Source organism: Schistocerca nitens, chromosome 11, assembly GCF_023898315.1.
Source record: "Schistocerca nitens isolate TAMUIC-IGC-003100 chromosome 11, iqSchNite1.1, whole genome shotgun sequence".
NCBI classification, from domain to species: Eukaryota; Metazoa; Arthropoda; class Insecta; order Orthoptera; family Acrididae; genus Schistocerca; species Schistocerca nitens.
Window position 1 is genome coordinate 103,102,914 of NC_064624.1, and position 288,358 is coordinate 103,391,271.

At 44.1% G+C, this 288,358-nt stretch overlaps 2 protein-coding genes and 1 non-coding gene across 9 annotated transcripts in view; 2 read left to right on the top strand and 1 right to left on the bottom strand.

Moving 5' to 3' along the window:
- The first annotated feature begins 57,280 nt into the window (after window positions 1-57,280).
- Window positions 57,281-197,229, top strand: LOC126213289 (speckle-type POZ protein-like). 5 transcript variants are annotated; one of them, XM_049940956.1, is made up of 6 exons: window positions 57,281-57,372; window positions 88,122-88,274; window positions 102,874-102,993; window positions 160,322-160,898; window positions 178,700-178,745; window positions 196,189-197,229. In XM_049940956.1, the coding sequence occupies exons 1-5, from the start codon at window positions 57,339-57,341 to the stop codon at window positions 178,743-178,745; spliced, it is 930 nt and encodes a 309-aa protein (XP_049796913.1). In that variant the 5' UTR covers window positions 57,281-57,338; the 3' UTR covers window positions 196,189-197,229. The 5 variants fall into 5 exon arrangements, with proteins under 5 accessions (XP_049796913.1, XP_049796915.1, XP_049796914.1 ...); XM_049940958.1 differs by lacking the exon at window positions 196,189-197,229 and adding an exon at window positions 193,434-193,813; XM_049940957.1 differs by lacking the exon at window positions 196,189-197,229 and adding an exon at window positions 187,108-187,426.
- A 53,944-nt stretch (window positions 197,230-251,173) lies between these two features.
- Window positions 251,174-251,253, bottom strand: Trnal-uag (transfer RNA leucine (anticodon UAG)). Its single transcript has one exon. It is a non-coding gene; the product is annotated as a tRNA-Leu (tRNA).
- Window positions 251,254-252,195: 942 nt separating this feature from the next.
- The window catches only part of LOC126213133 (sorting nexin-13-like), a 399,760-nt gene continuing 363,597 nt past the window's right edge, over window positions 252,196-288,358 (top strand). For all 3 annotated transcript variants that reach the window (XM_049940749.1, XM_049940751.1, XM_049940750.1), the window contains exons 1-4: window positions 252,196-252,419; window positions 261,044-261,156; window positions 279,691-279,793; window positions 287,329-287,543. In XM_049940749.1, the coding sequence (XP_049796706.1) occupies window positions 252,417-252,419; window positions 261,044-261,156; window positions 279,691-279,793; window positions 287,329-287,543 (434 nt within the window). In that variant the 5' untranslated portion in view covers window positions 252,196-252,416. The remainder of the gene's footprint in view (window positions 252,420-261,043; window positions 261,157-279,690; window positions 279,794-287,328; window positions 287,544-288,358) is intronic.

Genomic DNA, 288,358 nt, shown 5'->3' on the forward strand with positions numbered 1-288,358 from the left:
GAGAGATGCAGTCAGACTGAAACCACTAAGCCGGCCGATGTGGCCGAGCGGTTCTAGGCGCTACAGTCTGGAACCGCGCGACCGCTACGGTCGCAGGTTCGAATCCTGCCTCGGGTATGGATGTGTGTGATGTCCTTAGGTTAGTTAGGTTTAAGTAGTTCTAAGTTCTAGGGGACTGATGACCTCAGAAGTTAAGTCCCATGGTGCTCAGAGCCATTTTGAAACCACTAACAGCAAAACAGTGTGTTTATAAAGTCCATGAAACAATATATAGGCATAGGTAATTGGCTAAAGACAAAAACCAATTGATGCAATACGTGAAAGACAAACTGTTTTTTTTTTTGATGTGGTGTTGACAAGTCTTGTTTAAGTTGGTCCCAACGAATGTAGTTGCAGCAAATGGCTGCGAACTAGGCAGCACTCGGCACTCTATTATTTCTTTTTTTTTCTTTTTTTTTTTTTTTTTTTTGCTGGATTTTGCCCATTTCCAGTCGCCAGTGGGTTTCAAAGAGCTGGCACAGGGAAGTGACATAAAAAAATTGAGGAGGATGTTTGTTTTACGCAGTGCAAATCATTCATGCCAACTGGGAATATCAAAACAGACAGTGGACCATGTGAGGGACGTTGTGTTGATATATCCCACAAAGTCTACATATCGAGTTGGTGCAGGTTTGAACACCCCCCCAGTTAACAGTATGGAAAAACCTTCACAAGCGATTAAGACTGAAGCTGTACAAATTACAGCGCCTGCTAGCGACAAGCCGTATGCCATACTGAAAAACTCCGCCATCAGCAGTTGTGCATAGATATGACGAAGCCTCTTCTCATCATTCAGAAAACTCAACCAACACAACACATGCATATGGAGACAGATAATCGACATGCAGCTGTTGAACACATCTGGGAATCGTAGTGTGTTCTATGCTGTGCCCAACAAATCTATCTACAGACCATTCTTCCTCGCTGAGGGAATTGTCATTGGTATCACCTATATCGAGATGCTGCAATTGTGGCTCATGGGACAATTTCAAACTGACAGCAAGGATTTCATATTCCAATAATATGGCGTCCATCAACCTTTACACAGCCGTGCATGGCATTACCAGAACAAGAGATCGCTACACGACTGGATGAGCCACTGACCTGGTGCTACTCGAGTGACTGCCCCAGTCAATGGACTTTTTCTTGTGGGATTACATCTAGGATAGCGATTGTGTTCTATGCCTACCACGGAACCTCAAAGACTTGCAACATGGCATCGCAGCACCTGTTGTTATCGTTACTCCTCATACTCCGGGTTTGGTACTGGCCCACTGATTAGAAGTGTTCTGTGAGAAGAAGGTGGGCACATAGAAAATTTAGAAATCTAAAACTTAAATCTTAGAGAGATTGTCTTCCACATACTGCAGCTGTTGGCTATTAATCTATACCATTTTTATCAAATGTTTCACGAACATAATTACCATGTAGGTAGATGGGCTGAAGAATCTAGTGAGCAAGTTGAAGTGGAGGGTTTAACTAGTAGCTTCAAACAGTAACCAGACTGACAGCATCAAAATGGGATTAGATCAGCTCATTTTGTTTTGCTGACCAGTGAGCTGAGAAAACTACACAGACAGACTACTGACCTTGGGTTCAAATTGAAATCCTGCGTGACTGATCAGCAAAGTGAGTAGTCAAACTGTGAGTGTTTCTGCGCAGGCCACATTGTTGCCAGATACCTGATGTCATGGATGATGTCACCTGTTGAGTCATCATTTGTTACCACATTTCTCCCCCACATCTCTCCCCACTCCTATACGGCTGCAGTGGACAAAGTACAATTGCCCTATGTATATAATGGTGGTAATTCAAAAATTCGCAGGAAATTAAAAAATCCAAGATCTGAACATAGGCCAATTGTCCTACAGTTTTCCACAGCCCTATGATGTCACAATCAAAGATGGAGGACCTGGGATATGGGCTCATTTTCCGTGGTTGCCAGGTCAGTTAAGTATAGGATCGATTATGGCCATTTGGTTTACCTGTGGCGTCACATTGGAACTAGACCACGTCTACGATACGAACAGCGCGTCTCTCGGACCTCGGAGGGCGATAATGAACTTTCCGTCCTGCGACTCTGCCGTACATATCGAAACCAAAATAGGTCCACAGCGACGAAATGTCCGGGAAGACCGAAAAATAACTTAGAGAAAGCTGTGTCCGAGTGGGGCAACCTTCAAAATGGGTATTTAAGGGAATCCACGAGCAGCAGGAAGCAGAGTCGTCACAGAAGTTGAAGAGGGCACAAGCAGACGAGGCACGGCAGCATCGAGAAAGTAGCAGCCGCTACTGACGAGTCTATTGGAACTGCAACTACGAGAAGACTGTGATGCTCTGGTGGAAGCAATTACAACTGTCAGTTAAGTAGAAGTTTTGCATTGGAATAGTTTTGAACAGGGACAGTTTGTCTCTGTCTCAAGTAGCCTCAACAGTTAGTTTCAGCAATACAAGGAACAAGCCACTGGCTGGTGCTTGTCTCCTAGGACAAGAGTCCATTAAGTAAACGAAGAGTGAATTCAAAGGTGGTAGTTGTCGTGAGTAGTCGTTTCCGACATAGAGTGAGAAGTGGAGATTCTGGCTGAATCTATAGAAGTGTACAGAGTAAGGGGAAGGATCTGACACCTCACATGTCCTTTGTGATATTAGTTCAATAAATTGCGTTAAAGGAGAAATCTCACCTTACTGTTTTGACAGTTCAGTGCTACTCCCTCTCACCTCTGTAATAAAGGCCAGTTAACGGGAACCACAAACCCATAATTGTCGTCAACGTACCGATTGCGCCACGCAGGCTCGACCAACTCTACAGGATCTTACAAAAAGGTATGGCCAAACTTTCAGGAAACATTCCTCACGCACAAAGAAAGTAAATATGTTATGTGGACATGTGTCCGGAAACGCTTACTTTCCATGTTAGAGCTCATTTTATTACTTCAAATCACATTAATCATGGAAAGGAAACGCACAGCAACAGAACGTACCAGCGTGACTTCAAACACATTGTTACAGGAAATGTTCAAAATGTCGTCCGTTAGCGAGGATACGTGCATCCACCCTCCGTCGCACTGAATCCCTGATGCGCTGATGCAGCCCTGGAGAATGGCTTATTGTATCACAGCCGTCCACAATACGAACACGAAGAGACTGTACATTTGGTGCCGGGATTGCGTAGACGAGAGCTTTCAAATGCCCCCATAAATGAAAGTCAAGAGGGTTGAGGTCAGGAGAGCGTGGAGGCCATGGAATTGGTCCGCCTCTACCAATCCGTCGGTCACCGAATCTGTTGTTGAGAAGCGTACGAACACTTCGACTGAAATGTGCAGGAGCTCCATCGTGCATGAACCACATGTTGTGTCGTACTTGTAAAGGCACATGTTCTAGCAGCACAGGTAGAGTATCCCGTATGAAATGATGATAACGTGCTCCATTGAGCGTAGGTGGAAGAACATGGGGCCCAATCGAGACATCACCGACAATGCATGCTCAAACGTTCACAGAAAATCTGTGTTGATTACGTGATTGCACAATTGCATGCGGATTCTCGTCAGCCCACACGTGTTGATTGTGAAAATTTACAATTTGATCACGTTGGAATGAAGCCTCATCCGTAAAGAGAACATTTGCACTGAAATGAGGATTGACACATTGTCGGATGAACCATTCGCAGAAGTGTACCCGTGGAGGCCAGTCAGCTGCTGATAGTGCCTGCACACGCTGTACACGGTACGGAAACAACTGGTTCTCCCGTAGCACTCTCTATACAGTGACGTGGTCAGCGTTACCTTGTACAGCAGCAACTTCTCTGACGCTGACATTAGGGTTATCGTCAACTGCACGAAGAATTGCCTCGTCCATTGCAGGTGTCCTCGTCGTTCTAGGTCTTCCCCAGTCGCGAGTCGTAGGCTGGAATGTTCCGTGCTCCCTAAGACGCCGATTGATTGCTTCGAACGCCTTCCTGTCGGGACACCTCCGTTCTGGAAATCTGTCTCGATAGTCCGCAGCTCGTGGTCGTGCGGGTTCGATTCCCGGCGGGGTCAGGGATTTTCTCCGCCTCGTGATGACAGGGTGTTGTGTGATGTCCTTAGGTTAGTTAGGTCTAAGTTGTTCTAAGTTCTGGGGGACTGATGACCATAGATGTTAAGTCCCATAGTGCTCAGAGCCAATCTGTCTCGATACAAACGTACCGCGCCACGGCTATTGCCCCGTGCTAATCCGTACGTCAAATGGGCATCTGCCAACTCCGCATTTGTAAACATTGCACTGACTGCAAAACCACGTTCGTGATGAACACTAACCTGTGGATGCTACGTACTGATGTGCTCGATGCTAGTACTGTAGAGCAATGAGTCGCATGTCAACACAAGCACCGAAGTCAACATTGCCTTCCTTCAATTGGGCCAACTGGCGGTGAATCGAGGAAGTACAGTACACACTGACGAAACTACAATGAGCTCTAACATGGAAATTAAGCGTTTCCGGACACATGTCCACATAACATCTTTTCCTTATTTGTGTGTGAGGAATGTTTCCTGAAAGTTTGTAACACCCTGTATATTGGTATCCGGGACCTGTGCCGGGACGCAACAACAAATTTTTTGGTGTCAGATGTAGGGTGGTGCCGTGTCTGTCTAGATCCATAATACGAGGGTGGGGGAAAGATAAGGAGCAGCAGACAGTTGTACCACCGAGTATCACCGCAAGAAGAAGAGGCCGGTACGTGTAGCAGCGCCCAAGACCCGGCAGACCAGAGATCAGTGAGAGATCGAGCAGCAGAGCCAGCAATAGGGAGCCCTAGCAGAGCCCAGCGGACGGGACGAGCGGCCCAGCAGCAAGCAGCAGACGCAGGCAAGACAGCGCGTCGAAGTAGTAGTAAGGTCCTTTGTAATTATAAACAATGATGTCCTCTAGTACTGATAAGAGTGGCATAAGCGCGAAAGATGCGTTAGTTTTAGTTCCTAAGGTTTTCGAGACTTGATGTTGTTGTGGTCTTCAGTCCTGAGACTGGTTTGATGCAGCTCTCCATGCTACTCTATCCTGTGCAAGCTGCTTCATCTCCCAGTACCTACTGCAACCTACATCCTTCTGAATCTCCTTAGTGTATTCATCTCTTGGTCTCCCTCTACTATTTTTACCCTCCACGCTGCCCTCGAATGCTAAATTTGTGATCCTTTGATGCCTCAGAACATGTCCTACCAACCGGTCCCTTCTTCTTGTCAAGTTGTGCCACAAGCTCCTCTTCTCCCCAATTCTATTCAATACCTCCTCATTAGTTATGTGATCTACCCATCTTCAGCATTCTTCTGTAGCACCACATTTCAAAAGCTTCTATTCTCTTATTGTCCAAACTATTTATCGTCCACGTTTCACTCTCATACATGGCTACACTCCATACAAATACTTTCAGAAACGACTTCCTGACACTTAAATCTATACTCCACGTTAACAAATTTCTCTTCTTCAGAAATGCTTTCCTTGCCATTGCCAGTCTACATTTTATATCCTCTCTACTTCGACCATCATCAGTTATTTTGCCCCCCAAATAGCAAAACTACTTTACTACTTTATTCCCTCAGCATCACCCGACTTTATTCGACTACATTCCATTATCCTCGTTTTGCTTTTGTTGAAGTTCATCTTATATCCTCCCTTCAAGACGTTATCCATTCCGTTCAACTGCTCTTCCAAGTCCTTTGCTGTCTCTGACAGAATTATAATGTCATCGGCGAACCTCAAAGTTTTTACTTCTTCTCCATGAATTTTAATACCTACTCCGAATTTTTCTTTTGTTTCCTTTACCTCTTGCTCAATATACAGATTGAATAACATCGGGGAGAGGCTACAACCCTGTCTCACTCCCTTCCCAACCACTGCTTCCCTCTGATGTGTCTCAACTCTTATGACTGCCATCTGGTTTCTGTACAAATTGTAAATAGCTTTTCGCTCTCTGTATTTTACCCCTGCCACCTTCAGAATTTGAAGGAGTATTCCAGTCAACATTGTCAAAAGCTTTCTCTAAGTCTACAAATGCTAGAAACGTGGGTTTGCCTTTCCTTAATCTAGCTTCTAAGATAAGTCGTAGGGTCCTTATTGCCTCACGTGTTCCGATGTTTCTACGGAATCCAAACTGATCTTCCCCGAGGTTGGCTTCTACTAGTTTTTCCATTGGTCTGTAAAGAATTCGCGTTAGTATTTTTCAGCCGTGACTTATTAAACTGATAGTTCGGTGATTTTCACATATGTCAACACATGCTTTCTTTGGGATTGGAATTATTATATTCTTATAGAAGTGTAACTGAAGGGAAATACAAGATTTCATTGAGAATGTCAATGCTTCATTCGATGTTGTTAAAAGTGATGACGAGAAGTTATTGTTCCAATATGTAAAGTCCAAGATAACAGGGGAGGCCAGGTCGAAGCTATTAGTGAGGGATCAAACAAATAATTGGCCGGAGGATCGAAGCATATTGGAAGAGAATTATTTGGATAAGAGAACCATAGATTTCTACGCATGTCGCGTGTTCCAAGCAGGGCAATATCCGGGAGAATCTGTAGCATCTTGGGGTAATAGGATAGACATGCTATCCAAGTCGTTCAGAGTTGCCGTAAGACGAGTAACAGAGAAGGCGCAGCTGAAAGGCGCATTAGAACTGGTTTACGCACTAGGTCGTCCGTGATTTATTCAGGGACTATTAAATGATAGAATACAGACAATTGTGCGCAGCAGAGGGGAAGAAATAAGTTTTGGGGATGCAGTAGAAATAGCACAGCAGGAGGAATATGCACTGCTATCGATGAAAGAAAAGGGACGATTTCATAAAGGGGCTCGTAGAGAGACGGAAATTAGAAATAACTGGGGAGGAAAACGCAATAATTGTGGGAAAAAGGGTCACATTGCTAGAGACACCCATTAGGGCAGAGGTAGCTAGGAGGAACCAGAATTTTTATTATAATTGTGATGAGTCAGGCCATACAGATGCTAAGTGTAGTAAAATTATAATTTGTGAGAAATGTCAGAGACGTGGGCACAAGGCGACGGACTGCCGAACCCCCTAGTGTTTTATACACTACTGGCCATTAAAATTGCTACACCAACAAGAAATGCAGATGATAAACGGGTATTCATTGGACAAATATATTATACTAGAACTGACATGTGATTACATTTTCACGGAGTTTGGGTGCATAGATCTGAGAAATCAGTACCCAGAACAACCACCTCTGGCCGTAATAACGGCCCCGATACGCTTGGGCATTGAGTCAAACAGAGCGTGGATGGTGTGTACAGGTACAGTTGCCCATGCAGCTTCAACACGATACCACAGTTCATCGAGAGTAGTGACTGGCGTATTGTGACGAGCCAGTTGCTCGGCCACCATTGACCAGACGTTTTCAATTGGTGAGAGATCTGGAGAATGTGTTGGCCAGGGCAGCAGTCGAACATTTTCTGTATCCAGAAAGGCCCGTACAGGGCCTGCAATGTGCGGTCGTGCATTATCCTGCTGAAATGTAGGGTTTCGCAGGGATCGAATGAAGGGTAGAGCCACGGGTCGTAACACATCTCAAATGTAACGTCCACTGTGCAAAGTGCCGTCAATGCCAACAAGAGGTGACCGAGACGTGGCACCCCATACCGTCACGCCGGGTGGTACGCCAGTATGGCGATGACGAATACACGCTTCAAATGTGCATTCACCGCGATGTCGCCAAACACCGATGCGACCATCACGATGCTGTAAACAGAACCTAGATTCATGCGAAAAAATGACGTTTTGCCAGTCGTGCACCCAGGTTCGTCGTCGAGTGCACCATCGCAGGCGCTGTCTGTGATGCAGCGTCGAGGGTAACCGCAGCCACGGTCTCCGAGCTGATAGTCCGTGCTGCTGAAACCGTCGTCGAACTGTTCGTGCAGATGGTTGTCGTCTTGCAAACGACCCCATCTGTTGACTCAGGGATCGAGACGTGGCTGCACGATCCGTTACAGCCGTGTGGATAAGATGCCTGTCATCTCGACTGCTAGTGATACGAGGCTGTTGGTATCCAGCACGGCGTTCCGTATTACCCTCCTGAACCCACCGATTCCATATTTTGCTAACAGTCATTGGATCTCGACCGACACGAGCAGCAATGTCGCGATAGGCTACAATCCGACCTTTATCAAAGTCGGAAACGTGATGGTACGCATTTCTCCTCCTTACACGAGGCATCAGAACAACGTTTCACCAGGCAACGCCGGTCAAATGCTGTTTGTGTATGAGAAATCGGTTGGAAACTTTCCTCATGTCTGCACGTTGTAGGTGTCGCCCCCGGCGCCAATCTTGTGTGAATGCTCTGATAAGCTAATCATTTGCATATCAGAGCATCTTCTTCCTGTCGGTTGAATTTCGCGTCTGTAGCACGTCATCTTCGTGGTGTAGCAATTTTAATGGGCAGTAGTGTAGGTAATAAATACGGGCATACCGCATACCAATGTATGGAAAAAGTAGGAGTAGCCTCGGGAAAAAAGAAAGTGGTTTCGGGAAGCTAAGGAGGTGGGATATGGAGCAGTCACCATCAATGGCCTGACGTTAGGGTGATAGACTGCGAGGCAGAAAATGGTGTTATGACGAGTCATTGCGAAGAAATCGGTAGAGGATTGAAGTTTTTAATAGATACAGGAGCACATATTAGTGTGAGGAAGAAGCTATGAGCCCAGGGTTACCAGTTAACAGAGTACAAGGTTAAAAGGGGTAACAAATGGTACAGTAAGTACGCTTGGTACTGTGATATTAACTTTGAGAATAGTCGAAACTGTGTTGGGGAAACACACATTTCACGTGTTAAGCAAGGGAACAGATGTCCCGTATAATGGTGTGGTGGGCAGAGATTTTCTACAAGAGCAAAGAGCAGTCATTGCTTACAGAAACAGAAAGTTAGAAATAAATGGATGGACAACGCCATTATTAGCAGTGCCCGACGAGGAAGCAACAAGGGAACCAAGAGAAGTACAAAGCATGAGAGAGATAAATGCGCATCAGAAGGGTAAGGACCCGACAAATGGAAAATTGTGGGAAGAAACGATGTCATAGGCCGCGCCAGGAAAGTTTAAGGGACCAGAGTGTCGTCGGTGAGAGTAACGGGCCGAGACAGCCATCTGGCGGGAAGACGCACAGCCAGGAACGCGAAAGTCGTGACGCAAGTGGAACAATCGGACCGAGGGAGGAGAAAGTTATGAGAATTTGCGTCGAGGAACACGACGCTATTTCAGAAGGCGAAGAGATTATTGTACCTAAACAAGAGATAACACAGGGTATTTATGTTCCAGAAGCGATAGTACGAAACGTACAAGGGAAGTGTTTCATTAGTGTACTGAATACAAGAGAGGAAGAATGTGATTTAAGTTCCACACAATTAGTGGCAGAAAAGATATGCAGTGAAGCCGCAGTACGAAGAGTGCAGGACGCAGGAATCGCAGCTTACAGGTCCGAGAAGCTTTACGAACGGAGCATTTAAACGACGAAGAAAAGCATCAGAAATTGTGTAGTGCATATTGTGATGTATTTCATTTAAAGGGGGACAGGTTATCCTTTACAGAAACAGTAAAGCATACCCTTCCGATACTGCCTGAGCCTAAAGGCACAGTTATCAATCTTCGCCCATATCGGATTCAAGAACCACAGAAACAGATTCTGAGGGAACATGTAGAGAAAATGTTGTTGTTGTTGTTGTGGTCTTCAGTCCTGAGACTGCTTTGATGCAGCTCTCCATGCTACTCCATCCTGTGCAAGCTTCTTCATCTCCCAGTACCTACTGCAGCCTACATCCTTCTGAATCTGCTTAATACACTCCTGGAAATGGAAAAAAGAACACATTGACACCGGTGTGTCAGACCCACCATACTTGCTCCGGACACTGCGAGAGGGCAGTACAAGCAATGATCACACGCACGGCACAGCGGACACACCAGGAACCGCGGTGTTGGCCGTCGAATGGCGCTAGCTGCGCAGCATTTGTGCACCGCCGCCGTCAGTGTCAGCCAGTTTGCCGTGGCATACGGAGCTCCATCGCAGTCTTTAACACTGGTAGCATGCCGCGACAGCGTGGACGTGAACCGTATGTGCAGTTTACGGACTTTGAGCGAGGGCGTATAGTGGGCATGCGGGAGGCCGGGTGGACGTACCGCCGAATTGCTCAACACGTGGGGCGTGAGGTCTCCACAGTACATCGATGTTGTCGCCAGTGGTCGGCGGAAGGTGCACGTGCCCGTCGACCTGGGACCGGACCGCAGCGACGCACGGATGCACGCCAAGACCGTAGGATCCTACGCAGTGCCGTAGGGGACCGCACCGCCACTTCCCAGCAAATTAGGGACACTGTTGCTCCTGGGGTATCGGCGAGGACCATTCGCAACCGTCTCCATGAAGCTGGGCTACGGTCCCGCACACCGTTAGGCCGTCTTCCGCTCACGCCCCAACATCGTGCAGCCCGCCTCCAGTGGTGTCGCGACAGGCGTGAATGGAGGGACGAATGGAGACGTGTCGTCTTCAGCGATGAGAGTCGCTTCTGCCTCGGTGCCAATGATGGTCGTATGCGTGTTTGGCGCCGTGCAGGTGAGCGCCATAATCAGGACTGCATACGACCGAGGCACACAGGGCCAACACCCGGCATCATGGTGTGGGGAGCGATCCCCTACACTGGCCGTACACCACTGGTGATCGTCGAGGGGACACTGAATAGTGCACGGTACATCCAAACCGTCATCGAACCCATCGTTCTACCATTCCTAGACCGGCAAGGGAACTTGCTGTTCCAACAGGACAATGCACGTCCGCATGTATCCCGTGCCACCCAACGTGCTCTAGAAAGTGTAAGTCAACTACCCTGGCCAGCAAGATCTCCGGATCTGTCCCCCATTGAGCATGTTTGGGACTGGATGAAGCGTCGTCTCACGCGGTCTGCACGTCCAGCACGAACGCTGGTCCAACTGAGGCGCCAGGTGGAAATGGTATGGCAAGCCGTTCCACAGGACTACATCCAGCATCTCTACGATCGTCTCCATGGGAGAATAGCAGCCTGCATTGCTGCGAAAGGTGGATATACACTGTACTAGTGCCGACATTGTGCATGCTCTGTTGCCTGTGTCTATGTGCCTGTGGTTCTGTCAGTGTGATCATGTGATGTATCTGACCCCAGGAATGTGTCAATAAAGTTTCCCCTTCCTGGGACAATGAATTCACGGTGTTCTTATTTCAATTTCCAGGAGTGTATATTCATCTCTTGGTCTCCCTCTACGATTTTTACCCTCCACGCTGCCCTCCAATGCCAAATTGGTGATCCCTTGATGCCTCAGAACATGTTCTACCAACCGGTCCCTTCTTCTTGTCAAGTTGTGCCACAAACTCCTCTTCTCCCCAATTCTACTCAATACCTCCTCATTAGTTGTGTTCTACCCATCTAATCTTCAGCATTATTCTGTAGCACCACATTTCGAAAGCTTCTATTGTCTTCTTGTCCAAACTATGTATCGTCCATGTTTCACTTCCATATGTTGGCTGATGATATTATTGTGGAAAGTCCGAGTTCCTGGAACGCACCAGTATTGTTAGTTCCAAAGAAGATTGATGCTAGTGGGCAAATGCAGTACAGGTTGGTGACGGATTACAGAAAGTTGAATGAGATTTTAGTAGCGGAAGCGTTCCCAGTACCGAATATATCGGAAATACTGGACCAGTTAGGAAAGCCAAGTATTTTTCCACGTTAGACTTAGCAAGTGGCCACCATCAGATATTAATGCACCCTCACGACAGAGAGGAAGCAGGTTTCAGTGCCAATTATCAGCACTATGAGTACAAGAGAATGCCGATGGGATTAAAAGAGGCACCCAGTACATTTCGGAGATTAATGAATGTTGCACTAACGGGGTTACAAGGAACCAAGTGCTTGGTGTATTTAGACGATATAATTTGTTATGGAAGCTCATTGGTGGAACACAATGAAAAATTGAGGGAAATTTTCGATCGACTAAGGGAACACAGGCTAAAGTTGCAGCCAGATAAGTGTGAATTTTTGCGTAAAGAAGTAGTATTTCTTGGACATAAAATCACAGACACAGGGGTACAGCGGGACGAGAGGAACGTAGCAAAAGTGAAGAAGTTCCCGGTACCGAAAACCAAAAAAGAGTTAAAAGGATTCCTAGGATTAATAGGCTGCTATAGAAAATTTCTGAAGGACTTCAGTAAGATTGCAGCACCCGTGCACAAATTGCTGAAGGGAAATGAAAATTATGAATGGGGAGGACAGCAGCAAGATGCGTTTGAACAGTTAAAAGAGAAGTTATTCAGTCCCCCCATATTACGATATCCCGATTTTGAGAAACCGTTTATTACCACAGATGCTAGTGGCGACGCGATTGGAGCAGTTTCATCTCAGGGGAAGATTGGAAGCGATTTGCCAATAGCATATGCTTCAAGATCATTAAATAAAGCAGAGAGGAATTACTCAGCAACTGAGCTAGAGTGTTTAGCGTTAGTATGGGCAACAAAACAATTCAGACCATACGTATATGGAAGAAAATTTACAATTGTCACAGACCATAAGCCACTAACTTGGATTTTCAGTGTGAAAGACCCATCATCGCGTTTATTAAAATGGAGGTTAAAACTAGAAGAGTATTCATACGAAGTTATATATAAACCAGGGCGACCGAACTCCAATGCAGATGCATTAAGCAGACTGAGACAACGTGACGAAGAGGCGCAGGTGAAGGAAAACCAAGAGCTAATAAGAATGATGACAGAGACTAATGTGTTAGAGGAAGAGGCGGCAGAGCTAAGGTGATGTCGAGCAATACATTAGAACATGTGATAAATGTCAGCGAAATAAGTTTACGCAGAGAAAGATAAAGATGCCATTAGTTGTTACAGACACGGCAGAAACTGTGTTTGAGAAGTGTTATATGGACGTAGTTGGTCCTTTAGACGTAACAACAGGAGGTAATAGATATATTTTAACATTTCAGGATGATTTGAGTATGTTCACGGTAGCTATTCCAGTGGAGAGGCAAGACGCAGATTCAATAGCTGAGAAATTCGTTGAAGAAATTATATTACAATATGGAATCCATCAGTATTGTTAACAGAGCAAGGATCAAACTTTCTGAGTGAAGCGTTTAAGAGACTATGTAAAATATTGAGAATCAAAAAGATCCAGACCACTGCTTTTCACCCCCAGACGAATGGAGCGTTAGAAAGGACGCATCGAACGCTAGTGGAATATTTAAGGCACTTTATAAACGAGGACCACAGAAATTGGGATAAGTGGGTTCCTTACAGTACGTTTGTTTTTAATACTACCCCTCATAGCAGCACTGGGTATAATTGTGAATGTACCAGGAATCTTACAGAGAGAGACAGCCACAATAGGGTACAATTATGACGACTATGTAGACCAGTTCAAAACAAGAATGCAGGAAGCACATAGGGTAGAAAGAGAGAAAATAAAAGAGGCGAAATTAACGAACAAGGCTTACTGTTGTGTGCATAGTCCCGCGTAGTCAGCGCGTACACAACTTTCCCACTAGAGCGCGCCCCGCTAAGCATCAGTGCAGGGCAGCGCTCGTCCGTCTCCGCACTACGAGATGGCGCTGCCATAGAGACGGAGCAGATTCTGCTTCCGCCGATCCGCGTATTAATATGTAACGCAGCCAATGAGATTGCTGCTAACGTAGAACCTGCTCTCCTCGCGGATAACAATCGCGCAGTGATACCTGAACGCTCGAGGTATTATAACGAGTGTACAGACCTCCGATTAGTCAGTCTGCATTAGTCTGTAGTCAAGTTTCAGTCTGCGCCTAATAAGATTATCATATTCCTGTGCATAGCCATGAAGATAAATGTATAGACACTTTGTCAAGTATCAGAGATATGTGAGAATAAGATTAACGTACCAAGACCAAAGGAACTTCAGATTGTCAATTGTAAACAGCATCCAGAATCAAGTTACGTAATATCTATGTTTTTTATTATTTTAATAAATGTGTGTGAAAATTAATCAAGTTCTGTTTAAAGTTGGTCACCGTCAATCAGCGACTCTAAGTGTGCAAGTGGCATTTCTATCGTCTGACCTAATGGCAGAGGATAAACACGCCACAATAAGACCACGAGACATATTGCTGACACTCGCCTACTTCGTTAGAGCGACAAGTCAAATAATCTGATGGTGTGTGTACCAAAGTTCTTACAGTCCGCACACCACACTTACTATGACAAGACAGAGAATTCCCGAAACTTTAAGATAGGTGACAGAGTGCTGGTACATCACGAGACCGTAAGACGCGGGAGATCGAAGAAACTACATTCCCAATTTAGAGGTACCTACGAAGTAGTGGAAGTAGATTTGCCTAATGTAGTATTGAAAACGCATAGAAAGCAACAATTAAAAGTACGTGCTAACAGGCTGAAGCCACATTATTAGGCTGTAAAATTTCGCTTACAGACCCAGCATGGTGCCCAGACCAGTGACGTTTTGGATTTGGATTGTCATCTGCGTGGGGTGGTCATACTGTTTTCAAGCGCTTGGAGAAGCGGACAATGTGGAAATTCACCCGATAAAGGCGTCTCCAGGTCTGTACTACCACCATGAAGGAGAAGCAGAAATTACTAGTACAACGTGGAAACTGTTAACATATGTTAACCTTAAAACAATGGATGAGAAATTCTATGCTGCTGCAAGGATGGGAACAATGGCGGTGCAACAATGTAGGGAAAAGCTAGCGCGTTTAAACAGAACTGAGTGTAACGTATTAAGTAATGGAGTTGAACAGAGTGTAGAAAGGATACGAGAAACAAAATCACTTATACATCAACTAACTAGGCCCAGAAGGCGGCAGAAAAGAGGTATTTTTAACTTTGTAGGAGAAATCAGTCAAATATTGTTCGACACTTTGGACGAGGTGGATGCTGCATATTATAAAACGCATATCGATCGGATGGAAGCAAGATCCGAGCAGTTATCGAAGTTGTCAAAAGAGCAAGTGGCTGCAGTCAGGGCCACGCTGACTGCTCTAAATAGAACGGTAGAATCCATCATTTCGAATGAGCAATTGCTCCAGAACGGAATGGCCAAGCTGGAACAATTTATCGTCTATTCATTGAAAACAACTGATCATGGTTTGAAACGGATGGCAAAAAAAGAGATGGGGCCCCTCCACGCCCGCACCAACGTGGTGACCAAACCAAAAGTTCTACTGTCACCTCCGTAAACATGTTAGTTATCTAGTAAGTGGATCACAGGATGCTGGGCTGTGATGTTATCCGTGCGTATGGGTAAGGCTACGCATTAACACGGTCCATCAGGTGATAGATAGTGGACGAAACGCGAGTCAGGGTAGCGATTTGAAGAGCAGAGGGAAGAAAGTGCCATGGCTCGTGCCGTGGGCTATGGCACTTATTTCCCTCTGCTCTCCAAATCGCTAGGATGGCAGCATTCATGACGATCAATGAGCAGCTCCTACAGCTGCAAGGCTTGTTTAATGAGATAGGTGCGCAATATGAACAATTAGTAAGTGCCATAATTCATGCACAGAAGGGTATCTTTGCACCTCATATTGTGAATCCAGTGCAGATTGTTCAGAATTTAAGATTAATTCAAGACGTAAGATTTCCCATATCCCTCTAGTAGAAGAATATGGGTATATACTTTTAAAAGTTATGGATATTGATGTGTTTGTAACCAAGGAAGTATTAGGTTATGTGATTAATATACCTCTAATTGAAAATAAGGAATTTAATCTATATAAGATGTTATCACTACCGGTGCAAGTAACGGCTGGCACAGAACAGTTTACTTACATACAGCCGGAAAAAGAATATTTACTGTTAGATAGCTCTAAAAAGTTGTATGCTAAGGTATCCTATGGGCATTTAGAATGCAAGGAAATAGATAAGAATAGCAAAATATGTAAACAGACGTTAGGCCTAATATCAATGTATGACCAAGAGGACTGTGAAGTGAAGTTACTACGAGATTTACAGATCGCAACTAATTGTGTTATGAAAATGATTTCCTTGGGACAAAGTTTATGGACTCGGTTAAGTACCAATGAATGGTTGTATATAGTATCTAAGGAGGAAGACATGACGATTTTATGCAGTTCACATCCATCACAGGATGTAAAACTTCTTGGGAGAGGAATAATAAAATTCGAAAAGAATTGTAAAGGATATGGGACACACATATATATCCAATCAGCCAAAGTGATTCAAAGCAATTATACTAGGAAAGATATTATACCTAACGTACATATTAATTTGTTGTGAGGAAGTGAAAACGGAAATTAATGGGTCGGAAATAAGATTTGATTTACCTTTGAAGCACGTCACTTCCAATCTAGATGATTTAAGAGTAGCAGGTAAAAAACTGGACGAAATTAGTAAATTCATAGACAAGGAAGAAATTGAATTAGAGTGGGAGAAAAGGGTACAAACATATTCAATTACTACATATATCAGTATAAGTTTAATTATCATAGTCATTGTATTTCTGTGTTGTGCGAAGTGTAATTGTTGCAAATATTTATACAAGAAGTTGTTTGATGAGAAGGGAGGAGGGAACTGTTGTCGCTCTATTTGTGTAAGAACAACTGTAGTTCATGCAACTGAAACATGTAGACTACCTGTAAGACCAGGAGACAGAGACGAAGAAATAGTAATTTATGAAAGCCATCCACAAGATGCGGAAGACAGAGTATTTATAAAGAATAGACGATAGAACATAGCAAGTAGTCATTTTCTTTCAGGGTAATATAAGGACAATTTTTGTAATACTGTGATGTAAAGTTGTTTCTCTTTCAGAAAAAAAAAGAATTGTAATAATTTCATGTATTAACGGCACTTTGAGTAGTGCGCATTAATGTACTTTTGGGGGGAGGTGTCAGGTCCGGAGAGGATTTAATTAACAAAATGACATAGCTATTCATAATGTAAAGGTTCAGCCAGTATTTCTTAGTGGACGCCGCGCAGTGAAACCAGAAATTCTGCAGACACGGAAGGGAAAATGTCACACAGTACAAATAGCGTGAGCTAGTAAACACGTAGAGGATACGAACAGCGCGTCTCTCGGACTTTGGATGGCGCGAAGGAACTTTCTGCCCCAGGACTCTGCCGGACATATCGAAACCAATATAGGTCCACAGCGACAAAATGTCCGGCAAGGCCGGAAAATAAGTTAGAGAAAGCAGATGGGAGGGCTGTGTCCGAGCAGGGCAGACCTTCAAAATGGGTATTTAAGGGCATCCACGAGCAGCAAGAAGCAGTCGTCGCAGAAGTTGAAGAGGGCACAAGCAGACGAGGCACGGCAGCATGGAGAAGGTAGTTCCCGATACTTATGAGTCTGTAGGAACTGCAACTACGAGAAGACGGTGATCTTCTGGTGGAAGCAACTACAACTGTCAGTTAGAAGTTTTGCATTGGAATAGTTTTGAACAGGGAGAGTTTGTCTCTGTCTAAAGTAGACTCTACAGTTAGTTTCATCAATAGAAGGAACAAGCCACTGGCTGGTGCTTGTCTCCTAGGACAAGAGTCCATTAAGTAAATGAAGAGTGAATTCAAAGGTGGTAGTCGTCGTGAGTAGTCGTTTCTGACATAGAGTGAGAAGTGGAGATTCTGGCTGAATCTATAGAAGTGTACAGAGTAAGGGGAAGGGTCTGACACCTCACATGTCCTTTGTGGTATTAGTTCAATAAATTGCGTTCAAGGAGAAATCTCACCTTACTGTTTTGACAGTTCAGTGCTGCCAATTCCCCCTTGTACCCACTACCTATTGAAAGTATTGTCTAATGTATCTACACCTCCTACACGCCCTTAGACAGTCCAGGAGATTCTACTCCCTCTCATCTCCGTAATAAAGGCTAGTTAAAGGGAACCACAAACCCATAATTGTCGTCAACGTCCCGACTGCGCCACGCAGGCTCGACCAACTCTACATTGGTATCCGGAACCTGTGCCGGGACGCAACAGTTCATTGAGCCAGCTTGCTTTTTGAAACAGTTTTCCCTAACCTTGGATTACAAGAGGTGCATTCAAGTTCTAAGGCCTCCGATTTTTTTTCTCCGGACTGGAAAGAGATAGAAACATGCGCATTGTTTTAAAATGAGGCCGCGTTCATTGTCAATACATCCCAGAGATGGCAGCACCGTACGGCAGATGGAATTTTACTGCCAGCGGCGAGAATGAGAACTGCTTAAATACTTAAAATGGCGACGTTTTCCTTACTTGAACAGCGTGCAATCATTCGTTTTCTGAATTTGCGTGGTGTGAAACCAATTGAAATTCATCGACAGTTGAAGGAGACATGTAGTGATGGAGTTACGGATGTGTCGAAAGTGCGTTCGTGGGTGCGACACTTTAATGAATGCAGAACATCGTGTGACAACAAACCGAAACAACCTCAGGCTCGCACAAACCGGTCTGATGACAGGATCGAGAAAGTGGAGAGAATTGTTTTGGGGGATCGCCGAATGACTGTCGAACAGATCGCCTCCAGAGTTGGCATTTCTGTGGGTTCTGTGCACACAATCCTGCATGACGACCTGAAAATGCGAAAAGTGTCATCCAGGTGGGTGCCACGAATGCTGACGGACGACCACACGGCTGCCCGTGTGGCACGTTGCCGAGCAATGTTGATGCGCAACGACAGCATGAATGGGACTTTCTTTTCGTCGGTTGTGATAATGGATGAGATGTGGATGCCATTTTTCAATCCAGAAACAAAGTACCAGTCAGCTCAATGGAAGCACACAGATTCACCTCCACCAAAACAATTTCGGGTAACCGCCAGTGCTGAAAAAGTGATGGTGTCCATGTTCTGGGACAGCGAGGGCGTAATCCTTACCCATTGCGTTCCAAAGGGCACTACGGTAACAGGTGCATCCTACGAAAATGTTTTGAAGAACAAATTCCTTCCTGCACTGCAACAAAAACGTCCGGGAAGGGCTGCGCTTGTGCTGTTTTACCAAGACAACGCACCCGCACATCGAGCTAACGTTACGCAACAGTTTCTTCGTGATAACAACTTTGAAGTGATTCCTCATGCTCCCTACTCACCTGACCTGGCTCCTAGTGACTTTTGGCTTTTTCCAACAACGAAAGACACTCTCCGTGGCGGCACATTCACCAGCCGTGCTGCTATTACCTCAGAGATTTTTCAGTGGTCAAAACAGACTTCTAAAGAAGCCTCCGCCGCTGCCATGGAATCATGGCGTCAGCGTTGTGAAAAATGTGTACGTCTGCAGGGCGATTACGTCGAGAAGTAACGCCAGTTTCATCGATTTTGGGTGAGTAGTTAATTAGAAAAAAAATCGGAGGCCTTAGAACTTGAATGCACCTCGTAACTGAGAGCCCAGTTACCTTAACTTTAAAATGGTGTAATGTTGAAAATTAGTGTGTGTGTGTGTGTGTGTGTGTGGAGAGAGAGAGAGAGAGAGAGAGAGAGAGAGAGAGAGAGAGAGAGAGAGAGAGATGGTGTAGTAGGATAAGATGGGGACACTTATTGTTTTAAATAAGTGCCATGCCAGGAGCATCTCTCCTGCACCACCCCACAACACTGCTGCAGACCCCGTGCGTGCTGTATGCCACCACCACTGCATAGGGGAGGGTTGATGGGATAATGTGCTGTAGAGAGCCACATGTTGAGACACTATGTGTATTGACTAAATGAATCATCAGCCGCCACTGCTGCACCACACATCCATTCAGTGACTGACAGTGCCTTGCACATGGTTGCTTGTGTGCAATCACCCCCACATAGCTGTAGACCATAGGCAGCGAGTCGCAAAGTTGGAATCAGAGACCTCGCTCACCATAAGTTACAAAACTGCAGGAAATTCAAAAATCTAGGATGGTAACTCCCATTTGCACCATTATTGCACTGTTTGTGATAGCGCTGCAGTCACTCCCAAAACTCCTGTGACTTCACAGTCTGTGTGACTTAAGTTAAAATGCCAGAAATCTGAAAATGCAAGAAGCACACACATAGTTTAGGCTATATTGGTGGAAAATTCAAAACTTTTATATGCTTCAAACTGTGTCAGTTGTGCAATGGCTCACACATGTGTCCCATAGAACAATGTAATTTGAAGTGTCCTAGATGGATATTCAGAAATCACAGATGCACATTTATCCTCTGTAAAAGCTTGTACGATGGCTTGGGAGCTGAAGCGTTCAGGCTGTAGGTCTTTAAAATTCACAATCGAAAACATAATGTGTGGAATGGGTAGCAGCTATTAAACAAACAAATCCTGTCAATAGCCAGCTCCCATTTCTATCATAAATGTGTGAAGTTAAATGTAGGAGGCATGTATCCAGCACATCTGAGAGGTAAACTTGTTTATGCAAAGTAACAAGTTAAATCATGACTGATAAGTGATAGCAGGGCACAGTGCAGTTGGAGTGGAATATGCAAACTCAATTGAGGATACAGTGTGACAATACTCTTTACTTGCCAAAACAGAACAGTATTGCACACTGGTAAAAAGATAGACATCCAGATTACAACAGCCAGGGCTTAGCTCGTAAAAATTTAAAAAATACAAGGCATAAAAACTTGAGTTCAGAATATATGCACTAGTTCAAAACATGTTAGCTATCATTACAAGGCACTTTTAATGCAAACTGGGGTATCACAAGTAGAATTATATTTGAAAATAAATTTCGAATTTAATACAGTAATAATAGTTTCATGAATCATAAGAAAAATAAACCTCAAAGATTCAACTAACCTCCAAAAAACGGAACTTTAAGCAAGACACAATTCCAAAAACATTATCCCCGTCCAGATGGGCCCAATAGAATCATAACTCGTTACTCTTTTAACTTCAAATAGAATGACATAAAAACTGTAGTTTCAAGATCAAGTGCTTTCATAACAACACACAAATACTCAGTTATGGTGCCATTCCACTATGGCACCTTTCAGAGAGCATGGCGCATCCGGCTGCACTAGACAGTGACAACACCTGACATGGCTCAGACAATTAAGTCCCACTCCACAACATATTAAAAAAAAGTAAATTAATGGCCAAGAGTGATGGCATTTGCTGAGCCACCAAGCTTTTGGAAGCATCAATATAATTCAATATGAACTTTCCATGTAATTAACCAGTGAAGGCCAAAAAGTTCTTTTAAAAATAAATCAAAACAATGACAGCAGTTGAAGTTCATATGGCGAACATAATTCTATCTTTAAACTGCCACAAAGGAAAGTGAAAATTAATTAAATCACTACTTTGCCTTTTTTAGATAACTACAACTAAAGCAGGCAGCAAATCAGTGCTTAATTACATAAGACAATTCACAGAAGTACTAGACAATTGAAAACCAGACTACCTTAAGCAACACCAATATGCTGTGAAATGAAGCAGACTGCTTTGAATCTTGAAGTAATTTACGTATAATGGCAGAATTACTGGTAGTTAGAATTTGGGTACTGGCTTCACACAAGAACACCTTAAATAGTACGTGCCTTCGACAATGGTTCTGTGATGCGCGTACTGTAAGACCTTCGGTACACACACCATCAGATTATTTGACTTGTCGCTGTAACGAAGTAGGCGAGTGTCAGCAATATCTCTCGTGGTCTTATCGTGGCGTGTTTATCTTCTGCCGTTAGGTCAGATGAAAGATTAATTTTCACACACATTTATTAAAATAATAAAAAACATAGATATTACGTAACTTGATTCTGGATGCTGTTTAAAATTGAGAATCTGAAGTTCCTTTGGTCTTGGTATGTTAATCTTATTCTCACATATCTCTGATACTTGACAAAGTGTCTATACATTTCTCTTCATGGCTATTTACAGGAATATGATAATCTTATTAGGCGCAGACTGAAACTTGACTATAGACTGGTACAGACAAACGCAGACTGATGCAGACTGACTAATCGGAGGTCTGTACACTCGTTATAATACCTCTCGTGTTCAGGTATCACTGCGCGAGTGTGATCCGCGAGGAGAAAAGGTTCTACGTTAGCAGCAATTTCATTGGCTGTGTTACATATTAATATGCAGATCGGCGGAAGCAGAATTTGGTCCGTCTCTATGGCAGCGCCATCTCGTAGTGCGGAGACGGACGAGCACTGCGCCTGCCGCTGTTGTGCTTAGCGGGGCGCACTCTAGTGGTAAAGTTGTGTACGCGCTGACTATGTGGAACTATGTACACAACAGTTACCAAACCACTTCAACGGCAGAACTATTAACACTGGTCTCAACAGACACAACCTACCACTTTGAGCATACGCAGCACTAAAGGAAAGACAGAATTTGGACACTACCGGATCAGAACGGTAAGGCAGTGCAATCACAAAAAAGCTAGATTTCAAACGAGACATGGTCTGCCAACAAGTTAATAGTCTGGGGCACAGTACTTACAGCAGCAACCAGCTCACCAGCAAGAAAGAATGCATCCAGCAGCAGCACCAGCGAGAAGGCCGAAGATATGCCATAGGGCAGGACGCTGCTCGTGGACAGCAAGGGGTTCCACTGCGTACACTACCAACCCCACTTCCGCCAGTCCCAGGAGGCCTTGCACCGCGCAGCCCCATTAAGTTGTGCCATCCATCTGTGTTTTGTTGAGCCAACAGTGATCCCGTTGGCGTTTTAAGGTGGTTCGTGGTAGCATTACAAAACAAGCGACACCTCTGCGAAGCAGTATCCAAGATGTAACCTTTTTTTTGGATCCAGACATAATTCTACATCTACATCTATGCTACCCACTGTTAAGCGCATGGCAGTGGGTATGTCCTATTGTACCAGTTGCAAAGGCATTTTTTCCCCATTCTATTCACGTATGGACTGTGGGAAAAAATGACTGTTTAAATGCCTCTGCGCATACTGTAATTAGTCTAACTTTGTCCACACGATCCAGATGTGAGCGATACATAGGGGAGTGTACTATATTCCTAGGGTCATCACTAATCCGGTTCTTGAAACTTTGTAGGCAGGCTTTCTCGGGCTAGTATATTTGTATCTTCAACATCTCAATGACACTCTCCCTCACGTCAAACAAACCTGTGACCATTCTTGCAGCTCATCTCTGTATACCTTCTGTGTCCTCTGTTTAATAGGGGTTTCGCACACTTGAGCAACATTCCAGGATGGGTTAGGCGCTTCAGTCTGGAACCGCGTGACCACTACGGTTGCAGGTTGGAATCTTGCCTCGGGCATGGATGTGTGTGATGTCCTTAGGTTAGTTAGGTTTAAGTAGTTCTAAGTTCCAGGGGACTGATGACCTCTGATGTTGAGTCCCATAGTGCTCAGACCCTTTTTGAGGATGGGTTAGTTAAGTCATTTGAAGGTTGACTGCATTTCCCCAGTATTTCAGCAACAAAGCCCAACTCTGAAAATTGCCCTCCACTATCCATGACTGGAACTATATGATCGTTCCATGTCATATCCCTTCAAAGTGTTACAACCAGGTATTTGTGCGACTTGGCTGATTGCAATTGCAGTCATAGGATACTTCGTTTTTTCGTTTTGTAAAGGGCGCAACTTTATATCTCTGAACATTTAAAGCAAGTTACTAATGTGTGCACCATCTTGAAATTTCAGCAACACCCCAGTAATATTTACACAGCTTCTTTCAGCCAGTACTTCACAGCAGATAATTAAATCTGCAAAAATCTGAGGCTACTATTAATATTGTTTGTAACGTTATAAGTACATAACATGAACTGCAAGGGTCTCAACACACTTCCTGGGGTACACAAGAATTTACGCAGGCATCTGTTGATGACTCTCCATCCAAACAAAAGCTCCTCAGTCCAGTCACAAATTTCATTTAACCCCCAGTTACTATCCTGGGGTCATTTTTGGTACCAGTACAAACAATATCTTATTTATCTATGGAATGATGACGCTCTTATGCCAAAGATTGTATGTATTCTCTTAGAAGTCAACTATCTTCAAGGAAACATGTAAGTGCAAGTCTTGACGTTGTTTCTTACAGAGTAATTGGATTTTGGGGTCACTGAAGACCCCGGGATAGTTCTTACGTGCACATTATTTCTGAGTATTCCATTGTGTTTTCTGAGTTGCGTGTATAATCTAAAAATGAGTAGTGAATCTATTCGCATTGACGGACATGTTATGACGGCTGAAGAGGTTATGGACTATGCAGATAACATAGAAAATGAAACTTCAGATGAAGAACGAAGCCAGGAATACGATTCCCATGTAAGTGATTGTGAAAGTGAACAAAGTGCTCACAATACAGACACGACAATTTCTTCTTTGGATGTCTCAGAAGCCGAAATATCTGAAAATGATTCTAGTAGTCACTACTATGGGAAAACAGGTTCAAATGGTCGAGAACCCCCCCCCCCAGTAGTAATAGAACGATAAAATCTAATATTATTGTTGAATTTCCGGGATTGATTGGACCTGCTCGGCAATCAACTTATGTTGATCATGTATCTCTAGAAGAAATGGGAGCTTTTTTTCGGATTGATTTATCTCGCAGGTGCTTGTAAATCTAATCATGAGAATGGAGACTCGCTTTTTGCTACGGAGCTAACAGGAAGATCAATATTTAGAGCAACAATGTCCCAGGAACGATTTCTTTTTCTTCTGTCTGTTATCAGATTTGATAACCGAGCACCAAGGGAACAGAGAAAACAATCAGGTGACAAGTTGGCAGCTATTTCAGAATTGTTTAACTAGTTTGTAACCAACTCCGCAGCAAATTATAGCTGCACACAGTTTGCAAAAGTTGATGAATTGCTAGTAGGTTTTCGTGGACGCTGTTCTTTTAGAGTGTATCTACAAGACAAACCCCAAAAATATGGGTTAAAAATTATGTGTTTGTGTTGTAAAAAATCCCACTATCTGCTAAACGCTTTTATTTATTCAGGGAAGGCGACAACGAAGAAAATCCATCAAAACTAAGCATCCCAACACAATCTGTTCTGTAGCTGGTTCAACCTATTGCTAAGACAAACAGAAACGTAAGTGGAGATAACTGGTTCACCTCTGTAGAACTGGTTAATGAATTACAAAAGATTGGTCCTACATACGTCAGAAACGTGAAATTCTGGCAGAATTCTTGCCCAATAAATCATGTGAAGTGGGACATACAAAATTTGGTTTCACAAAGGGTTTAACAATATGCTCCTATGTCCCCAATAAAAGTAAATTAATAGTCATGCTGTCATCGATGCATTATGACAAGCGCGTTGATCAGCAGAGTGGTGAACCTGATATTATTCTGTTTCACAGTTCTACAAAGGGGGGCGTTGATGCTCTTGATCAGAAGTGTGCTCTCTGTAAACGCGCAAGAAGATGTATAAGGTGGCCACTAGCCATATTGTGGGCTGTAATGCATATTGCTATTGTTAACAGTTACGTAATATGACAGTACTCCATTTACAACACAAATATGTCACATTGAAAATTTATCAAAGAACTGTCAACAACTCTAACCGAAAAGCACACGAAACATGCTACTGTACGAGTTTGGAGACATTAATTAATTCAGCATTTCGTTTGGGACAGCAGTTCCAACCATCAAGCTCATGTGGGCCTAAAAAGTGCCAAAATGTAACTTTTGCTCAAGAATTCATGACAAAAAATTGTCAGTCAGTTGTTCAAGATGCAACAAATAAGTCTACAAAAACCACTCTCAGCAGAAGACTTTATGTGTACAATGCAACAAAGAGTAACTTTATTATGAAGATCAATATTTTAGCAATTTAAACTTTTGTTAATCGTAAAGTAATTACTGTTAATTTCTTTATTATGCATTAAAATTACATTTCCCTTTTCAGAGATTAATTTGAACCTTAATCAACTAGGCAGATGAAGCAAAAAAGAATAGTTACTGCTAAAATTAAAAATTTGTTACTTTATAATTACCTCTGCATTGAGAATTGAAAAAATGTAGACATTAAAATAAACGTATTTTGTGTGAGTTTCTGGCTTTCTTATCCCACATATTTAGATTAAAGCAGTTGCAAACAAGTTGATATGAATGTGTATAAAACAATTACCATAAAAAATTGAATCAAAGTAAATGGAGATACTAACGATAGTAGTTGCCATACCAAAAATATCGTTAGTAACCCTGTACAATCGTACTTTTGATAATAAGGATACGTGTGGTGCTGAGTTAAATGGTTTTTGGAAAGCTAAAAATATTACATCTATCCCACTGCCTTTATTTATTCCTTTCAGTATGCCATGTGAGAAAAGTGCTTGTTACGTTTCACATGATTGATGTTTTCGAAATCTGTACAAGTTGGCATCGAAGAAGTCATTCTCTCTTCGAGATACCTCTTTGCCTTTGAGTTCAGGATGTGTTCCAAGAGAAAAAAAATTTAGGTGAGGGACACTGGACAGAAGTATTGTAGATCATTTCTGTTACCCTTCTTGTAGATGGATGTAACCTAAGCTTCATTCCAATTAGTGGGCACGTTTTTCTGTTAGAGGCATCTATGACAGACTATAGTTAACAGGGAGAGCTAACTCAGCCGCAGTATATACGAGGCCTGTTCAGAAAGTAAGCTCCGATTGATTGCCAAATTGAAACCACAGTGAACATCAGAAATGTTTTACTTGTAACAATTAGCTACACCTTTCAGCTACTTCTCTACGTAGTCGCCGTTCTGACTTAGACTTTTGTCATAGCGTTGTACCAACTTTTCAATAGCCTCATCATAGAAGGCAGCCGCCAGTGCTTTCCGCCAATTCTCCACGCTGGCCTACACCTCGTTGTCTGTGTCAAAATGTTGTCTTCACAGACAGCGGTTCATGTGACCAGAGATGAAACTCATGGGGAGACAGTTGCGGACTGTGTTGTGGGTAATCTCACATTTCCATTTGAAAACGATGCAGGAGCATCTTCATTGCCCCTGCAGAATGCGGCTGAGAATTGTCTTGAAGAAGAAACAGCACGACAGTTATGTAATGTTAGCTACATAGCTTCAGGCGAAATTTCTCACCAGGCCCTCGTACTTGGCGGCAGACACTATTTTCTAGACATCTTTACGCACTCACTGCGAGCTCAGAAATGAGAAGAGCGACGTGATGCTAACTGGGGTTATACTAGAGACACTACCCAACACATCTGTGCAAAGCTTCATTGGATTTTCATAGTCGTTTCCATTTCGCGACCGATCGGAGCTTACTTTCTGAACGCCCCTCGTAATTTCAAAGGGATTCAATTGAGCCCCTGTGGCTTTGTTTAGGTTTAACAAGGAGGTAAACTCTTTACTGACTGCAAATGTTAAGCATACAATTTCTCGTAAGACAGAAGTGTATGGAGTAACACAATGTTAGAAACAAGCGTGGAAATAATTCGTTTTAGTATCAGAAATACCACGTGAGGCTATACAGCTAATTTTCTTTTGATTGCGATACGTAACTGTCGTATGTAAAGTTCGATTTTCTATGTATTGCTTTCCGTTTTGATCAAGATGTTGCTTGCCAGACTTACTGTAATATCTTTCAGATGCTTAAAGATGTAATATACGCTAACTGATTTCCAGTACTTAAGACTGTACTGTACTTTGTTTTATCTAATTTACTGCACATGTGAAAATTAAAGTTTTCACAAAAATATTTACCATTTTGAACCAGTTTAGCAACTACACCTTGTCATCAAAAGTATCCATACACCTGGATGAAAATGACTTAAAAGTTCGTGGCGCCCTCCATTGGTAATGCGATAAAGCCACAGTGAAATATCCACAACATTCCTCATACTTCATGAACGGTTTGGGATATAGAAATGAGATTTTAGCAAATGATATGGCGCAAAGAGGAGAGTATCTTGCCATATGGTTATTATGCAAACCAGCATTATCTAGCGTGTTATTTCATTAACTACAGACTTTCTCGATGAAAGAATGTAATTTTTAAGGCCCATCGATAGCTGGTGAAATGAGAAATGCTACGGGTTTTGGAACAAGGTAAGTGAATATACCGGGTGATCAAACAGTCAGTATAAATTTGAAAACTGAATAAATCACGGAATAATGTAGATACAGAGGTACAAATTGACACACATGCTTGGTGTGACATGGGGTTTTATTAGAACCAAAAAATACAAAAGTTCAAAAAATGTCCGACAGATGGCGTTTCATCCGATCAGAATAGCAATAATTTACATAAGAGAGTAAGACAAAGCAAAGATGATGTTCTTTACAGGAAATGCTCAATATGTCCACCATCATTCCTCAACAATAGCTGAAGTCGAGGAATAATGTTGTGAACAGCACTGTAAAGCATGTCCGGAGTTATGGTGAGGCATTGGCGTCGGATGTTGTCTTTCAGCATCCCTAGAGATGTGGGTCGATCACGATACACTTGCGACTTCTGGTAACCCCAAAGCCAATAACTGCACAGACTGAGGTCTGGGGACCTGGGAGGCCAAGCATGACGAAAGTGGCGGCGGAGCACACGATTATCACCAAACGACGCGCGCAAGAGATCTTTCACGTGTCTAGCAATATGGGATGAAGCGCCATCCTGCATAAACATCGTACGTTCCAGCAGGCGTTTATCAGCCAGGCTGGGGATGACGCGATTCTGTAACATATCGGCGTACCTCTCACCCGTCACGGAAGCAGTTACACAACCAGAATCACGCATTTCCTCGGAGAAAAAAGGCCCAATAACGGTAGATGTTGTAAATCCAACCCATGCCGTGACTTTCTCGTCGTGCAATGGAGTTTCCACGACAGTTCTAGGATTTTCGGTAGGCCAAATTCTGCATTTGTGGGCGTTGACAGACCCTCGGAGCGTGAAATGAGCTTCGTCGGTCCACAACACGTTACTCGACCGATCGTCATCTTCCGCCATCTTCTGAAACGCCCACACCGCAAATGCCCTCCGCTTCACTAAATCGCCAGGTAACACTACATGTTGCCGATGGATTTTGTACGGATAGCATCGGAGGGTACGCCTAAGTGCCAACCAAACAGTAGTGTACGGAATGCCGGTGCGACGTGCGACTGCACGAGCGCTGACTTCCCCGTGCATAGACGAACCCGCTACAGTCTCCATTTCTTCGTGAACTGTCTCAGCAGCATTACGCCTTGTGCTCGGTCGGCCACTACGGGGTCTATCGTCTAAACAACCGTGGCTTCAAACTTCGAAATCATTCTCGCCACAGCTGCATTTGTCAATGGACCTTTACCCATTCGGCTCAAATGGCTCTGAGCACTATGGGACTCAACTGCTGAGGTCATTAGTCCCCTAGAACTTAGAACTAGTTAAACCTAACTAACCTAAGGACATTACACACATCCATGCCCGAGGGAGGATTCGAACCTGCGACCGTAGCGGTCTCGCGGTTCCAGACTGCAGCGCCAGAACCGCGCGGCCACTTCGGCCGGCTTTACCCGTTCGAATCCCCTTCCTATGGCGATAGGATCGTAACGCTGAACTAGCACATTCCCCATTCTGATAATACAGCTTCACTAAAAGTGCCTTTTCAGGTAATCTCAACTTGCTGCGACTGCTGGCGCACCTGATTCTCTCTCTCATTACAGCTCATTTTGTACACGATTTTCATGCATTGTCGTTTTGCTGCCCAGCGCCATCTGTCGGGCATTTTGTGAACTTTGTTATTTTTTGGTTCTAATAAAACCCCATGTCATTCCAAGCATGTGTGTCAATTTTTACCTATCTACATTATTCAGTGGTTTATTAAGTTTTCAAATTTAAACTGACTTTTTGATCACCCGGTATTACATGTTTATTTTGTACCGAGGATATGCTTTTGCATAAGCTGCTGACCTTACTCTTCCTCGGTTCCTCACTGTTTGAGAATTCTCTCACAGTTGCGTCTGCACAACACGTTAGTGAGGTGAGTCTGTGTAAGCTCCACTGTGTTTTGGCAAAAGAAGCAAATTTTAACATAGCAACAAGAGAAACGTGTAGCTTTTACCCGAAATTCGCCACTCGTGATGCTTCTCTGAAATTATTTTTAAAGGAACAGACACCGTGCATTCAAATAATTGGTAAGCCTGAATGGGCAATGGATTCACTTTCTTCAATGTGAATGCACAATTACATCTGACCTCCTGTGGGAATCGATTCCAGGTTCGAATCTTGGTCCAGTACACATTTTCACTCATCGCCGCTGATTCTGCTTAGTGTCCTGCTGCAGCTGATATCAGTGATCTCCCTTCAGTTTACGTATAGAGCTTCTCTGAAAGTAGCAAATGGTTAACGAGCCAGGCGGGAATAACTCACTGCATTTTCGGCAGAATTCTTTTTAGATACTAACCAAAGCAGAGATGATAGTAGATCTTTTCGAATGGTCACCACGCAAGTGTGGGCGTGGAGGGGCCCCACTTAATATTTACAAAAAATGCGAGCTTCAATTTAAAACGGCGCTTCCCCTCCAGCGCTCGGCACTTCCCCTACAGCGCCTGCCCGCAACCCCCACCACTACCGCTCTCCCCACTCGTGCCCTGCCGACTGCGCATCTACCGGTCACAGCAATCTGCGTGGACTCTACTCTGCTCCCCAGCGCATTTACTCGCAATCTCCAGGTGTGTGGCGTTGTCACACATACTGTTGCGCTCTCTCTCATGGGTTTTTCTGTCAGCCGGATACAGTACATGATGGGATAGTTCCGTTTTCTTTTGTAAACGGCCGTATGGGGTAGTGACATGATGTGAGGCGTCTTGTCACAGTTAGCGTGACTATCCCCAACGGAGGTTCGAGTCCTCGCTCAGGCATGGGTGTGTGTGTTTTCCTTAGCGTAAGTTACTTTAAGTTACATTAATCTGTAAGTGTAGGGGCTGATGACCTCATCAGTTTGGTCCCGTAACACCTTCCCACAATTTTGTAGATGCTTATCAGCAACGCAAACTACAGTACGCATCACCGTCACTGTCGTGGCAGAATTTACAGACTGGATCTTATGATAAATTGACTTCATTAAAAAAAAAAAAAAAACTTATCGGGCTCATTTAGAAAAGAGCTGAAGAACATTTCTCACCATTAGTATAGTGGCATGTCGCTCGATTACATTTATGTGCCAACTTTGTTGTAGTACAATGTGCTTTTGTGTACTGTGCATCAAAGGTGGCAGACGGTTTCTGAAAAACATTGGTTACACAGACCAATTTGTATGACAATAATATGTGCAAAGTTATGCTGTTACTAGCACCTTGCCCGCATCTCATGGTCGTGGGGTAGCGTTCTCGCTTCCCACGCCCGGGTTCCCGGGTTCGATTCCCGGTGGGGTCAGAGATTTTCTCTGCCTCGTGATGGCTGGGTGTTGTGTGCTGTCCTTAGGTTAGTTAGGTTTAAGTAGTTCTAAGTTCTAGGGGACTGATGACCATAGATGTTAAGTCCCATAGTGCTCAGAGCCATTTTTTGAACTAGCACCTTCTTCTCCACTGTCTTCTCCTGCATCTGCAGGCTCTCAACACTTCTTTTCAGATCAATGCACTATTTTCATTAACACATTTCAGTGTCAATATCATACCACATAGTAGTAACGGTGGCGTGTCTTTTCACCCATTTTAAGCATGCTGTCATTAAAATAAATTTATATTCGCGCAAATAAAGTTGACACTCGGAGCCATGACCTATAGGACTGACTGTAAATGGGAAACACCTTTAGGTCAGTCCCACCAACAACCACATCGAGTGTCAACTTTGTTTGTTGCTTGTCTGTGTGCATTTTCTTCCACATAATTTTCATAAATTTCTTAAATAACAAATATTAACACAATAACTGATACTTTTAATCGTTTACCTCCAGAACATGTTGCCGTAGTGCATCATACAGTAGTTTGCATGTCTCGGGAATTGTATTAGACAACAGCGGTGGGGAAAGAGCTGTCGCAAATTTAACCTCCGAGGAAGTGACCCATTGCTAAAAATCTGAGAGCAACTGTAATACGTTCCTCTGCAGAAATGCTCTTCCCCATGTGTCATTGCAGCTGATTTTGTCCTTATTGATGTCTGTCAATATATTGTTCTTAAAAGGATAGGAATTGAAATCCGCGGAAAAGAAATAAAAACTTTGAGGTTTGCCAATGACATTGTAATTCTGTCAGAGACAGCAAAGGACCTGCAAGAGGAGCTGAACGGTATGGACAGTGTCTTGAATGAAGGATATAAGATGAACACCAACAAAAGCAAAACGAGGATGATGGAATGTAGTCGAATTAAAGCAGGTGATGCTGCAGGAATTAGATTAGGAAATAGGACGCTTAAAGTAGTAAATGAGGTTTGCTATTTGCGGAGCAAAATAACTGATGATGTCAAAGTAGAGAGGATACAAAGTTTAGACTAGCTATGGCAAGGAAAGCGTTTCTTAAGAAGAGAAATTTGTTAACATCGAGTATAGATTTAAGTGTCTGGAAGTATCGGCATGTATGGAAGTGAAACATGGACAATAAACAGTTTAGACAAGAAGAGAATAGAAGCTTTCGAAATGTAGTGCTACAGAATAATGCTGAAGATTAGATGGGTAGATCACATAACTAATGAGGAGGTACTGAATAGAATTGGGGAGAAGGGGGGTTGGCTAGAAGAAGGGATGGGTTGGTAGGAAACGTTCTGAGGCATCAAGGGATCACCAATTTAGTATTGGAGGGCAGCGTGGAGGGTAAAAATCGTAAAGGAAGACCAAGAGATGGCCGTGCAGTTCTGGGCACTTCAGTCTGGAACCGCGTGACCGCTACAGTCGCAGGTTCGAATCCTGCCTCGGGCAGTTAGGTTTAATTAGTTCTAAGTTCTAGGCGACTGATGACCTCAGAAGTTAAGTCGCTTAGTGCTCAGAGCCATTTTGAACCAACAGATGAATACACTTAGCAGATTCAGAAGGTAGTAGGTTGCAGTAGGTACTGGGAGATGAAGAAGTTTGCACAGGATTGAGTAGTATGGAGAGCTGCATCAAACCAGTCTCTGGACTGAAGACCACAACAACAAGAAAAGATTTCGATAACTGCATAACTTGCTCACAGCTCTTTGATCTAAGAAGTATGATTGTGACAATAACTGTTCAAGTGGTTCATATGGCTCTGAGCACTATGGGACTTAATTCTGAGGTCATCAGTCCCCTAGAACTTAGGACTACTTAAACCTAACTAACCTAAGGACATCACACACATCCATGCCTGAGCCAGAATTCGAACCTGCGACCGTAGCGGTCTTGCGGTTCCAGACTGTAGCGCCTAGAACCGCTCAGGCACTCCGGCCGGCGACAATAACTGTATTCGTTAATCCCAGTACTGCTCTTTTATTCGGTTTACGTTCTTGTTCACAACTGCAACACCTACTGCTATACTACTGACAGTTACACGTCTTCAATCCGTTTTTGCACGGAACACGGCTGCAACTAACACACTAGCCGCGCAAGATTTTAGAACTGATCCAATTCGACATGCCATGCTTACAAGCAGATGCATCCCGCTCAGTCGCTCCGTTAAAACGGGAAATGTGAGGGCCCTTTTGCGTGAACCGCCATCTGAAATGCATTTCGGAACGTTATGGCAGTCCGTTCCTCAAGTGAATGAAGTGAATGGGACATAGACGTGGAGCGTTTATCCAAAACTCGGTATGTGCGTATTTCTAGATTTCGGGAAAGCATTTGACACCGTACCCGATTGCAGGCTGTTCACGAAGGTATGAGCATATGGAATGAGTTCAGAGATATGTGAGTGGCTCGAAGACTTCTCAAATAATAGAAGCCAGTATGTGGCCCTTGACGGCAGGTGTTCATCAGAAACAAGGGTATCGTCAGCAGTGGCCCAGGGAAGTGAGATAGGACCAGTGTTGTTCTCTGTATACATAAATGATGTGGCGGACAGGATGGGCTATATCTGCAGTTGTTTCCTGATGATGCCGTGGTGTCCGGTAAGGTGTCGAGTGACTGTAGGAAGATACAAGACAAAGTTTCCATTTCTTGCGACGAATAGCAGTTAGGCCAAAATGTGGAAACATGTAAGTTAATGCGGATGAGTAGGAAGATCAAACCCCTAATGTTCGGATACAGTATTACGAGCGTGAGTCAAATGAAAACCTTAAATATTTTTTAAAATATTATTTATTCCACAGAAGTGGTACAAAGCTGTATCACTTTTAAACACAATCTCCCCCACGCTCAATGGAAGTCCTCCAGCGCTTACAAAGTGCATAAATTCCTTTAGAAAAAAATTCTTTGGTAGTCCGCGTAACCACTTATGCACCGCGAGGCGTACATCTTCATCAGAACGGAACATCCTTCCTCCCACTGCGTCTCTGAGTGGTCCAGACATATGGAAATCACTTGGAGCAACGTCTGGTGAGTATGGTGGATGAGGAAGACACTCAGAATGCAGGTATGTGATTGTTGCAACTGTTGTACGGGCAGTGTGGGGCCGTGCATTGTCATGTTGCAAAAGGACACGTGCTGACAGAAATACACGTCGCTTTGATTTGATTGCAGGCCGCGGATGATTTCTTAGGAGATCTGTGTACGGTGCACTGGTGACAGTGGTCCCTCTGGGCATGTAATGCTCCAAAATTACGCCTTTTTCGTCCCAAAAGAGAGTCAGCATAGCCTTCCCTGCTGATGGTTCTGTTCGAAACTTCTTTGGTTTTGGTGATGAGGAATGGCGCCATTCCTTGCTCGCTCTCTTCGTTTCCGGTTGGTGGAACTGAACCCAGGTTTCGTCCCCAGTAACGATTCTTGCACGGAAGCCGTCACCTTCTCATTGAAAGCGCCGAAGTAGTTCTTCACAAGCATCAAGACTTCGTTCCCTCATTTCAGGAGTCAGCTGCCGTGGCACCCATCTTGCAGACACTTTGTGAAACTGGAGCACAACATGCACAGTATGGTGTGCTGACCCATTACTAATCTGTAAACATGCTGCAATGTCATTCAGTGTCACTCGGCGGTTTTCCTTCACTACGGCTTCAACTGCTGCAATGGTCTGTGGGGTCACAACTCGTTGTGCCTGACCTGGACGAGGAGCATCTTCCACCGAAGTCACACCATTTGCGAACTTCCTACTCCATTCGTAGACTTGCTGCTGTGACAAACATGCATCACCGTACTGAACCTTCATTCGTCCATGAATTTCAACAGGTTTCACACCTTCACGACGCAAAAACCGAACAACAGAACGCTGTTCTTCCCTGGTGCAAGTCGCAAGTGGGGCGGCCATCTTTATACTGATACTGCGACGGTATGTGTGCATCTGCACTATGCTGCCACCTACAGGCCATTCTGCACGCTGTTTGTAGCACGCTTACCAACTTACAGGATAACGACGCGAAATTTCGATTTGTTATTACAAATTTAAGGTTTTCATTTGAGTCTCCCTCGTACTAACGTCCTGCTTGACAAAGTCAAGTCGTCTAAATATCTGGGTGCAACGTCGCAAAGCGATATGAGGAAATGGTTCAAATGGCTCTGAGCACTATGGGACTTAACATCTGTGGTCATCAGTCCCCTAGAACTTAGAACTACTTAAACCTAACTAACCTAAGGACATCACACACATCCATGCCCGAGGCAGGATTCGAACCTGCGACCGGAGCGGTCACGCGGTTCCAGACTGAAGCGCCTTTAACCCCACGGCCACACCGGCCGGCTCGATTTGAGGAACTGTGGTAGGGACGGCGAATGGTCGACTTCCGTTTATTGGAAGAATTTTAGGAGTGAGTGGTTCACCTGTAAAGGAGACGGCATATAGGACGCTGGTGCGACCTGTTCTTGACTACTGCTCGAGTGTTTGGGATCCGTACCAGGTAGGATTGAAGGAAGACATCCAAGCAGTTCAGAGTCGGGCTGCAAGATGTGTTACCGATACGTTGCAACGACACGTAAGTGTTTTGGAGATGGTTCGGGAACTCAAAGGCGGCGTTCATTTCGGGAAACAATATTGAGAAAATTTAGACAACCGGCCTCTGAAGCTGACTGCCGAGCGATTCTGCTCCCGCCAACATGCATTGTGGCTATGGACCACGAAGATATGAGAAATTAGGACTCATACGGAGGCATATACAGTCACTTTTCCAATGCTGTATTTGCTGGGTGGACCAGGAGGGGAAATGACAAGTAGTCACCTTGCGGTGGCTTGCGGAATATCTATGTGGATGAGATGCAAAAAAATTTCAAAATTGAGTTAGGCATGGTAGCGGCATAATGCTGGCCTTTTACGTCAACCCCTGAACGAAGTTTTATCAAAAGTCGACTACTGCTGTGTGTACGAACGCTCCAAATCACAAGGTTTTAGCAAAACACGGTATAAGCATTCTTACAGTTACAATGAAAGTCGACAAGTGCAATGTAATTACTTTCTAGTGTGTCCGCTCTCTTTCCGCAGCAAGCAATTAACGGTACTGAAGTACATTGGTCGCCTTAAGCATTGTTACTCATTGTTGCAGCAATGTCTACTGGCGGAAACAGATTTCCAATCAGACTTCATTGGCGTCGTAACACCTGCATCTTACTTTTACACAAATATTCACCTGACGCTCATGTGTACGTCTACAAAAGAAGTTTTGCAAGTGGAAGCTGAATAGATGGCGATTCTTGTGATCCAGGAAATGGAATACAGATCAAAGAACGCTCCGGTGGTTAGGAAAATGCCAATTCAAGAAGGGCTATCGTGGACATGAAACGCAAAGCAAAAACTGTATGTTGGAACTTATCATTAAATGCAATCATAGTCTTGAGGTTTCGTCTTCTTTTACTACACTATGTGATCAAAAGTATCCGGACACCCCCAAAAACATACGTTTTCCATATTAGGTGCATTTTGCTGCCACCTTCTGCCAGGTACTCCATATAAGCGGCTTCAGTAGTCATTAGACATCGTGAGAGAGCAGAATGGGCCGCTCTGCGCAACTCACGGACTTCGAACTTGGTCAGGTGACTGGGTGTCACCTGTGTCATACGTCTGTACACGAAATTTCCACACTTCTAAACATCCCTAGGTCCATTGTTTCCGATGTGATAGTGAAGTGGAAACGTTAAGGGACACGTGCAGCACAAAAGCGTAAAGGCCGACCTCGTCTGTTGACTGACAGAGACCGCCGACAGTTGAAGAGGGTCGTAATGCGTAATAGGCAGACATCTATCCAGACCGCCACACAGGGATTCCAAACTGCATCAGGATCCACTGTAAGTACTATGACAGTTAGGCGGGAGGTGAGAAAACTTGGATTTCACGGTCGAGCAGCTGCTCATAAGCCACAGATCACGCCAGTAAATGCCAAACGACGCCTCGCTTGGTGTAAGGAGCGTAAACATTGGGGGATTGGACAGTGGGAAAACGTTGTGTGGAGTGACGAATCACGGTACACAGTGCGGTGATCCGATGGCAGGGTGTGGGTATGGCGAATGCCCAGTGAACCTCATCTATTAGCGCGTGTAGTGCCAACAGTAATATCCGGAGGCAGTGGTATTACGGTGTGGTCGTGTTTTTTGTGGAGGGAGGTTGCACCCCTTATTGTTTTGCGTGGCACTATCACAGCACAGGCCTACTACATTGATGTTCTAAGCACCTTTTTGCTTCTCACTGTCGAAGAGCAATTCGGGGATGGCGACTGCATCTTTCAACACGATCGAGCACCTGTTCATAACGCGCGGTCCGTGGCGGAGTGGCTACATGACAATAACATCCCTGTAATGGACTGGCCTGCACAGAGTCGTGACCTGAATCCTATAGGACACCTTTGGGATGTTTTGGAACGCCGACTTCGTGCCAGGCCTCACCGACTGAGATTCATACCTCTCCTCAGTGCAGCACTCCGTGAAGAATGGGCTGCCGTTCCCCAAGAAACCTTCCAGCACCTGATTGAACGCATGCCTGGGAGAGTGGAAGCTGTCATCAAGGCAAAGCGTCGGCCAACGCCATATGGAATTCCAGCATTACCGATGGAGGGCGCCACGAACTTGTCAGTTTCAGCCAGGTGTCCGGGCACTTTTGATCACATAGTGTTTTTCTTCACTTCAATGCAGAGTAATGGATACTCAGAATGCAAAAAGGAAGAAATCGGTGACAGTGAAGTATACCATTCGAAAAGGGAAGAGTGAAGTTGTTCTTGTTGGTACTGCCACTTTCCAAAGATTATCTGGCATGTCAAGGGATTGTTTATCCTACCTAGGAAGCAGTTTCCATGCAGGAAGAAGGTTGCGATACTAAAGGAGAGTAGGGATCACTGTATTGTCATTATGAAATAAAAGATGTAAACTTACAGAGAGGCAGTATGTGTGAGCAGGTGATACATACTCCGGATATCCGGTATAAGTTGACATCCTGAGGCAAAAGCAACCATCCCATCCAACAGTACTAACACCTACACTTTTACCAAAACAAAATATGCGACGCAAAGAAAAGGAGAAATATGTCTCTGCCTTGCTAAAGTATTTTGAAATTCCAGATCGTGCAAAGGAGTTTTCTAAAGATGAACTAGACGAATAATGTATGGATGTAAGAGGGAAAACTTGACAACAACAATGTGATTGTAACACGCAAATCTTTTCGTATTGTTCATTTCGTACTTCGTGTACTATTGATAATAATGATATAAGCTACACAAATTATGTCACAATAATTATCACTGATATTATTGTATTATGACACTATATTTCTGTTATTATCCTTTGTATTCTCAATGAAACCAAAAACCACAAATTTAAAAACATGCGATGCAATGCACTCAAAAATATGCATTTTACAACAATGCAGGCATTAATAAGCGATATAGCATGTAAAAAATTTTGCTGTGGAAAAAAATACACAGAATTAAAGAAGGCAGCATAACTGACACGGGCAAAAATTGTAAGCATTTATCGACTTTTGAAAAATAAGACTGGAAAAATCGCAAATGGTTCAAATGGCTCTGAGCACTATGGGACTTAACATCTGAGGTCATCAGTCCCCTAGAACTTAGAAATACTTAAACCTAACTAACCTAAGGACATCACACACATCCATGCCCGAGGCAGGATTCGAACCTGCGACCCTAGCGGTCGCGCGGTTCCACACTGAAGCGCCTAGAACCGCTCGGCCACAGCGGCCGTCGTTAGCAAACAGTTTCACATTTCATTCATATTTTCCAGTTTCCCATCCATCAGATCGAAAATAATACTAGTACGAAATGTTTATATAAATTTGGAATCGTCACATTCTTCCATATAATCTGTGTGTTGTCCCGGTTTTTTCTCCTTCCTCATTCTAACAAACAATCCTGTCATCACTAATTTTGTAACTGTTTCTGCCGTTGCCAAAACTTATTCTCCGGTTAACTTCACTATCCTTGCCAGCATCAGCGAAACAATTATCTCGTGTTTATTCTCCGGTTAGGCATTATTACGTGTTCGTACGACGCGTTTTCTGCGCTATTGCGAGAATAGAACTCAAAGCGGCTGCTAACAGGAGACTGTATCACTGGTACGGTAGGGTAGTGATTTGGCAAAAATTTTATGTCAAAATTTCGTTTTCTTGGATACACCTAGAAGGTGATATCTTCGTACATCGATAACTGAAACGGACGACTTGGGAGGTCAGATAGTATAATATATGTTAAAAAATGACGAAATTCCTCCAGCTGTATTAAGGTGTTGGTTTTATTGGCAACCAGTTTCGATGTTGTTACAACATCATCTTCAGGCCCATGCTTGTTGACAATAACCGTGTGTGTCTAACACGAGTAGTCAGTGGTCAGATAGGCGTGTTCCATCACGCCTATCTCACCACTGACTACATACGGTTACTGTCAACAAGTATGGGCCTGAAGATGATGTAACAACATCGAAACTGGTTGCCAATAAAACCAACACCTTAATACAGCTGGAGGAATTTCCTCATTTTTTAACATATAGAAGGTAATATGTAATCTTTCTGATCTGTTATTCCTGTTACAATCAGTTCATCATACGAATAAACCTGATGTAAACAAACACAAACACGATGATTGGCCAGAAGCCGTAGCACACGTACTCTGGTGTTGTTACGCTCTTGGAAGTAGGTCCTACTTATGTATTACATATACAGGGTGTTACAAAAAAGGACGGCCAAACTTTCACGAAACATTACTCACACGCAAATAAAGAAAAGATGTTATGTGGACATGTGTCCGGAAACGCTTAATTTCCGTGTTAGAGCTCATTTTAGTTTGTTCACCTACGCTCAATGGAACACGTTATCATGATTTCATACCGTATACTCTACCTGTGCTGCTAGAACATGTGCCTTTACAAGTACGACACAACACGTCCTTCATGCACGATGGAGCTCCTGCACATTTCAGTCGAAGTGTTCGTACGCTTCTCAACAACAGATTCGGTGACCGATGGATTGGTAGAGGCGGACCAATTCCGTGGCCTCCACGCTCTCCTGACCTCAACCCTCTCGACTTTCATTTATGGCGGCATTTGAAAGCTCTCGTCTACGCAACCCCGGTACCAAATGTAGAGACTCTTCGTGCTCGTATTGTGGACGGCTGTGATACAATACGCTATTCTCCAGGGCTGCATCAGCGCATCAGGGATTCCATGCGACGGAGGTTGGATGCACGTATCCTCGCTAACGGAGGACATTTTGAACATTTCCTGTAACAAAGTGTTTGAAGTCACGCTGGTACATTCTGTTGCTTTGTGTTTCCATTCCACGATTAATATGATTTGAAGAGAAGTAATAAAATGAGCTCTAACATGGAAAGTAAGCGTTTCCGGACACATGTCCACATTTCTTCTTTGTGTGTGAGGAATGTTTCCTGAAAGTTTGGCCGTACCTTTTTGTAACACCCTGTATTATTACTAAGTTACGTTAAATGAAACTCTAAGATATGCAAAGGTAGTAACAGCCATCAAAGTTTTTCTTAATCACGATTGAGCTACCTAGTTTTTATTTCAAAAATTGTGTACATTCACACCCTTTGCAGCGTTGTCCTCTGATTGTCGCGCAGTATGAAAATGGCTGACGCTGTTTTCAGTACTGCAGTGAAATACTCACGTGGAACACGGTTAAAAAGTGGCGAGAAACAGGCTGTTCTTAATGTTTTTCATAAATTTACAAAGATAATCGGCTTTGAAGTTTTCCCAGTTCTGTATACAACGCAGTTTATATATAAAAAAAAATTTGAACGTATAGCGCAGTCGGTAGCGTAATGGAAAGTGAATAAATTGCGGTCATTCGTTGGCTCAAATCTCCACTGTAGCAAATTGGTTTCTTGTTCAATTTGAAATAGGTACATCTCGTCATTATAAAACATATCACAATTTTTTTATGAACAACGCACGTCTTCTTGTTTCTAATTCCATATTGGACGCGAAATTCCTGTTTCCATTTCAAATACAAATTCTTAATTATCGATTTTTATGGAAGACTGTTCATAAACGTTGTTTAAATTAAGGAAACACAATAATTAATTTTTTAAGGCAAAAATGAAAAACCAAATCCTCTTTATTTGGACTATGTCCATCATTTTATACCACAGAGGCACAAAAGTATCGTAGAAACATAAAAAACAATCATTTTCACAGCATCAAGCACATCATACAAATGCTGCATTTTTACATTTGCTACTGTACCATTACAATATGAATCCAACAGAACTGATCTGGAGCCAAGTTACGGGATTTGGCCGGACAATTTACAAGACTGTTACGTTGCCAGACGTACTGGAACTAACGCACGCACAAGAAGAGAAAATGCTGCACCTAGTTGGCTTCGCGGATTCTGTTGTTGATAGGTTCATTATCAAGGTAACAGGTGGCACTTCCAGAACTGAAACGTATTTCTGGGATTCGGATAAGGAAGCAGATAAGAGATGTTCAAAATGTGTGTGAAACCTTATGGGACTTAGCTGCTACGGTCATCAGTCTCTAAGCTTACACACTACTTAACCTAAATTATCCTAAGGACAAACACACACACCCATGCCCAGGGGAGGACTCGAACCTCCGCCGGGACCAGCCGCACAGTCCATGACTGCAGCGCCTAAGACCGCTCGGCTAATCCCGCGGGGCAGATAAGAGATTATCAGACGAGTGACTGTAAATAATACCTTCAGTGGTTTCAGTGTTTAACTATACGGTGAAATCCTTCAATACTCTCTTACGTTACACACAGCTTGTTGTTGTTGTGGTCTTCAGTCCTGAGACTGGTTTGATGCAGCTCTCCATGCTACTCTATCCTGTGCAAGCTTCTTCATCTTCCAGTACCTACTGCAACCTACATCCTTCTGAATCTGCTCAGTGTATTCATCTCTTGGTCTCCCCCTAGGATTTTGACCCTCCACGCTGCCTTCCAATACTAAATTGGTGATCCCTTGATGCCTCAGAACATGTCCTACCAACCGATCCCTTCTTCTGGTCAAGTTGTGCCACAAACTCCTCTTCTCCCCAATCCTATTCAGTACCTCCTCATTAGTTATGTGATCTACCCATGTAATCTTCAGCATTCTTCTGTAGCACCACATTTCGAAAGCTTCTATTCTCTTCTTGTCCAAACTATTTACCGTCCATGTTTCACTTCCATACATGGCTACACTCCATACAAATACTTTCAGAAATGACTTCCTGACACTTAAATCTATACTCGATGTTAACAAATTTCTCTTCTTCAGAAACGCTTTCCTTGCCATTGCCAGTCTACATTTTATATCCTCTCTACTTAGACCATCATCAGTTATTTTGCTCCCCAAATAGCAACACTCCTTTACTACTTTAAGTGTCTCATTTCCTAATCTAATACCCTCAACATCACCCGATTTAATTCGACTACATTCCATTATCCTCGTTTTGCTTTTGTTGATGTTCATCTTATATCCTCCCTTCAAGACACCATCCATTCCGTTCAACTGCTCTTCCGAGTCCTTTGCTGTCTCTGACAGAATTACAATGTCATCGGCGAACCTCAAAGTTTTTATTTCTTCTCCATGGATTTTAATACCTACTCCGAATTTTTCTTTTGTTTCCTTTACTGCTTGCTCAATATACAGATTGAATAACATCGGTGAGAGGCTACAACCCTGTCTTACTCCCTTCCCAACCACTGCTTCCCTTTCATGTCCCTCGACTCTTATAACTGCCATCTGGTTTCTGTACAAATTGTAAATAGGCTTTTGACTCCCTGTATTTTACCCCTGCCACCTTTAGAATTTGAAAGAGAGTATTCCAGTCAACATTGTCAAAAGCTTTCTCTAAGTCTACAAATGCTAGAAACGTAGGTTTGCCTTTCCTTAATCTTTCTTCTAAGATAAGTCGTAAGGTCAGTATTGCCTCACGTGTTCCAGTATCTCTACGGAATTCAAACTGATCTTCCCCGAGGTCGGCTTCTACTAGTTTTTCCATTCGTCTGTAAAGAATTCGTGTTAGTATTTTGCAGCTGTGGCTTATTAAACTGATTGTTCGGTAATTCTCACATCTGTCAACACCTGCTTTCTTTTGGATTGGAATTATTATATTCTTCTTGAAGTCTGAGGGTATTTCGCCTGTTTCATACATCTTGCTCACCAGATGGTAGAGTTTTGTCAGGACTGGCTCTCCCAAGGCCGTCAGTAGTTCCAATGGAATGTTGTCTACTCCGGGGGCCTTGTTTCGACTCAGGTCTTTCAGTGCTCTGTCAAACTCTTCACGCAGTATCGTATCTCCCATTTCATCTTCATCTACATCCTCTTCCATTTCCATAATATTGTCCTCAAGTACATCGCCCTTCTATAAACCCTCTATATACTCCTTCCACCTTTCTGCCTTCCCTTCTTTGCTTAGAACTGGGTTGCCATCTGAGCTCTTGATATTCATGCAAGTGGTTCTCTTCTCTCCAAAGGTCTCTTTAATTTTCCTGTAGGCAGTATCTATCTTACCCCTAGTGAGACAAGCCTCTACATCCTTACATTTGTCCTCTAGCCATCCCTGCTTAGCCATTTTGCACTTCCTGTCGATCTCATTTTTGAGACGTTTGTATTCCTTTTTGCCTGCTTCATTTACTGCATTTTTATATTTTCTCCTTTCATCAATTAAATTCAATATTTCTTCTGTTACCCAAGGATTTCTACTAGCCCTCGTCTTTTTACCTACTTGATCCTCTGCTGCCTTCACTACTTCATCCCTCAAAGCTACCCATTCTTCTTCTACTGTATTTCTTTCCCCCATTCCTGCCAATTGTTCCCTTATGCTCTCCCTGAAACTCTGTACAACCTTTGGTTCTTTCAGTTTATCCAGGTCCCATCTCCTTAAATTCCCACCTTTTTGCAGTTTCTTCAGTTTTAATCTACAGGTCATAACCAATAGATTGTGGTCAGAGTCCACATCTGCCCCTGGAAATGTCTTACAATTGAAAACCTGGTTCCTAAATCTCTGTCTTACCATTATATAATCTATCTGATACCTTTTAGTATCTCCAGGGTTCTTCCATGTATACAACCTTCTATCACGATTCACACACACAGCTTATGCAGAAAAATTAGCCTGTGGTTAAGTCAGGAATTTTCATCATTCTTGTTTTTAATTACAATAGTACGTTAGCTAGAAACGATAACGTGTTGCGATTTTCGTCTAAGGAGCGTATTGTGGAAGATTTGCAATGTATTACTTCATTGTGCTTAAAAATTAAGTGACATTCGGAGCTGTACTGCTCCTCTGCTCGTCTCTTTTTACGTTTGAACTGCAGCTGGCCACGCCACTGCAGGCTAGCTGTACCAGCTGTCCAAGTCAAATGCGCCGGTAAAGCTGTTGTCCCATATTATCGCTAACTCGATGTGCGCGTAACGCACAGCACAAAACGTACCCTTATTATCCTACTTGAAAGTACTCGAGACAGCTTGGTTGCAGTCCCACGTGACACGGAAATCCAATGAAATTCCAGAAAACGCGGAAGAATACACAGTGCAAGGTTTACATCAGGTTTATTCTTATGATGAACGAATTATAGTCGGTTATTTCCAATCTGGTAATCTGAATCTATGGATTTCCCTAACAATTGACGCTGACCATTCGCACACCCAATCAACCATATGAACAAACCGCGATTATTCAGCTCAGCTCGTATAGCCCCGTCCCCTTTCGTCCGCGAGAAAGCTTTTTTATTTTTAGACATGACGGGGATTCCCCTGGCACACACATCGCCTACTCTATGCACCAGATGGGAAGCGTTTCAAAATAATATGCGTAACCGATACACCTACGTGTGCCGCGCACTAGGCGCTTTGTGAAACAATTTTTTGAGGGTACTTTCGGTACCACTGTCTGATCCCTCCAACCGTGTTCCACTCGCGAATAGTGGGTGGGAAGACTGATTCTCGGTAAGTGTATTGGCTCTAATTTCTCGAATTTTCTCCTCGTGGTGAATACGCGAGGGGGGGAAGTAATATGTTGCCTGACTCCTCCTGAAAAGTGCTGCCCAAAATGTTAGTAGTAAATCTCTCTGTGATGCACGACGCCTCTCTTTTAACGTCTGCCAGTGGAGTTTGTTTAGCATCTCCGTAACGCTCTCTCGCCAGCTAAACGATCCTGTGACGAAACGCGCCGCTCTTCGTCGGATCTTCTCTGTCTCGTCTGTCGGTCCTACCTCACGGGGATAGCAGATACATGCTCAAGAATCGGGGAACAAGCGCCTTATAAGCCAGCTCTTTCGTGGTTGAGTTGCATTTCCTTAAGATTTTGCGATGAATCTGAGTCTGGTGTCTGCTTTTCCCACTGTTTCATATGGTCATTCGACTTAAGGTCGCTCCAGATAGTTACGCCTAGATATTTTAGGGCAGACGCTGTCTTCAGCTGTTTGTCATCAATACTGTAGCTGTACAGTAGTGGATTTCTTTTCCTATGTGTGCGCAGTATGTTACATTTATTCATGTTCAGGATCAACTGCCACAGCCTGCACCATTCATCAATTCTCTGAAGGTCGTTCTGCAAATTCTTGCTATCTTCTACATCTGCATCTACATCTACGTGATTACTCTGCTATTCACAATAAAGTGGACGGCAGAGGGTTCAATGAACCACCTTCAACCTGTCTCTCTACCGTTCCACTCTGGAACGGCGCGCACGAAAAATGAGCACTTAAATTTTTCTGGGCGAGCCATGATTTCTCTTATTTTATCGTGATGATCATTTCTCCCTATGTAGGTGGGTGCCAACAGAATGTTCTTGCATTCGGAGGGGAAAACTGGTGATTGAAATTTCATGAGAAGATGCCTTCGCAACGAAAAACGCCTATGTTTTAATGATTGCCACTCCAATTCACGTATCATGTCTGTGACACTATCTCCCCTATTTCGCGATAATACAAAACGAGCTGCCCTTCTTTGTACTTTTTCGATGTCATCCGTCAGTCCCACCTGATGCGGATCCCACAGCGCACAGCACTACTCCAGAATAGGGCGGACAAGCGTCGTGTAAGCAGTCTCTTAGTGGACCTGTTGCACCTTCTAAGTGTTCTGCCAGTCAATCGCAGTCTTTGGTTTGCTCTACCCACAACACTATCTGTGTGATCGTTCCAGTTTAGGTTATTTGCAATTGTAATCCATAAGTGTTTAGTGTAATTTACAGCCTTCAGATTTGTGTGACTTACCGCGTTACTACTTTGGTATACACAACTGCATCATCAGCGAATCCGGCGCTTTCTACTAGATCATTTATATACCGAGTGACCAAAAAGTCAGCATAAATTTGAAAACTGAATAAATCACGGAATAATGTAGATAGAGAGGTAAAAATTGACACACATGCTTGGAATGACATGGGGTTTTATTACAACAAAAAAAATACAAAGGTTCAAAAAATGTCCGACAGATGGCGCTTCATCTGATCAGAATAGCAATAATTAGCATAACAAAGTAAGACAAAGCAAATATGATGTTCTTTACAGGAAATGCTCAACATGTCCACCATCATTCCTCAACAACAGCTGTAGTCGAGGAATAATAATGTTGTGAACAGCACTGTAAAGCATGTCCGGAGTTATGGTGAGGCATTGGCGTCGGATGTTGTCTTTCAGCATCCCTAGAGATGTCGGTCGATCACGATACACTTGGGACTTCAGGTAACCCCAAAGCCAATAATCGCACGAACTGAGGTCTGGGGACCTGGGAGGCCAAGCGTGACGAAAGTGGCGGCTGAGCACACGATCGTCAGCAAACGAGGCGCGCAGGAGATCTTTCACGCGCCTAGCAATACTTTTTTTTTTGTTGTTCTAATAAAACTCCATGACATTCCAAGCATGTGTGTCAATTTTTACCTCTCTATCTACATTATTCCATGGTTTATTAAGTTTTCAAATTTATACTGACCTTTTAATCACCCGGTATATACTGTAAACAGCAACGGTCCTATCACACTTCCCTGTGCTGCTCCGGATATTACCTTCACATCTGTCGATTTAGTTCCGTTAACAGACGTGTTTAGTTCTGTCTGCAAGAAAGTCTCAAATCCAATCGCAGGTCTGTTGCGAAACTTCGTGAGCTCGCATTTGTTTCATTAAGGGGATACGGAATCGGATTTTGGGTTAAAAAATCGAATTTTTTTTATTGGCGTATTATATTCTGCCATGTTTCCTCTTTAAAATGACGTATCATACATAGCTCTACTACAATTATAAATATTTTATTTTTATATATTTGTGAGATCGGGTATTGCGCTTTAGTTATACACGTCTCTCGTGGCTGACCATGAACTTTTTGGCAGTACCTTTAAAGTGACATGAATTCAAATATCCCGGTTTCCAGCGACTATTTATACACTAGTTGCCCGAAAATGTTTCTCTCTGGTTTCCTCAAGTTACTCTTTGACTTTGTGGCGGGACTGTTTTGTAAACAGTGTGATATAAGAAAGTAGTTGTTGTTGAGTTATTTCGTATTTAGTGCTTCATTTTTCGCAGTGAAAATGCCTAGAGCTAAAGCAAAAGTATTTAAAAAGCGTGTGAACTGGCAAAAGAAAAGAAATAATGATTCATTAGCAAAGCAAAGCAGTTCATCATCATCACTGTTGGAAAATGTGAATCCACTTATTACTGATTTGCCGAACGAACTTACACCAAATGAAAACAGTGCTTCTCATAAAAAACTAAGAGATTTGGAAGAGAAATATAATTTACTTGATAGAGGGAATGAAGTTTTTGAACTCATTGATACGAATATATTGTGTGAAGCTCTTGAAAACAGTTTGTGCTGCAAAAAATGTCATGGAAACGTTTCTCTGAAAGTAGAATCCCATGTTGGCCTGGCTGCCCAGTTTAATTTAATATGCAGTGTTTGTAAATACAGCTGTAAGTTTCCAAGTTCGGTTTCAGTAACTGTAAATAATGGATACAAGAAAACTGAACTTTATAGTGTAAATATTAGGTTAGTTTATGGATTGCGAGCAATTGGTAAGGGCAAAGCAGCTGGTGATATGCTATGTGGTGTTCTAAATCTTCCAAGTGCACCTTCAAAGTTTAAAGCTTACAATTATGTACTAGGATCTGCAGTTGAAGATGTAGCACAGAAGTCAATGCAGGTTGCTGTGGAAGAAGCAGTGGAAGAAAATGACGGCAGTCGTGACCTCACAGTGGCGTTTGATGGCACGTGGCAGAAAAGGGGCCACACCTCCAACAATGGTGTTGTAACAGCAACTAGTGTTGATACTGGCAAGGTTATTGATGTTGCAATAATGTCTAAATACTGTAGGTGCACAGGCAGGCTGAAAAATGAACACAGTGATGACTGTATTGCTAATTATTATGGTAGTAGTGGTGGCATGGAGGTTGCTGGGGTGAAGAAAATTTTTCATCGCTCTTCACAGTGGTATAATGTTCGCTATGTCAAATATCTGGGAGATGGTGACTCTAAAGCATTCAAAGAAGTTTTGGAAAGCAAACCATATGGGAACAGTGTAAATATAAGCAAACTTGAATGTATAGGACATGTGCAGAAGAGAATGGGTGCCAGGCTGAGAAGGTTAAAATCAGTTATGAAAGGGAAAAAACTAGATGATGGGAAAACCTTGGATGGCAGAGGAAGATTGACTGATTCCATAATAGACCACATTCAGAACTGCTATGGCCTTGCAATCAGGCAAAATACAGGCAATCTTGAAGAAATGAGGAGAGCTATATGGGCTTTATATTTCCACACCGCATCCACGGATGAGCATCCACAACATGGTTTGTGCCCCAAAGGTAAAAACAGCTGGTGTAAATACAATAGGGGACTAACAACAGGAGAGAAATACATTCACCACCACAGTCTACCATCAGCCATCATGGCAGAAATAAAGCCCATTTTCAGAGATCTGGCTGACAGAAGTCTTCTGATGAAATGTCTTCACGGAAAAACGCAGAACCCCAACGAGTGCTTGAATAGTGTGATATGGCATCGTCTCCCAAAAACAGTGTTTGTCGGAATTAATACACTACATTTTGGTGTGTATGATGCTGTGGCAACCTTCAATCTTGGAAATATAACTAAATGCCAGGTCCTTCAAAAGTTGGGTATGTGTGTTGGTTCCCGTACAGTACGTGCTATGTTCTTTTTAGATCAGCACAGACTAAGGCATGCTGATAATATAATCAAGACATTAGTGAAAAAAGCAAGACAGGTGCAGAGGGGTGCCAAAAGAAGACTTGAAGATGATTATGAAGACTGTGAAGGGGGTATTAGCTACGGATCAGGAATGTTTTAATCTTCTTTCTCCGTTTCCCGTAAGTTTACTTTTTACTTCATCTAGGAACATTATCTCAGGTACTGGTCAACCTAGAAGTCTGAAATTTTTATGACGTAGTGACATAGGTCCCTATTACATACTGAAACAACGATTTTTTAATTACTTGATTTACAAAAGACTTAGGGGTGATAGACTAGTAAAAAGCGATGGAAAAAATTTACTTAAAAATAAATGTACAATATCTCTGTAAGAAAATACTTTGACAATAAACTGTTGTTTCAGTATTGTTGTAACATATGAATGCACATACAGTAAAATTTTTACCTCTCTGTCTCCAGTAGTTTGTGAGAAAATGTTCCCTATAGTAGGCATATATTAACATTGCGGGGATAGGTGATTCCGTATCCCCTTAAACGGCAATGAGGGACGGTGTTTAATACCTCACTGAAATCGAGGAACGCGGCATCAACCCGAGCTCTGTCGTCCACTGCGCTGTGGACCTCAGGGAGGAACAGAGCGAGCTGAGTTTCGCAGGATCTCTGTTTGCGGAATCCATGTTGATTTTTATGGAGGAGATGTTCATTTTCCAAAAACCGTCATAATTCTTGAGCATAAAACTAGCTCCATAATTCTACAACAGATTGACGTCAACGGATAGGTCTGTAATCGTGTGGATCTGTCTTACGGCCTTTCTTAAAAACGGGAATGACCTGAGCTTTTTTCGAGTTGTTAGGCACCTTCCCTTGCTCAAGCGACCTACGACAAATTACTGCTAGAAGGGGAGCAAGCTCTTTCGGATAATCTTTATAGAATCTTATAGGTATCTCGTCTGGTCCTGACGCCTTTCCACTACTAAGCGATTGTAGCTGCCTTTCAACTCCGCGGTCGCTTATTTCAATATCTGCCATTTCAATGTTCGTACGACGATTTAAAGGAGGGACAGTGTTACGATCTTCCGTTGTGAAACAACTTCGGAAGACCGAATTCAGTATTTCGGCATTCTCTCTGTTATCTTCCGTTTCGGTGCCGGTGTGGTCGCTGAGAGAATGAATAGATGATTCTGACACACTTACTGATTTTACACACGACCAAAATCTCTTAGGGTTTTTACTCAGTTCGGTCCACAACGTCTTACTTTCAAAATCATTAATCGCTTCTCTCATTGCTCTCCTTACGCTTATTTTAGCTTCGCTCATATTTTGTTTGTCAGCTACGTTTTTACTTCACTCGAATCTGAGATGAAGTGCTCTTTGTTTACGTAGTGCTCTTCTGACACGACTATTAAACCATGGTGGGTCTCTCCTACCCCTTAAAACCTTACTCTGAACATGCTAGTCTAGGGCATATTGAACGATGCGTTTGAATTTTTTCCATTTGTTCTCCACATCTTCGTCCTCATCACCAAATATTTGATGCCGACTGCTGAGATATTCTGAAATTTGTATCCTGGCACCCTTTCTGAGCAAATATATCTTCCTACCTTTCCTTGTAGTCCCGTCGTCATAGATGCTGTCACAGCCTTATGATCACTGATACCTTCCTCTACGTTAAGGTCAGGTCTGTTTGTTGCCAGGAGGTGTAAAACGTTAACCCTCACGAGTTCGTTCTCTATCTGCTCAAGATAATTTTCGGACAAGCCATACAGAACAATGCCACACGATTCCCTGTATCTGACACCAGTTTTGATGGCATAACACTCCCGATGTACACCTGGCAAGTTGAAGTCACCCCCTGTTACAATGGCATGATGAGGCAAATTACTAATGATATTCTGCAAATTCTGTCTGAAGCGCTCTATAACTACACATCCTGATTCCTGACCCAGGTGGTGTATACGAGGTGCATTCAAGTTCTAAGGCCTCCGATTTTTTTTTTTTTATAATTAACTACTCACAAGAAATCGATGAAACTGGCGTTACTTCTCGACGTAATCGCCCTGCAGACGTACACATTTTTCACAACGCTGACGCCATGACTCCATGGCAGCGGCGAAGGCTTCTTTAGGAGTCTGTTTTGACCACTGGAAAATCGCTGAGGCAATAGCAGCACGGCTGGTGAATGTGCGGCCACGGAGAGTGTCTTTCGTTGTTGGAAAAAGCCGCCGGCCGAAGTGGCCGTGCGGTTAAAGGCGCTGCAGTCTGGAACCGCAAGACCGCTACGGTCGCAGGTTCGAATCCTGCCTCGGGCATGGATGTTTGTGATGTCCTTAGGTTAGTTAGGTTTAACTAGTTCTAAGTTCTAGGGGACTAATGACCTCAGAAGTTGAGTCCCATAGTGCTCAGAACCATTTGAACCATTTGAAAAAGCCAAAAGTCACTAGGAGCCAGGTCAGGTGAGTAGGGAGCACGAGGAATCACTTCAAAGTTGTTATCACGAAGAAACTGTTGCGTAACGTTAGCTCGATGTGCGGGTGCGTTGTCTCGGTGAAACAGCACACGCGCAGCCCTTCCCGGACGTTTTTGTTGCAGTGCAGGAAGGAATTTGTTCTTCAAAACATTTTCGTAGGATGCACCTGTTACCGTAGTGCCCTTTGGAACGCAACGGGTAAGGATTACGCCCTCGCTGTCCCAGAACATGGACACCATCATTTTTTCAGCACTGGCGGTTACCCGAAATTTTTTTGGTGCCGGTGAATCTGTGTGCTTCCATTGAGCTGACTGGCGCTTTGTTTCTGGATTGAAAAATGGCATCCACGTCTCAGCCATTGTCACAACCGACGAAAAGAAAGTCCCATTCCTGCTGTCGTTGCGCGTCAACATTGCTCGCCAACGTGCCACACGGGCAGCCGTGTGGCCGTCCGTCAGCGTTCGTGGCACCCACCTGGATGACACTTTTCGAATTTTCAGATCGTCGTGCAGGATTTTGTGCACAGAACCCACAGAAATGCCACCTCTGGAGGCGATCTGTTCGACAGTCATTCGGCGATCCCCCAAAACAATTCTCTCCACTTTCTCGATCATGTCGTCTGACCGGCTTGTGCGAGCCCGAGATTGTTTCGGTTTGTTGTCACACGATGTTCTGCCTTCATTAAACTGTCGCACCCACGAACGCACTTTCGACACATCCGTAACTCCATCACCACACGTCTCCTTCAACTGTCGACGAATTTCAATTGGTTTCACACCACGCAAATTCAGAAAACGAATGATTGCACGCTGTTCAAGTAAGGAAAACGTCGCCATTTTAAGTATTTAAAACAGTTCTCATTCTCGCCGCTGGCGGTAAAATTCCATCTGCCGTACAGTGCTGCCATCTCTGGGACGTATTGACAATGAACGCAGCCTCATTTTAAAACAATGCGCATGTTTCTATCTCTTTCCAGTCCGGAGAAAAAAAGTCGGAGGCCTTAGAACTTGAATGCACCTCGTAAAAGCATACGATCATAATTTTTGGACCGTTCTTTGATACTCATTTCAGCCAGATTGATTCACACTCGGAATTCCCCAGGAATATGGATTTGGCGCCCCCTGAAATTGCCGCCAGAGGCAGATACCGTGCCTGGCAGATTTGTGCCGGAGACCAGGTGCTCCTTCCCGCCCAGAAAGCCATGCATTAGATCGCACGGCCAACTGGGCGGGCCAATGTTATGGTACTTTGAGCTGTAGGGTCTACTTTTGAAGTGAATAGTACGCCAAGAACTGCTTCCTTAATTTCATTCCTTATCTGGGTAGAATTGATAAAATAATTGCTCCAGGTACGACTCTCTAGGTCCTCTCAACAACATGCTGCAGGGCTGCATATGGTCACGTGATGCCCGACCACGCACGAAATTCCACACAGAAATGCGACGGAAAGCGTGAAGCCTAGTTTACACGACGACATTGGGTTGCGCCACTCGTTGCGTGTAATAAGTTGCACGCAAATGGTTTCATATTTGACTGTAGAGACGGAGAAACCAGTATACAGTTTCGTCGGTCCCTGGGTCGTGTCTGAAATGAAAGTTTTGGCAGCTGCACGTCACACGAGTTGTGATGGAGTTAAAGCTTGTTGCTGTGGAATCGCTGCATAAGATAAAGATAAGAAATGTGTTTGGATTCGTGAGAGGACGAAGAAAATACGTGAGCTCGGTTGCTCAGCATCCTTGCTGAAATAATTTGTAATGGAAGACCCAAGAAGTTCTTTTAATTATCTTAGAATGTCACCAGAACTGTTAAAGTTTCTTCTAAATAGAGTTAATTACGTGATGAGGAATAAAGATATTGTAATGCATGAACCACTGTCGCCAGAACTGATATTAGATATCATATTGGGTGCATTACAATCGGGAACAGTCGACATGTTATAGGATGCGGCTTCAGTTGGTGATGACGCTTTTTCATTAACACCAGTAATTATTAACAGTAACAATTATTAACATTAACAGCTGCAATTATTCGAACAAGCCTTATTAAGAAGAGAATGGTTCACAAACTACTCTCTTGAAGATCTGCCCAGTGGCAATAATTCAAAATTCAAACTCATGTGAGTGGGGAGCACTGAAGCGACGTCTTGAGTAGATGAGTATTGAATAAACGATGCAGCTTTTTCAATTTGTATAGCCTTCTCTCCTGTCAACAATATTCCTTAAGAAAAAAAAAAAAAGAGTGGGCCAACTCGACCGATGGGATTTTAGTCTAGTACACGAGAGCATTACAACAGCTAGAATTACACTTGCTTGTATTTTTCTTAATTGAGCTGTATATGTGCCCCTAACTCAATAAATTTTGCCCTGCTGCTCAGATAGTGTAAAACCATCTATGTTGTGATCGCACATGAGGATCTCAGCGGCAGCAATATGTTGCTCATTTTTGTAATCAACATCACTGAAATCCCACAAACACCTATGCAAAGCATATATATAGAAAAAGCGAACATTATTCTCCGTTCCCCACTTAATATTTCAGTTTGTCTACATTCTACGAATACACATAACCTCAAAACTCATGCAAATACTGTCACCAAAGTTGGAACACGCCGAAACTGTTTACTTTCACAGACGAGTTTGCCTGCTGTAGGCTGAAGAGCAGTCCAAGCACCAAGCACGGACTGCCTATGTCGTCTTAAGCTGGGTTTACACTAGCAAGTCGCTTGCAGAAGTTATTGCTGCAAGTTATTGCTATCCGCTTGCAGCTGTTTTTACACAGCAGCGCCGAGCGAGGTGGCGCAGTGGTTAGCACACTGGACTCGCATTCGGGAGGACGACGGTTCAATCCTGTCTCCGGCCATCCTGATTTAGGTTTTCCGTGATTTCCCTAAATCGTTTCAGGCAAATGCCGGGATGGTTCCTTTGAAAGGGCACGGCCGATTTCCTTCCCAATCCTTCCCTAACCCGAGCTTGCGCTCCGTCTCTAATGACCTCGTTGTCGACGGGACGTTAAACACTAACCACCACCACTACACAGCAGCGCAAGAATTAAGCAAGATTCTTTCGCAAGTTCTTTGGCCAGAAACTTGCGTCAACAACTTGCTGATACTGTTTACGTATGCTTTCAGCACCACTACGAGTGTCAGCCAAAGTGTAAAATGACAAGTAGGCGGGTGAGGTATGCTGCAGCTCTTGTAATTGTAATGCAAGACGTGAGAAAGAAAAAAGAGAAGTATTTGGGTTACAGAGTAGATAATGAGAAGATCGCAAAATGGTGCCTGTAATAACCTTTTGCAAGAACTTAGTATCGAGAGCATGGATACTTTTGAAAACCTTTGCAGAATGTCCTCAAATGATTCTGAGTGTTTGTTGATGTTAATAGCGCCCGTCATATCAAAACGAGACACAAACTTCGGTACTGCCATTTTAGCAAAGGAACGTGTGCTAGTCACTCTATGATTTATAGCTACCGGTGAGCTACGAATAAAATAGGCATTTCATTTATTTATGTGAAACATACAACCAAAAAAGTTTGAATTTTGAAATCTGTTCTTTGTAGGAGGACTCATACAAGTCCCTAATGTACTTGTTTCACACTCCCGTCAGCACGATTTCTCTGATCATGCCCGATGTATACAGGGTGTTACAAAAAGGTGCGGCCAAACTTTCAGGAAACATTCCTCACACACAAATAAAGAAAAGATGTTATGTGGACATGTGTCCGGAAACGCTTAATTTCCATGTTAGAGCTCATTTTAATTTCGTCACTATGTTCTTCCACCTACGTTCAATGGAGCACGTTATCACGACTTCATACGGGATACTGTACCTGTACTGCTAGAACATGTGCCTTTACAAGTACGACACAACATGTGGTTCGTGCACGATGGAGCTCCTGCACATTTCAGTCGAAGTGTTCGTACGCTTCTCAACAACAGAGTCGGTGACCGACGGATTGGTAGAGGCGGACCAATTCCGTGGCCTCCACGCTCTCCTGACCTCAACCCTCTCGACTTTCATTTATGTGGGCATTTGAAAGCTCTCGTCTACGCAACCCCAGTACCAAATGTAGAGACTCTTCGTGCTCGTATTGTGGTCGGCTGTGATACAATACGCCATTCTCCAGGGCTGCATCAGCGCATCAGGGATTCCGTGCGACGGAGGGTGGATGCACGTATCCTCGCTAACGGAGGACATTTTGAACATTTCCTGTAACAAAGTGAAGTCACGCAGGTCGTTCTGTTGCTGTGTGTTTCCATTCCATGATTAATGTGATTTGAAGAGAAGTAATAAAATGAGCTCTAACATGGAAAGTAAGCGTTCCCGGAGACATATCCACATAACATAGTTTCTTTCTTTGTGTGTGAGGAATGTTTCCTGAAAGTTTGGCCGTACCTTTTTGTAACACCCTGTATAGAGCCTTTTTTAAAGTCTTGAAAAGGGAAAATTATTTGAAAGTATGTGAAAACACAATGAAATTAAATTTTTATTGAAATAAACAGCATTTTACAGAATGATATGCTTATAAAAATGTTTTTTTTTTTCTAATGCTCATAAAATGGAAAGTGACAAGCTAAGAAAATAGAACATGTAATAATTACACATCATCTTTTTCTAGACTCCTAAAACAACAAGCGAGTGGATGCAGGTGGCAAAGAGGTTGTGTCTTCAAGTTATGCTACTTTCTATGTACTTCTTTTATAGATGAGTCGAATATCGACGAGATTTCATTTAATGCGCTCATCTTCTTCAATCTATCCTTAAAGTATCGGTTATGCCGTATTTCGGGGTAGCTCTGCACGGCTTCTAAAATTTGTTTGCATATAATACGTAAGATGGTTGCATAAAATTAAGTCACCACATTAAGTAAAATGTTAAATATGAGTGTTATGCAAACGACATACTTACTCTAACTTGCGCTTCCTACTTGCAGGAAGTAGAACTAAATCCTAAAAGCTGCAAGTTACCTGCAGATACTTCTCGCGTGGTGTTCACACTGGAAGCGGAAAACGTGCAGCAAGCCACTTCCGCAATAAATTGCTACGGTCGCAAGTCGACTTGGTGATATGTTTACACTGGCAAATCGCGCGGCGAGTTCCTCCGCGCAAGTAAATTGCTGCAACAACTTGTTAGTGTAAACCGAGCATTTGCTGCGCATGCGCAGTACGGCGTGTTGTCTGGCGCTCTCTGACGACTGCTCGAACAAACCTCGGTAGTGGGTGGGGGAGCGGGCGATGCAGTGAGAGAGCTGATAACGTAGCGCAGCGGCACGTGACGTCACGCAACACGCCTTGGCCTCGAGCGGCCGCTATCGCAGTTACGGCCCAGCCGTGGACTCTCCCTGCAGTTGCTGGCGAGAGGTGCAGCTGAGCAGCTGAAGCATGTGCGCGGGGCCAGCTCAGCGGAAGGCAGAAGGTGAGTGCTCACAGCGGCAGCCTTTTAACACCTGTCCGGAAAACTCCCGACGTAACTTTCATATAACTATAGGACCTTACACATGCGCCAACCGACTGACCGACCAATTTCGTGTGCCGCCTACACGTGTCCCGAAGCGAATGGACTCTGCGATTACAGCACCACAGTCACAAAAGATGTACTTTTATCGGGAGTCTGCATGCAGGTAAAAAAAAAAAAAAAAAAAAAAAAAAAAAAAAAAAAAAGGGAGGCGCCCTATAGGCTTCTCAGACCCACGTAAACGATCAAACGTTTTGACAAAACCGCTCTTGTCTAGTATCAACGAAAGAAAAACGAGGATAATGGAATGTAGTCAAATGAAATCAGCTGATGCTGAGGGAATTAGCCGGCCGAAGTGGCCGTGCGGTTAAAGGCGCTGCAGTCTGGAACCGCAAGACCGCTACGGTCGCAGGTTCGAATCCTGCCTCGGGCATGGATGTTTGTGATGTCCTTAGGTTAGTTAGGTTTAACTAGTTCTAAGTTCTAGGGGACTAATGACCTCAGCAGTTGAGTCCCATAGTGCTCAGAGCCATTTGAGGGAATTAGATTAGGATATGAGGCACTTAAAGTAGTAGATGAGTTTATAGAATGAAATTTTCACTCTACAGCGGAGTGTGCGCTGATATGGAACTTCCGGGCAGATGAAAACTGTGTGCCGGACCGAGACTCGAACTCGGGACCTTTGCCTTTCGCGGGCAAGTGCTCTACCAACTGAGCTACCCAAGCACGACTCACGCCCCGTCCTCACAGCTTTACTTCTGCCAGTACCTCGTCTCCTGCCTTCCAAACTTTGCAGAAGCTCTCCTGTGGTAGAGCACTTGCCCGCGAAAGGCGAAGGTCCCGAGTTCGAGTCTCGGTCCGGCACACAGTTTTCATCTGCCAGGAAGTTTCATAGTAGATGAGTTTTCCTATTTGGGGAGCAAAATAACTGATGGTCAAGGTAGGGAGGATATAAAATGTAGATGGCAAATAGCGAGGAAAGCGTTTCTCCAGAAGAGAAATTTGTTAATATCGAGTATAGATTTAGGTGTCAGGAAGTCTTTTTCTCAAAGTAATTGTATGGAGTGTACACATGTATGGATGTGAAACGTGGACGATAAATAGTTTGGACAAGAAAATAGCTTTCGAAATGTGGTACAGAAGAAAGCTGAAGATTACATGGGTAGATCACGTGACTAATGAGCTACTGAATAGAATTGGAGAGAAGAGGAATTTGTGGCACAACTTGTCTAGATGAAGGGATCAGTTAGTTGGACATATCCTGAGGCATCAAGGGATCACCAGTTTAGTATTGGAAGGCAGCGTGGAGGGTAAAAATCGTAGAGGGAGACCAAGAGATGAATAAACTAAGCAGATTCAGAAGGATGTAGGCTGCAGTAGGTACTGGGAGATGAAGAAGCTCGCACAGGATAGAGTAGCATGGAGAGCTGCATCAAACCAGTCTCTGGACTGAAGATCACAATAACTAGCCACGGATTTTTCGAGCAGTGTTTGTCAGTTTAAGCTCACTTTCAAGCAGACGCTATTCGTGTTCGAGTGTGTTTAGAGTGTAGTGAGCCACGGTCACAAATGTAAACAAAGCAGTTCTGCCATCGACTTTGCCACTGTGAAGGAGAAAAAAAACTAGGTTCTGATGTAGGGAATAGCTTAAAATGAGAGATGTACTCACGAAAATGTGCTAAAGGAAATAATGTTCTCAGAACCCGATGATTACATTAACTTTCTTCGAATCGACAATCAAACTTTTTAAAACTTGTCAAGTCACTCCTAAGAGAGCAAACTTGCCTGTCAAGTTCGTTATTGTCTAGGCGCGAAATTGTCAAACAAGACCGTACACGTACTAAGAAAGCTTGTCAGTTTAACCTTGCTTTTGAAGTAGACACTTTTCGTGTATGTTGTATTTTGGCACTAGTAGGAGTGGCTACAAATGCAGATAAAGCATTTCTAACGTTTGAATGGTGGGCTCTGTGTGGTTCCCAAGTCGTACAGCGAACGTACACCATAAAATTACCAAATATGCAGCAACCAGTCGCAAAATTGTTTTATTTATTCACTTTTGTAAATCGATTTCAAGTGATTTAACAGCCATCATCGGTGCTTTCAACCAATATGTGTCCTGAGTGGTAATACTGTCTTAAGCAGAGATCAAACATAAAATGATCATATCACTTTGTTTGACCTCTGCTTAAGACAGTATTACCACTCAGGACACATATTGGTTGAAAGCACCGATGATGGCTGTTAAATCACTTGAAATCGATTTACAAAAGTGAATAAATAAAACATAAAATTAAATAAATAAAACATAATTTTGCGACTGGTTGCTGCATATTTGGTAATTTTATTTCAAACGTTGTCTCTGGGAGTGTGTTTAAAGAAAAACAAGACGCTGGTCCAGGGAATGGTTTAAAATGTGAAATATGCAACTAGAAACTTGTTAATAGAAATGTTTCACTCAGAACCTGATGATTACATCAACTTTGTGCAGATACACACTGGAACGTTTTATAACTTTTTTAGCATTGCTGATGCGTGACATTGAAAAAGACAAATGTATGCGAACATTTATTCTATTCTACCTGGTACTCTAATGACAGGTCATTAAAATACCACAAAGTGGGAACAAATAGCCCACATCTTCCGCAGAAGAACAGGACAATTTAGATTCATTTCATTCCACTCCGCTTGTATGTCGTTCTATGCGTAAAGTATTGATATCGTTCGTAACCTAGTCATGCGTAATATTTGGCTGGGAAAGATGTACCTCTACCATTTCGGTAATTGTCAGTGCTATTTTGTTCTTGTCCTTGATCGTTGTTTGCATAGTAGTGAAAACTCACGATACAGTGAGATAAATAGTAATAAAACAATTTCACCAAACATAAGCGGCGAAACGTAGACACAAACAACGTTTCGCCATTTTGTCAAACTTTCTGTCAATCAAAATCTCTCAAACTCGCCAAACACGATCTATGCTTGACAAACACACAAAACTGCACGGTACACGGTCAAATATTTGGCAAGCATAGTCAAGTTTGACAAAACGTTTGGTCGCTTACGGGGCCCTTTATGCCGTGCATTGTTTTGAAGCCAGATTGGCGGGGCCTGCTACCGTCTTAGATAGCTCAAACCATGAGCAAACTACCGTTTACAATTGCTTCCTATTCATTCTATCTGTCGTGTGCACGCAACAGGTGTTTTAAATACTAAAAATTACTGTGCTCACGTGGATAACATAGTGCCAGGAAGACAATTTCGAACGTTTTTCTGTTCTTAAATTGCTATTTCCTCTAGTAAAAGCCTCCGTAAACACACTCTTGTCAAATTCGACTATGCTTGCCGAACATTTGACGGTGTACGCTGCTGTTTGACGTGCTTTCCAAGCATAGAACGTGTTTGACGGGAATTTTGATTGACGGTAAGGCTGACAAGATTGCAGACGTTGAAACTTTCTGGCAGATTAAAACTGTGTGCCCGACCGAGACTCGAACTCGGGACCTTTGCCTTTCGTGGGCAATTGCTCTCCCATCTGAGCTACCGAAGCACGACTCACGCCCCGTCCTTACAGCTTTACTTCTGCCAGTATCTCGTCTGCTACCCTCCAAACTTTACACAAGCTCTCCTGCGAACCTGGCAGTTATTAGCACTCCTGGAAGAAAGGATACTGCGGAGACATGGCTTAGCCACAGCCTGGGGGATGTTTCTATCATATCGGCGCACACTCCGCTGTAGAGTGAAAATTTCATTGCATACTTTGTTTGTGTCGATGATTCGCTGCATTTGTTTTGTGAAAAGCTGATAAGTTTATCTCACTGTTTCGTCTAGGCAAATTACCATCAAGGATAAAAACGAAACAGCACTGACAATTACCAAAATGGTAGAGGTGTCATGATGTTGTAATGTTGTGTGAGCCTCACTGCCTTTTTTTTTTTTTTAACCAATTTGTGTCTGATTTTATTCTGAGAAGCTCAGTAATGTATGTAAATACCGTAAACGTAAATGTGATCCAAAAAGTACTTGAAGTGAAGTGAAGCGCAGCTGGACAGCAACAAACTCTTTAGCGCGCAATCGCCGCAACGATAGTAGTTTTGAGTATGGACTCAAAAAAAAAGATGATTTATTAAAAAAAGAGAACTGTTAATGTGTGTATCTTGTGGAAAGAGGACGTGTTGCTAGGCCGTCGCTCAGAACGTATTGCTACATTAAATGAAAATTGATATTTTAGTGATAAAACCGAGTGAAGTATGTGTAAGAGTTGCCAAACATTTATGTATACAAATTTTCTGGAAGTGAAGAATAGAAATATCTTGTTTTTGGAAAAGTTGAACTTCATTGTCGTCGCAGTCTATCAGGCGACAGCCATTGTAAGTGTACAAAGTTCGCTAAAGTACAGGAAAAGAAATGCATTCTCTCTAGTTTTCATTCAATAAGTAACAACCTCTCATAATTTCTTAATTACAGTAATTGGCTTATGTTCTTGTACCATAGTATGGTGCTGAACTCCACTGACCAATTTAGGTGTAACAGGACGTGTAGTTTGAAGGAAGTTTGTGCTTTTCACACGAAAAGCAGATTGTTGTTTGGTCTTATTTACTTCCAACAGTGGTCCCCTAGGTATGAAAAGCTACGAAAAGTTGGGCTCAAAGCTATCCGCAATACGGCCAAGTATTTTAAACCTTAAAGAACAATAAGTTCCTCTAAAATGTAATACGTCACCAACTGGGGCAGAAGCTGATCGCGAAAGGAGGCAGCAACCAAAATTCAGGTACCAGTTACCACTTAAAGCAAAAATCTCAATCAAAAATCACTCTCTCTCTCTCTCTCTCTCTCTCTCTCTCTCACTCACTCTCTGACCAAACACATATACACTCCTGGAAATTGAAATAAGAACACCGTGAATTCATTGTCCCAGGAAGGGGAAACTTTATTGACACATTCCTGGGGTCAGATACATCACATGATCACACTGACAGAACCACAGGCACATAGACACAGCCAACAGAGCATGCACAATGTCGGCACTAGTACAGTGTATATCCACCTTTCGCAGCAATGCAGGCTGCTATTCTCCCATGGAGACGATCGTAGAGATGCTGGATGTAGTCCTGTGGAACGCCTTGCCATGCCATTTCCACCTGGCGCCTCAGTTGGACCAGCGTTCGTGCTGGACGTGCAGACCGCGTGAGACGAAACTTCATCCAGTCCCAAACATGCTCAATGGGGGACAGATCCGGAGATCTTGCTGGCCAGGGTAGTTGACGTACACCTTCTAGAGCACGTTGGGTGGCACGGGATACATGCGGACGTGCATTGTCCTGTTGGAACAGCAAGTTCCCTTGCCGGTCTAGGAATGGTAGAACGATGGGTTCGATGACGGTTTGGATGTACCGTCCACTATTCAGTGTCCCCTCGACGATCACCAGTGGTGTACGGCCAGTGTAGGAGATCGCTCCCCACACCATGATGCCGGGTGTTGGCCCTGTGTGCCTCGGTCGTATGCAGTCCTGATTGTGGCGCTCACCTGCACGGCGCCAAACACGCATACGACCATCATTGGCACCGAGGCAGAAGCGACTCTCATCGCTGAAGACGACACGTCTCCATTCGTCCCTCCATTCACGCCTATCGCGACACAACTGGAGGCGGGCTGCACGATGTTGGGGCGTGAGCGGAAGACGGCCTAACGGTGTGCGGGACCGTAGCCCAGCTTCATGGAGACGGTTGCGAATGGTCCTCGCCGATACCCCAGGAGCAACAGTGTCCCTAATTTGCTGGGAAGTGGCGGTGCGGTCCCCTACGGCACTGCGTAGGATCCTACGGTCTCGGCGTGCATCCGTGCGTCGCTGCGGTCCGGTCCCAGGTCGACGGGCACGTGCACCTTCCGCCGACCACTGGCGACAACATCGATGTACTGTGGAGACCTCACGCCCCACGTGTTGAGCAATTCGGCGGTACGTCCACCCGGCCTCCCGCATGCCCACTATACGCCCTCGCTCAAAGTCCGTCAACTGCACATACGGTTCACGTCCACGCTGTCGCGGCATGCTACCAGTGTTAAAGACTGCGATGGAGCTCCGTATGCCACGGCAAACTGGCTGACACTGACGGCGGCGGTGCACAAATGCTGCGCAGCTAGCGCCATTCGACGGCCAACACCGCGGCTCCTGGTGTGTCCGCTGTGCCGTGCGTGTGATCATTGCTTGTACAGCCCTCTCGCAGTGTCCGGAGCAAGTATGGTGGGCCTGACACACCGGTGTCAATGTGTTCTTTTTTCCATTTCCAGGAGTGTATAAATATTCATATTAAAAAAAAGTCATTTTATAATGTCTTTCCCAGACCTATATTACGCAGGAAGGGATTAAGAAGAAAAATCATTATTTTACGGTTAACATACAAGCGAGAGTGCAATGAAATAAAAGAAATTGAAATACTTCAGTTGTTCCGTGGACGATGTGGGCTGCATGTTCCTATGTTGTGGTATTTTAATGAACTGTCGTCAGAGGAGCGACTAGAACAGAATACATTTTCGCGTTCATGTGTCATGTTTCTCAGTGGGAGGACGAAGTAATGCTAAACAAGTTATTGAACGTTTCCCTGCCCCAACCACAGAGAGTTACGTAATCATCAGGTTCTGAGTGTAACATTTCCGTTAAGTTTTCATGTCTGCATTTCTCTCTCATGTTAAAACAGTTCCTTGGCCCAGTGATTTGTATTTTTTCTTTTTTGTTTAGAAATGCTTTATCTCCATTTGTAGCCGTTCTCACTGTTGCCAAAATACAGTATGGGTGTACACGAAGAGCATCTAATTCAAGTGTGTTCTAGATGACAATCTTTCTTCTACGTGTACGAGCTTGTTTGATACATCTGTGACGAGATAGTAAGGGAATTTGACACAGAAGTTTCCTCTTTTACTTGGGCCCCAACAAGTTTTAAAGTTTAATTGCCCGTTCGAAGAAAGCTGATGCGATCACTGGGTTTTCTGAGTAAAATTTCCTTTAGCAGATTTTCGTGGGTAAATCTCTCACGTCCGTATGTGTACGGACTTCTCATACTGTAAATACGCAGTTAGACAAGAACGCATTTGACAAACAAATTCGTTCCTTTGCAAAAGCAAAAAGAGGATAATGGAATGTAGTCGAATTAAGGCGGGTGATGCTGAGGGAATTAGATTAGGAAATGAGACACTTAAAGTAGTAAAGGAGTTTTGCTATTTGGGGAGCAAAATAACTGATGATGGTCGAAGTAGAGAGGATATAAAATGTAGACTGGCAATGGCAAAGAAAGCGTTTCTGAAGTAGGGATATTTCTTAACATCGAGTATTAAGTGTCAGAAAGTCGTTTCTGAAAGTATTTGTATGGAGTGTAGCCATGTATGGAAGTGAAACGTGGGCGATAAACAGTTTGGACAAGAAGAGAATAGAAGCTTTCGAAATATGGTGCTAGAGAAGAATGCTGAAGATTAGATGGGTAAATCACATAATTAATGAGGAGGTATTGAATAGAATTGGGGAGAAGGGGAGTTTGTGGCACAACTTGAGGAGAAGAAGGGACTGGTTAGTAGGACATGTTCTGAGGCATCAAGGGATCACCAATTTAGTACTGGAGGGCAGCGTGGGGGGTAAAAATCATAAAGGGTGATCAAGAGATGAATACACTAAACAGATTCAGAAGGATGTAGGCTGCAGTAAGTACTGGGAGATGAAGAAGCTTGCACAGGATAGAGTAGCATGGAGAGCTGCATCAAACCAGTCTCAGGACTGAAGACAACAACAACAGTATCTTTAGTTGCTGATGGCTCTATTTCGTTGTACTTTTTGTGAGAAGTACCTCATATGCTGCGTCTCTTTTCATTTTATCGTGATATTCATTACTTTTAATATTGCATAAGCATGGGTGTATTTCGTAGAACCTAATAAATTCCTCCAACACTTCCCGGTCCGACATCAAAACGAAGAAGGGAACGACACAAAATCTAAATAAACGCGCGCTCTCCACAGTCTGTGACCGAATGACAGATGTGTGCTTGTTCAAGCCTCCCTACTCTAGGCACACACGGGCAAGCATGGACACGCTTGGATGCTTGCAAAAGCACGCATAATCGAAATTCGGTCAAGCGTCAAGCTGCTTGCGTAAGACTCGTGCTTGCGCTAATTTATCCTGCACACGGTCAAGCAAGGTTGCACAAGCACGCTTGCGCAAGCGTGATTGTCAAGGATGCAGTAGCGTGTTTGGGAGGGGGGGGGGGGGAGGGCTTTAGACCCGCTTAGCGAATTTCTGTGAGACCAGAATTTTCCTCGGGTTCTCTGCTAGATCTTTTGCCAGCCTGTGACGGTGGTAGTTCTATGCTTCGCGCATAGATTTTTTGCACAGACGCACGAATCTCTGCTAACCTTCGCTTGTCATTGCGCGTTCCCTTTTGAACTGAGAGTGCAACGGCCTCTTCTTGCTCAGCATCCGCCGAATTTCGTGATTAAACCATGGATCTTTTGTTTGTACCCCGCCTGGATTGGCGGTGCGCGGGTTTGCTCCTGCGAACTGCTTCTGTAAGATAGGCCGAGAGTGTAGGAAGCGACTAGGAGCAAGACAGGTGAAGCACTTCAGTACTGCATGTAAGTTTAACACTTTCAGTAGAGTCGAAAACACAAGTAAATACGAGGTTCCCTCCAAAAGAAATGCACACAACTTTTTTAAAAATCCATCTTTTATTCTACATGTTTGAAAGTTTTACAGTGTGTAGATACATCCTTTAGGAACAATATTTTCATTTCTCCACATAATTTCCATCCCTCTCAACTGACTTACGCCATCTTGGAACCAGCGCCTGTATACCCGCACGGTAAAATTCTGGACCGACCTGCTGGAGCCACTGTTTGGCAGCGTGCACAAGGGAGTCATCATCTTCGAACCTTGTTCCACGAAGAGAGTCTTTCAGTTTCCCAAAGAGATGATAGTCGCATGGAGCCAGGTCAGGAATGTAAGGCGGGTGTTTCAGTGTTGTCTGTCCGAGTTTTGTGATCGCTTCCACGGTTTTTTGACTGACATGTGGCCGTGCATTGTCGTGCAACAGCAAAGCATCCTGCTTTTGCCGATGTGGTCGAACACGACTCAGTCGAGCTCGAAGTTTCTTCAGTGTCGTCACATACGCATCAGAATTTATGGTGGTTCGACTTGGCACGATGTCCACAAGCAAGAGTGATTCGCAGTCGAAAAACACCGTAGCCATAACTTTTGCAGCTGAAGGTGTGGTTTTGAATGTTTTTTTCTTGGGTGAATTTGCATGATGCCACTCCATTGATTGCCTCGTCACCTCTGGTGAAAAATGGAGATATGTTTCATCACCTGTCACAATTATTCAAAGAAATTCATCTCCACAATTCTAGTACTGTTCCAAAAATTCGCTGCATACCGTTTTTCTTGTTTCTTTGTGATCCACTGTGAACATCCTGGGAACCCACCTGGCACAAACCTTTTTTAACGCCAACACTTTCAGTATTCTGCAAACACTTCCTTCCCCTATCCCAACGTAGCGTGACAATTCGTTCACTGTGATGCGTCTGTCAGCAGTCACCAATTCGTCAACACTCTGCACATTGTCTGTAGTGTGTGCAGTACGAGGCCTGCCGCTGCGAGGACAATCCTCAATATTGCCGTGCCCGCTTTCGTCACGTAACCTGCTCACCCACCGACTGACTGTACTCCGATCGACAGCAGCATCTCCGTACACCTTTTTTCTACCACTTGTGGATGTTTCCCACTGTCTCGTTTTCACAGCACAGGAATTCTATGACAGGACGTTGCTTCTGACGAACGTCAAGTGTAGCAGCCATCTTGAAGACGTGCTGTGACGGCGCCACTCACGGGAACAGGTTGGACTAAGTTTGGAAACAAGCGGGAAGGATGTGCCTACACACTGTAAAACTTTCACACATGCAGAATGTACTTTTACAAAAATAGTGTGCAATTCTTTTGGAGTGACCCTCGTATCAAATGGATACATAACTTTGGCTAGGATGAGCACGTAGGTGTGAAGCTGTAGTCCATGTCTAATCCTGTGAAGTTAGGATGACTGTTCTGTATAATCTCAAAACTAACAAATACTCGTTGCTGACGAACATTTAACTGAATGTGACTAATACAAAGTCTCAATAGCAAGCTAGCCCACACGGTAATAAAAGCGATATTTCGAGGCCTCCTGCTCTTGATGAAATGAGTTAGAAATCAACACGGCACTCGCTAAGCTCCATAGCGTCGGCCAGAGGGTGGTGTGGTCGGCGTAGTCTTCTCTCGTAGTGCCAACTAACGAGAGCGGGCACCTACGTCGTGGCATCATTAACTATCAACGCCACAGTTTCCAAGCCAAAGTTTAGTTTCAAATTTTACTTTGTGTCTCTCAGGCATTTTATATGCTAAAAACTTTTGGCTGCCTCATTGTGGACCAGTGTTTGAGCTACGCACAACCTTAATGTGACGTAATTGCCCTTTGTTTCCGATATTATAATTAAGTAAATCATCGTTCCTGTTCAAGTAGGATTATCGTAAATGTTGGTACTAAAGTCGAGACAAAATCCACAAAAATCGAATCATAAAATAACGGCGAGGAGGGACTTCGTACGCCTGGAAAAATTAACCTATGCGTCAATACACTACTGGTCGTTAAAATTGCTACACCACGAAGATGACGTGTTACAGACGCGAAATTTAACCAGCAGGAATAAGGTGCTATGATAAGCAAATGGTGAACTTTCCAGAACATTCACACTAGGTTGGCGCCGGTGGCGACACCTACAATGTGCTGGCACGAGGAAAGTTTCCAACCGATTTCTCATACACAAACAGCAGTTGACCGGCGTTGCCTGGTGAAACGCTGTTGTGATGCCTCGTGTAAGGAGGAGAAATCCGTACCATCACGTTTCCGACTTTGATATAAGACTATCGCGATTGCGGTTTATCGTATCGCGACATTGCTGCTCGCGTTGGTCGAGATCCAATGACTGTTAGCACAATATGGAATCGGTGGGTTCAGGAGGGTAATACGGAACGCCGTGTTGGATCCCAACGGCCTCGTATCACTAGCAGTCGAAATGACACAGGCATCTTATCCCCATGGCTGTAACGGATCGTGCAGCCACGTCTCGATCCCTGAGTCAACAGATGCGGACGTTTGCAAGACGACAACCATCTGCACGAACAGTTCGACGACGTTTGCAGCAGCACGGACTATCAGCTCGGATACCGTGGCTGCGGTTACGCTTGACGCTGCATCACGGACAGGAGCGCCTGCGATGGTGTACTCGACGACGAACCTGGGTGCACGAATGGCAAAACGTCATTTTTTCGGATGAATCCAGGTTCTGTTTACAGCATCACGATGGTCGCATCCGTGTTTGGCGACATCGCGGTGAATGCACATTGGAAGCGTGTATTCGTCATCGCCATACTGGCGTATCACCCGCCGTGATGGTATGGGGTGCCACTGGTTACACGTCTGTCACCTCTTGTTCACAATGACGAAATTTTCGGCTCGCCTGTTTTGGGAATGGGGGACTGATGACCTTCGCTGTTTAGTCCCCCTTAAACATGCCAACAACCACCACCATCACAATGACGGCACTTTGAACAGTGGACGTTAGATTTCAGATGTGTTAAGACCCGTGGCTCTACCCTGTATTCGATCCCTGCGAAACCCTACATTTCAGCAGGATAATGCACGACCGCATGTTGCAGGTCCTGCACGGGCCTTTCTCGACACAGAAAATGTTCGACTGTTGCCCTGGCCAGCACATTCTCCAGATCTCTCACCAACTGAAAACGTCTGGTCAATGGTGGCCGCGCGACTGGCTCGTCACAATACGCCAGTCACTACTCTCGATGAACTGTGGTATCGTGTCGAAGCTGCATGGGCAGCTGTACCTGTACACGCCATCTGAGCACTGTTTGACTCAATGCCCAGGCGTATCAAGGCCGTTATTACGGGTAGCGGTGGTTCTGGGTACTGATTTCTCAGGATCTATGCACCCAAATTGCGTGAAAATGTAATCGCATGTCAGTTCTTGTATAATATATTTGTCCAATGAATACCCGTTTATCATCTGCATTTCTTCTTGGTGTAGCAATTTTAATGGCCAGTAGTGTACAATTGAAATATAAAGTTTAACGTATGACACTTACATATACATTTTTACACGGATTAATTTATGGACCAGATGTACTACTCAAATGATTTGAGATCCTTTAGATGATCAGTTTGTTCAGTTGCATAACTATAAAACTTGCCACCGCTCATTTTAAAGTTATAAGTGCCCCGTAATATGCTCTCAATCATTGATGCATCCAGACGATTCCGTTACCCACTTCACTGAGCTCGCTACAGTGAAAAAAAAAATGTGATGAGATAAATTAGAAATAGGATGTGACCAAACTGCTGGCGGTTGTATATACACTGAAGAGCCAAGGAAACCTAATATCGATTAGGGCCCTCACGAGCACGCAGAAGTACCGGAACACGACGTGACGTCTGAAGCAGTGCTGGAGGGAATTTATAGCAGCAGTTCTGGAGGGCTGTCCATAAATCCGTAAGAGTACGACGGGGTGGAGATCACTTCTGAACAGCACGTTTGCAATGCTCAGTATGTTCATGTGTGGGGAGTATGCTGGCCAGCGTAAGTGTTTAAACTCAGAAAAGTGTTCCTGGGGCCTCTGTAGCAATTCAGGACGTGTGGGGTGTCGCATTGTCCTGCTGGAATTGCTCAAGTTCGTCGGAATGCACAATGGCTGCAGGTGATCAGACAGGATGCTTACGTACGTGTCACCTGTCAGAGTTGTAACCAGACGTATCAGGGGTCCCATATCACTCCGACTGCACACGCCCCACACCATTGCAGACCCACCACCAGGTTGAACAGTCCCCTGCTGTCACGCAGGGTCCACGGTTTCGTGAGGTTTTCTCCGTACCAATACAGATACACCAGCTCCATACAACTTGAACCGAGACTCGTCCGACCAGGCAACATGTTTCCAGCCATCAACAGTCCAATGTCGGTGTTGACAGGTGCGGGCAAGGCGTAAAGCTTTGAGTCATGCAGTCATCAAGAGTACACGAGTGGAATTTCAGCTCCGAAAGCCCATATCGGCGATGTATCGTTGAACGGTTCGCACGCTGGCATTTCTTGATGGTCCAGCATTGAAATCTGCAGCAATTTGCGGAAGGGTTGCACTTCTGCCACATTGAACGATTCTCTTCATTCGTCTTTCGTGCCGTTCTTGCAGGATGTTTTTCCGGCCGCAGCGACGTCGGAGATTAGATGTTTTATAGGATTCCTGATATTCAGGGTACATTCGTGAAATGATCGTACGGAAAAATCCCCACTTTATCGCTACCTCGGCGGTGGTTTGTCCCATCGCTCGTGCGCTGAGTAGAACACCACGTTCAAACTCACCTATATCTTGAAAACCTGCCATTGTAGCAACAGTAACCGATCTAACAACTGCACTAGGCACTTGTCTTATAGCCGGCCGGAGTGGCCGAGCGGTTCTAGGAGCCTGTCTGGAACCGCGCGACCGCTACGGTCGCAGGTTCGACTCCTGCCTCGGGCATGGATGTGTGTGATGTCCTTAGGTTAGTTAGGTTTCAGTAGTTCTAAGTTCTAGGAGACTGATGACCTCAGATGTTAAGTCCCATAGTGCTTAGAGCCATTTGAACCATTTTTGAAGTGGATAGTTTGCTACTCAAAAATGGTTCAAATGGCTCTAACAACTGTAGGACGTAACATCTGAGGTCATCAGTCCCCTAGACTTAGAACTACTTAAACCTAACTAACCTAAGGACATCACACACATCCATGCCCGAGGCAGGGTTCGAACCTGCGACCGTAGCGGTCACGCGTATCCTCACTGAAGCGCCTAGAACCGCTCGGCCACAACGGCCGGCAGTTTGCTACTCACATGCCGAGCAACGGGCAGGCATGACGAAAACTGTGCTCACATAAGTCTTCGGCCAAAGCCTTCTTCAGAAAGGAACCAAAACACACACACACACACATTCACATACACTCCTGGAAATGGAAAAAAGAACACATTGACACCGGTGTGTCAGACCCACCATACTTGCTCCGGACACTGCGAGAGGGCTGTACAAGCAATGATCACACGCACGGCACAGCGGACACACCAGGAACCGCGGTGTTGGCCGTCGAATGGCGCTAGCTGCGCAGCATTTGTGCACCGCCGCCGTCAGTGTCAGCCAGTTTGCCGTGGCATACGGAGCTCCATCGCAGTCTTTAACACTGGTAGCATGCCGCGACAGCGTAGACGTGAACTGTATGTGCAGTTGACGGACTTTGAGCGAGGGCGTATAGTGGGCATGCGGGAGGCCGGGTGGACGTACCGCCGAATTGCTCAACACGTGGGGCGTGAGGTCTCCACAGTACATCGATGTTGTCGCCAGTGGTCGGCGGAAGGTGCACGTGCCCGTCGACCTGGGACCGGACCGCAGCGACGCACGGATGCACGCCAAGACCGTAGGATCCTACGCAGTGCCGTAGGGGACCGCACCGCCACTTCCCAGCAAATTAGGGACACTGTTGCTCCTGGGGTAACGGCGAGGACCATTCGCAACCGTCTCCATGAAGCTGGGCTACGGTCCCGCACACCGTTAGGCCGTCTTCCGCTCACGCCCCAACATCGTGCAGCCCGCCTCCAGTGGTGTCGCGACAGGCGTGAATGGAGGGACGAATGGAGACGTGTCGTCTTCAGCGATGAGAGTCGCTTCTGCCTCGGTGCCAATGATGGTCGTATGCGTGTTTGGCGCCGTGCGGTGAGCGCCACAATCGGGACTGCATACGACCGAGGCACACAGGGCCAACACTCGGCATCATGGTGTGGGGAGCGATCTCCTACACTGGCCGTACACCACTGGTGATCGTCGAGGGGACACTGAATGGTGCACGGTACATCCAAACCGTCATCGAACCCATCGTTCTACCATTCCTAGACCGGCAAGGGAACTTGCTGTTCCAACAGGACAATGCACGTCCGCATGTATCCCGTGCCACCCAACGTGCTCTAGAAGGTGTAAGTCAACTACCCTGGCCAGCAAGATCTCCGGATCTGTCCCCCATTGAGCACGTTTGGGACTGGATGAAGCGTCGTCTCACGCGGTCTACACGTCCAGCACGAACGCTGGTCCAACTGAGGCGCCAGGTGGAAATGGCATGGCAAGCCGTTCCACAGGACTACATCCAGCATCTCTACGATCGTCTCCATGGGAGAATAGCAGCCTGCATTGCTGCGAAAGGTGGATATACACTGTACTAGTGCCGACATTGTGCATGCTCTGTTGCCTGTGTCTATGTGCCTGTGGTTCTGTCAGTGTGATCATGTGATGTATCTGACCCCAGGAATGTGTCAATAAAGTTTCCCCTTCCTGGGACAATGAATTCACGGTGTTCTTATTTCAATTTCCAGGAGTGTAATTATACACACAAAACTCAGATAAACATGACAGCTTTCTCTGGTTGTTCTAGTCAGAATATTGTTCGAAGAGTGAGGAAATGTAAACAATGAATAATTATCGGAAGGAGGAGTTCAGAGCACGAGATAACTGTAGCAACAATAAGCGTGGTCACGCAGCCGTGTGTCTGCATGACACATAACTCCAGAAAGACAAAAGCCGAATTTCCGAAACAGTTTTTCGCTGTCGTGTTTACATTTTAAGGTTAAAGCGAATTTGCTGGCCCAGTTAAATAGGGCTGCCGAAAAACAGCTGTTACAGTTTTTCAGCACAATCGCTATTTCTCTTCAGTTACACGAGGTTTAATATTTCTACTTATCCTTCGCTATACGAAAAGACGGTACGAAAATTTTTAAGAACAAGACGAAACCTGACAGCCCAAATAGGTTTCAAAACCGGTTGCTTTTACATGGCAGCGAAAATCGATTGTGGAACTGGAAAACCGGCAACTGGAAGCGGATTACCATAATCGATTCTGAAGTAAAATTTTGTACATGACTGCACGTTCAGAAACCGTGAATAGTTACAATTGAAAGAAAACAGCCCTCGGTCACTATTTTTAACGAATTAACCGGGTTTCAACACTGCTAGGAGTGTCTTCCTCAGAATTCAAATCAAAGAATGGTCTATAGCATGGTCACAGAATTATGACTATAGTTCAATTCTTTTATCTTGGCGGTTCGCGCATGCCCGCCCAGACGCGGGAGATTGCTGCGTTGCCAGTTGCAAACGACGCACGCGCCAAGAGAAGCAGCGCCATAGTATAGCATAGTTTGCAAACTTACGTTTAGGGGGGAGCGCGCAGTTTATGAAGTAAATCCACCACGGCCGCATTAAGCCTTTCGCTGCTGCAGACACGTGCTCCCCGCATTCCGCGCTGTGCGCGATTTAGTCATCACTGCACTGCTCGCCTGTGCAGACACATGGTGTTTCCGACTGCTTTGACACACTTATCATTCGATTTCACAAAAACTATTTGGCCCAAAAATTAGATTTTGATTGATACCTTCTCCCCATAAATGAATTAACTTCATTTCGATGTTCAACGCAGTTATTGTGCAGCATTAGATGTAGTAACCCATTGCACGAAATTTTGAAGAGTTTGCAGAGGTCAAGTCCATAGAGTATACTTTCCGCATGGTCGATTTTAGTTGCCACAGTGTTGAGAATGAAATGTGGACAAGATACCTATATATTTCATTTAATTTAAGTACCACATAAGTGTCGTATGTAATATTGAGAAATATTCCACCTTTCGCGACTGTAACAAAAGTTTTACTTACACTGGGCACGTTTGGCCTTATTTTAAAGCACTTCAATCAATCAAAAGGAAGTAGACAAAATACATTAAACAAAACTGTGGACTTACAAAAACATTAGGACTTGAATATACCGTCTGTCAGTGAAGTGCTCAGAGCTATGTCAAATATAATTTTGTGTGTGGCACACACAAACAGCATTTATTTGCTAAAACACTGATCAGCCAACACAAACGTCGAATATTGTGTTACCGCAGCACAAAACTACGAAAGGTGACTTGGCAATGGAGGAGACAAAATACTGTCCACTGAAGATGCTTCAAAAGAGAGAAACGCGTCTGGTCTAAATAAGTCGCTTATTACAGTTGCAGAAGAGGAATATATTTCAATACCATAGGTAAAACTGCGACTGTGGAACAAAAACAAGAAAGAGAACATGAGTACCATTGTGTATGTGCCATACCTTTCATTGATTGAAGTGCTTTAAAATAAAGCCAAAAGCGCCTGGTGTAAATAAAACTTTTATTACAGTCGCGAAAGATGGAATATTTCTCAATATTACATACGACACCTATGTGGTACTTAAATTAAATGAGATATTGTTATACAGTAAATTTTATATGAAATTTAGGTATCTTGTCCACATTTCATTCTCAACATTGTGGCAACTAAAATCGACCATACGGAAAGTATACGCTATGGACTTTTACCTGTGCAAACTCTTCAAAATCTCGTGCAATGGTTTACTACATTTAATGCTGCACAATAACTGCGTTGAACATCGAAACAAAATGTAGTCATTTATGGGGGGAAGGCATCAGTCAAGATGATGTGTAAAAATCAAATTTTTGGGACAAATAGTTTTTGTGAAATCGAATGATAAGTGTGTCAAAGCAGTGGAAACACCATGTGTCTGCACAGGCGAGCAGTGCAGTGATGACAAAATCGCGCACAGCGCGGAATGCGGGGAGCACGTGACTGCAGCAGCGAAAGGGTTAATGAAGAGACAAAGCACTAGAAATTTCAAAAAACTCCATTCAAACGAATAAAATTCTTGAAGTAAGACACTTCGATATTGTTTTTAAATAAAGAAAAGTATATGCACCGCACAAGGTTTGAACTCTTAACTTTTCGGTTGGCAGCTCAACACTTTAACCGTTACGCCAACACAGCTCGTCTGGCAGCAATAATCCATAAGGATTCTAATATGTCAAGCAACATACTGACAAACACTATTGGTATGACTATGAATTACTCATGCTTCGTCGAAGTACAATAGGAAATAAACAATTACCGCTGTTCTTTATTGCGAAAAAGCGGTTCGTGAGATTGATACAAACGCATTCCCTTGTTATCGCCTGAATTAGGAGTCTTATTGCTTGTTTGGTTTAATTAATTAATATAATATGAAGCAATTGGTATAAAGAACACTTTTTACAAACTTTCTATAAAAGAAAGTCTGCTATCAAGACATGGCTTTTGTACTATTACTTTATTTATGACTGAACATTTCTAAAACTGAAGACACTCGTCCGTGCTCTGCACTGCAGTCGAGATCTGGCAACGTCGGTCTCTGTTCATTGGCTGACTGTGTTTTGTGACGTCAGATGCGCAGAACGAACCTAAACTCGGCCGCCAAGATATATGACGCGCACTTTAAAAACGTATGATACAGAGTATAAGTACAGAATCATCGCGAAAGACTGGCAGTACTTATATGTCATTTACAAAATAATAAATATGCAGGTTGCAAACCTGCAACCGCGTAGGTAACGAGCAGCCATTAGGGCTCGCCATCACAATTTGTTATCTTAAATATCTTAGTGACTAATGCCCTTTTGGCATATTTATTAATTTTATAAATGACATAAGTACTGCCAGTCTTTCACGATGATTCTGTACTTATGCTCTGTATCATACGTTTTTAGTCATAATTCTGTGACCATGTTATAGACCATTCTTTGATTTGAATTCTGAGGAAGACACTCCTAGCAGTGTTGAAACCCGGTTAATTCGTTAAAAATAGTGACGGAGGGCTGTTTTCTTTCAATTGTGCGATTTTGAAGTGTTATGTTGACCACTAGAAGCGGTATTGGAAAATCGGTTTAGGAAATGCGGTTTTGGGAGCGTCGTGTAAGTGATGTGACTGTGTGATTCGGATGTCAGAGCGTGTTGCGTTTCGGAAGGAAATGAAAAAGGCAGGAAAGAATAAAAAGAAATAGCGCAATCATAAATCGGGTGTACACCACAGGATACTGCCTGAACGGCTGCAGTTGCAAATGAAATGTGATTTCTTTAAACTTTAGATTACGATCGAATCGATTAGTGCACCCACAAACGACGCAAGCTGGGATGCAGTGAATCTTTGGGCTATGCAAGATGGCGGAAGTCGGGTTGAAATTTGTGACGCAATGACAACTCCCTTCTTTTTTTTTTGTGCCTCCATGGGAGGTTTTCACGACAGCGCTAAGGACGGTATTACACTATCATATTTCTTCGTCGAAGTTGATCTCTTATATATTTATGTCAAACCAATTTGATAGTGTGATAGAGAACTTCGTCAAATCTCGCCTTTCGTCAAAGAAAAATGATCAAACCTAGAGCCTCGCTGTATATTTGATCACAAGCCGTTCGTCATCTGTTCAGTGAAATCTAACTGCTTGATGCGCTGGCGTCGCTACAGCTATTTGGCGTATCTGAGGTGTTTGTAAATATGGTGTCAAAGTTCAGCTGGCGTTTTCCTTCGACTCTTTTTAACACTTTGCTGTCCGCACGTCTCGTACAAATTCATTCGCTTGGCGCCTGCAGCGCTAATTCGGATTACCTTGTCGCCGGCCGCTTGTCACCTTTCCGTTGATGACAAGCTCCAAACACATTGAATTTTGCGGGCTTTAATTTTTCCGGAAATCCTCTATTTTGCCGTATTGTTCCACAAACACGAATTTTCTTTTTGAGTAACTTCTCTGCAAGTTCTACACTGCTATAATAATTATCCATGTATAGGTGATGCCACTTTCCATAAGAAGGTGTCAATAGTTCCATCATTGTATTTGCTAAAGGTTGTCCAGCGCCGGAATATATCTTGAATGAGGAAATGTATCCCGTACTCGAATCACACAGCACTCGTATGGGTACGCCGTATTTGGTAATTTTCGGCGGATTGTAGACTTTAAAATGTAACTGTCCACGCCACGGTATCATTCCTTCATCAACTGAGACGTTTTGACTTAGACTAAAAGTTTCTTTTAACTTTTTGGAAAAATAATCAATTACGAATTGCACTTTGAAAAATCGGTCTTCATTATCCGGTTTATTGTTGTTGTCGGGAAAATGTAAAAGTATGTCTGAATCAGGTGAGGGATATCGTTTTGCGAAATATCGGTGTGTCTATCAACGCATTCGTTGACTAGTAATCATCAATCCTCGATATTTTATAATTCCCATAAGGTTAGCAAGCCCAAACCATTTTCTAAGTGCGGGTCCCGTAACGTCGACAAATTTGGCATTATTATCCAGTTTCTTTTATTGCAATTTTGACTGTAATACTTGTTGGTTTCGTTGCTAATATATTCAAAATATCGTTCCCAATACATAATTCTACGATATCCACGACGCTCTGTGAATCTTTGGGAAATTGTGTGGGCCCGGAGATCCTTCAAATTTATTATTGGTCCTCAGTAAATCATAGTCTGTCTTCTTCGTCTAATTCATCCGATTCAGCTGGCAACCATAGCGCTCGCCGAATTCTTCTTGGACGTATTTCACGATCTTCCGACGATTCTGCTTCACTTCCATTTTTTTGATATCCAATGTCTTCTTCCCAATCGGCCAAATCCTCCGGAACCTTAGACAAGAAGTCCGCTAATTCTTCGTAAATATTCGTATCGTCTGTTTCGTTTGCTATGATGAAAGTGCACAAGTACTTACAAAAACAAAACACTTGTTGAAGTGTGTAACTTGTTGTAGGACGGCCGATGTGGCCGAGCGGTCCTAGGCGCTTCATTACGGAACCGCGCTGCTGCTACGCCCGCAGGTTCGAATCCTGCCTCGAGCGTGGATGTGTGTGATGTCGTTAGGTTAGTTAGGTTTAAGTAGTTCTAAGTCTAGGGGACTGATGAGCTCAGATGTTAAGTCCCATAGTGCTAACAGCCAGTTGAACCATGCGAACTTATTGTAACCTAAGCAAAACACCAACATAATGAAAAGATACTAAAGTGCTATCACCGGCCACTGCTTCGACTGGGGTGGGGGTGAGCAAGGAGCACAATGAATGCTCTTAGTCGTGTGCTTGGGCTGGTGGGATATGCTGCAGCGATTTCATATCCGCAATGACAGTTACACCCGTCCACCTCTACATCTGGAAACATTCAGGAAGCTTTTCAGCAAGACTGAATAGAGAATGTGGCCATACTCTCAAATAATAAAAAAAGCCTAACCTTTCCATTCTACTTTGTCTATTTTTGAAATCTGGATGCCACAAGTTAGAGTGTCTCATCTGTTTCATGATTTTTATTACTTCTGTACTCGTTGGAATGTTGTTGTTGTTGTCTTCAGTCCAGAGACTGGTTTGATACAGCTCTCCATGCTACTCTATCCTGTGCTAGCTTCTTCATGTCCCATTACCTACTGCATCCTACATCCTTCTGAATCTGTTTAGTGTATTCATCTCTTCTTCTCCCTCTGCGCTTTTTACCTTCCATGCTGCCCTCCAATACTAAATTGGTGATCCCTTGATGCCTCAGAACATGTTCTACCAACCGATCCCTTCTTCTAGTAAAGTTGTGCCACATATTTCTCTTCTCTCCAATTCTATTCAATACCTCCTCATTAGTTATGTGATCTACCCATCTAATCTTCAGCATTCTTCTGTAGCGCCACATTTCGAAAGTTTCTATTCTCTTCTTGTCCAAATCACATTGTCGCCATCTTTTTCGTCAAAGTTCAAGATGGCGCACGACAACAACTTCTCGCTAGTCGAAGCAAAAGTGGCCGTCTTTAATCTATAGGAGGCCCTGGGCACATTACGATATGGCGCCTTTATTACCTTGACAGAGCACTATTTTGTCAAAATAGACAAAGAAAGTAAATAAGCGAGGCTCTAGATGTATTGTTATTTCTTTACAGTCACATTAAACCAATAGATAATGTAATATAATCCACAAAATTAACTCTTTTAGCATTCACAGGTTAGTGCTTAGAAATCTATGTTGACTGAAGAGGTATCCTTCTAGATTTGAGATGGGCAACATCGTCAATCACTTCTTCAAAATCTACAGTTTTAATTCTTTTCAGTTTGGAGAAGGAGCGTTCCTTACTGCGGTTGTTTACCATCATGCTTATTCTCAATGCGATTTCTACATTTGGAAATGTCTCCAATTTTGTTTTCTTTCCAAAGGTGATATATTTCCAATATACTATTAGTTCCCCCATCTTTTACTATGAGCAATTGTCAAATAATCTGTTAAATGCAGACATTCCGTTTTCAACTCTTGCTCATTAACATTCTCATAATAAATTTCAGCAAATTCTTTGTGACTTTATCTCAGCTATTCGGAATTCAGAGTTTTCGAGCGAAAAAATAAACCAAAACGTCGACTGGTGTTCTCATACGAACTTAATCGCTGATTTAGATTAACGCTCAGGGTATCAGTTATGGGAAGAAAGGTTTCTACTTTGAATTTCTCTTTTCCGTTCACTTCTACTGACTGTGCAGAGCCATCAGAAAAACTCTGGCGTGAGCTTCTACTTTTTGTCCTTCGAGGTAGGTCCTTGTAATCCGATTCCGGGTTTCTTTCTTTAGCGGTCGATTCGGAGTCTCAAATGGATCCCTGACGTTAATGATAAAACCAAGTGAAGCAAACACATTAGTTGCACCGTGCGGTGTTTCTGTTTCTTTCTGAAGATAATTACTTGTTTTGTCTATTCTTTCCAATATAGAGCTCCAAATTTACGTTAGTAAATTTTTGCTTTTCCATTTTTCTGGACAGACTAAGGGCTTCGTCTCTAGTTTCTAATGCCTGGTCTCTTTTTCTGCGATAGACGTCAACGTTTCTATAATTTATGACAGTCATGCAAGGCGCTTACTGCATTAGCTCGAGCTGAGCATCAGGTTTGTCAAACCCTTTTAACAATATTTTTTGAACCGAAATGTTATGTCAATATATTCCATCGGTGGGTACAGCTCGACAAAAAGTTGTACACTCTCTGAAACATTTTAAAAAACTTCGTTACTCTGCTACAGACCCAGTTGTACACTACCAAGTTTAGTGAATGTCTCGCACATTGTACAAATGTGGCAAATTCACATTTCTCCTTGATTGTTGCTTGTAGACCAGTATACTTCCCCGACATATTTGAAGTATTGTTGTAGCTTTATCCTCTGCAATCTTTTATGCAAATATCATGATTCTATACAAAATTCAAGATGGTTTCCGCTAAATACTCAGGCTTATAGTCTTTAATAGGTATGAATTTCAGGAACCTTTCAACAGGAATACGTTATTTTACGTATCGAATTATAAAAGTTAGCTGCTCAACATGAGACAGATCGGGTGTACTGTCAACGGTAATGGAAAAATATTTTGCTAATTTAACTTCATTTATAATTGTTTTTAGGACCTGTTTCCCCATTACGTCAGTAAACTCAATACAGATATTCGCTGATAAATAAGAAGTGTCACCTTTTCCAGGATTCCCAAATTTTTGTAAGTGTTCTGTAAGAAATGGATCGAATTCACTCAATAATTCCACACATCCCAAATAATTTCCATTGTTGGGAGACCCTAGGATTTCATTGTCACCGCGGAATGGAAGACATCTCGATGCCAAAACTTGGACGACAGCTATACAATCCGTTTAAGCACATTTCTTCAGTAATCCTATTCTTTTAGATGTTGAGATAACAGGTCTATATCTATTCTCCCAACCGCTTTACTTCGTGCCAGATAAGTCATCATAGATTGCCTATATTATCTGCGTTTTCTTCCTCGCAGTCGGTTTTAACAGGAAACCTTTATATCACGAAAGTTGTATCTGCGGGTTATCGGCCGTGCTAGCTATTCGGAGATTAAGATTACGCGAAATAATGTCATTCAAGATGTCATCCTCACAGATACTGCAGCTGGTAAGGTCTCATACCCAATATAATAATGATATGAACCAGATTATCCATTCGTTTTCGAGGTTTCCTCTAGGCGCTACAGTCTGGAACGCTACGGTCGCAGGTTCAAATCCTGCCTCAGGCATGGATGTGTGTGATGTCCTTACGTTAGTTAGGTTTAAGTAGTTCTAAGTTCTAGGGGACTGATGACCTCAGAAGTTGAGTCCCATAGTGCTCAGAGCTATTTGAACCATTTTTTTAGGTTTGCAGTAACAATAAAGAAGGATTTAGGACAGACATTCAGATATGTTGCAATTGATTTATGATCAGAGTGCTTTACCATGGTCAATTGTATGTCTGCTTTCACTGGTATTCAGAAAACTAGTTCACGTTATTACCACACAATATAAAAAAAGCGAAATATGTTGTACATGCTGAAGTTCTGTAATTGTATCGTGTACAAAAATTTAAAAAAAAAATACTTTAAAACAATAAAATCGAAAGATGAAAACAAAGACTTTTTCATTCATTTTTACTTATGATGCATTAAAGTTCCATACCTCCAAAGTGGCCCGTCGCAACAAGGTGCACAGATTTGAGTCCTGACGCAATTCCCAAGGAGTAGATATGGCTTTTAACGGCGAACCAGCGGGTTTTCCGTTACACCGGTTATTTTCAGCTGCGGTTTAACCTACTCCTTAAAATTGCTGAAACTTTCTGAAATAACCGGTTTTCGGTTTTTTATTGCTATTATTTCCAGCGATAAATCGAACAAACACTGAAAAATTGTAAGATTCCCCCAGACTTTCGCATTATAGATAGCAAGATACACAGTATCAAAATATTAAATACAATATGTAAATAAAGGGAAAAGTTAGTTCGTCCACGCTACACTACTTTTCTCGAGGAATACTACAAAAAAATCACCACTATCCTCCTAGCGATTCTAAATGTTTGAAACTGTGTTAATTTGTCCGTTTTTAAGGGCTACAAGTAGGGAAAGGCATAGTATGTAGACACAGGTAGTAGATAAATTACTTTCTACTTTTATCATAAACTGTAGATGAATTGTTTTTAGTTTTCTCCTCATATGATTGACTAGAAGAAGGGATCGGTTGGTAGGACATGTTTTGAGGCATCAAGGAATCACAAATTTAGCATTGGAGGGCAGCGTGGAGGGTAAAAATCGTAGAGGGAGACCAAGAGATGAATACACTAAGCAGATTCAGAAGGATGTAGGTTGCAGTAGGTACTGGGAGATGAAGAAGCTTGCACAGGATAGAGTAGCATGGAGAGCTGCATCAAACCAGTCTCAGGACTGAAGACCACAACAACAACAACAACATGATGTCCAGAGTTCGTTGTGGCCTCTCCCGTTTTCAGTCTTCCAAAGCAAATAGAGAATTGTACTTCACTGATAGCCCACTTCGCAAAATACTTTCAGACTAGGGGTGGTGCCATTCTGCAATACATCTGATGCCCAACGGCGGCGGCGAGGTGCGGGAAGTATTGGCCACTGCGTGTGTAGACGCACAGTCTAAGAGACCATGCCACGTGGTGGTTGTTGTTGTTATTGTTGTTGTCTTCAGTCCTGGACTGGTTTGATGCAGCTCTCCATGCTACCCTATCCTGTGCAAGGTTCTTCATCTCCCTGCCTACTGCAACCTACATCCTTCTGAATCTGCTTAGTGTATTCATCTCTTGGTCTCCCTCTACGACTTTTACCCTCCACGCTGCCCTCCAGTACTAAATTGGTGATCACTTGATGCCTCAGAACATGTCCTACCAACCGATCCCTTCTTCTGGTCAAGTTGTCCCACAGACTCCTCAATTCTATTCAATACTTCCTCATTAGTTATGTGATCTACCCATCTAACCTTCAGCATTCTTCTGTAGCACCACATTTCGAAAGCTTTTATTCTCTTTTTGTCCAAACTATTTATCGTCCACGTGGTAACAGACTAATTACTGTCTCAGCAACGCCCCACAAAGTCTTACGCCGAGTGTTTGTTGCTCGTTTCTGGCAGCATTGTTGTGTGTGTATTGTGTATTAAACCTGGGACCCAGAAAGAGGCTTCGACTTGCCATAGCCCTCAGTGGTTCACAACCCCACAACAGGCCACAGCAGTCCACCCACACCACCGCCACCCCACACTGAACCCAGGCTTATCGTGAGGTTTGGCCCCCAGTGGACCCTACCGGGAACGTCTCATACCAAACGAGTGTAGCCGCAGGTGTTTGCGTGGTAATTATGGTGTACGCGTACGTGTAGACCGTGTTTGGGAAGCAATCGCCGACATGCTGTAACTGAGGCAGAATAAGGGGGACCAGCCCGCATTCGCCGAGGGAGATAGAAATTCGCCTTCAAAACCATCCACAGGCTGACTGACACACCGGACCCCGACAATGATCCACCGGGTGGATTCGTGCCGGGGATCGGCACGCCTTACCGCACGGGAAGCAGCGCAGCTAGCCGGGCGGGCTGTCAGCATGTTACTAAAATACCTCTGATTCCTCTTCCCATTTTCTAGTATATCGGAATATTTCAAAGCAATGGAAATTTTGCGAATAAAGGTGACTCTCTTTTCTAACGAAGAAGGTTTATTTAAAAACCAAAAACATTAACACTGCTGCTGTGGCTAGCTGATATTTCGATTTCTTCATCCAGATGCCAAGTTCGTTTTGTTTGCCGATGATACAAACATTGCAATAAATAGCAAATCAAGAGTAGTCTTAGAAAGATCAGCTAATAATATATTTGTGGACCTTAATCACTGGTTGCTAGCCAACTCTTTGCCACTAAACTTTGAAAAAACACACTACATGCACTTCAGAACTTGTAAGGGGTGTCCCACGAGTATATGCCTAACATACAATGACAAGCAGATAGAAGAAGTGGACAGTGTTAAATTCTTAGGATTACAGCTTGATAATAAATGCATCTGGTAGGAACACAGAATTGCTGAAGCGTCTTAACAAATCTCTATCTGCAATGCGAATTGTGTCAGACATAGGGGATATAAAAATGAAAAAGGTGGCATACTATGCTTACTTTCATTCCATAATGTCACATGGGATTATTTTTTGGGGTAATTCATCAAGCCAAGCTAAAGTTTTCCGGGCACAAATACGTGCTGTAAGAGTTACATGTGGTGTGAAGTCAAGAAGCCTGTTTAGGGAATTAGGGATACTAACTACTGCTTCCCAATATATTTATTCCTTAATGAAATTTGTCATTAAAATACATCACTTTTTCAAACCAACAGCTCAATTCATGGAATCAATACTAGAAATACGAATAATCTTCACAAAGATTTAAAGTCACTTAGTCTTGTACAAAAAGGTGTGCATTATTCAGGAAAACACATTTCCAATAACTTGCCAGCAGCCATAAAAAGCTTAACAACCAATGAAATTCAGTTTAAGAGAAACCTAAAGGATTTATTAGTGGCCAACTCCTCCTACTCCGTTGATGAATTTCTCAGTAAAACCATCTGATTTGTGTGTGTACCTTCTGCACCATTTCAGTGCAGTAATGTGTTCATCGTAAATAAGTATTATAGTTGCTGTATTACACGTTTATTACGTTATAAATAAATAAATTTTTTTTATTTTAAAGTCAGTGCATTAGTATTTGTAAAATGACTTTCACATAGTGTTTATTAGAAAATGATGATCATTCCACTTGGGACCTGTGGAATGGTACATTATCTTATTTCTTTTAGTTGTAAATGTTTGCCTTATATTGTTTTTCTGACATGTTCTACGTCCTGGAGGACCTCCTCACTACGGATCAATTGAAATGAAAGTAAATCTAATCTAAAATCTAATCATCCGTTTATTAGTAAAAGAAGCACGTGTTATCACTGAGACCAAACAGATACCGAAAAATACCTGTTATTCACTACTAAAATACTGGTAACGGTTTTAGCTGATCGGTTTTTCCCATCCCTACAAGGGATACTCCAAGTTGGGACGTATATCCAATTATGATACATAAGAGGGTGGTGCGAAAAGTTCTTGGAATTACCAAGAGAGGTCAGAGTTAGCGCAACGAGTTGTTGACGTGACACTTACCGGGCTGTTGTCTGTAAACACGTGCCACGTCAGTGCTCTCGGAAGAGAGCTGTGGCGGTGACGTGGCTCTGTCGTCGTTCCTGCATAGCAGTTTGCGAAAATGGAAAAAAAACACGATTCCAGCAGTGATTAAGTACTTCGTAAAGAAAGGTATGAAAGCAAAGGACATTGATGCCGATTTCCAGAATTCACTGTGGGACTCTGCTCCTTCATATTCAGCCGCTGCCAAGTGCACAAATGAATTTAAATTTGGTCGGGAGAGCTTAGATGGTGACCCGCGCAGTGGTCGGCCGAGATGTGTCACTACTCCAGAAATCATTGCAAAAGTGCAATAAATGGTGACGGAGGATCGCCGATTGAAAGTGCGTCAAATTGCTCACCCTTGCCAGATGTCATCAGGAAGGGTATATCACACTTTAACTGAAGAACTAGAAATGAAAAAAATATCTGCAAGATGAGTGCTGCGACTGTTGACGCTGGATCAAAGACACACGAGAATGGACATCTCGGAACAGTGTTTGGCTCGTTTTAGGAGAAACGAATGAGATTTTTCGCCGGTTTGTGACCACAGATGAAACTTGGGTGCACTGCTATACCCCAGAGAGAAAACAACAATCGAAGCAGTGGAAACATGCCGATTCTCCGCCACCAAAGGAAACAAGGATAATTCCTTCGGCGGGAAAGGTCAGGGCATCAGTGTTGTGGCACGTGAAGGGGATTCTGCTTGTAGGTTATCTCCCCACTGGACAAACAATTACTGGAGAATACTCTGCTAATGTCCTGTACAAATCGCAACAGAAGATACGCGGAAAAAGGCCAGGTTTATCAAGGAAGAAAGTCATTTTCAACTAAGACAATGCTCGCCCGCACAAATGTGCCATCGCCGTGGCAATACAACACAGACTAAGGTACAAATTGTTGCCACACCCCCCTTATTCACCTGATATGGCTCCGTCAGACTTCCATCTCTTCCCAAAACTGAAATTTTTCTTGGTGGATGAAGATTCACTTCAAACGAAGCACTGATAGCCGGAGTTGACAACTACACTCCTGGAAATTGAAATAAGAACGTGAATTCATTGTCCCAGGAAGGGGAAACTTTATTGACACATTCCTGGGGTCAGATACATCACATGATCACACTGACAGAACCACAGGCACATAGACACAGGCAACAGAGCATGCACAATGTCGGCACTAGTACAGTGTATATCCACCTTTCGCAGCAATGCAGGCTGCTATTCTCCCATGGAGACGATCGTAGAGATGCTGGATGTAGTCCTGTGGAACGGCTTGCCATGCCATTTCCACCTGGCGCCTCAGTTGGACCAGCGTTCGTGCCGGACGTGCAGACCGCGTGAGACGACGCTTCATCCAGTCCCAAACATGCTCAATGGGGGACAGATCCGGAGATCTTGCTGGCCAGGGTAGTTGACTTACACCTTCTAGAGCACGTTGGGTGGCACGGGATACATGCGGACGTGCATTGTCCTGTTGGAACAGCAAGTTCCCTTGCCGGTCTAGGAATGGTAGAACGATGGGTTCGATGACGGTTTGGATGTACCGTGCACTATTCAGTGTCCCCTCGACGATCACCAGTGGTGTACGGCCAGTGTAGGAGATCGCTCCCCACACCATGATGCCGGGTGTTGGCCCTGTGTGCCTCGTATGCAGTCCTGATTGTGGCGCTCACCTGCACGGCGCCAAACACGCATACGACCATCATTGGCACCAAGGCAGAAGCGACTCTCATCGCTGAAGACGACACGTCTCCATTCGTCCTTCCGTTCACGCCTGTCGCGACACCACTGGAGGCGGGCTGCACGATGTTGGGGCGTGAGCGGAAGACGGCCTAACGGTGTGCGGGACCGTAGCCCAACTTCATGGAGACGGTTGCGAATGGTCCTCGCCGATACCCCAGGAGCAACAGTGTCCCTAATTTGCTGGGAAGTGGCGGTGCGGTCCCCTACGGCACTGCGTAGGATCCTACGGTCTTGGCGTGCATCCGTGCGTCGCTGCGGTCCGGTCCCAGGTCGACGGGCACGTGCACCTTCCGCCGACCACTGGCGACAACATCGATGTACTGTGGAGACCTCACGCCCCACGTGTTGAGCAATTCGGCGGTACGTCCACCCGGCCTCCCGCATGCCCACTATACGCCCTCGCTCAAAGTCCGTCAACTGCACATACGGTTCACGTCCACGCTGTCGCGGCATGCTACCAGTGTTAAAGACTGCGATGGAGCTCCGTATGCCACGGCAAACTGGCTGACACTGACGGCGGCGGTGCACAAATGCTGCGCAGCTAGCGCCATTCGACGGCCAACACCGCGGTTCCTGGTGTGTCCGCTGTGCCGTGCGTGTGATCATTGCTTGTACAGCCCTGTCCGGAGCAAGTATGGTGGGTCTGACACACCGGTGTCAATGTGTTCTTTTTTCCATTTCCAAGAGTGTATTTTGCAGGCCTGGCGGAAACTCATTTTCGAGATGGGATCAAGGCACTGGAACATCGTTGGACCAAGTGCATTAATCTACAAGGAGACTAAATTGAAAAATAAAAAAGTTTCAGTGATGTAAGTACTTTTTTCTATTCTGTTTCGAGAACTTTTCAAATCACCCTTGTATTAAGCAACTGTGAAGCACGGGTGGGTTCACTAGTAAAATATACAATTTGCCAAATCCTGAAAAGACAGACCCCCATACTGGAGAGAGTAAACGCCAGGGGAAAGAAAGAGGTGCAGAAATTCTACGGCCGGCCTCTGTTGCAGATGGTGACTCGGGCTCGGGGCGGTTTGGCGCCACCGTCGCTGCCACTGCCTTTGTGTTGGTGTTGATCTGGCTCTCCGCGGCGGTGGAGGAGAGGGAGAAGACCTCGTCTTCCCTGCTCGGGAGGTGGCAAGGCTCTGACAAAGGACAAAAAGGTATGTAATTAATGAAGACAGGCTATCGATCGTGGAGGTAAGAAAAGACGGCAGCTGGCATTACGTCACGAACTTGAAGCTGATGTCCACCATCTTAAATAGCCCAAGACATTACGTTCACCGCATTCATACTCCCATAGTTGACAGCGGTGACTCTTCCCCGTGACATCAATCTTGACTGTGTCGTATTACCAGAGCATATACGCATTCCGGAACAGAAAAGCGATCGAAATTGCTTGCTGACGCAACACTATGTGATCCAAAGTCTCCAGACACCTGGCTGAAAATGACTTCAAAAGTTCGTGGCGCCCTCCATCGCTAATGCTGGAATTCAATATGGTGTTGCCCCCCCCCCCCCTTGGGCTTGATGACAACTTCCACTCTCGTAGGCAAACGTTAAATAGGCGCTGGAAGGTTTCGTGGGGAACGGCAGCTCATTCTTCACAGTGCTGCACTGAGGAGAGGTATCGATGTGCAGGGCAGTCCATTACAGGGATGTTACTGTCGTGTAACCACTCTGCCACAGGCCGTGCATTACGAACAGGTGCTCGATCGTGATGGAAGATGCAATCGCCAATTGCTCTTCAACAGTGAGAAGCAAGAAGGTGCTTAAAACATCAATGTAGGCCTGTGCCGTGAGAGTGCCACGCAAAACAACGTGTGCAAGCCCACTCAATGAAAAACACGACCACACCACAACACCACCGCCTACAACTTTTACTGTTGGCACTACACACGCTGGCAGATGACGTTCACCAGGCATTCGACATACCCACACCCTACCATGGGATCGCCACAATGTTTACGCTCCTTACACCGAGCGAGGTGTCGTTTGGCATTTACCGGTGTGATTTGTGGCTTATGAGCAGTTGCTCCACCATAAAATCCACGTTTTCACACCTCTCGCCGAACTGTCATAGTACTTGCACTGGCTCCTGGTCCAGTTTGGAATTCCTTTGTTATGGTCTGGATAGATGTCTGCCTATTACACATTACGACCCTCTTCAACTGTCGGCGGTCTCTGTCAGTCAACGGACGAGGCCGACCTGTACGCTTTTGTGCTGTACGTGTCTCTTCACGTTTCCACTTCACCATCACATCGGAAACAGTGGACCTAGGTTTGTTCAGGAGTGTGGTAATCTCGCTTACAGACGATTGACACAAGTGACACCCAATCACCTGACCATGTTTGAAGTTCGTGAGTTCTGTGGAGCTCCCCATCCTGTTCTCTCATGATATTTAAAGACTATTGAGTTTGCTGATATGGAGTACATCTACAGCCGTACTCTGCAAGCCACCTGTGTGGCGGAGGGTACCTTGAGTACCTCTATCGGTTCTCCCTTCTATTCCAGTCTCGTATTGTTCGTGGAAAGAAGGATTGTCGCTATGCTTCTGTGTGGGCTCTAATCTCTGTGATTTTATCCTCGTGGTCTCTTGGCGAGATATACGTAGGAGGGAGCAATATACTGCTCGACTCCTCGGTGAAGGTACGTTCTCGAAACTTCAACAAAAGCCCATACAGAGCTACTGAGCGTCTATCCTGCAGAGTCTTCCACTGGAGTTTATCTATCATCTCCGTAATGCTTTCGCGATTACTAAATGATACTGTAACGAAGCGCGCTGCTCTCCGTCGGATCTTCTCTCTCTGTTCTATCGACCCTATCTGGTACGGATCCCACACTGCTGAGCAGTATTCAAGCACTGGGCGAACAAGTGTACTGTAACCTACTTCCTTTGTTTTCGGATTGCATTTCCTTAGGATTCTTCCAATGAATCTGTCTGGCATCTGCTTTACCGACGATCAACTTTATATGATCATTCCATTTTAAATCACTCCTAATGCGTACTCCCAGATAATTTATGGAATTAACTGCTTCCAGTTGCTGACCTGCTAGGAGGGCTATCCACAAAGTACATTACGTTTTGGAATTAAAAATAAAGTATTGGAATTTTTTTTATTACATGCAGATGAAAGCCACACTTAAATACTACTTTTCTACATAGTTGCCATTTAAATTAAGGCACTTATCGTAGCGATGGACGAGTTTGGAAATTCCTTCGTCGTAAAATTCGGCCGCCTGCGCCTTCAACCACATGGTTACCTCTTCTTGAAGCTGTGCGTCGTCATCAAAACGCTGCATAGCCAACCACTTCTTCATTGCTGGGAATAAGTGGAAGTCGCTCGGTGCCAGGTCGGGACTGCACGGTGGATGAGGAAACCACTCCCACTTAAAAGATTCGATAACTTCACGAGTGGCATTTGCCGTGTGGGCCCGGGCGTTGTCGTGAATCGGCAAGATCTTTGAGCCCAACTTTCCCCTGCGCTTGTTTTGTATTGCTCTTCTGATGTTGTGCAGAGTTTGGCAATACCTTTGAGAGTTTATTGTAGTGCCTCTTTCCAGGAAATCCACAAAAATCACACCTTTTCTGTCCCAAAAGACAGTCGCCATCACCTTCCTTGCCGAAATTGTCTTGGGTTTTTGGGAGAATTTGTGTGCCCCCACTGCATTGACTGCAATTTTGTCTCGCAGTTCACATGCTTAACCCACGTTTCGTCGCCAGTAACGATGCGATCGAATAATGAGTCACCATCTTTCTGGTAAGCGTCCAAAAACGTTAACGCTGCAGACATTTGCTGATTTTTGTGAATCTCTGTCAAGATTTTTGGTATCCATCTTGCACAAAACTTGTGGTAACCAAGCTTTTCGGTAATGATTTCGTGCAACAAACGTCGTGAAATTTGTGGAAAACTCATAAGGAGTTCCATTATTGTGAAATTACGGTTTTCACGGACCGCGGCATCGACTTTTTCGACAAGTTCGGCAGTCACTATGCTGGGTCTTCCACTTCGCTCTTCGTCGTGAACGTAAGTTCGGCCATTTTTAAATTTTATGACCCATTGACGCACTCCACCTTCAGTGATTATGTTGTCCCCATACACTTCACAAAGCTGCCGATAGATTTCTATCGGAGTACAGTTTTTTGCAGTCAGAAACCTTATTACAGCACGCACTTCACACTTCGCGGCAGTTTCAATTAACGCTGACATTTCAAGCTGTCACACTAACTCAACGGAGTACAGCACGAACCTCTCACTAGCACGGCAGGATGCCGACTGAGCGGCGGAATGCCATGACACCAAGATGGCCGCGCTAGCCCCGCCCCTAACGGACACAAACGAAAACGTAATGTACTTTGTGGATAGCCCTCGTATATTGTTGCTAAATGATAAGGGATCTTTCTTTCTATGTATTCGCAGCACATTACACTTGTCTACACTGAGATTCAATTGCCATTCCCTGCACCATGGCAGTAGGTGGCAGCACAATGCACCTAATGTGGAAAATTTATGTTTTTAGGGGTGTCCGGATATTTTTGATCACATAGTGTTATTCATGTGATCTTGTAACCTCCCCACAAAATAGAATAAATATAAATAATATTCACATTTATGTTTTTAGGGGTGTCCGGATATTTTTGATCACATAGTGTTATTCATGTGAGCTTGTAACCTCCCCACAAAATAGAATAAATATAAATAATATTCACATTTAGTGTAACCTCAAAACAGAAAAATTCCTAAACCTCTCAATAGTAAAAAATATAATTATGTCGTTCACATTCCGTATAACCTACCAACAGGAAAATTGCGTAACCTATCAATAATAAAATGTGACTCACTTATAACCTTTCAATAATTGACTGAATTTAAACTGGTAAATTTTGGACGTCAGCAGTGCTGCGTCATGGCCGTGAAAATTCATTATGAATAAATTGAAAAACCTTACCCCAATTAGGTCGCCGGATAACGCGTATATATCTGCTCCTATAAGAAATTTTTACTGGCGCAGCTCAGTGCAATGCTGACAGATTTACCACGTATAAAAAGAAACAGCTGATTTTTCTTTTCAATAATCGGGATGACCAAGGATTGGAGAAATTGGTAAATTCTTTAAATTGAAATGAACGATCGTCAAAAGTTACTTTTTATGAGAAAGATTATTACTAAGAGATTTCTTTTTAAAACATTTACATGGGACTTGAGATAACAATACTACTCATGCGCGAGGGTGCTTTTACCTTATACTACAACGCTGAGACTCCGCCATGGCTGCACACGACCGGCCCAGCCAACACGATACACACGACTGCTCGCTAGCAACTACTTACTCCTACTGCTGACAACACTGCTCTCTGGTCTAAGATTCTCTTATAGCTTACATATCGCAGGCAGCGCGTGAGCAATACATCGAAATTACATCTGCTCGAGTGCGCTAGCAACAAATTTCTTAATCATGGACCTCTTACAAGCTCTTTAACTTTTAGTATTTAAAAAAGTAGTTGCGCACACACGACAGAAACATTGAAAAAGCAGCACTCGTAATCAGTAGTTTATAATGTTTTGGGCTTCTTAAAATGGCTCCCAGTCTGGCTTCAAACAGTGTGCAGCGTAGGTCTGTAGTGCCACGTTTTTTTTTTTTTTTTTTACCTCCATCCTACATATGTACTGCAGGACCCTGGGTGGCAGCAAAAGCTTCACTGAGCGCCATAATTTCTTATCTCAGATACACAGAACACACAGATTTTGCAGATGTAACAGATGCTGGATGCCATATGTTTATGTGATATTACGAAGTCCCATACTTCGAGGAGCTTAGGGGACGATGCGGGAGGCCCTGACCGCCGTACTAGGCAAGGTCCTAGCGCTTGTCATTGCCTTCCTCCGACCGTAATGGGGATGGATGATGATGATGATGATGATGATGATGATGATGATGATATGATGATCATGATGACGACACAACAGTCATCTCGAGGCATGAAAAATCCCTTACCCCGCTGGAAATCGAACCTGGGACCTCGTGCGCGGGAAGCGAGAACGCATCCGCGAGACCACGAGCTGCGGAATGTGTGATATAAATATAGGTTAAAAATACACTAATCCCGCAGCAGCAAGGAAGAGTTGAGAGATACAAAGGAAAGTGGGAAGGCGGGCTTCTGTATCTGAAAGATGTGGTCTGTTCAAATTTCGTGTCACTCGCATCAGAGTCGCGCTAATATCGGAACTATGAGCATGCATATGAGGTTTGCTTCAAATACACACTGCAGCGGTTGTCTGCGTTAGTCAACTTCGAAATTGTATGTGGTGAGTTGATGTTAGTCAAGAACGCGTTTAAGATTACAACACCTCACTGAATTCGAACGAGATCGTGTAATAGCCCTATGAAAAGGTGGATGTTTCAGGACTTGGCAGGGATGTGCCCACTGCACATGACTGCCGGCAGCGGTGGTCACGAGACTGTACAGTCACAAGACTACCGGGCTCCAGTCGGGCACATGGTGTTACTGACAGGGGAACCTCCCCATCGCACCCCCCTCAGATTTAGTTTTAAGTTGGCACAGTGGATAGGCCTTGAAACACTGAACACAGATCAATCGAGAAAACAGGAAGAAGTTTGTGGAACTATGAAAAAAAAATAAGCAAAATATACAAACTGAGTAGTCTATGCGCATCAAGGATAATGTAAGCTCAAGACCGCCGTGGCCGTGTGGTTAGCGTGAGCAGCTGCGGAACGAGAGGTCCTTGGTTCAAGTCTTCCCTCGAGAGAAAAGTTTAATTTTTTATTTTCAGACAATTATTATCTGTCAGTCCGTCCGTCCGATGCGAGGTAACTGCGCCGTAGTATGGGGACGCTACACCTAAACAAACATCGAAACACACGACGTCAGTCGACTACAGCGCACGGAGGAGAGAGTCTACATCTACATCTACATGACTACTCTGCAATTCACATTTAAGTGCTTGGCAGAGGGTTCGTCGAACAACAATCATACTATCTCTCTACCATTCCACTCCCGAACAGCGCGCGGGAAAAACGAACACCTAAATCTTTCTGTTCGAGTTCTGATTTCTCTTATTTTATTTTGATGATCATTCCTACCTATGTAGGTTGGGCGCAACAAAATATTTTCGCATTCGGAAGAGAAAGTTGGTGACTGACATTTCGTAAATAGATCTCGCCGCGACGAAAAACGTCTTTGCTGTAATGACTTCCATCCCAATTCGCGTATCATATCTGCCACACTCTCTCCCCTACTACGTGATAATACAAAACGAGCTGCCCTTTTTTGCACCCTTTCGATGTCCTCCGTCAATCCCACCTGGTAAGGATCCCACACCGCGCAGCAATATTCTAACAGAGGACGAACGAGTGTAGTGTAAGCTGTCTCTTTAGTGTACTTGTTGCATCTTCTAAGTGTCCTGCCAATGAAACGCAACCTTTGGCTCGCCTTCCCCACAATAGTATCTATGTGGTCTTTCCAACTGAAGTTGTTCGTAATTTTAACACCCAGGTACTTAGTTAAAAAATGGTTCAAATGGCTCTGAGCACTATGGGACTCAACTGCTGAGGTCATTAGTCCCCTAGAACTTAGAACTAGTTAAACCTAACTAACCTAAGGACATCACAAACATCCATGCCCGAGGCAGGATTCGAACCTGCGACCGTAGCGGTCCTGCGGTTCCAGACTGCAGCGCCTTTAACCGCACGGCCACTGCGGCCGGCACTTAGTTAAATTGACAGCCTTGAGAATTGTACTATTTATCGGGTAATCGAATTCCAACGGATTTCTTTTGGAACTCGTGTGGATCACCTCACACTTTTCGTTATTTAGCGTCAACTGCCAGCTGCCACACCGTACAGCAATCTTTCCTAAATCGCTTTGCAACTGATACTGGTCCTCGGATGACCTTACTAGACGGTAAATTACAGCATCATCTGCGAACAACCTAAGAGAACTGCTCAGATTGTCACCCAGGTCATTTATATAGATCAGGAACAGCAGAGGTCCCAGGACGCTTCCCTGGGGAACACCTGATATCACTTCAGTTTTACTCGATGATTTGCCGTCTATTACTACGAACTGCGACCTTCCTGACAGGAAATCACGAATCCAGTCGCACAACTGAGACGATACCCCATAGGCCCGCAGCTTGATTATAAGTCGCTTGTGCGGAAAGGTGAGAAAAGCTTACCGGAAATCTAGAAATACGGAATCAACTTGAGATCCCCTGTCGATAGCGGCCATTACTTCGTGCGAATAAAGAGCTAGCTGCGTTGAACAAGAACGATGTTTTCTGAAACCATGCTGATTACGTATCAATAGATCGTTCCCTTCGAGGTGATTCATAATGTTTGAATACAGTATATGCTCCAAAACCCTACAGCAAACCGACGTCAATGATATAGGTCTGTAGTTAGATGGATTACTCCTACTACCCTTCTTAAACACTGGTGCAACCTGCGCAATTTTCCAATCTGTAGGTACAGATCTATCGGTGAGCGAGCGGTCGAATATGAGTGCTAAGTAGGGAGCTATTGTATCAGCGTAATCTGAAAGGAACCTAATCGGTAGTATTCCTGCTCCCTGGCTGGCAGTTGAATGTTCGCTACTTTGGACGAGAGTGCATTAAATACGTGAGATGTATTCCGTGGGCAATATCAATCCAGCAAATATAGCTCGCGACTTCAGTAACAAGGTCAATGAATATTTTCCGAACTGTAAGGAATCGGAAAGTTCCTTAATGGATCGAACGATTGTCGAACATTTGTATGATTATTTCCTACATTTGTTGATAAACAGTACGTGTGGTGATGATTGTCTGAAAATAAAAAATTAAACTATTCACTCGACGGAAGATTTGAACCAAAGACTTCTCATTGCGCAGCTGCTCACGCTAACCACGGCGCTCCTGACACTATCCTTGATCGAGTCTCGATCCGGCACAGTTTTAATCTGCCAGGAAGTTTCATAATCTTTTTTATACTGACAAGGGAACCTCCCATCGCACCCCCCCCCCACCCCCCTCAGATTTATTTATAAATTGACACAGTGGATAGGCCTTGAAAAACTGAACACAGATCAATCGAGAAAACAGGAAGAAGTTCTGTGCAACTACGAAAAAATAAGCAAATTATACAAACTGAGTAGTCCATGTGCAAGATAGGCAACATCAAGGACAATGTGAGCTTATGAGCGCCGTGGTCCCGTGGTTAGAGTGAGCAGCCGCAGAACGAGAGGTCCTTGGTTCGAGTCCTCCCTCGAGTGAAAATTTTACTTTCTTTATTTTCGCAAAGTTACGATCTGTCCGTTCATTCATTGACTTCTCTATTCACTGTAATTAGTTTAGTGTCTGTGTTTCGCGACCGCGCCGCAAAACCGTGCGATTAGTAGACGAGAGGACGTGCCTCTCCAATCGGAACCGAAAACATTTGATCGCAAGGTCATAGGTCAACCGATTCCTCCACAGGAAAACACGTGTGATATATTCTATACGACACTGGTGACGACATGTGCGTCACATGACAGGAATATGTTGTCGACCCACCTAACTTGCACACTTGGCGAATGAGTAAAAAGATTCTTCTACCTTGCCCGATTTAGGTTTCCTTGTGGATGTGATAATCGCTCCCAAAAAAGTGATGAAAACATAAGAGTTTGTCACATAAACTGCAACAAATGAATGCAACAGTTTCACAGTCGCACAGTTTTCCCTGTGCTCTGTCAAAACATATGTTTTTTACGTTTTCAAATGTTTCCGTGCGTAGACCGTCAAATCCTGTATATGTCCAAGCAAATCTTAACATGTCCTGGAATTTTGGAGAGCGAAGTTGATTATGTGTGAGTGACTGAACTTTGATAATTATCTGAAAATAAAAATTAAACTTTTCACTCGAGAGAAGATTTGAACCAAGGACCTCTCGTTCCGCAGCTGCTCACGCTAACCACGGGACCACGGCGCTCGTAAGCTGACACTTTCCTAGATGTTGCCTACCTTGCGCATGGACTACTCAGTTTGTATATTTTGCTTATTTTTTTTTCCATAGTTCCACACAAGTTCTTCCTGTTTTCTCGATTGATCTGTGTTCAGTGTTTCAAGGCCTATCCACTGTGCCAACTTATAACTAAATCTGAGGGGGGTGCGATGGGGAGGTTCCCCTGTGAGAAGGAAGACCAACGTGTTCGGCATATGTTTCTGGCATCTGCAGCACCAGTCTGAACAGCATTTGGCACCACAGTGACACATTGAAGTGTTGCAAATCAGTTACTTCAAGAACAGCTCCGAGCAGGAGACCGTATACCGTGCATTCCACTGACTGCAAACAGTTGCTGTTTGTGACTTCAGTGGTGTCAATCGTGCGCTCATTTGAGGGCAGGATGGAGGTTTGCTGTGTTTTCTGACGAAAGCCGCTTCTGCCTCAGTGGCAGTGACTTTCGTTTGTTGGTTAGACCAGTTGAGGGGCTGCAATCAAGCTGTCTGCACACCAGACACAGTCTGGTCACTCCACCTGTTATGCTCCCCATTCATGCTCACAATACCAGGTGGCGTTTTCCAACAGGATAACGCTCACCCACGTACCGCTGTTGTAACCCAACATGCTGTACGGAGTGTCGACATGTTGTCTTGGCCTGCTCGACCACCAGATCTGTCTCCAGTCGAGCACAAATCAGACATCATCGAACTGCAACTCCAGCGTCATTCACAAACAGCATTAACCATCCCTGTGTTGACCGACCAAGTGCAGTCAAATAGGAAGCTTACAAGAACATCATTTTTCGACATAGTCTTCTTGCGTTTGAACGCAGTTCGTCCATGGTTGTACAAGCTTCCTGATGCCTTCATAAAAAAATGTCCTCGGTTGAGCTGCGTGCCAGGAATGCACCGCTTCGGCTATTATGGAAAATGCACCGTCTGCACTTCCCGAAGGCCTACGTCCGACTGATAGCGTCCTACCTGGACCAACGAACCTTCGCTGTACAAGTCGAAGATCAACTCTCCGCAGGACGCCCTATCCGAGCTGGCGTACCTCTAGGCTCAGTCCTCGGGCCGGTACTATACTGCGTGTTCACATCGGACCTGCCAATACCTCCGCGGGTCGAAAAAGCTGTCTACGTGGACGACACGATGTTCTCCAGAAGTCGCTGGCGCGAGGTGCTGATCCCTCGCCTTCAGGCAGCTTGCCACGCCTTGCAGGATTGGGCTGCAAAATAGCGTATTGCGTTTAACCCGGCGAAGACACAGGCCATTGTCTTCACGAGGAAGAGGACTGCACCGGAAAGAAGACTCCGCCTCTACGATGTTGAAATTCCATGGAGTGACACCGTCCGCTACCTGAGGGTCCTCATGGACAAAAGGTTGACGTGGAAGCCTCATATTGAAGACGTGAGGATAAAGGTCATCCGACGGATGGGCGCCCTCTACCCATTCCTAAACGAACAATCGGAGCTGTCGCCGGAGAACGGCCTCGTATTTCGACTCTACCTACGACCGCTGTTTGATTATGCGTGCGAGGTCTGGGGCAGCGTAGCGAGGACCCATGTTCAACGCCTCCAGTGTCTGCAAAACAAGATCCTGAGACGGGTCTTCCATGTGCACTCGCAGTTCCCTCATGGATACCTCCACGAGGCAGCCGAAGAAAGGAAGACGGTTTTATACCCAGAAAGGACTTGTACGAACCCTCTCATCAGGGAGCTAGGAGCTCCAGCCAATCCCAGAGACCGCTACAGACGACCAGTGGCCAAGCTAGACCGATGAAGACTGAAAGCAGAAAAGCACTGCCATCCACCATCATGCCCTGAAGAAAACCCCAAAACTGATGAAACCGCAACGTCCTGCACCCACAGATGCCACACACAAATAAAGATAACATAAACACACACCACCTCAACAGAAGCAGAAAATGCCGCAAGGTAAACTCTGCACAAAGCAGCTAATTTAAGTTAGACTTAAGTAAGCGGATGGAGCTTCTTTCACTGCTTCGTCCGAGGCAAACCGACGACCCCTTAATGCCTGTTTGAATGGACCAAACAAGTGATAGAAGCGGCATGATCGGGACTATATGGAGGATGATCCGGTACTTCAAATTTGAGTTTCTGTAGCGTTTCAGCAGTGTGGGCAGCACTGTCGTGCAATAACACAACACCTTTCGACAACAACCCTCGGCGTTTGCTTCGAATTGCAGGCTTTAGCCTGGCAGTAAGCATCTCACTGTAACGTACACTGTTTATTGTTGTGACCCTTTCCCCATAATGTTCCAGTACTGGACCTAGTGCGTCCCAAAAAACCGTAAGCATCGGTTTTCGTGCGGACTGTTGGGTCTTGAACCTTTTCTTGCACAGCGAATTTGGATGATTCCATTCCATACTCTGCCGTTCACTCTCCGGTTCGTAATGATGGGGCCATGGTTCAAATGGTTCAAATGGCTCTGAGCACTATGGGACTCAACATCTTAGGTCATAAGTCCCCTAGAACTTAGAACTACTTAAACCTAACCAACCTAAGGACATCACACACGCCCATGCCCGAGGCAGGATTCGAACCTGCGACCGTAGAAGTCCCGCGGTTCCGGACTGCAGCGCCAGAACCACTAGACCACCGCGGCCGGCGATGGATCCATGTTTCGTCACCAGTAATAATCCTATCTAAGAAGTTGTCCCCTTCGTTACCATAGCGATCCAAATGTTTTTTTTTTTTTTTTTTTGCAGATGTCCAAGCGCGTTTGTTATGCAACTGTGAGAGTTGTTTTGGGACCCATCCTTGACTTCCGGAAGGCGTTCGATACAGTTCCGCACTGTCGCCTGATAAACAAAGTAAGAGCCTACGGAATATCAGACCAGCTGTCTGGCTGGATTGAAGAGTTTTTAGCAAACAGAACACAGCATGTTGTTATCAATGGAGAGACTTCTACAGACGTTAAAGTAACCTCTGGCGTGCCACAGGGGAGTGTTATGGGACCATTGCTTTTCACAATATATATAAATGACCTAGTAGATAGTGTCGGAAGTTCCATGCGGCTTTTCGCGGACGATGCTGTAGTATACAGAGAAGTTGCAGCATTAGAAAATTGTAGCGAAATGCAGGAAGATCTGCAGCGGATAGGCACTTGGTGCAGGGAGTGGCAACTGACCCTTAACATAGACAAATGTAATGTATTGCGAATACATAGAAAGAAGGATCCTTTATTGTATGATTATATGATAGCGGAAAAAACACTGGTAGCAGTTACTTCTGTAAAATATCTGGGAGTATGCGTGCGGAACGATTTGAAGTGGAATGATCATATAAAATTAATTGTTGGTAAGGCGGGTACCAGGTTGAGATTCATTGGGAGAGTCCTTAGAAAATGTAGTCCATCAACAAACGAGGTGGCTTACTACTCGTTCGACCTATACTTGAGTGTTGCTCGTCAGTGTGGGATCCGTACCAGATCGGGTTGACGGAGGAGATAGAGGAGATCCAAAGAAGAGCGGCACGTTTCGTCACAGGGTTATTTGGTAAGCGTGATAGCGTTACGGAGATGTTTAGCAAACTCGAGTGGAAGACTCTGCAAGAGAGGCGCTCTGCATCACGGTGTAGCTTGCTCGCCAGGTTTCGAGAGGGTGCGTTTCTGGATGAGGTATCGAATATATTGATTCCCCCTACTTGTACCTCCCGAGGAGATCACGAATGTAAAATTAGAGAGATTCGAGCGCGCACGGAGGCTTTCAGACAGTCGTTCTTTCCGCGAACCATACGCGATTGGAACAGAAAAGGGAGGTAATGACAGTGGCACGTAAAGTTCCCTCCGCCACACACCGTTGGGTGGCTTGCGGAGTATAAATGTAGATGTAGAACAAACTTTATGAAATCCAAGTCTGTAGTGGATGATTTCGTAGTCTGAACCGTGACTAATTTGCAGACGATGTGCCACTTCGTCAATAGTTAATCGTCTAAGAGAATCATTTCACGTGAACACTCAATGGTTTCTTCATTTGTGGCGGTAAACGGTCGTCCGGCTCCTTCATCGTGCGTAACACCTGTGCGACCATTTCGGAATTTTTCAGTCCATTCGAAGACACTCCGTTGTGGCAAAACACTGTTCCCGTACTGTGCCGAAAGTTCGATGAATTTCGGCCCCTGCTACGCCTTCCGACCACAAGAAACGGATCACTGAACGTTGCTCTTCTTCGGTACAAACAGACAGCGGAGCAGCCATGATTAACACGGCAGCGATAAAGAAACTAAGCTAGCAGCTTGAAAATTGCAAAGATGTAACAACAAATAAACAAAGCATGGGTCATAAACGTAAAACGATAGTACTGCCAAAATAAACAAAAACAGAACTAAATTGCGGATAAATATGGACTTACTCTCGTAATTTGTTTTTATGTATTTTAGTCTGAAATTTAATACATCGTATACAGAATCAGTGAAACAGCCGAGAATGTTCACATTATATATATATATATATATATATATATATATATATATATATATATATATATATATATATATATAAAGTAATGTTAGAGCAGGGTGTCCCATTGCAATGTACATCACATCTACAGATTTGCGTCTCATTCGAGTAATTCCTTCGCGTCCGTTCTTTTCTTTTTAATTCTGCTGTTGATCAAAACTTGTCTCAAACACGGTCTCTGTTTGACGAAAACATCAAACCCAGGCACACACTGTCGACCATTTGACAAAACTAGTAAAGTTTAGAGAGTGTTTGATTGTTTACTGGGACCTTTAGGCTGTGGTAGTACCTCGGAGGATTCGCAGCTCGTGGTCTTGCGCACGGGGTCCCGGGTTCCATTTCGGCGAGGTCAGGGATTTTCCCTGCCTCGAGATGACTGGGTGGTGTTGTGTAGTCATCATCATCATTCATCCCCATTACGGTCGGAGGAAGGCAATGGCAAACCACTGTAACCTCCCCGCAAACATGAAAGTCTAATCTTACTCAAATGGAAATGGACCTAGAGCTAAGTGTAAGCTCCCCAGAGAAATTTTAAAACACAAAGACAATTAAATAAAAATTAGCTATCTGACCCAAGTATAAGTTCGTCACAAAATGAAAGTCAATTCAATGATAATGAAAATCTCAGTGACAATGGAAACGCAAATAGACGGAAATATCAGTCTTTGGCCCTGTGCGAAATCAGAATTAATTTCTTACCTCAGTATAACTGCATGTCAAAGTTCTGCTCTTATTGTTGGCCGCGGCTTGGAGGAAATACATTGCAAGTACTTTTTTTTTTGAAATCTGACTGAAACTTTTCTTTAAAGGAAATGTAAGGAATTTGTTCGTTCAATTAAATGGTTCTTTATCAGAATGCCTTGAAAACAAAATTATTATTAGGGCGATTCTTGCACAAATTAGTTACAGTCAATTTACATTACTAGCTGAGCGCAGGGCTGCTTACTTAAAATAATATACCTCATCCTGAATCTTGACCAGAGTGCGATGTCGACGCCCACCGACTGCTCACACACAACTAAACTCTCTCGCATCTAGACCGCGACTGCGTCATCTCCGACGCGCTACTCGCAACCACTAGCTCGCAACTGGACTGTCACACGCTCTCTGGTCAGAGATCTCACCATATGCCTCACCATCGCCGCTACACAACATACGTGTTTCACCACCTCCACTCGGATCTTGCCTAGTCGGCGGTGCTGGTCTCCCGCATCTTCCCCCTACCCTCCTCGGAGTATGGTACATCATCATCATCATCATCCCTGCGCAACTCAGAGTCGCTGTTATTGTTGTTGTTGCAGAAGAGCAGCAGACGGGCAGCTACTACTCTGCCGCCATCGGCGCAGCAGTCGGCGCCGCTCTCGCACTGCTGCTGCAGCGGCTCTGGCGGTTGCTCAGCAAGTGGGCGGGTCGCTCCTGCGGTAAGTCCTGTATGGTAAGCAGGAGGAGGAGACGATGATTTACCCCGAATCTACGATATTTTTTCCGGACCGGGTCAAAAACTTGATACTGTCGAGTGGCAGCGCCCCTTCCCCTTCCCACTCTCGCGTTTGATATAGGATGTCAAAAGTTTTAAAAAAATCGATTTTTGAGAAATATGTTCATTTTGTAGCGCACATCTTTCTGAAGAGTTTGATATATACACTACTGTCCATTAAAATTGCTACACCACGAAGATGACGTGCCTACATATGTGAAATTTAACCGACAGGAAGAAGATGCTATGAAATGGAAATGATTAGCTTTTCAGAGCATTCACACAAGGTTGGCGCCGGTGGCGACGCCTACAACGTGCCGACATGAGGAAAGTTTCCAACCGATTTCTCATACACAAACGGCAGTTGACCGGCGTTGCCTGGTGAAATGTTGTTGTGATGCCTCGTGTAAGGAGGAGAAATGCGTACCATCATGTTTCCGAATTTGATAAAGGTCGGATTGGAGCCTATCGCGATTGCGGTTTATCGTATCGCGAAATTGCTGCTCGCGTTGGTCGAGAACCGATCAAAATATGGAATCGGTGGGTTCACGAGGGTAATACGGAACGCCGTGCTGGATCCCAACGGCCTCGTATCACTAGCAGTCGAGATGACAGGCATCTTATCCGCACGGCTGTAACGGATCGTGCAGCCACGTCTCGATCCCTTGAGTCAACGGATGGGGATGTTTGCAAGACAACAACCATCTGCACGAACAGTTCGACGACGTTTGCAGCAGCATGGACTATCAGCTCGGAGACCGTGGCTGCGGTTACCCTTGACGCTGCATCACAGTGTACTCGACGACGAACCTGGGTGCACGAATGGCAAAATGTCGTTTTTCTGATGAATCCAGGTTCTGTTTACAGCATCACGATCGTCGCATCCATGTTTGGCGACATCGCGGTGAACGCACATTGGAAGCGTTTATTCCTCATCGCCATACTGGCGTATCACCGGGCGTGACGGTATGGGGTACAACTAGTAACACGTCTCGGCCACCTCTTGTTCGCACTGACGGCACTTTGAACAGTCGACAATATATTTCAGATGTGTTACGATCCGTGGCTCTACCCTTCATTCGATCCCTGCGAAACCCTACATTTCAGCAGGATAATGCACGACCGCATGTCGCAGGTCCTGTACGGGCCTTTCTGGTTACAGAAAATGTTCGACTGCTGCCCTGGCCAGCACATTCTCCAGATCTCTCACCAACTGAAAACGTCTGGTCAATGGTGGCCGGGCAACTGGCTCTTCACAATACGCCAGTCACTACTCTTGATGAACTGTGGTATCGTGTTGCAGCTGCACGGGCAGGTGTACCTGTACACGCCATCCGAGCTCTGTTTGACTCAATGCCCAGGCGTATCGAGGCAGTTATTACGGCCAGAGGTGGTTGTTCTGGGTATTGATTTCTCAGGATCTATGCACCCAAATTGCGTGAAAATGTAATCACATGTCAGTTCTAGTGTAATATATTTGTCCAATGAATACCCGTATATCATCTGCATTTCTTCTTGGTGTAGCAATTTTAATGGCCAGTAGTGTGGAATATGTACGCTATGTGATCAAAAGCATGACATTTGAATGAAAATGACGTACAAGCTTGTAGCACGCGCCATCGGTAATGCTGGAATTCAATATGGTGTTGGCCCACCCGTGGCCTTGATAACAGCTTCCACTCTCGCAGGCATACGTTCAATCATGTGCTGGAAGATATCTTGGGGAACTGCAGCCCATTCTCAAACCATTCCAATAAAGTGACTTGGCGTCTTCCTCCGAGTGCAAACACTTTGATATGATGGGGGCTCTCCGTATAAGCAGTTCGCATCTTTTAGTGAGTTTTGATGTATCTCTTTTTGCAAAGGTATCTCTTGCTGATTCCTTGGCTGATAGGTTAACAGTTTCAGAATCACTTCCTTGTTTTGATACGCTCTTTCCTCAAAAAGAAGTTTTGCAACACCCCGGTTTCCAGAACTCCTGAAGGTAGTTCCTTTGGCTATTGTCACTAAACCCGCGTCACGGACTGTGCGGCTGGTCCCGGCGGAGGTTCGAGTCCTCCCTCGGGCATGGGTGTGTGTGTGTTCGTCCTTAGGATAATTTAGGTTAAGTAGTGTGTAAGCTTAGGGACTGATGACCTTAGCAGTTAAGTCTCATAAGATTTCACACACATTTGACCAACAACTAAACCCGCCTAAAGATGTAAACAACCATGCACGAGCAGCGCCTATTAGACAGAGGGGGCCCGACAGCCGATCACTTCCAGTCATTCCACCAGGAAGGAGGTACACGGCTCGTGTTGTCTGTAGTTCAACCATGCCTAGACGGTCAATACAGCGCTTCGATCGCGTCCGGATTGTTACTTTGTGCCAGGAAGGGCTCTCAACAAGGGAAGTGTGAAGGCGTCTCGGTGTGAACCAAAGCGATGTTTGGACATGGAGGACATACAGAGAGACAGTAACTGTCGACGACATGCCTCGCTCACGCCGACCAAGGGCTACTACTGCAGTGGATGACCGCCACCTACGGATTATGGCTCGGAGGAACCCAGACAGCCTTGCAGCCACAGGATGTCGTGTTACGACTCAAACTGTGCGCAATAGGCTGCATGATGCGCACCTTCACTCCCGACGTCCTTGGCGAGGTCCATCTTAGCAGCCACGACAGCATGCAGCGCAGTACAGATGGGCCCAACAACATGCCGAATGTACCGCTCAGGGTTGGCATCACGTTGTCTTCACCAATGAGTCTCTCATATGCCTTCAACCAGATAATCGTCGGAGACGAGTTTGGAGGCAACCTGGTCAGGCTGAACGCCTCACATGCTGTCCAGTTATCCGTGGACGGACAAAACAAGAAGAGGTGCAGATACGGAAAGGTGTCCGACAAGGTTGCGCACTATCCCCTGTTATCTTTAACGTATACATTGAAGAGACGCTGAAAAAAGTAAGGGAAAATTCAGACAGGTGTAGTAATTCATGGCCAACGAATAGATATGATAAGATATGCCGATGATATAGCATGCGACAAAGAAGATCAGGTGAAAGTCCAAGTTCATGTAGGCAATGAACTGCTTGAGCAAGTTGATAAATTTACTTATCTGGGCAGTAATATTACCAGGGATGGAAGGAGCAAGGCAGAAGTGAGAAGTAGAATAGCTCAAGCAAAGGCTGCGTTTAACAAGAAGAGAAACATATTAACATCTAAGAGTATCAGCCTTGAAATCAGGAAAAGATTTTTGAAATCATATGTGTGGAGTGTGGCATGCTATGGGTGTGAAACATGGACTCTCGGGACAGAGGAAGACCAGAAGCTAAATTCTTTTGAAATGTGGCGCTATAGACGCATGCTAAAAATAAAATGGATCGTCAAGGTCACAAACGAAGTGGTTCTGGATAGAGCAGGTGAGAAGAGAAGCTTCTGGAGTTTCATTGTTAAAAGAAGAGTGCAAGTTACAGGCCATCTATTAAGACATAAAGGACTCCTGAACACAATCATAGAGTGTTATGTCGAGGGAAAAAGACCAAGAGGAAGACCACGACTGAGGTACACGGATCAAATCGTGAAAGATGTGGGATGTAACACTTATAAAGAAATGAAGAGAAAAGCTGAAAGACGCACAGAATGGAGACAAGCTGCCATTGTAGCTGTTGCAAACCAATCCTTGGATTGACCACTACAGAAGAAGACTGTCCAGCGAATGCAACAAGGTGGAGGGTTCCCTGATGTTTTGGGGTGGCATTATGTGGAGCCGACGTACGCCGCTGGTGGTCATGGAAGGCGCCATAACGGCTGTACAATACGTGAATGCCATCCTCTGACCGATATCGGCAGCAAACTGGCGATGCATTCGTCCTCATGGACGATAATTCACGCCCCCATATTGCGCATCTTGTGAATGACTTCCTTCAGGATAACGACATCGCTCGACTAGACAGCGTGTTCTCCAGACATGAACGCTATCGAACATATCTGGGATAGGTTGCAAAGGGCTGTTTATGGACGACGTGACCCACCAACCACTCTGAGGGATCTACGCCGAATCGCCGTTGAGGTGTGGGACAATCTGGACCAACAGTGCCTTGATGAACTTGTGGATAGTATGCCATGACGAATACAAGCATGCATCAATGCGAGAGGACGTGCTACTGGGCATTAGAGGTACTGGTGTGTACAGCAATCTGGACCACCACCTCTCAAGGTCTCGCTGTACGGTGGTTACAACATGCAATGTGTGGTTTTCATGAGCAATAAAAAGGGCAGAAATGATGTTTAAGTTGATCTGTATTACAATTTTCTGTACAGGTTCCGGAACTCCCGGAAGCGATTTGATGAAAAACTTTTTTGATGTGTGTATTTCACAGTTAACCAAGAATATTTTGAACAGACTGACGGAGCCGTCGTGGTGGATAACTTGTGTGGAGGATTTTGAGGAAAGAGCACTTGAGTCAGCGGTTCTTAAAGCAACTGTTTTTTTGGGGGTGCAAGGATGATACTTTCATAGTGTGGCTCCATGGCGAAGATAAGTTAATGGAGTTTTTACATCATAAACATTCACCGGAACATTCGATATACTATGGAATTAGAGAAACATGGTTGTGTCCCATTCCTGGACGTGCTACTTAAAGGAAAGAGTGACGGCTGCCAGGGACATTCTGTTTATCGTAAGCCCACTCACACTGATTTGTGTTTGCACTCTTCAAGTTGCCATCACCCATCCTAAAGCATGGGTGTGCTTAAAACCCTTTTACGCAGAGCCCATACAGTGTCGGATGCTAATAGTTTATCTGCAGAACTTGAACGTGTAAGGTCAGTGTTTAGAGGCAATGGATACTCAACACGCCAACTAACAGGGCATTCTCAGCTAAAACCAAGAACAGGAAGGTGGATAAAGAGGGGAACGCGCCACCAAAGTTCCTAGATTTTCTTCCCTTTGTTCGAAATATTTCCTTCAACACAGTAAGGATTCTTAGTAATTTTCAGGTAAAAGTGATTTTCCGTCCACCATCTAAGGTTCCGGACCTGCTGGGATCAGCGAACAATAATTAGTTATTGCGGAAGGCGAGACTTTATACAAAATTTCTTGCAAGTGTGGTATGGCTTACACAGGACAAACAACACGCACAATGGGAGAACGCTGCTCAGAACAGAATCCTTGCAATCGCTTTCTGCAACCCATAAAATCTGCAGTTGCGGTACATTGTATCTCCAACATTCAATGGAGTATGACAAGAAGAAAGATTAAGGAAAGGCAAACCTACGTTTCTAGCATTTGTAGACTTAGAGAAAGCTTTTGACAATGTTGACTGGAATACTCTCTTTCAAATTCTGAAGGTGGCAGGGGTAAAATACAGGCAGCGAAAGGCTATTTACAATTTGTACAGAAACCAAATGGGAGTTATAACAATCGAGGGCCATGGTTGGGAAGGGAGTGAGACAGGGTTGTAGCCTCTCCCCGATGTTATTCAATCCGTATATTGAGCAAGCAGTAAAGGAAACAAAAGAAAAATTTGGAGTAGGTATTAAATTCCACGGAGAAGAAATAAAAATTTTGAGGTTTGCCGATGACATTGTAATTCTGTCAGAGACAGCAAAGGACTTGGAAGAGCAGTTGAACGGAATGGACAGTGTCTTGAAAGAAGGATATAAGATGAACATCAACAAAAGCAAAACGAGGATAATGGAATGTAGTCGAATTAAGTCGGGTGATGCTGAGGGAATTAGATTAGGAAATCAGACTCTTACAGTAGTAAAGTAGTTTTGCTATTTGGGGAGCAAAGTAACTGATGGTGGTCGAAGTAGAGAGGATATAAAATGTAGAATGGCAATGGCAAGGAAAGCGTTTCTGAAGAAGAGAAATTTGTTAACATCGAGTATAGATTTAAGTGTCAGGAAGTCGCTTCTGAAATTATTTGTATGGAGTGTAGCCATGTATGGAAGTGAAACATGGACAATAAATAGTTTGGACAAGAAGAGAATAGAAGCTTTCGAAATGTGTTGCTACAGAAGAATGTTGAAGATTAGATAGGTAGATCACGTAACTAATGAGGAGGTATTGAATAGGATTGGGGAGAAGAGAAGTTTGTGGCACAGCTTGACTAGAAGAAGGGATCGGTTGGTAGGACATGTCCTGAGGCATCAAGGGATCACAAATGTAGCATTGGAGGGCAGCGTGGAGGGTAAAAATCGTAGAGGGAGACCAAGAGATGAATACACCAAACAGATTCAGAAGGATGTAGGTTGCAGTAGGTGCTGGGAGATGAAGGAGCTTGCACAGGATAGATTACCATGGAGAGCTGCATCAAACCAGTCTCAGGACTGAAGACCACCACAACATGACAAAACATCACTTTTGGCCACGGCAACATCTATCATCTATTTGGCACTATCTTATAAAAGAAATACGTATCGCGGAAAATGTAATGAACCGTGACACCGGCTACCAGCTGAGTAATTCATGGAATCCCGTCACCTCCGAGATTTGCTCAGTCGAAGACGGCAGAATACTTCGTATATCGCAGCGAGCGGCACCACCAAAGACAGCTGACCTCTGCAGTTCCACCAGCTAAGGCGCTGCCGCCGGGCAGGGTGGCCCTTCTGTCACCGTGACTCTGGCACATGTCAGGCAATACTCACGGCGCACTATACAGGGTGGTCCATTGTTTGCGACCGGGCCAAGTGTCTCACAAAATAAGCACCAAACGAAAAAACTACAAAGAACGAGACTCGTCTAGCTTGAAGGGGGAAACCAGATGCCGCTATAGTTGGCCCGCTAGATGGCGCTGCCACAGGTCAAACGGATATCAACTGCGGTTTTTTTAAATAGGAACCTCCATTTTTTATTACATATTCGTGTAGTATGAATGTTTTAGTTGGACCACTTTTTTCGCTTTGTGATAGATGGCGCTGTAATAGTCACAAACATATGGCTCACAATTTTAGACGTACAGTTGGTAACAGGTAGGTTTTTTTAAACTAAAATACAGAACGTAGGTACATTTGAACATTTTATTTCGGTTGTTCCAATGTGATACAAGTACCTTTGTGAACATATCATTTATGAGAACACATGCTGTTACATCGTGATCACCAGTAAATGCCACATTAATGCAATAAATGCTCAAAATGATGTCCGTGAACCTCAGTGCATTTGGCAATACGTGTAACGACATTCCTCTCAATAGCGAGTAGTTCGCCTTCCGCAATGTTCGCACATGCATTGACAGTGCGCTGACGCATGTTGACAGGCGTTGTCGGTGGATCACGATAGCAAATATCCTTCAACTTTCCCCACAGAAAGAAATCCGGGGACGTCAGATCCGGTGAAAGTGCGGGCCACGGTATGGTGCTTCGACGATCAATCCACCTGTCATGAAATATGCTGTTCAATACCGCTTCAACCGCACGCGATCTATGTGCCGGACATCCATCCTGTTGGAAGTACATCGCCATTCTGTCATGCAGTGAAACATGTTGTAGTAACATCGGGAGAACATTACGTAGGAAATCAGCATACATTGCACCATTTAGATTGTCATCGATAAAATGGGGGCCAATTCTCCTTCCTCCCATAATGCCGCACCATACATTAACCCGCCAAGGTCGCCGATGTTGCACTTGTCGCAGCCATCGTGGATTTCCCGTTGCCCAATAGTGCATATTATGCCGGTTTACGTTTCCCCTGTTGGTGAATGACGCTTCGTCGCTAAATGTAATGCGTGCGAAACATCTGTCATCGTCCCGTAATTTCTCTTGTGCCCAGTGGCAGAACTGTACACGACGTTCAAAGTCGTCGGCATGCAATTCCTGGTGCATAGAAATATGGTAAGGGTGCAATCGATGTTGATGTAGCATTCTCAACACCGACGTTTTTGAGATTCCCGATTCTCGCGCAGTTTGTCTGCTACTGATGTGCGGATTATCCGCGACAGCAGCTAAAACGCGTACTTGGGCATCATCATTTGTTGCAGGTCGTGGTTGACGTTTCACATGTGGCTGAACACTTCCTGTTTCCGTAAATAACGTAACTATCCGGCGAACGGTCCGGACACTTGGATGAAGTCGTCCAGGATACCGAGCAGCATAGATAACACACGCCCGTGCGGCATTTTGATCACAATAGCCATACATCAACACGATATCGACCTTTTCCGCAATTGGTAAGCGGTCCATTTTAACACGGGTAATGTATCACGAAGCAAATACCGTCCGCACTGGCGAAATGTTACGTGATACCACGTACTTATACGTTTGTGACTATTACAGTGCCATCTGTCACAAAGTGAAAAAAGTGGTCCAACTGAAACATTGATATTTCTTACGTACTACTCGAATATGTAATAAAAATTGGGGTTCCTATTTAAAAAATCGCAGTTGACGTATGGCAGCGCCATCTAGCGGGCCAAACATAGCGCCGTTTAGTTTCCCGCTTCAAGCTAGACGAGTTTCGTTCTTGTGGTTTTTTCGTTTGATGCTTATTTTGTGAGATATTTGGCCCGGTCACTATCAATGGACCACCCCGTACAAGGCGGGGTTGCAAACGTCTACGCCAGTCTTCGATGGCTCACCTGAAGATGACTAGCAGGTGCCCAGTCTAAATATCGTGGAGTGACGTTTACGGCGACCGGGTGCAGCCTCGAAATATCTTCGAACATGCAAACGTTTTCGTGGTGTTGGACTAAACTGTCAGTGGTTTTGTCCACATTCTAAACACACTGAAGCGCCAAAGAAACTGGTATAGGCATACGTATTCAAATATAGAGGTAAGCAAACAGGCAGAATACGGCGCTGCGGTCGGCAACGCCTATATAAGACAAGTGTCTGGCGCTGTTGTTAGATAGGTTACTGCTGCTACAATGGCAAGTTACCAAGATTCGGCGCACGTGCGATGGGACACAGCATCTCTGAGGTAGTGAAGAAGTACCAACATTTCATGAGTGTACTATGAATATCAGGAATCCGATTAAACATCAAATCTCCGACATCGCTGCGGCCAGGATAAGATACTGCATGAAGGGCACCAACGACAACCGAAGAGAAATGTTCAGCATGACACAAGTGCAACCCTACTGAGCCGTACGTGGCTCGTGTTCGCGCCATCATGTATTTTACACCTTGTTTTTAACGCACTTCCACCTCACTACGTTAATTTACACTCCTGGAAATGGAAAAAAGGACACATTGACACCGGTGTGTCAGACCCACCATACTTGCTCCGGACACCGCGAGAGGGCTGTACAAGCAATGATCACACGCACGGCACAGCGGACACACCAGGAACCGCGGTGTTGGCCGTCGAATGGCGCTAGCTGCGCAGCATTTGTGCACCGCCGCCGTCAGTGTCAGCCAGTTTGCCGTGGCATACGGAGCTCCATCGCAGTCTTTAACACTGGTAGCATGCCGCGACAGCGTGGACGTGAACCGTATGTGCAGTTGACGGACTTTGAGCGAGGGCGTATAGTGGGCATGCGGGAGGCCGGGTGGACGTACCGCCGAATTGCTCAACACGTGGGGCGTGAGGTCTCCACAGTACATCGATGTTGTCGCCAGTGGTCGGCGGAAGGTGCACGTGCCCGTCGACCTGGGACCGGACCGCAGCGACGCACGGATGCACGCCAAGACCGTAGGATCCTACGCAGTGCCGTAGGGGACCGCACCGCCACTTCCCAGCAAATTAGGGACACTGTTGCTCCTGGGGTATCGCCGAGGACCATTCGCAACCTTCTCCATGAAGCTGGGCTACGGTCCCGCACACCGTTAGGCCGTCTTCCGCTCACGCCCCAACATCGTGCAGCCCGCCTCCAGTGGTGTCGCGACAGGCGTGAATGGAGGGACGAATGGAGACGTGTCGTCTTCAGCGATGAGAGTCACTTCTGCCTCGGTGCCAATGATGGTCGTATGCGTGTTTGGCGCCGTGCAGGTGAGCGCCACAATCAGGACTGCATACGACCGAGGCACACAGGGCCAACACCCGGCATCATGGTGTGGGGAGCGATCTCCTACACTGGCCGTACACCACTGGTGATCGTCGAGGGGACACTGAATAGTGCACGGTACATCCAAACCGTCATCGAACCCATCGTTCTACCATTCCTAGACCGGCAAGAGAACTTGCTGTTCCAACAGGACAATGCACGTCCGCATGTATCCTGTGCCACCCAACGTGCTCTAGAAGGTGTACGTCAACTACCCTGGCCAGCAAGATCTCCGGATCTGTCCCCCATTGAGCATGTTTGGGACTGGATGAAGCGTCGTCTCACGCGGTCTGCACGTCCAGCACGAACGCTGGTCCAACTGAGGCGCCAGGTGGAAATGGCATGGCAAGCCGTTCCACAGGACTACATCCAGCATCTCTACGATCGTCTCCATGGGAGAATAGCAGCCTGCATTGCTGCGAAAGGTGGATATACACTGTACTAGTGCCGACATTGTGCATGCTCTGTTGCCTGTGTCTATGTGCCTGTGGTTCTGTCAGTGTGATCATGTGATGTATCTGACCCCAGGAATGTGTCAATAAAGTTTCCCCTTCCTGGGACAATGAATTCACGGTGTTCTTATTTCAATTTCCAGGAGTGTATTTATAAATAACTGTTTAACCATGGGTAACGCCACGGTCCAAGCTAGTAACATATGTAATTATACTAACCTCCTAACACATCCCCCCCCACTCGTAAAAGCACAAATCGCACACTGGTTGGCTGTGTGTGTGTGTGTGTGCGCGCGCATCGACCCCCGATTTGTCTTCGAGCATACTTAGTTACTGTTGTGAATTATTTAGGCCTTTCTGCAAGTGTTTGTCAGGTTGTGTGTGTAGTTGGAGTTATTTCCACTGACGACGATTTTAGATGTCTGCATTCTGCAGTGAGTCGATCGGTTGTTGCGGATGAGGGAAGTTACGAGGGCGGTTCAGAAAGTAACCTCCGATTGGTCACAGTGCGGGTTGTGGGGGGAGTAGCGACGCCATCTGTGCGTTCACGCACTCAACAGGTCAGTCGGCATCAAGCCGTGGTCGAGTGAACGTCGTACCTGCGCTAGTTTAGTTTTTGTGGCAGTTTGAAATGTGTGCTGCAATAGAAAACCCCGCCAAATGTGAAGTGCGTGCTGTCATAAGGTTTTTTACAGCCAAAGGATATTCTGCAGCAGCTATTCATCGTGAGCTTTGTGCCGTGTACGGACCAAGAGTTATGAGTGAAGGAGTTGTCCGTGAATGGGTACGTTTATTTAAAAGTGGACGAGAAAACGTTCATGATGAAGAGAGGAGTGGTAGACCATCATTGGTGACTGACGAACTCGTTCAGACAGTTGATGCAAAAGTTCGTGAAAATCGACGTTTCTCAATGTCGGAGTTGTCTACTGGTTTTCCACAGATTTCTAAGACTCTCTTGTACGAGATAGTGACAGCAAGATTGGGTTACCGTAAGTTCTGTGCACGATGGGTGCCCAAAATTCTTACCGACCACCACAAAACTCGAAGAATGGCCTCTGCATTACACTTTCTGTCACGTTATGAGGACGAAGGAGAACCATTGTTAAACAGAATCGTGACCGGTGACGAAACCTGGATTAAGTACGTGAACCCTGAGACAAAAGAACAATCAAAGATGTGGGCACATTCAAATTCGCCTACCAAACCAAGAAAAGCCTCGCAAGATTTTTCTGCCAGAAAACTGATGGCAACGGTGTTTTGGGATGCCAAAGGGGTGTTGTTGGTTGAATTCATGGAACGTGGTACGACCATTAATCAAGACGTGTACTGTGAAACAATAAAAAAGTTACGACGGGCTATACAGAACAAACGCCGTGGTATGCTGACTTCCGGTATCGTTTAACGCCCGTCCTCACTCTGCTCGCAGAACAACGGCCCTTCTTGAGTCCTTCAAGTGGACGTTATCAACCATCCACCTTACAGCCCAGACCTGGCGCCAAGTGATTATCACCTCTTCATGCATTTGAAGAAATGGCTCGGGTCACAGCGGTTTGATGACGACGAAGAGCTCAAAGATGCTGTCACAGGCTGGCTCCAGGCTCAAGCGGGTGATTTTTATGCAGATGGAATTTCAAAGCTTGTGAAGAGATACGATAAGTGCCTCAATCGCTATGGAGACTATGTAGAAAAATAGTGCAAAGATGTAGTTGTAAGATGTATATATTAAAATATTTTTATTTAACTTGGTGTATTTTTTTAAATCAACCGGAGGTTACTTTCTGAACGGCCCTCGTATTTCCGCGCGGTGCAGTCGGCTGGGGCCGCTGGCAGCCCCTGTGCAGTGTCGGAGCGTGTGTGGAGCTGTCCGATCGCTACGAGCTTCGTGCTTCACCGACCCAGCACGTTAAAGTTGAGTAGTGGTTTTAACTACCCGAGCCACGTCTATTCATGTTGTGGTGGTTCGCTTCGGTGGTTTGCCGTTTGGGAGGCTTTCCTGTGAGCAACACCGAGTGTTTCTACTGCTGAGATTTAGCTGCCATGCGGTGCGATTAACTATTTTGGTCGACTACGATTTGAGTGCACCATTCGAATTTCCTGTCTCGTGGTCGTTAGTGTTCCGGTTACCCCCCTGGCCACTAACGTAATTTCAGGTAGCGTCCTTTCCTCACCTGTTGTCGCTGTCCAACATGTGTAATTTTGACAGCTCATACATACTCCATTGTGGATTTTCACGTTTGTAACATTGCCGGTTTGTGTTATGTACTGATTGACGGGAAGCAAGTCGTTGTGTCGGTCGGTCCGTGGCTGTCCCCTGGTTGGGTTCTGACGGATCAAGTATAATTTGGCTGACTCACCTAAGTGAATGAGGGCAGACCGACCTCCCTGGAGGCTTCTGAGTGCCACCGGTGTTTAATTATCTGTTGTCAGCTATTTTAAAGTTTAGGCTTGTGGTTATTTGTTTGTTTTCTTAAAATTTTGCAAAATTAATTTTTAAATTTATCTTTCAAGCTTAAACCCTGTGACCTTCTGCCTTTAAGGATTATGGTAATGTATTTTAAAATTTTGAAGTTAATTGTGGCCCTCAGCCATTTGCATTGCACTTTGTGTATATTCTTTTGGAATTATTTAATTGGTATCTTAATTGGATTTTTACCTAGTTAAGATTTCTTGTTGGAGGCATTCAGCTGTGAAAGAGCTGCATTCAGTAAAGATTCGGCTATGTGCCGTTTTGGTTGTAAGGGTTATTAAATTACAATAAATGACAATTAGAAGCTGAAACGGACCTCAACCCTTGACCACAATCCTACTATTTGTTCTGCCCAGTGGGTTTAGCGGGCGTCTCACCTACTGAAAATTGCTGCAAATTTCAGTGCTGCGCCATCAACAAATGTCAGCATGTGAAGCATTCAGCGAAACATAGATATGGGCTTTCGGAGCTGAAGGCTCTCTCGTGCACCGTGGATGACTGCACAACACAAAGCTTTATGCCTCGCCTGGGCCTGTCAACATGGACATTGGACTATTGATGACTAGAAACATGTTGTCTTGTTGGACGAATCATGTTTCATGTTGTATCAAGTGGATGGGCGTGTACGGGTACAGAGACAGTCTCTACAATCCATGGACCCTGCATGTCAGCAGGGGACTGCTCAGCCTGCTGGAGGCTGTGCAATGGTGTGAGGCGTGCGTAGTTGGAGTGATATAGGACCCCTGTTACGTCTGGTTACAACTCTGACAGGTGACACGTACGTAAGCATCCTGTCTGATCAGCTGTATCCATTCATCTTCATTGTGCATTAAGGCTGACTCGGGCATTAAGGCCGACTCGGGCATTAAGGCCGACTCGGGCATTAAGGCCGACTCGGGCATTAAGGCCGACTCGGGCATTAAGGCCGACTCGGGCATTAAGGCCGACTCGGGCATTAAGGCCGACTCGGGCATTAAGGCCGACTCGGGCATTAAGGCCGACTCGGGCATTAAGGCCGACTCGGGCATTAAGGCCGACTCGGGCATTAAGGCCGACTCGGGCATTAAGGCCGACTCGGGCATTAAGGCCGACTCGGGCATTAAGGCCGACTCGGGCATTAAGGCCGACTCGGGAATTAAGGCCGACTCGGGCATTAAGGCCGACTCGGGCATTAAGGCCGACTCGGGCATTAAGGCCGACTCGGGCATTAAGGCCGACTCGGGAATTAAGGCCGACTCGGGAATTAAGGCCGACTCGGGCATTAAGGCCGACTCGGGAAGTAAGGCCGACTCGGGAATTAAGGCCGACTCGGGCATTAAGGCCGACTCGGGCATGAAGGCCGACTCGGGCATGAAGGCCGACTCGGGCATGTAGGCCGACTCGGGCATGTAGGCCGACTCGGGAATTAAGACCGACTCGGGAATTAAGGCCGACTCGGGAATTAAGGCCGACTCGGGAATTAAGGCCGACTCGGGAATTAAGGCCGACTCGGGAATTAAGGCCGACTCGGGAATTAAGGCCGACTCGGGAATTAAGGGCGACTCGGGAATTAAGGGCGACTCGGGAATGAAGGGCGACTCGGGCATTAAGGGCGACTCGGGCATTAAGGGCGACTCGGGCATTAAGGGCGACTCGGGCATTAAGGGCGACTCGGGCATTAAGGGCGACTCGGGCATTAAGGCCGACTCGGGCATTAAGGCCGACTCGGGCATTAAGGCCGACTCGGGCATTAAGGGCGACTCGGGCATTAAGGGCGACTCGGGCATTAAGGGCGACTCGGGCATTAAGGGCGACTCGGGCATTAAGGGCGACTCGGGCATTAAGGGCGACTCGGGCATTAAGGGCGACTCGGGCATTAAGGGCGACTCGGGCATTAAGGCCGACTCGGGCATTTCCAGGGGGACAATGCGACTTCCCACACGTCCAGAATTGCTACAGGGTGACTCCAGGATCGCTCTTCTGAGTTTAAATACTTCCGCTGGCCACCAAACTCCCCAGACATGAACATCATTGAGCACATTTGGGGTGCCTTGCAACGTGCTGTTCACGAGAGATCTCCACCCCCTGGTACTCTTGCGGCTTTATAGACAGCCGTACAGCATTTATGGTGCCAATTCCCTGCAGCACTACCTCAGAAATTAGTCGAGTCTATGCCACGTCATGTTGCAGGACTTCTGTATGCTCGTGGGGGCCCTCCACTATATCAGACAGGTGTACCAGTTTCTTTCCGCTCTTCACTGTGTGATGAGCAGGGCGAAACTGTTTTCCTTGGACTGTTTTAACGATATCAAAAAGTTTGTCTACGTTGACCTTGTTAAAAGCTTGTCTTCAAACCACTGAGTTAGGCTTTGTAAGAGTATAGTCTGATTCATGAACAATGGCACTTCATGTAGGTCAAGGTATGGATTGGGACTGCAGTTTTGCTGGTTCCGAACGACAGCTGCAGGACGCGCATATGCAGCATGATTGGGAAAACGTTTACAAACCTACATGGCACATTGGGCATACAACACGCAGAGCACACTCGGTCGTCATTCATGTCGTGGAAAGATTGGGAGTAACATGGCTACCTACACGTACTGCAAAATGGCTGAGAAGCAGTTGATTTGTTGCACGGCTAGCTGCAGTGGACGACAAGCGGTGTGATTGTTGAAATATCCTGATAGAAAGGTGCCGTGCCACACATTATGCGCCACCTGCATCACCAGTTATGCGAAACCAGGTCGCTCCATGTGCACAAGCTGGATGATGCTCGTTGCAAACTAACAACATGGACAGTTGCGGAGGGAGAAACTGTTCTCGAAAGGGTGCACCATAAACATCAACAAATACGTACATGAGGTGTATCCCATGCCACTCGCTGATATCCCCAACCCTTCGGTGTGTCGTCGGTGTGTGTGTGTGTCGTCGGTGTGTGTGTGTCGTCGGTGTGTGTGTGTCGTCGGTGTGTGTGTGTCGTCGGTGTGTGTGTGTCGTCGGTGTGTGTGTGTCGTCGGTGTGTGTGTGTCGTCGGTGTGTGTGTGTCGTCGGTGTGTGTGTGTCGTCGGTGTGTGTGTGTCGTCGGTGTGTGTGTGTCGTCGGTGTGTGTGTGTCGTCGGTGTGTGTGTGTCGTCGGTGTGTGTGTGTCGTCGGTGTGTGTGTGTGTGTGTGTGTGTGTGTGTGTGTGTGTGTGTGTCGTCGGTGTGTGTGTGTGTGTCGTCGGTGTGTGTGTGTGTGTGTGTGTCGTCGGTGTGTGTGTGTGTGTGTCGTCGGTGTGTGTGTGTGTGTCGTCGGTGTGTGTGTGTGTGTGTGTGTGTGTGTGTGTCGTCGGTTCACAGGAACCATCCTGGCTTTCACCTGAAGAGATTTCACGCAATCATGGCAAACCTAAAGCAGGATGGAGGGGTGCAGGTTTGAACTGCCACCTCCCGAATGCGAGTCGAGTCCAGTGTGCTACCCACTGCACCTCGCTCGTTGCATGGTGGTTTCTGCCCAAATCTGCTGCTGGCCAAAGCCTCACAGTGAGTGTCCTCTTCGCAGATGAGGCTGCATTCTCACGTGATGGTGTGATGTAAACTCATACACTACTTGCAACACAAATTTACCCTTAACGTGTTGGCTGGCATAGTTATAGACTGTTTAATTTGGCTGTATATTCTCCTGGTACAGCTTGACAGTCACACATATCTCGTATTTCTACCAGAGGTTATGCCATACACGCCTATTCGCCGCCACTGGATTGGTCGCTGTGGGCCAGCTGCATGGCCACCACGATCACCCGATCCGTCGCCACTCGACTTTTTCGAGTGACGTATCTGAACGGCCTCGCCTACTTCGCCGGAGGACCTAGTTGGCAGGGCTGTTGCGGCAGCCGGATGTCTCCGAAATACATAATTCATCTTTGAGAGGGTGTTCTGTTCAATGTAGCGTCAATGTCAGGCGTTTCTCGATGCACCTGCACAACACTTTGAGCATCTCCTATAGTGGGCATCCATTTGAAGCATGTGACTAAATAACTGCAACACCATTTAACAGCTGCGGATGACCTGAAAAAGACAAATTTGTTAATATCGAGTATAGATTTAAGTGTCAGGAAGTAGTTTCTGAAGGTATTTGTGTGGAGTGTAGCCATGTATGGAAGTGAAACATGGACGATAAATAGTTTAGGCAAGAAGAGAATAGAAGCTTTCGAAATGTGGTGCTACAGAAGAATGTTGAAGATTAGATGGGTAGATCACATAACTAATGAGGACGTATTGAAATCTACCCATCTAATCTTCATCATTCTTCTGTAGCACCACATTTCGAAAGCTTCTATTCTCTTCTTGCCTAAACTATTTATCGTCCATGTTTCACTTCCATACATGGCTACACACCACACAAATACCTTCAGAAACTACTTCCTGACACTTAAATCTATACTCGATATTAACAAATTTGTCTTTTTCAGGCCATCCGCAGCTGTTAAATGGCGTTGCAGTTATTTAGTCACATGCTACAAATGGATGCCCACAATAGGAGATGCTCAAAGTGTTGTCCAGGTGCATCGAGAAACGCCTGACATTGACGCTACATTGAACAGAGCACCCTCTCAAAGATGAGGAGTTTGTGGCACAACTTAACCAGAAGAAGGTATCGGTTGGTAGAACATGTTCTGAGGCATCAAGGAATCACAAATTTAGCATTGGAGGGCAGCGTGGAGGGTAAAAATCGTAGAGGGAGACCAAGAGATGAATACACTAAGCAGATTCAGAAGGATGTAGGTAGCAGTAGGTACTGGGAGATGAAGAAGCTTGCACAGGATACGGTAGCATGGAGAGCTGCATCAAACCAGTCTCAGGACTGAAGACCACAACAACAGATGGCCTTGTGGTCTCTGGTTCCTACGTGATTACTGATCTGTTGTATGCCCGATGGCCATGTCATTTTGTAAACGTTTCTTCGAATCACCTTGTAAAGAGGCTCTCCGCTTGAAAAAAGCGTGTAGCCTGCAAATTATATCTATCCACCCCTTATGCAGAATTTGTCACGTACCACCATCATCAGCCATGACAACTCTCAACAAATGAAATAAATATTCACTAAATAACTCGCAATACTTTAAAGAGGGGGATGTCTACCTGTAAAAGGCCGGGTGATATGGGAAGATTTAAGCTGGATTACATCATGGCCAGACAGAGGTTCCGAAATCATGTACTGGAGTCTAAAGCTTACGCAGCAGTAGATATAGACTCAGATCACAATGTAGTAGTGATGAAGAGTACGCTGAAGTTTAAGAGATCAGTCACGAAGGACCAATACACAAAGAAATGTGATACGGAAGTACTAACGAATGACGAGATGTGCTTGAAGTTCTGTAAGGCTATAGACACAGAAATAAGGAATAGCTCAGTAGGCAGTACAGTTGAAGAGGAATGGACATCTCTGAAAAGGGCAATCACGGAAGATGGAAAGCAAAACATACGTGCAAAGAAGGTAAATGCGAAGAAATACTTCAGTTGATCGATGAAAGAAGTGCAAAAATGTTCAGGGAAACTCAGGAATACAGAAATTCAAGTCGCTGAGGAATTAAATAAGTGCTGAGAAGCTAAGACGAAATGGCTACGTGATACATGTAAAGACATCGAAAATGAATTGTTTGTCGGAAGGACTGACTCACCATATAGGAAAGTCAAAACAACCTTCGCTTAAATTAAAACCAAGGGTGGTAACATTAAGAGAGCAACGGGAATTTCCCTGTTAAATGCAGAGGAGAGAGCGGAATTGTTTGTCGGAAGGACTGACTCACCATATAGGAAAGTCAAAACAACCTTCGCTTAAATTAAAACCAAGGGTGGTAACATTAAGAGAGCAACGGGAATTTCCCTGTTAAATGCAGAGGAGAGAGCGGATAGGGGGAAAGAGTGCTTTGTATGAGGAACAAGGTTTGTGTGGTGTGATGGAAGAAGAAACAGGAGTCGATGTAGGAGGGGATCGAGTACCAGAATCAGAATTTAAGAGAGCTTTGGAGGACTTAAGACCAAATAACTCACAAGGGATAGATAACATTCCACCAGAATTTCTAAAATAACTGTGGGAGATGGCAAGAAAACGACTATTCACGTTGGTGTGAGTGTGGCGACATACCATCTGACTTTCCGAAAATCATCCACACAATTCCGAAGATTGCAACAGCACATGCATCCATGTTGCTGACAAGAATAATATACAGGAGAATGGAACAGGAGATTTAGGATGTGTTAGATGACGATCAGTTTGGCTTCAGGAAAGGTAAAGGGACCAGTCAGGCAGTTCTAATGTTGCGGTTGATAATGTAAGCGAGAAAAATGTGGACACGTTCATAGGATCTGTCGACCTGGAAAAGACGTACGACTATGCAAAATGGTGCAAGATATTCGAAATTCTGAGAAAAATAGGGGTAAGCTATAGGGAGAGATGGGTAATATACAATATGTACGAGAGTCAAGAGGGAATGATAAGGGTGGACGACCAAGAACGAAGTGGTCGGATTAAAAGGGTGTAAGACATGGATGTAGTCTTTCGCAAGTACTGTTATATCTCCACACCGAAGCAGCAACGGTGGAAATAAGAGTTTCAGGAGTGGGATTAAAATCCATGGTCAAAGGAGATAAGGAGATAATTCAGAGGCTTCATTGACCAGGATACAGGTGGGCTGGCAGCTTTTCTAGGAGCTCTTTGCGGGTGTGGGGGAGTAGCCATGTATGTGAAAAACGGTATCCCATTTGAGTCAATTGATGTTTCAAAGTACTGCACTGAAAAGGTGTTTGAATGTTGTGCAGGTGTGGTTAAATTTAGTGGAGCTAAACTTCTAACTGTTGGTATTTATAGATCCCCAGACTCCGATTTCACAACATTTTTGCTAAAGCTATAGGAGGTTCTTGGTTCACTTTATAAGAAATACAAAAATTTAGTTATATGTGGTGACTTCAATATTAATTGTATAAGTGATTGTGCAAGGAAAAGGATGCTGGTAGACCTCCTTAATTCATATAATCTTATGCAAACCGTATTATTTCCAACATGAGTGCAAGGGAACAGTAGAACAACCATAGACAACAAATGGTTCAAAATGGCTCTGAGCACTATGGGACTTAACTTCTAAGGTCATCAGTCCCCTAGAACTTAGAACTACTTAAACCTAACTAACCTAAGGACATCACACACATCCATGCCCGAGGCAGGATTCGAACCTGCGACCGTAGCGGTCACGCGGTTCTAGACTGTAGCGCCTTTAACCGCTTGGCCACCCCGGCTGGCCATAGACAACATTTTTGTTCATTCGCCATTATTAGAAGGGCATTCTGTCAGCAAAAAAGTGAATGGCCTTTCAGATCATGATGCACAAGTTTTACCTCTAAAAGATTTTTGTGCTGCAACTCATGTTAAATATAGTTATCAACTTTTTAGGAAATCTGATTCAGTTGCTGTAGAGACCTTTGTAAACCTTATCAAGGAACAAGAGTGGCAAGATGTTTATAGTGCTGATACAGTAGACGATAAATATAATGCTTTTCTCAAAACTTTCCTCGTGCTCTTTGAAAGTTGCTCTCCGTTAGAACGTTCAAAACAGGGTACTAGCACAAACAGGCAGCCTGGGTGGCTGACTAGAGGGATAAGAATATCTTGTAGAACAAAGTGGCAATTATATCAAAACGTTAGAAACAGTCAAAATCTAAATGCAGCAGCCCATTACAAACAGTATTGTAAGGTGCTGAAAAATGTTATTAGGAAGGCAAAAAGTATGTGGTATGCAGATAGAATAGCTAAGTCTCAGGATAAAATTAAAACCATATGGTCAGTCGTAAAGGAAGTGGCTGGTCTGCAGAGACAGGTCCAGGATATAGAATCAGTGCGTAGTGGGAATGTCCGTGTTACTGATAAGTCGCACATATGTACAGTATTTAATAACCACTTTCTGAATACAGAAGGTGAACGAAATAGAAACCTAGTCCCAACAGAGAATCATTTAGCGCTCTTAGAAAAAAGTGTTCCGAGACTGTTACCTGAAATGCTCCTCCATGATACTGAAAAAAGGGAGATTGAGTTAATAATTAAATCACTAAAGACCAAGAACTTTCATGGATATGGCGGGGTATCTAGCAGAATACTGAAGTATTGTTCTATGTATGTTAGCCCAGTACTTAGCCATATCTGTAACTTTTCCTTCAGGAGTGATCGGTTTCCTGACCGATTAAAGTACTCGGTAGTGAAGCCACTTTATAAAAAGGGAGACAGGGATAATGTTGACAATTATAGACCTATTTCTATGCCATCGGTGTTTGCTAAAGTTAACCCCAAGGGTCGGTTCTGGGGCCACTGCTGTTTCTTATTTATATAAATGATATGCCTTCTAGTATTACAGGTGATTCAAAAATATTTGTGTTTGCTGATGACACCAGCTTGATAGTGAAGGATCTTGTGTGTAATATTGAAACAGAATCAAATAATGTAGCTCATGAAATAAGTTCGTGGCTTGTGGAAAATAATTTGATGCTAAATCACAGTAAGACTCAGTTTTTGCACTTTCTACCTCACAATTCAACAAGAACCGATATTTTGATCAGACAGAATGGGCATATTATAAGTGAGACGGAACAGTTCAAGTTCCTAGGCGTTCGGTTAGATAGTAAGCTGTTGTGGAAAGCCCATGTTCAGGATCTTGTTCAGAAACTAAATGCTGCTTTATTTACCATTAGAACAGTATCTGAAATAAGTGACAGTACAACACAAAAAGTAGTCTACTTTGCATATTTCCATACGCTTATGTCGTATCGTATTATTTTTTGGGGTAATTCTTCTGATTCAAAAAAGGGTATTTTTGGCTCAAAAACGGGCTGTTCGAGCTATATGTGGTGTAAGTTCGAGAACCTCTTGTCGACCCCTATTCAATAGTCTGGGAATTCTGACGTTGCCCTCACAGTATGTATTTTCTTTAATGTCGTTTGTTGTTAGCAATATTAGCTTATTCCCAAGAGTTAGCAGCTTTCACTCAATTAATACTAGGCAGAAATCAAATCTGCATGTGGAATGCGCTTCCTTGTCTCTTGTGCAGAAAGGAGTGCAGTATTCTGCTGCATCCATTTTCAATAAGCTACCACAAGAACTCAAAAATCTTGGCAGTAGCCCAAACTCTTTTAAGTCTAAACTGAAGAGTTTCCTCATGGCTCACTCCTTCTATTCTGTCAAGGAGCTCCTTGAAGGGCTAAAAAAATTAAGCAAATTCCAGTGTTACGTTGTTGATCTTCTTTATTTAAACTTAAGACTTGTCGCCTGAACATGTTTCTTATTTCATTTTATCTGTTTCTGCTATCGCGTTATAATTTGATGTATTGACTAGTCTCCATGGTCATGGAGACTTCCCCCTAATTTGGTACCACGGAACAATAAATAAATAAAGATTTGCTGATGAGTAAGGAATATGGACTGAGAGTAAATCGAAGAAAGACGAAAGTAACGAGGAGTAGCAGAAATGAGAACAGCGAGAAACTTAATATGAGGATTGATGGTCACGAAGTAGATGAAGTTAAGGCATTCTACTCCCAAGCAAAGTAACCAGTCATGGACTCATCAAGGAGGGCATCAAAGGCAGATCAGCTCTGGCAGAAACGGGATTCCTGGCCAAGAGAAGTCTACTAGTATCAAACGTAGGCCTTAATTTGAGGAAGAAATTTCTGAGACTGTACGTCTGGAGTACAGCACTGTAGGGTTGTGTAACATGGCCTGTGGGAAAACTGGAACATAAGAGAATCCAAGCCTTTGAGATGATGTGCTACGGGTGAATGTTGATAATTAGGTGGACTGATAAAGTAAGGAATGAGGAGGTTCTGCGCGAATCGTAGAGGAAAGGAATATATGGAAAAACACTGACAAGGAGAGGGTGATAGGACATGTGTTAAGACATCAGGGAATAACTTCCTCGGTACTAGAGGGAGCTGTGGAGTGCAAAAACTGTAGAGAAAGACATAGACTGGAATATATCCAGCAAATAATTAAAGATGTAGATTGCAAGTGCTACTCTCAGGTGAAGAGGTTGGCACAGGAGTGGAAATGTAGTGTCGGCAGACTTGCCAACACTACGCACACAAATTGAAAGAGGCGGCCAAGATGCACGAAGGATGGAGTGAGGTCTGAAACAGGAGACTTAATGAATGTGATAAAGAAAATACGTATCTTTGGAATATACTTAACTTTTAATACATCCTTGTATACATCGTTCTTGATGAGACATCTGGAGATTGTGGCGATACAAGTGACTCTTTATATACAAGCTATTTAAGGCTAATGGCGCCTTGCTAAGTCGTAGCCATTAACTTAGCTGAAGGCTATTCTAACTGTCTCTCGGCAAATGAGAGAAATGGCTTCGTCCGTATAGTCGCTAGCAACGTCGTCGTACAACTGGGCGAGTTCTCGTACGTCTCTCGAGACCTGCCGTGTGGTGGCGCTCGGTCTGCGATCACACAGTGGCGACACGCGGGTCCGACATGTACTAATGGACCGCGGTCGATTTAAGCTACCCCCTAGCAAGTGTGGTGTCTGGCAGTGACACCACAGGAAATTGTGGCGGACCACATCAGATCAGTCAGAAGATTGATGACTCAAGTAGATCTTTAATGCTCGCAGTGGCTAGAACATTCACAACAGGGCGCTCAGAACTTTTCTTGGCCGTCCAAGAATGTGTGTCGTCTGGTGCGCATGACGAACCTACAACTCGACCGCCGTCTCGCTTGACTCCAACTATAATATGCCGTGCTGTCTTTGCCTGCCATCTCTGACTCTTTGTAGTCGGCCTGCTTACTTGAATAGTAACGTTTTTCCAGCGGGCGGAAGAAGAATTCGTGGGGGGGGGGGGGGTAGATTCCCGGCCGGGTTGGAGATTTCCTCCGCCCGTGGACTGGTTGTTGTGCTGTCATCTCATCATTAGTCGCCCAATGTGGTGTCACCTGCAATAGACAATGTGATAAAAAGTGTCCGGACACCTAACTGAAAATGAATTACAACTTCGTGACGCCCTCCATCGGTAATGCTGGAATTCGACATGGTGTTGACCCATCCTTCGCCTTGATGACAGCTTCCTCTCTCGCAGGCGTACGTTCAGGAAGGTTGGTTGTGGAATGGCAGCCCATTCTTCAGGAGTGCTGCATGAGGAGAGGTATCGATGTCGGTCGGCGAGGTCTGGCACTAAGTCGGGGTTTCAAAACATCACAAAGCTGTTCTATCAGATTCAGGTCAGGACTCTGTGCAGGCCAGTCAATAACAGGGATGTTATTGTCGTGTAAGCACTCCGCCACAGGCCGTGCACTATGAAAAGTTGCTCTTCAACACTGGGAAGCAAGAAAGTGCTTAAAACATCAATGTAGACCTGTGCTGTACGTGTCCCTTCACGTTTCCCCTTCACTATGAGATCGGAAACAGTGGACCAAGGGATGTTTAGGAGCGTGGAAATTTCGCGTACAGACGTATGACACAAGTGACACGCAGGCACCTGACCACGTCAGAAGTCTGTGAATTTCACGAATCGCCCCATTCTGCTCCCTCACAATGTCTAATGACTACTGAGGTCGCTGGCCGGAGTGGCCGCGCGGTTCTAGGCGCTACAGTCTGGAGCCGAGCGACCGCTACGGTCGCAGGTTCGAATCCTGCCTCGGGCATGGGGGTGTGTGATGTCCTTAGGTTAGTAAGGTTTAATTAGTTCTAAGTTCTAGGCGACTGGTGACCTCAGAAGTTAAGTCGCATAGTGCTCAGAGCCATTTGAACCATTTTTGACTACTGTACCTTGTAGTAGGTGGCAGCAAAATGCACCTCGTATGAAAAACGTATGTTTCTGAGGGTGTCCGGATACTTTTGATTACATAGTGTAAGACTTGAACACGCCGGCCGAACGTACCCGCATGGTGCCTCCTGGCGAGCAGTGCTACGCGATCGTTTCATTTCATTTCCGACTGCTTATGAAACGTTGAGATATTCTGCTCCACTCTTCCAGCTGGAAGGCTAATCTTCGTAGGTCATTCACTGTAAATCCATAAAACCGTTTTCAACTTCAAAAACATAACCAAGAATTTTTTTGACATTACGTTATTGAACACTCCATAAGCTTCTTACAAAGAGCTCTTTTTTTACACGTATTTCGTGAAACATGGAAGTGCATCGTTTCTGTAAAAGAGGGAATCTTTTGTTACTGCACCAGTTGCATTTTCGATTGCAGCAGGGCCCAAGTTCTTTGCTTGAAATACTAGCTTTAATTGTAATTCAAATGCGGCTTTGGAGTTAGATAAAAAAATAACTGTTGTTACTTTCTTTACTACTGCTATATCTGAAGAAAATAATCAACTGAAGCAGTAATCGCAAAGGTAGTTAATATCCAAGCTTCTTGAAACTATTTTGTGACTTGCAAGGTTCGCATTAAAAAAAAAAAAAAATTTGTGAAATCTTATCGGACTTAACTGCTAAGGTCATCAGTCCCTAAGCTAACACACTACTTAACCTAAATTATCCTAAGGACAAACACACACACACCCATGCCCGAGGGAGGACTCGAACCTCCGCCGGGACCAGCCGCACAGTCCACGACTGCAGCGCCTAAGACTGCTCGGCTAATCCCTCATTAAAGTTGAGTTGATTTAAAACCGTTCATTATTATCTAAAACCAAACTCTGCCAGAACAGGCCATGAAGTCCCAACGGTACCGACCGGCCGCCGTGTCACCCTCAGGCCATAGGCGTCACTGGATACGGATATGGAGGGACGTGAGTATTGGAACAAGGCCGGTCCCATTCCAAAGAACCGTTATCCATGATTGCGGCCATGGCGTCAGAGACACATCCCTTCGCCTACATATACGCGCTAGGCATGAAATGTTTTCATAACACCGCCACCATTCCAAAGCACTGTTATTCGATAACAAGGTCGCACCCAGTGTATCCACCACGTGGTGCGTGTCTAGTCTCTATTGCCGTAGCGAGGTGTGAGAGAGAGAGAGTTAGCGCCATCTCTCTATGTCAGAACCCCGCGCCTACATACACGCGCTAGGCAGGACCTATATAAATCAGTGCACGGCCCACCTCACTCTCACACTGCTCGTATACTTCGTTCGTCCAGTACTTGTCACGTCTTCGTAATTAAACCTGCAAAAATGAAGCGATCACGATCCGCCAGTGGCAGCAGCAGCAGCAAACGTGCTCATGTGGACGAAGTTCCATTCCCTGGTAAGTACATTTTCAGTATTCTGATATCTGCACCCTTTTACTCTGTGTATGAGTGCTACATATCTTTTATAATGCTCTCTATAAAGATCGCTCCTCCACTTGTTCTGTGTGTGTTCCGGCTTACGTTTTTTACCCCTTTTGAATCTCTCTCTCTCTATAAAAATTGCTTATCCACGCCTTTTTTACCTCTAACTTGGGCGTCTGAATCTTTTATTTTACGTGTTACATTTGTTTTGTACTGCTCTCTATAAAGATAGAGCTTCCACGTGTTGTGTGTCTGTTATATTTGTTGTGCAGTGCTCTTTGTAAATATTTCATTTGTTTACTTTTTTTTTAAATTTGCTGATCCGCTTATTTCTCTATCACTTAACTGAATGCACACTTCCCTTTTCATACGCGATATTATATTCAGTCTTCTCCATCTTTCTAGATTTCTTCCATCAAATCTTGGCTGATCTAGACAAGCAGCTCGAGATGGAGAGGGCTGAAGCGCAGCTCGAATGTAAGTACATTTCTAATATATACCCGTTTCCTGATTGTATACATTTAGTCCTCATAAGCATGTCTTTTCTTTGTAGATGCGCCTAATTCAGCATTCAGTTCTACCACCCAAAGCGTTCAAGGAGGCGGCGGTGGCGTTCAAACGGCGCCCGCCACGCAGGACACTCAGTCTTTAGAGGAGGAGGAGGAGGAGGAGGACGAGATCAACCTGCCTGACTGGTTTCAGGATCTACGTGATTTTGGAAATGAGTTGCTCAAACCATGGAGTCAGAGCGGAGAAGGTGAATAATTTTGAACATTAACATTCCTTCACATAACTACCATTATTTACTCTTATTGTTATTATTTATCGCTCTTTTAAATATAAATCACTATTTTATTTTTCTTATTATCTTACAGGTACATCACACGGCGTAGACCGTGTTCCTAGAGCCGTGGTTGCGGGAGCGGGACTCGGGCGCACCGAACCGCAGAGACACGCAGTGCCTTGCGTAGCCCCTATAAGGGCTTCGCGGGAGGCGGATGCAGAACACGCGCCAGCTCCTCCCCCAGCGCTGCCGCAACCGCTCTGGCGTCCTGGCGCAACTCAACCGCTTGGCCGCGAAAAACAACACCGGGCCCCCGCGCCACCGGCAGGTAGAGGCAGCAGTAGCAGCAGCAGCAGCGCAGCCCGTCCGCCGTCGCCACAGCCTGGCCCTTCAAGCCGGCTGTCACCCCCTCCTCCTCCTCCGGAAGCAGCAGCTCGCCGCCGCCACCGCCCACGCAAGGTATGCGTTCGGAGACGTATACCTCTCCCCGCAAATGATGATTACGATCCCCCATCACCAGCCCCTTCATCTATCGGGTGGACTCCTAGTTGTAGCAATAGTAATAATAGTAATTTCCCTATGGCTAGCGGTAGTTCTCTCCCCTGTCCTATCGATAATGAATTGGATCATACGAGACCAATTATTCGGCCCATCTACGGACACGAACATTAAATGATAACGCAGAGTCGTTACAATTAGATAAAGGTTCTGAATCATTCTTAGTAATGTACACTCCTTTAAATTGAAATAAGAACACCGTGAATTCATTGTCCCAGGAAGGGGAAACTTTATTGACACATTCCTGGGGTCAGATACATCACATGATCACACTGACAGAACCACAGGCACATAGACACAGGCAACAGAGCATGCACAATGTCGGCACTAGTACAGTGTATATCCACCTTTCGCAACAATGCAGGCTGCTATTCTCCCATGGAGATGATCGTAGAGATGCTGGATGTAGTCCTGTGGAACGGCTTGCCATGCCATTTCCACCTGGCGCCTCAGTTGGACCAGCGTTCGTGCTGGACGTGCAGACCGCGTGAGACGACGCTTCATCCAGTCCCAAACATGCTCAATGGGGGATAGATCCGGAGATCTTGCTGGCCAGGGTAGTTGACTTACACCTTCTAGAGCACGTTGGGTGGCACGGGATACATGCGGACGTGCATTGTCCTGTTGGAACAGCAAGTTCCCTCGCCGGTCTAGGAATGGTAGAACGATGGGTTCGATGACGGTTTGGATGTACCGTGCACTATTCAGTGTCCCCTCGACGATCACCAGTGGTGTACGGCCAGTGTAGGAGATCGCTCCCCGCACCATGATGCCGGGTGTTGGCCCTGTGTGCCTCGGTCGTATGCAGTCCTGATTGTGGCGCTCACCTGCACGGCGCCAAACACGCATACGACCATCATTGGCACCAAGGCAGAAGCGACTCTCATCGCTGAAGACGACACGTCTCCATTCGTCCCTCCATTCACGCCTGTCGCGACACCACTGGAGGCGGGCTGCACGATGTTGGGGCGTGAGCGGAAGACGGCCTAACGGTGTGCGGGACCGTAGCCCAGCTTCATGGAGACGGTTGCGAATGGTCCTCGCCGATACCCCAGGAGCAACAGTGTCCCTAATTTGCTGGGAAGTGGCGGTGCGGTCCCCTACGGCACTGCGTAGGATCCTACGGTCTTGGCGTGCATCCGTGCGTCGCTGCGGTCCGGTCCCAGGTCGACGGGCACGTGCACCTTCCGCCGACCACTGGCGACAACATCGATTTACTGTGGAGACCTCACGCCCCACGTGTTGAGCAATTCGGCGGTACGTCCACCCGGCCTCCCGCATGCCCACTATACGCCCTCGCTCAAAGTCCGTAAACTGCACATACGGTTCACGTCCACGCTGTCGCGGCATGCTACCAGTGTTAAAGACTGCGATGGAGCTCCGTATGCCACGGCAAACTGGCTGATACTGACGGCGGCAGTGCACAAATGCTGCGCAGCTAGCGCCATTCGACGGCCAACACCGCGGTTCCTGGTGTGTCCGCTGTGCCGTGCGTGTGATCATTGCTTGTACAGCCCTCTCGCGGTGTCCGGAGCTTGTATGGTGGGTCTGACACACCGGTGTCAATGTGTTCTTTTTTCCATTTCCAGGAGTGTATATTAAAGTGGTCTTCCTTCCAGACAGTTGCGCAACAACGTCTCGCACAGGGTATAAAAGACGAGGCGAGAGTTTTCTAATTACAGTCGACGCTGCTTCTGTTGGCGGGAAACTGCACTTTCTTAATACTGTATTATCTATTTGGAACGTTATTGAATATTGTGTTTCTGAAGAGCTATTTGCAAAAGGTAATTCAGCTCATATGCATGCATACTTGAAATTAAGTGACTCTAAGCTATTAACAGAGGTGAGAAGTGGATTGGAGTTCATGTTCGGCAGTATAAATGGTGTTTTTGACGTGCAGAAGTGTAGGAGTAGGAAGACCACTTTAATATACATTACTAAGAATGATTCAGAACCTTTATCTAATTGTAACGACTCTGCGTTATCATTTGATGTTCGTGTCCGTAGACGGGCCGAACGTACAAATTACATTGACTATACGGACCCTTTTCTAGTGAATAATTGGTCTCGTATACGCTTCATAGAAAAATATTTTGAATCTTTCCAGGCGAAGAAGCTTATCGTAAGGTCATTATCCGAGTGCCATCTGCAATACAATGGCTGGGCGGGGCGTGTGATCCGTTGGTAGAATGAGGCCTTTCGGTCCAAAATGGTTCGTAAAAAGCAGTTATATTTATACGGAGACACAAATATCGGCAAGTCTACCCTAATTGAAAAGGTCTTGTCCCGTAAGCAACATGTATACCTGCCATTCTGTTCCGAATTCGGATTCGGTGGCTACGATCCACGTATACATAATGTTATTGTTTTCGAGGAATTTGAGTGGCTGCGATGGCGTCCGTATGCCTCTATTTTGAAGCGTATAGTTGAAGGGCGACCTGTAACTGTTAATGTCAAAAATAAACCAGGCATGGTTATAAAGCATAGAGGCTTGGTTATATTTGTGTCCAATGAGTATACAATAGGTGATGAAGCTTTAATATCACGGCTTAACGTTGTTCATGCAGATTGTCATATTATTCATTGTCTGTCTATGAAGGAGGAGATGGCGTCGGACACGTCGGATGTGGAGGCCTCGCAGGAAATTATATGCCTCTCGTCGGATGAGGATGATGGCCAGGGTTCGCCGTGCACGACCGAGGCGTTGGATACGCCGACGGACGATTCTAACTAAACCGTATTTTGGACGAATGTGTAAATGGCGGACTGAATATACACAATCAGACGGTGTTAGGTTTGATTATGGAAAAATGGGGGCAACAGAGAAATATGATGAAAATGCTACTAACTTTAGTACTTTGAGACATTATGATATAACCGATGAGTTTAAGTTTTTTGCTAACAAGTACGAGTCTGTAATAATTAATAAAGTTGTAACATATGTATATAGGATTAATGTAAGAGTTGAACGCCTCACGTTGGATGACAGAGCTAATAAAAAAATATTTGAAGATCAAGGAGCATTAGAAAAAGTACGACTAGCATGTAGTAATAAATTGGGCCCATTTAGCCTTAGGCCAGAACGGTCCTCTGGAGTGCCATGGCGTAAATATAGTAGGAGAAATCGCTTTAAATTTGTTACATATTCTAAACCAGAGAGTAGTGCAGATATAAGTAAGGTAAAGTCATGGACTGATCTGGAAACACAATGCAAAGCCAAAAATAAACTATTTCAAGGTGTTAATCCCTTTTATATTGGACTTGAAATTGCAGGAGATGAACCTGCGAAGAATGATGTTGTTCAAAGTGAGGTTAAATATGTTACATTTGTTGTAAGAAATAGAGTGTACATGACATTTTGTAAAAGAAAGGGTACGGTAACATTCTAAATAAAGGTTATTATTTACAGCAAATGTCTGCGTTGGAATTTTTCTATGGCAACTGGGACCATATAAGAAACTATCCGGACGACCTGCGCCTCGCCTTCCTTGTTCCTACTACTCAACAACGCATCGATGAATTAGGAATAACATTTTATGGAAACAAGATTAATTACTCTGCTGCTGTAATTGTATTAGAGGAATTATGGTATTATAAGCCAAATCTACAACAACTTGTCGCTCAATTTAGGGACGCGTATAGAGAGTATGTTTTCATGCCAAATGGTATAAGGTGTGCTCACAGATATTACGATTTCCGTCAGGGGCGTTACAGGCCTTTATGGTATAATTACTAGAAGCTCAGTGGAAAAAAACCTCAAAGTCCTGCTCAGACACACAGCCGTAGGCCATCCTAGAAAATGGCCTCACGTCCAGTGACGTCTCCTTGTCAGGGTAGAACAAAGTATAGGCTTGTTTACAAGGTGAGCACAGAAAAGGATAAATGGCAATGTTGTTGTCAGTATATGAGTATTGCCTTCATTATCGATCCCAATGGCTGACAAGGCTTTATTATGTCTTGGACATTTCAGGATGGCGTACCACCTGCGTTCCGCTTTGGGATACCGAAGAAGCGAGTATGAAAATGCTTCCAGTAGTAATGAACAATCCCAAACCACGGAACATAACGCAGCTACTTGCACAACGAACCATCGGAGTGGTGAAGAATACACAGCAGTTGCTAGAGCGTTTGAGGGGCGAATCTCTTTCACCAGAATTGAGAATCCAGGCGGGAGGTATCGCGATCCTGTAAGGTTTTTGGAGGCGTGCCTCCCCGTCTTGGAGACCGAGCTCCTCAAACTCTTAGAAGATCCGGAATTTAACGCCATTAAATGCAGTGCGGTATTATGCTGTGAATTGAGTCACCCCCCTAAACATCAAGGTGACGCGGAGACGACTACTCTGCACTATATATGGGGTGACAATGGCGTTATTTCTCGGAGCACATCGATTGCTGAGTGGTACCGAGAATCCACCTTGAGCGCTATTATGGCCCGATTTTCCGAGATGGAAGTACGTGGATCCGCTAAAGCGCTCAGCAGTATACCACACCTCGACATCCATATACATGTCTATGATCCAATGAATGGAGGGTCCAGTTATATTAAACTCCCTATAGATATTGAGAAAAAGCAGGCGTGCATTAATGTTCAAAATAACTATGATAATGCGTGTTTTGCATGGTCAGTCCTGGCTTGCGAGAGAAATTACAAACATCATCCCGAGCGTCCCAGCAGTTACAAAGTCAAAGATATTAAGAGACAGTATAACTTTGACGGAATAGAGTTCCCTTTAAGAATCCAGGACATACCTAAGTTTGAGGCTCAGAATACCGCAATATCGGTCCACGTTTATGGCCTGGAGAAGAAAAGCAAGTCAGATGAGCAGAACAAGCATACAGTAGTAGGCCCCCTCCATTTCTCAAAATTTGCAGGTGAGCGAGAGTTGCATGTCAACATGCTGCTCTTCTCCGAACGTGATAATTATCACTACGTCTGGATCAAAGACATGTCCCGACTCATTTCCTCCCAGTTAAGTAAAAATGAACATAAACAACATATTTGTATAAGGTGTTTGAATTATTTTTCATCTCAAGAGTTATTAGCGACACATCTATTAGATTGTGCATGCAAGGACCCGGTACGTGTTGTTATGCCCACTGAGGAAAATAACTTCATTAAATTTAAAAATGCTCACCACCAGCAGCGTTGTCCTTTTGTTGTGTACGCCGATTTTGAATGCTTGCTGTCTCCTATTACTCGTTGTGAAGGGAGCCCCTTAGCCTCACACACAACCTTCACACAAAAACACGTACCTTATGCGGCGGCGTTCCAAGTTGTATGCACATATGATTGTAAACTTAATAGCTATCAGTCTTATGTAGGGGACGATCCGGCGGTTTGGCTTCTCACTGAGCTTGAAAAACTTTCATGGCAAGTTCACAAGCTCTACAGCATCAATATTCCCATGACCAAATCAAAGGAAAGTGATGACTTGTATGAAAAGGCTGTTAACTGTCATATTTGCGGGCTGGCCTTAGATAGAAAAGCGGAGACTCCTCGTAGAGACCATTGTCATCTTACGGGTAAGTTCCGCGGTGCAGCCCACAAAGAATGCAACTTGAAGTATCAGTTACCTACACACATACCCGTCTTTTTTCATAATCTGAGCGGGTATGACGCTCATTTTCTCGTTGAGCACTTGGCTAAGTTCGGTATGAAGAATGATCAGGTCAGTGTCCTGCCTGAAAGTGTTGAAAAGTACATTTCTTTTTCAAAACGAATGACGCCGAAAATTACGCTCCGCTTCCTTGACTCTCTACGATTTATGCAGACTTCGCTCCAGAAACTGGTTGAGACTTTACCTCGGAATGATATGCATATCACTCGATCTGCATTTCCCGATGAGGAAATGTTTCAACTTGCGACGAGGAAAGGAGTTTTCCCGTACGAGTATCTTGATAGTATGGCAAAACTCAATGAAACCAGGCTTCCCGACATAACTTCTTTTACCAGTACTCTCACAGGCGATACCATAACTATCACAGATTATGAGCATGCCGTTAATGTCTGGCGGGAATTCAACATCCCCAATTTGGGAGAATATGCAAGGTTATACATGGACACGGACGTTCGTTTGCTTGCAGATGTTTTCGAAAAGTTCCGGAGTGTATGTATGACCACGTACTCTCTGGACCCTGCCTTTTATTACACGGCACCTGGGTTGTCCTGGGACGCTATTCTCAAAAAAACGGATTGCAACATTGAACTTTTGACTGATGCTTCGATGCTTCTATTTTTTGAGCGAGGGATCCGCGGCGGACTTTGTGTGTCAACGTGTTCACAGGCACGCCAAGGCAAATAACCCGCGGATGGGTGTCGAGTACAACGCATCCCTTGATTCTAGTTACATTTTGTACTTAGATGTTAAAAATTTATATGGGCATGCTATGAAGCAACCGCTGCCGGTTGCCGGGTTCGAATGGGTGCCCGAAGACGAATTGAAGGGGTTAGGTGGACAGATAATGGGTCTTGCGGCCGATTCTGATGTAGGGTATGTGCTTGAGGCAGACATCGCGTACCCTAATAATTTGCATGGAGAGACAAGCGATTTGCAGTTATGTCCAGAGCAACAAATTCCACGAGGAAGCACCATCTCTAAACTGCTAGCCACTGTTGGGGATAAGCAGAGGTATATTATTCACTATCGTAACCTCCAGCAGTGCCTCAGATTAGGAATGGAGCTTCTTAGTCACCCGGGCAATCTCCTTCAAGAAATCCCCCTGGTTGAAGGAGTATATTGAACTAAATACCGAAAAGAGGGCGGTCGCCAGTAATGATTTTGAAAAAGACTTTTATAAATTAATGAATAATTCCATTTTCGGGAAAACTATGCAGAATGTACGAAATGAACGCGATATTGTTATTAGAACCGCATGGGAAGGGCGTTATGGCGTGAGAAAATGTATAGCCAGGCCAAATTTTAAGCGTGCCACCATCTTCAATGAAAACTTTGTTGCTGTGGAGATGTCGAAGAGTGCAGTAGAGTTTATGAAACCCATCTATTTGGGAATGTGTATACTCGATATCTCCAAATTCTACATGTACCGATTCCACTATGAGTTTGCGAAACCTCATTTCGTAGATCCAAAATTACTTTATATGGATACAGACAGCTTTATCTACTGGATCAAGAACTGTGATCCATATGAAGTAATTAGGTGCAATGGTAAAGAATTCGACATCTCTTCTTGTGAGGTCAATATCCTTATGGTATTGTTCCACAGAACAAGAAGGTTATCGGTCTCATGAAAGACGAGTCGAATGGTTTACCAACTGTAGAGTTTGTGGGACTGAGGTCGAAAATGTATGCATATCGCACAGTAGACGGGAGCACTCTGAGGCGGGCAAAGGGCGTTAGACGGATCGCGTCTCGTGCGCTTACGGTCGAGCACTACTTGCAGTGCCTGTACGGTCGTAGCGTTGAAGGCTACATCTACATCTACATCTACATTTATACTCCGCAAGCCACCCAACGGTGTGTGGCGGAGGGCACTTTACGTGCCACTGTCATTACCTCCCTTTCCTGTTCCAGTCGCGTATGGTTCGCGGGAAGAACGACTGTCTGAAAGCCTCCGTGCGCGCTCTAATCTCTCTAATTTTACATTCGTGATCTCCTCGGGAGGTATAAGTAGGGGGAAGCAATATACTCGATACCTCATCCAGAAACGCACCCTCTCGAAACCTGGCGAGCAAGCTACACCGCGATGCAGAGCGCCTCTCTTGCAGAGTCTGCCACTTGAGTTTATTAAACATCTCCGTAACGCTATCACGGTTACCAAATAACCCTGTGACGAAACGCGCCGCTCTTCTTTGGATCTTCTCTATCTCCTCCGTCAACCCGATCTGGTACGGATCCCACACTGATGAGCAATACTCAAGTATAGGTCGAACGAGTGTTTTGTAAGCCACCTCCTTTGTTGATGGACTACATTTTCTAAGCACTCTCCCAATGAATCTCAACCTGGTACCCGCCTTACCAACAATTAGTTTTATATGATCATTCCACTTCAAATCGTTCCGCACGCATACTCCCAGATATTTTACAGAAGTAACTGCTACCAACGCTTGTTCCGCTATCATATAATCATACAATAAAGGATCCTTCTTTCTATGTATTCGCAATACATTACATTTGTCTATGTTAAGGGACAGTTGCCACTCCCTGCACCAAGTGCCTATCCGCTGCAGATCTTCCTGCATTTCGCTACAATTTTCTAATGCTGCAACTTCTCTGTATACTACAGCACCATCCGCGAAAATCCGCATGGAACTTCCGACACTATCTACTAGGTCATTTATATATATTGTGAAAAGCAATGGTCCCATAACACTTCCCTGTGGCACGCCAGAGGTTACCTTAACGTCTGTAGACGTCTCTCCATTGATAACAACATGCTGTGTTCTGTTTGCTAAAAAATCTTCAATCCAGCCACACAGCTGGTCTGATATTCCGTAGGCTCTTACTTTATCAGGCGACAGTGCGGAACTGTATCGAACGCCTTCCGGAAGTCAAGAAAAATAGCATCTACCTGGGAGCCTGTATCTAATATTTTCTGGGTCTCATGAACAAATAACGCGAGTTGGGTCTCACACGATCGCTGTTTCCGGGATCCATGTTGATTCCTACATAGTAGATTCTGGGTTTCCAAAAACGACATGATACTCGAGCAAAAAACATGTTCTAAAATTCTCGTCCACACATGGTTCAACAAACTAGCATTCGATCACGAGCTCACGAGGTGTACACTGTGCTGCAGTCTAAAGTCGGACTGTCTCCTCATGACGATAAAAGAGTCATTTGTGAGGATGGGGTGGGAACCCTCCCATACTCACACTATTTACTTGAAACGAAAGTAGGGGTGGGGGCTCTGGTTGAGTGATAGAGAGGGAATGAGCGTGTGATTGTTACGAATGTGGGTTATGCGTGCAAATAGTATGGCTCTTTTATCATAGTGTAAATAGTGGATGAGAGAGTTTTGTTGTGTGTATCAGTTTGCGTGCTTGCATGTATGTCTGAGTGTGCGAATGAGCGCGAACTTGTGTTAAGTGTGTATGTAAATATAATCGTTTTTTTTTTCAAAGAAAATCATAATAAATAAAATTAAAAAACTTATTCAAAAAGTCTTTATATCTACATATTGTTGGCCATTATTAATATTAGCGAACGTGCGACACACTTCTTTCCCTGAAAAGATTCAAAATACTTTTCTATAAAACGTACACGCGACCAATTATTGACTACAAAAGGATCGGTGTAATCGATAAATTCCGTGCGTTCAGCCCAACGTCTTAACCGAACATTAAAGGACAGAGCTGATTCATTACAGTTACATATAGGTTCCGGATCTGATTTAGTAATATAATTTAGAGCATTTTTCCTACTACGGCATTTCTGCACATCGAATACACCTGTGATACAACCAAACATAAACTCGAGACCACTACGCACATCATTTACTAACTTAGCTTCTGAGAGTTTAAGATACGCATGAATGTGCGTTGCATTACCTTTAGCGAACAATTCTTCAGCAACACAACACTCAAGGACGTTCCAGATAGAAAGCTTAGTGTTAATAAAGTTGTGTTTACCGCCAACAGAATGAGAGTCGACTGTAATCAAGAAGACTTCGCTCCGCCTTTTATACCGCTGCCTACCTGGCGTTGCGGAACCTGTTGGAACGTGTCCTAACCTGTCTGGCACGTCTGAACCTGCGCGTTATATGCCTATCGTCGGACGAGGATGATGACCCGGTATCGCCGTGCACGCCCCAGGCGTTGGATACGCCGTCGGACCAATCTGACTACGCCGTATTTTGGACGAATGTGCAAGTGGCGCACCGAGTATACACAGTCAGATGGAGTTCGTTTCGAATACGGGAAGGTGGGTACAAACGAGAAATACGATGAAAATGCACATAACTTTACCACACTAAAACACTACGACATCGCTGATGAATTCAAGTTTTTTGCTAATAAATATGATTCTGTTATTATTAACAAGATTGTAACGTATGTGTATAGAGTTAATGTAAGGGTTGAAAGACTAACACTTGATGATAGAGCTAACAAAAAAATCTTTGAAGACCAGGGGGCATTGGAAAAGATTCGTATAGCATGTACCAATAAATTAGGTCCATTTAGTCTTAGGCCTGAACGTTCATCTGACGTTCCTTGGAGAAAATACAGTAGAAGGAACAGATTTAAATTTGTTACTTATTGTAAGCCAGAAACTAGTGCCGATATTAATAAGGTAAAGGGATGGCCTGATTTAGAAAATATGTGTAAATGTAAAAACAAACTATTTCAGGGTGTCAACCCATTTTATATTGGTTTGGAAATCGCTGGTGATGAACCTGCAAAGAATGATGTTGTACAGAGCGAGGTGAAATATGTTACTTTTGTAGTTCGTAATCGTGTATATATGACGTTTTGTAAAAGGAAAGGAACAGTAACGTTCTAAATAAAGGTTATTGTTACAGCTAATGTCTGCGTTGGAATTCTTTTATCAAAACTGGGAACACATAAGGACATATCCAGACGACCTACGGTTGGCATTCCTTGTACCCACGATCAACAGAGAATCGACGAACTTGCTATTACATTTTACGGCAACAAGATAAACTATTCTGCTGCAGTGATTGTTTTAGAAGAACTGTGGTTTTACAAGCCAAACCTTAATCAATTAATACAACAGTTTAGGGACGCTTATAGGGAATATGTATTTATGCCAAACGGTATAAGATGTGCAAACAGATATTACGATTTTAGACAGGGTAGATACAGACCTCTGTGGTACACATATTAGAACCTCAATAGTATTCTCAAAGTCCTTCTCAGACACACAGCCGTAGGCCATCCTAGAAAATGGCCTCACGTCCAGTGCGGTCTCCTATTCAGGGTAAAAAGAAGTATAGGCTTGTGCACAAGTTGGATAAAGAGAAAGAAAGGTGGCAATGTACATGCGAGTATGACTATTGTTTGCACTTTAGATGGCAATCTTTGGCTAGGCTTTATTATGTATTGGACATTTCAGGATATATATATGAAAAGGCTATAAATTTTGCCAATTAACTTCTGTATGAACAAAAAAATTATAAAATAATAAAATTTTCTCACGTAATATATGCTTCACTTCTAGTCATTATAGAGTTTAGATTTTAGTTTGTAAGTTTCACCTACCGCTAGCCATCCAGTCAGACCTAGTTTTTAAGTGTATGAGTTCCACTAATTAAATTCTTTCTATATGTTCACTTGCTTGTTCTAGTGGAAAATGTTTCCAGGCAACCACTTTAAAGAAAAATATATGTTCACCTTGTTCTTGTAGTTGAAAATCTTTAAATCGACTTACTTGAAAAAAATATATATATATTCAATTTGTTGTTCTTTTCGAAAATGTTTAGAGCCATTGACTTGAAACAAATAGGTTTGGCATTAATTAAAAGTGTTTTGTATTTCTGGTGGAACTTCATTAGCGATATTATTTACTTTGTAAGATAGGGTAGTACCTCTGCATTAGCTTTAAAATTACATGTATAATTTATCTGAAGAGAATGCTTATATATATATATATATATATATATATATATATATATATATATATATATATATATATATATATATATATATTTCTTAATTATCTAAAATTGTTTTAAAAAAATTATCTAAAAAGATGCGGACGTTTATATTTTTGGTCAAAAACCAATCTTATATCTGTAAACTCATATTTATACATAATGTGAAAAATGTTAAATTCTGAATTCAATAATAAACTCAGTTATTTCATTGTAAAAAATGTTATTATTATTTCATGCCCTAATAATGATTATTCTTTTTATTAAAAATATTATAAATTTATTTATGTGGGTGTATGTAGAATACGTACATACATCCACATCGCACTGCATAAAGTTATAAGGTTCCCTGCTTTTAATCACAAGCGCCGGACCTGGGCTAGTTGTCACGAACACACACACACAGCACTCTGCAGCGCTATCTCTTACAGCCCTACGTCAGCAGATACTTTCGAGATCGTAATCTGACGCATCGCTTTCCACAGCGGCCGCGAGGCCGGCAACTGGCGCAACCCCCTACCAAGCGTCAGCGGCTGCGCGTGTCTGTCGCTTTCGACGGAGGCCGCGAGATCGGCATCTGACGCATCCGCGCCTAACTATGACAGTAGGCGTAGAATGTGTCTCTCTCGGACAGTTCCAGTGGAGTTCCCTTCATATACAATATAAAAAGAATGAACTTACAATACTAGGGACGTTGGGTGGCACAGAAAGAAAAAACACTCAATCTTATAAATTATTATTTATTTCTAATAAAAGTGAAAAGTAATTTTACATTCTCATATGCAGATACAAAAGCACTTTTTTGGTAAATGTTCTTCAGTCGATGGATGGATGGACATCCGTACCATTCAAGGTCTTGAATAGATGTAAATTTAAATATTCGACGCATCCAGGAGGTTTTGTCCTTTCCCTTCACGTAAACGATGGTGTCCTTGTGATCGAATAATTTAAGTGCGATCACCACATCTTTATAGGGTATGCCGGGATCATCCCAGTGAATTCCATGATAAAAATTAGCTAACCACAATGCACTGGTCCGTGTTTTACAAGATTTCACTTGCGTGAACGGTCTTGGTGATCGAATATTTGCGGAGAAGGTTTCAATTATTCCTGCGTCTTGTGTGTAGGCCACAAAAGCAACTTGTTTAAATACGAACTGTCTTCGCTCTCCATCATGGAATCCTTGAACATCTGCAATGATCTTCACCGGCTGAGTTGCCATCGTCAAATGATCAATGCACAGGACAGCACATATTCATTTATACAGCTCGTTGCGCAACACCTGTGAGCGGACAGTAATTGATTATTCTGTCGTGTAGGACTAAGGCATATGCAGCGGTGTGTTCTGGGAAATTTGTCGATGATTCAAATTCAATTCGAACGTCTATAGGTCCAGACTTAATTATCTCATTCTGTTTAGAGCAGTCTATTACAATGATCGGTGAAAGCTCTTTGAACTTACGAGGACTCAGTAGACACCCCCCTCCCTATCCTTCAGCAATTTCATAGTAAGAAGGACGAAACCTTGCATACATGTCATACGCGAGGCTGTATACATTTTCATTCCATTGCAGATGTAGATTGTCGTATGGGTAGAATTCTGAATTGAGGTAGACTTTGGCGTTAGTTAACTTGCAGTTATCGAACACGGTGGAATCGTTTGATGTATTTGCTCTTCTATCAGTCTGAAACGCAAGTATAATGAATCTGGGTGTCTCGATATGACTGGAGGTCTTAATAGCCCATGTTTGTCTGCTCGCCGTCGGTAACACTGGATACTCAAAGATCTCCCACGAGCGGAATGTCAGTGACAGAAATGTACGTGAATTCAGCACTTTTAAAAGCTTCAAACGTTCCTCGTCTGATACACTGACGTGAGGCATTTTCCATATTAATTTGTTGATTGTGATCCTATTCTCTTCTTGAGCTCCTTGAATGTACGAGTTATTGTCTGTCGCACTCCGCACGAGAGTAAGTTCCTGTTTAGCGTTCATAATAATCTGTCTCATATCCTCAAAATATCCCATAGAGGTATGCATGCAGTAAATCGCTTGTACTCCTGGGGTGCTCTACCGACACCCCCGGGATAACAAGGCCGCCCAGCAGTGTTAGTGACGTCACAATAAGCGGCCCATAGCCGACGCAGCAGTCCACGGACACCTCCGTACAGACGCGCCTGGTGCTAACGATCTTCTGTCCGTCATACAGACCGTCATACAGACCGTCGAACCAAAGACCAAATTATATATATTCTTGTAAACAGCATAAAGGTTCATAACGAAATACCGATTACATATACGGGCAGGAATAAGTTTAATCGATTGAGGAACTTTGCCACTATTTTATAATTGTCAGAACACTATTTAGCTTTAAAACTCGCATACAGGTGGTGACAAATGCCAACTGACAGCAGGACTTAACATTTTCAAGCTATTACACTGAAAGTAAATTATCTTAAACACTGTCATACATAGCAAAACCCTCACAACTTTCGTTTACAATAATGTAACAAGAGTTCGCTTTATCTCATAAAACACATGACTATTGTGAATTTACTCATATGTTCATGGTGACAGCTCTTTTCAAGAATTTTTACAAGTGTATCCCCAGTAATAAAGACTGGAAACAAAAGATAGATATCAAATATTCTCCTTTTAACATAGACATCACTGAACACAAGATTCTGTCTTGCACTGTGATACTAAGGGACTGATCTTTCCTTTAAGAAAAGCCTGACAATTTGAAGTTCACTCTGCTATTGAAGATGCACTTCTTGAAACAATATTAAAAATGTTATGAAAGGTAAGGAAATGAAAAACAACCAAGTGCATTACATGTAAGAATGTGAGCAAAAGGCTGAGGCTCTCTTTACTTACCATTTTCAATCTCTCTACAGCTTTTCCACGAAGAAATCACCAACTGCAAGTCTCATTTTTGCTGTCTGTTACTAACAAAGTGCTTTTATATTTAGAAAACCTGACAATCTGATGTTCATTCTGGTACTGAAGATAAACACTTTTCAGAGGAGTTCTAGAACCTATTCCTGCCCGTATATGTAATCGGTATTTCGTTATGAACCTTTATGCTGTTTACAAGAATATATATAATTTGGTCTTTGGTTCGAATTATAGTTCGCTCCTTTCTGTATGGCGGACAGAAGATCGTTAGCATCAGGCGCGTCTGTACGGAGGTGTCCGTGGACTGCTGCGTCGGCTATGGGCCGCTTATTGTGACGTCACTAACACTGCTGGACGGCCTTGTTATCCCGGGGGTCTCGGTTCTACCCTCCGCCTCGTCTATGAACCATCCAGCATTCTAAACTGTGCAGATCTGCTGGTGATGCCGAGACGTATGTTTTAAGGGTCGATGTTAGGCCAACATTGCGTGTACTATCAATCTCAGAACCATTCAGTTCATAGCGAATGTCTTGGAAGAGGAATGCCAATGCGTTGCGTGTCAGCTTGGATCCCACTGTATCGGTGCCATCAGTTTTCTTGAATGACCCCTCGAGATATATGAAACTCTTGCACGGAAGAGTGAGTGTGTCCTGGTGCTGTATGACAATCCTGATTTCATCATTCTTGTTAAACGTGGTTGAAGCGTAAGATTTATGAGAGAAGTATTCTTGACGTATAATTCTGTCATCATACTCTACTGGATTGGTTATATTGAGTGATGACGTCATTGCGGGGTTTGAGACCAACTGATTTAAGAAACTCGTAGTTCGCATGTGTTATCAGTTTGCTGTTCAGTAGCGAAGTGGCGCGCTGTGTATTGCGTGCACTTGTTTTATACCGCACGCCAATCTTGTTTTAGATGTAATCGTATAATGATTTCCTCACCGCGAAAGTCAAGTTTACTATTCTGATCCATAAAACGCAGCTCCAAATAACCCAATGTCTGAGCAGTCACTGGAAGGTATATTGCATTGCCAGGTGTCTCAACAATCTTATACCCCGCTGCAACTGAGGGGAAGAATCCGTAAATAGTGTGAATGAGAGTATCGTTGAGATAGGAATTCGTAGCAATGTTACACTCGACACGTATTGTGCTGACTGGGAGTATATCCACAGACTGATTCGACTTGTAAAATTTAGTTGGATCTTTCTTCAAAATCTGCCCTTTTGTGAATCCAAGCAGGGGTCCTATTGAATGTTTCTGGTTAAAGTCGATCGTTGCATTTAGAGTCCTTATTTCAGATTTAAGTGTATTGATGTTTGCACGTAGTTCAATACCTTTTCCAGACTGTTTTAAGAGTTCGTTTAAATCGTCAATATCGTAGGCACCAGATTCTATTTCAAGAATATCTTTTTCACCATTAATATCGAGATGCAGTTTATTGTTAGTGTTGGTGATATTCGGGATGCTGTTGTACGTCTCCAGTCCAATCAATGCAACACTCCATTGACCTGCACTCAAATCAAGTCGTGGGAAGTAATTTGCACGCAATATACACTCCTGGAAATGGAAAAAAGAACACATTGACACCGGTGTGTCAGACCCACCATACTTGCTCCGGACACTGCGAGAGGGCTGTACAAGCAATGATCACACGCACGGCACAGCGGACACACCAGGAACCGCGGTGTTGGCCGTCGAATGGCGCTAGCTGCGCAGCATTTGTGCACCGCCGCCGTCAGTGTCAGCCAGTTTGCCGTGGCATACGGAGCTCCATCGCAGTCTTTAACACTGGTAGCATGCCGCGACAGCGTGGACGTGAACCGTATGTGCAGTTGACGGACTTTGAGCGAGGGCGTATAGTGGGCATGCGGGAGGCCGGGTGGACGTACCGCCGAATTGCTCAACACGTGGGGCGTGAGGTCTCCACAGTACATCGATGTTGTCGCCAGTGGTCGGCGGAAGGTGCACGTGCCCGTCGACCTGGGACCGGACCGCAGCGACGCACGGATGCACGCCAAGACCGTAGGATCCTACGCAGTGCCGTAGGGGACCGCATCGCCACTTCCCAGCAAATTAGGGACACTGTTGCTCCTGGGGTATCGGCGAGGACCATTCGCAACCGTCTCCATGAAGCTGGGCTACGGTCCCGCACACCGTTAGGCCGTCTTCCGCTCACGCCCCAACATCGTGCAGCCCGCCTCCAGTGGTGTCGCGACAGGCGTGAATGGAGGGACGAATGGAGACGTGTCGTCTTCAGCGATGAGAGTCGCTTCTGCCTCGGTGCCAATGATGGTCGTATGCGTGTTTGGCGCCGTGCAGGTGAGCGCCACAATCAGGACTGCATACGACCGAGGCACACAGGGCCAACACCCGGCATCATGGTGTGGGGAGCGATCTCCTACACTGGCCGTACACCACTGGTGATCGTCGAGGGGACACTGAATACTGCACGGTACATCCAAACCGTCATCGAACCCATCGTTCTACCATTCCTAGACCGGCAAGGGAACTTGCTGTTCCAACAGGACAATGCACGTCCGCATGTATCCCGTGCCACCCAACGTGCTCTAGAAGGTGTAAGTCAACTACCCTGGCCAGTAAGATCTCCGGATCTGTCCCCCATTGAGCATGTTTGGGACTGGATGAAGCGTCGTCTCACGCGGTCTGCACGTCCAGCACGAACGCTGGTCCAACTGAGGCGCCAGGTGGAAATGGCATGGCAAGCCGTTCCACAGGACTACATCCAGCATCTCTACGATCGTCTCCATGGGAGAATAGCAGCCTGCATTGCTGCGAAAGGTGGATATACACTGTACTAGTGCCGACATTGTGCATGCTCTGTTGCCTGTGTCTATGTGCCTGTGGTTCTGTCAGTGTGATCATGTGATGTATCTGACCCCAGGAATGTGTCAATAAAGTTTCCCCTTCCTGGGACAATGAATTCACGGTGTTCTTATTTCAATTTCCAGGAGTGTAGATGACCGTCCTTTCAACCTCAAAGTGCATCTGAACGTCAACTGATGAATGAATGTTTAAACATCCTGCTTATATACGTTAGTTCTTGTTCTTATTCTTCTTCTTTGTGAACGTCAAGAGAAAGATGATGCAAAGATGCCCGCAGAGGTATGTATTAAAGTCCTGATACCGTTGATAATTGTATAGTACATGTCTTCTGTGAGTGAAGTATTGCTGTAATTCTTCGGGTGGCTGCAGGTCACCAAAGGAGTCGAAATAGTAGACTGCCCCAGCGCCTTTCATAACGTACGCCACCCAGTGCGTGCCAGGACCTCCGACAACATCTAATTTCACAATACCGCATTCACCAGTTTTCCACATAGTCTTAGGTAATGTATCCCTCATAAACACACCACTGAATCTTGGTATCTTGAATTTATGCCTGACAAACTTAAGGTCTGTATTTGTGAGTGGTCGATCTGGTAGGACCGCTAATGGGCTTTTTTTTTTTATTTATGAATAGACCAAGACCCTTCCTGTGCGGCTTCAAGTATAGGCCTTTTCCAATGGCTGCGGCTTCCATCATGCGGTTATGTCTTCTCGCCTCTTCTAACTGGGTTTGCGAGTTTTGCGCATTTTTGACTGTTCGAGCGATAGCTGCAGCCCCACCGGCGAGCGAACCTACCGCAGAGAGCGCGGAGAGGGCTGGGATGAGAAAAGGAATAAAACCGCCGGATGTCTTGGGTATTGGTAGAACGCGAGGTGCTTTAACGGATCTTCTTGTTCTTCTCGTTGGTGATTCTTTGTCCTTCATTGCGTTTTTAGCTGCATACATCGCTGTCAGGATACAGTTCTTCAAACAACCCTTCTTGTTCTTCATGTGTAGTGCGCGACGTGCAGCGTTCATAACTCGCTTGAAATTCATCACTCCTGATCCTAACTTGATTTTTCCGCGCATGGTTTTATCAACTGCGAATGCCGCGATGCGTTGACCTATACCAATATCTTTTCTTTTCCGTATCGCCTTAGCCTTATCAGCTAAAATCCTATCTGCAATGTGACGACTTGATAGATCTTTATTTGCTTCGTATGCAATGTCGTGTTCCATGCACGCTTCGTCAAGCATATTCACTCCCTTACCGCCTCGCGCCAAGCGTTTCTGAAGCTTTGTCCCAGGTCCGCAGTAGTTATACCCCGGGATGTGTAATTCCAAAGGTAGTTTGTCCAGAAGACCACCGCCTCCTCTAATGTGCCTTCGATCGCGCATGTCAGGCTACTGTGGTGGTTGTGGGCGATGAATGTTCATTATATAGCAAATCCCTGGCATCAATCCAACTGTTTTGTGTAGCAGGAAAACCAAGCCATTTGACTAGGGCCTTATTTCCAAGTCGTCTTATGACTCTCTCCACGAGAAAAAGATCTGGTTGTGAGCTCTTCTGCATCTCCTCAATGTAGAAGGAGCCTGCAATTTCTTCACCTTTACTGTCTTTCAATAAATAAGTTCTAGGATTCGTTCGCTGCACATTTGAAACTGTAAATATCTCAGTTGACCAGTTCGGTAGGTATGATTTCTCAAATGCGGTCTTGTGTTTTGAGATACGCACCAAATCACCTACATTAAATTTCTGTTTGCGTGGATCCAGTATCTTAATGTGAAAGTATACCGTATGCATGAGTGTGTTATCACGAACATCAATTGGCCGCATTTTTATTGTGCTATGTTTGGTTATATTATATTGAGCAATTATTTCTGGGAGGATATCTGTCCATTTGTATGAGCCGCGAAGGTTAAACCGCATCCACATTTGGCCTTTTACTGTTCTGTTCAAGCGCTCTACGATACTTGCCTTCAGGTGAGTGAATGTCGAGTAGTGATGTATTCCATACCGCTGCATCACTGTCTTGAAGTACCTATTGTAGAACTCACTACCATGATCGGTTTGGAGATTGTCCGGGCATCGATTGGTTCCTGTCGGTAGCAAGCGTTCAAAAGCATCAGCGACATTTGGACCGATTTTTGTCTTGACTGGTACTGCCCATGCAAATTTGGAGTATGTATCAATAACAATTAAAATGTATTTGAAGCCATTATTCTCACGTGAATATTGTCGCATATCTACAAGATCAGCTTGCCACAAGTCATCCAACCCTTCAATCATGACATGCCTGCGCGGGTATGTTTTGCGTGCTGGTTTGTGTAGTTCTCGAACTACGGTCTCCATACTTATTTGATGATACCTCTCTCTCGAAGCTCAGAGATTATGGAGACAACTTCATTCGAATGAGCTGTATTACCTGCAGCAGCTGATGCCATGAGCAGACGTAGTCGATCTATTAGTTCGTTGGGGTCGACATAATATACAGGGTGATTCAAAAAGAATACCACAACTTTAAATACACGTTTTTAAAGAAACATAATATAACCTTCTGTTATACATCATTACAAAGAGTATTTAAAAAGGTTTTTTTTTAACTCAAAAACAAGTTCAGAGATGTTCAATATGGCCCCCTCCAGACACTCGAGCAATATCAACCCGATACTCCAACTCGTTCCACACTCTGTAGCATATGAGGCGTAACAGTTTGGATAGCTGCTGTTATTTCTCGTTTCAAATCATCAATGGTGGCTGGGAGAGGTGGCCGAAACACCATATCCTTAACATACCCCCATAAGAAAAAATCGTGGGGGGTAAGATCAGGGCTTCTTGGAGGCCAGTGACGAAGTGCTCTGTCACGGGCTGCCTGGCGGCCGATCAATCGCCTAGGGTAGTTGACGTTCAGGTGGTTACGGACAGATAAGTGGAAATGTGGTGGCGCTCCATCCTGCTGAAATATGAATTTGCAGCTCTCTGCTAGCTCTGCGAGTCGATTTTCCTGGGCTGCGAACAAATGCTTGCTGGATGCGTGCTACATTTTCATCACTCGTTCTCGGCCATCCAGAACTTTTCCCTTTGCACAAACACCCATTCTCTGTAAACTGTTTATACCAACGTTTAATACACCACCTATCAGGAGTTTTAACACCATACTTCGTTCGAAATGCACGCTGAACAACTGTCGTCGATTCACTTCTGCCGTACTCAATAACACAAAAAGCTTTCTGTTGAGCGGTCGCCATCTTAGCATCAACTGACGCTGACGCCTAGTCAACAGCGCCTCAAGCGAACAAATGTACAACTAAATGAAACTTTATAGCTCCCTTAATTCGCCGACAGATAGTGCTTAGGTCTGCCTTTTGTCGTTGCAGAGTTTTAAATTCCTAAAGTTGTGGTATTCTTTTTGAATCACCCTGTATATACTGAGGGATTCGATTGTTCACTGCCTTAAGACCAATGTCAATACCATCTCCGCTGCTGGTACCGTTGTTGCTGTTTTGGTCTTCAAGTATTGGTTTTATAATGGTTTTATACTTCCTGTTGGTTAGGCTTTTTGTGATCTTGTGTACACCAGTCATGTGTAGTATTTGACGGTACGTGTCCTTATCATTAACTGAATAATTTATAGGTTTTTTGGTTGGTCTTAGGAAAATAAGGTTCATTAAGCCTGGTGTTCGGTCAAACTGTCTACAGCTATTTGTATTTTGTCTTCTGTTACAGTTATGGGATGCGCGCCCACCATGTACGGTCTTCCCGGGCTAACGCCGAATGTTCTATCTATCTGACCTGGTGCGTGACTAATAATGAATTCATCAATGGCAAGACTGTCGTTTTGGCTCGTTTTTGTTTTTGGTGAGAGCTGTCGGAGAGACTCAGTAACGGGCTTAAAAGTCTCTCTTAGTGTTTGATGACGATCAATATGTCCTAACCTCAGCAGCCGTAATTTCTCTCGGACTGCTTTACGCGCTTGAATGACTTTCTGCTTGGTCGTCGACATCTCAGCGTATACTAATCAGACATCTCTGCGACGTGGGGCTTTATATATGCATTCATTTTCTTCAGCTTCTTAGTATGATCGTGATCGCCCTTACCGATAACAATCAGGTCTACATCTATTTTTCCCTGAATACCATCGACCTTTTCAGTTAAGTCGGTTACTTTCTTACTGACTTGATTAACTAGCTCATTTAACGCATTCACCATTCTCAGAAGGGTTTGGTAATAGATCTCTAGTTCCTTGCGCATACTTGCAACTTTATGAGCCATAGCCTGAATTGTCGCATCCAAGTACAAGCGAATGTTCTGTCTGTGTACACCGATCATCTCAGGTTGAGAGGTGGACATACGCGCGAATTTGTCCATGGTATGGCGTAGACTGATGTGCTAACGTCTATTACCTTGTTATATATGCAAAAATTCTTGAAGGTTTCGTCTGTACCTACCATCATACAGTTTTCTTGTTTTATCAATAACGAGAAACCCATACTGTGAATGGTTCCAACAGTCTGCACATATCTTTAAGAAATCATTGAACGACATATCCGTCCCCACATGTGCTTGGTAAATGTGTCTTAAATTAAGATTGTCTTGCTTGAAGGCTATAATGAGGTTTGCGTTATCCCTAACAAGTTGTTTGGGGATTCTGGAATATGTTTGACTTAGATAAAATACGTCAGCACCCATATGGCGACCGAAAGAGAAATATTTTCGAATTTGGTCTTGGTTTTCTACTGCCACATCGTCAAATATGAATACTGTGTTTGGTTTTGTTTCTTCAGGTGGGGGGATATCAGAGCTTTCACTGAATGTTGTGTATGTAATGCCATCTACACCTCGAAATATCTCATGCAATAGCTGATACTTGGGTTGAAAGAGTGTTTTTGAGAATAGACAGACATGTTCAAATCGGACACCGTGCACATGGGTTAGCAGAGTCATGAGGACATTAGTCTTGCCGCAGTTGGATGGGCCTACAATAAGTGCTCTTATATTATCGGGAAGGAGAATTCCGTTTTCCTTGTTCTTCTTCTTCTTCTGCTCTTCACTTGAATCTTCACATGACCAATCACCGACAACAAAGTCCTTGTGGCGAGGGTGCTTCACCCAGCCAGCCATGATAGTAAATGAGCCATATACAAACAAGTACTTGACATATATAGAAAATATAACTGGGAGGATAATAATAATATTTGTGTGTAGCCAGTATAGTTCGATCACTTAACCGATTGAGATATACTGTCTACACGAAGAAAACAAGTATGAAGAGTAAGATGATCATAATTTGAGTAGAATTAAAAAAATTATTGGAACAATTTGATTATAATGGGAGTGGTGGTATGAAATAAAAGAGAAACAGGAGATAAGATTAGATATAAATTATTTATTTAAAAACATACATTGGATGTACTATTTCTGGGGTGTCATCATAATCTGTACGTTTTTTCTTAGAACCTTTACAATATATACCAAATAATTCTCTTTGGTTGGCAATAAATTCACCCAATAGGTGACTCTGAGTACTCTGGTTTTTGACACACGCATTTCAATTGGAAGTCTGTAGTTTTAATGGCCATATGCGAACGAAGATGCTGCTCAAAATCGTCAGTATGTATATTATTAACACGTAGAGAGTTTTTAACATCACTATATGCTGCCTCTAAGCTAGGGACCCAACGATTCAGTCTCTCGAGAGCAAACCGTATAGAGGAGTCTAGGTTGAATAATTTGATAACTGACGGATGTCTTAGATAGACGCTGTCGACACCTGATTTAACGCATAAGGCGCAGTCATCATATACAGTAGTAATAGAAAGTGTAACATCGGCAAGACGAATGTCTGGTGGGGAATGAGTTGGATCATATTCGGTGGTCATTTGTTGATTGATGTAGCGCCCTGCATGGCAGATCCCGGCCCAGTCGAACTCGGAAATCGGGACTTTAACACTTTTGGAAATATTTTCAATCTCCATTATAGCTTGGATCCCCCGGACATGATGGACGTCTATAGCAATGTTCACACATTTGGAGCCACTGGGGGTTAAATTATATGTCGTGGTGAATAGCGTAGCCGCACTAGACGTATTCTTTTTATTTACAGTATCTAAACTCGGTGGTTGCACTATCACGGGAGTGTTCGATTGTGATGAGTTATATGTCGGCATCCAGTACTCACCTCCATTTAGTTGATCTTTAACACCACCAGTGGTTGAAGTCGTTGTGTGGTGAGCAGATCGAGCGTCTTCATCACACAAGTTGCTGAGTGGGACGGAGAGCAGCAACTCCTTGTCCTGCTCCAACATGTGAGCTAGGTGGGCTACAGGATCCCACGTGGTCGCTACTGGATCAGATGAGCCAGCTGCCGCTGGTGTAGGTCCGGATGAGATGGTTGACGAAGCTAATGATGATGCAGGTTCGGACGCGTCTGCGGAGCTAAGCATGGTGGCGCTTGACTCTGTTGAAAAAAGATGAATGATTAGATATTAGCGAATAAGTGAAAACATTGAATAATACGAGGGCGGTTCAGAAAGTAACCTCCGATTGGTCACAGTGCGGGTTGTGGGGGGAGTAGCGACGCCATCTGTGCGTTCACGCACTCAACAGGTCAGTCGGCATCAAGCTGTGGTCGAGTGGACGTCGTACCTGCGCTAGTTTAGTTTTTGTGGCAGTTTGAAATGTGTGCTGCAATAGAAAACCCCGCCAAATGTGAAGTGCGTGCTGTCATAAGGTTTTTTACAGCCAAAGGATATTCTGCAGCAGCTATTCATCGTGACCTTTGTGCCGTGTACGGACCAAGAGTTATGAGTGAAGGAGTTGTCCGTGAATGGGTACGTTTATTTAAAAGTGGACGAGAAAACGTTCATGATGAAGAGAGGAGTGGTAGACCATCATTGGTGACTGACGAACTCGTTCAGACAGTTGATGCAAAAGTTCGTGAAAATCGATGTTTCTCAATGTCGGAGTTGTCTACTGGTTTTCCACAGATTTCTAAGACTCTCTTGTACGAGATAGTGACAGCAAGATTGGGTTACCGTAAGTTCTGTGCACGATGGGTGCCCAAAATTCTTACCGACCACCACAAAACTCAAAGAATGGCCTCTGCATTAGACTTTCTGTCACATTATGAGGACGAAGGAGAACCATTGTTAAACAGAATCGTGACCGGTGACGAAACCTGGATTAAGTACGTGAACCCTGAGACAAAAGAACAATCAAAGATGTGGGCACACTCAAATTCGCCTACCAAACCGAGAAAAGCCTCGCAAGATTTTTCTGCCAGAAAACTGATGGCAACGGTATTTTGGGATGCCAAAGGGGTGTTGTTGGTTGAATTCATGGAACGTGGTACGACCATTAATCAAGACGTGTACTGTGAAACAATAAAAAAGTTACGACGGGCTATACAGAACAAACGCCGTGGTATGCTGACTTCCGGTATCGTTTTTTTGCACGATAACGCCCGTCCTCACTCTGCTCGCAGAACAACGGCCCTTCTTGAGTCCTTCAAGTGGGACGTTATCAACCATCCACCTTACAGCCCAGACCTGGCGCCAAGTGATTATCACCTCTTCATGCATTTGAAGAAATGGCTCGGGTCACAGCGGTTTGATGACGACGAAGAGCTCAAAGATGCGATCACAGGCTGCCTCCAGGCACAAGCGGCTGATTTTTATGCAGAAGGAATTTCAAAGCTTGTGAAGAGATACGATAAGTGCCTCAATCGCTATGGAGACTATGTAGAAAAATAGTGCAAAGATGTAGTTGTAAGATGTATATATTAAAATATTTTTATTTAACTTGGTGTATGTTTTTAAATCAACCGGAGGTTACTTTCTGAACGGCCCTCGTAATAAGGATAATGAACGAGATTGAATAATGTGAAATATGATACTTACTTTTCCGTTTGATCCTGTTCTGAGTGACTGCACTGGAGGTCGACTGGCGCTTCATGATTGTTCTTCTTAGTCTCCCGCTGACTGAGTGACCAAGACTGAGGTCGCGGAACTTAACCTATATATCTCCTACAATGAGCTCATAGGATAGTTGAATCCTATTGGTAGAAGTCGAACATGTGACTCAATTAAGGGATTGTATTGGTTGCAGCCATTTCCACCACAACGCCATCAGCTGACGTGATGACAGATCACTCTGGTGGCGGCAATAGAGACAAGACACGCACCACGTGGTGGATACACTGGGTGCGACCTTGTTGTTGTCGAATAACAGTGCTTTGGAATGGTGGCGGTGTTATGAAAACATTTCATGCCTAGCGCGTATACGAGGTGCGGCTAGAAAAAAACCGGACTGATGCTGGAAAAAACATTTATTTACAATTATTTACAATTTCATGTTATCTCCTTCAATGTACTCTCCTCCTCGGTCTCTACACCGAGCCATACGAATTTTCCACTGTTCATAGCAATGCTGCAGATCATTTTCGGTAAGTCCATACATTACTTCCGTCGCTTTTTCTTTTACTGCTTCAACAGTCTCAAATCTAGTTCCTTTCAAAGCTGACTTGACTTTAGGGAAAAGAAAAAAGTCACAAGGGGCCAAATCAGGTGAGTAGGGTGGATGATCTAAGATGGGAATGTTGTGTTTTGCCAAAAACGTCTTCACTGACAACGCACTGTGAGCTGGGGCATTGTCTTGGTGAAGGATCCATGACTTTTTTCTCCACAAATCGTTCCGTTTTCTCCGTACTCGCTCACGTAGGGTAGCCAGGACGCTAATGTAGTAATGCTGATTCACTGTTTGTCCCTCTGGTACCCAATCAATGTGCACAATCCCTTTGATGTCAAAAAAAAAAAAACAATCATCATTGCCTTGAATTTCGATTTTGACATTCGTGCTTTTTTTTGTCGTGGAGAACCAGTAGTTTTCCAATGCATCGATTGGCGTTTAGTTTCGGGATCGTAAGTAAAAAAACCACGATTCATCGCAAGTAATAACATTTTGTAAGAAAGTGGGATCACTTTCAATGTTTTCCAGGATGTCAGAACAAATCATTCTTCGGCGTTCCTTCTGTTCAATTGTGAGACACTTTGGAACCATTTTTGAACACACTTTGTTCATGTTGAAACTTTCATGAAGAATCTGCCTAACACTTTCCTTGTCAACTCCTGTTAACTCAGACACTGCTCTGATTGTTAAACGGCGATCTTGTCGAACAAGTTTACCGATTTTTTCAATGTTTGCATCAGTTTTTGCTGACAGTGGTCTGCCAGTGCGAGTGTCATCACTGGTGTCTTCACGGCCATCTTTAAATCATTTAAACCACTCAAACACTTGTGTTCGCGATAAACAATCATCGCCGTACACTTGTTGTAACATTACAAACGTTTCACTTGCAGATTTTCCTAGTTTGAAACAAAATTTGATGTTAACACGCTGTTCTTTCTGTACATTCAACATTTTCCGACGCACAGACAAAACGTCAACTACTTAAAACAGACGCCACGGGCAGACTGAGTGCAGGAGGCAGATGAAACTCGAGCAGTAGGCGGAGCGAGAGTCACGTGACAGGCCACGCGACTTTCAGCCTTATTGCATTGGTTTTTTTGTTTCACCAGAACTAGTCCGGTTTTTTTCTAGCCACACCTCGTATGTAGGTGGGGGGATGTGTCTCTGACGCCATGGCCGCCATCATGGATAACGGTACTTTGGAATGGTACCGGCAATGGAATGGGACCGGCCTTGTTCCAATACTGACGTGTGGTCAGCACACCGCTCTCCTGGCAGTATGTCAGTTTGAGGCCAGAGCCGCTACTTCTCAATCGAGTAGCTCCACAGTTCTCCCTTCAAGGGCTGAGTGCACCCCGCTGGCCAACAGCTCTCGGCAGAACGGATGGTCACCCATCCGAGTGCCGGCCCAGCCTCACAGCGCTTAACTTCGGTGATGTGACGGGAACCGGTGTTACCACTGCGGCCACACTGTTGGCTCGTTATTATCTACTCAGAGAATAGAATACCCATCTCTGTCTTACATGATCATACTTCCTGAATGTTGTTGAAAATTCCCTGCCGAGAATTGTTTGACAGTTATTAACGGTACTCGACGATTCCGTTGTGTAGGTGGAGAGGCAGGTCGCCAGTAAATTTCTGGTCATATTCAGGACTCTGTGTAGAAGCTGGGTAAACTGATGCAGTGCAGTTCAGTTACCATACGGTTCAACGATGCATAGACGAACAGCAGATCACACCAGTCAACAGTTAAATTACATCTTGATGTATCATAAGGCCATGATGCAGATTCGTCGGCAAACGTTACGAATCAAATGTCCGACATTCGCGAAGGAGCCTTGCCTATATGTTCACTCTTGGAAGTGCGCCGTTTATATACTGAAGAGTCAACGAAACAGGTACACCGTCGGCATCATAATGCCTTACACTAAATCCACTGGATCCACTGATGCTCACATGAATGTTCACCAGAGCATAATGCATCCTCTGCCAGCTTCTACCCACCCTGGAGTACCGGTGACGGGGAGCTGTTCCTCTGGAAGACGTGGATTCGCACCCTTCCATTGGCATGGCATAGCAGGTATCAGGATTCATCAGACCGTGCAATGCTCTGCCACTGCGTCAATGTTCCAGTGCATTTGGCCACGCGTCCAATTCAGTCACAGTTCCCGATGTCACGGTCTTAACGTTGGCACGTGTACGGCTCCTCGGCTGCAGTTACGAGTGATCGGTGCATTCTGTTGTCGGATACACTTGTGCCCTGCTGAGCTTTGAAGTCTGATGTCAGTTCCACCACAGTTCGTTGCCTCTCCTGTTTTGCCAGCCTGACCAGCCTACGACGTCAGATGTCTGTAATGAGAGGTGGCCACACAACCCCACATCTGGATGTGGTTTCATCTTGGTTTTGCCACGTGTTAGAGGCACTCACGACAGCACTCTTCAGACACCCATTTTCCGAAATGCTCGTGCCGAGCTACCAGGCCATCACACTCTGCCCTCGACCAAAATCAGGTAGACTGCACGCTTTACTCATTCTGCAAACCGACAGCACTCTCACTAATACTAGGAGCCGTGCGTGTGTCTAGCAGTTGTTCCTAGCAGCCAATGGCTGATGAGCGTATAAGGATTCCGTTTTTACAGATTGAGGGATAGAACCCTAAAAAATAAGACATTTTACATGACTTAAGACTCTTTTTACAGTAAACTACGAGGGCTATCCACAAAGTACATTACGTTTTGGAATTAAAAATAAATAATTGGAATTTTTTATTATATACAGATGAAAGCCATTTAAATTGAGGCACTTATCGTAGCGATGGACGAGCTTGGAAATTCCTTCGTCGTAAAATTCGGCCGCCTGCGCCTTCAACCACGTGGTTACCTCTTCTTGAACCTGTGCGTCGTCATCAAAACGCTGCATAGCCAACCACTTCTTCATTGCTGGGAATAAGTGGAAGTCGCTCGGTGCCAGGTCGGGACTGTACGGCGGATGAGGAAACAACTCCCACTTAAAAGATTCGAGATCTTCACGAGTGGCATTTGCCGTGTGGGACCGGGCGTTGTCGTGAATCGGCAAGATCTTTGAGCCCAACTACCCCTGCGCTTGTTTTGTATTGCTCTTCTGAGGTTGCGCAGAGTTTGGCAATACCTTTGAGAGTTTATTGTAGTGCCTCTTTCCAGGAAATCCACAAAAATCACACCTTTTCTGTCCCAAAAGACAGTCGCCATCACCTTCCTTGCCGACATTGTCTGCACGCATTTCTTGGGTTTTTGGGGGGGAATTTGTGTGCCCCCACTGCATTGACTGCAATTTTGTCTCGCATTTCACATGCTTAACCCACGTTTCGTCACCAGTAACGATGCGATCGAATAATAAGTCGCCATCTTTCCGGTAAGCGTCCAAAAACGTTAACGCTGCAACCACTCGCCGATTTTTGTGAATCTGTCAAGATTTTTGGTATCCACCTTGCACAAAAGTTGTGGTAACCGAGCTTTTCGGTAATGATTTCGTGCAACAGACTTCGTGAAATTTGTGGAAAACTCATAGAGAGTTCCGTTATTGTGAAATTACGGTTTTCTCGGACCGCGGCATCGACTTTTTCGACAAGTTCGGCAGTCACTATGCTGGGTCTTCCACTTCGCTCTTCGTCGTGAACGTTAGTTCGGCCATTTTTAAATTTTATGACCCACTGACGCACTCCACCTTCAGTGATTATGTTGTCCCCATACACTTCACAAAGCTGCCGATAGATTTCTATCGGTGTACAGTTTTTTGCAGTCAGATATCTTATTACAGCGCGCACTTCACACTTGGCGACATTTTCAATTAACGCTGACATTTCAAACTGTCACAGTAACTCAACGGGGTACAGCACGAACCTCTCACTAGCACGGCAGGATGCCGACTGAGCGGCGGAATGCCATGACACCAAGATGGCCGCGCTAGCCCCGCCCCTAACGGACACAAAAGAAAACGTAATGTACTTTGTGGATAGTCCTCGTATACTCCTGTAAGATTGAGATGAGGTAACACTGTGATAACGTTTCAGAGTCAGCCAGCACGCCATCTGCAACCGTACACCAGAAGACGCTGGCAGCGGATCTGGGCGCGCTCCTTCAGTCTGGAGACTCTGCAGACGTCACCATAACCGTGGGGGACAGCACGCTGAGGGCGCACAGGGCTATCCTGGTGGCCAGGAGTCCCGTGTTCGCGGCCATGATGGCCCACGACTGCCTGGAAGCCAGCAGTGGCCACATTACCGTCACCGACATCGAGCCGGAGGTGCTGAGCCAGCTGCTGGTGTTCTTGTACACGGACGAGGCTCAGTTGGAGCCCCGACTGGCCCTCAGACTCCTAGTAGCCGCCGACAAGTACCAGGTGCACACTTTGAAGGAACAGTGCGAGTACGTAGTCTCCCGGAGCCTGCGCGTCGAGAATGCGGTGGCGTGTGCGGTGCTCGCCATACAGCACTCCTGCTCGAGTCTCACGGAATCCTCTGCGCGCTTCATTGCGGCCCACCTCAAGCAGGTGATGGCCACCGAGGGGTGGGCCACGGCTGTGCGGAGGCACCCGGAGCGCATGGTGGAGGTCAGTCGCCTGGTTGCCGCAGTTTCCTCAGACACCAGGTGTGTACTCCTCTCTTCTTCACCTTCGTATTGTGCCTTTCCTAAGAGATGTTAGACATACACTACTGGCCATTAAAATTGCTACCTCAAGAAGAAATGCAGATGATAAACGGGTATTCATTGGACAAATAAATTACATTTTCACGCAATTTGGGTGCGTAGATCTTGAAAATCAGTACCCAGAACAACCACCTCTGGCCGTAACAACGGCCTTGATACGCCTGGGCGTTGAGTCAAACAGAGCTGGGATGGCGTGTACAGGTACACCTGCCCGTGCAGCTGCAACACAATACCACAGTTCATCGAGAGTAGTGACTGGCGTATTGTGACGAGCCAGTTGCCCGGCCACTTTTGACCAGACGTTTTCAACTGGTAAGAGATCTGGAGAATGTGCTGGCCAGGGCAGCACTCGAACATTTTCTGTATCCTGAAAGGCCCGTACAGGACCCGTAACATGCGGTCGCCCATTATCCTGCTGAAATCTAGGATTTCGTAGGGATCGAATGAAGGCTGGAGCCACGGGTCGTAACACATCTGAAATGTAACGTCCACTGTTCAAAGTGCCGCCAGTGCAAACAAGAGGTGACCGAGACGTATAACCGATGGCACCCCATACCATCACGCCGGGTGATACGCCAGTATACGCCAGCGTTCACCGCAATGTCGCCAAACACGGATGCGACCATCACGATGCTGTAAACTCAACCTGGATTCATCCGAAAAAATAACGTTTTGCCATTCGTGGACCCAGATTCGTCGTCGAGTACACCATCGTAGGCGCTCCTGTCTGTGATGCAGCGTCAAGGGTAACCGCAGCCGTGGTCTCCGCGCTGATAGTCCGTGCTGCTGCAAACGTCATCGAACTGTTCGTACAGATGGTTGTTGTCTTGCAAACGTCCCCATCTGTTGACTCAGGGATCGAGACGTGGCTGCACGATCCGTTACAGCCATGCAGATACCATTCCTGTCATCTCGACTGCTAGTGGTGCGAGGCCGTTGGGATCCAGCACGGCGTTCCGAATTACCGTCCTGAACTCACCAATTCCATATTCTGCTAACAGTCATTGGATCTCGACCAACCGCAATCGCGATAGGCTACAATCCGTCCTTTATCAAAGTGGGAAACGTGATGGTACGCAATTCTCCTCGTTACACGAGGCATCACAACAACGTTTCACGAGGCAACGCCGGTCAACTGCTGTTTGCCTATGAAAAATCGGTTGGAAACTTTCCTCGTGTCAGCACGTTGTAGGTGTCGCCACCGGTGCCAACCTTGTGTGAATGCTCTAAAAAGCTAATCATTTGCATATCACAGCATCTTCTTCCTGTCGGTTAAATTTCACGTCTGCAGCACGTCATCTTCGTGGTGTAGCAATTTTAATGGCCAGAAATGTATTTTCCCCAGTGTTTCGGCGTATATTTGCAATTTCGTTTTCGCTTTCTGTAGATGGGAGTCAGCCTATACAAATTCATGTGACGCCACTGTCAGTGAAAAACGTCAGTGTGTTTCCTGTTACAAACAAAATCTGTGTCCATAGTCCGTATTAATACAGAGTGTGCATAAAGTCCGGGAACAATCTCAATTATTTATTTCACAAGAACCAAACATTGTACAGATATCACACATACGTCATTTTGAAGAGAAACCATGAAAGTTTTTTTTTTCATGTATAGGGCCACAGTTTAGTTTGGTAATCTTCCGATAGTCAGAGCTAGTCGCAAACACGGAGAGTTCAGGTGCGGAGCGAGGTTTCTGTGTGTTGGAGTTCCACAAAAACAAGTGTGCTACAGCTGTTCGACGGACGTTTAGAACCAAGTACGGTAAGCAGCCACCAACAAGAAACGCCACTTACCACTGGCACAACAAATTCGTTGCTTGTGCCCAGGAAAGAGGAGCGGATGTCCCAGTGTGAGTGAAAGTGAATGTGGAGAGCGTACGAGAGACATTCATAGAGAGTCCAAAGAGATCGGTGCGCCGTGCATCCCGTGACCTTTAAATGGCTCCATTGACAGCGTGGGAAGTCCTGCGTTTAATTTTTAGCAACGAAGCCCCTTTTCATACTAATGGGTAAGTGAACAGGGATAATTGTCGAATCTGCGGTACAAAGCATCCACACGAATGCATTGAATTTGAGCGTGATTCCCCAAAGGTAAATGTTTTTTGTGCCTTGTCATGTGGAACACCGTACAGGTTGTTCTTCTCCGCCGAGAGCACTGTCACTGGAACCTTCCTACTCGGACAAGTTGCAGCAATGGCTGATGCTTCGAATGCAATCGGACTCTCCGTTGATCTTTCAGCAGGATGGGGCTCCAACCCATTTTCATGATGATGTTCGTGGGTACCTGAACACGGAGCTGCCGCATGTATGGATAGGCCGTGCTACAAAAGGGGACAGCTGTTTGATGACATGGCCTGGCCGGTCACCAGGTCTCACTCCGTGTGACTTTTTGTCTGTGGGGACACATTGAAGATCTGGTGTATGTACCGCCTCTACCACGCGATGTAGCAGAGCTCCGGGAGAGAATACGGGAAGCGACTGCCACACTCGACGATGCCGTGCTGGGACGGGAATGGCGAGAATTCCATTGCCGTATTCTAGTCTGCCATGTCACTCATGGTTCGCATATCGAATGTTTCTAAAAACACTTTCACAGTTTCTCTTCAAAATGCAATATGTGTGACATCCGTACAATCTTTAGTTTTTTTTCAAAAAATAATTGAAAGTGTTCCCAGACTTTATGTACACCCTGTATTATAGCTCCAAAAGTACAGGGTTATTAGAAATGATTGAAGCGATTTCACAGCTCTACAATAACTTTATTATTTGAGATATTTTCACAATGCTTTGCACACACATACAAAAACTCAAAAAGTTTTTTTAGGCATTCACAAATGTTCGATATGTGCCCCTTTAGTGATTCGGCAGACATCAAGCCGATAATCAAGTTCCTCCCACACTCGGCGCAGCATGTCCCCATCAATGAGTTCGAAAGCATCGTCGATGCGAGCTCGCAGTTCTGGCACGTTTCTTCGTAGAGGAGGTTTAAACACTGAATCTTTCACATAACCCCACATAAAGAAATCGCATGGGGTTAAGTTGGGAGAGCGTGGAGGCCATGACACGAATTGCTGATCATGATCTCCACCACGACCGATCCATCGGTTTTCCAATCTCCTGTTTAAGAAATGCCGAAGATCACGATGCAAGTGCGGTGGAGCACCATCCTGTGGTACGTTTAGCTCCCTGCTTGCTCTATTCGTCGACTTCCGCGGGCTACGCGTGAAACTTGCCCGCACGCGTTCAACCGTTTCTTCGCTCACTGCAGGCCGACCCGTTGATTTCCCCTTACAGAGGCATCCAGAAGCTTTAAACTGCGCGTACCATCGCCGAATGCAGTTAGCAGTTGGTGGATCTTTGTTGAACTTCGTCCTGAAGTGTCGTTGCACTGTTATGACTGACTGATGTGAGTGCATTTCAAGTACGACATACGCTTTCTCGGCTCCTGTCGCCATTTTGTCTCACTGCGCTCTCGAGCGCTCTGGCGGCAGAAACCTGAAGTGCGGCTTCAGCCGAACAAAACTTTATGAGTTTTTCTACGTATCTGTAGTGTGTCGTGACCATATGTCAATGAATGGAGCTACAGTGAATTTATGAAATCGCTGTAACTGTTATGCTTTCACAACTGAAACGATTTTGATAAAATTTGGTATGGAGATAGCTTGAACCCTGAGGAAGAGCATAGGCTGCTTTAGCAATTTGCATATTTTTGAGTATTATTAACAACTCTAAACGCGGTATACATTAATGTGACCGCGCGGTTTGTGGCACCATGTCACGGTTCGCCCGGCCCCTCCTGCCGTAGGTTCGAGTCCTCCCTCGGGCATGAGTGTGTGTGTTATTCTTAGCTCAAGTTAGTCTAAGTAGTGTGTATGTCTATGGACTGATGACCTCAGCAGTTTGGTCCCCTATGAATTCACACACATTTGAAGATGAGTGTGATGCAGATGACTCTGGCCCGACTGTCAGCGACAGTCAGTGTCTATCGATTATTCCGTGACAGTGCAAATCCAAGGTTATGCTATGGAGTGTTAACCTGCTTAGCTGAGTGATTACGTGCTTGCCTACCGTGCAGCGAGCCCGAGTTCGATTCCTACATCTACATCTACGTGATTACTCTACTGTTCACAATAAAGTGTCTGGCAGAGGGTTCAGTGAACCACCTTCATGCTGTCTCTACCGTTCCACTCTCGAACGGCACGCGGGAAAAACGAGCAAACAAGCACTTACATTTTTCCCTGCGAGCCCAGATTTCTCTTATTTTCTCTCTCTGTGGGTGGGTGCCAACAGTGTTTTCGCAATCGGAGAAGAAAACTGGTGATTGAAATTTCATGAGAAGATCCCATCGCAACGAAAAACGCTTTTGTTTTAACGATTGCCACTCCAATTCGCGTACCATGTCTGTGACACTATCTCCCCTATTTTGCGATAACACAAAACGAGCTGCACTTCTTTGAACCTTTTCGGTGTTAACCGTCAGTCCCACCTGATGAGGATCCCACCCCGCACAGGAAAATTCCAGAACATGGCGGACAAGCGTGGTGTAAGCAGTCTCTTTAGTACACCTGTTGCACCGTCTAAGTGTTCTGCCAATGAATCGCAGTCTTTGGTTTGCTCTACCCACAATATTATCTATGTGATAGTTCCAATTTAGGTTATTTGTAATTGTAATCCCTAAGTATTTACTTGAATTTACACCCCTCAGATTTGTGTGACTTACCGCGTAATCGAAATTTAGCTGATTTAGTACTCATGTGAATAACTTCGCACTTTTCTTTATTCAGGGTCAATTGCCACTTTCGCACCATACAGATATCTTATCTAAATCCTTTTGCAGTTCGGTTTGGTCATCTGATGACTTTACAAGATGGTAAATGACAGCACGATCTGCAAACAATCTAAGACGGCTACTCATATTGTCTCCTATGTCGTTAATATAGATCAGGAACAATGGAGGGCCTATAACACTTCCTTAGAGAACGCCGGATGTTACTTCTGTTTTACTCGATGACTTTCCGTCTATTACTACGAACTGTGACCTTTCTGACAGGAAATCACGAATCCAGTCGCACAACTGAGGCAATACTCCGTAGGTACGCAGTTTGATTAGAAGACTCTTGTGAGGAACGGTGTCGAAAGCCTTCTGGAAATCTAAAATTATGGAATCATTCTGACATCCCCTGTCGATAGCACTCATTACTTCATGAGTATAAAGAGCTAGTTGTTTCACAAGAACGATATTTTCTCAATCCGTGCTCACTATATGTCAATAAATCGTTTTCTTCGAGGTACTTCATTATGTTCGAATACAGTATATGTTCTAAAACCCTACTGCAAATCGAAGTTAGTGATATAGGCCTGTAATTCAGCGGATTACTCCTACTTCCGTTTTTGGGTATTGGTGTGACTTGAGAAATTTTCCAGTCATTAGGTACGTATCTTTCTGTGAGCGAGTGATTGTATATAACTGCTAAATATGGAGCTATTTTATCAGCATACTCTGAAAGGAACCTGACTGGTATACAATCTGGACCGGAGGCATTGCCTTTATTAAGTGAGTTAAGCTCCTTTGTTACACCATCTACTTCTATGTTTCTCATCTTGGCAGTTGTTCTTGATTGGAATTCAGGAATATTTATTTAGTCTTCTTTGGTGAAGGAGTTTCGGAAAACCTTGTTTAATAACTCTGCTTTAGTGGCACTGTCAACAGTGGCTTCACCGTAGTTATCGCGCAGTGAAGGTGTTGGTTGCGTCTTGCCACTGGTGTGCTTTACGTACGACCAGAATCTCTTTGGGTTTTCTGCCAGATTTCGAGACAGAATTTCGTTGTGGAAATTATTAAAAGCATCTCGCATTGAAGAACGCACCATATTTCGAACTTCTGTAAAACTTTGCCAATCTTGGGGATTTTGCGTTCTTTTAAATTTGGCATGCTGTTTTCGTTGCTTCTGCAACAACGATCTGACCCGTTTTGTGTACCATGGGGAATCAGTACCATCACTTATTATTTTATGTGGTATATATCTCTCAATTGCTGTTGATACTACCTCTTTGAAATCATTCCACATCTTTTCGACGCTTACGTGATCAGATCGGAAGGAGTGAAGACTGTCTCTTAGAAAGGCGTTAAGAGCATTTTTATCAGCTTTTTTAAATAGATATACTTTGCGTTTCTTTTTGATGGTTATAGGTGTTACGGTATTCAGCCTAGCAGCTACTGGCTTGTGGTCGCTAATCCCTGTATTCGTCACAACACTCACTATTTGACCAGGATTATTTGTTGCTAAAAGGTCAAGTATGCTTTCGCAACCATTTACGCTTCGAGTGGGCTCATGAACAAATTGTTCAAAATAACTTTCTGAGAAAGCATTCAGTACAATTTCGGATGACGATTTTTGCCTGTGCCGGCCAGTGTGGCTGAGCGGTTCTACGCGCTTCAGTCTAGAACCGCGCGACCGCTACGGTCGCAGGTTCGAATCCTGCCTCGTGCATGGATGTGTGTGATGTCCTTAGGTTAGTAAGGTTTAATTAGTTCTAAGTTCTAGGCGACTGATGACCTCAGAAGTTAAGTCGCATAGTGCTCAGAGCCATTTGAACCATTTTTGACTACTGAGGTCGTTGATTTGGAGTACCTTGCAGTAGGTGGCATCCTCTTGGTAAAATAGTCCCCCATTCAGATCTGCGGGCGGGGACTACTCGAGACAACGTCATTATCAGGAGAAAGGAAACTGGCGTTCTACGGATCGGAGTGTGGAATGTCAGATCCCTTAATCAGGCAGGTAGGTTAGAAAATTTGAAATGGGAAATGGATAGGTTAAAGTTTGATATAGTGGGAATTAGTGAATTTCTGAGGTAGGAGGAACAAGACTTTTGGTCAGGTGAATACAGGGTTATAAATACAAAATCAACTAGCGGTAATGCAGGAGGAGGTCTAATAATGAATAAAAAAAATGGGAGTGCAGGTAAGCTGCTACAAATACATCTGAAATGTAACATCCACTGTTCAAAGTGCCACCAATGCAAACAAGAGGTGAACGAGACTTGTCACCAATGGCACCAATGGCACCCCATACCATCACGCCGGGTGATACGCCAGTATGGCGATGACGAATACACGCTTCCAATGTGCGTTCACCGCGATGTCACCAAACACGGATGCGACCATCACGATGCTGTAAACAGAACCTGGATTCATCCGAAAATGTGACATTTTGCCATTCGTGCACCCAGGTTCGTCGTCGAGTACACCATCGCAGGCGCTCCTGTCTGTAATGTAGTATGCAGGGTAACCGCAGCCACGGCCTCCGAGCTGATAGTCCGTGCTGCTGCAAACGTCGTCGAACTGTTCGTGCAGATGGCTGTTGTCTTGCAAACGTCCCCATCTGTTGACTCACGGATCGACACGTGGCTGCACGTTCCGTTACAGCCGTGCGGTTAAGGTGCCTGTCATCTCGACTGCTAGTGATACGAGGCCGTTGGAATCCAGCACGGCGTTCCGTATTACCCTCCTGAACCCACCGATCCCATATTGTGCTAAGAGTCATTGGATGTCGACCAACGCGATCAGCAATGTCGCGATACGATAAACTGCAATCGCGACAGGCTACAATCCGACCTTTATCAAAGTCGGAAACGTGATGGTACGCATATCTCCTCGTTACACGAGGCATAACAACGTTTCACCAGGCAACGCCGGTCAACTGTTGTTTGTGTATGAGAAATCGGTTGGAAACTTTCCTCGTGTCAGCACGTTGTAGGTGTCGCTACCGGTGCCAACCTTGTGTGAATGCTCTGAAAAGGTAATCATTTGCATATCACAGCATCATCTTCGTGTCGGTTAAATTTCACATCTGTAGCACGTCATCTTCGTGGTGTAGCATTTTTAATGGCCGGTAGTGTACATACACAGGCATTTTCTAAAACTACTAGCTTGCTTACTCGCAATCCGTCATAATTTCAAAACCACTGATACGTTGGCGATGCAGTGGGTAACAGGCAGTAACTTGAAAAGCTGAATTTTACATTCCCATTTGTGTAGGAGGAGAAGCAGGTCTCCGCAGGTCGTCAGTAAACTGTTGGTCATATTCAGGACTCTGTGTAGAAGCTGGGGAAACTGATGCAGTGCAGTTCCGTTACCATACGGTTCAACGATGCATAGCCGGACAGCAGATCACATCAGTCAACAGTAAAATTACCTCTTGATGTATGCTAGGGCCATGATGCAGATTCGTCGGCAAACGTTACGAATCAAATGTCCGAAATTCGTGCAGGAGCCTTGCTTATATGCTCACTCTTGGAAGTGCGCCGTTTATACACTGAAGAGCCAAAGAAACTGGTACACCTGCCTGATATCGTGTAGGGCCCCCGCGAACACGCAGAAGTGCCGCAACGTGACGTGGCAGGGACTCGACTAATGTCTGAAGTAGTGCTGCAGGGAACTGATACCGTGAATACTGCACGGCTGTCCATAAATCCGTAACAGTACTAAGGGGTGGAGGTCTCTCTTGAAGGCATCCCAGATACGTCTGGGGAGTTTGGTGGCCAGCGAAAGTGTTTAATCTCACAAGGAGACGGCACGACCGTGGGGTCGGGGATTTGTCCGCAATTTTGTGTGGTGAAAGAGGACCCCTAACACCTCATGTGGTTAAAATATTAGGACGCACTACTCGGAAAATCCCGAGAAAAATCGATCCAAAGTTTCTTAGGTGCCTTATCAGTATAAAATGTTTGTCCACTGCCGAGCCGGCGTCTGGCCTACATGGTTAGCGCTCGGACCCTAACGCCGAAGGTCTCGGGTTCTATTTCTCCTCCGGCACTATTTTTTTTCTTCTGTTGCTTGCAAAATTGCAGCGCATTGTTACAGGAGAAACGTGAAATTAATTCCTGGGAAGATTGCATAAAAATTCATTCCATCAATTATCGTCACCAATATTCCGAGACATGATTCAATACGCCTAGTTTGCCTCAAAATTGTCAGAAACTCGAAACATTTTCGTAAATGTTAATGGGGCATGTTTTTGTACAGATTTATTGCAAGCGCCCTGTGATTGTAAAAAATCCGCTTTTATATGTTGCGCAATATGCTGCAAAAATTATTGCTGTCTTTGTTTTTACCATAATTACCACTGCGGTTCTTGTTTATAATTATTGTATGTATAAAAATTGAATGTTTTCCAATTGACTTTGTTATTCTGATTAAAAAGGCAATGTTTCCCCTCATATACTATACAGTGGAAAATGGAAAACCGACCGCCATGAATTGTGTTGTTGGACAAAAAGAAAATAATTTTTATTCAGTAATGAAACTAATTTGTTAAAGGTAATGTAGGTTTGCGAAACTTTCTGAATAATTGGTGGAATAACGAAAGAAAGTGAAACAGAAGACGAAAAAAGTGCCAGAGGAGGAATCGACCACGAGACCTCTGGCGTGAGAGTCCGAGCCCTAAACACCTAGGCCAGACGGCGGCTCGGCAGTGTACTAACATTTTATACTCATATGGCACCTAAGAAACTTTGGGATTTTTCCCGGGATTTTCCGGGTAGTGCGTCCTAATATTTTAAACACGTGTGGTGTTAGGTGTCCTCTTTCACCGCACAAAATTGCGGATAAATCCCCGACTCCACGGTCGTGCCGTCTCCTTGTCAGTGGTCCCGCATTAGTCTAGAATAATATATGGTTTAGCGATATGAATTAGCAGGGACAGTAAGTGGAGTCGGTCCGAGAACATATCTCCACGCAAGCATCATACCACTTGCGATCCCTCTGCCATCCAGTCCCCTGTCTCCCTCGTTCATTAGCTCCTTGGGCTCTCGGTAAGACCTGCAGAAACAAATTTCATCTGGTGAGCGCGGAACTGAGTTTTTTCGCTAGTAATTATGATACATCCTGGAAGCAAATTTTCAATAGGAGCGCCCCAAGCGGTCGATTGTATCACTCGACCTTACGCCAGCCCTGTGAGAACAACACGGAGGATAACCAGTTCTACAGCAGCGACTGAGCAGTGCTGCTGCATACCAGTAGCAGGCAGCAGCAGGCAGCGTGGGGCGCAAGCAACCACTGCTGCTGGGGTACTGGTTATTCTTAGTGTTTCACAGTCCCTGTTAATAATTACGAGGGTTGGAACTTAAATAGTGGCAACTATTTATTGACAACCGATGCAAAAGAGTTACATATTTGCACCTGTTACTGTCCTCCAAAGTCGTCACCATCGTCTACATCCACATTTATACTCCGCAAGCCACCCAACGGTTCGCGGGAAGAACGACTGCCGGAAAGCCTCCGTGCGCGCTCGAATCTCTCTAATTTTACATTCGTGATCTCCTCGGGGGGTATAAGTAGGGGGAAGCAATATATTCGATACCTGCTCCAGAAACGCACCATCTCGAAACCTGGACAGCACGCTACATCGCGATGCAGAGCGCCTCTCTTGCAGAGTCTGCCACTCGATTTTGGTAAACATCTCCGTAACGCTATCACGGTTACCAAATAACCCTGTGACGAAACGCGCCGCTCTTCTTTGGATCTTCTCTATCTCCTCCGTCAACCCGTCCTGGTACGGATCCCACTGATGAGCAATACTCAAGTATAGGTCGAACGAGTGTTTTGTAAACCACCTCCTTAGTTGATCGACTACATTTTCTAAGGACTCTCCCAATGAATCTCAACCTCTGGCACCCGCCTTACCAACAATTAATTTTATATGAGCATTCCAAAAATGGCTCTGAGCACTATGGGACTTAACTTCTGAGGTGATCAGTCCCCTAGAACCTAGAACTACTTAAACCTAACTAACCTAAGGACATCACACACATCCATGCCCGAGGCAGGATTCAAATCTGCGACCGTAGCGGTCGCGTGGTTGCAGACTCAAGCGCCTAGAACCGCTCGGCCACACCGTCCGGCTGGACGGCTGTGATGGTGTTATCCTAACGCATTACGTACCTCCACGGGAGACTGTCAATGCACAGTATTACTGTTCGTTTTTGGAGTATCACCTGCGACCGGCTTTGCGAAAGAAGCGGCGACGCTTTCTGCGCAACCCACCCATCAATTTGCACGACAATGCGCGGACTGCGGTTTGAGGCACCATGTCACGGATTGCTTGGCCCCTCCTGCCGGAGGTTCGAGTCCTCCCTGTGTGCGTTGTTCTTAGCCAGCCGATGTGGCGGAGTGGTTTTAGGCGCTTCAGTCTGGAACCGAGTGACCGCTCCGGTCGCAGGTTCGAATCCTGCCTCGGGCATGGATGTGTGTGATGTCATTAGGTTAGTTAGGCTTAAGTAGTTCTAGGTTCTAGGGGACTGATGACCTCAGAGTGCTCAGAGCCATTTTGTTGTTCTTAGCATAAGTTAGTTCAAATTAGTTTAAGTAGTGTGTAAGTCTAGGGACCGATGACCTAATCAGTTTGGTCCCTTAGGAATTGACACACATTTGAACATTTCAATGCGCGGGCGCATACAGCGCAAGTTGTGGCTGCTCTGTTTGGTCGATGGGACTGGGAAGTACTGTACCATTTATCATACCGCCCGGACTTAAGTCCTCGTGACTTTGAATCGATTCCGAAGATGAAGGAACCACTTCGTAGCATTCGCTTCAGAACTGTTCCAGAGACTCGACATGCAGTAGACCGCTCCATTTGCACCATCAACAGAACAGGTTCTGCTAAAGGTATACCACGCCTTCCGCATCGCTGGCAACAGGTTCTACACAAAGCTGGTGACTACTTTGAAGGACAGTAAAAGGTGCAAACATGTAACTCTTTTGTGTCGGTTGTGAATAAACAGTTGCCACTATTTAAGTTCCAACAGTCGTACCCGTATAAGGAACATCACACTTGACTAATTTGGGACCGTTTCGTCGAAAGGACACGTAATATTCCGCTTTAAAATCATTTTGTTTACGACAAGAAACAAAAGAACTGCATTCCGTAGAGAGTGGTCGTCACATGAAATATATGATTAGCAATATTTCTTTGGGATGACTCCAGCTACAGATTACAAAAGTAGAATTCGCAGTATTTCCCGAAACTCCAGAGGAAATACACCTGATGAATGCTACGAGAGACACCTATTATACAGACAGAGATGACAAAAGTCATGGGATACCTCGTAATATCGTGTCGGACCTACTTTTGCCCAGTGAACTGCGGCAAGTCGACGTGCCATGAACTCAACAAGTCGTAGGAATCCTCCACATAAACACTGAGCCATACTGCCTCTATAGCCACCCGTAATTATGAAAGTGTTGCTGGTGCAGGATTTTGTGCATTAACTGACCGCTCGATTATGTACCCTAAATGATCAGTGTGATGCATGTCGAACTGCCCAGAATGTTCTTAAAACCAATAACAAACAACTGTAACAGTCACTATGAAAAGCAGTTTTGATCCCAAATTTGTTTGTTCTACACTGCTGGCCACCGTAAATGCAACACCAAGAAAGACAAGAGGTAGCACAACAAAATTTATTTTGTAGATAACATGTTGACCAAGTATCAAATGATTACGTTTACAGACGTCTGTGACATGTGGTTCCTGCCAGAATCAGTAGCCAGAGTAGCCGCCATTGTTGGAGATCACCGCTGCCACACGGCATTGAGTCAAAGAGACGTTGGATGTGTTCCTGGGGTACAGCAGCCCAAGCATCTTCCACACGTTGCCAAAGATCACCTGCTGTGGCAGCTGGGGATGTGATCTGGGTCACTCGTCGAGCAACCGTGGACCACATGTTTTCTATCGGCGAAAGATCCGGAGTGTGAGCCGGCCAGGGAAGCAATTCAATCTGGTTATTGACGAAGAACCTCTGGACAATGCGTGCGACGTGTGGTCGCGCATTATCCTGTTGAAATATGGCTGTGGCCGAGCGCTGAAGGTAAGGAAGGACAACTGGCTCCAGCACCTCGGATATGTAGCGCCGGCTATTTAAAGAACCGGCAATGCGTACTAGAGGCGTGCGAGAGTAATATCCAATACCGCCCCATACCATAATACCCGGTGCAAGACCAGTGTGGCGGTGCATAATGCAGCTGTCCAGCATCCTCTCTCCACGGTGTCTCCACACTCGAATTCGACCATCGTGGTGCTGCAGACAGAAGCGTGCCTCGTCAGTAAAGACAACGTCATTCCATTCTGCCGTCCAAATCCGTCTGCCATCACACCATTGATGACGGAGACGTCTGTGGGTTTGCGTCAATGGTAGACGAAGCAATGAACGTCTTGCGGACAGACCACTCTGCTGTAAACGGCGTCGAATGGTACGCGCAGACACTGGATGATGCGTTACAGACGCAATGTGCTGTGCTACGGTTCGGGATGTCACTGAGCGATCCGTCACTGCCATGGGCACAATTTGCCTATCAGCACGTGCAGTGGTGCACCGAGGTGAATGCGATCGACCACGTCGGTCCGTCGTACCCTCCTGCATCCAACGGTCACATATCCGCATTACAGTTGTTTGGTTTCGTCCAACACGACTAGCGATTTCTCTGTAAGATAATCCACAATCTCGGTAAGCCACTATCCTTCCTCTGTCGAACTCGGATACATGATCAAAAGATGTTCGCTGTTGTCTACGAGGCATAACTGATCGTCTTGTGAAACAACCACAAGGTAAACACACGTGCCGAACGTACACTCGTCGAAATCGCCAAGCCGTAAATGGCGCTATGAGGTGGCGCCACAGGCGCGCGTGATGTGCGTCTGCGCTGAAATTCTAATCAGTTGCATATCTCATCGCTGCAAACCCATGGTGTAAATTTCACTTGATTCGGATGCTTCCTTCAGGGTGTTGCATTTACGGTGGCCAGCAGTGTAGTAACCGGTTTCGACCACGCCTGTGGTCATCTTCATACTTGTCGAATACAAAATCTGACCAGAGGGGTGGTTACATTAAAGAAAATTACATACAACTACAAAGTTATAAAACGATCAATTACCTAAGTGCTATATGAGCAGGAGCCTCCTCCTTGTGGTAAATCATTGCTAGAAAGAGCATTTTAACAAAGGATGGGGCCCCTCCACGCCCACACCAACGTGGTGACCAAACCAAAAGTTCTACTGTCACCTCCGTATAAGATGTTAGTTTTTGAATCAGGAGTCACAGGATGCGAGCTGTGATGTTATCCATGCGTCTGGGTAAGGTTACTCATTAACATGGTCCATCAGGAGATAGAAAGTGGACGAAAGCGATCGAAGGGTAGCGGTTGTAAGGGCAGAGGAAAAAAAGTGCCAAGGCAAGCGCCAAGGGAAAGAAAACCTCTGCGACAGTAGGACGGGTAGTAAGGGCGGTAGCGGCTCGCTATCTGCGACAGTGCGTGCAAGGTGTGGTTACGTTAGTGCGAGGTATCGTGCATGGTTACCTTTGTCGTTGTTGGAGCTCGTTGCGGTGCTTGCTGCAGTTGCTGCGTCCCTGCAACAGTTCAAGGTCGTTGTACATTAGGGGGCGATCGGTCATAGGTCGTCTCACAGACAGTGTAAGGTGTGTGTGTGGTTGGTTTGCGTGCTGTGTACAGTACGGTTTCCCTGCGGTTGCCTGTTTTTCGGCTGGTGGAGCATCTGGGGTTACCAGTAGTAGCTGTGTTGCAGCGGCTCGCCAGTACTGTCGTGTTAGCGTGCTATGGACCATAGATGTTTAGTTCCTAGCCAGTAGTGTCTTTGGTCTGTTATGCTCCCATCTATGGTTGTACTCGTAGTTACCCAGAGAAAGGATAAACGGGTTGCGCGAGTGTCTCGCGTTACTGTACAGTCGTGTGGAGAGTTTTTGGAATACCTGCAAGGCAGTATCTAGCCGGTATTCCCGGTGAAGGTCCGCGATGCGTGTATAGCGTGGAGCGTTGCTTAAGATTTTGAGTACTTTGTTCTGTATGAGCTGCAGACGGCGCAGGCGAATTGGCGCAGTGTATCACCAGACAGGGGCTGCGTACATCAGGGGTCGGATAAGTGTCATGTACATGGACCTAGACACCCTCCTGTTCAGTGTGCTACGCCCGTTAAGCATAGGGTGTAGTTGTTTGAGCCTCACCTTAGCTTTGTTAGTCACGTGTTGAATGTGCCCCCCCCCCCCCCCCCCCCAGAGTAGTTTCCTGTCCAGCCAGACACCGAGGTATTTGACCTTCTCGCGGAAACGTATTGGGCGTGTGTGTAGTGTTATTGGCTTGCAGTGCTGATGTTTGCGCAGTTGTTTCGGTCTTCTAGTGAACAGAACGGCCTCGCACTTGTCGACGTTTACTCTAACACGCCATTTCACCAGCCAAGGCTCCGCCGTTCTGTGTGCAGTATGTAGTCGTGAGTTAATGTTAATCTTGCGCAAGGATGGCGGTGTCATCCGCGTAGATTGCCACCGTCGTGTTGTGTGTAGCTGGGAAGTCGTTAATGTAGAGGTTAAACAGTAAGGGCCCTAGGATGCTTCCTTGGGGTACTCCTGCCTGGATACCATGTCGTGTCGATTGTTTGCCTGCACGTTGGTGTTGAAACTCCTGTCCGTGAGATATGAGTGTATGAGACGTACGAGCCCGTCGGGGAACCCTGCGTCGCTAAGTTTGCGTATTAAAAAAAAGTAAAAGTGCACGTCTTGCAACGTCCCCTTAGAACAATTATACAAGACTGTGCTTAAACTGACACACAATTTTTTTAGCGCAACGCAATCTGACTTTCAATAATCCCTACAAAAGAATGGCCCTGACTAACATTTATACGTTTCACAAATCACTTACCTCACAAAAATCTTCGTTACTCGAACTACTGCAATACAGCGAGCGCCACTACTGCCAGCTAAATAAAAGATTCAAACTACTGAAGGCACTAACTACTGATAGGCATAGTTAGCAAATGAAAGATTTTGATAAAGAACAAACAATAGTGTTCAAAAGTCATAATATATATAGCATTTCATGACATCCAGTCTTACAAATGTATTGTCTCTGATTGACACACGTCCAGATCATCGGCTCTCAAATTTCCGCCATCTCTCTTCCCACATCCACCACTGCTGACGGCTCACCTCCAACTGCGCATCGCTACGCGCTGTTCACATCCAACTGCCCAACACTACAATGGCAGACAACAATGCAAGCTAGCCACAGACTGCACACAGCACAGCCAGTGATTTGCATACAGAGCGCTACGTGGCGTTACCAATAAAAAAACCTAAACAGCCTACTTACAGTCTTACTTATATACAAGAGGCTCCGCCCACTTTTAACAAAATGATGTCATCGCTAACCAATGGGTTAAAAGTCAAATAACAACGAAAAAGTTCGTAATTAAAAGAACAATGGCAAGAATGAAACATAAAAATACGTGGAACTTAGCTCGTTCAACAGCTATTGTCACATAAAATATGTAAAAATATTAAACCTAAAATTAAAAGTAAAAATCTTTTCGACAGTACATGTGTTGCCTTCTCTGGGCCTGTTGGAGAACCATTTAGAAGCTTCTGGTTGCCATATTAAGTATAGACGCCATTCCAAAGATGTGGCAACAGGTTACTCTCCAACGAGGTTGTTGTAGTATCGATAGACAAACGTTCCATGTTATGGAAACGATAGACGCTCTAGCAGGGCGCTTTCCATTAAGGAGGCTGCAAAAATCGTTAACTGACGTGTTGTAGTAAATGCTGCACAGATACAATTTCAAGGTGTAACAAGAGACATCCATTTGTGTAGATTATTCGATAGATAATAATTAGTTCTTGCAGACGAGAATGAGAGAGAACGTAATCGAGACGGCACAGTACTTGTGCATATTCTTAAAATACTGCCTATGAATCTCCTATATATGTTACAAATTTTACATGTGACAATATTAAACGCCATTGCTATGTTTTATTTTACATGAGTCTTATAAACAAAAATATAAAGTATAAAAATAGTACTAAAAGACTAAGAATAAAACAGTGACAGTATAAGGTACAGATTTAACAGGTACCTGTGACATACACTGAAGCACGTGACGTGCATTATTGGTCAATAAAATATATGCACAACATTATATACATACTAACAGTTTATATTAACTTATGTTTCTTCATAAAATGTAAAGGAAAAGGAAAAACTGAAGTGACTAAAACTTACGAGACAGACTGTTACTGTAGAAGAAGATCACTTGCACATAAGCATATAAAAACTGTTTATGAAACAAATATAGAAATATAAATCGTGTATATATCGTTAGTCAGAAAGGAGAGGGAATTTAAAATACAATACTACGAGCTGTAGTATCAGAATATTACAAGGATTTGAATTTGCACTATGCAGTCTTAAAGCAAGACAGAAGTAAGCATTCTAAAAACACATTGTCAGTCATAAAATAATATCTGGCAAAATAATAAAGGTTACAAAGTGTAAAATGTTTTATGAAGGTTTCAAAAATTTATTAATAAATGAGAGACAGAAGAGTGAGCATTCTAAAGCAAATCGTCAAAAAAGCTCAAAGGAAAGTTTGTCTTTGAATTCAAGCTGCTCATTTAAAACAGATAACGGTTTACTTTTATAAAGTGAATATATTTCAGTTTCTTCTTAAGTATTTAGCAGAAGCCCTTTTGGTACATTATGTAATATTTTCAAATTGTTTGAAATGTAACCCTCAGAGTGTGTCACGTGCACTGCTCTATCGAGAAGTGATTTGCCACCAGAAGGAGACTCCTGCTCATATGGCATTTTCGTAATTCATCGTTTTATGACTTTGTAGTTCTATATAATTTTCTATAATGTATGTAGCCCTCTGATCAGATTTTCTATTTGACTTGTAGGTCTGAAGATCACCACAGGCGTGGTCGAACCCGGTTACCAGAATAAGTAAGTTTGTGGTCAAGACTGTTTTTAATAGTAACTATTAGTAATAACATTGATCATTGTCTGCTCTCACAATGTATTCAAAAGTGACAAACAACTGTGATCCAGTGACATAGTGCATTGTCATCCATAAAAATTCCATCTTTTTTTGTGAACATGAACTCTGGCTGAAAATGGTCTCCAGGTAGCTGAACACAACCAGTTTCATCAATAAAATTCTTCAGGGTATCAGACCGCATCGTCATGATTTAAAATGCGCCAACGTTTCGGCCAGCGTTGCAGCTAGCCTTCATCAGGGCCTTACGATAACTGCTAAATGAACACACTTGGTTCCTTAAATAGCTGCACGACAAAACCGTGTCGCTACTTGATTGGCTGTAAAAGGAGGAGGAGGAGGGGTGAAAGGTATGCTTTATTGGTGTTTCCTTTATTGTCTGTCATTGGCTGAAATAGCTGTTTTCTATTGGTCTTTATATTAATCCACCCCATTGGAGGAGACGGACGAATAGCGAACAGGTGATGGCTGTGACGTCACACTGTTTCCATGCTGCCCAGAAGCCGGCTGCGGCGTGCCATTGCTTTGTGTGCTCGCGACCACTACTGCGGCACTCCGCGTGTCTGCATGGGCCGCCACGGCTCTGCCGCCGCTCCGTAGCCCTGCTATTGCAGGCAGCCAAGACCTCGGAAGCTTGTACCCGTCCTCTCTATTCATGTTGGCAGGTCTTTTGGCTATTTCTATCGCCTCTCTAATCTTTCTTTTGAAAGTGAGAGGCTGTTTCGCCAGGACGCGGGCTTCTTGAAAAATGGGGTGGATTAATATAAAAACCAATAGAAAACAGCTATTTCAGCCAATGACAGATAATAAAGGAAACACCAATAAAGCATACCTTTCACCCCTCCTCCTCCTCCTTTTACAGCCAATCAAGTAACGACACGGTTTTCTCGTGCAGCTATTTAAGGAACCAAGTGTGTTCATTTAGCAGTTAACGTAAGGCCCTGATGAAGGCTAGCTGCAACGCTGGCCGAAACGTTGGCGCATTTTAAATTATGACGATGCGGTCTGATATCCTGAAGAATTTTATTGAAGAAGACAACGGCCCCGGAAGCCTACGCTTACACAACCATTTTCAATCAATACTGGTTCATTTGAACCAGAGGAGCCAGTCCATTCCATGTAAATGCACTGACACCATTGTGGAGCCACCACCAGCTTACACAGTGTCTTGTTGACAACTAGGATCCACGGCTTCATAGGATCTGCGCCACGCCGGCCGCGGTGGCCGTGCGGTTCTGGCGCTGCAGTCCGGAACCGCGAGGCTGCTACGGTCGCAGGTTCGAATCCTGCCTCGGGCATGGGTGTGTGTGATGTCCTTAGGTTAGTTAGGTTTAAGTAGTTCTAAGTTCTAGGGGACTTATGACCTAAGATGTTGAGTCCCATAGTGCTCAGAGCCATTTGAACCATTTTTTTGATCTGCGCCACACTTGAACCCTACCAACTGAAACAGGGGCTCGTCTGAGCAGGCCACGCTCCTCCAGCCGTCTAGGATACAACTGATTTGGTCACGAGCCCAGGAGAGGTGCTGCAGGCGACGTCGTGCTGTTAACAAAGGCACTCGCCTCGGTCGTCTGCTGCCATAGCCCATAAACCCAAATTTTGCTGCATTGCCCTACTGGATATGTTGGTCATACATCCCACACTGATTTCTGCAGTTATTTCATGCAGTATTGCGTGTATATCAGCACTGACAACGCTGATACTCTCGGTAATTAAGTGAAGGACATCGGCCAGAACTTTGTCAGTGGTGAGAGGCAATACCTGAAATTTGGTCTCCTCAACACGCTCTCAATAATGTGGCTCTCATAATACTGACTTCCTAACACTTTCCACTGTCACTAGGAGGTAAGTAGATACTGCCTACAGAAAACTAGAGACCTTTGGAGAAAACAGAACCACTTGTATGAATATCAAGAGCTCAGATGGAAAACCAGTCCTAAGCAAAGAAGGGAAAGCAGAAAGGTCGAAGGAGTATATAGAGGGTCTATACAAGGCCAATGTACTTGAGGATAATACACTCCTGGAAATGGAAAAAAGAACACATTGACACCGGTGTGTCAGACCCACCATACTTGCTCCGGACACTGCGAGAGGGCTGTACAAGCAATGATCACACGCACGGCACAGCGGACACACCAGGAACCGCGGTGTTGGCCGTCGAATGGCGCTAGCTGCGCAGCATTTGTGCACCGCCGCCGTCAGTGTCAGCCAGTTTGCCGTGGCATACGGAGCTCCATCGCAGTCTTTAACACTGGTAGCATGCCGCGACAGCGTGGACGTGAACCGTATGTGCAGTTGACGGACTTTGAGCGAGGGCGTATAGTGGGCATGCGGGAGGCCGGGTGGACGTACCGCCGAATTGCTCAACACGTGGGGCGTGAGGTCTCCACAGTACATCGATGTTGTCGCCAGTGGTCGGCGGAAGGTGCACGTGCCCGTCGACCTGGGACCGGACCGCAGCGACGCACGGATGCACGCCAAGACCGTAGGATCCTACGCAGTGCCGTAGGGGACCGCACCGCCACTTCCCAGCAAATTAGGGACACTGTTGCTCCTGGGGTATCGGCGAGGACCATTCGCAACCGTCTCCATGAAGCTGGGCTACGGTCCCGCACACCGTTAGGCCGTCTTCCGCTCACGCCCCAACATCGTGCAGCCCGCCTCCAGTGGTGTCGCGACAGGCGTGAATGGGTGGCCGAATGGAGACGTGTCGTCTTCAGCGATGAGAGTCGCTTCTGCCTTGGTGCCAATGATGGTCGTATGCGTGTTTGGCGCCGTGCAGGTGAGCGCCACAATCAGGACTGCATATGACCGAGGCACACAGGGCCAACACCCGGCATCATGGTGTGGGGAGCGATCTCCTACACTGGCCGTACACCACTGGTAATCGTCGAGGGGACACTGAATAGTGCACGGTACATCCAAACCGTTATCGAACCCATCATTCTACCATTCCTAGACCGGCAAGGGAACTTGCTGTTCCAACAGGACAATGCACGTCCGCATGTATCCCGTGCCACCCAACGTGCTCTAGAAGGTGTAAGTCAACTACCCTGGCCAGCAAGATCTCCGGATCTGTCCCCCATTGAGCATGTTTGGGACTGGATGAAGCGTCGTCTCACGCGGTCTGCACGTCCAGCACGAACGCTGGTCCAACTGAGGCGTCAGGTGGAAATGGCATGGCAAGCCGTTCCACAGGACTACATCCAGCATCTCTACGATCGTCTCCATGGGAGAATAGCAGCCTGCATTGCTGCGAAAGGTGGATATACGCTGTACTAGTGCCGACATTGTGCATGCTCTGTTGCCTGTGTCTATGTGCCTGTGGTTCTGTCAGTGTGATCATGTGATGTATCTGACCCCAGGAATGTGTCAATAAAGTTTCCCCTTCCTGGGACAATGAATTCACGGTGTTCTTATTTCAATTTCCAGGAGTGTATTATGGAAATGGAAGAGGACATAGGTGAAGATGAAATGGGAGATAAGATACTGTGTCAAGAGTTTGACAGAGCGCTGAAAGACCTAAGTCGAAACAAGGCCTCGGGAGTAGACAACATTCCCTTAGAACTACTGGGAGATCCAGCCCTGACAAAACTCTACCATCTAGTGAGGAATATGCATGAGACAGGCGATATACTTTCAGACTTCAAGAACAATATAATAATTCGAATCCCTAAGAAAGCAGGTGTTGACAGCTGCGAGAATTACCAAACTATCAGTTTAATAAGTCACGGCCACAAAATAATAAAACGAATTCTTTACGGACGAATGGAAATACTGGTAGAAGCCGACCTCAGGGAAGATCAGTTTGATTCTGTAGAAATGTTGAAACACGTGAGGCAATACTGACCCTAAGACGTTTCGTAGAAGATAGATTAAGGAAAGGCAAACCTACGTTTCTAGCATTTGTAGAACTAGAAAAAGCTTTAGACAATGTTGACTGCAACACTCTCTTTCAAATTCTGGAGGTGGCAGGGATGAAATACAGGGAGCGAAAGGCTATTTACAATTTGTACAGAAACAAGATGGCAGTTATGATAGTCGAGGTGTATGAAGGGGAAGCAGTGGTTGGGAAGGGAATGAGACAAGGTTGTAGCCTATCCCCAATGTTATTCAATCTGTGCACTGAGCAAGCAGTAAAGGAAATAAAAGTTCGGAATAGAAATTAAAATCCATGGAGAAGATATGCCAATGACATCGTAATTCTGTCAGAGACAGCAAAGGACGTGGAGGAGAATCTGAACGTAATGGACAGTGTCTGAAAAGGAGGATATAAGATGAACATCAACAAAAGCGAAACGAGGATAATGGAATGTAGTCGAATTAAATCGGGTGATGCTGAGGGAATTACATTAAGAAATGAGACACTTAAAGTAGTAAAGGAGTTTTGCTATTTGTGGAGCAAAATAACTGATGATGGTCGAAGTAGAGGGGATATGAAATGTAGACTGGCTATGGCAAGGAAAGCGTTTCTGCAGAGAAAGTGTCAGGAAGTCGTTTCTGAAAGTATTTGTATGGAGTGTAGCCATGTATGGAAGTGAAACATGGGCGATAAGTAGTTTAGACAAGGAGAGAATAGAAGTTTTCGATATGTGGTGCAACTCAAGAATGCTGAAGATTAGATGGGTAGTTCATGTAACTAATGAGGAGGTACTGAATAAAATTAGGGAGAAGAGGAATTTGTGGCACAACTTGACTAGAAGAAGGGATCTGTTGATAGGACATGTTCTAAGGCATCAAAGGATCACCAATTTGTTGTTGGAGGGAAGTGTGGAGGGCAAAAATCGTAGAGGGAGACAAAGAAATGAATACACTAAGCAGATTGAGAAGGATGTACGTTGCAGTACATACTCGAAGCGGCAGCTTGCATAGGATGGACTAGCATGGAGAGCTGCATCAAACCAGTCTATGGTCTGAAGACCATAACATCATCATTTTCCAACGTGGAATGTTCCATGCATCTAGCTCAAAGTACCATTCCCTGGTCTTTTCAAAGTCTATTAATTCCCAATGTGCAGCCGTAATCACATTGGAAGCCTTTTCACATGAATTACCTGAGTAAAAATCACAGATCCACCAATGCACTGTTGTTTTGCTACATACCTTGTGTATGTATTATTAGTGCCATCTTTTTATGTGCATATTGCTATCTCATCACTTTTGTCACCCAATGTACACTAAAATCTGATGCACATGTACAATTAATAAAAGATATTCCTCACACTGAAATGTAGAGGTTCAGTAAAGAGTATGTCCTCAAGATATCTCATTAAGCTTGCTTTACAACTTACTTGCCCGATAAGCATTTGTGTAGTGACTATTGATCTGTAAGAGGATCTGTATGGTTGGCACAAAATTCTTTCTAGTTCAGTTAGTCTCTAATTTAAAATATATTTAAAAATTAGGTGCATGTGGTAAAAAATATTTATCATTTCCAACTAAATATGAAACAAAATAATAAAAAATGATTGCAGTGAAAATTTTAATTCAATGTTACATTTTTTTTTACCCACAATTAGTGGACTATCAACTGGAAACTCTGCAGGTGACTTCAAGTGAAGGATCATGGTTCTCGCCTGGTGTGGAGCAGTGAGCATCAAAGGAGCCATTGTCGTCATCACCGATGACCGTGAGGCTTCCAACAACAGTGTGACTTGCGTTTGGACAATCAGCCTCCTGACCTGTCTAATGTGGCTCACCATTTCTTCACCACTGTATTCGAGCTCTCCATGTCAGAGTAGCATCTTCACTGTTGACTCTGTGATAGTTTTTCTTGTCATTCATTATGTACATAACATTATACAGTGCAAAATGAGCTATTTAATTTTATTTTTATCATCACCCTTTTGAATTCTGCAACAGGTTTAATGACTCTGTTCTTTTTGTTACATTAGAACTAAGCATAAAAATGAACTTACATGTTATGGCTAATGTGATATGTGTGAAGTATACAGGGTGCTTTTGTAAGAGCATGCAAAGATGTTGCAGGACAAAGAGAACAGTTTGACGTAGGGAACCTGGGATCAGAGAAGCCAGCTTGCAGAGATATGGAAGTGACCTTGTCTACCACTTTGTCTAGCATTACTGTTTCCAGATTATTTACAACTAGTATGTGTACAAGTTTACACGTACTGTGCTGTTAATTTACTTGAACATTCTTTATTTCCTGCAAGGAAACAAGGACGATGAGCCTGATTGCTAAAAAGTCATGATACTGGTTTGTTTATTTTACTTGTCCATAAGGTGGCTCTGTTGTATGGTATTTAAATTGTCCCATCACAGAATGTGCTATGAATCAACGACAAACCCATTCATTACTCAGTGCTATGCAGAGACGTACAGAACAATATGATGAAGCTCACAGGCATCCATCTTGTCTATGGGAAAGGACATCGCAATGCTCTCACTGCTGAGAGGCTGTACAGGGAACGATTTCCTAAAATTTCTTGCTAAAGATACTTGTGTATGAGAAGGAATTAGCTGCTGGAATTGTAGCTGCCTGTGATGTGATTCGAAACACACCACGGATATTTGTCAGGGTGAGTCAGACTCTTCTTTGTCGATGTCAGCTTGCATTGAGGTTGATGGCCTTCAGTTTCAGCACATTTTGTAAGATAAAGTACAAATGTTATGTTCATTATGTCAATAATGGTGTTCGCAGCTACATGTAACTAAAGTAAATAAAAATGTACACAGTAATGTGGTTTTATTCTTCTTATCTTCTTAAGTGAGCCTGATATCGCATGCAGCCAAAGTCTTTCCAACGACGCTCAACAGAAGGCTATATGGAAAGCTGAATTGCATAATAGGAGATGAACAATTTGGTTTCAGGCAAGGAGTGGGAACTAGATACCATTGGGCGACTGAGAGTGATAAGGGAGAGAGGTACGTGGAGAAGAAAAGGAAGGTGTATGTTGTGTTCGTTGATCTTGAGGAGGATTTCTAAGGAAACATGGAGTTGACTGGAGGGATAGATGGCTAATTAGAAATTTATATTTCAACCATAGAGCAAGAGTAAGAATAGGTGGTGTGACGAGTGAAGAAATGGAACTGGGAAGAGGTGTAAGACAAGGTTGTTGTTTATCACCAACACTGTTCAATACCTATCTGGAGGAAATAATTAATGAAAGTTTTGATGGAAGGAGACGAGTTTTTACAGGGAGTCAGAGTGTGGAGTGTACAAGATTTGCAGACAACATGGTTGTGATGACAGATTGTGCAAGAGAGATGGAACAAATGTTAGATGATCTAAACACACAATTAGAAGAATATGGAATGAAGATTAACAAGAAGAAAAAGAAAAGCATGGTAATTGGAGGAAACAGGAGAAAATGCTGTATGAAAATATGGGGAGAGGAAATAGAGCAAGTGAGTAACTTCAATTACTTGGGAAGTGTAATAATGGATTATATGTATTGCTCAATAGATATTAGGAAAAGAATTGTAATGGTAGAAGAGGGCTTCAACAGGATACAGAAATTACTTTGCGGACCGCTAAACAAAGATCTGAGGAAAAGACTTGACAAGTGCTACATCTGGAGCGTTGCACTGTATGGTGTGGAGACCTGGACATTGAGGAAAGAAGATTGGAGGCACTTGAGATGTGGATAAGGAGAAGAATGGAAAAATCGAAATGGGAAGACCGAGTAAGGAATGAGGAAGTGCTAAGAAGAGCTGGAGAAGAAAGAAACATGCTGAAAGTCATTAGAAAGAGAAAACGGAACTGGATTGGACATTGTTTGAGGAGGGACTGTTTATTGAGGGAAGGAATAGGAGTGGCGGCGGGAAAAAGGGAAGAGGAAAGGAGAAGATGCTGGACAATATCAAAGGAAACAAATATTCAGAAATGAAAAGACTGGCTATGGACAGACAAAAGTGGAAGAGGCTCAACCCATGACAAGACCTGCCCTAAGGCAGAATACCTACTTCTCGGACCCCAGGTCCCCTACCTCAAGTTGCTCAGTTAAGCATCCTCTCTCCTGTTAAATTTTTGCACACTCTTATGGAAACAACCTGGCAGTCAGGGGCAATAGTAATGATATCTGTCGCTTGGATTTCAATAGATTTTGTGAAAAAATAACTTTTTCTACTCTTGAGTATTTCATGTTGTTTGGCTTTAAATATTTAAACACCTTTCCACAGATGCCGTTTTTACCCCCCCCCCCCCCCCCCCCATGGCGCTTAAAAGTGCTTCTATTGCAGGCCCACATAATCCTTGTATCAAAATTGTTGTTGTATGTTAGAGACTGCCTTCTGCTGCAATCTTCAAAAACTGTACTAAAGGTGTGTTTACATCTGTGTGCCTTACAGCTAGTCACCGTGTGGCTGCAGCCTGCCCCCACATGGAACCAGAAGCGCCCAGTGTGAACACAGGTGTTAATGGAATTACCCGCACCCCCAGATGTCGAGGAACAGGCATGGACCTACATGCGTGCCTCTGCTTGTGTGTCAGGCAAGCACAGGCACACGGCGACTAGGCGCGAGTCGCACAGGTGTAAACACACCCTAAGGGTGAAGCTCACAGTGTGAATGCCTAAAGGCAAACCTCAAAAGGTTTCCACAACAGTTGAACCGGTGTTTATTTCAATCTAATGTACAAAGGCTACTTAGGGAAGTGATGCGCCAAACGCTCCAGAATTTGAAACTGTGTGCTGGACCAGGTGTACAGCCCAGAATCTGTTTTGCAGAGGTCTTGCATTCGAGTCTCTGCCAAGCACTCAGCTTTAATCCACCAGAAAGTTTCAAATCAACACACTCCACTGCAGATCTAAAATACATTCTGGAAAGTCTGGTAGCACTTCTCAGATCAGTTGGATGTTGTCATGTCGATGTTAATGGGTATTAAAAGGATTTATAGTCAGACTGAAAGCAATAACTGCAAAATAGACAGATGAGGTAAAGCAACTATTAAGCAAGCTGAAGCATTTAATAAGCCTGCTGAAGGGGTTAACAAGCAGCTTTAGACAGTAATAAGAGAGACTCGTGGCTAATGTGTAATTAAATCTGGCAGAAATTAATTTTGATTTTCTGACCTATCAGCTGGGGACAGTACATGGTCAGCTAACAGACTGAGGTGGTGCAGTTAAAATCCTATGAGACTTACCAACAGTGTGGGCAACCAGCTTGCATCGAAAAATGTAGATTGAAAACTTAATAAAAACTAAGCTCAAAAAACCACAAATTACAGGAAACCAAGACACACACTGAGATTTGATAACAAAATAACCCAAAAACAGAGAATGCAAGGAAGACATGCGACATACAGAATATAACATATACCACAGAAAAGATTAAAAACATCCAACATACCATACAAGATATCAACAAAGCAGGCATATACCAGTTAATGTGCATAGATTGTGATTCAGTATATGTGGGACAGATAGGTAAAAATTTCAGAACAAGACACATTTAAGAGTAGGTATAGGTCATAGTTAAAGGCTCTGAGGTGGAGTTGCCCCAAAATTTACATTTCTCAGTAATGACTTACAGAATTTAAATTTTCACATGTAACAACAATCAAAATATTTAAACTGTTGATACTGACTGATGTTTTTTGAACACATTGTAGTTACGACTACACCATGAAATGCCGTTAGCTCATGTGGATGAGCTTCTACAGTTCACATGGGCATCTAGAAGGCTCAGCATGAGTACAACTTGCAAGATGCTGTATTGGATTTCGCTCTAATCTGTTGAAGCCCCTATTTGGTGGGTTTTATTCTACTTGACTGGCGAAGTCGTTAATTCAAGTACTCTAGTTCCTCCACCCACCAATCCTTGCCTATTGTACTACTCACCTCCTCCTCACCCCTCACCCGCCTCATCTGCCATTTCCCTGCCCTTAGTGACCCCTTATCCCCTCCCCTACCTGTCCATCCCCACTCCATCCAACATGGTTAGAAAATATGTTATTTATGTTAAGGTCTTGGTTGTTTTGACATGGCCCACATGTGATATCAGCTAGTTGACAGTTGCTTGCTTTGTTTGAAAAATAATTCAAAAAATGCATATTGTCTTCCTTTAAAATGATGGCCTTTATATTTAAATGTATCATGGAGTTCCGCTCCTCCATCGTTTTATCACTCTCTGCATGGACTGAGCCATAGGGTGGTGGGGTTTCGGGTTCTGCTGCATAGGTCAGGAGTTCACTACACTCATCTGGCGGCTACACAGGTAGCGGAGGCAGTGTGGCGTGGACTGGGCGGTTTTTTAGGTTAGAAGGCCTCGAGAAAGTACGGGGTGGGCTGCAATCTCAAAGGGTGCATGGCAAATACAGGACGTGCTTGGATCAAGGAACAGTCGGAATTGTAGTTGTAAATTGTTGTAGTTGTGCTGGGAAAGTCCCTGAGCTTCAAGCGCTAGTAGAAAGCACAGAAACTGAAATAGTTATAGGTACAGAAAGCTGGCTAAAGCCTGAAATAAGTTCTGCGGAAATTTTTACAAAGTCTCAGACGGTGTTCAGGAAAGATAGAGTAGGCAGAATTGGTGGTGGAGTGTTTGGGTCTGTCAGTAGTGGTTTATCTTGTAGTGAAGTCGAAGTAGATACTGTGTGCGAATTGGTATGGGTGGAGGTTATACTTAACAGCCGAACTAAGTCAATAACTGGCTCCTTCTACCGACCCCCAGACTCCGATGATATAGTTGCTGAACAGTTCAGAGAAAATTTGAGTCTCGTAGCAAATAAATACCCCACTCATACGATTATAGTTGGTGGGGACTTCAACCTTCCCCCGATATGCTGGCAAAAATACACTCCTGGAAATTGAAATAAGAACACCGTGAATTCATTGTCCCAGGAAGGGGAAACTTTATTGACACATTCCTGGGGTCAGATACATCACATGATCACACTGACAGAACCACAGGCACATAGACACAGGCAACAGAGCATGCACAATGTCGGCACTAGTACAGTGTATATCCACCTTTCGCAGCAATGCAGGCTGCTATTCTCCCATGGAGACGATCGTAGAGATGCTGGATGTAGTCCTGTGGAACAGCTTGCCATGCCATTTCCACCTGGCGCCTCAGTTGGACCAGCGTTCGTGCTGGACGTGCAGACCGCGTGAGACGACGCTTCATCCAGTCCCAAACATGCTCAATGGGGGACAGATCCGGAGATCTTGCTGGCCAGGGTAGTTGACTTACAGCTTCTAGAGCACGTTGGGTGGCACGGGATACATGCGGACGTGCATTGTCCTGTTGGAACAGCAAGTTCCCTTGCCGGTCTAGGAATGGTAGAACGATGGGTTCGATGACGGTTTGGATGTACCGTGCACTATTCAGTGTCCCCTCGACCATCACCAGTGGTGTACGGCCAGTGTAGGAGATCGCTCCCCACACCGTGATGCCGGGTGTTGGCCCTGTGTGCCTCGGTCGTATGCAGTCCTGATTGTGGCGCTCACCTGCACGGCGCCAAACACGCATACGACCATCATTAGCACCAAGGCAGAAGCGACTCTCATCGCTGAAGACGACACGTCTCCATTCGTCCCTCCATTCACGCCTGTCGCGACACCACTGGAGGCGGGCTGCACGATGTTGGGGCGTGAGCGGAAGACGGCCTAACGGTGTGCGGGACCGTAGCCCAGCTTCATGGAGACGGTTGCGAATGGTCCTCGCCGATACCCCAGGAGCAACAGTGTCCCTAATTTGCTGGGAAGTGGCGGTGCGGTCCCCTACGGCACTGCGTAGGATCCTACGGTCTTGGCGTGCATCCGTGCGTCGCTGCGGTCCGGTCCCAGGTCGACGGGCACGTGCACCTTCCGCCGACCACTGGCGACAACATCGATGTACTGTGGAGACCTCACGCCCCACGTGTTGAGCAATTCGGCGGTACGTCCACCCAGCCTCCCGCATGCCCACTATACGCCCTCGCTCAAAGTCCGTCAACTGCACATATGGTTCACGTCCACGCTGTCGCGGCATGCTACCAGTGTTAAAGACTGCGATGGAGCTCCGTATGCCACGGCAAACTGGCTGACACTGACGGCGGCGGTGCACAAATGCTGCGCAGCTAGCGCCATTCGACGGCCAACACCGCGGTTCCTGGTGTGTCCGCTGTGCCGTGCGTGTGATCATTGCTTGTACAGCCCTCTCGCAGTGTCCGGAGCAAGTATGGTGGGTCTGACACACCGGTGTCAATGTGTTCTTTTTTCCATTTCCAGGAGTGTACTTGTTCAAAACCGGTGGTAGGCAGAAAACATCTTCCGAGATTGTCCTAAATGCTTTCTCCGATAATTATTTCAAGCAGTTAGTCCACGAACCCACGCAAATTGTAAATGGTTGCGAAAACACACTTGACCTCTTAGCCACAAACAATCCAGAGCTAATAGAGAGCATCATGACTGATACAGGGATTAGTGATCACAAGGTCGTTATAGCTAGGCTCAATACCGTTTCTTCCAAATCCACCAGAAACAAACGCAAAATAATTTTATTTAAAAAAGCGGATAAAGTGTCACTAGAAGCCTTCCTAAGAGACAATCTCCATTCCTTCCGAACTGACTATGCAAATGTAGATGAGATGCTCAAATTCAAAGATATGGTAGCAACAGCAATTGAGAGATTCATACCTCATAAATTGGTAAGAGATGGAACTGATCCCCCATGGTACACAAAACAGGTCCGAACGTTGTTGCAGAGGCAACGGAAAAGCATGCGAAGTTCAGAAGAACGCGAAATCCCGAAGACTGGCTAAAATTTCACCTCGAAGGGAACGAGCTATTGATACGTAATCAGCATGGTTTCAGAAAACATCGTTCTTGTGCAACGCAGCTAGCTCTTTATTCGTACGAAGTAATGGGCGCTATCGACAGGGGATCTCAAGTTGATTCCATATTTCTAGATTTCCGGAAAGCTTTTGACACCGTTCCTCACAAGCGACTTCTGAACAAGCTGCGGGCCTATGGGGTATCGTCTCAGTTGTGCGACTGGATTCGTGATTTCCTGTCAGGAAGGTCGCAGTTCGTAGTAATAGACGGCAAATCATCGAGTAAAACTGAAGTGATATCAGATGTTCTCCAGGGAAGCGTCCTGGGACCTCTGCTGTTCCTGATCTATATAAATGACCTGGGTGACAATCTGAGCAGTTCTCTTAGGTTGTTCGCAGATGATGCTGTAATTTACCGTCTAGTAAGGTCATCCGAAGACCAGTATCAGTTGCAAAGCGATTTAGAAAAGATTTCTATATGGTGTGGCAGGTGGCAGTTGACGCTAAATAACGAAAAGTGTGAGGTGATCCACACGAGTTCCAAAAGAAATCCGTTGGAATTCGATTACCCGATAAATAGTACAATTCTCAAGGCTGTCAATTCCACTAAGTACCTGGGTGTTAAAATTACGAACAACTTCAGTTGGAAAGACCACAGAGATAATATTGTGGGGAAGGCGAGCCAAAGGCTGCGTTTCATTGGCAGGACACTTAGAAGATGCAACAAGTCCACTAAAGAGACAGCTTACACTACACTCGTTCGTCCTCTGTTAGAATATTGCTGCGCGGTGTGGGATCCTTACCAGGTGGGATTGACGGAGGACATCGAAAGTGTGCAAAAAAGGGCAGCTCATTTTGCATTATCATGTAATAGGGGAGAGAGTGTGGCAGATGTGATACGTGAGTTGGGATGGAAGTCATTAAAGCAAAGACGTTTTTCGTCGCGGCGAGATCTATTTACGAAATTTCAGTCACTAACTTTCTCTTCCGAATGCGAAAATATTTTGTTGAGCCCAACCTACATAGGTAGGAATGATTATGAAAATAAAATAAGAGAAATCAGAGCTGGAACAGAAAGGTTTAGGTGTTCGTTTTTCCCGCGCACTGTTCGGGAGTGGAATGGTAGGGAGATAGTATGATTGTGGTTCGATGAACCCTCTGCCAAGCACTTAAATGTGAATTGCAGAGTAATCATGTAGATGTAGATGTAGACTCCACCTAGGCTTTCGAATTTGCTTACCCTCCCTCACCCGCGTTGTGTACCAACTTTCCTCTTCCACCTTGAACACCTCCGAATATCCTACATTACGCGTGAACTCGACACTACCCACCCCTTAGTTTCCTCCCTGCTCACTGCTCCTGGTATACTGCCACACCTCTGCCACCACATTCCCCAATGCTACACCTCCACACTCTCTGTGTCCTCTCCCAATGAAACATTAATCGCCTTCCCTTACTTTACTATGATATCTGCCCTGATATACTGATGTACACCCATCCTACCAGATCGAAAAGAACCTCCCCCCCCCCTCCCTTCCTCTCCACTCACATCCTATGCCTTGGTATGGAACAGCATCCCTCTTCACTCCCCCAAATTCCTCCTCCAAAGATCTGCCCAAACAAACACTCTCTTACACCTTACCTGAACTGCTACATTCCAGTGATACTCCTCTTCCTGGCAGTCTAAGCCCACTCCTCATGTCAGTCATCTGTGTTGCTACCTTAATCAGTCAACACTTTTTTAACTTATATAGCTGTCCCTCTGTCTTTTATCTTTTGTGAAACATTCATTTGCCATATATTTTAATTGATCAGCAAATCTACCTTTTATGTTTTACATTATGCAAGTGAATATATGTCTTTATTATGATAAACATACATTTTGTCAACTTTCATGTCCAATTTTATATTCTGTTTTAAGCGTTTTGCTTCCATATGGCTGAAGAGTGGCGACTTGTATCCGCTGACATCCCACCCCTTGCCTACATGGGACGAGGGGAATGAAATGAGGGGCTCGGGCATAAAACATCGTAACTGACATTTTAGTGCTTTGGAGATATTAGAATATGCAGTTTCATAAAAATATAACTACACATTTTACTATGTTACATCTTTTCTTCAAATTTTAACTAAGTATTTGAACATTAATGAGGGTAGGACATCAAAGGGGCCGACTTGGAGCAGCAGTTTCCACTGTGTATACTTTTACAAATAAATTCATAAAACTGTCAGAATGACCAGGAAGGATTCTGGATTCACACTAATAGCAGTGTAAGTTCAAAAACATAGCAGAATGATTTTTTTTACATGTGAAATTTCATCATTTATTGACTTATTATTGGCTGCATTTGTTGCTATAGGTATACACTTTTGTTCGTAAGTAACAGAGATTCTTCGATGATTTTTGCACAGGATGCAAACCATACTTACAGGTGTATGAAACACTAGAATTTTCCAAGTCTGTGTAAAACTGTGGTAAAAATTGAGATAATTAACTACAAAATTAGTTTTTTCTGAACATGAAGTTTAACGGCTCATTAATTTTTTCATAAATTAAAGAAGTTGGTCATGCTGACAAAGTTTTATGGATTTGCAAAAGTGTAGACATTGGAAATTAAAATGTCCTGTGGTGCCTCTCCTGCTCCAAGTCGGCCCATTTGATGTCCTGCCTCCCTTAAGGAATGCACTGTTGAGGTTACAAAATGGAAATAAATCTTATTAGTTAGAAAAAAGAAACAAAACATAACACATTGAGACCAATTATATGGTAGATACCATGTTATTTGTGAGTGTAAAATGTAGATACCATGTTATTCATTACGAGGTGCATTCAAGTTCTAAGGCCTCTGATTCTTTTTCTAATTAACTACTCACCCGAAATCGATGAAACTGGCGTTACTTCTCGACGTAATCGCCCTACAGACGTACACATTTTTCACAACGCTGACGCCATGATTCTGTGGCAGCGGCGAAGGCTTCTTTGGGAGTCTGTTTTGACCACTGGAAAATCGCTGAGGCAATAGCAGCACAGCTGGTGAATGTGCGGCCACAGAGAGTGTCTTTCATTGTTGGAAAAAGCCAAAAGTCACTAGGAGCCAGCTCAGGTGAGTAGGAAGCATGAGGAATCACTTCAAAGTTGTTATCACGAAGAAACTGTTGCGTAACGTTAGCTCGATGTGCGGGTGCATTGTCTCGGTGAAACAGCACACGCGCAGCCTTTTCCGGACGTTTTTGTTGCAGTGCAGGAAGTAATTTGTTCTTCAAAACATTTTCGTAGGATGCATATGTTATCGTAGTGCCCTTTGTAACGCAATGGGTAAGGATTACGCCCTCGCTGTCCCAGAACATGGACACCATCATTTTTTCAACACTGGTGGTTACCCGAAATTTTTTTGGTGGCGGTGAATGTGTGTGCTTCCGTTGAGCTGACTGGCGCTTTGTTTCTGGATTGAAAAATGGCATTCACGTCTCATCCATTGTCACAACTGACGAAAAGAAAGTCCCATTCATGCTGTCGTTGCGCGTCAACATTGCTCGGCAACATGCCACACGGGCAGCCGTGTGGTCGTCCGTCAGCATTCGTGGCACCCACCTGGATGACACTTTTCGCATTTTCAGGTCGTCATACAGGATTGTGTGCACAGAACCCACAGAAATGCCAACTCTGGAGGTGATCTGTTCAACAGTCATTCGGCGATCCCCCAAAACAATTCTCTCCACTTTCTCGATCGTGTCGTCAGACCGGCTTGTGCGAGCCTGAGGTTGTTTCGGTTTGTTGTCACACGATGTTCTGCATTCATTAAACTGTCGCACCCACAAACGCACTTTCGACACATCCATAACTCCATCACCACATGTCTCCTTCAACTGTCGATGAATTTCAATTGGTTTCACACCACGCAAATTCAGAAAACGAATGATTGCACGCTGTTCAAGTAAGGAAAACGTCGCCATTTTAAGTATTTAAAACAGTTCTCATTCTCGCCGCTGGCGGTAAAATTCCATCTGCCGTACGGTGCTGCCATCTCTGGGACGTATTGACAATGAACGCGGCCTCATTTTAAAACAATGCGCATGTTTCTATCTCTTTCCAGTCCGGAGAAAAAAAATCGTAGGCCTTAGAACTTGAATGCTCCTCGTACATTAAAAATGTTCATTTCCCACAGGCCTTCCGACTCAGCCAGGACTGCCAAGGTATGGCGTCTTGTGTTTGAAAATTATTTTTTTTCTAATTAAATGCTTTTACAGTTTTCTCCGAATAAATCCATGTATTGTTTAGAAATTAGGTCGTAAAATATTGCGTGGGTTCTGAGCCTAGCACTTTCGTTTGTGATGTAAATTTCAGGCACTTTTTAGCCATATTTAATAATCATGAATTGGGGCCTTGCATATAACTAGTGTGGTTGCGTGACGTAAATGCTGTTATAAGCAATGACCAAGAAAAAACAATCTCGTGACAGTAAGCATCCGCAACTACGTCTACATAAAATCGTTAATATAATGTAATTAAATTTAACAGTTTTAATATCTGAAAACACTAAATAGTGGTATTCAAAGTTCACTGTCACTGCTCTCGTCGTTTGTCTTGGACTGCTCAGCTGTTTTTAATGTCTTCTGATAAGCATGATGTACTTCTGGCATGTATGATAAACAAGATGGAACTTTTATTTTTTCAGGTTCCTGCCTTGACAACTCCATCTTCACAACATTTCTAATTCCAAACTTTTCGCCAGAACCTGTTTTACTGGCTGTCTAATAAAATTCCCAGGGCTGCAATGTGAACCAGTTCCACACGTACAGCTGAGCGTTGTCGTCCGAGGTGAATCATTTGCCCCTCAGAACCTTCTTAAGGAGACCAAAAATGGCGTGATCACAGGGAGAGAGGTGGGACTGCATGGAGGGTGGCCGAGAGCCTCCCATTTGAATTTCTGCAGGAGTGCCATGACTGTGTTAGCCGTATGAGGCTTTGCATTGTCGTGGAGCATAATGACCCCGCGGGTGACACTGCCTGGTCGTTTCGATTTGATCGCTTGCCGAATGGTGGTCGAGTAATGCTGGGCATTAGCTGATGTCCCATGCTGCAGGAAGTGAATCGGAATGGGGCCATCCTGCTCAAAGAAAAACGTGAGCCTAGGGGCAAATGATTCACCTCGGACGACGACGTCCAGCTGTACGTGAGGAACTGGTTAACACCGCAGCCCCGGGAATTTTATGAGACAGCCATTCACAGTCACAGTGGGACAAGTGTCTCAACAGCCAGGGTCAATACTTCTAACATACAGGTAGTGGTTTCTGTAATCACGCCTCCGGCTCGTTTCTTTTTGAATGCCCCTTATACTTTGGAAGTTTCTCGTCTGCAGCTCATTGGGAAGTAAGTATAAGACAGACAAGAAAGCGACCTAATAAAAACGTGTTAAAAAAGAAAAAAAGATCTTCACAGGTCTAGAGGAGGGGGAGTGGGTGTGGTTGGATCCACTCATCGTCCCCTATGCCTACACCCCTGTACACACAGTACCAACAGTGTGGTCACTCATTCCATGTCTACCACTTACTGCTTTGTCATGAACTCTGCCAGTATAATTAATGGTGGATGTACGCGAAGTTGGAATGCTTTGGAGAGAAAAAAATAAAAACCCTTATAACGTCCAAAGTTTTCAAAGTAAAGTAACTTAATTTGGCACAGTTGTTAGGGAGTATTAGATGGATAAACACATACATTTTCATGCTTGTTGAAGTTATTCGTTTTTAATAATAAATAATAAATTCATGCAACAAGATGATTACAAATTTTCCTTTTTTGAAAAATCTGACAGTACAAAGTTAATGTATTTTCGTACAAAGTTTGATATACCGTTATTACAAATATCTGTGGAACAGAATATTGATGTTTTATTTTGCTAGATTTTTACAGCTCTCCAAATTTCTGTGGAAAATATTCCGAATCTTAGGGCTTTTCTGTTGCATAAATGCCTTACTGTTGCAGTAAAGGAAAATTCCTTTTGCAGAATATTTCACTACAGTATTGACTAATTGCTGCCAAATTTGAGTACTATTAAGTGAGTGGTTTGTGACTAAAATGTACATAAATTTGCCAAAATGTAAGTCAAGGAAACCTGAGTCAAAGATTTGACAGTGTTTGTATTAGACCTTACCTTACCTTTGCACTAGTGCAAACCATATACACTCTCCTCTTCATCCTCAAGCAGTCTTCTCTTTACTTGTCCTCTTAGGTTAACCTGATTTTCAAATTTAGTAACAATAATGTCAGCTGCATCAATTCTCCTGTTAGCGACTCCCTTCAATACCGACAGTATGAAAGGTCCTGGATCAAATTCTAGCATCTGTAGAAACTGAGCAAGCATCATATGCTGCAACTTTATCAGAGTTCTGGGAACAACTGTTGTCTGGGGGCATGGTTTTTCTATCAGGGAGTTATAACTTCCATTAGGATTTTGAGTTTTTCGATGCACACACTTTTGTTGAGTTCTGAATTCGCAAAACACTTAAACATTCCCCTCATCGCGACTGCATAAAACTGGAAGAAAACGTCAGAGGAATAAATAAAATGAGAAAACAAAAATAAGAACAGTGGCGGATGGCCCAGTTCAAGCAGTTGTTAATTAACGTTTTTATCAGACTTAGGGATGAAATTGGAAAGTAATATTCAGGAATTAAAATTTCAGTAGCATGTGGGAAATGAAGAGCCAATAAAATTTCGGGCGCCTTCACGTAATCCCCTTTAAATCTTTCATAGCATCCTCTGATGCCCCTCACATCTGGTGGATCCTGACCATAGGCACTTAGCAACTGTAAGAGGCGACCGCGTTTCAGAACACACAAAACACATCGAACACTCTCCTGCATATACACCACTGTGACAGCAACTCTGCTGGAGAGAGAAAGGAAACCAGATGCTGTCAGAGGAGACACAGAAGTACATGAGGTAAACTATCACTTGTAACAAACTGCACGCCAGTTGAAACGTCTCTGTGAAGTCGTTTCATAAAACGCTTGTCGGATTCGGTACAATGTATTCACTTTACTGCCTAATTTTTAGCTCAATTCATGAACTCTTCCAGAAAGACTGAGCACTCAAATGAGGCCTATTGAATATTGTATGTGTTTAATGTGGGGTTTTCGATTTTGTTTTGTGGGAATCGCTGAGATGGTCCTCGTCTGCTGTGGGCAGACGATGTTGCTTCTCGTTCGAAGGAGAGCACAGGATGACCAACTTAGGTTTCCAATACCTCAACATAGAGGTTTACCCATCTAAGTCGAAGGCTGTTTTTGTGTGTGAGGTTGACGGAGGGCTACCCCTCTGGTAACTTGACGCTGCACGGGGAGCTAGGTGATCTCGAAAGAGCAAGCGGCACTCTTCGGTGAACGCCTGATGAGTACGGATCGTAGCTCTTAAAGGGGGGTTTCAGGTGATTGGAAGCAGGTTGAGTTAGGACTTCGTTATGTTTAACTGGTGAAATACTTAAGAACGTCAGCGTATCTGAAGCGTGTGAAGCGAGTTATTTTTTTAAATGATTTTTATCCTTATACACTGCTGGCCACCGTAAATGCAACACCCTGAAGGAAGCATCCGAATCAAGTGAAATTTATACCATGAGTTTGCAGCGATGAGATATGCAACTGATTAGAATTTCAGCGCAGACGCACATCACGCGCGCCTGTGGCGCCACCTCATAGCGGCATTTAAGGCTTGGCGATTTCGACGAGTGTACGTTCGGAACGTGTGTTTACCTTGTGGTTGTTTCACAAGACGATCAGTTATGCCTCGTAGACAACAGTGAACATCTTTTGATCAAGTATCCGAGTTCGACAGAGGAAGGATAGTGGCTTACCGAGATTGTGGATTATCACACAGAGAAATCGCTAGTCGTGTTGGACGAAACCAAACAACTGTAATGCGGATATGTGACCGTTGGATGCAGGAGGGTACGACGGACCGACGTGGTCGATCGCATTCACCTCGGTGCACCACTGCACGTGCTGATAGGCAAATTGTGCGCATGGCAGTGACGGATCGCTCAGTGACATCCCGAACCATGGCACAGCACATTGCGTCTGTAACGCATCATCCAGTGTCTGCGCGCCGTTTACAGCAGAGTGGTCTGTCCGCAAGACGTCCATTGCTTCGTCTACCATTGACGCAGAACCACAGACGTCTCCGTCGCCAATGGTGTGATGACAGACTGATGTGGACGGCAGAATGGAATGACGTTGTCTTTACTGACGAGGCACGATTCTATCTGCAGCACCACGATGGTCGGATTCGAGTGTGGAGACACCGTGGAGAGAGGATGCTGGACAGCTGCATTATGCACCGCCACACTGGTCTTGCACCGGGTATTATGGTATGGGGCGGTATTGGATATTACTCTCGCACGCCTCTAGTACGCATTGCCGGTACTTTAAATAGCCGGCGCTACATATCCGAGGTGCTGGAGCCAGTTGTCCTTCCTTATCTTCAGGGCTCGGCCACAGCCATATTTCAACAGGATAATGCGCGACCACATGTGGCACGCATTGTCCAAAGGTTCTTCGTCAATAACCAAATTGAATTGCTTCCCTGGCCGGCTCGCTATCCGGATCTTTCGCCGATAGAAAACATGTGGTCCACGGTTGCTCAACGAGTGACCCAGATTACATCCCCAGCTGCCACACCAGATGATCTTTGGCAACGTGTGGAAGCTGCTTGGGCTGCTGTACCCCAGGAACACATCCAACGTCTCTTTGACTCAATGCCGAGACGTGTGGCAGCGGTGATCTCCAACAATGGCGGCTACTCTGGCTACTGATTCTGGCAGGAACCACATGTCACAGACGTCTGTAAACGTAATCATTTGATACTTGGTCAACATGTTATCTACACAATAAATTTTGTTGTGCTGCCTCTTGTCTTTCTTGGTGTTGCATTTACGGTGGCCAGCAGTGTATTTTGTGGAAATTGCTTTTGTCTTTGTGTGTCGATTTTGTGCCACGTGTTTGGTAATCAAAGACCCTTCTGGCCCACCACGGCACCGCAATAGGCTTTATTTTAAACAGTTTGCTTGTTTAATGAGCTACAATTTCTGCAAGAATGTCTATTGTTTCGTGCGCTGTCTACAAAGCAGCACAACAGCTTGAGTCAGAATGCACCACGTGCTCTAGTTCGGCCTTTTGCAAGCAGCAGACACCGTATGTTGAATAATTACGCACAACCTCGTGCATTGGTTAAACCTCTGTCCAGAATAGTGCACGTGTAGAATCGTAATGCGAATCTCACTGAGATATTTTTATGGTATTAATGCAAAGTAGATGATAGTATCATTGTCTCCCACCCCCGTCTTCTGTGTTTCTTCTTGCTGTAGTTAAATTGTGCTCTGTTTCATTCTCACGTAATTCTTACTTAAATATTTCGAGTCAGGCACCAGTTATGTGTAGTTAGGATGTGCAACCAAATATTTAGTTACAATAAATAATCTACGTGAAAAATAAACTCTTTGGTGTCGATCTTACCCCCTTACTCTGATTTCCAATCCTGAATTAATCAAGTTGCTTCATGCACGACATGGGGTGCTATTTATCTGGCTGCTTAAAGAAATTTGCGTACTTGTAATTAAATTATTAAAGTATTTAAACTAATAATTTTCGAGCTCCGTTTTTTTCTAAATGGTTACGAATGGCTTGGACTGGTGGCGACCCTGAATTTCTGAATTTTTATCATTATTTGTGTGAGAGAAGCAGCGAGAAATGAGAGATAACGTATATGGCTCGATGAGCAATGCTGTAAACATAAAATACCTTACACAGTATACAGGGTGTTACAAAAAGGTACGGCCAAACTTGCAGGAAACATTTCCCACACACAAAGAAAGAAAATATGTTATGTGGACATGTGTCCGGAAACGCTTACTTTCCATGTTAGAGCTCATTTTATTACTTCTCTTCAAATCACACAGCAACAGAACGTACCAGCGTGACTTCAAACACTTTGTTACAGGAAATGTTCAAAATGTCCTCCGTTAGCGAGGATACGTGCATCCACCTTCCGTCGCACGGAATCCCTGATGCGCTGATGCAGCCCTCGAGAATGGCGTATTGTATCAAAGCCGTCCACAATACGAGCACGAAGAGTCTCTACATTTGGTACCGGGGTTGCGTTGACGAGAGCCTTCAAATGCCCCCATAAATGAAAGTCGAGAGGGTTGAGGTGAGGAGAGCGTGGAGGCCACGGAATTGGTCCGCCTCTACCAATCCGTCGGTCACCGAATCTGTTGGTGAGAAGCGTACGAACACTTCGACTGAAATGTGCAGGAGCTCCATCGTGCATGAACCACATGTTGTGTCGTACTTGTAAAGGCACACGTTCTAGCAGCACAGGTAGAGTATCCCGTATGAAATCATGATAACGTGCTCCATTGAGCGTAGGTGGACGAACATACTGACGAAACTAAAATGAGCTCTAACATGGAAATTAAGCGTTTCTGGACACATGTCCACATAACATCTTTTCTTTATTTGTGTGTGAGGAATGTTTCCTGAAAGTTTGGCCGTACCTTTTTGTAACACCCTGTATACAACAGTTGCACAGCGACAAACTTTTGTATTTATAGTAAGTATGCTCACCCTTTCTGTTTATTTCATCACAGACAAAATTAATATTAGCGGAGACAAATACGTGCTTAAATTCAAGGAATTGTATTCGCTCTATGCAACTAAATGAAGGGCCTGTTTGTTTATTACCATACGCGTTTCGCTTCTTTTATTTGTGAAGCATCTTCAGTGGCCTGTAACACATGTTTCTTTTTATACATTTAATAAATGTATTAGTGAAAGTTACAATATGTTACCCTTACATTTTGCCATGTTTTTCTCTTGTTTTTCAGATTAGAACCAACTTTTGTAACACAAATTTCGTGAGGCGAAATTATCGTTTGGTGTCACTTGCGATTTCCAGCGCTGTTAGCCCATGCGTGTGATCCTGGGGATGGGTTCATTAGTTTCCGTGCACCAACTGGCCGATTTCCTGCGTTATTTAACACACATTTTTTACAATACATCACTTGCACTTTAAATTTTCTGATCAACATGTATATGTTTATGGTGCTTAGTGTTGCCAACTGTTGCTGTGTGCTTATATCTTTCGTCTTTTGTTTGTCTTGTGTGTGTGGTTTGATATTTTTCATTTGTTTTGTTTTTGTTTTGTTTTTTGTTTTGTATGTATGTGTATATCTTGTGTGTGTGTGTGTGTGTGTGTGTGTGTGTAAATGCGTCGTTCTTTATGAGAGTGCGTGTATGCGTGCGTATATCCTCTTCCCCCTTCTCTCTCTCTCTCTCTCTCTCTCACACACACACACACCAAATCAAAAGTATCACACTACACACACAACACATACAAAATAGGTAAGATAAAGATAAATATGTAGCGACAGTTGGCAACACTTAACGCTTGTAAGCACATACATGTTGATCAGAAAATTTAAAATAGTAGTGATGTAAGTGATGTGTTGTAACAAATGTGTGTGAAAGAACGCCGGAAATCGGCCAGTTGGAGCATGGAGACTAATGAACATATCTCCAGAACCACACACATGTTGTAACAGCACTGGAAATCGAAACACCGAACAATAATTTTACCTCACGAAATTTGTGCTACAAAAGTTGATTCTAATCTGAAAAACTAGAAAAAACGTGGCAAAATATAACATAGTAACATATTGTAATTACCACAACATACATTTATTATATGTATAAAAGAAATATGTATTACAGGCTACTGAAGATGCTTCACAAATACAAGTAGCGAAACGTGTACGGCAATAAACAAACTGCCCTTCATTTAGTCGCATAGACTGAGCGTACCTCTATGAATTTTGAATCAACTCAGGAACGACTAGAAAAAGACAAAATGACGTGTGTAAATGCTGCGCAAGGACAGAGGTTGCTATGGATATACGCCTTTATTATCCAAGTCCGTGACAATGATCCCCAAGGTTTTAAAAATTATTTACGGCTGCACAGTGCCACATTTTCAATGTTGTTAGAGTACTGACAACGAAACAAGATACTGTTGTGTGAGAGTGCGAACCTCCAGGCGAACGACTCGTTACCTGGCAAACGGACGGCCACCTCAATTCTTTTAGTTCTCTGCGTCTACACCCAGGGCGCCCTTGTGTTGTATTATACCAAAAACACGCTGCGCAATTTGCATCGCACTGAAGGAAGAGTTTTTAATGGTAAGTAGGCACACGTATTTGCAATAACTCTATATACAATAAAATTATATAAATGCGAGTGATACAGACTGGCGTTCACAGAAAAATATCCAAGGGGGAATGATTAATATAGGGTAATTTTTAAGTAGGTTAGATCAGACACAGTTTTTGCGCCATAGGTCCGTAGTGAGAAGATCCCTTAGGATATACAAGAAGTCATAAAACCAGAATACGTAAGACATAATTATATAAAGAGACATTACTTCCACAAGTCTTAAGTGACATGTTCCTCATGAATGTGGAACAAGTTAAAATACCTTAAGCATATTTTTACTCGAGAGGTACTAACAAACATGCCACGGAACATGTACATGAATAATGTACTGCGCATAAGACAGGCTGTTGTAACCACCATCATCACACAGGAAATCAGTTTAAAGCACTTATTTGTGTTGATCATTTACTGCGCTGAAGATGAGCAGAAGTCAGATTTGTCATGATGTACATGTCATTTGGCATTACTGACAACGTGTAGAACGATTGATTCTAGTAAGAAATTAGTCAGTGGAGGAGGAACTGGCCACCAAAAAAATCATTCAGGTTCCTTGTAAACTGTGATTGACTGGTAGCTGTACAGGGTACCCTCCGCCACGCACCGTGCAGTGGTTAGTGGAGTACTGATGTAGATGGGTAGAAAAGCAACTGAAATTTTTCGACAGAAGAGAGGCAACTTGACTTGGCGGAATACCAATTCGATCCTACGCAGAGCATATGAAATAACTTGCCCGTCTTCTAGCAGTCTACCGGCGGTATCTGAAGGAGCAAAGTGTTCCTGACGATTCGAAAAAAGCTGAGGTCATTCCCATCCTCGATCGCGGGGTCCCGGGTTCGATTCCCGGCCTGGTTGGGGATGCTCTCTGCCCGTCTGGGTGTTTGTGTTGTCCTCATCATTTCATCTTCATCATCATCATTATTCATGACAGTGGCTGGATTGGATTGTGTACAAAAAAAAACTGGACTGTGTGAAAATTGGGACTTTGTACGGGCGCTGATGACGGCGCAGTTGAGTGCCCCACAAACCAAACACCGTCACTCCCGTTCTTGAGAAGGGTCGTCGAACAGACGCACAAAATTATAGGTCTACATCTCTGACATCGGTCTGTTGTAGAATTTTGGAACATGTTTTGTAGCCATGTATTATGACATTTCTGGAGACGGAATACCTCCTTTTTAGGACAAAAAAAATGGGAGTTGGAGGGGATGAAGGAATGATGAGCTTTATGGCTACTGTCGATACTCCGCAATCCACGGTACGGTATGTGGCGGAGGGTACCATGTACCAGAACTAGTTCTGCTCTGAAATGGAGTGAGGGATCTATTTATATACCTTCATATGAGCCCTAATTTCTCGTATCTTATCTTTGTAGTCCATACACACAATGCATGTTGTTGGCAGTGGAATCGGCCAGCAGTCAGCTTCAGATGCCGGTTCTCTAAATTTTCTCAATAGTGTTACTAGAAAAGAACGTCACCTCTCCTCCAGGGATTCCCATTTGAGCTCCTGAAGCATCTCCGTAACAATTAGATGTTATTGGAACATACCGGTGACAAATCTAGCAGCCAGCCTCTAAATTGCATCGATATCTTCCTTCAATCCGACCTGGTACAGATCCCAAACACTCGAGCAGAACTCAAGAATAGATCACACCAATTTCCGATATGCGATCTCTTTTACATCTGAACCACATTCTCCTCAAATTCTCCCAATAAACTGAAGTCAACCATTTGCCTTCTCTACAACACTTCTGACATGTGGTGAAGTTTACACAGTTGTGTAGACTGAGATGGGCTGGACACGTAATACGACTTGATGAGACAGATCCTGTAAGGGAAGCCTGCTGTAGTGAACCTGGAGGAAGAGGAGCAAGAGGAAGACTGAGGTTGAGACGGAGTGACGATGCTGGAGAAGGCAAAGCCCATGCTGGATGCCATGACTGGTGGTCTACAGTAGAGTCCCGAGATGAGTCCAAGTCCCATTCTGGGATGTTCTGCCAATGGAAGAAGAAGAAGAAGAAATAGGAAGAAAACAAAAGGATTGTGTGAAACCCACCTCATTCTGTTAATCCATGACAACCAAAAAGCATGTCCCCCGGTTGACCCAGTGCTCCTAGACTTCCAAAAACTGTTCGACACAGTTCTGCACTTCCTCCTAATATAAGTATGAGTGTCCAGAATATCAGAACGGCTGTGTGATCGTACTGAAGAGTTTCCAGCCAACAGAACACAGCATGTCATTCTCAATGGAGAGTTGTGTTGAGACGATAAAGTTACTTTGGGTGTGCTAAAAGTGTTATAAAACCATTAAGTTCACAACAGGGATGGTGGCAGGGGGGGGGGGGGGGGGGGCGCCATGGGGGCTATAGCCCCTTCCCGCATGGAGTATCATATTACGCTGGATAAAATGACTTCAGAAATAAGCGAATGTATTACTCCGACAGATTCAATCATCATTTTCATAATTATGTAGCAATATAGGTTGCAGTGTATTCCAGACACATTTTAACAAAAGAATAAGAGCGGCAAATAGCTTACTACCTAAACCAATAAAATTATTTAACTTATAATAGGCGTCTTATTACACTCCTGGAAATTGAAATAAGAACACCGTGAATTCATTGTCCCAGGAAGGGGAAACTTTATTGACACACTCCTGGGGTCAGATACATCACATGATCACACTGACAGAACCACAGGCACATAGACACAGGCAACAGAGCATGCACAATGTCGGCACTAGTACAGTGTATATCCACCTTTCGCAGCAATGCAGGCTGCTATTCTCCCATGGAGACGATCGTAGAGATGCTGGATGTAGTCCTGTGGAACGGCTTGCCATGCCATTTCCACCTGGCGCCTCAGTTGGACCAGCGTTCGTGCTGGACGTGCAGACCGCGTGAGACGACGCTTCATCCAGTCCCAAACATGCTCAATGGGGGACAGATCCGGAGATCTTGCTGGCCAGGGTAGTTGACTTACACCTTCTAGAGCACGTTGGGTGGCACGGGATACATGCGGACGTGCATTGTCCTGTTGGAACAGCAAGTTCCCTTGCCGGTCTAGGAATGGTAGAACGATGGGTTCGATGACGGTTTGGATGTACCGTGCACTATTCAGTGTCCCCTCGACGATCACCAGTGGTGTACGGCCAGTGTAGGAGATCGCTCCCCACACCATGATGCTGGGTGTTGGCCCTGTGTGCCTCGGTCGTATGCAGTCCTGATTGTGGCGCTCACCTGCACGGCGCCAAACACGCATACGACCATCATTGGCACCAAGGCAGAAGCGACTCTCATCGCTGAAGACGACACGTCTCCATTCGTCCCTCCATTCACGCCTGTCGCGACACCACTGGAGGCGGGCTGCACGATGTTGGGGCGTGAGCGGAAGACGGCCTAACGGTGTGCGGGACCGTAGCCCAGCTTCATGGAGACGGTTGCGAATGGTCCTCGCCGATACCCCAGGAGCAACAGTGTCCCTAATTTGCTGGGAAGTGGCGATGCGGTCCCCTACGGCACTGCGTAGGATCCTACGGTCTCGGCGTGCATCCGTGCGTCGCTGCGGTCCGGTCCCAGGTCGACGGGCACGTGCACCTTCCGCCGACCACTGGCGACAACATCGATGTACTGTGGAGACCTCACGCCCCACGTGTTGAGCAATTCGGCGGTACGTCCACCCGGCCTCCCGCATGCCCACTATACGCCCTCGCTCAAAGTCCGTCAACTGCACATACGGTTCACGTCCACGCTGTCGCGGCATGCTACCAGTGTTAAAGACTGCGATGGAGCTCCGTATGCCACGGCAAACTGGCTGACACTGACGGCGGCGGTGCACAAATGCTGCGCAGCTAGCGCCATTCGACGGCCAACACCGCGGTTCCTGGTGTGTCCGCTGTGCCGTGCGTGTGATCATTGCTTGTACAGCCCTCTCGCAGTGTCCGGAGCAAGTATGGTGGGTCTGACACACCGGTGTCAATGTGTTCTTTTTTCCATTTCCAGGAGTGTATTTATTAATAAACATTTTTTATCCTGAACTCCAAATCAGTTACCAAAAACTACTTTCAGCAACACCAGTTTTCCAATTTGTCGGTAGAAAACCTCAACTCTCCTTTTGTTAAGCCATATTCCATTCCCCCAGACCCCCTCCGTCCCTCCTCCCCCTCCCCTTTATCGACGCAGGTTCGAATCCTGCCTCAGGCATGGATATGTGTGATGTCCTTAAGTTAGTTAGGTTTAAGTAGTTCTAAGTTCTAGGCGACTGATGACCTCAGAAGTTAAGTCCCATAGTGCTCAGAGCCAGCCCTTGATCGACTTCTAGAATCGCCCCTAGTTCACAATACACATGGTGTTCGAAAATTCCCGTTTCAAACTTCTAGGACATGTAGAGGGGAGCGAGTGCATAATATTCTTAATAGGAATCCATGTCTGAAAACTTATCGTTTCCACTGTATGATGGTTTCAGTTCAGATGTGTAACGCATCCACGTCTGCTGAGAGAAAGAGAAAAGTGTCAGAGTTGCTCGTCCTGGTATGCAACAGGATAGACAAGATGACGTTCACTACGTGAGACGGCCCCTAAACGTCCATCACGAAATACGGTTTCAGCTTGATGGTGCACCATCTCACTTCTCTCGTGCGGTCCGTAGACATCCCAGCTGGTAGACCGAGGTGGTCCAACCACGTGGCTGTCCCAAAAGCCAGATTTAACCCCTGTGGACTGCTTCTTGTGGGGTCGCATGCAAAGTTCAATTTACAAGACTCTTGTAGCGATCGAGGAAGATTTGCTAGCACTAGTTCCGGCCACTGCACTAGAAACTGAAGAGGCACCAGATGGGATGGAGAGCATGTACCAGGACATGCTTCGTATGTACCAATGTCTGTAACAACGCTGGCTGTCGAAACATAGAGCCACTGTTGTAACACATCGGTACTGTTCTGTATGTACAGTATGCTGGCTTCTTTTTTGCTGTGGAATAATACACTATGTGATCAAAAGTATCAGGACACTTGGCTGAAAAGGACTTACAAGTTCGTGACGCCCTCCATCGGTAATCCTGGAATTCAATAATGTGTTGGCCCAACCTTAGCCTTGATGACAGCTTCCACTCTCGCAGGCATACGTTCAATCAGGTTTTGGAAGGTTTCTTGGGGAATGGCAGCCCACTCTTCACGTAGTGCTGCAGTCAGGACAAGTATCAATGTCGGTCGGTGAGGCCCGGCACGATGTCGGCGTTCCAAAACATCCCAAAAGTGTTCTACAGGATTCAGGTCAGGACACTGTGCAGGCCAGTCCATTACAGGGATGTTATTGTCGTATAACCACTCCTCCCAAAGGTGATGCATTATGAACAGGTGCTCAATCATGTTGAAAGACGCAATCGCCATCCCCGAATTGCTATTCAACAATGGAATGCAAGAAGGTGCTTAAAACATCAATGTAGGCCTGTGCTGTGATAGTTCCACACAGAACAAAATGAAAAACACAACCACACCATAACACCACCGCCTCCTAATTTTATTGTTGGCGCTACACACGCTGGCAGATGACGTTCTCCGGGCATTCGCCATACCCACACCCTGCCATCGGATCGCCACATTGTGTACCATAATTTCTCACTGCACACAACATTTTTTCACTGTTCAATCGTCCAATGTTTACGCTCCTTACAGCAAGCGAGGCGACGTTTGGCATTTACCGCCGTGATGTGTGGTTTATGAGGAGCCGCTCCCACCTGTCACAGTACTTGCAGTGGATCCTGATGTAGTTTGGAATTCCTGTGTCATGGTCTGCATACATGTCTGCCTATTAGATATTACGACCCTCTTCAACTGCCGGCGGTCTCTGTCAGTCAACAGACGAGGTCGGCCTGTGCGCTTTTGTGCTGTACGTGTCCCTCCACGTTTCCACTTCACTATCACATCGGAAACAATGGACCTAGGGATGTTTGGTAGTGTGGAAATCTCCCCCCCCCCCCCCCATGAACCATGGACCTTGCCGTTGGTAGGGAGGCTTGCGTGCCTCAGCGATACAGATAGCTGTAGCGTAGGTGCAACCACAACGGAGGGGTATCTGTTGAGAGGCCAGACAAACGTGTGGTTCCTGAAGAGGGGCAGCGGCCTTTTCAGTAGTTGCAGGGGCAACAGTCTGGATGATTGACTGATCTGCCCTTGTAACACTAACCAAAACGGCCTTGCTGTGCCGGTACTGCGAACGGCTGAAAGCAAGGGGAAACTACAGCAGTAATTTTTACCGAGGGCATGCAGCTTTACTGTATGGTTAAATGATGATGGCGTCCTCTTGGGTAAAATATTCCGGAGGTAAAATAGTCCCCCACTAGGATCTCCGGGCGGGGACTACTCAGGAGGACGTCGTTATCAGGAGAAAGAAAACTGGCGTTCTACGGATCGGAGCGTGGAATGTCAGATCCCTTAATCGGGCAGGTAGGTTAGAAAATTTAAAAAGGGAAATGGGTAGGTTAAAGTTAGATATAGTGGGAATTAGTGAAGTTCGGTGGCAGGAGGAACAAGACTTTTGGTCAGGTCAATACAGGGTTATAAACACAAAATCAATTGGGGTAATGCAGGAATAGGTTTAATAATGAATAGGAAAATAGGAATGCCGGTAAGCTACTACAAACAGCATAGTGAACGCAATATTGTGGCCAAGATAGATACGAAGCCCACGCCTACCACAGTAGTACAAGTTTATATGCCGACTAGCTCTGCAGATGATGAAGAAATTGAAGAAATGTACGATGAAATAAAAGAAATTATTCAGATAGTGAAGGGAGACGAAAATTTAATAGTCATTCGTGACTGGAATTCATCAGTAGGAAAAGGGAGAGAAGGAAACGTAGTAGGTGAATATGGATTGGGGCTAAGAAATGAAAGAGGAAGCCATCTGGTAGAATTTTGCACAGAGCACAACTTAATCATAGCTAACACTTGGTTCAAGAATCATAAAAGAAGGTTGTATACATGGAAGAAGCCTGGAGATACTGACAGGTTTCAGATAGATTATATAATGGTAAGACAGAGATTTAGGAACCAGGTTTTAAATTGTAAAACATTTCCAGGGGCACATGTGGACTCTGAGCACAATTTATTGGTTATGAACTGTAGATTGAAACTGAAGAAACTACAAAAAGGTGGTAATTTAAAGAGATGGGACCTGGATAAACTGACTAAAGCAGAGGCTGTACAGAGTTTCAGGGAGAGCATGATGGGAACAATTGACAAGGAGGGGGGAAAGAAATACAGTAGAAGAAGAATGGGTAGCTTTGAGGGATGAAGACGTGAAGGCAGCAGAGGATCAAGTAGGTAAAAAAGACGAGGGCTAGTAGAAATCCTTGGGTAACATAAGAAATATTGAATTTAATGGATGAAAGGAGAAAATATAAAAATGCAGTAAATGAAGCAGGCAAAAAGGAATACAAACATCTCAAAAATGAGATCGACAGGAAGTGCAAAATGGCTAAGCAGGGATGGCTAGAGGACAAATGTAAGGATGTAGAGGCTTATCTCACTAGGGGTAAGATAGTGCCTACAGGAAAATTAAAGAGACTTTTGGAGAAAAGAGAACCACTTGTATGAATATCAAGAGCTCAGATGGAAATCCAGTTCTAAGCAAAGAAGGGAAGGCAGAAAGGTGGAAGGAGTCTATAGAGGGTCTATACAAGGGCGATGTACTTGAGGACGATATTATGGAAATGGAAAAGGATGTAGATGAAGATGAATTGGGAGATACGATACTGCGTGAAGAGTTTGACAGAGCACTGAAAGACCTGAGTCGAAACAAGACCCCGGGAGTAGACAACATTCCATTAGAACTACTGACGGCCTTGGGAGAGCCAGTCCTGACAAAACTCTACCATTTGGTGAGCAAGATGTATGAGACAGGCGAAATACCCTCAGACTTCAAGAGGAATATAATAATTCCAATCCCAAAGAAAGCAGGTGTTGACAGATGCGAAAATTACCGAACTATCAGTTTAATAAGTCACGGCTGCAAAATACTAACGCGAATTCTTTACAGACGAATGGAAAAACTGGTAGAAGCTATTCCGTAGAAATGTTGGAACATGCGAGGCAATACTGACCCTACGACTTATCTTAGAAGATAGCTTAAGGAAAGGCAAACCTACGTTTCTAGCATTTGTAGACCTAGAGAAAGCTTTTGACAATGTTGACTGGAATACTCTCTTAAAATTCTGAAGGTGGTAGCGGTAAAATACAGGGAGCGAAAAGCTATGTACAATTTGTACAGAAACCAGATGGCAGTTATAAGAGTCGAGGGACATCAAAGGGAAGCAGTGGTTGGGAAGGGGGTGAGACATGGTTGTAGCCTCTCCCTGATGTTATTCAATCTCGATATTCAGCAAGCAGTGAAGGAAACAAATGAAAAATTCGGAGTAGGTATTAAAACCATGGAGAAGAAATAAAAACTTTGAGGTTCGCCGATGACATTGTAATTCTGTCAGAGACAGCAAAAGACTTGGAAGAGCAGTTGAACGGAATGGACAGTGTCTTGAAAGGAGGGTTTAAGATGAACATCAACAAAAACAAAACAAGGATAACGGAATGTAGTCGAATTAAGTCAGGTGATGCTGCAGGAATTAGATTAGGAAATGAGACACTTAAAGTAGTAAAGGAGTTTTGGTATTTGGGGAGGAAAATAACTGATGATGGTCGAAGTAGGGAGGATATAAAATGTAGTCTGGCAATGGCAGGGAAAGCGTTTCTGAAGAAGAAAAATTTGTTAACATCGAGTATAGATTTAAGTGTCAGGAAGTCGTTTCTGAAAGTATTTGTATGGAGTGTAGCCATGTATGGAAGTGAAACGTGGATGATAAATAGTTTGGACAAGAAGAGAATAGAAACTTTCGAAATGTGGTGCTACAGAAGAATGCTGAAGATTAGATGGGTATATCACATAACTAATGAGGAGGTACTGAATAGGATTGGGAAGAAGAGAAGTTTGTGGCACAACTTGACTAGAAGAAGGGATTGGTTGGTAGCACATGTTCTGAGGCATCAAGGGATCACCAATTTAGTATTGGAGGGCAGCGTGGAGGGTAAAAATCGTAGAGGGAGACCAAGAGATGAATACACTAAACAGATTTAGAAGGATGTAGGCTGCAGTAGGTACTGGGAGATGAAGAAGCTCGCACAGGATAGATTAGCATGGAGGGCTGCATCAAACCAGTCTCAGGACTGAAGACCACAACAACAACAACATGGAAATCTCGCGTATGACGTACGACACAAGTCACACCCAATCACCTGACCACGTTCGAAGTCCTCCGCGGAGCGCCGCATTCTGCTCTCTCACGATGTGTAATGATTACTGAGGTTGCTGATACGGAGTACCTGGCAGCAGGTGGCAGCACAATGCACCTAATGTGAAAAAAGTGTGTTGTGGGGGGTACTTTTGATCACATAGTGTACAGACACTGTTACGCTGTATTTATTTATAGTTGTGCAGACGTACATCAATTAACCTTCGATGACTGTCACTTAACGCGCAAGTAAAAGAAAAGCATAAAGCGTAGTCATAAGACACACTCTAAAAACCTAACGCAGTTGAAAGTCGAAATTGATACCGTACACCACTTTCGTATACCACTTAATATTAACAGAAGCACTACCAAAATTGGCACAATACGTCAGTAAGCAGTAATAATAATTTGTAGACAGGTGATGTCGTCTTATCACGAAAAGGTTCCAGTACGTTAGCTATAAGGATTTAAGATACACAACCCTATTCACTTGAACAAATTATTTTGCCTACTTGAGATTTCGAATAAACCTGCGTTTTCAGTCCATACATTCCAAACTACATCCAGATTATGATGTTTTTGTCTTTAGGATGCCACAAAGTCATTCTTTCTTAGACTAAACCTATGTGTGTCTCACGCTCCATATTTCGTGTGCGAGAACGACGGTCAATTTGACCGAAGAAAACTAATTTGAATTTCACGGATTATCGTCCAAAGTCTTTCGGGCGATAAGATCGGTTGTAGTGTGACCAGGCACATAGTCGCTTACTGATGTGAAAAGATCGCTGTCTCCGGCCGATGGTCGTCGGCGAAATCCACCGATATCGGAGCTACTGTGACCCCAGCCTAAGGTAACGAGTTTTATTTTTATTTTATTTACACGTCCAGTTCTGTACGACCAAATTGAGGGGCAAATTTCCAAGGTCATAAAACGTGTCATTACATTAAGCATAAAAGTAATAACAGCTTAAAGAAAATACTTATGAAACCAAAAAAAGTCAAGCCATAAGTTTAAGTAAAAGCATTCAACACTTAATTTTTCAAGTATCTCCTCAACAAAATAGAAGGAGTGACCCACGAGGAAACTTTACACTTTAGATTTGAAAGCGCGAGAATTACTGCTAAGATTTTTTTTTAATACTTGTGGTTGTTGTTGTTGTTGTTGTGGTCTCCAGTCCAGAGACTGGTTTCATGCAGCTCTCCATGCTACTCTATCCTGTTCAAGCTACTTCATCTCCCAGTACTTACTGCAACCTACATCCTTCTGTTCAAAATGTTCAATGTGTGTGAAATCTTATGGGACTTAACTGCAAACGTCATCAGTCCCTAAGCTTACACACTACTTAACGTAAATTATGCCAAGGACAAACACACACACACACACCCATGCCCGAGGGAGGACTCGAACCTCCGCCGGGATCAGCCGCACAGTCCATGACTGCAGCGCCTTAGACCGCTCGGCTAATCCCGCGTGGCTTATCCTTCTGAATGTGCTTGGTGTATTCATCTCTTTATAAAAGTTTTACCCTCCTCCAATACTAAATTGATTATCCTTTGATGCCTCAAGACGTCTCTAGTCTTGCCACAAATTCCTCTTCTCCCCAATTCTATTCAGTACCTCCTCATTAGTTATGTGATCTATCCATCTAATCTTGAGCATTCTTCTGTAGCACCAAATTTCGAAAGCTTCTATTATCTTCTAGTCCAAACTATTTATCGTCCACGTTTCACTTCCATACATGGCTACACTCCATACAAATACTTTCAGAAACGACTTCCTGAAATTTAAATCTATACTCGATGTTAACAAATTTCTGTTCTTCAGAAACGCTTTCCTTGCCATTGCCAGTCTACATTTTATGTCCTCCCTACTTCGACCATAATCAGTAGTTTTGCTTTCCATATAGTAAAACTCGTTTACTACTTCAAGTGTCTCATTTCCTAATCTAATTCCCTCAGCATCACCTGATTTAATTCGACTACATTCCATTATCCTCGTTTCGCTGTTGTTGATGTTCATCTTATATCCTCCTTTCAAGACACTGTCCATTCCGTTCAACTGCTCTCCCAGGTTCTTTGCTGTCCCTGACAGTTACAATCTCATTGGCAAGCCCCAAAGTTTTTTTTTTTCTTCTCCTTGGATTTTAATTCCTGCTCCGAATTTTTCTTTTGTTTCCTTTACTCCTTCCTCAATATACAGGCTGAATAACATATGGGAGAGGCTACAACCCTGACTCACTCCCTTCCCAACCACTGCTTCCCTTTCATGCCCCTCGACTCTTTTAACTGTCATCTGGTTTCTGTACAAATTGTAAATAGCCTTTCGCTCCCTATATTTTACCCCTGCCACCTTCAGAATTTGGAAGAGAGTATTCCAGTCAACATGGTTAAAGCTTTCTCTAAGTCTACAAATGCTAGAAATGTAGGTTTGCCTTTCCTTAATCTAGCTTCTAAGATAAGTCATAGAGTCAGTATTGCCTCACGTGTTCTAATATTTCTACGGAATCCAAACTGATCTTCCCTGAGGTCGGCTTTTACCAGTTTTTCCATTCGTCTGTAAATAATTCGCGTTAGTATTTTGCAGCAGTGGCTTATTAAACTCATAGTTCGGTAACGTTCACACCTGTCATCATTTGCTTTCAATGGCATTGGAATTATTATATTCTTCTGGAAGTCTGTGGGTATTTCGCCTGTCTCATACATCTTGCTCACCAGATGGTAGAGTTTTGACAGGGCTGGCTCTCCCAAGGCTGTCAGTAGTTCTAATAGAATGCTGTCTACTCCTGGGGCCTTGATGGTAGCTTATTGAAAATGGATGCAGCAGTATGCTGCACACCTGTCTGCACAAGAGTTAAAGAAATGCGATCCATATGTTCCGAGACACTGTGGGGGAATTTTGGAATCAGCACTGAATGCTGATTTGCGACCGGAATGGCCGAGCGGTTCTAGGCGCTACAGTCTGGAACCGCGCGACCGCTACAGTCGCAGGTTCGAATCCTGCCTCGGGATGTGTGTGATGTCCTTAGGTTAGTTGGGTGTAAGTAGTTCTAAGTTCTAGAGGACTGATGACCTTAGAAGTTAAGTCCCATAGTGCTCAGAGCCATCTGAACTACTTTTTTTTTCTCGGGGAGAGTAGGGTGTTGAGCAACGTTGGTTTCGCTCTTGTGTTGCGCGGGTGCAGTGGTATTCGGGATCTGATCTTCGTCGGAGTCGGACAGTCTTGCGAAGTGGTCGGTCTATTTCGGTAGAGCTTAGAATTCTCGGACAGCCTTCGAGGCCAGTGGTTGACAGAGTTGCTGCACGGCAGAAGTCGGCGCCTACATCATCAGGAGGCTGCCTACCGACAATGTGCTGCAGAGTTCAGTACCGGTACAGTATTTTGCGGCTCCGGCATTGTGGGACCTTATCAGTTTTACACTGAATCCCTCAGCAGCACGCGCGCTCGCTTTGCTACAAGTCCACCTTGCCTGTTTCTCCTTGTGATCCCATTTGAGCTCTCACTATTAATTGCGATATTGCTCTATAGACGGGAGATTAATATTTGATTCATTAGGACCTCCAGTCATTATCGTCAATCTATTGCATCATAGAGAGTAGGAGCTCCTTGTTCTCGAGTCAAGTCTTGTTCTCATAATACAGGGTGCGTCAAAAAAATGTATACACACTTTGAAGCGTCATAGAAAATTTATTTCCCGTTCTACAATGTTAAATTTCTGGAAATGGAAAGCTGAAAGTCCAATTGGAAAAATAAATTTACTTTGCAAATGTGATTAACGTTCAAACTGGTGGCCTTCAGCATCAATACATTTCTGAGTACGAGTCACCACCGATTCCGTACATCGTACCAAAGTGTCCGATGAAATTTCTGCGCACACCGCCTGAATCTCATTCCAAAGTGTGTCCAGGTTACGTGGTTTACGTTTGTACACCTCATCTTTTACTGTGCCCCACAAGAAGAAATCCAGCGGCGTGAGGTCTGGAGAGCGTGCAGGAAACTCGATTGGTCTCCTGGGTCCTATCCACTGGCCTCGCACATTGTGATCCAGATATGCTCGTACGTGCCTATGATAGTGCAGCGGGGCGCCATCTTGTTGGAAATAAAACTCATAATCACTATTTAATGCATGAATGGCACGGAATATGGAGTCAGCAAGCACTGTTAGGTACGTTTTTCCACTAACAGTACCTTCAAAGCGGGAAGGCCCAATGAGTCCCCTTGCAGACAAACCACACCACACATTTACAGCAGGGAAATTTACAGCCTTTTCAACTGTAATGTGAGGATTATCTTCAGGACAGTACACACAATTGTGCCTATTGACAGTTCCATTGAGTTTGAATTGGGCTTCATTCGACCAAATTATGCTACTCATAAATTCCGGTTCACGTCTCACTATCTCCTAAACCCATTCACAAAATTCTAACCTTCGATCTGGATCGTCGTCACTTAGCTGTTGCACCAGCCTCGGAATGTACACACGAAACTTGCCTTTCTTCAGAATGCGTAGCACACTACTAGCACTTACATTACTCTCACGTGCCGCCTGCCTTCAAGATTTTTGAGGCGAACGCTGAAACAGTTCCGAGACCGCAGTTGTGGAATCGTTACTTGTAGCTGTACGAGGTCGCCCTGATCGACCTTTATGCACATCACACACTGTTCCACGAATTTCGAATTTGTTTCGTAGAAGTGTAATTTTGAACCTTGCAGGTGGTTCTGTACCATACTCACTTCTCCACTGTCTTCCAACCGCAGCTACATTCTCAAACTTCCAGTACCATTTAATTATCTGCTTCCGCGCTTCAAAGCTCAAACGCACGTCCGCCATGGTGCAGTTACTTCCTTGCACTGCTGCCACCTTTTGAAGAAACATAACGTTACTTTCTCACAGATATTTAACCTTATAGAATGGGAAATAAATTGTCTATGACAGTTGAAAGTGTTTATACATTTTTTTGACGCGCCCTGTAGTTCAGTGTACCCTATCCTTCAACCTACTGTGTGTGTCGACAATCATATGCATTTATGTTCTGATATACAGGGTGTTACAAAAAGGTACGGCCAAACTATCAGGAAACATTCCTCACACACAAAGAAAGAAAATATGTTATGGGGACATGTGTCCGGAAACGCTTACTTTCCATGTTAGAGCTCATTTTATTACTTCTCTTCAAATCACATTAATCGTGGAATGGAAACACACAGCAACAGAATGTACCGGTGTGACTTCAAACACTTTGTTACAGGAAATGTTCAAAATGTCCTCCGTTAGCGAGGATACGTGCATCCACCCTCCGTCGCACGGAATCCCTGATGCGCTGATGCGGCCCTGGAGAATGGCGTATTGTATCACAGCCGTCCTCAATACGAGCACGAAGAGTCTCTACATTTGGTACCGGGGTTGCGTCGACGAGAGCTTTCAAATGCCCCCATAAATGAAAGTCGAGAGGGTTGAGGTCAGGAGAGCGTGGAGGCCACGGAATTGGTCCGCCTCTACCAATCCGTCGGTCACCGAATCTGTTGGTGAGAAGCGTACGAACACTTCGACTGAAATGTGCAGGAGCTCCATCGTGCATGAACCACATGTTGTGTCGTACTTGTAAAGGCACACGTTCTAGCAGCACAGGTAGAGTATCCCGTATGAAATCATGATAACGTGCTCCATTGAGCGTAGGTGGACGAACATACTGACGAAACTAAAATGAGCTCTAACATGGAAATTAAGCGTTTCCGGACACATGTCCACATAACATCTTTTCATTATTTGTGTGTGAGGAATGTTTCCTGAAAGTTTGGTCGTACCTTTTTGTAACACCCTGTATACGAGAGTTGGAACGCAAATAGAGGCAACTATTTATTCAGAACTGATGCAAAAGCTTTACATGTTTGCAACTGTTACTGTCACCAGCGTTGTGTAGAACCCGTTGCCAGCGATGTGGAAGGCGTGGTATACCGTTAGCAGAGCCAGTTCTGCTGGTGGTGCGAATGGAGCCGTCTACTGGCTGTCGAATCTCTGGAACAGTTCTGAAGCGAATGCCACGAAGTGGTTCCTTCATCTTCGGAATCAAATCAAAACCATAAGGACTTAAGTACGGGGAGTATGGTGGATGGTGCAGTACTTCCCAGTCCCATCGACCGAACAGAGCAGCCACAGCTTGCGCTGTACGCGCCCGCGCATTGTCGTACAAAATTATGAGTGGGTTACGCAGAAAGTGTCGCCGCTTATTTCGCAAAGCCGGTCGCAGTTGATGCTCCAAAAACGAACAATAGTACTGTACATTGACGGTCTGCCGTGGAGGAACGTAATGCGTTAGGATAACACCATCACAGCCGTACACGAGAATCACCATAACTTTTACCATACTGGGGCTCCGATGCACTTTCGACTTTTGCGGCGACCCATAATGACGCCATTCGTTGGATTGGCGTCTCAGTTTTGGCTGGTCGATGTGGCCCATGTCGCATCCAGTATTACGATACGGCGTAAAAAATCATCTGTTTCGCGTTCATAGGGCTCCAAGTGTGTCTGAGCAGCGTCGTAATGCATCCATTTCTGCATTTCCGTTCAAATGTGTGTGAAATGACATGGAACTTAACTGCTAAGGTCATCAGTCCCTAAGCTTACACACTATTTAACGTAAATTATCCTAAGGACAAACGCACACATCCATGCCCGAGGGAGGACTCGAACCTCCGCCGGGACCAGCCGCAGAGGACATGACTGCAGCATCTAGACCGCTCGGCTAATCCCGCGCGGCTTCATTTCCGTCAATTCATGCGGAACCCATCGTGATGCTCAGGCGTTCCTTCAGGATGCGTAGCACAGTCGTATGCGCTAATCCGGTTTCGTGGGCGAGCTGACGAATCGTATGGCGTCCATCACTGTCCACTACCGCGGCACACCATGCATTTCTCGGGGACGCTAGGACGACCTGCCCGATGCGTGTCTGCCACAGTTTGCCGACCTTCGTTGGAGGCTTTTACCCAACGTGCCACTGCTCTGTACAGCAATGCCGATTCCCCGCACGCCTCTTGAAGATCTTGATGACAGTGTGGTGCTGTACGACCTCTGGCACAGTCAATCTTGATCCAACTCCGTTGTTCCTGTTTCGAAAACATAGCGATACCGTTACGTTAGACCGCTCGCTCACAAGTGGCTGTGTTTCCCTCGATTGTGTGCAAGCTCTTGACGTGGGACCGGCGAGTCCATTTGCTCGGAGGTAAGGTAGGTATGTCAACAACGTGTGCCATCAGCGACAATAATAGATTCCATTGCATTGTGTCTCCACAGCAGTGTTGCCACTATTTAAGTTCCAACCTACGTATTACAAAGTATGGACGATAAGGCAGTCTGTATGCTGTGTACTCATGTATTTCGCAAAAGAAAAATCACACACTACCTGTAGAGACATAAGACAGTGTGCAATAACCGACAATAAAGAACAAAGCACAACCATCATTTTACTGGCGGTCACCTATAGTGTTGGTTTACACAACACTTCTGCACCTTATACATTTCTTTCAAGAGGCCTGCTTTTTTCTGAAGCTGTTTCTAAAAGCAGTGAAGGTATTTTAAATCTGTCTCGCGACTCCACAAAATGCGTATTTTTGTCACCAAATGTGTTTCGTTTTCCTGAAATAAAATAACTCAGTGAAACATATATTCCATTTGGCTTGCTTTCTCCATCTAAAAACAGTTCATTACAAAACACGTTGATGTTAGTACTTAAGAATTTTGCTCACACGTTTAAAAATACCGAAGTCCTTACATTCTTTTGTCAACATATGTCTTTACTTACCCTTGAGATCTCAAAATTTCTCAAGGAAAATTGTTAAAACTTGTCAGGAAATATCAGGGAATTTCGCTTGGGGAAACTTGTGGCAACCCTGTAATCAAGTAAAACTACTTGCGTCCAGAGACCTTTTCACGTGTCGAACGTCTATGATGTACATATACAGACCAAAGCGACAAATAAAAATTTGTACCTAGGCAGGATCCGAAACCAAGTCACCTTCTCACTAGGCATGTGCGCTAACCACTACACCACCCTGACACAGTGGTTTGGCAGTACTGCACGGACTGCACTAGCACACCTTCTACCTTAGTCCACCTTTCCATTCACACCTCAGCTCACTTGGTATTCCCCTTAAGCTCAAAGAGCAACGCAAAGGCTCACCAACAGTATTGGAATAACACCGTAGCACTGAACAAAACAAGGGATCCTGCCTGCCACTATGTACCATGATTATTTGATATGTATGGTCATTTTAGACCCTCACTGTGTAATAGCATCTCTTCAAGCTGATAACACTGATAACAAACAATGGTTTAAAGGAACATGTTTAAGATTGTGGTGTGCGTACTGTAAGACCTTCGGTACACACACCATTAGATTATTTGACTTGTCGCTCTAACGAAGTAGGCGAGTGTCAGCAATATGTCTCGTGGTCTTATTGTGGCGTGTTTATCTTCTGCCGTTAGGTCAGACGATAGAAATGTAGAAATGCCACTTACACGCTTAGAGTAGCAGATTGACGGTGACCAAAATTGACAATCTGAAGTTCCTTTGGTCTTGGTACGTTAATCTTATTCTCACATATCTCTGATACTTGACAAAGTATCTATACATCTATCTTCATAACTATGTACAGGAATATGATAATCTTCTTAGGTGCAGACTGAAACTTGACTATAGACTGGTACAGACTAATGCAGATTGGTACAGACTGGTGCAGACAAATGCAGACTGACTAATCGGAGGTCTGTACACTCGTTATAATACCTCGCGCGTTCAGGTATCACTGCGCGAGTGTGATCCGTGAGGAGAAAAGGTTCTACATTAGCAGCAATCTCATTGGCTGCGTTACATATTAGTACGCGGATCGGCGGAAGCAGAATTTGGTCCGTCTCTAATGCAGCGCCATCTCGTAGTGCGGAGACGGACGAGCACTGCGCCTGCGCTGTTGTGCTTAGCGGGGCGCGCTCTATTGGGAAAGTTGTGTACACGCTGACTACGCGGAACTACGTACACAACAAAGATATTTGGGGAAAAGTTGCTGAAATGAAATCATTTTGGGGAATTTTATCGCCTGCTATGGGGAACATCGAAAACTCAATCTGGGAACACTGTGCGAGTTGCAGTAATTTCAATGTGTATACACTGAAGAGACAGAAAAACTGGTACACCTGCCTAATATCGTGTAGCACCCCCACGACCACGCAGAAGTGCCGCAACATGACATGGCACGGACTCGACTAATGACAGTGCTGTGGGGAATTGACACCATGAATCCTCTAGGGCTGTCCGTAAATCCGTAAGGGCGTGAAGGGGGTGGAGATCTCCTCTGAACAGCTCGTTGCAAGGCATCCCACATATGCTCAATAACGTTTATGTCTGGACAGTTTGGTGGCCAGCGAAAGCGTTTAAACTCAGAAGAGTGTTCCTTGAGCCCCTCTGTGGCAATACTGGACGTATGGGGTGTTGCATTGTCCTGCTGGAATTGCCCAAGTCCGTTGGACGCTAATGGATGCAGGTGATCAGACAGGATGCTTACGTATGTGTCACCTGTCAAGAGTCGTATCTAGACGTATGAGGGATCCCATATCACTTCAACTGCACGTACCCACACCGTTACAGAGCCTCCACCAGCTTGGAACAGTCCCCTGCTGACATGCAGGACCCATGCATTCGTGAAGTTGTCTCCATACCCGTACACGTCCATCCACTAGATACAATTTGAAACGAGACACGTCCGACCAGGCAACATTTTTCCAGTCATCAACAGTCCAATGTCGGTGTTGATGGGCCCAGGTGAGGCGTATTGTGTTGTGCAGTCATCTAGGGTACACGAGTGGTTCGTACGCTGACACTTGTTGATGGTCCAGCATTGACATCTGCAGCAAATAGCGGAAGGGTTGCACTTCTGTCACGTTGAACGATTCTCTTCGCTCGACGTTGGTCCTGTTCTTGCAGGATCTTCTTCCTGCCACAGCAGTGCCGGATGTTTTCGAGGATTCCTGATATTCACGGTTGTTGTTGTTGTTCTTGTTGTGGTCTTCAGTCCTGAGACTGGTTTGATGCAGCTCTCCATGCTACTCTATCCTGTGCAAGTTTCTTCATCTCCCAGTACTTACTGCAACCTACATCCTTCTGAATCTGCTTAGTGTATTCATATCTTGGTCTCCCTCTACGATTTTTACCATCCACACTACCCTCCAATACTAAATTTGAGATCCCTTGATGTCTCAGAACAGGTCCTACCAACCGGTCCCTTCTTCTTGTCAAGTTGTGCCACTAACTCCTCTTCTCCCCAATTCTGTTCAATACCTCCTCATTAGTTATGTGATCTACCCATCTAATCTTCAGCATTCTTCTGTAGCACCACATTTCGAAAGCTTCTATTCTCTTCTTGTCTAAACTATTTATCGTCCATGTTTCACTTCCATACATGGCTACACTCCATACAAATACTTTCAGAAACGACTTCCTGACACTTAAATCTATACTCGATGTTAACAAATTTCTCTTCTTCAGAAACGCTTTCTTTGCCATTGCCAGTCTACATTTTATCTCTTCTCTACTTCGACCATCATCAGTTATTTTGCTCCCCAAATAGCAAAACTCATTTACTACTTTAAGTGTCTCACTTCCAAATCTAATTCCCTCAGCATCACCCGATTTAATTCGACTACATTCCATTATCCTCGTTTTGCTTTTGTTGATGTTCATCTTATATCCTCCTTTCAAGACACTGTCCATTCTGTTCAACTGCTCTTCCAAGTCCTTTGCTGTCTCTGAGAGAATTACAATGTCATCGGCGAACCTCAAAGTTTTTATTTCTTCTCCACGGACTTTAATACCTACTCCGAATTTTTCTTTTGTTTCCTTTACTGCTTGCTCAATGTACAGATTGAATAACATCGGGGAGAGGCTACAACCCTGTCTCACTCCCTTCCCAACCAATGCTTCCCTTTCATGTCCCTCGACTCTTATAACTGCCATCTGCTTTCTGTACAAATTGTAAATAGCCTTTCGCTCCCTGTATTTTACCCCTGCCACCTTTAGAATTTGAAAGAGAGTATTCCAGTCAATATTGTCAAAAGCTTTCTCTAAGTCTACAAATGCTAGAAACGTGGGTTTGACTTTCCTCAATCTTTCTTCTAAGATAAGTCGTAAAGTCAGTATTGCCTCACGTGTTCCAGTATTTCTACGGAATCCAAACTGATCTTCCCCGAGGTCGGCTTCTACCAGTTTTTCCATTCGTCTGTAAAGAATTCGCGTTAGTATTTTGCAGCTGTGACTTATTAAACTGATAGTTCGGTAATTTTCACATCTGTCAACACCTGCTTTCTTTGGGATTGGAATTCACGGTACACTCGTGAAATGGTCTTACGGGAAAATCCCTATTTCAGTGCTACCGCGGAGATGCTGTGCCCCATCATTCGTATTATGTAGACGTAAATGTTCACGGGAAATTATGACAATCATAGGAGTCCGAGGATGGGGCAGGGGGGGGGGGAGGAGCAAGAGGGACACTTGATTCCCCCACCCTCCCCGTGCAGTCTGGACATCTCGCTCACTTGTAGGAGCAATTTCCCTGATTCCACGAAACGTTTCATTTAGCTAGTTGTAGCAGTATGTGGCTGATCACAGTGACATAATGCTGTGGAATTACCATCTTCTCTTTAGAAAGTGTTCAAACTAGGTATTCGATTCTCGAGCACTAGCTTCATTCGTTTGTAATTCGCTCTGCTTTCCGTAACAATGGCCACACTGCTATTTTTGCGGATCAAAATAAGGTGGTAAAAAGCTGCTCATGTGTGCTGACACTACCTTTCTCGAAACATTGTTGTCTGTTATAGAATCAGAATCCTCATCACAGTCTTCGTACAGCTAGCGCGCATGGATGATTTTTGTCATCGTGATAAATAGGTTTCTGTCACCTGCCACAAGAGTGGAGCGCGTTCACGGAGGATGACAGTCACTAAACTTTTTTTTTTGAAAGTCAATCGTCATTTGTCTATAGGGATTTTGAAAGTGATGGTGATTATTTGCGAACTCGTGAAACGTAGAAGAAAATATCATAAAAAAGAGTAGTGGGTACAACTCCCTTGCAGTGACACTCTAATAAGCGAAAAGTTTTACACAATTTTTCATAAACTGTTACAACATCAACACAATTTTTTTTTCAAAATATTCGAATGAGTGTTGAGGAATTACTTCGCATTCTACTTGCATTAACGTACAAAAATACTGTCCCAACTAAACAAAAATTGTCCCAAGCACTTAAAAATATTATTCGACTGATTTCTATCCATCCCGTAATCTTCAAAGTTATGTCTGAATAGTCCTTCAAATTTTTTCGAAAAGTACTAATATTTTTTTTCCAGTTCTTCTATAAGAATGTCATTAGCAATATCGTCTTGGTGCACAGCCACGTTGTGCCAAGACGTTGATGCCACGATTGTGTGTCACTTTGTTGTTAATGGGAAAACAAATGGGGACCGGAGAATGCATGTAGAGTGACGATTCTGTCACTCGTGTGCGCTCAGCAATAAAAACCTAGCGACCTGTAACAGCTTTGTCACGGGCTTGATCGCAGGTCAGCCGACAAATGTGACAACCTGTTGTCACGCCGTAAATTCGTAACGTGCGCCCATCTACGTACTTATATATCCACGGAATAGACAGGCACTGTTGCCAACACTTGATTATTTTTCCCGTCAAACTAACACCGAAAAATCCGTCAAAATGAAATATTTCCATATTTTCTTGCAATAATAAAGAAAAAATAAAACTTATTTTAAAACATTACACTCATTACTTTGTTTGCTCATCAAGCAAACATTTAAAAATCCGCAAAAATCCGTCAAGATCAGATATCTCCGTATTTACTTGCAAATAAAAAGACGAAATTAAAATTTATTTTAATCATTATACTCAGTGAGACAGGGTTGTAGCCTGTCTCCAATGTTATCCAATCTGTATGTGGAGCAACCAGTAAAGGAAACAAAAGACAAATTTGGAGTAGGAATTGAAATCCATGGAGAAGAAATAAAAACTTTGAGGTTTGCCGACGACATTTTAATTGTGCTGGAAGAGCAGTTGAACGAAATGTACAGTGTCTTGAAAGGAGGATATAAGATGAACATCAACAAAAGCAAAAGGAGCATAATGGAATGTAGTCGAATTAAATAAGGCGATAATGAAGGAAATAGATTAGGAAATGAGATACTTAAAGTAGTAGATGAATTTTCCTATTTGGGGAGCAAAATAACTGATGATGGTCGAAGTAGAGCGGATATAAAATGTAGACTGGCAATGGAAAGGAAAGAGTTTCTGAAGAAGAGAAATCTGTTAACAGAATGAGATTTTCACTCTGCAGCGGAGTGTGCACTGATATGAAACTTCCTGGCAGATTAAAACTGTGTGCCGGACGAGATACTGGCAGAAGTAAAGCTGTGAGGACGGGGCGTGAGTCGTGCTTGGGTAGCTCAGTTGGCAGAGCACTTGCCTGCGAAAGCCAAAGGTCACGAGTTCGAGTCTCGGTCCGGCACACAGTTTTAATCAGCCAGGAAGTTTCAGAAATCTGCTAAAATTCAATACAAATTGGGTAGACCACGTAACTAATGAGGAGGTACTGAACAGAAATGGGGAGGGGTTTGTGGCACAACTTGACTAGAAGAAGGAATCACTTGGGAAAACACGTCCTGAGGCATCAAGGCATCACCAATTTAGTATTGGAGGGAAGCGCGGAGGGTCAAAATCGTATAGGGAGACCAAGGCATGAATACACTAAACACATTCAGAAGGCTGTAGGTTGCAGTAGTTACTCGGAGATGAAGAAGCTTGCACAGGATAGAGTAGCACGGAGAGCTGCATCAAACCAGTCTCAGGACTGAAGATCACAACAACAAATCATACCTAGTTTGTGAGACGGATGCACATTCAAAAATCCGCCGAACTCGGCCAAAATATAAAGTATGTATTATTATATAACAACATCACATTTCAATGGAACAGTAACAAGCAAATTTAAATACGCTCCATTAAATTTCTGCAGTTGCACGCATTCAGTTTCTACTTATAATGTTTCGGCTCTAGACGTCCAGTCATCTTCAGAATGAGCCGATAGAAACATGACTGGACAGTATACAGCCGAAATATTAGAAGAGAGCACCCATTGCGCCACGAAAACGTGAAAATACACAAATTTAAAGATATTTACTCACCTTAACAGTTCATCCACATCGTTCTCTGCCTCTTCTTCAGTTGACGTGCTGCATTTTTGGTCTCTTCGGTACGCAGCCACTGTGCCAATTTGCTTCAAAGCATGCTCTGGTAAGACGTAATTATGACAGCACTTGTTCACAAGCCCAAGTCCGGGCACTGAGGGAGGTTTTCACATTGCTGGGCATGCTAAAATGCTCTTTCGACTTCAGCATCTGATCAAGGTAACACCAAAAGCATCATTGCTAAACCTGAGAGCTCCTGAAATGAAATTGGGGCACTAGCGTCTTTATATGATGCGATCTCTTCACAAAGTTCTACTGGATTGTCGACGTTTTTCCGTTGAACAGTAGTTAATTTTGACCACTGAAAGTCAATTTTTCTTATTTCTGTGTCAGGTAATTTAAATCCTTGAGCTAGCGGGATTGTACTTTCTTTCACCTCCCTCCAACACTATTTTGGAGCAATTAGGCACACTTTTTGCAAAGCCTTGACATTATTTGGCAGTCGCCTGTAGAGCTCCTCTGCTAAGCAAAGCAACAAATTTTCTCATCTACTGCGAAAAAATTTTTCGCTTCCTGCATTAGTTTTATTTTCTTTCATCATATTTACCAATGAAACCTCTACTTCATGTCCATGATAAATATTAGGTAATTTGTATTTTCTAACGTCTACTGTTGCCAAATCCCCCTTATAATCGAAGAACAACAATCCATCTCGTTAAGACAGACAATGGAAGAACAAAGTCTGGCAGAAGCTTTCAACGGTTTGCTGTACTTGATTGGAATGATTTATTGACCTTTTGGCATTCTTCTAGAGTTGGTCTGAGAAACATATAAGATAAAGCTTATTGATGGCATCAGAGTACAAACAACATAATACACACATCAAAAAAAGTTTTGCATCATCCCAGTTCCCAGAACTCCTGAAGAAAGACGTTGACTGTGGATATTGTATCACAGACACAGTCCCTTTGACTCCTCAGAGATGTGACTAAACCTGCCCAGAGATGTAAACAACGATGCATGAAGAGCGCCTATTGGACGGAGGGGGTCTGACAGCCGATCAGTTCCAATCATTCCACCAGGAAGGAGGAACACGACTCATATTGTCTGTAGTTCTACCGTGCCTAGACCGTCAATACCGCGATTCGATCGCGTCCGCATTGTTACTTTGTGCCAGGAAGGGCTCTCAACAAGAGAAGTGTCCAGGTGTCTCGGAGTGAACCCAAGCGATGTTGTTCGGACATGGGGGAGATACAAGAGAGAGGAACTGTCAATGACATGCCTCGCTCAGGCCGCCCAAGGGCTACTACTGCAGTGGATGACCGCTACCTACGGATTATGGCTCGAACTGTGTGCAATAGGCTGCATGATGTGCAACTTCACTGCTGATGTCCATGGCGAGGTCCAACTTTGCAAACACGACAGCATGCAGCGCGGTACAGGTGGGCCCAAAAACATGCCGAATCGGCCGCTCGGGATTGGCATCACATTCTCCTCGCAAATGAGTGTCGCATATGCCTTCAACCAGACAATCGTCGCAGACGTGTTTGGAAGCAACCCGGTCAGACTGAACGCCTTAGACACACTGTCCAGCGAGTGCAGCAAGATGGAGGTTTCCTGATGTTTCGGGGTGGCATTATGTGGGACCAAAGTACGCTGCTGGTGGTCATGGAAGGCGCCGTAACGGCTGTACAAAACGTGAATGATCGCTCGACTAGAGTGGCCAGAATGTTCTCCAGTCATCAACCCTATCGAACATGCCTGGGATACATTGCAAAGGGCTGTTTATGGACGACGTGACCCACCAACCAATCTGAGGGATCTACACCGAATCGCCGTTGAGGAGTGGGACAATCTGGATCAACAATGCCTAGATGAACTTGTGGATAGTATGACACGACGAATACGGGCATGTGTCAATGCAAGAGGACGTGCTACTGGGTATTAGAGGTACCAGTGTGTACAGAAATCTGGACCGCCGCCTCTGAAGGTCTCGCTGTATGATGGTACAACATGCAATGTGTGGTTTTCATGAGCAATAAAAAGGGCAGAAATGATGTTTAAGTTGATCTCTATTACAATTTTCTGTAGAGGTTGCGGAACTCTCGGAACCGAGGTGATGTAAAACTTTTTTTGACATGTGTAGTTCAACTGTATAGCGCTTAAGTCTGAGTCTGGATATTTCAAAATGTGTCTGTAGTTCAAGCCACTGACTTAAGTGCGAATAATAGTACCTTTGATTGATAGCCACCTTGCGTCTGATTAGCGTATAATTTCAAGGGGTACGGCTCCATCATATATGGCTTTAAACAACTCACTGTACGTGGCTTGTCGAGAAGAAGATTTAGAAAGCGAAGGATAAATTCCACAAATTATGAACTCAATATTCCTTGGTAGCATATGGGCAGCAGAGGATCCTGCTAACTTAACTGAATGGCAAATACAGGCGAGCAATATAAGAGTAGGGACCTCACATTTCAGTTTCTGGTAAACCCCGTGGTTAATACCCATCATCATTTGTTTAATGTCTAGGCCACAATCTGAAAGTAATGACTTTACTGCAGTAACAATAGATTCAGCATTCCCCTGTTCTAGTTCAACAATTCCTAAAAAGGTGGAAATACCTCTGCTTTGTTGTTTTGAAAAATATACAATGCACGCAGCCAACAATTTGGTAACAGAAACGTCTGTAGATTCATCTATAAAAAGGCTGAAATGTCCATTAGCAACATCGTTCTGTAGTTCTGATTTAAAGTGCTGGAAGAGAATGTTCCTGACCAAAGCACTGCTCTTCATACGGTATAGCCGTAAAAGAAATGCATGGTCAGCACTTTGAAAAAAATTCCTTTGTTAGATCTGAAAGATGATCGACGGATCTAATTGCAGAATGTAAATGCAAACAAGGTAAGAGCAGCTTCCGCAGCTGCACCTTCGTCCGTATGTTTGGTAGACTGAAATGGCAATGTTGACTGTCGTGAAGATAAAAAAGGTTCAGCTGCTTTTAAATGTTTCTTATTTTTTCGATGCTGAAGTAAATCTGACAAATGCACAGTCAGGTTGCATTGGCCATACAGGGTGTACATAAAGTCCAGCAAACAAAAAATGGTTCAAATGGCTCTGACCACTATGGGACTTAACATCTGAGGTCATCAGTCCCCTAGAACTTAGAACTACTTAAACCTAACTAACCTAAGGACATCACACACATCCTTGCCCGAGGCAGGATTTGAACCTGCGACCGTAGCGGTCACGCGGTTCCAGACTGAAGCGCCTAGAGCCGCCTGGCCACCACGGCCGACAGTCCAGAAACACTTTCAGTTATTTATTGCACAAGAAGCAAACATTGTACAGATATCATACATATGTCATTTTGAACAGAAACCCTGAAAGTTTTTTTTGTTTTTCATGTATACCGCCACAGCGTAGTTTGGTAATTCGCCGATAGTCAGCGCTAGTCGCAAACGTGGCGAGTCCAGGAGCGGAGCGACCTTTCTGTGTGTCGGAGTTTGACAAAAACAAGTGTGCTACAGGTGTTCAAAGGATGTTCAGAACCACGTGCGGTAAGCAGCCACCAACAAGAAAAGCCATTTACGACTGGCACAACAAATTCGTTACGACAGGTTGCCTGTGCCCGGCAAAGAGAAGCGGACATCCCAGTGTGAGTGAAGTAACGTGGAGCGCGTACCAGAGACATTCATAAGGATTCCAAAGAAAGCGGTGCGTCAGGGATCCCGTGAACTCGAAATGGCTCCAATGACTGTGTGCGGATTCCTGCGACAGAAACTGTCTATGAAACCATTCAAAGTGGAGCTAGAGCAGAAGCTCAATGACAACGACAAAGACAACCGCTTTGAGTTTTGTTCGCATTTGAAACAATTGAATGAGGATGGGGACGACATTGTCGGCAGCTTAATTTTTAGCGACGAAGCCACTTTTCACGCTAATGAGACAGTGAACAGTCATAATTGTCGAATCTGGGGTACAAAGCATCCACACGACTGCATTGAATTTGAGAGTGATTCCCCAACTGTCTTTTTGTGCCTCGTAACGTCGAAAACTGGCAGAAGTAAGCTGTGAGGACGGGGCGTGAGTCGTGCTTGGGTAGCTCAGTTGGTAGAGCACTTGCCCACGAAAGGCAAAGGTCTCGAGTTCGAGTCTCGGTCCGGCACACAGTTTTAATCTGCCAGGAAGTTTCATATCAGCGCACACTCCGCTGCAGAGTGAAAATCTCATTCTGGAAACATCCCCAAGGCTGTGGTTAAGCCATGTCTCCGCAGTATCCTTTCTTTCAGGAGTGCTAGTTCTGCAAGGTTCGCAGGAGAGCTTCTGTTAAGTTTGGAAGGTAGGAGACGAGGTACTGGCGGAAGTAAAGCTGTGAGGACGGGGCGTGAGTCGTGCTTGGGTAGCTCAGTTGGTAGAGCACTTGCCCGCGAAAGGCAAAGGTCCCGAGTTCGAGTCTCGGTCCGGCACACAGTTTTAATCTGTCAGGAAGTTTCATATCAGCGCACACTCCGCTGCAGAGTGAAAATCTCATTCTGTACGGGTTATTCTTCTCCGCCTAGAGTACTACCACTGGATATTCCTACTTGGACGTGTTGCAGTAATGGCTGATGCCTCTCAGTTCATCTTTCAGCAGGATGGGGCTCCGCCCCATTAAAAAAAAATGGTTCAAATGGCTCTAAGCACTATGGGACATAATATCTGAGCTCATCAGTCCCTAGACTTAGAACTACTTAAACCTAACTAACCTAAGGACAACACACGCATCCATATCTGAGGCAGGATTCGAACCTGCGACCGTAGCAGTCGCGCGGTTCCGGACTGAAGCGCCCAGAACCGCTCGGGCATAAGGGCCGGCCCGCCCCATTTTCATCGTGTAGTTCGCGGGAACATAGACCTGCCGCATCGATGGATTGGCCGTGCTACAGAAGGGGACAGCTCTTTCACGGAATGGCCTCCCCGATCACCAGACCTCACTCCGTGTGATATTTTTCCGCGGGGACGCATTAAAGATCTGGTGTGTGTACCGCCTCTACCACGTGATGTAGCAGAGCTCCGGGAGAGAAGACGGGAAGTGACTGCCACAGTCGACGATGCCATGCTGGGACGGGTATGGCTAGACTTCGACTGCCGTATTGACGTCTGCCGGGTCACTCGTGGTTCGCATATCGAATGTTTGGTAACAAGATTCACAGTTTCTCTTCAAAATGAAATAGCTATGACATCTGCACAGTGTTTAGTTCTTATGCAATAAATAACTGAAAGTGTTCCCGGACTCTATGTACACCCTGTATTTACACCGCGCACTACTAGGTTCCCCGGGCATCTTTAACAACCAGTCCTTTAATTGTTTATCACTTAACCACACTTTTCTAAAATGTCGTACATACCGCTTGATATTATTTTCAGGCATGTTCAGTCAGTCGTCAAAACAAACAAAAAGAGCACTAGACACTTTTTTTTTAGTTGTAAAACACTCAACAGCTCACTACAACACTGTAGTCTGTAGCCTGGGACACAGCTCCCCAGTTACGATCGGTAGCAGCCGGGAAAATTAGTGCCGTAGCGACTTGCAGACGATAGTTCCCAACGGCAAAGCGTTGACTTCACTGCCGTTTTTTGAGCTGTCTGTCTTTTTTGCGCTATATTCAGTGTGATTTTTACGAAAATGAGTGATGATGCGCTTGCTGGTGTTGTGTTCGCAGAAGAGCCAACCCCGTGTTACTAGTGGAGGCCGAAATGCACACGTTTTAGCTCACGCAGGCTGGCGTGAGGAGGAACATGACAAGGAATTAGAATTCGGAAACATACGTAATTAGTTTGATACTTAACTTTAATACATTAATGATGAACGTCGCTCTTGACGGTACATGATTCACAATATTATATGTTCAGAATACATTCATAGTAACTGAATATGGCGCCTTGCTAGGTCGTAGCAAATGACGTAGCTGAAGGCTATGCTAAACTGTCGTCTCGGCAAATGAGAGCGTATGTAGACAGTGAACCATCGCTAGCAAAGTCGGCTGTCCAACTGGGGCGAGTGCTAGGGAGTCTCTCGACTAGACCTGCCGTGTGGCGGCGCTCGGTCTGCTGTCACTGATAGTGGCGACACGCGGGTCCGACGTATACTAACGGACCGCGGCCGATTTAAAGGCTACCACCTAGCAAGTGTGCTGTCTGGCGGTGACACCACAGCTGGTTCATCACGGGGGCTATTTTCCATTCCATTTCGAAAAAGAAAGCCGGCTGTCAGGAGCTCATGGAAGCTCGATACACAACTTTCTGTTGCCTGCACTGGGTGCTTACAATACATGGAGGCGGAATTTGTTCTCGCTGCCCCCCCCCCCCCCTCCCTCCCGCGCCCGTGCAGCCCATCACGCAGCATAGTTCCGGAACCGCGCGACTGCTACGGTTGCAGGTTCGAATCCTGCCTCGGGCACGGATGTGTGTGATGTCGTTCTAGGGGACTGATGACCTCAGATGTTACGTTCAATAGTGCTCAGAGCCATTTTTGACAGATGACAAGTTACAATTCGCGAGAAGTACCGTACACTAATTAATGCATTCTGCTCACTATCCAGAATTCGCGGCATTATACAGCAAAGTATATTTCTGTTAGTGTGCTGCTAGTGCTAGAGGCACGTATTGTACACTATGTGATCAAAAATATTCGGACACCTGGCTGAAAAGACTTACAAGTTCGTGACGCCCTCCATCGGTAACGCTGGAATTCAGTATGGTGTTGGCCCTCCGTTAGCCTTGATGACAGCTTCCACTCTCGCAAACGTACGTTCAGTCAGGTGCTGGAAGGTTTCTTGGGGAATGCCAGCCCATTCTTCACGGAGTGCTGCACTGAGGAGAGGAATTGATGTCAGTCGGTGAGGCCTGGCACAAAGTCGGGGTTCCAAAACATGCCAGAGGTGTTCTTTACGACTCAGATCAGGGCTCTGTGCAGGCCAGTCCATTACAGGGATATTATGCCGTGTAACCACCTACACAGGCAGAGCGATATGAACAGGTGCTCGATCGTGTTGAAACATGCAATCACCATACCCGAATTACTCTTCAACGTTGGGAAGCAATAAGGTGTTTCATCAATGTATGTCTGTGTGGTAATAGTGCCACGCAAAACAAGGGGTGCAAGCAACCTTCATGAAAAACATGACCACACCGTAACACCACCGACTCCGAATTTTACTGTTGGCACAATACACGCTGGCAGATGACGTTCACGGGTCATTTGTCATACCTACACCCTGCCATCGGATCGCCTCATTGTGTACCGTGATTCGTCGCTCCACACACCGTTTTCCCACTGTTCAATCGTCCAATGTTTACGCTCCTTACACCAAGCGTGGCGTAGTTTGAATTTACTGGCGTGATGTGTGGCTTATGAGCAGCCACTCGACCACGAAATCCAAGTTTTCTCACCTCCCGCCCAACTGTCACAGTACTTGCAGTGGATAGTGATGCAGTTTGTAATTCTTGTGCGACGGTCTGGATAGATGTCTGCCTATTACACTTTACGACCCTCTTCAACTGTCGGCGGTCTCTGTCAGTCAAAAGACGAGGTCGGCCTGTACGCTTTTGTGCTGTAGTGACCCTTCACGTTTCCACTTCACTATCACATCGGAAACGCTGGACCTAGGGATGTTTAGGGGTGTGGAAATCTCGCGTCCAGACGTACGACACAAGTGACACCCTATCACCCGACACGTTCGAAGTCCGTCAGTTCCGCGGAGCGCCCCATTCTGCTCTCTCACGATATCTAATGACTACTGAGGTCGCTGATATGGAGTATCTGGCAGCAGGTTGCAGCACAATGCACCTAATATGAAAACCATTTGCTTTTGGCGGTGTCCGGACACTGTTGATCACATAGGGAATCCTGGTGGTGGTGGACGTAACTTTCGCTACCAGTATTTGGCTGGCCAGGGGTGGGGAGATGGTAGTTTAAACCTCCTGATCGCCAGTTTTAGCGCCAGTGTCCTGGATTCAGTTCCGAACCTCTCCACAATGTCTCTTGAAGAGAGGATATGCGACACAGTTGATGGCGATTCGTCCGGTGGATTTGGATGTTAAGCTCGGCAGCCTCCTTCATACTTCTCGAGAGGATTACACTACGTGCCAGCACCGAGTTTCAACCTCTTCCTCCTCAAAAACACAAACAACACCACGCAGTACCAGCAGCCATCACTGTCATCCCCTATGTACAAAAACACACTCGACACTTCGTAACAGGTCGGAGGAGGGCGATGGAAAAACCTCCTCCACTCGCACCTTTCCCAGGATGGCGGTCCAGGATTCCTGCTTCTGCTCCTTATGTTCAGTTCCTGAGTATGGGACTCTTACTACACTAATGGCCATTAAAATTGCTACACCACGAAGACGACGTGCTACAGACGCGAAATTTAACCGACAGGAAGAAGATGCTGTGATATGCAAATGATTATCTTTTCAGAGCATTCACACAAGGTTGGCGCCGGTGGCGACACCTACAACGTTCTGACATGAGGAAAGTTTCCCACCGATTTCTCATACACAAACAGCGGTTGACCGGCGTTGCCTGCTGAAACGTTGTTGTGATGCCTCCCGTAAGGAGGAGAAATGCGTACCATCACGTTTCCGACTTTGATAAAGGTCGGATTGTAGCCTATCGCGATTGCGGTTTATCGTATCGCGACATTGCTGCTCGCGTTGGTCGAGATCCAATCAAAAAATGGGATCGGTGGGTTCAGGAGGGTAATACAGAACGCCGTGCTGGATCCCAACGGCCTCGCATCACTAGCAGTCGAGATGACAGGCATCTTATCCGCACGGCTGTAACGTATCGTGCAGCCACGTCTCGATCCCTGAGTCAACAGATGGGGACGTTTGCAAGGCAACAACCATCTGCACGAACAGTTCGACGACGTTTGCTGCAGCACGGACTATCAGCTCGGAGACCGTGGCTGCGGTTACCCTCGACGCTGTATCACAGACAGGAACACCTGCGATGGTGTACTCAACGACGAACCTGGGTGCAGGAATGGCAAAACGTCATTTTTTCGGACGAATCCAGGTTGTGTTTACAGCATCACGATGGTCGCATCCGTGTTTGGCAACATCGCGGTGAACGCACATTGGAAGCGTGTATTCGTCATCGCCATACTGGCGTATCACCCGCCGTGATGGTATGGGGTGCCATCGGTTAGACGTCTCGGTCACCTCTTGTTCGCATTGACGGGACTTTGAACAGTGGACGTTACATTTCAGATGTGCTACGACCCATGGCTCTACCCTTCATTCTATCCCTGCGAAACCCTACATTTCAGCAGGATAATGCACGAACGTATGTTGCAGGTCCTGTACGGGCCTTTCTGGATACAGAAAATGTTCGACTGCTGCCCTGGCCAGCACATTCTCCAGATCTGTTACCAATTGAAAACGTCAGGTCAATGGTGGCCGAGCAACTGGCTCGACACAATACGCCAGTCACTACTCTTGATGAACTGTGGTATCGTGTTGCAGCTGCATGGGCAGCTGTAGCTGTACACACTATCCAAGCTCTGTTTGACTCATTCCCATGCGTATCAATGCTGTTATTACGGCCAGAGGTGGTTGTTCTGGGTACTGATTTCTCAGGATCTATGCACCCAAATTGCGTGAAAATGTAATCACATGTCAGTTCTAGTATAATATATTTGTCTAATGAATATCGGTTTATCACGTGCCCTTCTTCTTGGTGTAGCAATTTTAATCGCCAGTAGTGTATTGTATCTTCGTTTAGAACAGAAACTAGAGCCATTTGCCACCGTATTATGTTTGCGAGTCATCAGAGGTGTTTGATACTGTTAGCTAAAAAGTAGCGTTGTGCATTGCTCAATAGGAAGGAAAGCTAAGGATTTAATTTCCATTCAGTTTTCGTATATATCTCACATGTATTTAATTTGAATGAAAAGATCAGAAATACGGCCCGTTTTTGCAACACAGTGAGTGAAACTAAGAGTTTCAGTGCAATCCATTCATGGCACTGGTGTACAAAGATTTGCATTCATCATTGCTTTATCAAGGAAAATATTTTCTTTTTTTCAAAATTAAAAGAAACCAGAAAAACCTGTCATAAAAAGGCCCAGGTTTAACCCTTACCTCACGAGGTGTGGTCTCTCACACCGCGCGAAAATTTTCGAACTCGCTCTCCAAGGCCAGTTGTGGTGGAATGCTTCTATACTCTGCCCGCCCCCCCCCCCCCCGCCCTATCCTCCTTAACTTGCCCAGCTTACGATTTTTTTTGGTTGCGTTATCGCCTTCTGCGTTTAGTGTTGACACGTGTTACTGATAGGTGCTGGAGTCTCCTAGACCTCCTAGACCGCCCTTCGTGAACTATGTACCTGTTATCCTTCAGTACATTACCTATAGCTCAAAATGTGTTGGCACGAATGCGTCATTTTCAACTTTCCCGACTTTGATGAAATTGTTAGTCGGTCTGTGGAGGGAGGTGTCAGTGATATAGATCAAGAAATAAACGAAAAAGACGACGATTTTACATTAACCAGTGATAACAGTTCTGATATGGAACAAGAGTGTCATTCAGAGGAAGAACTTCAGGAAAGTTGTGATGGGGATCTGTCTGTTTCTTCAATGAAGTACGGGGTGTTCAGAAAGTCCCTCCGCAGTGCCGTATGATTGTTGCCGTTCGCCTGCCCGGGTTACTTCCCTTCAGGTGGACTCTCCCAACATTCCACTGCCTACATCTACATGACTACTCTGCAATTCACATTTAAGTGCTTAGCAGAGGGTTAATCGAACCACAATCATACTATCTCCCTACCATTCCACTGCCGAACAGCGCGCGGGAAAAACGGACATCTAAACCTTTCTGTTCGAGCTCTGATTTCTCTTATTTTATTTTGATGATCATTCCTACCTATGTAGGTTGGGCTCGACAAAATATTTTCGCATTCAGAAGAGAAAGTTGGTGACTGAAATTTCGTAAATAGATCTCGCCGCGACGAAAAACGTCTTTGCTGTAATGACTTCCATCCCAACTCGCGTATCATATCTGCCACACTCTCTCCCCTATTACGTGATAATACAAAACGAGCTGCCTTTTTTTGCACCCTTTCGATGTCCTCCGTCAATGCCACCTGGTAAGGATCCCACACCGCTCAGCAATATTCTAACGGAGGACGAACGAGTGTAGTGTAAGCTGTCTCTTTAGTGGACTTGTTGCATCTTCTAAGTGTCCTGCCAATGAAACGCAACCTTTGGCTCGCCTTCCCCACAATATTATCTATGTGGTCTTTCCAACTGAAGTTGTTCGTGATTTTAACACCCAGGTACTTAGTTGAATTGACAGCCTGGAGAATTGTACTATTTATCGGGTAATCGAATTCCGACGGATTTCTTTTGGAACTCGTGTGGATCACCTCACACTTTTCGTTATTTAGCGTCAACTGCCACCTGCCACACCATACAGCAATCTTTTCTAAATCGCTTTGCAACTGATACTGGTCTTCGGATGACCTTACTAGACGGTAAATTGCAGCATCATCTGCGAACAACCTAAGAGAACTGCTCAGATTGTCACCCAGGTCATTTATATAGATCGGGAACAGCAGAGGTCCCAGGACGCTTCCCTGGGGAACACCTGATATCACTTCAGTTTTACTCGATCATTTGCCGTCTATTACTACGAACTGCGACCTTCCTGACAGGAAATCACGAATCCAGTGTTCCGTTTATCTCGGCCAGCGTCAGTTGTATCATTGGTGTGTGTCGTTACGTGTTGACGTGCAAGTTTAAGTTTAGTTCCTTTGTTCGTTTGTTTCGCTTTTGTCACTGTTAAAATGCTAACCATTGAGGAACGTGTGTTTTTAGTCGAACAAATGTTCGAAGCTGGCGGTAAATACACAGTTTCAATTCGTCAAACACTTAATTCAGTTTTCCCGGAGACAACACTCCCACATCGCGATACTGGGCGAGATTTGATTAAGTTTCGAAGTACGGGTTCAGTGACAGATGCACCGAGAAGTGGTCGTCCTAGCGTTTTGTCTGAGGATAAACTACTCGATATTTCTGATAAAATGTCCACGAGTCCGAGCAAGTCAGTAAGAAAACTCGACCAGGAAATCGACGTTAGTGTCGGAACGGCCCACACAGCTGTAAGGAAAAAATTACAACTTTTCCGATACAACACGACAGTCGAGCACAAGAACTGAAAATACGGATCATGGCAAGAGACTGCAATGTTGTCAATGGTTCAAAAATTTCGTTCAACAAAATGGAAGGTATATTCTTAATGAAACGTTTTTCACTGATGCGTGCTTTCATTTATCCGGGTACATGAACTCGCAAAATTCTCGTGTGTGGAGTACTGCAAATGCGTTGTGTATTCATGAGGAACCACTTCATTCTGTGAAAATAAAATTGCAATTTCTAGACGTCGGGTTGTGGGTCTCATATTTTTCAACGGAACAATAAACACACAAAGATACTGCAGTGATATTCTGTACCCATTTATAGGATAACTTGTGTTAAGTGAAATACTGAACGGTTATTTTCAACAAGATGTTGCAACCGGGCATACAGCTCGCTTTTCAATGTCACTGTTTGCTGATGTTTTTGGTGATCGCATAATTTCACAGGGACTTTGGCCTCCACGATCGCCTGCCCTAACACCACCTGACTTTTTCTTCTGGGATGCAGCGAAAGCAACTGTCTATAAAAACCGTCCAAAATCCAGCGATGAATTTAAAACTGCAATATCCACTTTTGCTTCTGTTACGAAAGAAATGTTACAGCTTATGTTTGGAAACATGATTAGACGAATTGAATTGTATATTCAACACCAGGGGGGACACTTTAAAAATTTAATGTGGACATTTGTAAGTGAAAATTAATATTCAGTAAATTAATAACTTGTGTTTCACTGAGTTTCATTTCGGTGTATTCACTGCGGCATACGGCACGCGCGGCTAACAAGCATACGGCACTGCGGAGAGACTTTTTGAACACCCCGTACGTAAAGCGTCTGTTAAAATGGAATGTGTTCTGAGTGGTGATAAAAATGTAGTTCCCAGCAATGAATGTCAATTTGACAGACTTTCTTTTAGTATCAGGTTACCTTCCATTAGGAAAGTGGGTGCACTCAGTGACTGTTACGTAATTTATAAATGATAGAGCGCAGCAATCAGTCGTCCTTTTTTTTTTTTTTTTTGCAGGATTTATTACGCAAATCAAGATTTCGGCTAGTGCCTAGCTATTATCAATGCACTATTTTTTAAACTCGATGCATGTTCCCTGTTGTTCGGGCGTCAGTCATAGTTCTTTGAATACTACTCTGTAGTAGTAGTAGTAGTATTAGTAGTATTCAAGACATCGAAAAAGATATGATTGTCGGAAGGACAGACTCAGCACACAGGAAAGTCAAAACAACCTTTGGTGACATTAAAAGCAACGGTGGTAACATTAAGAGTGCAACGGGACTTCCACTGTTAAATGCAGAGGAGAGAGCAGACAGGTGGAAAGAATACATTGAAAGCCTCTATGAGGGTGAAGATTTGTCTGATGTGATAGAAGAAGAAACAGTAGTCGATTTAGAAGAGATAGGGGATCCAGTATTAGAATCGGAATTTAAAAGAGCTTTGGAGGAGGTCAAATAAGGCAGAAGGGATAGATAACATTCCATCAGAATTTCTAAAATCATTGGGGGAAGTGGCAACAAAACGACTATTCACGTTGGTGTGTAGAATATATGAGTCTGGCGACATACCATCTGACTTTCGGAAAAGCATCATCCACACAATTCCGAAGACGGCAAGAGCTGACAAGTGCGAGAATTATCGCACAATCAGCTTAACAGCTCATGCATCGAAGCTGCTTACAAGAATAATATACAGAAGACTGGAAAAGAAAATTGAGAATGCGCTAGGTGACGATCAGTTTGGCTTTAGGAAAAGTAAAGGGACGAGAGAGGCAATTCTGACGTTACGGCTAATAATGGAAGCAAGGCTAAAGAAAAATCAAGACACTTTCGTAGGATTTGTCGACCTGGAAAAAGCGTTCGACAATATAAAATGGTGCAAGCTGTGCGAGATTCTGAAAAAAGTAGGGGTAAGCTATAGGGAGAGACGGGTCATATACAATATGTACAACAACCAAGAGGGAATAATAAGACTGGACGATCAAGAACGAAGTGCTCGTATTAAGAAGGGTGTAGGACAAGGCTGTAGCCTTTCGCCCCTACTCTTCAATCTGTACATCGAGGTAGCAATGATGGAAATAAAAGAAAGGTTTAGGAGTGGAATTAAAATACAAGGTGAAAGGATGATACGATTTGCTAATGACATTGCTATCCTGAGTGAAAGTGAAGAAGAATTAAATGATCTGCTGAACGGAATGAACAGTCTAATGAGTACACACTGTCGTTTGAGAGTAAATCGGAGAAAGACGTAGGTAATGAGAAGTAGCAGAAATGAGAACAGCGAGAAAACATCAGGATTGATGGTCACGAAGTCAATGAAGTTAAGGAATTCTGCTACCTAGGCAGTAAAATAACCAATGACGGACGGAGCAAGGAGGACATCAGAAGCAGACTCGCTATGGCAAAAAAGGCATTTCTGGCCAAGAGAAGTCTACTAATATCAAATACCGGCCTTAATTTGAGGAAGAAATTTCTGAGGATGTACGTCTGGAGTACAGCACTGTATGGTAGTGAAACATGGACTGTGGGAAAACCGGAACAGAAGAGAATCGAAGCATTTGAGATGTGGTGCTATAGACGAATGTTGAAAATTAGGTGGACTGATAAGGTAAGGAATGATGAGGTTCTATGCAGAATCGGAGAGGAAAGGAATATGTGGAAAACACTGATAAGGAGAAGGGACAGGATGATAGGACATCTGCTAAGACATGAGGGAATGACTTCCATGGTACTAGAGGGAGCTGTAGAGGGCAAAAACTGTATAGGAAGACAGAGATTGGAATACGTCAAGCAAATAATTGAGGACGTAGGTTGCAAGTGCTACTCTGAGATGAAGAGGTTTGCACAGGAAAGGCATTCGTGGCGGGCCGCATCAAACCAGTCAGTAGACTGATGACCAAAAAAAAACTACTTAGTAGCAGTAGTAGTAGTATTCAAAGAACTGTGACTGACGCCCGAACAACAGGGAACTAACATGCATAGAGTTTAAAAAATAGTGCATTGATAATGGCTAGCCACTAGCCGAAATCTGGATTTGCGTAATAAAACCTGCAACAAGAAAGGACGACTGATTGCTGCGCTCTATCATTTATAAATTTCTTTTCGTGCCTGTCGGGTGAAATTTTTGTGCGCAAATTTAAGCCCTGGAATTAAGTTTTATTTGGAAACTTATTTGCTACTGAGACTGTATAATTTTTCAGAATGTAAAATTCAGTACTCTATTTATGTGTACTATTTAAAAGAACCACACAAAATTGTGTGCTTTTGTGTGATAAATATTAAAATGCTGCAGGCTTTGTTTCGTGCAATAAAATAAACTAGAAGCATTTAAACAACACTTAAGTAATGGTAAAAATAAATGTTATATAGAATAAATTAAAAATTACAAATGATTTTTGCCTTAAATCACGGCTTAAACATAGGGGTCCCATAGACCCCACCTCATGGTATACGTTACAGAAAAGTCACCTGCCGAGTTAAGAGTTAATAATATCAGTAAAAAAATCCGTCAACCTTCAAAACTAAATTTTAACCGTCAAACAACATGAAATTCCGTCAAATTTGACGGGAAATCTCTAAAGTTGGCAACACTGTGGACAATAGTGACGAGACAGTCACGCTGACAAATGTAATCAACAATGGCTAAACACAGCGCTTCCTGAAGCGTTGTTTCAGTTCGCAGAATGCCGTCTGCTGGCTGTACTGCGAGGCGCAGGAACACCTCAGTACGGTTCTGAACGAGGAACGACTCACGGAAGGCAGCTGATGTACGTGTGTGTTCATCGCCCTTCGACATTCTCAGCTCGTTCAGTAAGTGAAAATGTAACTGGTAAGAAATTTATAGAATATGTATATTGAATTCAGTTACATCCTAATTAGGAGCATTAAGTAACTACACTAATAAGTCTAAAAGTCGACGCGATTACGTTTTAAATTCGCGTGAGTATCCGTAAGAAATGCAAGATTCTTCTCCGTTTGCATGCTCTTCTTAACAAGTCCATAAACGAGCTCTTTTTGTTTTAAGGATTTTTTGCAAACGAGTTAATGAGTCATAGATGTCAGTATGACTAATGAAAAATCCATTTTTATTTTCTGTAAAATGTTTATTACCAACCAGAAGTTAGCACCCTATGAACAGAACAGCACTCCAGTGTAAAGCTGCACCAGTATACCAATCTGGTTCGTAGTATAAGAAAATATTTCCCTGATGACTGAAAATCTACGTCCTCTTTTGTGTCTCGACCTATAGGTCCTTTTCGAGCCTAGTTTTTAAACCTCCAATGCGGAAGTCCCGATTTTCTGCCAACACATGGCTTCCACTATTACGTAGTACTCTGTGATTTCCGGATGTACAATACTGGTAATTTGTTTACCCGAAAAGTTCCAGTTAATCAGCGTGGTCAACTTGTCCATAGTAAGTCCATGATGGCAATAATGACACAAAAGAGTGACCTTCGGACGTCTTTCTTGTTGTCCAATACAGTCGGGAATTCAAAAATGGGAAGGCGGATTGACTCACCCAGAAACTGCTGTCCATAATCGAAAACGTTGTTTTACTCGTTCCCACGTCATTCTGAGATGGTATTCTCCACGATCAGTGCCTTGTATTCAAACTTTACAAAAGTGTAACGAGTATGAAATTTGCGAGCAATTGCACCGTGACATTTAGTCCAACGCACCAATTCGTTACGTCAAACCTGACCATATTAACCTTTTCACCCCCCCCCCCCCCCCCCCCGTCAAACTTTCTTTACACCAAGCCCTGTCTCCCTAACCTGAACTTTTCCCACTTCTCTTATAGTTCCGAATATGATTTTATTCATTTATTTATTTTTGAGGTTTCTAGAACAAAAATTCATGGGAAAGACCTAAAAGAACAAGAAGATCGGTTTTCGAGTTTACAATCCGATGAATGGGAGGTACATATTGTAATTACATTGCAGAGTAAACTTTCGTTTGTTTAAAAAATTTTGGCAGCGGTGGGATTCGAACCCACACCCTTTCGGACTGGTGCCTAAAACCAGCGCCTTAGACCGCTTTTTTTTATAAAAACATTTATTAAAAACACAATGTTACAATCCAAATACATACTAAGTTATGCATACATGAAGTTATTTAAACATGTCAGTTACGCTGACGTTAAGGAAAGACAACAGAGGATTGTGTTACTGACTAATTACCAGAAAGAATTAATTTAAACATCAAGAACAAAATTTTTAAAGACATTCAAACTTCAACCTGAAGAAGTAAAATCTGCACTTTGAATTACATGAGGTGCAATCTTTACAGAAGCATAATTTCTTTATTATGGATATCAGCAAGTTGATGGGATAATTTTAATTAAAACAATTTAATAATCATATTAGACAATTTCTGAAATACTTGAGAAAGGCGGAAAGGAGATATATAATAAATTTGACTAGCCTTCCAACTACACTTTCTGGACATTAATTGAATCTGAAGTGATCAGATCTATATAATCAGTCTTTCACTATATCAGATCTATAATCAGTCTTTCACTGAGAAACTGACTTACACATCACAGTGCAAAAATGAACAGGGCAATGTGTCAGCCATTGAATATTACATTTATCAGATAGAATCTTATGGTTTTAAACAATCGATAAGGAAATTTCTATAAAAACTGTCTATTTCCAAATTTCTAGTATAAGCCAATAATGCACCTTTAATGTTTTGTGTTTTGACACTATTTCGACACACAATCTCAATGTCACATAAGTTCTGTACATTAGCTTATACGTTGCAAAAACTACTCTCTGAAGTAGAAAAAGTACACATCATTAATATACTGTAAAATCTTAAATAGTATCCTTAAGGTAACTACAATACATCACTGTCAACACAGTCTTCTTTTTTATCTTAACCAATGCCTATTCTTTCAAATACAATTTTTAACATATTACCGAACTTTTTCTTGTGATTCGAATATCTTCTAATTTTGTGAAACTCACACAGCATGTGTACCTTGAACTCTATGATGCAGGAACCAGTGCACTGCGTTATTTTTTGCTTCTGGGAAATAGCGTGCGTCAGTCCTGTGTATCAATGACAGCGATATATACTCAGGGGATGTTCTTGTAATCAGAGCTATTTGCTCTCGGACCCACTTCCAACTATTCATGTGACCACTGCAAGTATATCTGTGAATTACTGTGTCAACTAGATGGCATTGTTGACATAAATTTGTTTCACAAGAGTCCGATTGCATGCAGTCTTTCATTGGTGCTAACTATGTTGTTAACTGTCTTGGACCATGCCGTTTTTATGTTAGACGTGAGCACATTAGAACTAATGTTTTTCCAAATCTCAGTCCACTCAATGTTTGGAAACTGTCGTTCTATTTTGTTTCTTCCTTCGCTTTTCTTTCGTTCCCGCATTATGGCTCTCGATGTTAAGTGTCGTGACTGCCTGAGTTCGACACTGACATAACTAAATGGCTCTGAGCACTATGGGACTCAACTGCTGAGGTCATTAGTCCCCTAGAACTTAGAACTAGTTAAACCTAACTAACCTAAGGACATCACAAACATCCATGCCCGAGGCAGGATTCGAACCTGCGACCGTAGCGGCCTTGCGGTTCCAGACTGCAGCGCCTTTAACCGCACGGCCACTTCGGCCGGCTGACATAACTAAACTCAACATAGAAAATCCTCACGTGCTGTAAGCGACTGTTGATATTCTGCACGTCAATCGGGGGGAAAGCAGGCTTGGAGGTTTAATGATCTCGAAAAGTTTTTGGCTGGTTATGCTTTCTCGCGAGTCTCTTATTAAATTAACTTGCCTTTTGATAAAAAGAGCAGAGGCTTTATCCGTTATATCAGTTAATCCTAGTCCACCATTTTTAGGATCTAAAGTGGCTACTTTAGCAGGTACTCTGAACACTTCACCTCTCCACAAAAAGTTGGTGATTTTGGACATTATTCTCCTCGCTATCATTCTCGGTATTGGAAACAGCTGGGCAGTATAATAAGCCTTAGCAAGGATGCATGAGTTGATATACTGTGTTCTTTGAACTTGGTTCATATATCGAGTTAAATTCTCTACAATGGCTCCTTGCACTTTATCTGCTGCAACTTTCCAATTTAAAGCCGTCATTTTCATAGGACATGCTGTCAGGGTGATCCCAAGTGTTTTATGTTGTCGGACTATTTTTGCCCACTCGACGTTGATATTATCAAAACCTCTGAGATTTAACATCTTACTTTTTTTTTCGTTTGCATTGGCTCCAGATGCTCTACAGTACGAATCAGTCACCGTTGCTAGCGTGGTTACCTCGTCATTATTCCTTATAATGACCCCTATATCGTCAGCATAGGCTCTTATAACTGTTTTATTTCCTGATAATGTTAAGCCTTTTAATGTAGCATGGACATGTCGGAGGAAAGGTTCCAGCGAAATGGCGAAGAGCGACATGGACAGAGGACTTCCTTGAGGAACACCTCGTTGTATTTGCATCGGCCTGGATTGTTGACAATTCACCGCTATTTTAGCATTTATTCCAGTTGCTATGTTCTTAATCAACTGTATGACCCTATCGTTGAAACCTATTTTCTTCAATGTCTGTAGAAGATGTTCATGATTTACTACATCGAACGCTTTATAAAAGTCTAAAAACAATAAAGCACACTTTATGTTTGTTACAGAAGTTATTGCAATGATATCCCTGAATTCCGCTAGATTTTGAAAAATGGTTCTGCCTTGTGCACAGTTCTGATGTTGACTAATAATTTTATCTGTAAGGCATGAAATTCTCTTGTTTATTATTCTAGCTATTAATTTATAATCAGAATTCAGCAGTGAAATTGGACGAAAATTATTTAAATCTTTGTTTCCATTATTTTTTGGCACCAAAACAATTTTACTCTCCTTAAACTCAGCCGGAATCATTTTCCCCTGAATAACCTCATTTACAATGTCCGTGATTTTTGCACCTACTATTGGCCAGCAACGGATGTAAAACTCTGCTGGCAGACCATCCGGTCCTGGGGATTTTTTTGGTGGCGAGGCGCACAGAGTCTCATACACGTCTTCTTCAGTGACAACCTCGAGAAAATTTTCGTTGTCATCATCTGTCAGCTGTGGGGCTAGGATGTCAAGGAATTCTTCCAAGGAAGCATCTCTACTTTGATGTACAGAATATAGCTCGCAATAATAGCGATAAATCTCGTCCGTGATATCCTGCTGGGTTCTGAGAATCGTACCGTGCTTTTGTTCGAATTTCATCAATAAAAGTCCTTCTCCCGTTTTTCGTATGCTTCACTAAATGATATAGGCAAGTAGTTTCATCTTCTGACACCGAATTTGCCTTCGATTTTATTTTCAACCCTTCCATTTGACTTCTCTTGATATTAAGTAACTTGGCTTTGACTTTTTTGATGTCTGCTATCCGAAATGAGGAACCTGCTGAGACTTGATCATATAGATCTCTCAAAACGGAATAGTAATACTCTATAGTGCATTTCATTTCCCTTGCGCTCTGGGCACTGTATTGAATAAGAACTTTCCTCAACTTTGGCTTTGCCATTTTAACCCACCAGTCAATAGCAGTGGCATATCTACTACGGGCTCGCAAGCATATTGCCCATGTTTCTTTAATCAGATCTTCTAAATCATGATTTACTAACAAGGAAGTGTTCAAATTCCACTGATTCTTGAATCGGCGAACCGGCTGTCTTGTTAGATTTATGCAAGCTAAGACACTTGAATGGTCTGAAAAGTACGTAGGAATGGTTTCTACTTTTGTCACGGAAGTTTCAAGATTTTTAGAAATATATATATCCCCATACATCCTTTAATTCTAAACCAGTAACTAGTTGTTTCAGTTCACTTGAGAAATTAAAATTAGGTAACTGATCTTTTCGATTTAAAACACAATTAAAATCACCTCCAAGTAATAACTGTCTTGGCGATTTTCTTAACAAGTATATCAGGTCATCTTTGAAGAAACGTGCCCTGTCAGCTCGATGAGAACTTCCTGAAGGGGCATACAAGTTGACGATAGTCACATCATAGATATTTAGTCCTATTCCTCTTCCGGATTCCAGTCGTTCCACCTCGCTTACTGCAATCCCTTCCCTCACCAAAATAGCTGTTCCAACACTTGTTTCGCTAGACACATTTATGTAACTGACAAAACCGGGAATTACCAAATCCGAAATTAGAACTTCTTGTAACAGGGCAATATCAGTCGCGAATTCGTACAAAAATTCCTTAAGGGCCAATAATTTCAAACCGGTCGTGATTTTATTTATGTTTATAGTGGTGACAGAATAAGATTGCATCATTGTGCTGTCACTATGTAGTTGTTTTGATGAACTAATATAGTTTCATGTGGTTCAGGGTTCAGTTAAGCTGTAACAGCTTTCTCGGAAGGCTGAACATGGAATAACACTTCAGTCAGTTTATTAGTTACTGTCCCGTTTTTTTCTGCTTCTAATGTTTTCTCTTGTAACGCAAGCAGTCTGATTTCCTGGTAAACTTTCTGATTTTTCCTCCAGTGATTCGTGTACGACCGTTTCGGACTGAACATTCTTTGGGCTTGGGTCGCCCCTACCGGATTTTCCCTTCCCTTGGTTACGAACTACATTCTCATTTGGTTGTGTCGGTATTTTACTTCGCGGCTTATCTGGAGCAGCAGCAGACGCTTTCGCAATTTCGGTTGCCGGCGCCTGCCCTGAGGTGTTGACCGTAATTTCAGTTTGGCCACCACTTCCTCTTTCTTTATTAATTTCACTCACTTTCTGATCGAGGGAAACAAGTGGAGACTGCAGTTTTGCAACCTCTCCCTGAATCTGTTTATTAACAGATAGATTCTGATCTTTGCAATCGGCTACTGCACCTGATGTTTCTTGCAAATTAATGCTGCTTACACCCCCTTCATTTTCTGGTACCGTATGTGTATTATCTTTCTGTTCATTAGTTTCCATTCGCATTTTGCCTTCAGGTTCCTGTGCCTCCTCATCGCACTGTTTTTGCTTGCGAAGTGAGGGAGTGGGACAAGACAGCTCGTCCTCTGAACAACTATCAGTTATCTCCAGAGGTCGTTTTTTCGGTTGCGTTTCAGTTTCACGAGTAGTGGCAACAGGGTTTCCTTTTGTTGTTAACGGCCGGCCGCGGTGGTCTCGCGGTTAAGGCGCTCAGTCCGGAACCGCGCGACTGCTACGGTCGCAGGTTCGAATCCTGCCTTTGGCATGGATGTGTGTTGTCCTTAGGTTAGTTAGGTTTAAGCAGTTCTAAGTTCTAGGGGACTGATGACCACAGATGTTAAGTCCCATAGTGCTCAGAGCCATTTGAACCTTTTTTTTTTTTTTTTTTTGTTGTTAACGAGGGAAATTGACTGTTATCGTGAAGGGAGACATCAGCTTGGCCCGCTGCGTTAACATCCTCAACCAGTTGTTCCGGGCTATTCTTTGGTAACAGATCATTTAAGGTAAGCTTCTGACGCTGTATCAAATTACTTTTAAGAACAACAGTTCGCCGCGGACATTCCTGCCTGAAGTGGCCGGTTTCGTTACATATATGACATGTAGCTTCCTGACCTGTATAAACAATTTGTGCCTTATACCCACAAACAGTTATGTGAGATGGAATATTCGTCTTAACGTCCATCTCTACACAGCGGACCCCGTTAAAACACTGCAGTTTAAAGCGAGGCGACCATCTTTCATTTGCAATTGATTTAACGTCTCCGTAGTTTGAAAGAGCTTCCTTAATCTTATCATTTTCAATTTAAATAGGTAGATTCAAGACACGAACGGTTTTGTAATGAACGTCCGCTCTATGGATGGAAACCTTACTTTTATAACCATTTCAATGCACAAAATCTACTTCATAGCCCCACTTTCGTAACACTTTATCAACAGTCGAAGCACTGATTAACTTGACAAAAACACAGTATTTTTCCTGATCCAGTTGCCAGGTATGAACGGTTTCAGAATTTAGACCAATTACCTGTGTAATCCAGTCATCTATTTCCAAGGATGTCGGCTGAACAGGACGGGATTCCTTGTCAAAAGCAAATGCCAGAGTATTCTTCCTGAGGTTTGTAGCCATGGTTAATCCAGCGAAGCAATTTCGGTTAAACAACCGAAATTCCAAGTAGCACCAGCAAGACCAGAAAGAGCGATCAGATCACAAGGAACAGGAACGAACACGGAGATTAACTGACGGACGGCACTCGGCGGAGCACAAGTACAGCGATGTAAACACTGAAGTGCAGCGCAACAGTTAACAGCGGCCACTCGCGAGCGCGGCTGAAACGGAACTGACAACCATTGAGAGGATTGATAAGGTTTACAGTTCCGAGCAATAGTATACAGTTACTTAATACGGAAAATGTGTATTTTCATCCGGGAGAAAGTGTATTTTTAACCGGGAATTCGGGGAAAAATCCGGGAATTTTTTTTCCTCGTCTATGTATACACCCTGTCAACCTTCCGCCCCCGGTCAAACTATCTTTACACCAAGCCCTGTCTCCCTAACCTGAACTTTTACCACTTCTCTTATATTTCCGAATATGATTTTATTCATATATTTATTTTTGAGGTTTCTAGAACAAGAATTCATGGGAAAGACCTAAAAGAACAAGAAGATCGGTTTTCGAGTTTACAGTCCGATGAATGTGAGGTACATATTGTAAGTACATTGCAGAATAAACTTTCGTTTGTTTAAAAATTTTTGGCAGCGGTGGGATTCGAACCCACGCCCTTTCGGACTGGTGCCTAAAACCAGCGCCTTAGACCGCTCGGCCACGCTACCTTCACGGAGGATGCTAAATTTTGAAGCGTGATATTCTTAGGGCTCACTGTTCCTTCACATAAACTATAATTTTACCCGAGAAACGTTTCCGTCTGTGTTTTCGTTTATCTGCACTTAGCGAGCAGGACCTAAGGACAGTGCTGGTAAGTGTAACACTCAAGAAGTATAATCTTTGCGCAACCGCAATCTGGACAACATTTTATATCTGTGGATTTTCCGTTAATTTTACACACTCAGTGTTGGAAAAATGTTTTAATCTTTGAAGCCTAATTTTGTTGTAATGGCATCTGCAGAACTATTTCGGACGGCCTAATTGTTACGATGTATTTCTACAGGTTCCCAATTTTTATTTTCATTGTGGCAGGATATTTCCAGCTAAAATATTTGAGCTGCACGCACCTTTGCAAGTCGGTTTAATCGTGACATAATTGAGAAAGCAAAAAAGATTTTGTAGTTACATTATATTTATTTCGTTAATGAGAGCTACGTGTTTCGGTATCGTCAGCTCTGAAATTGACTGTGGAGTTTATGAATAACGTGTGAAACTTGTTTCATTCGAGCCCGATGAATGATATTGTAACCGAAACTACAATAAGCAGTTTTTCGAGTATCTCGATTGTAAAAATAAGCCTTACTTGTTTTCGGACAGTATACATCATTTGCGATTGTGTGTTGTTCGCAATTCCTTAATGCAGCAGATGACGCGGACTGGTGTGGGAGTTTAGCAGTTTACATACTAACATTTACTGTCCATGCATTCGATTATACTTGTCGTCTAATAAAACACATTCCATTTCGTGCACCCAGCTAGAAAGAGTATCCCGAGCAGGTTTAAGGCTTAAATATCTGATGTAAGGTGTGCTCCCCGTTGCCATAGTTACGGCAGCTCTCCCTCTGACAGTGCCACCTAGCGCTGAAATGTCGGAACTAGTCGTAGAGATGCAGTGGCGTATCAGCTGTCAAACGGATGGCCGTCATATGTAAATATTAGGACCAGTTTAACTGTGTTACACTTCACATCATGTGGGTCAACTGAGCATCTGGAGTTGAAACAGAAGAATGGCGCCATCACATGACAGTACGCTGCGGAAGATGGGTGAAATGTGGATTAAAGACTCGGGTCAGCTTTTGTCCAGCGAGTAAAATACTGCATTCCAAGTAACATGGTAAGTTTGTAAAAAAACAAGTACGATTCTTATTATATAAATAAGATAGCATGCTTGTATAACTAATGTATTACTCGCATAACCTGGTAAAGCTCGCCGGTTGTGCTTATTTTCTTTTGCACTAATTAAATGCACTCGAACGCTTGTAGAATTTAAATATTTATTTCATGAGCGATGTCGTCTGTCAGTCAAAAGGAAAAAAATACACATAACACATTGTGAGATTTGCGTCTTCGTTTACCGCTTCATGTTGCATTTTTCTATCCTTTCCCATAACTGTCTGGAGCTACATTGTTTCAGATGAATGGGTTCATTTGCATTATGTTTAAATGTATTACATTTTATTTTTTCTGAGTACTGTGCACTGTTCTTAAAATTAATAAAGTAAGTGTATAGGATTGAACATCACTGTTTTTCTTGCACCATGAATTTTCAGGTTTGCGATTAAGAATCAACGCTGAAGAAACGGGCGAAAAAGAAGTAGTAAAAATGAGTGAATGATAGTGTGGATCTAGTTAAAATAATTGCGTATCTAGCGCCACTTTTGCTACACATAGGTACATAACGCAAAACTACTTAAATACAGATATATGTTTATGGTAACGTTGCAGTGGGTACGATAAATAAAAGACTGGCTACTCCAGTGTGTAGAGATGTTCTTAACAGAGTTTATTTTGTAGTGCATCAGTTGCAACTACAATAGAAAAGACCTCAGGTTGTTGTCTTCACTGTATAACTCAATCGTCCATGACAGTCGTTAAGATGACGTGGTAGTTGTGTAGAAATTCGTCAAAAATTAACTTTAATGCCGTAAATATACAGCTAAGTTCGTTTCAGTATTAGTAAAAGTCCGCTACAATATTTGATATCGCTTCTGTTCAGAAAGCTACAGTCAAGTTGTTTACTGTTGTTTGCAACGCATCACAACATTATATTCATATGTAATCTGTAATTTTATTTCACAGATGAGTGTGGAAATAAAATGTTTCCAGTGTCTGCTGACTGTCATCAGCATTTTCGCAGTTGCATGGATCTTGTAACAGTCGAAAACGTTTTTCATTGTTAATATTTTTGTGACTAGTGCACATCTTCACTGCTGAGAGAACTTTGTCACACTTTGTGTTATCTGGCTGGATGTTTGACGCTACAACTTACTTAATAACGAAGTTAACCTCTATGCCTTTGTTGTGAAATTCGTCAGCTGGATCCCATGCAACTTTTTGAACGTTCAGTGTTTGTGCCAGTACTTGTATAAAATATGATTAATAGTTTATTCCTTGTAGCAAGACATTGTTTTGCTACAAGGTAGATCTAGCTAAGCAGATACTGCCAACTGCTCCATTTGTTTAGTTTGTGGAAAGCAGACAGTTGCAACTTACCTGTCCACCCAAGCATGACGATGTTGCAACGATGGGTTTTTGATGACTCGTTCGACTTAGACACATTGAGTAATGCCCTATTTTGGTGGAATAGTGGTTTAGACCCTCCAAATATTAAAAAAATGAGCAGTGAATCAGAAAACCTCACACACTGTGATGCTTGTAGATGCTGAACTAAAGTGGATTCACTATATTGATATTTCACACATGGAACTAAAAAAAAAAAAGCTAGTCAGTTTGAATATTTTCATTTATCCTTCTAATAGTGTAATATGTGATTTTATGGAGTGATTGATGGGGTTTGGTTACACTAGTAAACTGTGATTATCGTTCAGACTTGATGACAATGTAAAAAAACTTTTTTTTTCATCTTGTACAAGCTATGCCTGCAACAAAGATTTAATCATATATGACAGTAGTATCTGTTCCCGAAAGAACAGTTACCGTGGATGACCATGCAGCTTTGCTAGAAATGAAATGATAATTAAATAGACACCCTAGCTGCATACAGGCGTTGATGTACTTCATTGGGGACATGTTGAAAATGTGTGCCCCAACTGGGACTCGAACCCGGGATCTCCTGCTTACATGGCAGACGCTCTATCCATCTGAGCCACTGCGGGCACAGAGGATAGTGCGCCTGCAGTTACTTATCCCTTGCACGCTCCCTGTGAGGTCCACATTCCCAACATGTCCACACCACTACATTCGTAGTGCGCCTAATAGATGTTTGCCCATCATACTCATTACTCGTGGCAGATTAATCTACCAAGTCCCGTACGAGTTCGGGCATAGCGTGTGCGTTCGCACAATGAGGTCAATGGCCGGGAAGCCATATTTTAACTATATATGACGGTAGTATCTGTTCCCGAAAGAACAGTTACCGTGGATGACCATGCAGCTTTGCTAGAAATGAAATGATAATTAAATAGACACCCTAGCTGCATACATTTTCAACATGTCCCCAATGAAGTACATCAAGTATGCAGCTAGGGTGTCTATTTAATTATCATTTCATTTCTAGCAAAGCTGCATGGTCATCCACGGTAACTGTTCTTTCGGGAACAGATACTACCGTCATATATAGTTAAAATATGGCTTCCCGGCCATTGACCTTATTGTGCGAACGCACACGCTATGCCCGAACTCGTACGGGACTTGGTAGATTAATCTGCCACGAGTAATGAGTATGATGGGCAAACATCTATTAGGCGCACTACGAATGTAGTGGTGTGGACATGTTGGGAATGTGGACCTCACGGGGAGCGTGCAAGGGATAAGTCCCTGCAGATGCACTATCCTCTGTGCCCGCGGTGGCTCAGATGGATAGAGTGTCTGCCATGTAAGCAGGAGATCCCGGGTTCGAGTCCCAGTCCCAGTTGGGGCACACATTTTCAACATGTCCCCAATGAAGTACATTAACGCCTGTATGCAGCTAGGGTGTCTATTTAATTATCAAAGATTTAATCATTTTGGATAAAATGAATGGTAATGTACTTCCAGTGCAATATGCATAAATGATTTTCGGAGAGACCCTATATCCCTTAACTTATTTCACAAAAGTTCTACATTACCCCACAGTAGTCTTCAACAAACAGGTGTCACAAGAGTTCGTAACACTTTCAAAAGTCAGAGGGACCTTTTAGCATCTGTTTATCACATTATTCAAGTGTTTGAAACTTTATCGGCCATCCGTATGAGAATACCCGCAGTAAGATAAGAGTAACTGAAGCGTATGATAATCACTTTGTCAACACTCAACCAGACTGTCACCATGCAACCCGATCTTGACCTTGGGATATACCACAGATACACAGTGTGTCACCACAGTCTACATTCGAAAAAGATGCACTTGTATGATGACGCTCACCATATCATTACATTAAGAGACGAAGCTGGTGTCTGGTATCGGTAGGTTCAGTTGACCCTGAACTCTCGGTCATATTAATGTGCTGATCTGTAGCATAAGCTGAACTGTAGATTATATGGAAAGCTTTGTCAGAGTGAAGGACAAGTATGAAATATAGGTTGTATTAATAAATTGATCTGTAGCTTAGCCCATTATCCAAGTTTACTCCATATGCAATCCACTTTTCAATATAAATAACTAGAAGTGCAATGTAAATTAACAAAAGAGCTGTTGTGCATACTTTACACATGTGAACTATAAAAATAGAAATGAAATCAGATGACACCTTAAGGTGCTGTTCAGTTTATTCTGTATTGTGCGACTGTTTTCTTCCAAGGACCATTATCCAGCACCATTGTACACATCGTGGATGAAAGAAAATTTCATGTGTAAAGTATGTTTGGAAATTGTAATAAAAATACAAGCAATACTTCGATTTTTGTTAACAGTTAGGGTTATGTACAGGGTGTTTCACAATTCACGTGACACATGTAGGGAGGTTGCAGAGGGGGCTTAAATAAAGTTTTATGTAGGAACCCATGTCCGGACCGTGTCACCCGTTGACACTACAGAACGTCAGAGTTATAGGTACTGGCACCTGTAAATGTGTGTATATGTAGGATGATTTGAAGCACGATGAAGATGGATAAATGTTTCAATCTGACGTAGGGGTACCTGGTTCAGGAATGAATGAGCAGAAAGTTACAAGCAGAAATCATTCTGATACCTCTGACAGTGGAATACATGTACTGGTGCTGTTGTTTCTAGGAATGCAACTTGTAGGGGTGGTAGTATGGACCAGTACAAGAAAAAAGTCTTGTAAATATGGTCTTTAAAATACATTTCTTAACAGTTATCAGTACTACTTAAATAGAGAAGATGTGTTTCACAGTAGTGAAAATGAAGTGCTTGTAGCTCCTCAGATATGCATTTTAGAGCCCATGCTTAATAGACATTTTTTCCTTGTTTTGGTCCGTGCTACCACCTCTGAATGTTGCCTACCCTAGAATCTTAGCAACAACAGTACCGTGCAGGAACCCTTACCCCAAATTGATATAGTTATACTTGTCCATTATCCTAGAAAGTTTGTAAAATCATCACAGAATCATCCTGTATATACGTATATGTACATATACAAGCACCTGTAACTGTGACACTCTGCAGCATCATTGGATGACGTTTCTGGGCATGGTTTGCTATGTAAAACCTGATCTACTAAGTCTCCTCTATAACCTCTGGAATTGTTTAACATGAATTGTGAAACACCCTGAATATACATAAAATAGGTGACCAAAAAATATCTATAAATAAAGTTTAGTCATGCAGAAGCAGATACGAGGAACGTCAGTAACAGAAAACAGTCAGAGGAATACATAACCAAAAGAAAGTGGAAAGGATCATAATCAACTGTTATTATAAAACAATGGTAATTTGTAAGTATTGTCGAATTAGTTTAAATGAATTGGCCCACATGACTAGTAATATTCTTGGAACAAGATGTGAAAATTTCCAATGTGTTTTTGATTTTTCAGTGTGAGTTGTTCATTCTAAATGGAATTTGGTTCTGTAACATAATATGTAAATACGAGGGTCACTCCAAAAGAAATGCACACATTTTTGTAAAAATACAGTTTGCATTATGCATGTGTGAAAGTTTTACAGTGTGTAGATACATCCTTCCTGCTTGTTTTCAAACTTAGTTCAACCTGTTTCTGTGAGTGGCACCATCACAGCATGTCTTCAAGATGGCCGCTACACTCGACGTTCGTCAGAAGCGACGTGCTGTCATAGAATTCCTGTGCTGTGAAAACGAGACAGTGGGAAACATCCACAAGGGCTTGAAAAAGGTGTACGGAATTGCTACTGTCAATCGCAGTACAGTTAAGTCAGTGGGCTAGCAGGTTACGCGATGAAAGCGGGCACGGCAATATTGAGGATTGTCCTCGCAGCGGCAGGCCTCGTACTGCACACACTCCACACAATGTGCAGAGAGTTAACGAATTGGTGACTGCTGAGAGATGCATCACAGTGAACGAATTGTCACACTACGTTGGGATAGGGGAAGGAAGCGTTTGCAGAGTACTGAAAGCGTTCGCGTTAAAAAAGCTTTGTGCCAGGTGGGTTACCAGGATGTTGACAGTGGCTCACAAAGAAACAAGAAAAACGGTATGCAGCGAACTTTTGGAACTGTATGAGAATGGTGGAGATGAATTTCTTGGAAGAATTGTGACAGGTGATGAAACGTGGCTACATCATTTTTCACCAGGGACGAAGAGGCAATCAATGGGGTGGCATCATGCAAATTCACCCAAGAAAAAAAAATTCAAAACCACACCTTCTGCTGGAAAAGTTATGGCTACGGTGTTTTACGATTCCAAAGGAATCTTGCTTGTGGACATCATGCCAAGTGGAACCACCATAAATTCCAATGCATATGTGACGACACTGAAGACACTTCGAGCTCGACTGAGTCTTGTTCGACCACATCGGTAATAGCAGGGTGTTTTGCTGTTGCACGACACTGCACGGCCACATGTCAATCAAAAAACCGCGGAAACGATCACAAAACTCGGCTGCACAACACTGAAACACCCGCCTTACAGTCCTGACCTGGCTCCATGTGACTATCATCTCTTTGGGAAACTGAAAGACGCTCTTCGTGGAACAAGGTTTGAAGATGACTACTCCCTTGTGCACGCTGCCAAAAAGTGGCTCCAACAGGTCGGTCCAGAATTTTATCATGCGGGTATACAGGCGCTGGTTCCAAGATGGCGTAAGGCAGTTGAGAGGGATGGAAATTCTGTGGAGAAATGAAAATATTGTTCGTAAAGGATGTATCTATACACTGTAAAACTTTCAGACATGTAGAATAAAAGATGGATTTAAAGAAAAATAGTGTGCATTTCTTATGGAGTGACCCTCGTAGTTCTCACTCCCCCTCACTCCTTCTTCCCCCTCTCCCGATAGGATCCTGTCTCTGCTGTGTGTGAAATAATACTACTTCCAGTTTTATTTACTGCATGTTTTCATTTTTTACATGTACAGCAAATTTCGATGGATTGCTTTTGTCATTTGTTGGTGGATATTTTTCTGCTGGTTTGTCCAATGTAATTTTGATTGCAATCTGCAACTGAAACTCCATGCAACTACATTTGCATGATTAAACGTTACGTATAAATATTACATTTTTGATATTTCTTTGATAAGAAAAAACTAGTATTGCTTGTATGTCACTGTAATTTTGCAATGTGCATTTCACCTGAAATTTTCCTATATCAACAACATCCATACAGCAGGTGCTGGATAATGGTCACACAACAAAAAATAAATTGAACAACAGCTTAATTTCCACAATTTATAAAAGCTGTGAAACCCAATCAACAAATATGTGTGTGTGTTCAAAATGGTGCAAATGACTCTGAGCACTATGGGTTTTAACTTCTGATGTCATCAGTCCCCTAGAAGTTAGAACTACTTAAACCTAAGCAACCTAAGGAGATCACACATATCCATGCCCGAGGCAGGATTCAAACCTACGACCGTAGCGGTCGCGCGATCCCAGACTGCAGTGCCTAGAACTGCTCGGCCATCCCGGCCGGCTGTGTGTGTGTGTGTGTGTGTGTGTGTGTGTGTGTGTGTGTGTGTGTGTGTGTGTGTGTGTTACACCTTATAACCTAAGGGAAGTACTCCAGATGCCTAACACTGAATAAAAGCAGTTTTAAAATATGAAGATGCCTCCCTTCTGCCACCCATGAAAAGCCCTGCATGTGTGGGCTCATTATTCCTGGCACGTGTCACATTTTTTAAATCCTGTCAGGGATGTGGGGTGAGTCAGGTTATACATTAACAGGCGAAGCTACCATTGCTGACCCCTAACAACAAATTACGACTACTGCTAATCTACTCAAATTGATACTACACTAATTACTCCCATATTACTTCGTGTATTGTGTGTTAGGAGAAAAGCACCGACTTTGTAAATAGCCACTGGTCCTTCTATAATACTCAGCTTCTGTTGTTGTCTAATACTTCGAATAGAGAAGTTATGTAACTCCACACAGACCACTATAAGTTGTATAAACTGGGTGGGCACTTTCCTTACTTCAAAACGGGGGGAAAAGGCTAGTAGATATGAGCTCTAAAATGCATGCCTCAAGAGCTAGGAGCACTTGTTCATATTTGATACTGTGAAACACATCTCTTCTACTGAACAAGGGCAGATTATTATTATTATTATTATGCAGAGTTAGTGAACAAGTATCTCAAAAACAGCAAAGCTGGTCAAATGTTCACATGCTACTGTCATGAGCATCCACAGAAAGAGGTAGAAGAGCAATGAAACTGCCATTAGGCACTAAATGGCTGGACATCCTCGACTCTTCAGAGAACGTGGGGTTCAGATGCTTGTCTGCTCTGTAAAGTAGGACGGATGGTGATCTGTGGCATCTCTGCCAAAAGAGCCCAGTCCTGGCGGATGCGCAAGTGTTTTGGAGCACACCGTTCATCGTACATTGTTGAACACGGAGCTCCACAGCAGACCGACCGTACGTGTTCACATGTCAACCCAAAGACACCGTCGGCTAAGGTTGGAGTCGTCACGGGAGTGTCGGAGTTCGACCGTTGACCAAAGGAAATGTGTCGGCTCGTCACGTGAATCGCATTTTTACTACTGTAAGTCAACGACTGCCTCCAAAGACGCTGTCATTGAGATGAGCAGTGGCTTGAAACTTGCAGCGCACCACAGACACGAGCTAGTTCGAACAGTATTATGCTATGGGAGACGTTCTCCTACTGTTGTATAGGACCTGCGGTAGCAACCGAAGACCAGCTGACAGCTCCGAATGACCTGCATCCCTTCGTCCTCAGTGCATTCCCGAACGGCATTGTCATCTTTCAGTATAATTGCCCGTGTCTTGGAGCCGGAACTCTACTACAGTGGTTTGAGGAGGGACACAAATTCGTGTCTCGGCGGCCAAATTTGCCCGATATAAATCCCGTGGAACCCGACTGTGTCACTATCATGCACCATCACTGCGTATGCAAATCGTCGGCCCATTATTTACTTGAATTACGTAACCTGTACACAGACGTACTGCAACAAACCTACTGACAAACTATCGGATCTCTGATAAGCACACTCAGTAACGTATTTAGTTATAGAGACAGACAGACAGGCAGGCACGCAGACTAGCTATTCAGCAGGTGGTCATCGTGTTTTGGCTCATCAGTGTATATATGGAAGTGAGATTGGGCGCACAAACATTTTTTGAAATGTGCGGCAGTGGCATCTGTCATGGCGCTGTATCGCCCGTTACCGGTCTGTTTTTGTGTCACAGGTTTCAGCAGCGGTCCTGGGCTGGGGCGGGCTGGTGCTGGCGCTGTGCCTGACGACGTTCGGCGTGTGGTGGTGCGCCACACTCGCCGTCTGCCTCGCCGTCTTCATTGTCGGGTGAGTGCGGTGAGCCTGCGCTCCCCACTGAGCAGATCACTTGCACATCTGCATCTACATCTACACTGTGTGATCAAAAGTATCCGGACACCCACAAAAACGTATGTTTTTCGTATCAGGCGCATTGTGCTGCCACCTATTGCCAGGTACTCCGTATCGGCAACCTCCGTAGTCATTAGACATCGTGAGAGAGCAAAATGAGGTGCTCCGCGGAACTCGCGGACTTCAGGTGATTGGATGTCACTTTTATGCAGAGGTATGAGCGTGAGCCGGCTTGCACGGGGCAGACCGATGAACCGGCCCTGCTTTAAGACGTATTTCTGTGCTTGACGTTTTGGTCCTAATGGTGGATACATCTTCAGAGGCTCAACTAGTAATTAATTTTCTAAATTAAACAACTTCTAAAGAAGGAGACACAGCTGCATAATAGGTGTAAAACAAAGCATTGGGCTACAGTTAGAGAGATGCCAAATGAACACGTTTGGCTATCGTGAGACCGATGCGTGAAGCCATTTTGGCTAATGGTCTTCTGGTTGTATGGACTGAAAAGGTTAGTAAAATACATGTTAGTGTCAGTGGTGTTCAGAAACAGCTGAAATTGTTAAAATTGGAACAAAGCTCCAGGTCCCGATGGTATCCCTCTCAGATCGTACACTGAATTTGCGGCTGTTTGCCCCTTCTTCAACTATAATCTGTTGTAGATCCCTCGAACACCCAAAATGCGCACCCAGTACACAAGCGGCACAGCAGAAGTGATCTACAAAACTACTGTCCAGTATCCTTGACATCAGTTTATTGTATCATATCCATTTACAAGAAAGGTGGCATGTCCTTGACATCGGTTTCTTGTAGACTCTTAGAACATATTTTGAGCTCAGACATAATGAAATATCTCAAACAAAATGACCTCCTCCATGCCAGCCAGCAAGGATGCCACAAACATTGATTATTTAAAACCCAATACACACACTTCTCACATAACAGACTGGAATCTTTGGCTCAAGGCAGTCAGGTAGATCAGTATTTCTTCTGCTTATTATGAAACATATGATGGTATGTGGTATCGAGAGAAATTTGTGACTGGATTGGAGATATCTTGGTAGGAAGGATGCAGCAAGTTGTCTTCCATGAAGAATTGTTGACAGATGTGGAAGTAACTTACGGATGTGCCCCAGGGAAATGTATTGTGACCCTTGCTATTCATATTTTACGAGGGTTGACTGAAAAGTAGTGCCTCCATCTTCGTAGCTCTTCAACAGTTGGCAGTACTAGTATGTGGCAGGTAGTGGCTTGTTCCGTAGCCTCTTCTGTACAGCTCCAGTTGGCGGCAAGCCTTAGCATTGAACGGTTGTGTTGTTACAGTGTAAAGTATGGAACCCTGTGCAGACGGTCGGTCAATGCGATTTAAGCGACGTGCAGTCATTGAATTCTGGACAGCAGAAGGTGTCACCCCAAAGGAGATTCATCAGAGAATGAAAGCAGTTTATGATGATCATGTTGGTGTGAGTACTGTGTGTCATTGGGCGAGTAAGTTTAAATGTGTTGAGGCGGGAACATCTGACCTCCGTAACAAAGAAAGAGTTGGACATCCTGTGACAGGAACCCCCGAGCTTCACAAGCAAAATGTTGGCAGACTGATTCGGGACAATCGTTGTATCACTCAGAGAGAAATTGCAAGCACAACCGGCATTTCACAAGAATATGTGGGTTACATTATTGCTTTGCTTGGCCTCACACTTCACATGCCACCACAGCAGACTTCAGAGACAGAATCTCACCACCGTACGGCATCCTCCTACAGTCCAGATTTAGCACCGTCTGACTTCCGTCTGTTCCCGATAATGAAAGACGATCTGCAGGGACATCATTATGCTTCTGATGAAGCTGTCGAGAGAACTGTGAGACCGTGGCTAAGGAAATAGTGTCGACATCTTCCTTGACGGCTTAAGAAAAGTGTTCATCATTGGCAGAAATGTATCCTATTGGCTGGTGATTATGTGGAAAAGTGAATATTGGTAATTAAAGGTCACATTCTAAGGATTATTTCTGCACTTGTTTTATTAAAATATTCCCATCCAAACCCAGTTAACGAAGGTGGAGGCATTACGTTTCATTCGGCCCTTGTATATTGATGGTAGGCGACAAAAACCTTATAACTCCATCCGTCTGTGAAAACCTCTTAATTATAGCAACCAGTAACTCCAAAATAAATGCTAGATTTGAAAGTGCGTGGATTTCTCTACAGGATTGCCAGAAGTTCTGGAAATTGGGGAATATCAAAGAATTTAAAAAATGTCACGGAAATCAGGGAAATATCAGGAAAACTTGAAGAAGAAAAAAAAACAACCACTGGAAAAATCTAGTTTTTGTGTAAACAGTTGGAATGGTTTGCTTACTGAGATGAGATGTCTTGCATCGTCGCTGGCTGGGCGTAGCCAAGTATGTGCGCCACTTCCCTACTCTCTCTCTCTCTCTCTCTCTCTCTCCCCCCCCCCCTCCCCCCTCCTACCACTCCCCTCAGCTTGCAGCCAGTGCTGCCACCATCTTGCCACTAGCCTAGCAGCTGCCGATGAGAGGCATGGAGGCGTGAAGGGGTGGTTTGTTTGGATCTGATTCTCAGATATGGTTGATGCAGCAGCCAGAGACAGTAGTTGTGTGTGTGTGTGTGTGTGTGTGTGTGTGTGTGTGTGTGTGTGTGTCATTAATATCGACTCTCAGAGTATTTGCACAAGTTATCTATTGCACGGATTGGTCACCGCGGTCTCATTACATCAACGTGTCTGTGGCACGTGAATAACTGGCTACACGAGTGGATTTCTGCAAGGGGTCAAAACTGCATGCCATTTCTGCAGGTATCTCTTAACCGATTGGGTCTGCCTGTATGAAGCCTGTCGTTTCCCACTAATAGGCAGGTCCTGCCCGTCGGATCTAGTCTCACCGATCAGTCCACAGGCCGGGTCTCTCTGTGTGTGCGTAATGCAGTGGGTTTTCGAGGTCTGTGACGCTCCTTGGCAGGCCAGAAACCACAGACAATGGATTTCGGGAATTGTGCATTTCTCACTGCTTTTACATTGTGCAGTGTGGTCTTTCATAGACATTTTATTTATTGCAGTAAATTTCAGCACCTTGAATGTAGTTTGTGTGTTACAAATTATGGACAATAAAAATAACAACAACGGCAGTCACCTATGGTGTCGGTTTACACAACTATTCCCTGCCTTATACACTGCTTTCGAGACACCTACTTTCTTCTGATGTTATTTCTGAAATCAGTAAAGGCATTTTAAATCTGTCTTGCAACACACAGGAAATCTGTATTTTTGTACCAAATGTGTTCCATTTTATTAAAATAAAATAACAAAAGTGGTCTTAATGAAACACGTGTGCCATTTGGCTTGCCTTCTCCATCTAAAAACTTTCATTACAAAAGTTGGTGATATTAAGTACTAAGATTTTTTTGCTCACATGGAGGACAAATACAGAATCCTTACATTTTTTTGTCAACTTATATCTCTACTTACCCTTGAGATCTCCAAATTTGTCAGGGAAAACTGCTAAAACTTGTCTGGAAATCAGGCAAATATCAGGGAATTTTACTTGGGGAAACCTTGTGGCAACCGTGCTGTGATCTGTCAATAACTAGACTTCTACTTTACAGTGACACATGCAGCAACTTTCTGTGTCACTTCTTAAGAAATTTAACAAAATGGAGTTAAGAGGTTTTCATTGCCTGCCATCGATAGATAATATTTATAGTAAGCTCAGACTTTTTACAGATGATAAAGTCATCTCTAATATCCAGAAATGTTGAAAGTTCACTAAATGAAAAAATGTAGTGTCCTGTGACTATAATGTTAATGAGTCACTGTTAGAATTGGCCAACTCAAACAAATACCTGGGTGTAACACTTTGTAGGGATATGAAATGGAATTATCACCTAGGCTCAGTTGTGGGTAAAGCAGATGGTAGAATACTGGGGAGTGGAATCAGTCTACAAAGGAGATTGCTTACAAATCACTTGTGCTACCAGTTCTAGAATATTCCTCAATGTGTGGGACTCACACCAATACGGCTAACTGGGGATACTGAGCGTATATGGAGAAGGGCGGCACGAATGGTCACAGGTTTGTTTAATCTGTGGGAGAATGTCACAGAGATACTGAAGTAACTGAACTGGAAAACTCTTGAAGTCAGATGTAAACTATCCCAAGAAAGTCCATTAACAAAGTTTCAAGAACCAGCTTCAAATGATTACTATAGGGACATACTGCATGTGACCTACACAGGGATTGTGAGGATAAGATTAGAATAATTGTAGCACAAACACAGGCTTTGAAACAGTCGTTCTTCCCACGGTCCATACGTGAATGGAATGGAAGAAACCATAATAACTGGGACAGTGGGAAGTATCCTCTGTTGTGTACTTCACTGTGGTTTGGAGAGTGTGGATGTAGATGTAGGAATTTAGCAAGCCAAGCTGTTAATACAGGCTGGTCCATCTGAAGCTTCAGATGAAATAATCTCGAAAAGTATACTTAGGGTAAAAGTAATAGGTAAGACCAGTTCGTAAGCTCAAAGGGGGACACCAAATGATACTACACGTGCCCCCCAGCCCCCGGACCCTTTCGTGGGGCAGGAGGCAACTTTTAAATCTTAAATGGAAACCCCCAATTTTTATTGCAGATTCGGATTCTCCATAAAAAAGTAATCAAGTTTTGTGTGAAACATTTTTTAAACCATTGACAGATGGCACTGAAATTGAGAAAAATTAAAATTGTGTAAGAACTCCAATTTATTTAGAATGATCCGAGAAGGACGCATCAAATCGATACAAAATGTGCACCAATTCTTTCATTACAGCAAATTAAGCTATTTTTTTTTTACAAAATGTCTCCTGACTGCCACAGTTTTTAGTGGAGGGAGTTGAAATGGTATTAAAAACTCGTTACGGAACTCTTCACAATTGCATTACTCACCCGACTGTGGCACAGCTGTGGCCAAACTGCGAACTATGGCTCAGTATGAAGGTCGGTGCAATGCCATCAGATGTCACTTAACTTTCAGATTGTGAACCGTAAACATCAACTGATAAAAGTAAATTATTCTTTGCGAAACATGGCTCACTATCCTCCTACAGAGATTTTTGATATGATGTTAATTTTAGGTGAATGCCATAACAATTAAGCTGCAGCTGCGAAATTGTGTGTGGATTGTTTCCCCAAACAGACGACACCCAAGCGAAAACATTATTCGAAATTGCACTCAACGAGCTCGAAATGTATGTGTGCACCATCCACCTCGTCATCGCGAATACAATGGAAATGACGCTCGTACCCTTGCCGTTCTTGCCTGTGTTCAACTGGGTCCTGAAATGAGTGCGATTGAGAGACAAACTGGAATACCGAAATCAACTTTTCTGAGGATTTTGAACGCACATAAATATCATGTGTATCATTTCACACTGACACAGGCATTAATGCTGAAAGATATGCAAATACACGTGCATTTCTGCCAACAGGCCGTGGAAGTGACTAGAGTCGACAATTATATTTTTAGAAACATTACATTTACTGAAGAAGCCACATTCATAAACAGTGGCGAATTAAAGAGTCATGATTGTCATTATTGGTCCCCTGTCAATCCACACTGGCACAGACCCATTGACAATCAACACAAATGGTTGTTAATGGTCTGGTGTGGAATTTTAAATGGTTACTTGATAGGACCGAAATGTGCAATCTTATTTACAACTTCTCTGCGATGATTTGTTGGAGCTAATGGAAGATGTCGATTTAGATACTAGGCAACGAATGTGGTTCTAACAGGACGAAGCAGCTCCCCATTACGCTAAAAATGTGCGGAATGTTTTAAATTTACGGTACCCTGGTCGGTGGATAGGACGCTGCGGACCAATTCGGTGGCCTCCACGTTCATTAGACCTAACATCTTCTGATTTTTTTCTTGTGGGGGTTTTTTTAAAAAAAAATATTGTTTACGAAAGACCGCCCGCAACCAGAAACGATATGGAGCAACACATTCGAAGAGCATGTGCAGCCATACCAATGGATGTGTTGCTCAAAACTGTGGACAAATTTCACAGACGATTAACTTTATGCATTGAAGCAAGTGGGGATAATTGTGAACAATTTCTTTGTGGCTAATTTCATTAATTAAGCACCCCAACATGTGAGAGGCAAGGGGACTCTCACTAATGAAGCACCCCATGGGAACATCATTCTACTACGTCCATGTCATTGTTCCTGGGTAACACTAAAAATAGGATACAGTACATTTTGTATAAAAATAGCTTAATTTGGCGTAATGAAAGAATTGGTGCACATTTTGTATCGATTTGATGCGTCTTTCTCGGATAATTCTAAATAAATCAGAGTTCTTCCCCAATTTTACTTTTTTCTCGGTTTCAGCGCCGACTGTCAATGGTTTAAAAAAAGTGTTTCAGACTAAACTTGGTTACTTTTTTATGGAGAATCCAAACCTGTAATAAAAAATGGAGGTCCCCATTTAAGATTGAAAAGTTGCCCCGCCCCACCCATGGGGGCGGCGGCTGGAGGTCACATGTAGTATCATTTGATGTCCCCCTTTGAGCTTACGAACCTGTCTTACCCACTATTTTTACCCAATGTATAGTTATTGAGATAATCTCATCGAAACTTCAGATGGACCACCCTGTATATAACCAATTACAGTCAAGATGAAACCCACTTATTGGCTATGGTACATTGATGACACTGTCATTATATGGTCTCATTGAGAAAATTAAAATCCCAAATATGTGTAGCACCTTTGTGACATCATGAGTGGGTGAGTTTATCCAGTTCTGTAAGATGTAAACATGTTTGGAGCAAGGGTGTTATAGTAAGCGAAAACTGTGCTGTATTCAAAGGTTGTTTATTAAGATGTTATTTTCTGGTGTTATAAGCTTATTGTGGCCCCCTGACCATTATCAAGCTACTGGCATTTGTTAGTGCATATACTTATGTCTGTAACAAATAACAATTTTTTACATATCTGTCATTCTGATTTCTTCTGTAACACACTGTTAATGCTGTTGATGTCTAATACCTCCTATTACCACATATTGTAGGTATAGTGCAGACAAAATTGCTTTTCTCTAGGTATGTAAAGTAGTGGAATTTGTTGCTGACGACCAATATTCGGTAAGAAAATGTGATGCAAATTCTGCACATAACAGCAAAGAGCCCAATAATGAATGTTTTTAGAAAAATAGAAATCTACATACACATGGACAAATATTCAGACAAAATTCTAACAAACAAACAAACGCAAACATATAAATTAAAATGATAGATTACTGAAATTACAGAACATGATAATGGATCAAGCAAATTTGCAGACCGACAGTATTAGTGAACTTTAGCAAAGGGTTTACTACTGCTACCACATACTGCTCTCTGGATGAATAAACCAACTATGTAACTGTATAACAGTATTGACTTAGCTGCCAATTGAAGCTGTCAAACTTACGAAAAATATAAAATAGGTATTGGTAAATATTGCTCAGCAACAAATTCCAGTGCTGAGACATCACACATGTAGAGAATAACAATTTTGTCTGCACTACACTTATGGTATGCAATAATACAAGGTATCAGACAGCGACAGCATTAACAATGTGTTATGGAAATAACTACTATGATAGATATAAACAAAATAGTTACTAGCTACAAATAGACATAAATATATGTACTAACAGCTGCATATATTTGCAGATAGCTTGATACTGCCTGTGTAGCTGAAAGAAGGTATCTTCTTCTCCTTCTCCTTCTTCTTATGCTTATCCATTAATGGATGTTGGTGACTGCATGTTGTATCTTTCTTCTGTGAACCGCAGTATGTAATAGCTGGTCTACACTTCGTAGTCCTGTCCACTGCTTTATATTGTCCAACCAGAATGATGTTCTTTGCCCTTGTCTTTTTTCTTCAATCTTCCCTACTATTATTAACTGCAGAATCATAAATTTGGTGTTCCTACTATATGTCCTAGCTATGCAGTTTTTCTTCTTTCAAACACTGTCAACATTTCTCGCTGCTTGTTCATTTGTTCCAGTACTTCGGTTCTGGTTACTCTTGTGGTCCATAGTATTTTAAGCATTCTGTGATAAATCCACATTTCAGAGACCTATAACTTCTTTGTTGTTGTCATATTTAGTGTCCATCCTTCAGTGCTATCTAGAAGCACAGACCAGATGTAGAATTTTACGAATCCGACTCGAAAGGTTTAGGTCTAGGTCTGTGCTTGTAAGAATATTCTTAAATTTTATGAAGGTGTTTTGGGCGTTCTCTATGTGACATTTTATTTCCAAGTCTGTTCGCCTGCCTTCTTCACAAAGCCAGCTTTCAAGGTATTTGAACTTGTTGACTCGTAGTATTACAGCCCTTGAAATTGTAGATTTGCATCTTTAAATGAGTCAGACTCTTGCGTGACAATCATAAAATTAGTCTGTTTGACGTTAATATTCAGATCTAGAGTACTGCTGCAATCTAGTACTATGTTGACGAGTTGTTGTAGGTCATCTAAATTATCAGCAGTTCTTACATACACTTTGCAGTTAATCATATGTACTACTGATGTGGCAAGCAGTAGTCATAGTCATAAGCTTATAGAAACCGAAAATAACATTTTATTAAAAAAGTGTCTAAATGTAGCAGCATTTTGGCTTACTATACATTTAATGGTCCTCACAACATTTACCAGGACTGCAGGCTGAAAAGAATTTAAAGTGTTTTAAGTAGTCTACATTTTACAGAACTGAGTGAGAAGTACCCACAGACAATAGCACACAGGTGCTGAAACATGTTTGCGTGTATATAAAAAATAGTTGTTTGCATAATAGGTGGACCTGAAATCTGGTAATTTAGTCTGCAAACACAGCTACTGCAAGCAAGAGCTTCAAAGCCAAATTGTGAATTTTCAGCATTCCTGAATTATGTTGAATCTTTTAAGTTCACTGCGGAGAAGAGAATGGGGGTCAAATTTCATTTTTGGCTGTACAGGTACACAAAAAAATGATGGAACACTTGGGCTCAACATTGACAGAGGGGCCACTTATGTGGACAGATACCTTTCTCGAAAATTCCAATCAGTTTCCCGAGCAAAAAAAAATCAGTAATAGAGACATTCGTGGACTAGACTACAAGAATCTGTCAGCTACATTACTTGGGGTAAGAACTTGATCATTCAAGGTTTACTTTTAGACAAAATGGTTGTTCTGACAAAAAGATAAATGGGGATAAAAGATCTGGAGCTACTGGCAAAAAAGAACCAGCAGAAGGAAAAACTTTTCCTCCCATTCGTAAGAAAAAAAAAGATCAGTTTTCTTCAGTAGGGTGCTAAGAAGATGACCTATCGACAAAGTGTTTAAACTGACAATAAGGAGGGGGGATATTTTAACACTGCAAATGGCACGTGACTACTGCTTGCCACATCAGTAGTACATATAATTAATTGCAAATGTGATAAAGTGTACATAGGAACTGCAAAAAGAAATGTTGATACGAAACTTAAGGAACAAATGTCGTCTAGAAACATGGATAAGTCAGCAGTAGTAACATGGATAAGACAGCAGTAGCAGATCGTGCACTGGGACGAGGGAACAGCCAAATTCATTTCTTCTATACTATGGGTTTCACCAAAATCCAGTCATTACTATGCTATGATGTACAGAGTCCATATAAATTCTTTCTTACTTACTTATATATTAAGATGGTCATTGGCATTGTCAACCACATGCTGCATCAACAATATATCCACTGCATTCTGTCTGTTGCCATTTCACCCCAACTGACTACATTCAGAGCTTCCAAATATTTCCTCTTGTTGTCTTTTCCTCTGTTTCTTACCCCACCCAGGGTCTTATATATGTATGTCGAGAATGAAAGCTTGCTTGGAAAATCAGGTCTTGTGGCCTGCCAATTGGAGTGGTCTTCTACTTTGATATTGTAAAACATAGGGCTGGTTCATGATCTCATAAGTCCATTATTCTCCCAAGTATTTGTCTCTCTAACCAGGCCCCAAAAGCTTCGCATTGGCTTTCTTTAAAATGTTAATATCTTCTGTATCTCCCTTTTAGGTAGTGTCCAGTATTATGAAGGATAAAGGACAGTGGGGCATATAGCATTTTTTATCTTCACATTTCACAGAATGTGACATGGCTGCATATTTTGAAGACATCTCTGAGGGCATATAGACACCTGGAACCAGCAGAAGTTCTTTCATTTACATGACTTAAACTTGATTATTCAATAACAACTTACTGAAAAGGGAGGAGGAATGAAATTAGGCAAGTTGTGAGCTTCAGTGCTAAACAAAGCAAAGAGCGCCAAATCTTTCCCACTACAAGCTCCGTAACTAACGTCTGTGCAACGCCACGCAATATTTGGACGAAGTGCGACCTGCCCATTGCACTCTCGTGTACAAGCAGTTTGTTTTACTGAGATTGATAAGTCTTAGAATTAACTACTGCTTCTGTCAGCCATTGAGGATGTCAGCAGTGGTAAGATATGAAAAGTTAGGACCATAAATCACCAAGCAACATAATTTGATTGTTCATTTTGGTCACCTGGGTAGCTGCTTCTAGTGATTCCTCATCTTGGAATAATTTGTCAAATTACGCCTTCCTCCTGGAAGTAGGAAAATTGTTTCATATACGCTATGCTGCTTTAAGATCATTTACGATAGCTCTTCATTTTTCCCCCCTCATTGGGGTTCCTTTTTCTCCCAGGTGAAACTTTTTTTTATTAGCAGCTTCTCTTAACTGATGTCTCATATGGCTGCTTTGCACGCACTTGCGGCCAGATGTACAAACGTGGTCTGCATCCAGAGGTGGACACTGTCAGCCCTGTTTCACTTCAAAATATTGCTTGCTTTTAGTGTACAGGGTTGTAAAAAATTATACTATAGCTACTTTAGGCAGTGTAAATGGAGAACTATTTACGATATGGGTACCAAACTTTGTAGGAATGACGTTCAGACTGGGCACTGCGACATTTGCATTGATGTCAAACTTGCAGTTAGGTGCCAGTATTAGTGGTACAGTGATGTAGTGTTCAAACACGAGCATAATTGTACATTACAGTTGTAGACAGTCAACATAGGCCTATACGAGGTGAGCGGGGCTCTACCCGTAAAGCTGTTTTATCAAAACGAAAATATGAGGGTCATTCAAATGAAACCTGGTCAGGGCATCTGTCTTTGCCTTACACATACGGTGGCACCACGTAAATATTGGTAGAGGGGCCGGTGCGTGGGCACCGTTGGATGTCGCATAGCGCCAGTGTGGTTTCACGCCGAAGAGGTGGTGGTCACACAAGTTATCGTCCACAACCGAACGTGCGGGCGAGTAAGCAGGAACGGTGAGGAGCGATTCAATTTTTGGTGGCAGAGGGAGTCGGAGGCCGTTAAATGTATCGTCGGATGAAGGCTGTGTACAGTGAGTACAGTCCGAGTCGTTGGAGTGTTGTGGAACGGTGCAAACGAGTCGTCGAGGGGTGCGAGTCACTGGGAGACGGTGCTCGTCCTGTTCAGGCTCGTCGTGTCATCACACTGGAAATGGTTGCGGAAGTGAATGCCTTAGTCTCGGACAACCGCAGAATCACTGGGGACGAGATCCACCCGTTACTGTGTATTAGCACGGGCACTGCCCACACCGTAATGCACCGACACTTGAACTTTTTAAAAATCTGTGCGCAGTGGGTTCCCCACCGACTGACCGTCGAACACTGCGATACTCGAATGGCGCCGTATTTGAGTCATTTGCAATGTTCTCGTGAGGAGGAATATGGCAATATGGCTTTCTGTCATCTGTTGTCACAGGTGACGAAACACGGTGTCACCATTCTGAACCAGAAAGCGAGCTTCGGAGCGAGCAGTGGAAACGTGCGACTTCACCACCTCCAAAGAAATGAAAGGGTGTGCACATCAGTTCTGATAAGGTCACGACGTGCGAACCCCCCCACCCACGAGAGCCCACTGCTTGTCGAGTTCCTGGAACAGGGAACCGCCATCAATACCCAGCATTATCGAGCCACTTTACAGAACCTTACGTGAGCCGTTGAGTCAAAATGCCAAGGCATGTTGTCCAATGGTGTTATCCTCCTACACGATAATGCCAGCCCACACACGGGCAATGCGGTGAAGACAACATTTTAGCAGTTTAGGTGGGAAACACTGGAACATCCACCGTACAGTCCCGACCTTTTGCCGTGCGACTTTCGTGTGTTTGGACCTATAAAACCAGCTATTCTCAGACATCGATTAGCAACAGACAACAAGATGTGTGACTGGGACCAGGCCTGGATCTGACAGCAGTCTACTAGTTTCGAGGATGGAATCGACTGGCTAGTGTCGCAATGGGATAAATGTGTCAACAGTTTTCCCGACTATTTTTGAGTATGTGTACTGCGTATAATTAAATTTTTGAGTTAATTAAATCCTTATCGTTACTTTACTTTACGCCAGTTACTTTACGCCAGTTACTTTACGCCAGTTACTTTACGCCAGTTACTTTACGCCAGTTACTTTACGCCAGTTACTTTACGCCAGTTACTTTACGCCAGTTACTTTACGCCAGTTACTTTACGCCAGTTACTTTACGCCAGTTACTTTACGCCAGTTACTTTACGCCATTGACCGGGGTTTCATTTGAATGCCCCTTATAATATTGCTGGTGCTCTTTCCGAGCATCGATGCATTAAAGGCTTACAAAGTCCTCTTTCTGCGCTGGAGGTGAAGAACGTGATTCGTAAGTTAAAGAATTAACTGGCGATTTGGGAATTGCTCCCGGAAGAGTCTGACGGCCAATTGTGCTTGAAGAAGTTACTGCTGCCACGACTGAGAATGAGGGATGCAGTGTGCGATATTCGAGCAGTGTGTGAGCTGTGCCACAGCAGTTGAGCATTCTGTGCTCCACAGTTCGAAAAGTGCTGCCGCAACTCGGAAATGGTATCTCTAGTGCATTTCCAGGCCGTCGTGGGTGCAGGTGGTTACTAGATTGAGCAATGCTTGTAATCTGAACTGTAAAGATGGTACACAATTAACAAATGTCATTAGTTTATTGGTTATTTCTTTTCCACATGTTCTTACACTTGTTCCCACAAAGTTTCATTGTTGTGTAATAACTCAGTGTTTCATGGAGGACCTCTCAAGTAGCAAAATTTTAATTATATCCAGCCTGTTTTTTACTTTAAGAATTACATGTCTTCCACTCCATTTAAAGTTGTTAATATTTTTAATCTTATACTTGCAGTTTGAGTATGAAGCTCCGCACTGTTACGCAGGTAACTGTAGCCCTTCAGTTTGTCCAGTGAGATTACAGAAACATTAAATTTTGAACAACTCTACAAACATTTTGAAAAGTGATGTCACATTTGACTCTATGATGAATGCTAGAGTACAGATAGAAGGGGTACTCGGATTCCTCCAGAGGAGGAGAAGGGGGAAGGGGGGTGGAGCTGGCAGTAGATTTAAAATGCGTTCGGAAGGTGACCCCATCATAATAATAGCCTGTATGCAGCTATGATTGGTTTTCTGTGAACATTGGATATGTACCATACTAGATCTGAACAGACATTGGCCGGATTTAGAATACTGGAAAAGAAGGAAGGAATTTACACTCCTGGAAATGGAAAAAAGAACACATTGACACCGGTGTGTCAGACCCACCATACTTGCTCCGGACACTGCGAGAGGGCTGTACAAGCAATGATCACACGCACGGCACAGCGGACACACCAGGAACCGCGGTGTTGGCCGTCGAATGGGGCTAGCTGCGCAGCATTTGTGCACCGCCGCCATCAGTGTCAGCCAGTTTGCCGTGGCATACGGAGCTCCATCGCAGTCTTTAACACTGGTAGCATGCCGCGACAGTGTGGACGTGAACCGTATGTGCAGTTGACGGACTTTGAGCGAGGGCGTATAGTGGGCATGCGGGAGGCCGGGTGGACGTACCGCCGAATTGCTCAACACGTGGGGCGTGAGGTCTCCACAGTACATCGATGTTGTCGCCAGTGGTCGGCGGAAGGTGCACGTGCCCGTCGACCTGGGACCGGACCGCAGCGACGCACGCCAAGACCGTAGGATCCTACGCAGTGCCGTAGGGGACCGCACCGCCACTTCCCAGCAAATTAGGGGCACTGTTGCTCCTGGGGTATCGGCGAGGACCATTCGCAACCGTCTCCGTGAAGCTGGGCTACGGTCCCGCACACCGTTAGACCGTCTTCCGCTCACGCCCCAACATCGTGCAGCCCGCTTCCAGTGGTCTCGCGACAGGCGTGAATGGAGGGACGAATGGAGACGTGTCGTCTTCAGCGATGAGAGTCGCTTCTGCCTTGGTGCCAATGATGGTCGTATGCGTGTTTGGCGCCGTGCAGGTGAGCGCCACAATCAGGACTGCATACGACCGAGGCACACAGGGCCAACTCCCGGCATCATGGTGTGGGGAGCGATCTCCTACACTGGCCGTACACCACTGGTGATCGTCGACGGGACACTGAATAGTGCACGGTACATCCAAACCGTCATCGAACCCATCGTTCTACCATTCCTAGACCGGCAAGGGAACTTGCTGTTCCAACAGGACAATGCACGTCCACATGTATCCCGTGCCACCCAACGTGCTCTAGAAGGTGTAAGTCAACTACCCTGGCCAGCAAGATCTCCGGATCTGTCCCCCATTGAGCATGTTTGGGACTGGATGAAGCGTCGTCTCACGCGGTCTGCACGTCCAGCACGAACGCTGGTCCAACTAAGGCGCGAGGTGGAAATGGCATGGCAAGCCGTTCCACAGGACTACATCCAGCATCTCTACGATCGTCTCCATGGGAGAATAGCAGCCTGCATTGCTGCGAAAGGTGGATATACACTGTACTAGTGCCGACATTGTGCATGCTCTGTTGCCTGTGTCTATGTGCCTGCGGTTGTGTCAGTGTGATCATGTGATGTATCTGACCCCAGGAATGTGTCAATAAAGTTTCCCGTTCCTGGGACAATGAATTCACAGTGTTCTTATTTCAATTTCCAGGAGTGTACTTACTTGTCTGTCTGTTAAGCCCTTTTTTGTTTCATTTCAAGTAAACTATCTCATGATAACTTTCTAAGAAGCTGAAACCAGTGATGCTACCATTTGTCAGATGAGTCTGGGAAGGTATGCAAAATAAACTTCATTAAAAACAAGTTTCTGTACAATAATGGGTTGTGGGGTGGTAGTGCACATTACAGCTTGAATTATTGTCATTTCTAGTAGCATTAGCAACAGTTGCAAAGGAGTTGGCAACAGGTGCACACATTTCAAACTAGAAAATTTTCTTTGTGGCCTATCTGTACCGAGGTTTTGTTGGCTAGATACAGAATGGCCCCTAAGGAACGTAGTGATGTACAGTACAGTTACTTTCAGTTAATATGTAATATTTTAAGGTTTATTCTTGCAAATGAACTCGGTAATGAAAACAGAAGTGTGTTACCACATCCAGTGACTTTTTCTGACACTTGCACCCAATTTATCTGTGTTCTACAGATTTGAATTCAACAAATGACCATATGTATGGCAACCACAGGTGGAGTGATTGGTTGCAAGGGCACGTTCTCAGACAAGTAATTGTCTACTTGGTAATGGAGAGAAGTGGAGGTGGTGGGGGATTGTAGAGGGAGGCCAAGCCCGAATACGGTAAGCAGGTTCAGATGGGTGTAAACTGCAGGAGATATGCACAGGTGAAGAGGTTTGTGCAGGTTAGAGTAGCGCGGACAGCTGCATCGAGCAAACAAGTGAACTGAAAACCCCAAGAACTACGCATTAACCACAAATACCATTAGCAAGTAAATGCATTAGCGGTTGATTGTAAGGATGTGCACGTCCCAAAGTCGGTGAATTTTTTGCATATTTGGTGGATCATAAATGTGACCATCCACTATGATGTGAAAGAAATCAGTTTTACAGTAGTATTGTGCTTTTTCAACAAAAAAGTGTGGTAACATTCTCGTGACCATTTACATTATTTTTTGGTGAAATGTTTTACCTGTAAACAGTGTGTATCTCTCTCTCTCTCTCTCTCTCTCTCTCTCTCTCTCTCTCTCTCACCACAGTATAGTTACACATTCATAAATTCTTCTATGAAGTATGAACAGTTGTCAAACAGATAAGATTTTAGTTTGTGTTTGAAGTTAATTTTACTGTTTATTAAATTCTTGATATCACTGACCAGATAGTCAAAGGTTTTTATGGCAAGATACTTCACTCCCTTCTATACTACATTAATGCTGAGTTTGGGATAGTACATAATATTTATCTATCTACAGGGTCGTGTGGATAAAAGTAGTTCATGTAAGTGTAAAGGAAATGCTGTGAAATTACAGAAATGAAGAGCTGCGATGGACTTACCATTTATTTACAGTGTAAAAGACATTTACAGAAGATGTTGAAAGTGACCCCCTGCAACATCAGTACAAAGCCGTGCATGTCTAGAAATATTCAATCCATGGAAAATCCTTCCCACTCCTCTCAGGGTGGTATTCCTCCACCCACTGAAACTACAAGATATCCTCATCCATCCCTGCACAACTGCTGCTCCCAATACCTTGCTTCACAGCTCATATCCGTGTAATAGACATAGATGCAAGACCTATCCCATACATTCCTCCTGCGACCACCTACTCCATTCCGGTCTGATCCCATCAAAGGCAGGGCTACCTGTGAAATCATTCCTGTGATCTTCAAGCGAAGCTGCAGCACACTTTACTGCATTCTATGTGGGCGTGACAACCAACGAGGTGTCTGTCCGCACGAATGGCCACTGACAAACTGTGGCCGAGAAACAACTGGACCACCCTGTTGTTGAGCATGCTCTCCAACACGACATTCTTCATTTCAATGACTGCTACACAGCCCGTGCCATCTGAATCCTCCCTACCAAGCCCAGCTTTTCTGAATTGTGCAGGTGGGAACTCTCTCTGCAATATATCCAATGTTTCCATAACACTACTGGCCTCAGCCTTTGCTAGTCATTATCCTCGCCTATCAGCCCCTTCCATTCCAGTACTACACAACCCTCTATTCCACCTACACACATTTTACTTCTCTCCATCCCCCACTCCTCCCCCCTCCCACCTCCCCCTCCCCCCTCCCCCTTCCCCCCTCCCCCCTCCCCCCTCCCCCCACTCCTCCCCCACCTCTCCCTGACTCGCTCCCAATTGCACCTAGCTGCCCCACCCTGTCTCCACCTCATCCCTGTATTCTCACAGCAGTACTTTACATTCCCCCATCACCTGTTGCCCTTCTCCTCCCCGACTCACTTGTATGGTTTCAGGGAGGTTAAAAGGTGATAATATGAAAATGCCAAGAAGGAGAAATTTTGAGGAATAGTTCAAAATATCGCAACTAAATGCATCCGAGAGCACCTCAGTGCCTGAGGCTGTGCGAGGACGGGTTGCCATCGTGCGACAAGCACACTCCTCTATTCAGCATTCCCCTCCTTGTGTTATGAATGCTCCTTTTGCGTTTTTTTAGGCTCTTAACAATACCCCTCACTGAGGCACAAATTCGACCAAAATGTTGCCTTTTCGGTCTCAAAACACTGAGGCCATACTTCTTTGCTGGAAATTGTGGTTTTGAATTTTTTATCACATGGGGAATTTGTGTATCACCACTGCAACAACTGTCTGTCTGTCACGAGTGTGTAATGAGCTACCTGCACTTCATCTCAAATCAAACTAGAGCTCACAAAATCCTCACCTTCCAATTCCGGTCACTAGAGAAACTCGCAAGCACTACTGATACGATTAGTCTCGTGCTGCTCTGTCTGCTGCCTTGGGACCTACTTTACCCACATTTTCTCGTATCCCAACATTTCTGTGAATGTATCGTATATGTGTGTTCTGGAGAGTTGAGAAGACGTTGCAGAAATTTCACCCACTTTCAGTCGGCGGCCTTCGTGCAGAAATTTCATCCACTGTTAATGGGCAGTCTCGAGTAACCGTTTCTGCCATTTTTTGCGCTGACTCATCAGTCAAAATGGAAGGTCCTCCCCTCATCTGTTTGTCATAAAGATTTCTTCTGCCTCCAGTAAATTCCCTACACCACTTATTAAGCAGTCTAATTCTGCTCATAACCCCTTCACTGTAAACTGTTTTATTCTGAGGAAAAATTTTGATATGTGTTATTCCTTCAGCAAGTAGATGATGATTCACAGAACATTGCTCGTACTTGGTGGGATTTCTTACAGGCATTTTCACACAGCTGTACACAACAACATGAGTTTACATACTACTGTGATGCTATCTCTGGTCAGGGGATCCCCCTCTACCATTCAATGTTGCCAATCCTAAAAAAGTAAATAAAAAAGCTGTTATAGTCAAAGTGCACTTACTTTCCGAACATGCACCATTGATAGAATGTTACCTGCAAGTGTTGTGTGATCTGTGACGAACGCAAAGCAGGCCAAACCCGTAAGCTGAGATGTACGGTGGCTTTCAGTGCGTAACATGTTCTGTGCTCCGTGTTGCAGAGGCCTCACACTGCTCTACCTGCTGCACTGGGAGGCGACGCTCAAGTACACGGCGGACCTGTACAGGAGACGTTCGCACGACATCCGGCCCGGGCTCTCCAGGGTGAGTCTGTAGTGTGCGAGGGAGTGGGTGTGTCACCAATTGTGTGGATACCCTTGTATCTTATAAAAATAGAGCTGTTTAAGTCTTTCTGTGTAATTATGCTCTTTAATGTTCACAAATTAACTTACACCATTTTACTGCCGGCCGGAGTGGCCGAGCGGTTCTAGGCGCTACAGTCCGGAACCGCGCTACCACTACAGTCACAGGTTCGAATCCTGCCTCGGGCACGGATGTGTGTGATGTCCTTAGGTTAGTTAGGTTTAAGTAGTTCTAAGTTCTAGGGAACTGATGACCATTGCAGTTAAGTCCCATTGTGCTCAGAGCCATTTTTGAACCATTTTACTAAAATTAGAAGTGTTGGAACTTTAAGGTGCCAACTATTTATTTACAGCTCATACAAAATAGATATGTGTTTCAAAGTTGTAGTGACTTTCAAAGTAGTCACCAACAATACGTATAATCCATTGCTAGTGATGTGGAAGTCGGAGGATACTCTCAGCAATGCCAGTTGTATTGACAGTTCGAGTGGCACGGTCTATTGCCCGACGAATTTGTAGCAGTTCTGAAGCGAATGCCGTGAAGTGTTTCCTTCAGTTTGGAAATAGAGTTGAACTCACAAGGGCTTAAGTCAGGGGAGTGCAGTAGGTGGTATAGCACTTAGCAGCCCCATCAGTCAAGCAAATCAGTAACAGCTTGCACTGTACGTGCTAGAGTAATGTCCTGCAAAATGATGGTCAGGTCCTGCAGAAAGTGTCACCACTTCTTTCTCTGTGCTGTTCATTTTTGGAACACAGCCTTCGACCAGCTTAGAGACAGAAGTGATGACACTTTCTGCAGGATCTGAACATCATTTTACAGGACAGCGTGTGGACTCAAGCTGTTACTGATTTGTTTGACTGATGGGGCTGCTAAGTGCTGTACCACATACTGCACTCCCCTGACATAAGCGCTCGTGAGTTCAACTCGATTTCTAAACTGAAGGAAACACTTCACGGCATTTTCTTAAGAACTGCTACAAATTTGTCAGGGAATAGACGGCACTGCTCGAACTGTCGACACAACTGGCACTGCAAAGTGTATCCTACAACTTCCACATCGCTGGCAACGGGCTATACACAATGCTGACTACTACTTTGAAGGTCACTAAAACTTTGAAATGCGTATCTATTTTGTACGAGCTGTAAACAAGTAGTTGCCACTATTAAAGTTCCAACCCTCACATTAATATATTCAAGTGGCAAAAGTATTAACTCACATTTTGAATACACTTTTCGAAATTTAATTACTGTCAGTAAATATTCGTTTAATAAAGATCTGTCACTACCCCTACCACCAGCAGCTCTAGCCCCAAGTTTTGTACATTTTGCCTGTTATTATTTGAGGCTCAGGTATACGAGGTGAGTTCGAACAATAACAGGAATGTTTGTATTAGTAAAGAAATTTATTTATTCAGCTACGTCAATGTTATGCCCTTCAGAACAGTCACCAGTAAACATTAACCATCTATGCCAGTGCTTTTTCTGATCCCTGAAATACTCTTGGAACTCAATATGTGGGATAGCTCTTTAGCTCACTCAGTGATACGTTTTAGTCTAGTCTCATACGTGCCTGTAAAATGATAGCCCTTTTCAATATTTTTGGGGACAGAAGAAAGTCACATGCAGCCACGTGTAAAGAAAATGAGGGTTGGGGCAGTGTTACAGTATAATTTTTTTGCCAGAAGTTTAGGAGCAGGCAACAGCGTATGAGCAGGTGCATTATTGTACTGCAAAAGCCGTGAACTGTTTGTCTACAAATCCAGGCACACTTTTGTCAGACTTCTTCGTGCAAAATGCCTTCGAACTTGTACGAGGGTTGGCTGAAAAGTAATGCCTACGAGTATTTTATTGTGTACTCAGTATTGGTTGAAGTATACTGTGTGTCGTACATACTACTCGGCCAACTCTGCCGCTTTGCTGATGCGAGTTGCAGCCGTCTGCCACTAGAGCGCTCTGGATTCTAACGTGTAAAGTGGCAGCGAGTAACACTACTGTGTCAGTGCGTGAGAAACAGTAAACAGTGTGCGGTTCTTGAGTGTGTAATTGTTCGTACGTGGAGCACTGTGTCCTTCAGCATGACAATGCCAGACCACTCGTGAGCACTGCAACAGATGTCTGGGGCTCATTGTCGTCAAACGACATAATAGTCCTGACTTGGCTCTATAGGATTTTGAGCTGTTTCCAAAAATTCGTCACTACCTTTGAGTACTGAGTACTGTACTTCAAGAGTGAGGAAGCGGTGCAAGCGGAGGTTAGCTTGTGGCTCCATTGACCAAGCGGAACATTCTACCACAACAGTATTGACAAACTGGTCTCTTGTTTGGAGAAATATGTTAAAACAGGATGTATACGACCCGGGAGATCCGGGAAAAACCCGGGAATTTTTCATTGTTTTGGTTTTCAGTTAAATTTTTGTGAATTTGACTGGTAAGAACCAATACTCCAACAAAGGATATTACTGTATCCCACTACTGCAGAATAATGAATGAGGGGAAAAAATGAAAATAAAACTTAAGTTGCAAAGGAAATGCGCCGTATACAACAAAAAAACAGTGCTCATACAAGCGTCTGCCAACAGCTCAGTGTGTCGAAGGCTTAGGAAGACTATGCAATGCTTCATAACAACACATTGCCTCCAATGAACGTGACGTGATGACTGTTAGAGTCGTTTGAGCAGTTGCGGGTGGGCTTTTGCGCATGTGCAGTTTAGTTGCGTATGAGTAATACCTTGTCCCACTTCTGGTTACAGAGGTGTGGCTGGGCGCCACTATGTAATATTGTCCCGGTTCGGAAATATAGTAAATCTGGGGCTTATGCAGTCCGAATTGTGGGGGGGAGGTGGGTCATCTCCACGTGACCCGTGTTTACGTTCAGTATTGTTGTTGTTTCGTCGTCGTTTATTGCTCTCACGTTAAATGATGATGAAACGGATTTTTGTGGCTGGAAGCTATCAAATTAATTTAAAATACGTTCGCTTAGTAACAGAAGGCTAAAATATGTTATTAGTTTCAGATTTTATTTCCTTTTTTCTGATAGTCAAGCATTAATCGTCTTGCAGAACAATGAAGTTATTTTTGTCAGTTTGCTAAAGAGATTTGGCTTTTAATCTTTTCTGCTGAGGCAGTCAGTTTATTTGAAATGAAGTGTTTAATTTCACACTCTTGGCGGATTTCGACTGTTCGCTACATTTCAAGTGCATGTATGGCATTATACCATAATAAAGAACCAAACATGAGATAATACAGCACTGGTAATACAAGAAAATTTACATCCGAATATGGACATACGAATGTGCACTTTAAGCCAAATTATGCATTTTAGTGTGGTTCACGAATTTCCGATGCTCTTGTAGTATCCTCTGATGTCTTGTTTCTTTTATGACATAATATAAGATCTTTTAATGTTTTACACGTACGAACATACAGCCTTCCTGCGTCATCATAGCTGCGCAAACGAGGTGACACCTGTTATCTGGCGCTCTCTTGGAACTGCTGAAATGAACCTATTTCTAACAGGTCGTGAGAAAATATTGCGAATGGTGGTTTGAAAAGCGTTACATCCAAAGCAAATTTCCTTTTGCACAAGATGAGCTATGTATGATGAGTTTCTTAAATCACAAAGCGTTAGACTCCATTTAAAAAATCAACTCTTTGAGGACAACCATTTAGAAGAATTTCGAGCCCAGATCAGACATTTACGTCGTTATTAAAAATTTTACTGGCACATTTGTGTGATGTATCTTAATTGAAACCATGAACTTTTCTTATTTGTGTGTTCGTTCTAGTTAAGAGTGATCTTGCTATTGGCTGACTACATCACGTGCCCTATGCTGTCATCAGCGGGTGAGATCAAGTGACACGAGCTATGACTGGCTTACAAAAGCGCATCGCAATCTCAATTTCAGTGCTTCAGAAAGTAACATGCGGTGTTTGTTGGAATTAGAATTTATACCTTCGTAATACGAAAATATGCAGCGTAAATGCCCCCCCCCTCCCCCCCCCCTCTCCTGGGAGTTTTGTTGTCTAGAGTGCTGGGAAATTCTAAGTCGGTATCTAAAACCATAAACATTCAAAGGATTGATGAGTTTTACAGTGCCGAGGAAGAGTATACTGTCACTTAACTCTGACAAAGTGTATTTTTACCCGGGAGAATGTATTTTTAACCGGGAAATCTGGGAATTGTTTTTCTTTGTCCACATATACACCCTGTAAAATGAAACTGTACAGCACCAGAGACCTTTTCGAGTCTCACACAGCTATGGTTTATATCAGCAGACTGAAGTGACGAAAGAAAAGTTGTACGGAGGCCGGGATAGAACACGGCTCTCCTGCTCACTGGGCAAATGCGCCAACTACAGTGCCACCCTACGGAAGAGATCTCTGGTACTCAATTTTGGTTAATACACGTATGTCTGGGTTTCAGGCAGGATCCCCCGTTTCGTTCCACCCTGAGGTGGTGTTCGGATACACTTGGAAAGCCACGGCAAACCTGTGCGAGTTTAGGGAAAATACCGAGTGGGCTGAGGGGCGAATGGGAATTTAGATTGAGGAGGGAGGCCTGCTAGTATAGTCTGTGCAGTTTGCAGAACCTATGTGCCAGGGTGGAGTAGTGTTTAGCACGTCTGCCGAGTGAGCAAGATACTCTGGTTTGAATCCTGGCCTTGGTACAAATTTTCTTTCATCACTTCAGCCTGCTTATATGCATCAAAAATATGTTTTCTCACCAGAGTGACTATGTTGAGAAATGAATAAAACATGGAACGTTCAGGAAAGAATAATGGCACTATTATCAAAAGAATAGATTGCCGCTCACTAGCAGAGATGTTGAGATGTAGACAGACACTACAAAAAGACTATGAAACGTTTTAAGATTTCACATATAAGGTGTTGGCTAATTCAGGTGAAGGTCTTTCTGGCCAAAAGCATACTTGTTTCATTGTCTTTTTGGTCTCTGTCTGCAACTCAACATGTGTGCTATATGGTGAGTAGCAATGTATCCTTTCATAATATTATTATTTCTCATTGTAACCTTTAGTACAAGTTTTCAAATACAGTAGAGCGTCGATTATCCGAAGTAATTGGGGGACGTGGGTGTCAGTAAACTGGTTTGTTCGGATAATCAAACTGTACATGTTTATATGCCAAAAAGAAGTACTGTACAGTAAATTTATTCATGAAAACAGGCATCTCTTTTAGTATTACAAAGTAACATGCAAAGGCAACTTCAGTAGGAATATATAGTATGTGGCACAGTTTTTTAAACAAAAATGTATACATGTTACATACGCTTTTTGCATGAACAATACACACAGTATACAAAATTAATGTTTAAAAAAATCCTTTATTTTGGTGTGTCTAAGCAAGCCCACACACTTGCGAGCAGCTAAGTCACGTACTTTTTTCATTACAGATATCTGAAACTGGTCACTTTCATCTTGGGCTTCAAACCATCGCAAGGCAGTATCTAAACAAGTGAACGCCTCAAGCTGTTGGTATACTTTCATCTTCACTTTCTGGAGCACTGACTGATGAGATGCTGGCGGCGCCATCTTTATCAGTGACGACGTTTACAATCTCGCTGTCCTGCATGATTTGATGTCCTGCATCTGCATCATCGATATTCATCCATTCATGAACGTCTTCTTCATCACATTTATGGCAACCTATTTCTCTTAGCATACCGAGAATTTTGGACATATCATTCTGATCGTCATTTTCAATCATACCTTGTGAATTTTCATCTGCGTCCAAAATTTTATTCCAGGCTTTCTTCAAATTCTCTTCCTTTACACTATTCCATGCTGTGCTGATCATGTAAGATGCATCTTTCAAGTCAATATTCTTATGATTTCTTAAGAGACTTTCTTCTCCATCCTCTTCTCTTTCTAACAATAACTTACGCAACAATTCTTTCCTGTAATATCGTTTGAAAGTCTCAATAACGCCTTGATCCATGGGCTGTAATAAGGAGGTTCTCCTTCCGATCTCTTTTGTGTAAACCACTTGTAAACAGCATCATCTAGATCTGTGTTAGTGGCGAGCTCCATAGTTTTACGGCTTGTTGATCCATCAGGAGAATCAAGCATAGCTATAAAATTTGCTATGCTCGTCTTTTGTTTCTTTTATATCTGTAATTTTCGACTTCCCCACCTTGTACTCATTGGATAAAGTGGTTGCACATTCACCTTCTTCTAACCTTTTAATAATCTCGTACTTGTCCCTCATAGAAAGGACAACACGTTTACATTTAAGCATTTTGTATCATCAAGTTCACTTCTTCATGCAGCAGCACACAAGTGGTCATAACAGAGAACAGAAGGTGACTGTCTGCTCTTCTCGGGGTCGCGCAATCCTTCAAACTGCGCGGAGCGGCACGCCTCAAGTCTAAGCTGGCGCAGCTGTTGCTGTGGACAGCTTTGATACTGCCGCTACTTCTACTGCCAGTACCGAGTCGACAGAAGTGTGCCGATCGTTGAAACACAGCGACTGACGGCTCGGCGGGTCAGCAGCGCCTCGTGAAGGCCCCATTAGAAACAATGTTCCGCCAGCGGTGGCCCAGTGCGGTGACTACTGTGGGAAACTTGGTTTGGGAGTGAGGGGGATGATGGATGGTAGGGTGGGAGAGTAACAGGTGCGAGCGAGTACACAGTTTGGTTAAGCGGTCGTTCGGTTGACTGACGTTCGGATAATCGATGCTCTACTGTATTGAAACTGTGTGTGTGTGTGTGTGTGTGTGTGTGTGTGTGTGTGTGAGAGAGAGAGAGAGAGAGAGAGAGAGAGAGAGAGATTAAGCACTGCACAACAGTGGGCCCGAGTAGGCACCAGCTAGACTGGCGGCAGGTAAAACACTAATAGTGGCTAAAGTGGGCACGATTGTAAGCAATGGATGCCCAAGCAACTCGGCCACTAGTCACACCCTTATCTTGTGTGTTTTTGATTTTATCTGTGATTTCTTTCTTAATGTAGTAGTCATCTGTCTACCACCTCAGATTAAATAGAGACTTGGATTGTCTGAGCTCTGATTACTGAGGATTTACTGTAATGGAGAAAATACTCTTAGTTTAAGGGATAGATTTTGTAAAGTTTGTTTCGAAAAATGAAAAAACTGCAGAACAGTTGCTTAATCCATAATCTTTTACTGTGTACATGATCAGTTTCAGAACACTTAAAGTGGTGTAAAAAATAAACACCATTGGTTCCATGACAGCATTGGGTGAGGGTGGCCTCTGATGATAAAGTAATTTTTTTTTTACACTACTTTGCGTGTATACAATAAAAGATTATTGATCTGCAGTTTATATTCAGTTTTCAAAATGGTGTCGTAGAGTTGTGGCTGACTCGTAAGAAGAACCCTTTAAGGAGTAGAATTATAGCAAGTGCAACTGTCCCGTCTCGCTACGTCTCGGCAGTGTCCACGCTAGAGTCCCGGTCCGGGAAATAGCTCCGTTCCTTTGCCGAACGAAAAGTTCGTCTCGTCACCGCCGTTCTGCCGCCGCAGGTGGTGTCGGCGTCGCAGGCGGCGCAGAGGGAGCCTCCCCGACTGGACAGGCGCATTACGGGCGCGCAGGCGGTGGACGAGACGCTGCAGGAGGTGCTGGCGCTGGTGCTGCGAGACTACCTGCAGCCCTGGTACAACCGCCTGAGCGCCGACGACGAGTTCCCGCGCGAGGTGCGCCGCACCGCCCAGCGCCTCGCTGTCAACTTCGCGGGCAGGTGGGTCTGTGTGTGTGTGTGTATCTACTGTAGTGTCCCTGCTCGCTCCGCATCTGCCTCTGTTCCCTGCGAGTCGCCTCACAGTCTGGGGTACAGGGTACGTCTCGTACTACCGGGACCAGTTACAGTACAATTAGCCACACAAATGGCAAATCGTCTGGTTCTACTCACTGCCCCCCCCCCCACTTCCCTCTGACATTTGTTGCTTTTCCTCAAGCTCTTCGTAAGACCTTTAAAAATAAATCTAAATTGAGTAATTGTTGAAATGAATTGTGACCCTATTTCCTCAAATCCAAGCCGCACTTTTTTTCCGGTTTTTGTAATCCAAAAAACCGCGTGCAGTTTAGAATCGCGTGCAAAGTAAGCGGAAGTTCTGAAAAATGTTGGTAGGTGCCGCCACAACTAACTTCTGCCGTCAAATATATGTAGGCGCTACACAATCGTGCTTTGCAGGCACAAAGATAAATACTGGTGCCAAAACCTCTGCATCAGTAAATACATTAAAAAAAAGGTGGAAGATGAGCTTTTTTTCTCCGCCCTGAGTTTCGACCACTGCATTTTCGTACATTATCCGACGAAGGAAATATAAATTCCATATTGTTCATCTTCGAATGTAGCAGCATTTCAATGTACTACGAAAATCCGACTGGCAAGACTGTTTGGGGGTCTTTGTCAATATGGCCAACTTCTGAATTTTTTCCTACCTGTGAGAAGAGATGGTTGCTATTAGGCACTTCTATGAATTTTGAATCACATGCAGTATTCTCTTCACCATAAGAATAATACGAATATAAACATTTTGCCATGTATTCTTT

What these genes read in the sequence shown, in the direction of transcription:
- LOC126213289 (XM_049940956.1), top strand. Translation starts at nt 57,339, where the DNA reads ATGTGCGCGGGGCCAGCTCAGCGGAAGGCAGAAG. An exon ending in CTCTGACAAAGGACAAAAAG is followed by an intron (nt 88,275 to 102,873) that starts GTATGTAATTAA and finishes TTGTTGTTGCAG; the next exon opens with AAGAGCAGCAGACGGGCAGC. An exon ending in GTGGGCGGGTCGCTCCTGCG is followed by an intron (nt 102,994 to 160,321) that starts GTAAGTCCTGTA and finishes ATAACGTTTCAG; the next exon opens with AGTCAGCCAGCACGCCATCT.